Here is a 232,391-nt window from a genome sequence, read left to right as displayed (position 1 = left end):
TCGGCTCAGGTCATGATCTCACGGTCCGTGGGTTTGAGCCCCTCGTCAGGCTCTGTGCTGACAGCTCGGAGCCTGGAGCCTGTTTCAAATTCTGTGTGTGTGTCTCTCTCTGCTCTGTCTCTATCTCTCAGAAATAAATAAATGTTGAAAAAAATTTTAATTAATAACCTGCCCACACCAAACCGAACTCCATGAGAATAGGGACTTGCTGCCTTGCTCCTGCTGTGTGTCCCAGTCTCTGCCAGACTGATCGGTACCCTGTAGCTGCTTAATAAATACTTGATGAGTGAGTGAGTGAAACTCCGGCCAGGGGGGTACTAACTTAAGCACACAAGTAGTCAGGGGCATGAAGGCATGAGTGGGAAGGCCACGCCTTTGCCAGAAAGGTGTGTCCCTAAACCTGGGCCGTGTGCCAGGACTGGTTCCTGAAAATTAGTGCCATCTCAGCTGAGCAAGCGCCTGGGGTGTTCCCAGACTCTTCTGCTGCATTTCGAGCGCCTTTGTCCCTGGGAAAGCTTCAGCCCTTGGCCTGTCTCCTCACGTGTGTCTCTTGAGGACAATAAAGTTCTCCCATTACTGGCTTGGGGCAGCAGGAGAGAGGGACACCCCCCCCCCCAAAGCCACTATTGGAATTAGAAGGTAGAAGGGTGATGGGGCACCTGAGTGGCTCAGTCGGTTGAGCGTCCGACTTTGGCTCAGGTCATGATCTCACGGTCTGTGAGTTTGAGCCCGGCATCGGGCTCTGTGCTGACGGCTCGGAGCCTGGAGCCTGCTTCCCATTCTGTGTCTCCCTCTCTCTCTGCCCCTCCCTGCTTGCGCACTCTCTCTTTTTCTCTGAAAAATAAATAAACATTTAAAAAATTAAAAAAAAAAAAAAAAAAGAACTGAGATCCTTCCCTGCTTGGACATAATAAGCAGCCAGTGGCGAGAGCTGACCTAGACTGGACTTATCTTACCTTATCTTCACTGGGGACCCACAGACTGTGTGTCTTTTTCGTTCACTTCTTACGCCCTCTGTTATCTTGTTTGTTGTGCAACTTCTCTCCTGCTCCGTGTGCCCTGTGAGAAGCCAAGTGAATCACGTGGTAAAATGTCATTGAACTTGGAATCCTGAACCTGCTTTATAATTACGTTAGCCTTGCTCTATGACGGAAGAAAGCCGATGCTGTGGAAAGATACAACTCGTGTGTGCGCCTTCGTAGCGTGCTCAGGGCGAAGGGGCCTCGAGTTATGGCGCCAGACCTACTCACCTAACAGTTGGCAGGAAATGAGGCTCGAAAAAGAGACATCAAGGGGCGCCTGGGTGGCTCAGTCAGTTAAGCGTCCGGTTTCAACTCAGGTCATGATCTTGCGGTTCGTGAGTTCAAGCCCCGTATCAGGTTCTGTGCTGACAGCTCAGAGCCTGGAGCCTGCTTCAGATTTTGTGTTTCCCTCTCTGCTCCTCCCCCGCCTCAAAAATAAACATTAAAAAATTTTTTTAAAAAATAGGGACATCCATCAAGTCTTGAAACCAATCAACAGAGTTGGAACCAGATCCTGGGTCCCCTGACAGGTGGGCCTGGGTGCTTTCCACCTCACCGGGCTCCCAGCGTTACCCAGAATTTCTGAGAGCTGGGCAGGGCATGTCGATCATCAGCAACATCATCTTGGGCATCCCCACATGACTTGTGTCAAGTGCCAACCTGTGTCCTGGGCGAATCTTTAAATATGCCATCTCCTTGGGGCACCTGGGTGGCTCAGTCGGTTGAGCATCAGACGGTGGCTCAGGTCATGATCTCGCCATTCCCGAGTTCGAGCCCCACGTCGGCTCTGTGCTGACAGCTCAGAGCCTGAAGCCTCATTCGGATTCTGTGTCTCCCTCTCTCTCTGCCCCTCCCTTACTCGCGCTCTGTCTCTCTGTCTCTCTCTCTCTCAAAAATAAACATTAAAAATGTTTAATATACTATCTCCTTGAATACTGTCCTCAACACTTTGAAGGAGGTGCTCTTAGGATCCCCATTTCACAGATGAGGAAACTGAGGCTCAGAGAGGTTATGTCATTTGCTCAACATCACACAGGTAGAAGCAGGGTTTGATCCCATGTCTGTCCGACTCCAGAACCTGTGCTCCTCTCGGTTCCCTTATGTCCTCATTCTCAGATGGCTTAGATTCAGTATGTGATTCATTTCTGTCAACAACAATACAAGTTTCTGTGAGCTCCTGGACGGGGTGCCATCTTGGCGCCCACAAATCCCTAGCAGAGCCTGGCCCGCGGGAGAAGCTTAAGAAGTGATTGTGGAGTTGAGAGGCGCCTGGGTGGCTCAGTCCGGTACGCGTTCGACTCTTGGTTTCCACTCGGGTCATGATCTTGTGGTTTATGAGCTCAAGCCCTGCATCAGGCTCTGTGCTGACAGTGCAGAGGCTGTTTGGGATTCTCTCTCTCCCTCTCTCTCTGCCCCTCCCCTGCTCGCTCTCTATCTCTTTCTCTCAAAAAGAAATAGATAAACATTTTTAAAAAGTGATTGTGGAGTTGAATGGAATGAAGAAGACCAGCTTTCACTTTTTCTATTTCTCCCACTGAATAACAGTGGTAATTGGCCATGACGTTGTGTTAGGTCAGGCACACAGTGGCTGGGTCTCCTTTCAGCATGTTCCCCGGAGCCCCCCCCCCCCCGCCCCGCCTCCCCCCTGTTGCAGGGGCGCAAGGATGACGTGGTATTCCTCCCTTTCCTCTACTCTGTGCTGTTTAAGTGCCCCAAATGCTATTTTCATCCGGAAACTGAAAAAATGTTCAAATATTTAGCTGCAGCGCGCTGTGCCGTTTTCCCGGGATGGCAGCGAGTGGGCCTGCTGGCGGGTGTCGCCTTTGCGTTAATTAGGGAAAAGCAGCAGACGGGCCCTGGAAACAGCAAGGCGGGTTGGCATGGCGGCTCTTTCACACCCAGAGGAGTTGGCTCAACAAAGCCCATTTGGCACATTTAATCCTGCTGAAAACCTGGCAGTTGGAGAGGTGACATCACTGGAATCAATTACCCCCACAACTGCCAGTCCTGGGTAGAAATAACTCAAGAAATCAATTCATAATAACCACGCCATTCATCGAGGGCTGCCTGCCTGCCTGCCAACCTCCCGACCGCCTGATTTACATTAACCCTTTCAACCTCACGTCAGCCCTGAGAGGTAGTGGCCGTTTTTCCTATCCTCTTTTTACCGATGGGGTTGTAGGGGCCCAGGCCGGGCCACCCCAAGATGGGCCACTTTGGCATGAGAGCTATTTAGAGTTAAAAAGCCATCAAACCCCAGCAGCTTCAGGAAAAGTTCCTTACCTCCCCCTAGAACTGCCTAAAAAGACTTTAGATAGAGGACCCGCTCCGGGGAGAGGCTAGCACAAGAACGTGGCTACATTAGGATGTGAACCGGGCACGGTGGACAGGGAGGGGCCACTTTGATCAAAGTCCTCTCTTGCTGGAGGGGAGGTGCGTGGGGGGATGGGCGAAATGGGTGATGGGCACCAAGGAGGGCACTTGTTGGGATGAGCACTGGGTGTTACACGTAAGTGATGAATCGCTCAATTCTACTCCTGAAACCATTATTACACTGTATGTTAACTCACTTGGATTTAAATGAAAGGAAAAACAAGTCCTCTCTATGTCCCACTGTTTCTGAGTGGCCCAGAAAACATTTGTTTACTGAACAGTTACTCCTTTTCATCTTCCTGTGAATTGCATTCCTTCCCTTTGAAGTCCCAGACCCCCTGTCCCCTTCTCCTTAGTTCAGCATGACACATAGGTCTCCTTTTGCCTGTCTTTGGAACTTCCATGTCTGTGTGGATTTCCTATACATACAAAACTAAATCTGATTTTCTCCTGTTAACCTGTCTTACATCAATTTGATTCTTGGTCCAGCTAGGACCTCGAGGGGACAGGATCTTCTTGCTCCCCAACAAGACCGCTGGGGCTTAGAGAGGGGATGTGTGGTAGGCTGAGTAATAGCCCCCAAAGAGATGGGCTCCCAATCCCTGGAACCCCTCAATCTGTCCTTATTTGGAAGAAGGGGTCTTCGCAGGTGTAATTAAGTTCAGGGTCTTGTGATGGGGGGTTTATCCTGCATTGTCTGGGTGGGCCCTAACTGCCATCACAAGCACCCTTATAGGACAGAGACGGGGAGACTGTGCAGACACAAGGGAGGCTGTGTGGAGACAGAGGCAGATGTTGGAGCCATGCATCCATAGCCAGAGGATCCCTGGAGCCCTCAGAAGCTGGGAGAGGCAAGGGACAGTTTCTCCTCTAGAGCTCTCCCAGGTCATGCCGTGCTGCGCTCACCTTGATTTTGCCCTGGTGATACAGATTTCACACTTCTGACCTCCAAAACAGAGAGAATAATTTTCTGGTTGTTTTAAATCACCGGGTTTGTGGTCCTTCGTTATATAGCAGCCACAGGAAACTCACACAGGAAATGACTTGTCCGCGGCCACCCAGCTGGAAAGTGGAGGTGTGGGGCTTTAAACACAGCAAATGCTCAAAAAACATGACCTGTGATTATTACGATGTTGCATGTGGGAAGGCTGAGTCGTAGGATAAAGTGTCAGAAAGACCATGAATTTGGCCTAGTTTGTCCATCCCAACAGATGGCGTTGGGGAGAGACAGTTTGAGTAACCAGGATTTGATGACTCAGTTTGGGAAGAAGCTATTAACAGCGCTGGGTGGGGCTGCCTCAGGAAAATGATGAAATGTTGTTGGGTGAACACCTCACCCCCACTGAGTCAGTTCCAACCATGAGAGTCAACTCTGCTGGCCAAGCTGGTCTTGCAGTTCGGCTTGAGAGGGGTTTGCAACCAACAGAGCCAGCAGGATGGCCCAACGATCCAAAAAGATGAGATGGTTCCTCTGTGTCTGGCCATATTTCCCCCATAACACTTTATTTATTGATGATTTTATCCTCTGTTTCTCTGTGGTCCAGAGTAAACACTCAACACGTACTTATTGAATGTATGAATGTCTGCCCCACCGCAGGACGCTAAGGCCAGCTTGCCAAACGCTTATTTCGCTCCTCCCCTGTTCCTTCCATATCTCCTCCTTTCCCCTCCCTTCTGATCTTGAACAGTTCAATCCAAGAACCATTGGGGCGGTGGGGGGGAGTCCCAGCAAGGTAAGCATCAGTAGCAGGGGAATGGGGAGAGGGTGTATGCTGGTCCCAGAGGATGTCATAGCCCAAATGGGATGAGGAGGGTAGCCCAGCCTGGGTGGCCAGAGCTCATGCGAGTGAGGAGGGCATCCTCGTGGAAAGGCAGCCGAGCTTGAGCAGGCTGTAAAGTGCATCCTTGTTGGGGAGAAGGAGACATCAATAATAAGAAATTGTTGCACATGGGGGATTGGCCACATGAGTGAACACATTGAAAACAATGAGAATATACCAGGTCTCTCATGGTTGGACAAGGGAATCACCAATGTGGAAACAGGAAAATCTAGAATTAGCATTGGATCTATTAAGGTGAACTCATGATTCTTTTAACTTAAAAAAAAAGTTTATTTTTGAGAGACAGGGAGAGAGAGTTGGAGAGGGGCAGAGAGAGAGGGAGACACAGAATCCGAAGCAGGCTCCAGGCTCTGAGCTGTCAGCACAGAGCCCGACGCGGGGCTCGAACTCACGAACCGTGAGATCATGACCTGAGCCACCCAGGCACCCCTGACCTCATGATTTTTAATGTAGCAGAGGACCATCGAGACAAACATAGACAAGTATGGATAGAAATGTGTGTGCAAATGTGGGTGTGCATGTGTGTATAGCTCTGTCCATGGGGCGGATCTGGGAGCGGTGACACCCCAGTAACAGGAAGCACATGTAGATCTTGGTGTCCGAACACCATTCTCCATTAAAAGGAACCTGGGCTCTTTGGAGAATGGCTGCTTCCAGGCCTAGGGCAGGGAAAGGACAAAATAAGCCTGGAATATGTTGTGCCAGAGAGTAAGGAAGTGCTTACAGAACGATGGTGACATGTCTGAAGGACACAGAAGCCAGCTGGAAGGGACCATCACAGACCCAATCTAAGCTAATTCAGGCACCCAAATAAAGAATAACAGTAACGTGTTTGTAACTCATGGAATCATTTACCTCTGTCTGCACGGACATAAATAAATAAATGGAAAGTTTGATCAGAGATGGGACATTTACCTGGTCTCACAGTACTTCCCTCTGAAATATCTATTTGTTTCAAGGAGGGAAAGAGCAGATGCACTACACAGTGGAGAAGCCTGGAAGGCACCACCTCATACACGTGATCGAATTAACATCAATAGTGGGACCAACTGAAGTCACAGATTATCTATTAAGATATAATGAGAGACACAGCACATCACTTCTGTGATGGTTCGTGATGTATAGAATCCACAATCTGCATCTAATCTAAGATGCGTGGCCCAAATCTAATGAAGAGGAAACATGAAGGACGCCTGGGTGGCTCAGCTGGTTAAGCATCCGACTCTAGATTTTGGCTCAGGTCATGATCTCACAGTTCGTGAGTTCAAGCCCCACACTGGGCTCCTCACTGACAGTACAGAGCCTGCTTGGGATTCTCTCTCTCTCTCTCTCTCTCTCTCTCTCTCTCTCTCTCTCTCTCTCCGTCTCTGCCACTCCCTTCTCAATAAATAAATAAATAAAATTTAAAAAAAGAGGAAACATCAAACAAACATAAACAGAGACATATTCTCCAAATAACTGCCTTGCCTCTTCATAGTATCCAGGTCATGAGAGCCAAAGAAAGACTCGGGAATGTTCCAGACAGAAAAAGCCTCCAGAAACCTCACAGGACAACTAACTACAAGCAACATGAGATTCTGAACTGGACCTTTTTGCTACAAAGTTCATCATTTGGTCAAATGGTGAAACTTGAATAGATCTGAGCATTAGATGGTACTAATGTATCAGTGTTAATTTCCTGCATTGACAGATGTACGTACTGTGATCCCACTGGAGAACATCCTTTTTGGGAGGAAATACACGTTGAAATATTTAGGGTGGTAGGGCATTGTGTCAGCAACTTATGCTCCAGTGGTTCAGGGATAAACAGCTATTTGAATTGTACTTGTAACTTCTCTGTAAATTTGAGATTGTGTCAAAAGAAAAAAAAGAAATGTTTTGTGTGGCTTGCATAGTGTTTTTTATTTTTATTTTTATTTTTTTTTTTTAATTTTTTTTTTTTTTCAACGTTTATTTATTTTTGGGACAGAGAGAGACAGAGCATGAACGGGCGAGGGGCAGAGAGAGAGGGAGACACAGAATCGGAAACAGGCTCCAGGCTCTGAGCCATCAGCCCAGAGCCCGACGCGGGGCTCGAACTCACGGACCGCGAGATCGTGACCTGGCTGAAGTCGGACGCTTAACCGACTGCGCCACCCAGGCGCCCCTTATTTTTATTTTTTAGGGAGGCTCCATGCCTGACACAAGTTGAACTCATGACCCTGAGATCAGGACCTGAGCTGAAATCAGGAGTCAGGTACTTAACCGACTGAGCCACCCAGTTGCCCTTACATGATGTTTTTAAAAATTTTTGAATTAGCTGCCAATACCTAAAAATCAAGAGATTTTACCCCCTATTCTAGGTTTCTGACTTCTTGAGAAATCTGAAATGCTAACAATTCTGGGCAATGAGTGGCTAGGTGAACAGCCACACCGCCCTTTAGATGAGCCAGGTGACCTCTTCTCCACAGTCCCCACCACTCCTTACTGTATAAAACCTAGCCCACAGCATCCATGATGCTACCAGCCTGCCCCCTGGGACCAGCCCAACCTCTATGATAAACTATGGGAATCACCCAGAGCAGGTACTTAAAACATTTGTTGGCTGGCTGGCTGGCTGGGTAGGCAAGATGGGTCGACAGATGAACTTTCAAGATACTCTATGAACCAAGAGCAATGACCTTTCTCAGCACATTAAATATATGTTCCATGGCAAGACAATTCTTATAGACTTGAATTTCTTTTTTTAATGTTTATTTATTTGGTGGGGGGCGCAGAGAGAGAGGGAGAGAGAATCTCAAGTGGGTTCCACGCTCAGCGCAGAGCTCAATCCTACAACCGTGAGGCCACAACGTGAGCCAAAATCAAGAGGCGGACGCTCAACCAGGTGAGCCACCCAGGCACCCCTAGACCTGAATTTCTTGTAGTGGCCATAGTCTCTGGGTGGTTTGGCTGGGATGCTGCAAGTTGAGAAATCAGGGTGTTGTCTGATGCTGGAGGTCCTCGTAGTAGGTTGTGATCTCTCTGTGGAATTGATGGAGGTGTCTGAAAGGTGGGTGGGGTACTGGCACTGGGTCAGGGTGCTGGGTAGGATGGTGAGGCTTCAAGGAGATGGTATCTTAAGATGCCTGAGGTGGGGAGGTTGGGTGGGGTGGGAACAAGCCACGGTTGATGACTTGGGTTCCCATCAGTGAGAGATCTGACTTGATGGGGCATGTCAAGATCTGTGTCATGAGCAAGAATGATGATAGCTTTGTCTCCCTCAGACAGACCCCCTCACTTCCCAACTGCACTTGGGTTATAGCCTTGATGTGGAACAGTCTCTCTCTTCTCCCATCTGCCTCCTGAAAGACTAAATTCAGAATATTTCATATAGTTTAGCAATGATTTTTCTGGCACTAGTGATTTCTCATTGCCCTTAACATGAAGTCCAAACTCTGTATCACCCCCTACCTAACCCAACATGCCCCTGCTCACCTGCCTTAGCTAAATAAACTCCTATCTCTCCACTCTCATACCCGCCCCCCCCCCCCCCCCCCCGGTTGCTTGCACACACCCAAGCTCTTTGTCACCTTAAGGCTTTTGCACATGCTCCAGCCACTCTGGCTGTCTCCTAATACTCCTCCAGATCTCAGCTCTTCGTAGATACTTATTGCCCAAACCTCCTACATCCTATCTCCCTCAGTCACCCTCTGACATTCTGTTTTATTTTCTTCATTTATAGTTATTAGTGTCCGAAATTGTCTTACTTGTGTATCGTATTGTATTGTCTCCCAAACTAGAAAGCCAGCATCACAAGAGCAGGAATTTTGCTGTACTGTTCACACCTTCTATCCACAATTCCTACCTAGCACCGTGCACGGCACAGACTGGGCACAAGTAAATATTAATTCCAGAATGAATGAGAAGCTCTCAACAACTGTGTGCTAGATTTTTTTGGAGAAGATGGGTATTGGGTTTTAGGACACAAGGATCTAGGTGGGTTGTGGCTGATGTGAATTGTGCTCCAAGTGGTGACAAGCATGTATCCTGGGCTATCGGTCTGAGGTTAGGTTTGGGGAAACAAGGGTTCAGTCTGATGGTGGTTGAGTTGGATGGTAAATTGGGCCAGGTCCCTTAGGTAACATCAGACCGTTCAGGTCAGACAGGACCCCAGATTTCAGGAAACGGGGGTCTTAGCTAGGCATGGCCGAGTTAAATTTGTGACTTGGGCAGCGTCCAACAGGTGAAAGATCATTGAAGAACAGTCAAACGTCCCCATTGGTTGCAGCTAAAGAGAACTGCGACCCGAACAGCGTCCAACAGGTTGCTTGGGGCTGTTGGAGGACAGACAGGCTCTGTTCTTGGGGAAACAGGTGTCCTTGGGGGCGCTGGCTGTGTTGGGCTGTAAAGTTGGGCTGGTAGGTGAGTGGAGTTGTGACCTGGGCAGCTCTACGCCCCCATCAGGCGAGGACCCGGCCCGAGCCGGTCCTCCCGGGTTGGGGGCGGAGGGGGAACACGCCGCCGGGGCCGCAGGGAACGCCCGCAGAAGGTTCACCTGGGAGCGGCTCACCTGGGCGGACCTAGACTGGCGAGTCCGCGCGCTTTCAGGCCGGACTGGCCGGCCCCGCCCCCTGACCAATGGCGGCGGGGAGGCGGGCGGCGACGCGCGCGGATTGGGCGGGCGGGCGCGAAGGCGGGCGCGGATTGGCGCGGGCGGGTGGGGGCGGGGCGGTGCGTCTGGGCGCTTAGGCGCTTGGCCTGCGGGCGGCGCTGAGCGCTCGGCTACGCGGGCGCGGCGAGGGCGGAAGTGGCGACGCTGGCGTCCCCTGAGTCTGCGGCGGGCGGCAGTGACGGCCCCAGCGCTGACGGCGGCGGCCCGGGGGGCGGCGTGGACGCCCGCGGCGCCGGCTGGGGCATCACCGCCGGCCTCGACCCCGAAATGGCGCTGCTGGCCGAGCACCTGCTGAAGCCGCTGCCCGCGGACAAGCAGATCGAGACGGGGCCCTTCCTCGAGGCGGTGTCCCACCTGCCGCCCTTCTTCGGTGAGCAGGGGTGAATGGGGGAGCCAGCCCGCAGCTCTTCTCCGGAGCGCTCCCAGATGCACCCGAACCCCCCTCCTCCCGAGCATCCTCCAGCCGTCCCTCTCCCGGACACTCCAGATCCTATTTCCCCAGGCACCCGAGACCCCCTTTCCTTACAGGCACCCCAGGTTCTCCGTCTCCCGGACACCCCCAGATCCTTCGTCTCCTCCAGACACTCCACTCCTTCATCTCCACCGCCTCACACTCCACCGTTTCCTTAAGATGCCTACCCCCCTCCCGCCGCTCCAGTTCTCCACTTCCTTGGGCTCCCCCAATCATCCCTCTCCCCCAGACACCCCGGACACTTCCAATCCTCCCATCTTCCCGAAAGCATCCCGCCCCTTCAACCCCAAATCCTGTATCCCTCACCCTATCATTCCCTTCTTGCTTGTCAGAATGGCTTTCAACTCCCTCCCCTTAACATAACCCTCCCATTCCATAAGCCCTCTCTTTTCCTTACATTCTCCAGCCTCCCCCTCGCAGGTGTGAACCCTTCTTTCCTCAGAATTCCCCCATTCCAGATCAAAGACACCCCAGCCCTGCTCCAAGGGAGGGAGGATGAGGAGGGAGGTTTTGAAGAGGGATTCGCGAAACTCTGGCACCCCTTTCTAGGGGGAACCACCTGAAGTTTTTCCTCCATTTAGAACAGGGGTCAGGTCAGGGGAAGCTGCTTTGTGGGGTGACGTCAGACACAGAGTGCTTGGCATGGGCTCTGGAAGAAGACCCCTGCCTCATATGGCAGGTCCAGGAAGGCTGTGGGAGCATGAGGAAGGCAGTCGCTAAGCCAGTCTCAGAGCGTCCTTCCTCACCTCCCTGAGCCCGGCCCAGGCCCTGGATGGAAAATGGGAAATAGAAGACAATACCACCAGCCGCTGCCCTTTGCCTTTCGGGTCCTGGCTAAAGGTGCAACCTGACCCTTCCATGTGGGCTTGCCCTGCGCCTTGCCCTGCTCATTCACTCGGTGGCCTTGCAGGAAGATACCCGTCCCCAGGACAGAGTTCAGCTGTAACCCACAAACTGACAGAACCTTAACACCGACCTGGGGCTGAAGAGATCTGGCACACGGACAGCCACTCCCATTACCCCTAAGTGGGTGGTCCCCATCTGTGAAATGGGTTTGCTGATTTCTCAGGCTAGCCGCGAGGGGGTAAATGTGTGTAAAGCTGTGAGGCCTTAAATGCCATATGGATCTTAGCTGTGGGGGGAGCGGTTATCGCATCAGTTCCTTGGTCCAGTTTTGGTTCCTTCACATAGTAGATGATTAATCAGGGTTTGAGTGAGTGCAGTCACCTGGTTCGTATGATCCTCAGACCTGGGTTGGCAACCCGAGAGCAGGGTCTTGGCCTTTTATGTCCGCAGCTGCACCCTCAGTACCCAGAGCAGTGCCTGGCACATAGTAGGTGCTTAGTCCATCCTCATGGAGTGTCTGAAATGTTCTTATCAGTTATCTCAGTGTTGAAATAACACTGACTCTCCAGGCAGGGGCTCGGGAACTCACTGGCTTTGGCACTGAGGAACTTTTTATTTGCATGCCTCCCCCCACCCCCCACCACTTCTTGTTCTGTGAACATTGGCAGGACTCAGCCAGCTTGCCCTGGACAAGGATTCAGAATCTGTTTAAGCTAATGGTTCTCCACTGAGGGCGGTTTTGCCCCTCAGGGGACAGCTGGCAATGTCTAGAGCCATTTTTGTTTGTCACAGCTTGTGCGTGCCTGTGTGTGTGTGTGTGCGTGTGTGTGTGTGTGTGTGTGTTGGGCGGGGCTGGGGGGGGTTGGCGTGCAGGGAGGTGCTGCTGGCATTCAGTGGGTAGAGGCCAGGGATATGCCGCAAAATACCCTACGATGCAGAGGACGACTTCACCACAAAGAATTGATCCAGCCCCAAATGTTTGCCTTGTCGAGGTGAGAAACCCCAAGTTAATCTCTTTATCTTCGGCAAAGGTGCCCGTACTACGGTTCTGCAGTTGGGGGCACCCTCACCGGATGCGATCATCTGGCTGCTTTTAGAGGAGAGGGGACGGTGGCCCCTGGAGCCAGCAGGGCCAGGATGCCAGGGCTGAAGAGCATCCCCTCCTCCCTTCCTCTGATCTCAAAGGACCCTTGTCTTTGCTGTGAGCCATGTGCCGTGGGGCAGCACATCTGTTGACAGAGGCCCCACTTATACAGACGCCTCCGTGGGTTGGCCCACACAGAATAATTCTTAGCCCTCTTAAAAAAAAATGTGATAATCCATTTTGAACCATTGTGCTTGTCTGGGAGAAGAGTTTCTCCTGAGGATTTCAGGTTTAGGAGGATGCTCCCCCCAGTGGCCTTTCTCTGGGACTCAGGGGTCCGTTGAGATCCACCGTGGGCTCTAACACAGGGGCTCTGTCTCATCTTGGGGGCGTGTGGTCACCTGGATGATCCGGGTGGCTTGCGTGTGTCTTCTTGAATGGGGCAGGTCTGGCTTAGTGGATGCAAGAAGTCTGAAATAGGTTGCAGCCACGCTTCCCTCTAAATCAGGGTCTCTCCACCATGGCACGGCTGATGGTTGAGGCAGGATCATGCTTTGTGGTGGGCGCCGTCCTGTGCATTTAGTGGCATCCCTGGCCTCTACCTACTCGATGCCAGTAACACCTCCCTGTCCCCAAGTTGGGACAACGACTTGTGCAAGGAGACAAAATCTGGTTTGAGAACCACTGTTCTTCATATAAATAGGGCAAAGGGCTGAAAGCTGTTTTGTTTTGCTTTAAATATTTATTTTTGAGAGAGCGCAGGTGGGGGAGGGGCAGAGGGAGGGGGACAGAGGGTCCCAAGCAGGCTCCTCTCCAACAGCAGCGAGCCTGATGTGGGGCTCGAACTCACGAACTGCGAGATCATGATCTCTGAGCTGAAGTCGGGAGTTCAGCCGACTGAGCCACCCGGGCGCCCCAGAAAGCTGTGTTTTTAAAAAGTATTGAATGCTGTAAGGAAGATCTGTGTATCGAAGGAAAAACTTTGCAAGAAGAAATGATAAATAAAAATCTCCCTGTCATCTGTTGAGCACTTACGATGTGCTAGTACTCTAATCCTCTCAGAACCTTTTGAGGTCGGGTTTTTTGGTTTGCTTGTTTTTATTTTGAGAGCATCTCTGTTGACATTCCGAAATACTTTCCTATTGGACTCATTTTTGTCCGTCTTAAGGGAAAATGCATAAGTTGCTTTTTTCCGCCCACTGTATAGCATGACCATCTTCCCATGCCTGTCACCATTTGTCACAGCTGCTTAGAATTCCTTTGTTTGAATGTGGTCATCCTTTAATTAACCAGTCCCCTGCTGTGGGCCACGCACATCGCTTCTCTCGTGGTCTGCTCTCGTAAACAACTCTCGTAAACAACACTGCAGTGAACATCCTCGTATATGTTTCTTCGTGTACTTCTTATATTATTTGTAATTTTTAGAAGTGAAATTGCTGGGTTGAAGGATGCGAAAGCTTTTAGAGCAATCACATTTCTTTCACTTTTGTCGGGTGTGGTTTGTGACAGAGTTGGTCGGCCCGGGTGAATGCTGATTCCTCGGGCTGCGGGTCTGGTGTGGCTTAGAGCGTCACATCTTGGGCTAGCCCTTTGTCCTTATCTCTGGACTTTACTATGTCCACTTAGAGTCCAGCCCCTTGTCCGGCTTCTTTCTCCACCTTGACCCAGTAATTGGATCTCATGTCTGAGTGATCAGCTTGCAACTGACTTCTGTGAGGCTTCCTCTCTCATCTTTTAGGTCAATTATGCAGCAATGTTCTACAGTACTAACAATTAGAGGGCGGAGGCAGTGGGAGAGGGGGAGGGAGAGACAGGGATGTCATTTCATCTGGTCACTCCCTGCCTAGAAGCCTCGGTGGCTCCCTATTACCCCACCTTGAAATCTGTGTTGTAGCCTCTCTGGATGGCTTGCAGCCCCACAAGTGGTGCCATGCCATCACTTGCCTCTGCCCGGCACACCCCTCCTCCTCTCCAGCCTACCACCTTCCTTTGGCCTGGCTGGGCTCCGCTTATCCCTACGGGAAAGTCACTTCATCCGGAAAGTCTTTCCTGACTCCCTTAGACTACCACAGAACCTATCACATTCTGTGACTTTGAGCTATTTCAGCACCTGGCCCCAGGTGAGCTGGTGATATTTGCTGAGTGAATGCTTTTGGTTCCATTCCCATGTTTTTTTTTTTTTTTTTTTTTTCCCCTGGGTTCTTTCTAGAAGAAATTTTGCTTTTCTCTCTCTTTCTGAATTAAAATACATAATTCATGGAGTGCCTGGGTGGCTCAGTCAGTTAGGCAGCCACCTTCAGCTCAGGTCATGATCTCAGGGTTCATGAGTTCGAGCCCCGCGTCGGGCTCTGTGCTGCCAGCTCAGAGCCTGGAGCCTGTTTCAGAATCTGTGTCTCCCTCTCTCTCTGCCCCTCCCCTGCCCCTGCTCTCTCTCTCAAAAATAAATATAAACATTAAAAGTTTTTTTAAATAGTAATAAATGAATAAATTTTAAAAAATACATAACTCATAAACCGTACCCATGGCAGACATGACATTATTAATCAGTCATGATACCGTTCTCTCCCTTCTAGTCTAGACACAGCCTCGGTGTTTTTCTTAACACGCTGTTCCAGGTCAGTCGGACGTGGTGCATGAAGTCACGCCTGTCTGTTCTCACTGTTTAGGGAGAAACTAAAGATGCAGAAGCGGAAGGGAATGATCTCCATCTCTCAGTTCTTGACATCCACTTTCTGGGGATGATTTTTCTTCCTTAAGATCTCTTATGTAATTAAATGGATGTTCAGAGAATCAGGCCTTACAGGTATCTGGTGCTCATTAAATAGTCTTAGGGGAAACCCCAGAAAGAGTGATTTCCCATCCCTTTGGTTCAGTGCTCGCTCTATTTGGGGGGGGGGGGGGGGGAACAGTGGCAGCCCAGAAGGACAGAATTATCTTCTTGTTATACAGCCAGAGAAACCGAGGCCCGAGAGGTTAGGTGACATGCCCAGGGTCACACAGCCAGGGGGTAACCAACCAGTGGAGCCCAGCCACAGCTCAGGTCAAACCAGAACTCGGGCCTCAGGCCTCAGGATTCCTTATGCAGCGGTCTTGGCCATGTGCCGCTTGCTGTCCTGGCTTCCTGTCCGGCAGACGAGAAACCCTCTTCTGCCCCGCGTGGAGCCACCTGCATGGCCCCTAAAGAGTCCAGGGGGCACAGTGACGGGTTCAAGATGCCGGAACCACAAACCAGATATGCAGCTTTCCTCCCGGGTGTTTGCCTCGTAATTGGCCCTCCAAGCTGGGCCCCGCAACCCTTGCTCATTTGAATGCAAATTTGAATGACTGGGATATAGAAGTCACCCAGTCATCCCAAACAGGTCAGCTTCTCCTGTAATTGGAACATGGCGTTAACCGCCTGGGAACCAGCCCCACTTAACACCCCTTGGCCTGGGAGTAAGAAGTTCCCCTTGTTTGAGGGAAGTTATCTGCCCCAGGGCAACAAGTACCTTCTGGGACTCGGGACCGCCTATCAGATCTCTGCGGTGTTTTAAATTTTTTTTTTTTCAACATTTATTTATTTGTGGGACAGAGAGAGACAGAGCATGAACGGGGGAGGGGCAGAGAGAGAGGGAGACACAGAATCGGAAACAGGCTCCAGGCTCTGAGCCATCAGCCCAGAGCCCGACGCGGGGCTCGAACTCCCGGACCGCGAGATCGTGACCTGGCTGAAGTCGGACGCTTAACCGACTGCGCCACCCAGGCGCCCCTAGTTATCATTTTGGTTGAGTGTCTGTTGAAGGCTGGATTCTGTAGGGACCGGACATAGACTGTGTGCCTGTGAGGGATGCTTTTAGAGGAAACTGTGTCCCTGTGGGAGGAAGAGGCCAAAAACACACTTTCTGCAATAGGGTTTTGCAATTTTGAAACTGCCAGGAGACTCTTAGTGGCTGGCAGTGCCTTTGCAGGTAGTGGGTGGGGGCCACTAGACTTGAGGAGCACCTACTGTGTGCCCGATGTCCTTCTGATGTGTCACGCTCATGATCTCACCTGGCCCAGGGAAGAGCTGCGTGACCCCCGATGAAAGAGGCGCCGCTGACTCCCCTGTGTTAGCCGGTTGTGTCTGTAACAGCTGTGAGTTGGCTGCTTTTGAGGCTCAACCGGGAGAAGTCACTTTGAACTTGGGTCCGTTGTCTGCTGAAGGCCTTGCTCTGAAAATCATAGGTAGATGAATGGGAAGAAACACGGGCCCTGGCGGCAGGCCGAGCCCACGCGAGCTTGAGTCCTGGTTCCACGGTGCCAAGGCCGTGTCCACGCCTAAGTTCATCCCCTCTCTAGGCCTCCAGCCCCGACTGGGCTTGGCCTCCCAAGAAGGATGGAGGTGACCTTCCCAAATGATTTTGGTGCTCAGCGCCCAGAATCGCTTCATCTTTGCTCAGATAGGACGGATGGCCTCAGGCCTTCAGACACTGCCACACAGCCCTTGGGAAAGAAACAAAGATTTCCAGAAAGAAGCTGTCTCTCCATCTGTGGGTCTGGTGACCGACGGCCAGGGCTTGGGGCCAGCTGCTGGTCTGAGACTGCTCCAGCACCCTCATTTATAATATCCAAAGACCAGCGCGGAGCACAGACCACCGGTGCCCGCCTGCTTTGTCCTCCAGTGACTGCGAGTAGATCCTCCTCGTCCCCATGTTCAGAAAAGTCTGGCCCTGAGGTCACGGACTGAAGTCTGGCTTCTGCTCCCGGATGGACTCAAATGGAGAAGTAGGAGGGAAAGTGTCCACTCTGTCTCTTGCTAGCTCATCCAGGCCTGCCTCACCTCCAGCATAGGGCTGCTTGGAGGAACAGTGCCCCACTGCGAATCCCTCAGGGGCAGAGGTCAATCCCTCAGGGGCAGAGGTCGGGCCCTCCCGGGGGCCCAGCAGTGCATCCAGCAGAGCGGAGTTGTCCAGAGGTGTCGACCTGAAAGGGAATGAATGGGAAGAGCGAGTGACAGAGGGCTTTGTAAAATATAACGCACGACCCTGATCACAGCCAGCGTGACTCCTGTCTTGAGTGGCGCCCACGTGCCGAGCTTTGAACGAGCCTCTGTCTCATTTCTAAGCCTTCTAATGACCTTACGAATTCGGAAGGAGTAGCAGCATTTTACAGAAGAAGAAACCGAGGTTCCGAGTGGGGAAGGGAGTTGACCGGGTCGGCACAGCTGGGAAGTGGTCCACGGAGCTGAGAAGTGGGCTGGCCCTGTGATAAGGGAGGGCAGCACTCAAAGACCCGGGAGGTCTTACTCCGGGCAGAAGTAGCCCCCGTTTCTGGCCCTTCCCCGCTGTTTGGGAGTGGGGGAGGGGAATGTTAGGAAATCCCCATCTGGCCAAGCAGCGCTGGTTTCAGTGAGCCACCCGGAGGGGCTCTGGTCTTAGGTTTCATTGTTTCAGTTTAAAAACCGCCTGGGTGGATGTTCACTCCTTTTGTTGCTTTCTTACAGTGTTACTTGTATCGAGGGCTTTTTTTTTTTTTTTGGTTAGCGTGTTAACTGTATCTGAGCTTTTAAGTCATTACAGCTGATCCGCCCTCTCCAGGGTCCTATAAAAACCAGCCAGCTCACACTTTCCTGTGCTCGGAAGTGATTCATTTTCTGCCGTGCTGTTCCCCCAAGTTCCCTCACTCCACTCTCGTCTGAGAGCCCGTTTTTTTTTTAATGGTCTGGAGTACATTCGAAGTCCTTATTTTATGACAGGAGGTTTCCTGCTAATTGTATCCATATCCATCAGTAGGCCCCACTTTCTCTCCTCCCTCACTTACTCTCTTTCTTCTGTGATTTCTCAGTCATTGGGAGCCTTCTTCTCTGGATTTCCTCTCTGAAGAAAAGCTTTGTCTGTTGAGAAAGATGAAAATGATGTTATAAATAATAATAATAAGCATGGGGCGCCTGGGTGGCGCAGTCGGTTAAGCGTCCGACTTCAGCCAGGTCACGATCTCGCAGTCCGGGAGTTCGAGCCCCGCGTCGGGCTCTGGGCTGATGGCTCAGAGCCTGGAGCCTGTTTCCGATTCTGTGTCTCCCTCTCTCTCTGACCCTCCCCCGTTCATGCTCTGTCTCTCTCTGTCCCAAAAATAAATAAACGTTGAAAAAAAAATTAAAAAAAAAATAATAATAAGCATAAAGAATAGTTTCTTTTTTCCTGAGCATTTACTAGGTGCTAGAGACCGTGCAAAGCCCTTTAAACAACACCTCATTTAAGCCTCCCAGCGACCTGATGAGGTGAGGGTCCTGAGGTGGGGTCCATTGTTGGCCTCATTTTACAAATGAGGAAGCTGCGGCTCAGAGAGGTTAACTGATTTCTCCCAGGCCACACAGCAAGTAGAGAAAAATGAGTTTCCCAGCCACATCCCCACTTCAGGGGTGGCTTTTGTTGAAGGGGACAACTGTGGACAAAGGGAGTTGGCATGCCATAGGGGTGATTTTTAATTTATAACCAGTGTTGTGGATTGGTTTTCTTTTGTTTTTAAATATTTATTTTTGAGACAGTGGGGCAGGGCAGAGAGAGAGAGAGAGAGAGAGAGAGAGAGAGAGAGAGATGGAAGAACCAAAGCGGGCTCTGCACTGACAGCAGAGAGCCCGACATGGGGCTCAAGTCCACAACCCATGAGATCGTGACCTGAGCTGAAATCAAAGAGTCAGGCGCTTAACCCTCTGGGCCACCCGGGTGCCACAGGATTGTTTTGTAAACATCCTTTCCTCTTTAGACAGTAAAAATTTTAAAAACGACAATTCACAGAACAACAAAATGCCTTATCTCGAGAAGTCTTAGTTTTACGAAGGTGGGCATTCTCAAAGCAGGCCTTAGTATAGACTGAGCTGTCACACACACACACCACATGCCTGTGGATTAATAAATGATTCACTTCCATGAGCTGTAATTTGAGTGCCTCCCATTATGGTCCTTGAAAACCCAGGACCTGTAAAGTTAATCTGCCCCATATCTTTAACAACGGAACCTAATTATCCAGCTACTGAAAAAAAAAAAATTGAATTTGAAATAGAACCTTCATGGGGCACCTGGGTGGCTCAGTCGGTTAAGCATCCGACTTCGGCTCAGGTCACGATCTCACGGTCCGGGAGTTCGAGCCCTGTGTTGGGCTCTGTGCTGCCAGCTCAGAGTCTGGATCCTGTTTCCGATTTTGTGTCTCCCTCTCTCTCTGACCCTCCCCCGTTCATGCTCTGTCTCTCCCTATCTCAAAAATAAATAAAAACGTTAAAAAAAAAAATGAAATAGAACCTTCCTAAACCAGGTTCCTAGCATCAACGACACAGGCATCCTGTTCTTCCTTTTTGAAGTAAGTATTGGTTGGGGTCAGGGCTTCCATCCTGAATCACACAGGCTGAAAGCAAAGCCTTGTGTCTAAGAAGAGGAGTGCTTTTTATTCCTCTGCCAAAATTGTTCCTGAGATGGAATGAGAGGGAGGTCCAGGCAGGGCAGTTCAGTCGCCCCGTTGCCCAGTGTCTGGCAGGTGTCGTGGGGAAGCTTGCATATGTGTGCTGTGGTCGTGCTCAGAGCGTTCGTAACAACTGTTGCTTTCCAACCACGTTGAAGCCGGACAAAGCAGGAACGAGTCTGATTCTGGGTGGCATATGGTGACCGATGGCTTGTGGGGCATTCTGCTCTCTGGGCAACCTCCTTCATCTGAACCCTGGTGAATCCCAGGTAGGAGGTTGTCCAGCCAGAATCGTCACGGAGGTCATGCACAAAATGCTTGACCTTGATGCTGACCCCCTTCGCTATTTGTTTCCCAAGTATCAAGCAGGATGAAAGCGCTACAGAAAAAGCAGGAGGGAGTGATGCTCCTTGCCCGTCAAGAACAATTTCTTTTCGATTAGGCAACATGGTCCTGAAAACCTGAAAATGCCACGTAGAGCCATTTAGTGAAGGGTTCAGGGGGTCTGTGAGGTTACTGGCTCACACCTTTATCATAATTCCTATCATCGATGATGGCCCTATTTAGAAAACCGTGCGTGGCTTGGTATACGAAAGCAGGGACATTTGTGTTACATTTTGATGCGTTTCATCCAGAGTGGTTGAACTAGAGAAGGTTGGGGCATTCGTTACATTAGACAGCTAAAAAATATTTCGCCGCTTTAATTTTATCTTCTTTTTATTGTCAAGGTAAGACATTTTGTTGTTGTTCTATGTTATGCCATTTTTCTGTCAGGTTTGGCTGCCTCTTATTGATTTATCAGACCTCTTTACATATTAAGGATAATTATCTTTAGTCTATGGTTTGTTTCACAGACCAGCCCTCCGACCATCAGTTTGTTTGCCTGTGATTGGTGATGGGATATCTCCTCATGCCCCATGTAAGAGGTTTCTGGGTTTTGTAATGAGCTTTGTGGTATTTTCCTTATGCCTTCTGGATTGAGTTAGCATGCTTAGAAAAACCTTCCACACCAAACAGAAGTGGCCATTTGCCACATATTCCAGATAACCAAGGCTTATCTGTATTTAGAATCTGTGCCCATTAGGAGTGGTCCTATGGAGTAAGACGTTGGAGTTCTAGCTTATTCTTTCCTTTCCTCTTTCTTTCTTTCTTTCTTTCTTTCTTTCTTTCTTTCTTTCTCTCTGTCTCTCTCTTTCTCTTTCTCTCCCTCTTTCTTTCTCTCTCTCTCCTTTCTTTCCCTTTTTCTTTCTTTCTTTCCCCCTCTCTCCTTTCTTTCCCTTTCTCTTTCCTTTCCCCTTTCTCTTTCTTTCTTTCTTTCTTTCTTTCTTTCTTTCTTTCTTTCTTTCTCCTTTCTCTTTCTTTCTTTCTCCTTTCTCTTTCTTTCTTTCTTTCTTTCTTTCTTTCTTTCTTTCTTTCATTCATTCTTTCACAGAGAAAGAAACTCTCACAACTTTCACAACTTCCTTTCTCCCTGGAGGTAAGATGAGGAACTAGGAAGCCATCCAAACCCCCTCGCTCCCTTTTGGCAGAGGGCTTCTGGATGGCATTTTAAAGAGTCTGTTTGCTGACAACAATAAAAACCAACTTGCAGGTATATCTGCAAAACTGGTAAAACAGGAAAGGTGATTTTGGGGCACGGCTACACTCTGCAGGAAAGGTAAGGCTGGGTAGTGTCACAGTCTGCCCAGAGCAGGGGCCAGCCTGAGTTTAAACTGTTCACAAGGCCACCATGTGCTTGGCGATTAAAATCATCTTCCGGTTTTCCTGTCAGAGTACTCTCCTTTTTTGGTGAGTTCACCCGGCTGGAAACATTCTAGAAAGAAAGGTGAGGGAGAAGTGGAACAGGCCTGGTTCTGTAATTACGTCTGAGTGCCTGGCTTCCTCTTTGTGACCCTAGGCAAGTCCCTTGGCTTTTCTGGGCCTGGCGGCCTTGGACGGCACCAAAGACAGACAAGCCCGGAACTTTCAGCAGGTCATATTGAAGCAGGTTTCAGCCTCAACTGCACCTGCACACGGCACCTGTGGGCTGCGGACAGTGAGGGACCTGAGCCTGGCACGGTTAAGTCACTTGTCCAAAGTCACAGACCTGGGACCTGAACCCAGACTAGCAGACCTCAGAGCACCACACCGCCTCCTCCCTGCTCCCAGGTGCTCCGAAACTGACCCCGACGTGCGCGTCTGTGTGTGCACAGAGATGCCTCTCCTGCTGGAAGTGGACTTTGGGGTCAGCCTCCCCACCCCTCTCTCCTGGGGTCCGCCCACCGCCCCCCCCCACCCCCCGCCGTCCCTCTCAGCTCGTCCTCTGCTCCCTGCTCCAGAAGTACACTTAGGCCCTGCATCCCTGCCTTCCCCGGTGGAGCAGAAGCTGTGTCCCTGCGTGGTGGCCACGGCACACAATAGCCACTGCTCCCAGGGCCCGGCTCCTGCTGACCACAGCGGCCTCGTGACCCGCATAGCGCACTGTCAGGAGAACGTGAAACAAAAAGCCTTTCTCCCTGCCACCGGGGCAGGACTGCTCAGAAACTGCACAAGAGCTCTTTTCAGAGCCGAGGAGGCCAGATAACATTTTTCTGCGTCTCTGAAATGCATGCTCAGTGACCTGTGTCACTGGGACAGGCCAGTAAACCGCCCATGCTTGGTTGGCAATGACTGGTTCCGGAGCCCCGGGTCTGTACGTTCTCCCATGGAAGGTTCTCCTCGACTCGGCCTGTAGCGGGGAAAGCGATCACACGCGGACCGAGCGCTCAGTTGGCACGTATGATGCCTCCCCACGTCGCGCGGCCCCCCAGGGCCGGTCTTCCTACATTCTCCTTTATCAGAGAAACTGGGGCCCCATCCCCTCCCCGTATTCTCCGCCATCTTGGTGGTATGGGTGCCTCTAGAACCATGCGTCGGGTCAATCGGCACCACCAGTGGGTGGATAGAAAGTGGGACTGGAGGGAAGTTTCCACCGTCGGGCCACTCATTCGTGCCACGCATGCTGGGCACAGGGGGCACAGGGCGGGGGGGAGGGGGGACCCAGGTGACCAGGTCCCTGCCCTCTCAGAGCTCAAGTCCAAGGGGGAGATGGGTGGTAAATAGAATGACACGTGGAACCACAAGCACCGTGAAACGGACTTGGAAAAAAAGTAAAAGGAAAAAATACGACTTTATGAGCAAAAAAAACCCCACAAAAAACACAAGCCCTGACTTTTCCCCCAGCATGTTAAATGCGACAGCTTTTTTCCTAATTTTTAAATGTTTATTTATTTTTTGAGAGAGAGAGAGAGAGAGACAGACACAGAGTGCAAGCAGGGGAGGGGCAGAGAGAGAGGGAGACACAATCCAAAGCAGGCTCCAGGCTCTGCGCTGTCAGCACTCAGCCTGATGTGGGGCTCAAACCCACGGAACCGTGAGATTACGACCTGATCCAAAGTCGGACGCTTAACGCACTGAGCCACCCAGGTGCCCCGACAATTTTCAAACATAAGGTAAAATTGAAAGAATTTTACGGTGAATATTTGCACACCCACCACCTGCATTCTGCCATTAATATTTTACTGCACCTGTTTTTCCATCCATCAGTTCACCCTGTATCTTTGGACATTATGCATTTTTGGAGGATGAGGACATGAAGCCATCAGCCAGAACTGAGGAGCAGTCAGTCCCCATGCAGCACATCCAGGGGACCCGCCTGGCCCCCGTGAGGGTCAGCATTGGTGACCCCTGGCTGCACAGTCAAGAGGGAACAGTCACTGAGACTGGCTTGCTTGCATTACTATTTAAGTCCAGAACGCCTCGTCCTTTGCGGCAGCCGGTAGTAACGTGCTCCAGGGTTAGCAAATTCCATGACCGTCCCTGCTGGATGAAGTCAGTGGTGCGTCAGGCAAGATGAAAGATTGGGATGGGGTAGTTTGGGAGGCCCGAGTGCTCAGGATTAAGTGGGGCAGGCCGTCTGGACCCTCAGCCCAGCACCCGGGAGCCGCACCTGCACGGCCCCGTGGAAGGAGGTCTGGCCCCACAGGCACGGGAGAGAAGCCCAGTGGATGACAGAAGGCTGGCCAGTCAGCCCGAGGATTCTGTGCCTGAAGCCTGCCCTGGGCCTGATGAGGGGCCTCAGGAAGGCAGAGGATAGAGGGATGTGGATACGGGCCAAGCGTGTTCCCGTCGGACAGAGATTCCGCAGGGCCCGTGGCTTCTGAGCACAGCTGGCTGACGTTTGCAGGACCACGGAGCTTGAAGTCGTGAACGTGGTCCAAATCCATCTTATTGAGTGTTCGTGCACCGGGCACTCTGCTAAATGCGTCCAGTACATGGTTTTTTAATTCCTGTGACAGTCCTATGAATTAAGTACTATTACTGCCCCATTTGACATGAGAGGAAACCGAGGCACCCAGGCGAGGAGACTTGCTCAACTGGGGTGTGGCCGGGGCAGGATTCAAACAAACCCCATCTGTCTGGATGCCTTCCCCACTTTCTTTCCACTGGCTTCTGGGGTATTTCATTTATAGTGTCTAAAGCCGTTTCCCCAATGCACCTCTTTTAACAGCTGTGCTTGGACTGTTCCAGATGGCTGGCCAGGTGTGCCAGGTCACCTTGGGTGGAATTCAGTCTGCAGCTGCCCCTCCCCCAAGCCTCTGCGCCCGTGCGGCCAAGGTGGCGTGCACACGGAGGCCCCTGCCTGACCTGCCGGGCGAGGAGAGTCTGGCATGTCCCTCCCGTGGGTACCCACGGTGGCCTGCTCGGGCGTCTATGTCCTCGGGGCCCTGTGGTCTCTGGACACAGCAACGAGGGGGGGAAGAATGTGTTGGGGGAGCACAGCTGGCTTCAGGCTCTGAGGATGAGGGTCGCGCTGAACCTGCTCACGAGGGAACCAGCCGTTCCCTGCGTGTTTCCTCCATGCCAAGTCCTCAGCAAGGGGCTCTGACCTGTGGGGTGTCTCAGGTCCTCACGACAGTGCCAGAGGGTCACAAAGGAGGGAAAGGAGGGGGGCAGGCTGCTCAGAGTCCCAGGCCCCGCCCATTTCGAGGTCTGCCTTTCATCGACTCAAAGGTGTCACTGGCGGGGCGCCTGGGTGGCTCAGTTGGTTAAGCGTCCAACTCTTGGTTTCTGCTCAGGTCACGGTCTCATGGTTCGTGAGTTTGAACACGGAGTCTGGCTCTGTGCTGGCATAGTGCAGCCTGCTTGGGATTCTCTCTCTCTCTTCTTCTCTCGCTGCCCCTCCCCCACCCGTGCTCTCCCTCTCGCTCGCTCTCTCGCTCTCAAAATAAATAAACTTCAAAAACAAAGACAAAAAACGGTGTCACCAGTAACACCAAGAAGGGAAAACCCCCTCCAATTAAGAACATTCCGATTCCAGACCTAAACAAAACGTGTGCCTTGGAGGTGGGTTCTTTCAAGTCCTGCCCGCGGCATCTCTGATCGGTCCTGCTGCCCCACTGGCTAGATGGGAAGGCTGAGGCCAGTGCCTGCAGAGCAGGGTGGAGGTTGAGCCCGCGTCCCTCACGCTGTGTTAAGTGACTGGGACCCCATTGCTGACGTGTTCCCCCCGGGCTCTGAGGCTGGGTCTCCGAACCGTGGAGCCTCTGCGTCGCCATTTTCTTTCTCTCTTACAGGCTGGTGAATGAGAAGGTCATTTAAAAAAAATTTTTTTTAATGTTTATTATTTATTTTTGAGAGAGAGAGAGACAGAGCGTGAGCAGGGGAGGGGCAGAGAGAGAGGGAGACACAGATTCGGGAGCAGAGGCTTGGGGGAGGGGCAGCTGCAGGCTCCCGGCTCTGAGCTGTCATCACAGAACCCGATGCGGGGCTCAAACCCATGAAACGCGAGATCATGACCTGAGCCAAAGTCGGACCCTTAACCGACTGAGCCACCCAGGCGCCCGAGAAGGTCATTTTTAATAAATCTGGCCCTTCTGCCTCATAAGATTCCTCAGACTGCCTCCTGGCCAGCTGGGCTATTAGCGGTGATCCGCCTTGTTGGCCAAGAGGGCTTTCTCAGAACATTATTTCTGCAAGGTACTGTATACAGCTGTGCTGATCAATACGTGTGCTATTTACATTTCAATGAATGAAAGTCAAATAAAATTACAAATTCAGTTCCTCAGTCACACCACATTTCAGGTGCTCGGTAGCCACATGGGGTCTATATTAATGCAGATATAGAACATTTCCATCACTGCAGAAAGTTCTGGGCAGTGCTGTCCAAGAACAAAGGGCGCTGTGGATAAAAGGATTTGCCCCCTAGATATTCCAGTTGGATTTTAAAGGCTCTGACAAGTCCTGCAACAAGAAACTGGTCTCAGCTGGAGCCCACCGCTCCAAATTAACTCGCCCACAAGCCTTCTTACCACCTATAAACAGCTCCGCTCGTCCCTAAACACACCCAGTGAACTGCCTTCCGGTTCCCAAGCGTCTGTGGCCTATGGAGTTCCTGAATCTCCTCCTTGTTGGGAATCTGAATCTCTCTTCTGGTTTTGTCCCCAGATTGCCTCGGGTCCCCAGTGTTTACTCCCATCAAGGCAGACATAAGTGGCAACATCACGGTATGTACTTGGCCCAGCAGCCACAGCCCGGAACCTCCACTGGGACTGTGAACCTGCATTAGTCACCAGTGCCCTGCTCCTGGCCGCAGGCTCCCCAGGTTGAGGAACAGGAAGGAGACGTGGAAAACAGGCTTGGCCCCCAGGTCATCTGGCCCAGGGCTCTTGGTGCTCCTTTGAAATCATATACCCCGCAGTCACAGCCTGACGGGGATGACCGTCTGAAGGGTTGACCTGGGAAGGAACCTCCTGGTTCTTGTATCCACCCCGACCAAATAAGAAGTAAACTCCAAAGTCCACGGGTGCATTGGCTCGGCCCTTCCCCCCTCCCCATTCCTGGGTCATCCCCTGGACTGCCGTCACCCAGCCACTGCCCTTCTCCCCGTGAGGATCCACGTACGGCCTGGCCTGCCGCTTGGCCACGCTGGGTTGTCTCATTTTGTCAGCCCAGCGGCCCTTTGAGGCTGGTCTGTCATTATCCCCATTTTACAGACGAGGAAGCCGGGGCTCAGCGGGGTGGAAGGGCTCACCTAAGGTCACACAAAAGGAAGGAGCGGAGGTGGGATTCAGATCCAAAGTGCCTGGCTCCGATTCAGGAGCCTTGTTCCCGGGCATCTTTGAATCCCAAAGCGACCGTCCACTTCCGATGCTCAGGGTCTGAGGCGCCATCGATCGTGGTTGGAGAGCATGGACCCTGGAACCGGTCTATGTCTGGGCCTCGCTTTCCCCACTGCAAACGGGGATCATGACAGCAACATCAGGATCACTGGGAGGATCCGGTAGAGCAGCGCCCATGAAGGGCTTTGCCAACCCTCCCGGCTCACGGAAGGTGCTCGGTAAACGTGAACAGTCATGGTAGTTGCTGTCATGTAGTTACTGGCACAAGCCCCTGCTGCTGGTGCTGGCGCGGGTGGGAAGGAGAGGGGTGCTCCCCGACCAGGCGTGGGGGCCGGCCGTCCGTGGGGACGGCCTTTCCAAGGGAGAACCCCGTGTGCTCTGTTTCAGAAAATCAAAGCCGTGTATGACAGCAACCCGGCCAAATTCCGGACCCTGCAGAACATCCTGGAGGTGGAGAAGGAAATGTACGGAGCAGAGTGGCCCAAAGTGGGAGCCACGCTGGCGCTGATGTGGCTGAAAAGGTGATGGGCTTGGGGGGCAGGGCGTGTGTGGCCGTGCAGCCCCGGGGGCCCTGCTCTGCAGACTAGGAGTGTCCAACCCTACCGTTGCCCTCCGAGGCCACCCCCGTTCCTTTCACGTGTGTGAAATGCTGAGAAAAAGTGCCCAAAGGGCCAAGGCCCCCCTGCTGGTGATGCTCCCTTGTTCCAGTCCCATCAGAGGCATAGCAAGTGAGTGCCTACTCTAGACGTCGTTCTAATCGTTTTTTACGCCTGATCGTATTTCGTGTGCTGTGAGTTAGGTGTGGTGATCATCCCCTTCTCACAGGGGGAGGCCACTGGGGCTCTGGAGGCCAAATAATGTGCCCAGGTCACAGGGTCAGAGCTGGACACCAATGGCCAAGCACAGTCGTGCAGGTTGTACACTGCACAAAGGTGTCCTATCTAGGGCTGGTTGCATCATGCACGTGCCAGGTTTGACTTTATGAGAGCTTCTTGACAGGAATACAGCGTCTTGAGGAGAAGGCACTCTCTCTGATTTGCACAGAATTGTCCCATGGGCTGGAGGCAGGGTACCCTGATAGGGGATTTGAACCCAGACAGTCTTACCCCAAACTTGAGAACGCTCATAATCACTATATATATATATATATCATCCTTCCAGCAGATACTTGACCCCACATCCAGTTGTTCTCATCTCACAGATAAGACCACCGAGGCTCAGAGAGCCCAGGCAGCTGGCTGGCTGAGCTCACACAGCCCTCTACCAGCCACAGAATTCTCCTTTAGCTGTGTAGACACCACTGGCAGCTGCCATGAAGCCAGGCACATACTCCACCCCACGGATGTTCCTAGTGTTGCCCTCTCTTGGGCCTGCAGTCAGGAAGGGTGCTCCTCCCCTGTGTCTCTCCCCAGCCCCAGCCGGCCGCCTCTCCCCACCACATACTTCTTCGGTGAAATGGAACAGAGAGAGTCTGCCGCCTGGAGGGCGCAGCCGAGAGGACGTCAGGGGGGTGGGTGGGCTGCAGTTAACGCCCTCACAGCATGTTTTAGGGACCACCCCCACCCACTTTTGTCTCTCGGTGAGGCCTGCTCCCTGGTTCATCCATCGGCAAGTTCTGCCGGTTCCTTAGGAGGAGCAAGGCAGATGGTGATGTTCAGCTCGGTTAGACTGTTCGTGTCCCGATCAGACACGGGCAGAGCCGGGTGACTGGGAGGGCGGGTGAAGAGAGACGCCAACTGGCTGAGCATGTAATAAGCACCTGCTGTGTGCTGGGCGTGTGGGATGCCGCATCGAACAAGTGGGGTCCCTCTTCAGATTCCACAGCCTGAGTAGGGTATCTGGCTGGTGGGTGCATCCTGACAGCAGGGTAGCAGTGCCTGGAGCAGAGAGAGGTCAGGGAGGGCTTCCTGGAGGAGAGGTGCCAGGCAGAGTCTCTGGGACTGAGCAGGAGGGTCCCAGGAGGACGAGGCCTTGGAGAGGTGGGAGGGCAGGAGAGGCCCGGTGCCTGCTGGTCTGGGAGGGTCTGGTCTCACAGGTTCTGGATGTGAGGCAGGAGCAGGGAGGGACCAGGCGGGATTGGACAGAGGTGAGTCCCAGCCTTATCGGGGTGCTGGGGAGCCACCGAGGGCCATGAAGGTGTTCAGCCACAGGGTCAGATGGTACCCCATCCCGGCTGCTGGGTAGAGGGCGGTCATTAGGGCTGTGGGGAGGCAGGGGCTCAGCAGAGGTGGCCGAGCAGGACGGGGCTGGGATTGTCCCCTGGGCTCAGTCCCACAGCCCAGGCTGATCCCTGATGGTTAAGGGCTCTGATTCAGGTATGGAGGACTTCCCTTTACCTCACAGGTGACAAAGAGACCCTTTAGTCCCAGTGCTCCTGCCCCTAAAAGCCTCCCCTCATCCCCCGCCAGCCTGATCCCCACCTCTCTGCAGGGAAGGAACAGAGCAGCTCATCCAGGGACTCTGGGGGGAGAGGGAAGGATGGGGAAGGAAGGAGTCGGGCTCCGGGGTCAGACAGTGGGGTTCACATCCTGGCCTTTGCCTGAGCCTTTCGGGGGTGCCTCGATGTTCTCCTCTGTGAAACGGGCAGGTTGTGCCGAGCCTAGCCTCCTGGGGCCGAGGGAGCCGGAGATGAGATGCTGTGCATTCAAGGACCTGGAGGAGGGGCTCAAGCGGCCACGGGAGGGTGTAGACAGTGGCTCGGGGCGGTGGTGGAGGCGGGGCGTCCAGGCACAAGGCGGGCTGGTCAGTGTGTCCGCAGTCCGTGGTCCGCGAGCTGACATGTGGCAGGGGCTGGCCGCGTGGACACAGAAGTGGGCAAGGCAGGCCCAGACCCGGCCTTGTAGACCTCGCAGCCCGGCGGGGAGCGCGGCCAGCGGCCAGCGGCAGGTCTCCTCTGGACAAGGTGCTCGGGAGCCGCTGCGCTGAGCCGGCTGGTCACGTTACACGTAAGCGGGGTCGAAGCTACCACCTGAGGAGTGACCACCACCGGGGAGCGTGTGTGCGCGTGCGTGTGTGTGCGTACCCGCGGCTCACAGCGGGCGCTCGGGTCCAAGTGCGTCAGGGTCTGTGCAGGGGTGTGCCGGCGTCGTGGCGAGTCTGAGCGCGCCTGGTCCTGAAGCGCAGTCTCTCTCCCGGGCCGCAGGGGCCTCCGCTTCATCCAGGTCTTCCTCCAGAGCATCTGCGACGGGGAGCGGGACGAGAATCACCCCAACCTCATCCGCGTCAACGCCACCAAGGCCTACGAGATGGCCCTCAAGAAGTACCACGGCTGGATCGTGCAGAAGATCTTCCAGGTGAGCTGGCCCCCCTCCTGCCACAGCTTAGCCGCGGCCCTGGGGGACCTGGTTGGGCCCAGCCGGGCCTATTCGGGGTGAGGCTGGCTCACGCAGGGGCCCTGTCACGTGCGCTCGCCCAGCCCCATCTGTGGCCGCGGTGGGTGTTCCTAGAGCTGCTCCATGCTGTTTCCGTTGAGTGTCCCGTGACGCCTGACCGGGGGGCTGTGGGAGCAACCCTGGCGGAGACTCTTGAAGACCGAGGGTCGCTGGCGGGCAGGCCTGTTTGGCCCCTTGGATTCTGCCCGGATCCTCACCCCGGGAAGGGAGGGGAAGAAGGGCTCCTGTACCCACCAGGGCATCTGCTAAAGAGACGCAGGTCCACAGGGCTCTTGGCGGCTTACGTTGGGGTGACATTGGCCAGGGTTTCTGGAAGTGGGGCTTCAGCACCAGCCTGGTTGCCTGGGGGCCCCCAGGATCGCTAGCTGAGAGGCCCATCGGGAAGATGTCAGGAGGTCCTTGGGGTGCCCCCCATGCTGTCTCTGGCTAACTCTCGTCTCTTGGCCCCTCGTCTGGCCCAGCCTGTCCTGGCCACCCTCCCCTGCAGCCCATCCTCTGTCCCCTGAGAACCGGGGTCCAACAGGGTGGTCTCTTTCCCACAAGGCACAGGCTGGGACAGGAGCCAGTCTGGGTACAGACAGGAAGAGCTGGGCCACCTCTGGCTGTCCCCCCTGGTGGGGCTGGGGGCAGGGCCCAGGTGGGTGCCATGAAGCCCTGCTCCCCCTCCCCCACGCTGTGTTGCCCCCTGCAAAGTCCTTGCAACCCACACCTGAGTGATAACAGCATGTCCTGTGTGCCTGGCCCAGGGTGGGCTGCCCACACATTCTACTCTTCACGAACGCACATCCTCACCTCCATTTCACAGATGAGGAATCTGGTGCTCAGAGAGGTTGGTTAATTATCTCGCTCAAGGTCACACAGTAAGATGCGGTCTGGGATTCCACCTCCCTGAGCCTCGGCATCGTCATCTTTCAAATGGGCGTAAACTAGGCCTCACCTCCAAGGGTTGTAGTAAAGATTAAAGGAGTTAATATGTACAAAGTGCTTGGTGCCTGGTTTACACTCAGTAAATCAAAGCTTTACTGCTGCTGTTTGTATGGATGATTTTATTATTTATACCCACCCCAGCCTAACTCCTAGCCTAAGCTTCTGACTCAGCTGCAACCTTTTCTTTCTGGCTCTGCAATTCTGCACGTTACCTGTTCTCTGTACTTTTCAAGTGTCAGGGGAGCCTTGAAATTTAGGGACATGTCGCCCCCCCCCCCCCCCGAAGGAGAAAAGAGGCCCCCGTCCATGTCAGCAGCCCTCTCCCCTGGTCCGAAAGTGCGGTCTCTGAAGAAGCAGTCCACCTTCTCCAGAGCAGGGGACCCAGAGGGAAGCGGCTCGTCCATGCTGAGCACCTACTGTGTGCCTGGTGCCATGCTGAGTACTTTGCACAACCTCCTTGATCCTTACGAGAGCAACCTGATGCCCGTGGGTGCCATTATCATCCCGATTTTACAGATGAGGAAACTGAGGCTCAGAGAGGCTAAGTAACTTGCTCAAGGCTCACAGCTAGTCGGCGGCACAAGCTGGAATTTGAACCCAGGTCTGTCTGTCCCCGAAGCTGGTGTCCTTCCTGCTGTCCCTCACGGGGGTAGAAGGGAACACACATCTCCCTCTTCCTTTCCCTTCCGACACCATGAGTAGCAGGGACCTCGGGGACACCCCCTCCCAGAACCCCACTGTGCCCCGCCTGGCGGCCCCTGCTGGTCCTAACTCTGTGCCCCCTCCCCTCTCGCCCGTCTCAAGGCAGCGCTCTACGCGGCACCCTACAAGTCTGACTTCCTGAAAGCGCTCTCCAAGGGGCAGAACGTGACAGAGGAAGAGTGCCTGGAGAAGGTCCGCCTCTTCCTGGTCAACTACACGGCCACCATCGACGTCATCTACGAGATGTACACCAAGATGAACGCCGAGCTCAACTACAAGGTGTAGGCACGTGCACCCCAGCAACCGGCTAACCCGAATCACTGTGAATCAAGCTGGCGGGCCGCCCGCACCGGCCCGCGTGCCCCCACCCCGGAGCGGCCCAGAGTCCGGCCGGGGTCTGCAGGGGCCGCGCGGCCCAGGTTTTTATTTTTAAGTCATTTTTGGGGGTATATCCTCACGGAGCAATAAATAACGATCCTACTTCCGAATCTCCTTTGAATTTCACAACAGCACAGACTGACTTTATCCCTTCATTTCAGTGTGGGAAAGATCAATTAATGTTTCTAATCAAGTTCTAAGGTTTGTTTTTGTTTTTTTTCCTCCCCCCACGCGGAGCATAACTCTGGGGGAACTGTGTGTCATACCCCTCCCTTGAAAAAGAAGCATGTGTCCTTAGGATCTGGCTGAATGATGTTTTGGGTATTTTAAGGACCATGAGGAGTTTGATCTGAAATTACACAGAGCCCCTGTTGTGGGATTTTTTTTTTTTTTTAAAGCAAACTGGCGTGTGTTCTCATGTGGTTTGCACAGCCCGACCTCACAACAGTCATTAAAGATACTGGTCTTTCTTACTGTCTTTTGCCAGACAGTTTTTTTATAGCCGAAACCAACCAGCAAGCCTTTGATGGCCACGGGGAGGGTTATTTTAAAGCTATCAGGCACAAATGAGTGGCCCTGTGTGACTATATTTGCATTTTTCTGCATAGTTATTTTCTTCAGGGACAGCTTTCCAACCTAAGAAACTACCTACTGTGTGAACTCTCTCAAGGGGGAGAGGATGAACCCTCCATCTACTGAGACCCAAGAAAAATGCCTCGCTGCCTTAACTGTCCTTGGCGCTAAAAAGAGCTGTATTTTTTAAAGTGTTGGGGCGAACAGAGCAGCCCCAAAAGAATTGATGTGTGTTAAAAACCCACTGAGGAACAATTGGTGATTTTTATGCAGAGACTAAATGATCCTTAATAAACAAATCTCTATTTTGGAATCACCTTGGTGTGCTGGTTTTGGTTCTTGATCCCTTTCCCACCCCCCCGCTTCTGGATAAGAGGTTACAACTGGGGACCAGCCAGGGCCCTGCTTTCTGGCCTCCGTGGTTTACAAAAATAGAAGTGGTTGCCACATTGAGAAACTGGAGAAATTTCACACACAAATCTTGATTTCTAGCTTCTTTAGCAGAAAAATCAGACTGCGTGGCAGGAGCTGAGGAATAATTGCCCCCTCGGCTGGGTAGGACAAGTGGACAAATATATTCTCCATTTTGCCCCAGTCCCTACCAATCCCCCTCGCCTCCCTGACCTGTGACCTGAAGCTATTCGCTTGCTCGTAGGCTGATGCTTTTTCTGATACTTGGGTTAAACGGAGAGAGGATCTTTGTTTTACTTCATTCCTGCTCCTACAGAGTTGGTAGTCTAGTGGGCAGGATGGGCCAGTAAATCAATAGGGATGATACAGAGTAGTCCGTGCCCAGAGGGTGCCTGGGGCCACAGATGAGGGGCCGCATCCTGGGATGCCTCTTAGAGAGTCGTGCCTTGCCCTGAGCCTCCGTGGAAGCGGTGGGGTGGGAAAGAGCCTGGCAGAGGAGGACGGGCAGGGGACGGACGCTCCAAGGCATGAGCGAGACACCCAGGGCAGGCTGTGTGTGTGTGGAATCATGTGATGAAGGGATACGAACGTGACCCTGAGAATTATGGAGCACCTTCAAGGGTCCTTGCTCAATCAGCCAGGTAACCAGTTTGGAAGGCTGCCTCTCGCACGGCCAAGGGATGGACGCCCGAACTGAGATTTCTACTGTCTCTGATTTCATTATATTTTCCAGTGTTGCCGGTGGTAGGAATGCTACTGGGCTTTCCAAGCTCCAACTGCTTTTTAGGCTTTTTAATTCTGCCACAACTAAAAGGAATTCTGCGTCTTCATTTTAGAAACAACCTTTCTAGGGGCGCCTGGGGGGCTCAGTCGATTAAGCGTCCAACTTCGGCTCGGGTGATGATCTCACAGTTCGTGGGTTTGAGCCCCACGTTGGGCTCTGTGCTGACAGCTTGGAGCCTGGAGCCTGCCCCTCCCCTGCTCACGCTCTGACTCTGTCTCTCAAAAATAAATGTTAAAAAAATAAAAAACAGCCTTTCTTGGGGTGCTTGTCTGGTTCAGTTGGTAGAGCATGAGACTCTTTTTTTTTTAATTTTTTAAAAAATTTTTATTTATTTTTGAGACAGAGACAGAACACGCGTGGGGGAGGGGTAGAGACAGAGAGGGAGACACAGAATCTGAAACAGGCTCCAGGCTCTGAGCTGTCAGCACAGGGCCCGATGCCGGGCTCGAACTTGGGAACGATGAGATCATGACCTGAGCTGAAGTCAGATGCTTAACCGACTGACCCACCCAGGCGCCCCCGAGCATGAGACTCTTGATCTTGGGGTCGTGTGTTCGAGCCCCACAGTGGGGATAGAAATTACTTTAGAAAAAGAGAGGATTTTCTTCGTGTCTCTGACATAATACGATGGGACCAGGAAGGCAATGTGTTTGTGGAAGGTCGGCATTTGCCCAGGCCAGCCTCCTTCACTCCTGGCACCTGCTGGGCCCCAGGGGGCACACTGGGTGCCCAGAGACAAAGCCAGCAGTGCATCCACGTCCTCCCATTTCATTTTTGTCAAAGTGGGACTGATTTCTGCCCCGGGGCTAGGGAGGAAGGAACACACATTGAGCGCCTGCTGTGTACCCGGCCCACCCAGTACAAGTGGTTTACAGGCACCATTTCACAACCCCCTGGGCTGGCATCAGGAGCCCCATCTGTCAGATGAGGAAACTGAACCCGGAGGACAGGGCAAGAGGACTTGGCCAGGGTGACCCGGCCAGGCACTGGGGTTTCACATCTGAATTTGTATCTCCCGTCAGCTGTAGCCACTTCTGCGCCAGCTGACAGAGTCAGCCCGTCTCCCAGCACATCTTCCTGCCAGGACATCCCTCTGTGGGGAGTCACTTATCTGAGCCACGTTAACCTGACAGTGCGCAGAAACCTGGATGAGCCCAAAAGTTGGACAGAGGTTGACCGGTGTATTCACCTGTTGGTTCATTCTTCTAAACACAACAATAGTTCAAGCCCGTAATAAATATTTCAAACCCATCATAATACATCTCTATTATAGACAAGGAACTGAAACCCATTTCTCCCTAAAAAAAAGCCTCGGTTTCCTTTTCTGTACCACAGGGGTCTTGCTAATACCCACCTCACAGGTTGTGAGGCTTAAATTGTTTTTAAAAAGCTTAATGCTTATTTTTGAGAGACACAGGGAGAGAGAGTGTGGGCAGGGCAGGGGCAGAAGAGAGAAGGAGACACAGAATCTGAAGCAGGCTCTAGGCTCCGAGCTGTCAGCACAGAGCCCCATGGGTGGCTGGAACTCAGGAACGGTGAGATCGTGACCTGAGCTGAAGTCTGACGCTTAACCAACTGAGCCACCCAGGCGCCCCACGGGTTGCGAGGTTTAAATGAAATGTTACTGGGGTGCCTGGGTGGCTCGGTCCGTTAAGCCACTGGCTCTTGGTTTCAGCTCAGGTCATGATCTCAAGGTTCAAGCCCCGTGTGGCCCTGCGCTGACATCTCGGAGCCTACGCGATTCTGTCTCTCTGCTCCTCCCCTGCTTGCGCACATGCTGTCTCTCAAAATAAATAAATATACTTAAAAAATAACACAAATGTTACTATTTGCAAAGCAATTAGAAGTGTCTGAAGCATAGAAAGCTGTCTTAGTGTTAAATAAAACTGCAAAGATATGTTTATGCGTTCGGGTGTATAGGATGATGTGATGGAGTAGGGAATCCTGGCTCTGTTACAGCTGAGTGGCCACAGACAAACCACTGCGGCTCTCTGAGCCTCAGTTTCCTCATCTGTACAAGGGGGATGTAATAGTCCCCAGCTCACTTGAGAGTCAATGAAACTGCCTGTTAGGGCGCTGGGCTGCGTGATCGTTCGGTGTTGGCCTGATTTTCGTTTACAGAGAGTTACAGGAGAATAGAGGGGTCCTCCCTTCATCGGGTTTGGTGGGTTGGTGGATGAGTTCCCCGGGTGTACGCACCTCCCCCCGCCTCCGCCCGCTTGGGGCCGCGCGCCTGCGCGCTGACCGCCTGCGGCTCCCGCAGGGCCCGGTAGGTGGCGCTGTGGGCACTGCGCCCCCGAGGCACAGCCGCGAGTCCCTGCCAGTCCCGGACCGGATCTCCCCGCCTCGGCCCAGGCTCCCGCTAGCGTCATCCGGGTGGCTTCCAAGGGCCAGGTGAGGAGCCCCAACTGAATCCTGGTGGGAAAGTTTGAAGCCTCTCAAGCGGAGGCTTTGGGGTTCTGACTTCATTCAGCTCAGCCTCTGTGTCAAAGGTGTATCTTGTTGCTTTTGCTGCTACTTCCCCTACAAGATACCCCTACGAGATACATCTTCTACCTGTCAGGCACCGCCACCGTCGCCACCACCACCCAGCACATTTTGGGGTCCAAGTCCAGGTTCTATAACTTTGTAGCTGCGTGATCCAGGGAAGTCAGTTCACCACGCTGAGCCTCAGTTTCTGCATCTGTAAAATGGGACAGGAACACTTCTACCTAGCAGGACTACGTAATATAATGGGTGTAAAGTGCCCGACATGTAGAAGATGTTCAAGAAACGGCCTTTATTCATTTTTAAATGTATTATGATTATTATAATATATATTATGATTATATATATATATGATGATGATGGTCATTATTAAAATTACTATGGCGTCTTAGCGTTTGAACACGATAGCGTTATGGATACACACTAGGGGCTCCTGAAGGGACAACCTGGACCTTAATGCAGTTAACACGCCCCATGTTCACACACTCCTCATTCTTAAAGATACAGAGCAGGACCCATGTGAACACGCCAGCGGAAAAGCCCAGGAAACATCGTGCAGCCTGGCTGCTTTTCTGACTCTGCCTTGATCTGCTGTGGGACTTTGGGCAAGTTCCTTCTCCCCTCTGGGCTTTAGTGTCCTCATCTATAATATCAGGAGGTTAGATAGTTCAAAGCTCCCTCCCCGCTGTCAATCTCCAGGAGCCACCTCGTGTCACTCGTAAGGAGCCCCTGGTATGCACGCGTGATTCCAGTGAAATCAACACTACACCCTCAAGCGGGGACATCAGTCCTTTCTCGTGACCTCTAGGGGAATGACACATGCAAAGTGTTTAGCACAGGGCCTGGCACTTACAGGGTGCTTGATAAAGGACAGTGAGGACAATGACTCGCCCTTCGGCAGCCCTTCATCTAGCTCAGAGAGAACTGTCTGGAAGGCAAGTCGTTCAGTTGCTGTTTGCTGAGCACCTACTATGTGCAAGGCCCTGAGCTAGGCTCAGGGGGTCCTGCAGGGAAAGGACAGATAAGGCCCCATCCTCCAAGGGGCTCCTGCACCACTGGAGGAGACGGAGATGGGGGAGGGCACAAAAGCTCTCTGAGGAGGTGACATTTGAGCTGAGATCTGAAGGGGGAGAAAGAACAGGCCATGAAAAGGGGCTGGCTACAACTAGTGCAAAGGCCCTGAGGTAGGCGGAAAAGCAGCTTGTACTAAGGAGGGAGAGAGGGCAGAGTGGCTGGAGCCTGGAGATTAAGGTGGGGTGTGGTTTTTGTTTTAAGAGCAAGGGAAGTCATAAGCCCTGTGAACAGAGGGCGACGAAGCCAATTCACAGTTTACAAAGCTCTTTTCTAGGATCTCCATGGGTTCTTTTCCTGGACTCAGAAAAGAGGCTATCTCCCCACCCTCCACCTGTGCCTCTTCTTGGCTGAGAAAATGGAGCCCTCATCACAAGTATGTGTGAGTGGGGAGGGGTCCCAGGCCTCTGTGAAAGCCTGGGGCCTTCCTCCAGAAAGTGCTAGTTCCCTGTGAGGATTTCACTCATTACTCCAGGGACCTTCAGGACCCCCCAGCAGCCTACCTCGGGACCCCAGCTGGGGAGCCCTGAATCACTCAGACCCCGCTGGCACCGAGGCCTAGATGCCCCCCTCCCTCACCACGCCACAACTCCAGATGAAGGCTATCTTTGAAATGCCAGCGGGCAGCTGAGGCCCAACCACACCCACAGGAGGGTGGCTGTGCCCATGGCAACGGTCCTCTGAAGGGAAGGGCTTCCTTCCCACCTGCTCTCAGGTTTCTGCCCCAGGGAGAATTCCAGAGGAGCCCCATTGAAGGTTGTCTGGCCGGGCAGGGCCTCCGGTCTCTGGGCCAGTCACAAGCAGCCCTGGGGTGGCCAAACCAGCTGATTTGTCGCCAGCCTCTTGCATCCTGTCTCAGTGGCTTCTTGGCAAATGTGAGGGGATGTGATTTCATGGGGGGGCCGGCTGTCTCCTGGGGCAGGCTCCCAGAAGAGACTGTCGGAGACACGGCGCCCTCCCTCCCGGCTGTGTGACCTCAGGCCGGTTCCTTCACTTCTCTGGGTGTGCTTCCTCTCCTGTAGCTGGGAGGAATCCATGAGGAGAAAGCCCTACGCACTACCTGGCACACACCTTTCCCCAGTTGTCTCTTCTGTCTTTTCTTCTCATCGCGGCTTGGGCCCATCCACGCCGTGCACTCACTGGAGAAAGGACAAGAAGGCCGGCCAGAATTTCTCACCTGGACAGCCCCGCACTCTCCAGTCCCGTCCAGTGGCTGGGGCAGTGCCAGGTGGCTGCTGTAGGGGTTGCGGGGGGCGGGTGGCGTTTGAATTTAGACGGTGCTGGGTTCAAATCCTGACCGCATCCTGGCAGGTACCTTGGGCAAGGGGTTTCACTGTTCGGAGCCTCAGTGTATCCACCTGCGGAAGGGGCTGGAGAAGACTCCCCGCCTAGAGGCCGTGGGGAGGCGGGGCCTTGAGGCCGTGGGGAGGCGGGGCCGAGAGCCTTGGATCAGCACGAATCCAGCCCCACGTGGTGGTTTTGCCTGCATCTGTCCGTAGAGAATCGTGGCAGGCCCCCCAAGGACCCACCGGCCCTTGGCCTAACCCAAACTCTGGAACCGTGAGGCCACCAGCTGGGCTAAGGCAGCGCTGGGAAGAGAAAGAAGGAAGAGGTGGGGCCGCAACAGCATGAGGAGAGAAGTTCCTCCCTGGGAGTGTCGGGGACAGCTGTGCCGGCTGTCTCCTGGGCTCCGTAGCGGTCATCGACAAATTCGAGAATTAACAGCGCCACCGGCACAAGATTCGTGAAGGAATCACAGGGAGGAAGGGGTCGCGTAATGTGAGGGAGGATGTTTGGGCAAACGTCAGAGCGCTTGGCAGGGGATGTTAGGTTGGTCTGGGGCGGGGGTGGGGGTAAGTGTGGTGACATCAGGGGACGAGTTCCTGAGCAGCTACCAGGTTCCACGCTGCTCAGCCCTCAAGAGCACTGGGTTTAATCCTTCCAAGCGTGAGACGTAGGATCGGTTACCGTCCCCACTTTACGGATGAAAAAGTGAGGCTCAGAGAAGCAAGGTCATCTGCCTGAGGTCACACAGCCAAGACACATGGGAGAGTCACACCCACATCTTTTTGACCCCAGGAACCACATTCTTTTTTTTTTTTTTTTAATGTTTATTTATTTATTTTTGAAGGGCAGAGAGAGAGAGACCTGCAGCAGAGAGAGAGAGAATCTGCAGCAGACTCCACACTGTCAGCCCAGAGCCCGACGCAGGGCTTGAACTCACGAATCGTGAGATCACGACCTGAGCCAAAGTTGGATGCCTACCCAGCTGAGCCCCCCGGGGGCCCCAAAGGACCACGTTCTTTAAAACAAAAAAATGTTTCATAACAGCCGTATTGAGATAAATTTCACATACCGTGCAGTTCACCTGTTGAAGGTGTCCTAGTCAGTGGCTTTTAGTATATTTACACTGAGACTGTCACCCATCAGCTCGAGAACCATTGTCGCCACCCCCAAAAGAGACCCAACACGCTTTGGGCCACACCCTCCAAGCCTCGCCTCCCCCCAGCCCCTGGCGACCATTCACCTACTTGTCGTCTCTGTAGACTTGCCTGTCCTGGGCATCTCACACAGACGGGATCACGCGACATGTGGCCTCCGATGTCTGTCCGGCTTTTTTCCTTTTGCAGGCCCATCCATGTTGTGGCCAGTGGCGAAACTTCATCCTTTCTATCATTGGGTAATTTCCACTGTGTAGTTATGCCACATCGTATTTATCCAGTTACCATCCGAGTTGTTTCTATTTGGGGCTATTACGAATAGCGATGCTATGAACATTCATATTCAAGTTTTTTTGTGTGGACCTATGTTTTCATTTCTCTTGGCTTTATCGCTCGGAGTGGAATTGTTGGCTCCCATGGTAATCCTACATTTAACATTTGGAGGAACTGCCAGACTGTTTTCTAAAGCAGCTGCACTATCTTACATTCTACTAACAGTGTGTGAGGGCTCCCGTCTCTCCACATCCTCGTGGACATTTATTATTGTCATTTTTTTTTTTTAACTTGAGAGAAAGAGCAGGGGAGAGGGGCCACAGGAAAGAGAGAGAGAGAGAGAGAGAATCTTAAGCAGACTCCACACTCAGTGTGAACCCGGCACAGGGTTCCATCCACGACCCTGCGATCATGACCTGAGCCAAAATCATGAGTTGGACGCTCAACAGACTGAGCCACCCATGAGCCTCTCATTGTCTGTCTTTTTGAGACCATATATTTTTCAAATGTTTATTTACTTCTTAATTTTGTTTTTTTTTTTTTCAACGTTTATTTATTTTTGGGACAGAGAGAGACAGCATGAACGGGGGAGGGGCAGAGAGAGAGGGAGACACAGAATCAGAAACAGGCTCCAGGCTCTGAGCCATCAGCCCAGAGCCCGACGCGGGGCTCGAACTCACGGACTGCGAGATCGTGACCTGGCTGAAGTCGGACGCTTAACCAACTGTGCCACCCAGGCGCCCCTTACTTCTTAATTTTGAGAGAGAGAGAGAGAGAACACACATGCGTGCACAAGCAGGGGAGGGGCAAAGAGAGGGTGAGAGAGAATCCCAAGAGGGCTCCTCGCTGACAGCACAGAGCCCAGGGCAGGGCTCAATCCTACGAACCATGAGACCATGACCTGAGCCGAGATCAAGAGTCTGATGCATAACCGACTGAGGCACCCCATTGTCTTTTTGAGACCATATTTTTACTGGCTGTGCTACCCTGAGTAGAGTCTCCTGGGCGTGAGTTCAAATCCTACCAGGGGCGCCTGGGTGGCGCAGTCGGTTAAGCTTCCGACTTCAGCCAGGTCACGATCTCGCGGTCCGGGAGTTCGAGCCCCGCGTCGGGCTCTGGGCTGATGGCTCAGAGCCTGGAGCCTGTTTCCGATTCTGTGTCTCCCTCTCTCTCTGCCCCTCCCCTGTTCATGCTCTGTCTCTCTCTGTCCCAAAAATAAATAAACGTTGAAAAAAAAATTAAAAAAAAAAAAATCCTACCAGCTGTGGAATCTCAGATGAGTAGTCTGTCTGCATCCTTTTCTGGGAAAATGGTATAAGAATCCTTTCCTCCCAGGCTGTCAGGAGATGGGTTGGAGACATCATCAGAGCCGTGCCAAGTGGAAAGTGAGGTGCACCTGTCTTGTTTTCATAACTGGGCACCACCCTCCGGGGGTTGGGGGCAGGTGCACCAGGTGTGAAGTCCCTGAGATGCTGACCCATCTGGCCTACTGATCTCTTCCCGGTGCCCGGACCTGAGTCTGGCATACACTAGGTGCTTGGTAAGTGCAGACCCTGGGTACAGCTCGGGACCTCCCTTTGTGGTAGCGGCTGAACCCCTCTGGGGCTCTCCGGAACCTGTGTGCGCCAGAGGACCAGGCCGGGCTGTAGCCTCTACGGGATTCTGCCTGCGCTAAAGGCCTTGACATTTTTTCCTTCCTTAAGACACGTTCCTTCTGTGTGTTAAGAGCCCTTGTCCTTCCGGGACAGAGGCCAGAGAGCTTCGCCAGTGACAAAAACAGTCACATAATGGCAGGCACATCCTAGCAGTGGCCCTTGTTCACGTTCAGTAAATCCAGCGAGTGTTTGTGGGGTGTCCTAGGCACCTCACTTCCCCTTCCTACTCACCCCTTCCCTGCAAGGCAGACCTCCATGCTCTCGATCAACCAGTATTTTTTATTTTTTTTTTTACTACTTTTTATTATTTTTAAAAGCTTATTTATTTATCTTTGAGAGCAAGAGAGAGAGAGAGAGAGAGCAGTGGGCAGAGAGAGAGGGAGACAGAGAATCCCAAGCAGGCTCCGAGCCCACAGCACGGAGCCTGATTCGGGGCTGGATCCCATGAACCATGAAATCATTTTATATACACAGTGGAATACTACTTGGCAATGCGAAAGACTGAAATATGGTCTTTTTTTTTTTTAATTTTTTTTTAACTTTTTATTTATTTTTGAGACAGAGAGAGACAGAGCATGAACGGGGGAGGGGCAGAGAGAGAGGGAGACACAGAATCAGAAGCAGGCTCCAGGCTCCGAGCCATCATCCCAGAGCCCGACGCAGGGCTCGAACTCACGGACCGCGAGATCGTGACCTGGCTGAAGTCGGACGCTTAACTGACTGAGCCACCCAGGCGCCCCAGAAATATGGTCTTTTATAGCAACGTGGATGGAACTGGAGAGTGTTATGCTAAGTGAAATAAGTCATACAGAGAAAGACAGATGCCGTATGTGGATCCTGAGAAACTTAACAGAAGACCATGGTGGGGGTGGGGGGGAAAGGGAAAAAAAAAAATGAGGTTAGAGAGGGAGGGAGCCAAAACATAAGAGACTCTTAAAAACTGAGAACAAACTGAGGGTTGATGGGAGTGGGAGGGAGGGGAGGGTGGGTGATGGGCATTGAGGAGGGCACCTGTTGGGATGAGCACTGGGTGTTGTATGGAAACCAATTTGACAGTAAATTTCATAGTAAAAAAAAAAATCATGACCTGAGCTGAAATCAGGAGCCTGATGCTTAACCAACTGAGCCATCCGGGCGCCCCAACCAGTATTTTTAAAGTACCTACTAAGTGCCAGGAGCTGGTCCTGCAGCTGCGAACAAGATAGATGTGGGGGTGCCTGGGTGGCTCTTGATTTTGGCTTAGGTCATGATCCCATGGTTCCGTGAGAACAAGCCTGAGTCTGGGCTCAGTATTGACAGCAAGGAGCCTGCGTGGGATTCTCTCTCTCTCTCTCTCTCTCTCTCTCTCTCTGCTCCTCTCCCGATCACACGTGCACACGTGCATGCTCTTTCATTCTCTCTCAAAATAAATGAACCTAAAAAAAAAAGACAGATGTGATCCCTTGCCTCATGGAAACCAGTACTATTTTCCAGATAAGGACACAGGCACTGGAAGGGGAGGCTTTTGCTCGTGGCTCCCGTTGAATCAGCGGCAGCCAACATCCCACCTCCTGGACCAAAAAAAGTCACTTCCTTGCATGGGACCTCAGTTGCCCAGTCTGTGAAATGTGGGGCCAGGGGGGCCTAGGTTAGCTACCCTAGTGCTGACGGCTCACAGCTCTAACCCCGGACCTTGGAGGAGAGCTGGCCCCACCGTCTCCATCAGGCTCCTGGTAGCCAGGACCATCCTTGTCATTTTCTTTTCATTCGAGAGGCGCCTCTCTGCAGAAATGGGCCCCAGATTCGTTTGCCTGATGCCCGCTCCTCCCAGCCAGCAAGGCCCCCAGCAGAGAGGCTTTCGGTCTGGAAGGCCTGAGGGAGCCTCTTCTGTTTACATTCCTCACCACAGCCAGATAGCTGCCTGTTTGCTCTAAGATCCTGAAAACCCAGACGGAAGAGCTTCTCTCCCCTCCCCATTATGGAGGGAGCCGCTTCTGGAGAAGCCACACTCCTCTCCAAGCCTCAGATTCCCATCTCTACAGTGAGCACGGGCGATCCCTGCCTCACAGCCTGCTTGGAAGGAAGGTTTACTTGACAAATCTCCCTCCCCACACCCCCGCCACTCTCAGTGAGTTAATTATTAGGGTTTATTTTTTTTTTGTAAATGTTTCGTACTGGCGTTTGAACACATCATGTCTGTTCAGGTTCTCCTCTCTCTCCTTCTCTCCCTCTCTCTCTCTCTCTTTCTCCCCCTCTGCAGCAATTCCAAAATCCGACTTTCTAGCTGCTGAACCAACATCTCATGGGAGCCATTTCTGTTTGCAGGCTGAGGGACCCCACTGTTTTTGCGGAGCCAGCTCAATTTAAAGAACAGTAATGATAAAGGGGCTAAGAACGTTCCCTGGGCTCTGCAGGGAGCTGGTGCTCCCAGCCTCTCCACTGTGGCTGTGGGCTGGGGACATACCTACACCCTACTCTACAGTGGGGACACAGAGGCATAGAGGTGGAGATGACTGGCTGCTCGGGTAGGGCACAGAGCCACAGCTGTGGTGGGGGGTGCTCAGGGAGCTTGGCTCTGGAGCTCAGGCCCACCGGGCTTCCAACCAGTCCCAGCAGAAGTGAGCTGCCCATCCTGTGGAGGCATTCAAGTAAAAGGCGAGACTGCATGTCAGGAGCTCACCTTCACCATCTAATAAAAAATTTAAAAAACAGGGGCGCCTGGGCGGCTCAGTCGGTTGAGCGCCAGACTTCGGCTCAGGTCATGTTTTTCCCGCCCTCGTTGGACTCTGTGCTGACAGCTCAGAGCCTGGAACCTGCCTCTGATTCTGTGTCTCCCTCTCTCTGCCCCTCCCCTGCTCACGCTCTGTCTCTGTCTCTCAAAAATAAATAAATGTAAAAAAACCTTATTATTTTTTTTAATTAAAAAACAAAAATAAAAAAAACACACCTTGATCACCTCCTAGGTGCCAGGCCCCTTGCTAAGCGCTGGTAAAGAGGGGAAGAAAGGGAGCTCACGTGAATCTAGCCCCAGACAGCACGGTCTGGATCTCAGATGCCTCCCCTGTGGGACTTGGGGCTACCCCAGGGCAGGGTCCCCCGCAGCCGCGTCTGTCGGGGGGGGGGGGGGGGCGGGGGGGCTGTCTACCAATGAATGAATGAATGAGCCAATGCCCGGGTGGGAGGACCCGCCAGGCGCCCGTTACCAGAGGAGGAGCTGCCCGGGGGTGGCGGGGTCAGGAGCCCGGGAGGGATCTCGGGGGCCCCAGGCAGAGCCCTCCTCGGGAAGCGCCTGTGGCCCCGCGGCCGCGATCGCGACGCCCGGCTTCCCGGGTGGGGGACCGAGCCCGCTCTCCGTCCTCCCCCCACCCCCCCAGCGGAGGCGGCGAGCGGCGGGGGCGGGGGCAGCCGGGGGCGGCGCGCGGCGCTGGAACCTGAGCCGGGGGAGGAGAGTCGCGCGGCGCGGGCGGGCGGGCGCCGGGCGGCCGGGATTCAGGAAGCGCCTCGCGGTCCCGGAGGTGAGTGGGGCCGGGGCCCTCGGGGCAGGGATCCTGGGGAGGGGAGGGGCGGCGCCCCCGGGGACGTCTCCGAGGCTCCGAGGCTCCGGTCCGGGGCGCGGGAAGGAGGCGCGGGGTCCCGCCAGCTCCCGCTGCCCCGCTGCGTGCCCTCGCACCCGCCCCCTCGTCTCTCTCGGCTTCGGTTTGTTTTATCACCTGTGAAATGGGCGCCGGCGTGGGCCGTGGGGTCGCCCGGTCTGCGGGAGGGAGGTCCCGGGGTCCCCAAGAGCCAAGCGCAGGAATCAGAGGCGAGGAGGCCCTGCAGCCCACCTTAGAGGCATCCCCATTTCGGGGGGCTGGGAAGGGGCAGTCGGGGGCCCTGAGGTCTGCCTTCTATGGCTAAGCAAGCGGGAGGGAATTGGAAGTCTGGAACTTCCAGAGGCCCACTTCTTCGTTGGCCTCAGTTAGTCCCAGAGACGGCTCTTCCTCCAAGAGGCAGGACAATCTTGAACCTCCGGCTGTGCCTCCAGAGCCTCCTGGGAGGTCCGCCAGGACGGGGAGAGACCTCCCGCACTCCCCACTAGCCTACAGAGACCCGCCACAGACTGACTGCTGCGGGGGCTGCTCACCACCCCGCCTGCCTGGCCCTGCCCAGCCCTTCGGCCCGTCTGCCCTCCCCATTTTGCAGATGAGGAAACTGAGGCTCTGGTCGGGGGTGGAGCCAGGTGGAAGTTTTACCCAGGGCTGAGGGGCTCCAGAGCCCTCCCTGCCTGGTGCCCTGGGTGGGGGGGGGGGGGGGGGTGCCCTGGCTCAGCCTCTACTGCGGGGCTCTGCTGGGGCTGGGGTTGTGTGATGCTGTGTGTGAGCTTTGTTCTGGGAGCTAAGACCCACTCGGGGATTTAAGCTTCGCCACTTTATCTGTGGGGTGAGGACGGGGGTAACTCCATGACCCAAATGAGGAAGTTGAAAAGGTGGTCTCTTTAGAGAGGTCAAGTAGAAGGGGCAGACCTATGTGGGCCCCCCCGTGCCACCCCAGTTTTGTGTGACCTTGGGTCAGTCCTTTGGCTGTCTGAGAGATAGCTCGTCTGTAAAATGGGGGTGAAATGAGCGCCACCCCAGGGCTGTGGGGAGGACAGACCGCCTGGGAGGAGCTGGCCACACACTCCCAACTCACCCAGCAGCGTCATTGTGCTTGCTTGCTCCGGTAATGAAGAGGTGAAAAGAGGTAACTGGCCATTTCCCCATTTCTCTAGTTGATTCTGTTCGAATGACGGTAGGGAGCCCCTCTTCCCACCTTTGTCGGTGGTAGATCAGAGTGGGGAGGAGCTCCCCAAACAAATGGCAGGCGGAGGTCATGGGCCAAGGCAGGGTCTGGTTTGTAAAACCCCGGGGGTCGGTGGGGGGGGTCGCTGTGAGAGGAGGGGGTGTGGGTGAGAGCTGAGAAGATGCGCTGGGGAGTGGCTGCGGGCGCCCTGGCAGTTCACCTGGTGGGAGCAGGGCCTTGGCCACTTTCTCCTGTGTCTAGCAAGGCCTCCTGGAAAGCCCCCCCCCCCCCCCCACCTCGTGTCGGCCTCAGACCCTGGGCAGGGTCTAGCCGGAGGGCTCTGGCCCCCTCCACCGCCTCCCCCAAACTGGGATTGCCTCTCCTGCCAGCTGTGGGCAGGTGCCACCTCCAGGCAGGTGGGCACCCAGCAAGGTGAGCACGTATGGTAGATGCTTGGCAAATGTGTGCTCTCAAATGAATGGGGGCCAGGAGAGAAGTCTGGGAAGGGATCGGGGAGGGCTTGATCGAGGTGGGGGTTCAAGCCACACCTTGAAGAATAAGTAAGGGAAAGGGCACTCAGGTAAAGGGAAGGACATTATGAGCAAAGACCTGACCACTACCTGCTGCCAGGTGGGTAAAGCTAGACTTTGTAAGGCCAAGACATTGTTCCGTTTGTCTGGAATGTATGACGTGACCAGGAAGGGCAAGGGATTGGGCAGGCAGGGGCTAGGTCAGACCCAGAAGCCCTGAAGTCCAGGCTGGGAGGGACATGCCAGATGTGTGGTCTGGAAAGGTCCCTCTGGCTGCAGAGTCAGGGCCAGGCCAGGAGGCCGGTCCCCAGGCTGGAGAAGCCATCCCGGCCCGGGGCCCGAGGCCCAGGATGGCGACTGGAGAGGGGCGGCTGGCAGGCGACGGGGGGAGGGAGAGAATCGGGCAGGGATTGGCCTCACTGTGCCCGGCACAGGTCAGGTGCTCCATAAATCTCTACTGCACAGTTGAGTGACTGGACTACATCATTTTGAGAGGGCCCAAGTCCTTTGCGGTCCTTTACCTGTTCCTTGGTGGGAGGGGGAGTTGGCATGGAGTGGGCATCTCGACCTCTCACAGGCCCCTGACCTGCTGTCTGCCTCAGCTTCCCCCATTTGATTCTGGGAAAGACACTGCAGGCCCCTCCCCAAATCACTGGGCCATAGAGAACGGCTCCACTTCTCATCACACACCAGATCTGGGGAGCCAAGAGAACATTGCACGCCAGCAGGCCCTCTGGAATGCTCCACATGGCCCATTTGGAGTGGAATTCACCTGTTAAAGATTAATTCAGATCTCTTGAGATACCTGTGGCCCTAGGCCCCAAAGCTGGTGCTCTGATCACTGAGTTCTGCCTGGCTTCAGCCAAACCTGGGCCGCATTAGTAGTCCTTATGATGGTCGCGAGCATTTATGGAGCGCTTACTATGTGCCAGGCACTGAGCCAAACACTCTTAGTACATTTGGATATGAAACTATTATCGTTCCCATTTTTGAGAGGGCGGAGCTGCGAGGTCTGGGTAGTGAAGCCGCTTGCCCAGGGTCTTTTAGTTGGGGAGGGGCAGAGCTGGGATCTGAACTCCGTTTGTCTGATTCCAAAATCCACGCCCTTAACTTCCAAGGTGGCCTGTCCCCATTTGTCCCGTCCTGAAGTCACGGGGAAGAGACTCTGCAGTGTAGAGAGAAGAATCTGGATTGCTCAGACAGGCCCTGCTTTAAGTCCTAGGTCTCCTGCTCCTTCTCCAGGGAAGCTCGGGCAAGTCACCTGGCCTCTCTGAACCTCAGTTTCCTCTTCTGTCAAATGGTGCTCTCAGATGCCACTTTGCAAAGACAGTCCGAGGCACACGGATGGGGCTCCGGAGCACCGCCTTCATCCTCATCCTGTTCCAGGACATGTTTTCCTCCAGCTCGTCCCTAGGGCTCCCTCTGAGAGCCCCTCGGTGCCAGGCAGGTGGGCGGAACGTAGCAGGGGCAAAGCTAGACTTGCATTTGGACAAAGGACGATGCCTTTTCAGCCGTAAGATATTTACGGGCATTGACTGAGTGCCAGGAGCCCGTCAACGTTTCCTACTTTCCTGATTTAATGCTTTAAAGACTAAGGCTGGAGGGGGCGCCTGGATGGCTCAGTCAGTTGAGCATCCGACTCTTGATCTCAGCTCAGGTCTTGATCTCGGGGTCGTGAGTTCAAGCCCTGCATTGGGCTCCACAGGTGTGGAGCCTACTTTAAAAAATAAATAAATCCATAAAAATAAAAACAAAAATACTAGGGCTGGAACCTGGCTATCTGGTTTAACTCCCGGCTTTTAGTAAGTTCCCTTACTCCCTGGGCTGTGGTTTCCCCATCTGAAAAATTGGGATAATAAGAGTGCCTGTTCTGTGGGGTGGATGTGGGCAGTCTCCAATGCCACATAGTGTGTCACCTGATGTTCACCTCGATGATGTCACAGCCTTGCCCCCACTGGAGATGGGCAGAGGACGGAAGCTGAAGCTCATTTTATGGCTGAGAAAACCGGGGCTCCAAGGGAGAAGCAAGCGACTCTGGTCCCCTTGGGTCCCTGGAAAGCCCAGTGGCCACTTCAGCTTCCACTTTGGACCAGCCCCTCTTAGAGTCAGACCCACCTTGGTCCCCATTCTAGCTCTGCCACTTGCTGCTGTGTGATCTCAGGTGGCAGCTTGACCTCTCTGTTCCTGGGGCTGCCACCCAGGATTTGCTGGAGGTTGGAGCTTCGTCAGCTTGAGGGGGATTTGGGTCATTCTGGCCACTACCCTTGCCCTAGCCTGGACTCCCCCCTGCCTGGGTTTCCCTTGGGTCCCGTGAACTGGCACGCTGGCCGAACGGGAACGAGGAAGGGAGGCCAGGCCCTTACTTTCACCGTGACTCTGACTTCCTTCCTGCCTCTGAGCCCCTTCCTGATCATTGGCTTCCCCTTTCTGTCCCAAGCCCTGGCCACTGCTGTGTGACCCCAAGTAGGTCACCTCACCTCTCTGAGCATGTTTCTTCACTGGTGAGGGAGCGTCAGACACCGCGCCATGGGCATAGGAAGCCCTCCATAAAAGGTCTTGGGTCTGCTCCAGATGAGGTCAGAGGCTGGGAAAGGCTGCAGAAGGAGGAGAGGGTGTGGGGGGCAGACAGGAAGGCTATTGACCAAATGGGAATACTCTTATTTTTCTTTGGGTGGTGAGTAACAGCCGCCCGCCCTGCCACCCCCCTGCACAAAGGGCTCCTCAGTCTCACCGGCGCCTGTTTTTCCCTGAGGGTGGAGTGGCCTGGGTTCCACCCAGCTGACCGGGAGGGTGACCACCTTCTGGGATGGTTCCTCATGTGTGTGTACTGGGGGGGGGGGGGGGCGCACTTGTAACACATGCCCCGAGTGTGCCCCACAGGCTCAGGGGAGACCCCTGTGGGCAGGGGGCCAGTGAACCTCAGGCCAGGGACCTGTTAGCCCGGTTCACTCCTGTCTCTTGCAAAGACGAGGAGCTCAGGAAAACCTGTAGACGTAGGGAAGGAAGGAAGGAAGGAAGGAAGGAAGGAAGGAAGGAAGGAAGGAAGGAAGGAAGGAAGGGTGGGTGGGTGGGAAGGAGGGAGGCAGAGGTGACTGAACAGACAAATTAACAAGGCAGGGGCATCAGAAAAAACGACTTACTTGAATTCAGACTCTGGCTGAGACGGAGTGGGCTTGGGGAAGTGTCCTGGTCTGCTTGAGCCTCAGTTTCCTCACCTGCAAAACGGACTCATGATTAGCTGTCGTCCTCATGGTGGGTGTGGGTCTCACAGGTCAGAAAGCCCAGCGCACTGTGAGTGCTCCATAAATTATCTGTTAAAGTTTGGGAGAGAGGCAGGACGTTAGCCACCTAGGCAGGTAGTTGGGCAGAGGTCCCTCTGTGTCCATTCCTTCATTCGTTCATTCAGCAAGTATATCTTGAGCAGCGACTAAGTGCCAGGCCCTGTTCTGGGCCCTGGGGACTCAGTGGTGACCGGACAGAAAATTTCCTTTTATTCCCCCACAGCCTTTGGGGCTGCACTTTATTTTTTTTTTTTAGTTTGTTTTGATGTTTCATTTCTTCTTGAGGGAGAGAGAGCACAAGTAGGGGAGGAGCAGAGAAGGAGGGAGACAGAAGATCTGAAGCGGGCTCCGTGCTGACAGTACAGAGCCCCACGCGGGCCTCCATCCCACGAACCGTGAGATCGTGACCCGAGCCAAAGTCGAACGCTCAACCGACTGGGCCACCCCGGGGCTGCCCTCGATGAGGCTCTGACACCCACGATGAACAAGCAACCCAGCAGTGGGTGCTGTGATTAGCTTCCTTCTAGAAAGGAGAAAACGGAGGCTCGGAGAGGTGAAGTGACCCATGGGTTGGGGGGGGTCACACAGCTACTCAGCAGCAGAGCCAAGGTTCAGACTCCAAATCCCAGCGCCTCACTACTGCACCACCTGCCTGATGAACTCCACGGGGTGCGGCTGTAGAAGGGTGACCCCAGAGAGAGGGCTTCGTAGGATGACCCCAGAGAGAGGGCTTCGTAGAGCCTAAAGGGATGAACTCACATGGGGTTAAAAGCAAACGGTTGGAATCCTAGCCACAGTCCCTTCTTGTTGAGTTGCTACCTCGGCTGGGTCCCTTGTCTCTCTGCGCCTCGCTTGGCTGCTGTGTAAAACGGGGATAACGATAATGCCTCCCTCACGGGAGAGGCAGATGTAAAGGCGCTTGGTGCCTGGTGGGTGTTGGGTAAATAGCCCCCTCCCCCGCCCCGCCTCCACTCTGCCGGGACGTGGTTCACTCGCGTGGGAATGGAGACAATAATATCTAGTATCTAACTTCTGGAGTCATGACTTGGATTAAGACAGAACGGTGCTGTGTGGAAGGTGCCAGTGAGGGCAGGCCCTGCTAACCGTGGGATCTCAGGCACCAGCCTCGGCCATGACTTTAAGCAGTTAACCAGAGACACAGCCTGCTGTTGGCACAGGCTGCTGCTGGTGAGGCGGGCTGGGGCGGAGAGAGGGTCTCAGACTGGTTTTCTGCTCTGTGTCAGGCTCCCTTCCCAGGCCCGGTGAACCCATTCATTCCCTGGGTATCTGCTCCCTCCTCTGACTTGGCAGCCTCAGGCCTTTTGCGCATGAGAATGAGGAGGAGGGATGCCTGCGTGGGCGGGTGGGGGGTCTTGTCCCCTCTGGGCCTCAGCCTCCCAGCTGGGAAATGGGGCTGTGTGGCCTCCCGGAGATGGTGAGAGAAGGACATGAGGGGCCAGAAGACCTTTTTGGAAGGTGAGGTCTCCAAGCACGGTCCTGAGCCCTGGCCTTGGAGCCAATAAGTCTGGGTCCAAGCACCTGCTCTGCCCTGCCCTCTGCGACAGGGCCACCATGTTCTTGAGCCTCTGCTCTGGGCCAGACCCTCTGCTGGACCCTTTACACCTTCTTAATCCTCATGACCATCCCATGTGGGTTTTTCTTTTAATGTTTATTTTTTTGAGAAGCAGAGGGGAGAGGCAGAGAGAGAGTGAGAGTGCGTGAGAGAGAGAGAGAGAGAGGGAATCCCAAGCAGGCTCTGAACTGTGAGCACAGAGCCCAATGTGGGGCTTGAACCCGTGAACCACAAGATCATGACCTGAGCCGAAGTTGGACGCTTCGCCGACTGAGCCACCCAGGCGCCCCACGATATCCCCGTGTTACACCAAGGAAACTGAGGCTTGGGGAAGGAAGCCACTTGCCTAAGGTCACAAAGCCAGGAAGGGGAGTTGAGATGTGGTGCACATACCACACAATTCACCCTTTCAGAGTGTGCAATTCAGTGGTTTTTTAGTGTATTTGGAGTTGTATGTACATTCCCATCACCTAGCTCCAGTGTGTTTTCATCACCCCAAAAAGCACCCCCTCCCCCTCGGCAGTCCCCATCCCCGCGCTCTCTCCCGCCCCCTGCAGCCGCCAGCTCTGTGTCTCTATGCATTTGCCTCTTCCGGGCATATCACGTAAATGGAATCGGACAGCGTGTGGCCTTCTGCGATCCACGGCACATGCTCTTAAAACCACCCAGCCATACTACCTCCTGGTGGCCCCTACCCCAGGGCTCGGGCCCCTTGGACGTGAATGGCTGCCCGCGAAAGCTCAGGGAGATGTTTGTGCACAGTCAGGACCCCTCCAGCCAAGGACCCGCAGCATGACCGAGTGACTGCGGTGGCCCCACGGCCTTGCCCTCTGTGGGGCCTGATGAGTCACCCCCAGCCTTGCCCCGCCTGGGTGGTGTGAGCTTCAGAGGGGTGCCCTCCTGGGTGGGGGGGGGCGGCTACAGGACACTGGGGCTCTGTCTGCGCCGGACAGGCGGCCGCTGTGCAGCAGACAGGAAGCGGGCTGGGCCGAGACCTGCTAGGTAAATATGGGCTGGCTGGGGAAGGTGCCTGGCATGGCGTGATGCCCCCTGCGGCCACCGCCCGCCAGGGGCCAGGGAGCCTCGAACAGCCTGGCAGGCAGCAGGCTTCGCCTGGCCAAGGGGCCGAGCTCGCAGCCGGCTGCTCCAAGGTGGCTGCCAGAGTCCCAGGCTCTGGGCCCAGTACAGGTGAGGAAATCGAGGCACAGGAAGGCCAGGTGACTTGCTCAGGGGCGCACCGCTGGCGAGCTGGCCATCTGCCTCGGGGCCCGTGGTCCCTACCACCCACCCAGCGCCGCTTTCCCCACCCCCTCCTTCCGCCCTTCCCTTCGGGAGTCCCCAGTCTGTGTAAAGTATCCACTGAAGGCACAGGTTCTGGGACCACATGCGTTTGAATCCTGCTTCCCCCTCTCAGGAGCTGGGCAACACTGTTGGAGTGACTCTACCTCTCTGAGCCTCAATTTCCTCACCTGGAAGGTGGGGGTGGGGGTGGGGGTTGGACAGAGCTGGTGTTTTCTCTCCGGGATCCCTGTTTTCTTAACCCTTTCCCCACCCACACCGCCCCTCCAAGAGTGACCTGGAATGACTGGTGCTCACAGGCGTGTTTATTCCAAGGGGACTGCAGGAAATGGGGGCCCCAAAGATGCGGCATAGAGCCCCAGGTTGGAGGGGGGAGGAAGTGCCCTGGGTCTGTCTGGGAGCCCCATACTCCCCCCGCCCCCCCACCTTGCTCTGCCTTCTTCCCACCCACCTACCCATCTTTTCTTCCTCCACCTTCCTCCTCCCCTGCTTCAGGCCACATCAGTCCCCCGTGCCTTCTATGCTCTCTTGTCCCCACACTTTGGACCTTGCTGTCTCTGTCCTAGCTGTCAGGCCCAGGCCAGACCCCCTCCTCCTCGCAGCCTGTCCCCATCCCTGTCAAAGGATCTGCAAGCACCCTCCGGGGGCTTCAGAAAGACCCTGCCTTACAGTTTACGAAAGCAAGTATTTATCGATGTCCCATTCTGCCTCAGCCCGGTGCTGGATGCTGGGGAAACAACAGACACAAAGTAGTCCCTCCCTCGTGGAACTAAAACTCCAGAGAAGAGCGAAGATGAATAAAGGAATAATACAAGTAAATGCACAAGTTTAATCCTGGGAAGAGCTGTAAAGGGAGGCGTAGTTTGCTTTCAGAAAGAGGAACAAGGAAGCTGGTTTAGACTGGAGGTCAAGGAGGCTTTTCACAGGAAGTGCCTGTGAAGAGGGGGACCTGAGCAAGGGGACCCAGCCAGGGGGGAAAGAGGGGACAGCCCTGGCTAAGGTCTGGAGAAGGAAAAATCCCTCTGCCTCCCCCTCTCCCAGACTCTTACGAAGCTCCATTCTTTTATGTTTCCCCGGGCGCCCTGCAAACAGGTGGCACTCAACAGATGCCCGTTGGAGTGAATCGATCCCAGGAGGGAGGGAACGGAGAGGAACTAGCTCCCTGGAATTCTTCTCCCTGGGGTGGAGTGGCCCTGCACGCCCAAACTTGCCACCAGATTTAAGCAGCTTTCCTGGGTCATGGAATCAGGAGGATGGGATTTGACAAATATGTGCCAGGGTTTCCATGAGATCAGGCAAAGCCGCGGGTGATGGTGAGGATGGGCCCCTTCTTCCACCTTCCGCGCGGGGAGGGGGCAGGCAGATGGTGCAGGAGGCCCCTGCCCCCACTGGGTCTGAGATTCTCAGAGAGAAGGTGCCTGCCGTTCATGGAGCAGGTAGTTTGCTATTTATTGAGGGCTTACTCTGTGCCAGGTGCTTGACTCAACCTGTATAATTCGCACAACGACCCAGTTAAGATCCCCATGGACAGGTGAGGAGAGCAAGGCCCAGGGAGGTTAAGTCACTTAACTCAAGCTCATGCAGCTGATGAGCAGTGGGTATGGGAGCCGACCCCCTGATCTGTCTGATGAAAATGCATACTTTTTCCATGCCCCACTAGCTCCCTCCAGGGGCTCCTCCTCGGGGGAGAGGGAGTGGGTTTGGCCATCCTCACTGAGTCCCCAGATCCTTTAGAGCCTGGGACCTCTGTCAGGGCAGAGAGGGAGGCTTGAGGACCTTGGCTCATCACTGTACCTCCTCACCCTGCTCAGGACCTCTGCACCCCTTAACTCAGCACTCCTGAGCCCCTCTGGTCTACACAGCTCTGAACACCACTGGACATGACTCTGCTTCTTGGTTTGTCTGGCTGTTTACTCTGTTCCCCACCGGAAGGCCAGCCCCGGGAGGGCGGGGGTTTTTCTCAGGTCTGTTCCCATCTATGTCCCCTGCACCTGGCACCCTGTAGGTGCTCACTAAATATTTGGTCAATAAACGAATAGATGAGTGGTTTCTAATCCTGCTCCTTGGGCCCTGAGATTCAGACCCCCCCCCCCCCCCCACCATTCATCCTGTCCTACCACCCTCTGCGTGGACTGCAGTCTGGTTTTTATATTCAGAAGACGTGCTCTGTGCTTAACGTGTGTGATTCCACCGCTTGAAGTGAATGCAGTGGTGATGCGCAGTGTGTGGGGAGGTTCCCACTGAGGCATAAACGTCCTTGGTTGAGCCCCCAGCGCCCTGCTGCCAGCTGGGTGCCGCCCGCTGCAAAGATCCCCCGTAGGGGTGGGCCCCGGGTAGGGGTGAGTCCAGGTAGGGGTGGGCCCCGGTGGGCTCACAGCGGGCATACGCATGCGCACACCACACGGGGAAAGACGCGGAAGGACGCGAATAAGCATGCGCGACGTTCACGCGCTGAGGAGACCCACGAGGACTCGCAGCCTCTCTCCCTGCCCGCGCCCCCCCCTTCTCTCCCAAGTCTGGCATTGGTTTGGAACGTGTAATAATAGGCTACAGGGCAAATTAGAACAGGGAGTGAACTCTCCCTGACCACACAGAGAACAGGGTAGGGTTTGCGGAAAGAATTGCCACAGAGTAAGCAGCAGAGCAGGCTGTGTGTGTGTGTGTGTTTGCGTGTTTGCACGCGCGCGCACACGTGTGCCTGTGTGTGCATATGTGCTCATTGGTGTGTACATTGCTTGATGAGGAAGGAGTAGCAGAGTTAAGATTCTGAGGCTATCTTCATTGCCATTTGCTCCCTGGGGGGGGCCCCTCAGGGCCTCAGTTTTCTCAACACTAACATGGGAGCAGTAGTCCAGCTTTGTGGGCTCTCGCGGGCCACGAATGCCAGGCTGGGTGCTTTGCTGTCGTGTGTGTGTGTGTGTGTGTGTGTGTGTGTGTGTGTGTGTGTGCGTGTGCGCGAGTGTGCGCGCGGAGGGGGGTGAGGAGGACAGGTGAACACGCTGTACCATGTCGGTGACGATGACGATTAAAGCGCTCAAGTGCTTATTAGGTGCCCGAGAGACACGTGACCCGCCTTATGTCACGGCAGCCCTATGGGACAGATGCTGTCATTGCGACCCTCATTTTACAGGTGGGGAAACGGAGGCTCAGAGAAATCAGCCTAGGCTGGTAGTAATAATCCTTAGCTCCCAGACTCTCAGGTTGTACAGCTCACACATGATACTGCAGGTGCCCAGCGCTGTGCCTGGCCGCCTGCCCCTGCCCAGTCAACTGAGGGGTTAGGGTAGCCCAAGCTTTGTAGCCAAGTGTGCAGATTTGAATCCTGGCTCTGTCGCTAACCGGCTGCGTGGCCGCAGGCAAGCCACTTAACCTCTCTGATCCTCCGTTTCCTCATCTGTAAAGTGGGAATGAGAGCCGTACCTTCCTCCAGGGCAGGGTTTCTCAGTCTCGGCACTATTGATATTTCTGGGCCTGGATCCCTCCTTGTGGTGGGGACTCTTCCTGTGCATTGTCGTGATGATTATTCATTGTAACTAAACTCTAATAATGGTCACATGTGCCTTGCCTGAGGCTACCAGTGAGGCGTGAGCGGCTGAGAGGAGATTTGAATCTGGGGCCGGCAGACTTCGGACTCCTTGTCGTGGAGGCCTCAGAAACCTTGGATGCCGTCTGGGTTGGGGTTCCTTAGGAGAGGGGGCGCAGGCATGGTGGGGGGTTGAGAGCTCCCTGAGGTGGGGTGTCCGTCTGGCTCTGCTCCAGTGGGGGAAGGGGTGTGGTAATTGGGAGGGTGTTGACCATGGAGGCATGTGCCCCAATGCCTCCTCTCCCCTGACCCCTGGGTCCCCCATGAGGTGGATCGGGCTGGGCCCTGGGAAATATAATCTTCCCCCTCAGATGCCTGCATCCCAACGGATACCTGTCCCTGCCTCATCATGCCCCCCACTCCTGCAGAACAAAACCATCCGACATCTCCCAAGATCTATAGGAGGAGGTGTGGTCACCCCGGTTTTACAGGTGGAGAAACCGAGGCCCAGGGAGAGGAAGTGACTTGTCCAAGATCACACAGCTGCTAGTTACCAGGGCCAGGACAGGAACCAGGTGTATCTGATTTCAGAACCTGTGCTCCTAACCTTTCCTTCCTCCTTTGATTAGAATCATCGATAACCCCCAACTTATTCCCAGAGTTGGCACTGGGAATGCCCGACCTCATTTACTTCTTCCTGCAAAACTATGAAACGCTGCTGCCTTTGCACCCATTTTAAAGGGGAGGAAACTGAGGCTCCGGGAGCTAAAGTAACTTTCCCAAGGTCACGCTGCATGTCCATAGCAAGTGAGCTTAGAACCCAGTCCTGAATAACCCTAAAGCCCATGCTCTCCCTCCCCACTGGTGCCCAGAAAAGGGCCCATCCCCGGCAGGAGCTCCGACCCTCGGGATGCTCCGCCGTACCCACCCACAAGGGCCTCTTGCCCTCACCTCTCTGGCCCAGGCTTCCCTCCTGGCAGCCAGAAAACAAACAAGGTGGGAACCAGTGTTTATTTGGTCCTCTGCTAATGTGTTGGGCAGGCAGAGGAAGACACAGAAAAGAGAGCTTTTCAGACATCTCCCTGCAGCCCGGGTGGGATGGTGAAAGTTCCAGGAAACTCGCCCTCAGTGCCCAGCCCCGCCCACCGAGCAGTGTGCCGCAGAGGGCAGGGGCCTGCCAGGGCTTTGCGCCTCCCTGTCCTTGCTCCTGGTTAGCGGTCGGGCCCAGAGCTGGAGAGACCTGGGTTCAAGTCCAGCTCTTCTCCCTACAAGCTGCATGACTGCCCCTCTTAAAGCTCCAGTCTCTTGGGGCGCCTGAATGGCTCAGTCGGTTGAGCGTCCGACTTCGGCTCAGGTCATGATCTCGCGGTTTGTGAGCTCGAGCCCCTCATTGGGCTCCGTGCTGACAGCTCAGAGCCTGGAGCCTGCTTCGGATTCTGTGTCTCTGTCTCTCTCTGCCCCTCCCCCACTCACACTCTGTCTCTGTCTCTCTCACAAAATAAACATTAAAAAAAAAAATTAAAAGCAAAACCAAAAACCTCCAGTCTCTCCATCTGAGAAACGGGGGGAACGAATTATACCTTCATCTGCATGGTATCTTTCTAGGTGTTGGGGATGCAGGAGTGAACAAGGACAGATGTGTTCCCTGCCTCCTGGTGCTCACGGCCCAGGAATGAACTAATCCCACAAACAGATGGTCAGGGAGGACTTCCCAGAGGAAGGGACAGTTGAGCTGGGAACACAGATGGGTAGGGGATAGGCAGGCCAACAGGGGAGGGGAGGGACCGGCACTCGGCCCTGGGAAGCAGAGTTTTTGCACCGTGGGAAGTTAGCTATAGTCTTGGAAACTCAGTTTGCTGTTCTTCAAAATGGGAGTCATAAGGATGGTCCTAGGAGAGACGGAGTAATGCTGGCTCACACAGTGGGTTTGCACCTGTTTGCTGAGCACCTGCAGGGCCCGAAGCATGCGTTTAATGGTTACGTTTTAGTGCTTACTGTGTGCCAGGCACTGACCACGGGAATGCATGCTCTCTGCCTGGACGTCCCCATTTTACAGATGAGAAAACCGAGGCTGTGAAATGTCAGCTTGCCCAGTGCCACACAGTTGCGGAGTGTGGAGCCTGGATTTGAACCCTGCTCTGCGGGGCTCTGAAGCTGGTGGGGTTGGTTGGGAGTAAGCCCCAGGCTCCGGGTCTGGGGTCCCGGGATGACTCTGAGGCCCTTCCTCCTCTCTCCACCTAATGCCCGGGGTAGCTGGACCTGAGGCCCGTTTACGTTTCCAGGTCCCTAAAAGAGGCTCCTGTTGTAGCTCTTGCCTGGGGCTGCCAGCCAACCACATCTGGGAGTGGTCACCCCGCACCCCTGTCATTACAACGGCGGCTTTGAAGCAGCTGGCAGCCGAGCTGTTTGCCCACGTGGGAGGGGGCTTCCTGGAGCCCCCACCCCTGGCCAGGCTCCGCCTGACTCCCCTCCCGTTCCCTTACAGGCCGAGCAGCGCAGACGGGTCCCCGGTCAGCATGGCGGATCCCAGCGGAGGCCCCCACGCAGGGCCCGGGGAGGTGGCTGAGACCCCCGGGGACGAGAGCGGGACCCCCGGGGCCGAGGCCTTCCCGCTCTCTTCTCTGGCCAACCTGTTTGAAGGGGAGGATGGCTCCCCCTCCCCCTCCCCCTCCCCGGCTGACACCAGCCGCCCCGCTGGGCCAGGTGATGGGCGACCAAATCTGCGCATGAAGTTCCAGGGTGCCTTCCGCAAGGGGGTGCCCAACCCCATTGACCTGCTGGAGTCCACCCTGTATGAGTCCTCGGTGGTGCCCGGACCCAAGAAGGCACCCATGGACTCGCTCTTTGACTATGGCACCTATCGTCATCACCCCAGCGACAACAGGCGGTGGAGGAAGAAGGTCATCGAGTGAGTATTGCTGGCTGCCTGGCCAATGGTCTCCTTTGGGTTGAATCCGTCCGCCCGTCCATCCGTCCACCTACCTGTTCGCCCACCTGTCCACTTTTCCATACACTTGTCTGTTCACCCGTCTGTCCATCCATCCGTCATCTCCTCGGTCATTCATCCAGCTACCTGTCTGTCCACCTGCTCGTCCACTTGTCCACCCGTCCATCATCCACTCATCAGATATCTCCCTCCCCATCTGTCATCTATCTATCCGGCTGTCCCCCCGTGAAAACCCCTAAGAACCCCTCTCAGGCTTCTGTGTGTGTCTGGAGGACAGTCTTGAAGTCTGGAGATGGCCTGTTGCCTGGTCCTTGTCTGTCCTCCTTGCTGATCACAGACTCATTTATGCCCTTGGATGAAGCCCTTGCTTGGTCAGGAGCTGTCTCCTTTCTTTGTTCACTGAGTCACCGATTCGTTTAGTGGATGTTTCTCAAGCACCCACCACGTGCCTGGCAGGGGGGTCGGCCCCGTGGCTCCAGGGGTGAGCCAGACCAGGTACCGCTCCTACAGAGTTCAGACGCTGAGTAGCCTCCACTGCTACCTTCATTGTGGAAGGTGAGGCAGGCGATAAGCAAGCAAATGGGCACGTGAACACACAGTTCGAGTTGGGGGAGGTGCTGAGGCAGAGAGGGGAGCTGATTCGGGCAAGGTATTCCAGGAGGGCTTCTTGGAGGAGTCAACGTTTAAGCTCAAAGCTAAGGGATGAGAAGGGGGAGCCACACGGGGTGAGGATGGTGTTCCAGTGGACGGAAGCGCATGTACCAGGGCCCGAGGCTGAAGAGGCTGGTTGTGCCCAAAGACCGAGATCTCACAGCCGTCCGCACGCTGCTGGACAGTCGGTTCCACCTGTGCTCAGAGGACAGCAAAGCGCCCCGGTGTCCCCATCTCTTCCAGGTCCGGCTGGAAGCTTGGTGGGCTCCGTGCCTCCCTTTCCCTTCCCAACCCCCTCCTTCGGGCCTCACCCCGCCCCTACCCCAGACAGTCAGGGCTAGTGGCTTTGGCGGGACCTTGCAGGAACTGGGGGTGTGGCTGAAGTCTCCGGAGACCCAAGCACCACCTAGTGCGGTGTGGGTGTGAGGGTGTCCTTCCCGTTTCGTTTTTTGGTTCCAAGTTCACAGGTCGGGAGCGGATGAAATGGGGGCTTCCCAGGTGCTCTCAGGATTACAGCGGTCTGTGCCCTCATCCTCAGGGGGGGGCAGCCCTGCCCTGGCACCCTGCCGCTGGAGCCCTGCCTCAAGGTGGGGGGTGGCCTGGGGCCCAGGCAGAGGAAGGAAGGAGAGCAGCTGTCCCGTCGCCTGGCCTGCCTGCGGCTCTCCCTGCCCCTCAGCCCCTCCTGCTGCCCCACAGCCTGACCTCAGTCTCCCCTCCTGCCCGCCCGCCTCTGTCACTGCTCCCCCTCGGCTCCCCTCCTCTCTCCTCGGCTCCCTACACTGTCTCCGTTTCTGTCTTCCTCCGCTCATTTAACAGATTCTTAGTGTGCCCCATATGCACCAGGCACTGGGTGGGTGGGGACGTGGCTGAGAGCATTCTTGCCCTTCGTGGAGCCGCCTGGGCTCACGCTGCTCCAGTTCTTTGTCTGTTAAAACCTAGCACACAGTAGGTGCCCGGTGAGTGTTTGTCGGATGACCAAAGGACTATCCATTTTTTCCCTTACTCGGTCTCTCTGCTTCCCCACTCCCAGCCCCCTGTGGGTCGCGTCCTGTCTCTACCTGCCCCTGCAGCTCAGTGTTTCAAACACACATGCAGGCTGCGGACACACAGTGGGCGCTAAATAACAAAGCAATGTCCGCTAACGTGTATTGAGTGTTCACTGTGTGGTGGGGCCTTGAACCAGGCACCTATGTGCTCATTTTTCTCAAAAGTCTGTTGAATGAATAAATTAATGAGCGAGTGGTTGAATAAATGAATGAGTTGCTTTATCTTTTAGTCTGGTGTTCCTCCTTTATTTTCTCACTATCTGTGCCTCTTTCGGTCTCTGGCTTAGTACGTACTCACTAACTGACGAATGGAAGAGTGGATGAATGGATGGGTGGGTGGGTGGATGGATGGGTAGGCTTGTTTCTTTTGTCTGTTTCCACCTAACACATGGTAGGCACTAGGTAGACTTTGTTGGGATAAAACATTCTTTTGTTTCTCCAGCCATCCCTCCCCTCGGTCTGGTTCCACTCTAGTGCTCTAGCTGCCCCCTTCCACCCCCCACCACCCCCGGGCCCCTCAGGCCAGAGACAGCGGGGTGGGCGGGGGATGAGCCCTCCCATCACCCTGCCTTCCCCCACCTCCAGGAAGCAGCCGCAGAGCCCCAAAGCTCCTGCACCCCAGCCGCCCCCCATCCTTAAAGTCTTCAACCGGCCTATCCTCTTTGACATCGTGTCCCGGGGCTCTACTACTGACCTGGATGGGCTGCTTCCCTTCTTGCTGACCCACAAGAAGCGCCTGACTGACGAGGAGTTCCGGGGTGAGCCACCCGGGTGGGGGTAATGGGCGGGCCACCGGGGGTTGGGGAGGCCTGGCATTGGGGGCCACCTTTCCTCTTAGCGTCTTCCCCTGGGGGCCACCTTTCCTCTTAGCGTCTTCCCCACTGGCCAGGAAGAGCACTGGATAGGGAGTCTGACCCTTGTGTCCTTCGCCATATTACTCACATATTACTACCCCTCGTAAGGTAGCTTTGGCTACCCTCGTTCATTCTTTCAGCCTTCAATTATGGAAAGGTCAGTGTCGGAGGTAAGCAGAGTCCACTCACCTGGGTTCGAATCCCACCTCCACCGCTTACAGATATATGGCTTCCCTGAGCCGAAATGTCCTCGTCCGTAAACTAGGGAATACTAGCATAGTCCTGGCAGAACGAATATTCCTGCTTCTGCTCCCGGGCTCTGCCCTACCCCCACCCAGCTTCGGACTCCCCTCCCTAGGCTGAGGCCGCAGTCACCACTGCCCTGGACTTCTCCCAGCCCAGAGGGCTCACCCTTCAGCCTCGTCACCTCGGGGCCTCAGCTCCCTCTGCCGCCCCAGGCCTCCCCTGCAAATTGGCAAAGTTTGCCTGTGAGCCCCTGGGCCCGCGTCAGCCACCTGCTACGTGCCAGGTACCAGGTTGAGGAGCCGTAATTCACTGGCCAAGCGACCCCACAAATCAACGTAAAATGTCAAGAATGGTGGCACCTGCCACAAGGGAGGTCCAGTCTCAAGAAGGCCGGCGGCAGTCTGTGGCTTGGGGCTGACGAAGCTTCGGGGAGGTGAGGGGCCCCATTTTTTGAGGCTTCGAGTACTTCAGGTAAATGAAGTGCCCAAACGGGGTGACCTGGGCAGCGGTACATTTTTCACGTATGCCTTTATCGGCCAGATTCTTTGAACACCAGAATGATACTGTGCAGTATCGTCATGGCGGTCAGAGGAGAATGACTGGATTTATAAAAAATATTCCTTCGTGGTGCCCAGCCAGACCATGTGGCTCGTTTGTGGCACGAGCTTAGGGTTGCCGCAGCTTGGGGCGGCAGGTCCGACCTGCCCCCGGAGGGTGTCAGTGACTACGTGAATAATCTCATTTGGAGGTAACCCCACATTTAAGCCCCGACCAAACGGCCCCTCCAAGCCCCTCCCCAAGTTCATTAGGCACAAGAGGGAAACCTCGGGGTAGAGCAAACCCGAGTCATCAGCGAGACAGTGCAGCTCCAGGCTGGGCTTGCAAGGCTCCAGCTTCTCCTGAGTTCAGGACCGAGTCAGGGGCTTTTCGCCTGGGCGAGGGACCCCCAGGAAAGCGTATCTGTGTGCATGAGCCGGGGTGGGGGTGGGGTCCCCTGAATCTGCAGAGAATAGTGCATGTGTAGAGGGGCATTAACCAGGAGGCCCGTGACGCAAATTAAGCCATCTGTAGGGCTGCTCGCTTGCTCTGGCCCCTTCTAAGGCCCTGGAGCTAATTCTGATTTCATAATTGCATGTTTCTTTTCATAAACAGTACCCCCAAATTCTGTAAGTCTGAGCCCCGCAAAGCCTGGATCCGCCGCCGCATGATTTTCTAGTCAGAGGCTCATGAGCTGATCTGATTCTCAGGGGAGTCTGTGGCCACCACCCCTCAAAGTTTGACAACCCTCCAATGTGACATATTTACTTAGTCCCCCTTCCCCTGGTGGCTCCCAGGGCAGAGCCACTTCGCCACCTGGTGGTGGAGTCCTGGAACTGCGTGTCCCTTGGCGTTTCTGGGAAGCTCTTGCTGTGGGCATCTCATCCCAGGACCCAGGCTGGCAGCCCCCCAACCCCGCTATAGCCTGGGTCTGGGGGTGCGGAAACCCAAATCCAAGGTCTGATTCCATGCTCTGCACAAGCCCCTTTCGGTGATCTGTGGTTTGGAATTACATGCGGCGATCAGCTCATCCGATGCTGTGCTGGGCACGGGGCGAACAGTGGTGAATGAAGCAGACACAACACTGTCCAGGTTGCTCACAGTTTCCTGGGTGAGATCAACATTGATCAAGCAATCACAGGAATAAAAACAGTTGTAGTCTGTAATGTGTGCCAACGAGCGGCTATGTTGGAGGATCTGACCTAGTCAGGAAAATCTGGGAGAGCTTCCCGGAAGAGGTGATAGGCTGAATCTGAACGAGTTGCAGTTAACCAGATAAAAAGAGAAGGAAAGACCATCCCCAAGAGGGGATGAAGGGACAGCCTGTGCAAAGGCCCTGTGGCTCACTGTGGTCAACGTTGTACTCTGAGGTGACCACTCCAGCTGCTGTGTGGATTGAAGGAAAGCTTGAGAGCCTGGTGGAAGCCAGGCAGGGGTCTTGGGCCAGGGGGGTGGCAGTGGACACAGGGAGTGGGAGAGGGATTGAATAGGAAATGCTGGCGGTGGCTGTAGGAGGCAAGGACAAGGGTGTCACAAAGGTTTTTGGCTGGATGGGGACACCATCCTCTGCAGAGGGGACACATGCAGGCTGGGGGGTGGGTTTGGGGAGGGAAAGATGCTGAGGTCAGCATTCAGCCCCCCCCCCCCCCCCACCCCGCACTTACACAGATGGAGAACTGGAGTCTGCTTTTCATTCATGAAAACAGCTCCCTGGTGACTCTGGGCACCAGGGGTTCAGCAGGAAGCAGCTGGGGACGAGGCTTGTCCAGGAGACCTCAGTCCTGCGGGCACTGGGACCGAATTCAGGTCTCTGTGAGTCCTGCACGTTCTCCCCACTGACTCCTGACATCTAGAGAGAAATTCCCAAAGCACCTCCCTCGGAGTTGGAGTAACAGGTACAACAGCCCCATGTCTTGAGGACTTTCATCTGCCTGGTGCCGGGCTCATCAGCAAACATGCATTAGCTCTTCGATTTCCTCCGTGGCCTCAATTTAGCTGGAAAGGAAAGGGAAGCAGACGAAAGGTCACGCGGAAACTGGGAGGGAAGCCGGGATTTGAACCCCAAGGTGCTTGGCTCCAGAGCAGGCAGCTCAGCTCACCCATTCCTGATCCCGTCCCTGCTGCGACCATTCCTGAGTCCCCAGCACGATTATGCCCCGTGCCGGGTTCCCAGGGGGAGTTCTCTTTCCATCGACTCGTTCTTTCAAGGTGTAAGTCAAGTTGTGTAACCACAGAAGTTAACACAAGGGAAAGAAAATTGCAAGGGGACATTAGCGAGTGTCCGTGGGCAGTGTGGGGACCCGTTGGGGACCACATGGAGACCGGCTTCGTGAGAGAGGTTTGACAACGACATGAAACCTTGCTCAAGGCAGGCAGGCCTTCAGTGTTACCGGTGCTGGGTCAAAACCCTCTCCCGCCCCTCCTGGGTAATTTCATATCCACTCTGGGGGGCAGTCTGCACGTCGGGGACTGCTGCACCCTTTCTGCTCCCTTCTAGGGACACTGGTGTAAATGCTTCCCGGGAAGAGGATCCTGTGTTCCAATAGGTGGCAAACGTTGCCTGCTGCATCTGGCTTTTAGAGCTTCCCAGTCCCATTGGCATATCAAAAGCTCTGACAAGTCCTGCAATAAATAAATATGGTTGGCTTTGTTTAACCCAGCCTTCCTCACCACTTATTTGATTTTTAAAATTCCCTCCCAATTATGCTTTGGAAAATCCCAATCTCTGTAGGCTGCAGCTTCCCTCATTTGGAAAAACTGCCCCTCTGAGTTTACTGGACCCCCTCAGGACCCCGGGCACAGATAGGGAGAGGCTCAGAGGGGAGGTGCGGCAGGGCCAGGACCTCTGGCTCCCTGCCTGGTGCCCTGTCTCCTGCAGCCCAGGAGCTCCGTACCACAGACTGATGGCCCTTGCTCCTGTATGTCTCTCCCCCCAGAGCCGTCCACAGGGAAGACCTGTCTGCCCAAGGCCCTGCTGAATCTGAGCAGTGGCCGTAATGACACCATCCCTGTGCTCCTGGACATCGCCGAGCGGACGGGCAACATGCGGGAGTTCATCAACTCACCTTTCCGGGACATCTACTACCGAGGTGGGGCCCCGGGTGGGGCAGGGGTGACGCAGGGTGACGGTGGGGCACCGTCCTTGCTTGTCTGATTCCCACTGCACCCCAAGAGCTCCCATCTGTGCCCCAGGTGCCGGCATTGCGGCCACTGAATGAACAAAGGAACGATAACTACCCCTTCCGGTCTTGATATTCTGAGTTTCAGAATCCCAGATTCTGAACCCAAGACTCTGAGACGCAGGGAGCCTAGTGATCCGTGAACTTGGAGTTTGGGATCCCGAGATGCTACGGTTCCGGACACCCTAAGGCTCGATGATAATAGTTGTACAGGCCCACACTGCTAAGAGGCAAAGGTGTCAGGGTCTAAACTTTGAGGTTCTATGACTCAGACTTGACCTTTCAGATTTCTGGATATGAAGATTCAAAGTCTGTGAACTTTCTATCCGAGTCCCAAACTCTGTGAGACCACAGTGTCTTTGCTTCCTCCTGGATTAAGGCCTCCTGGGAGTCTGACCAAAGTCCCCACACTTGGGACCCTACATGTGGGATCTCCTTTGAGTCTAAAATTCTGCATGCACAGTGCAGCATGTCACGGCTTCGTGCGTCAGAGATCCCACATCCGGGCAGTGTCTGGAGGTCCGTTTGCCGCCCTTGGGTGGAGACGGTCAAGGCCTGGGCCTGCAGCCCCTCGCCTGATTTCCACATTCTGCACCCCACCGCGCTGCAGCCTGGTCCAGTCTCTGCCTGCGGTGACAGTCCCTACCCCCCTCCCCAGGCCAGACTGCCCTGCACATCGCCATCGAGCGCCGCTGCAAACACTACGTGGAGCTCCTGGTGGCCCAAGGAGCTGACGTCCATGCCCAGGCCCGGGGGCGCTTCTTCCAGCCCAAGGACGAGGGAGGCTATTTCTACTTTGGTGAGGAGGGGGCTGGGGTGCCTGGTGGTGTCCACAGCCCTGACCCCTCCCCAGACAGGTAGAGCCCCTGCTGGCCGAGGGCTCTGGCCCCATGTCGGTGTTGGTCGCCTCACCTCCCTGAGCCTCAGCTTCCCCGTCTGTGCAGTGGGGACCATGAAAGCCTCTGGGGCTGGGACAGGTTGTCAGTATGTCCTTGAGACCCACCAGTGGCCCGATCGCAGGGCCCAAACCCCATCACCACCACGTCCCGGCTGAACCAAGGAAAGAGTCTCAATTTCACCCTGCTTATATATATTTTTAAATTTATTTATTTGTGGGGCACCTGGGTGGCTCAGTCGGTTAAGCGACCGTCTTCAGCTCAGGTCATGATCTCACAGTCCATGAGTTTGAGCCCCGCGTCGGGCTCTGTGCTGATAGCTCAGAGCCTGGAGCCTGCTTCCGATTCTGTGTCTCCCTCTCTCTCTGACCCTCCCTCGTTCATGCTCTGTCTCTCTCTGTCTCAAAAATAAATAAACATTAAAAAAAATTTTTTTTAAATTTTTATTTATTTGTTTTGAGAGAGAGAGTGAGCACGAGCAGGGTAGGGACAGACAGGGGGAGGAGAGAGAGAGAAAGAATCCCAAGCAGGCTCTGCACGGTCATTGCAGAGCCCGAGCGGGGCTCAAACCCACGAACCCCGTGAGATCACAACCTGAGCTGAAATCAAGAGTCAGATGCTTAACCGGCTGAGCCACCCAGGCGCCCCTGAATTTCACCCCTGCTTAAAGGCACATGTTATTTGAAGTTCAGGGACAAGGTCCCTCAGAGAATCCCTCGCAGCGTCCAAATCGCAAGCCCACAGCCCGTCTCCCGCAGAAATGTGCAACCGCCTCGGCGTGACGTGGACACGGACTGTTGGCACTGTGTCCCATGTCCCCGGGGCGCGCGTGTTCCCCGAGCACCCACAGGCAGAGCCCTGCCCCGGGGCCCCCCTCACTGACCTCTCCCTGCCTCCTCCCGGGCCTGTAGGCGAGCTGCCCCTGTCGCTGGCCGCCTGCACCAACCAGCCCCACATCGTCAACTACCTGACAGAGAACCCGCACAAGAAGGCGGACATGCGGCGGCAGGACTCCCGCGGCAACACGGTGCTGCACGCGCTGGTGGCCATCGCCGACAACACCCGTGAGAACACCAAGTTCGTCACCAAGATGTACGACCTACTGCTGCTCAAGTGTGCCCGTCTCTTCCCCGACAGCAACCTGGAGGCCGTGCTCAACAACGATGGGCTCTCGCCCCTCATGATGGCCGCCAAGACCGGCAAGATTGGGGTGAGTGGGGGGTGGGGGGGTGGGGCATAGCAGCCCCTCCCCCGCTCCTCTACACACACACACACACACACACACACACACACACACACACACACACACTGGAGGGGGCTGCGCTGACGTTCATTATTATTAATATGCACACCCACTTGCTATCATGCCAACCCCATTGTGCACATGTCCCGGCTCAAGAACATGCTGTGGCTCCCTATTGTCCAGCCAAACTGCTCGACTTCATCCCAGAGCCTCAGTCCTCATCCCGTGCCACTGGGAGCATCACGCCCCACTCCCGCCAGCCAGGACAAGGCACTCATAGAAATCTAAGCCACAGGGCCCCACGCCTGTGAACTCCCCTATAATCCGCTGTCAGGGTCCTAGCTCAGCCCCCAACCCGAGGGCCCTGCACAGGTTCTTTCCCCCTCTGGCCTCACAGCACAGGGCCCAGAGGGGATTTCTCATCCTGGGCACGACTGACATTTGAGACTAGATTGTTCTGGGGTGTGCGCACTGTCTTGTGCAGTGAAGGATGTTTAGCCGCGTTCCTGACCTCGAACCCCAGATACCAGTGGCACTCCCCACCGTTGGGACAACCCTCGAAGTCTCCACGCATTGCCAAATCGTCCCCTGGGGGGGGCACCACTGCCCTGATTGAGAACCAAAACCGGGGCGCTCTGGAGTCTGGAGCACATGGGTCCAAAGCCTGGCTCGGCCACTTCCCAGCGTGTGACTGCAGGCATCTCCCCTCCCCTTTCTGTGCTCAGTGTCCTCGTCTGTAAAATGGGGATGAAAATAGTGCCCGTTGGGATCACATGACAACTAGATAAGGTGATCCATTTAAAGCTTTTTAATAAAGAGCCTGGCATGGGTGGTAAGTGCTCAGTAAATGGCAGGGATTATGATTGTCCTATTAAAATCATAGCAAAAGTTATTAAAATTCCAATTTATAAAAGAGTCTTGAGGTGGTGGAAAAGGCCTGAGTTTAAGGTTTTTTGTGTGTGTGTGTGTGTGTTTTTAAGTTTATTTATTTTGAGAGGGAGAGCATGAGCAGGGAGGGGCAGAGAGAGAGAGAATCCCAAGCAAGCCCCTCACTGTCAGCTCAGAGCCTGATGCCGGGCTCGATCTCATGAACCATGAGATCATGATCTGAGCCAAGACCAAGGGTTGGACACTTAACCCACTGAACCACCCAGATGCCCCATTATTATTATTATTTTTTAAGATTTTCTGTTTAAAAGGCCTAAGTTTAAATTCTGGCTTTGCCTTATTAATCTGTGTGGCCTTGGGCAATTTCCACCCCCTCTCTGTTCCTCAGTATCCTGTGTGTAGGCTACATACAGTAGCAGTGGCATCAGGAGGGACTGGATATAACAATTATTTCTAGATTTAACATGTTAATAAAGCTGGCTAATTGTTGTTTTAATTACATAAAAAAGATACTCGTTACAATTCAGATTTTCAAAAACATTTTTTAAAGTTTATTTATTTATTTATTTATTTATTTAGAGAGCACAAGCAGGGGAGGGGCGGCGGGGGGCGGCGGGGGTGGGGGGAGAGAATCCCAAGCAGGCTCTGCGCTGTCAGCACAGAGCCCCATGTGAGGCTCAAACCCACGATTGACCGTGAGATCATGACCTGAGCCGAAATCAAGAGTCGGACGCTTAACCGACTGAGCCACCCAGGCGTCCCTACAATTCAGATTTTTATGGCTGGCCTAGTTCGGTCTGGCTTCAGCTGACTGATTGTGCGGCTTCAGAGAACACCCTTCTTTGCTCTGAGCCTCTGTTTGCTCATCTGAAGACTAAGATGGTAAGAGGAAGAACGAGATGATGTGAGCACAGGGTCCGGCGCCCAGGACATGCTAAGTAAATATTTCCTCCCCACTACGTGCTGCTCTCTGGGGAGGCACCATGTGATGGGCTGTGCAGGGCCCCCGGGGTCCCTCTGATGCGAGAAGCTGAGCATTGGTGTCCCTCCCTGGGGCCCTCTGACCCTCCCGCCCCCACCCCGTGCAGGTCTTTCAGCACATCATTCGCCGGGAGGTGACAGACGAGGATACGAGGCACCTGTCCCGCAAGTTCAAGGACTGGGCCTACGGGCCGGTGTATTCCTCGCTGTATGACCTCTCCTCCCTGGACACGTGTGGGGAAGAGGCCTCTGTGCTGGAGATCCTGGTGTATAACAGCAAGATCGAGGTGAGCACCAAGGCAGGGGACAGAGCCTAGGGAAAGAAGGGTGTGGCTGGGATCAGGGAAGGGACCCCGGGGCTGGGAGGGGCTCTGTAACTTACACGCTGTGTGGCTCCGGAGAAGTGACCCAACCTCTCTGAGTCCCAGCTTCCTCTTTTGTAAAATGGGGATAAGGATAGTTCACATCCCTTGGAGTTGTTGGGAGAACCAAATGAGTTCATTTGAGAACAGTCTGGCACAGAATACACATTATATGTCAGCTATTATCATCAGTAGTCGTTAGATGAAGTTACGAAAGCTCTTTTTTTCACTTAGCAGTATTTTGCGAACATCGTTTTGCACCATTAAATATTCTTCTGCAATATCATTGCTGCGAGTAAATGTACCACATTCTAATGAACCATTCTTCTATTCTTGGTCATCTGGGTTTGTTTCTGCCTTTAACTCTCAGGAATAACACTGCAATAGCACCTCTGTGGTTATGCTGTTGCCCAGATCCATGGTTATGAAGAAAGTCAAGTCACTGAAGGGACGGGACACTGATCAAATGCTGGGGACTAGGTGCGGACGGTCTCCCTTTCCTCCCCGGCTCTGTGAGCTGGGACACATGCCTTCCCTTGCTGGAGCTCACTTCCCTCAACTTTGGAAGTAGTGACTAACTTGACTTAGTGACTAGCTTGATTTCGAATAGGGGTGGTGGGAGGTTTAGCATCTCTGGTACAAGCTTTGATCGATTGGCCTGGGAAACAACAGTATAGAGAACTATTGTGCAGGGCTCAATTATTGATGTCTTCCTAGGGCTCAGCATCGGGGTGAGTCAATTGTCTGTCATCCTGGGGCTAAATTTCCCATTCCTGCTTCCTGACTCAGAACTTCTGAGGTTGAAGCCCGAGGATTTATATTTTTGATGAGCTACATAGGTGATTTTGCTACCGGCAAAATCCATAGGTTGGAGCTGGGGGACCATGAGAATAGCTTTCCGGCTCTGGGTTCTCTGAGCCTAGAATAGGCTACAAAGGTAAGTTGGGGCAGCATTGGGCGGAGCCTCGAATACTGAGCCCAGTAGTCTGGTGTTGATTCTGAATCCCCATCCAGTTCCCCATGAATCCTCGAGTGTCGCTCAAGAGCGGGTCAGGAGGAGGCAGAGGGTGGGGGAAGGCGTGCCAGAGTCAGCCAGCTTAGATCCCACGGGTCGGGAAGGGTGGCCCCTGATCACCCTGTCTCCCACAGAACCGCCACGAGATGCTGGCCGTGGAGCCCATCAATGAACTGCTGAGGGACAAGTGGCGCAAGTTCGGGGCTGTCTCCTTCTACATCAACGTGGTCTCCTATCTGTGCGCCATGGTCATCTTCACCCTCACCGCCTACTACCAGCCACTGGAGGGCACTGTGAGTGGCTGCGAGCCAGGCAGGAGCTGGGGCACAGCTGGGGCCTCCCCCCAACCCCGGGCGGGGTCCCCCGGGCAGGAGCTGGGGCACAGCTGGGGCCTCCCCCCACCCCCGGGCAGGGTCTCCTGTGGGAGGGACGGGAGAGAGCTGAGGAACAGGATGGGGGGGGTGCCCCCCTCCCCCGCACTCAGAGGGAAGAGAGTGAGGGAGGAGGGTCCACAGGATCCAGGTGTGGGGGGGGTGGGGGCGTTGGGGCACGTCTGGATCAAGGGCCAGATGTTGGAGGGGCTGGGTGAGGACCCGTGCGCCACCTGCCCCCTCAGCCTCCGTACCCTTACCGCACCACCGTGGACTACCTGAGGCTGGCGGGCGAGATCATCACGCTCTTGACCGGCATCCTGTTCTTCTTTACCAATGTGAGTGCTTGGCCCCTGACCCCAACCACTCTGTCCTCCCTCCTCCCTTCCTCCTTCCTCCTTTTATGTCCCCCCCCTTCCACTCCCTTTTTCTGCCTCCTCTTCTAAGCCTGTACCCTCCTTCTCTGCTTTTTCCTCCTCCCCCCAAAGAAAAGAACCCATCATCTGGTGTCTGCTTCCCTCTCTCCTCTCCCCTCCCCTCTGCACTCCTGCCATCTCTACCCCGCTCTCACATGCCTCCTCCCCTCTTCCAGATCAAAGACTTGTTCATGAAGAAATGCCCGGGAGTGAATTCTCTCTTCATCGATGGCTCCTTCCAGCTACTCTAGTGAGTAGAGGTCCCCAGGCTGGCAGCTTCTGGGTGAGGAAGGCACGGTTGGGGCAGGGACATCATCCAGATTGCTGGGGAGGTGACTCTATTAGGAGCGGGTTCACCCAGCCCAGACAGCTGTAGCCCAGCATCAGGACAAGGCCAATGTCAAGCAATAGACTCTTCTGCTTAAAGCAAGACATGATTGCTAGAGGGTTCTCACCATATACACCTCTATAGAGATAATGCAATGTCTTATGCTGGTGATTGATTGCTAATGTCTGCCAGGAGTGGCATATGAAGCATCCTCAGGCATGTTTGTGTTTGGTGGGTAAGAGTGCTGTGCTTGATTAATGATGTCTGCCTGGGGCACAGGATGAGTTGCTGTATGTGTACAACATCTCTTCCCTTTTTCTTAGACAACAATGAAATTCACTTAGCCACAAAATCTCCACTGAACACCACCTTCTCTAGCAATCCCAAAGGGCATCACTTTGGGATCCTGGAGGGCCTTGGGGCCATCGCACACATCAGTTGCCGACTAATTGAGCATTCTGACCAACAGGAATGCTGGGGAACCCAGTGCATCCACTTTGTTTCTCTTCTGGGGGTCTAGAAGGCATCGGGATGTCCTGGTACCCTGGAGGGCTTGGGGGCACGTCTCCACCTCCAGGGCCTCATCATCCCCTCTCCCCTCTGGCCCCTGCTGCCCTCCAGCTTCATCTACTCTGTGCTAGTGATTGTCTCAGCGGCCCTCTACCTGGCGGGAATTGAAGCCTACCTGGCTGTCATGGTCTTTGCCTTGGTCCTGGGCTGGATGAACGCCCTTTACTTTACCCGCGGGCTGAAGCTGACGGGAACCTATAGCATCATGATCCAGAAGGTATGGGCCCGGGGAACCCTCTAGACTGTGTGCATCTTATGCATGTAGATGGTGCCCTCAGCCCTAAGGACATGGGGCATTGTGGGGGCAGCAGGCAGGGTCTGGACATTGCTGGAGAGGGGGAAGGGATAGGGTGGAGGTGGGAAGATCTGGGATGGAAAAGACTGGAAAGCGAGAAACCACGTGTCTCATCTGTGTCTCCATATTCCCACCGGGGTCCTTAGATCCTCTTCAAAGACCTTTTCCGCTTCCTGCTGGTCTACTTGCTCTTCATGATTGGCTATGCTTCAGGTGAGCTCTGGTAGCCAGGTGGGCCCGGGGCACGGGGTGGGGCAAGGACCCCACGGGGTGGGGTGGCCGTGGTACGCGGAGGACGGCAACCAGCGTGTGCTGAGTTCTTCCTGTGCGCCAGGCACTGGGCTGAGTCCTGTCCCATCCCTGCCTCATCAGTACCCCTGATGGGTCGGGGGCGTGAGTGCCTTTATTACCCCTTCTACAGATAAGAAAACTGAGGTTTAGGAAGGTTGAATAACTCGTCCCAAGTTCAAAAGCTAGGAAATGGTAAAATTGGTGGATTCGCTATTATTGCAAAAGGAGCCACCCAAACCTTAGGGGCTTAAAACAACCAATCGTCTACTATTGCTCACATGTCTTGGGGTCAGCTGGGTGGTCATGCCGACCAGGGCCAGGTCTGGCCCGTCTCCACGGGCTCCCGTGTCTGCAGTCAGCTGTGGGTTGGCTGCTGGCCGGCCCGTCTAGTGAGGATGGCCACGGGGGACGGTGATCTTGCTCTCTTCGTGGTCACCCATCCTCCAGCCGTCTTGGGCGTGTTCACATGGTGGTCTGAGGGTTCCAAGAACGCAAGTAGAAGTGTTCACTGTCGCTGCCTGGCACACCGTCACTTCTGCTTTTGGCCAACGCAAGTGACAGCCCGGTCGTGATTCAGAGGGCGGGGAGATAGACTCTGTCTCTTGAAGAAAAGACCCGCAAAACCACATCGAAGGGACATGGGGACAGGGAAGGATGCATTTAAAAAAAAAAATTTTTTTTTTTAACATTTATTTATTTTTGAGAGACAGAGACAGAGCATGAGCGGGGGAGGGGCAGAGAGAGAGAAGGAGACACAGAATCTGAAGCAGGCTGCAGGCTCTGAGCAAGCTGTCAGCACAGAGCCTGATGCAGGGCTCGAACCCACAAACTGTGAGATCATGACCTGAGCTAAAGTCGGATGCTCAACCGACTGAGCCACCCAGGCGCCCCGGGAAGGATGCATTTTCATACTTAATCCGACAGTTCAGGTCAATTCTGGCTGTCTCCAATATGCCTGCTCCGGGATGTCATGATACCAGGGGACCTCAGTGGCACAGGCCATAAGGGAAGGGCCAGAGATGGGGAAACTGACTGAGCCATTGGGCTGGTCCCTAAGGGGTGGGTGAGCTGCCATCCAACGCCCAGCATCCAAAAGGGAGCAGCTGACTCAAACTTCACCAGGCCACATTCACACTGAGGAGGTTGGTCTGGGGACAAACACTGAAACAGGAATCTGATGGTGGTGAGATTTTAACCCAGATGAGGCCAAGCTTCTGTGTGGATTATGCTGGAGAAGAACTGTAGCCTTAGCTGGGGAGATAGGGACAGGATACAGCTGCCCCCTCCCAGGGGTAGGACTGGGAAGAAACTAGACAGAGCATCAAGGGTTCTGCAGTGTTTTGGGATTCAGGTCAAGAGGCCAGCCTCACTGCAGTCCTCATTATAGAAACTGAGGCAGAGGCTTAGAGGCTAAAGTAGCAACTTCGTGGTCAGCTTGGTTCCAGGGCTCCTCCTGATAGGGGACACTGGATCCCTCACCTGAAGCTGACCTAACACAAACATGCCACTATTCTGTTTTGTGCCCATGGCAGACATTGCTAATGGATCGTAGAGTGATTTTTTTCCGACAGGTCCAGATAAGGTCTCAGACTCCTTCTCCACACGGGTCAGCAGCCACTCCGCGACTCAACAGCTGTGGCATGTGTATTGAAACCCGCTCGCCGCAATCCCAGATGGAGGCGCTATGAGATATGCCCCGCTGACTGAAGGGGCTCGGCCTCCTCGTGCTCCCTGCCCTGGACGGCGTAGGGTTAATCGTTGCTGCTCAACTGTGTTGAGAAGGACTCTGAAGCCTCGTCTGGGCTCAGTGGGAAGGGATGTGCACCACGATCGGTTTGAGATGTCTGGGGAGGGCAAGGGCCTTGGCAAGCATGGCTCCTGGGACAGTCAGAGCTGGTACCTGGTTTCGGCTTCCACCTGTCCCCTCTGAGCTGATGTGGGCTGGGAGATAGGAGCACGACAGAGAGCCTGCCCCCTGGGAATGCTGGCCTTCCAGGCTCCCAAGACCTCTGAGAACAGGCTGGATTGGGGTTTCTCAGCCTTGGCCCCGCTGACACTTGGGGCCAGATAATTCTCCGTGGGGAGCATCCCGTGCATGGTGGAGTGATTAACAGCACCCCCGGCCTCTCCCCACGAGGTACCAGTAGCACTGCCTGCCTCTCTGGTTGTGACAGCCACACACTGCCAGATGTCCCCTAGCGGAAAAGCGGCTCCTGGTTGAGAACCGCTGGACTAGATCCTGGGAACCTCTTCCTCGTTAGCAAGACTTTGTGGAAAGAGCAGAGGCTGTGGACCCTCGGCTTGGTTTATAAGCTGGGTAACCCTGGGCTGGTGCGCTCCCCTCACCGAGCCTCAGTTTTCCCCGCTGTCAAATGGGAATGACGCTCTGCACCTCTCAGCACATGTCGTCACTCAGGGAATGTCACCCTGTCCCTCCCACAGCCCTGGTGTCCCTCCTGAACCCGTGCGCCAACATGAAGGTGTGCGGCGAGGACCCCACCAACTGCACGGTGCCCACGTACCCGTCCTGCCGTGACAGCGAGACCTTCAGCACCTTCCTCCTGGACCTCTTCAAGCTGACCATCGGCATGGGTGACCTGGAGATGCTGAGCAGCACCAAGTACCCCGTGGTCTTCATCATCCTGCTCGTCACTTACATCATCCTCACCTTCGTGCTACTTCTCAACATGCTCATCGCCCTCATGGGGGAGACGGTGGGCCAGGTGTCCAAGGAGAGCAAGCACATCTGGAAGCTGCAGGTGACGCCCCGGGGGGGCCTCCCACCCCCACCCCCACCCCCACCCCCACCCCCACCCCGCCAGTCACCGCCCCCTTCCAGAACGGAGAGACCCGGCCCACTGCATCCTCTTCAGCCTTCTGCTCGGGGCCAACTGCTCGTCTCATTCTGCCTCCGCTTCCCTGTCTGTAAAATGGACGTTGTAGGCCACGGCCTACTTCCCAGAGGTACCTAATGCATTTCCAGAGGCTTCTTGCCTGACCGCCAGCAGTGGTCTCAGATTCACCTTGTGGTCCGGCTTACGGGACACATCCGGCTCCCCCGGGACCCTGAGCGAGCTCTGTTGGCACAGGGTGCTCAGAGAGCGTGGGCATTTCCGCAGGGACCCCGTGCGAAGCCTGAGGGCAGCTTCTGGGCCCCCCCCCGCAACAGCCCAAGAGATGAGGCTGGCGTGGATGTGGGCCACCCCAGCGCAGGGAGATACCAGTATCTGTATCGGGGGGGCTTTTACCAGCCCCAGGCTTCTCTTGCTCTTTACGCACACCACTTACTCCCCCAGGCCTCAGTTTCCCCACTGGGTGTAACTCATAAAACGCAGACTGGCAGCCTGTAGACTGGGTTTGACCAGCAAAGATTTATTTACTTATTTTCTGCGTTGCCATATTTAAAAAAAAGTGAACGCAAAAATTTACAGTTAAGAGATAGCACGTAAAAAATCCAGACTTCTGGCCTTTCTTGAAAGTTGGAAGCCTGGCAAGGCGGGCCCGCGTTCCTTTCTGGCAGTGTGCGAGGATGGGTGACAGCAGCTGTCTCCTTTACGCGGGGCGGATGCTCCCTGGTTTGCCCCAGTCCCCACCCCGCCCTAGTGTTCCCCACAGCGAGTGGTGACCTTGTGAGTGCGTCACAGGGCTCGGATCCTACTTCACTCATTTGTGCTCCTGCCGGGGCCCCTGTGGGTAGTGGAATGGATAACCCCGCCCACCCTGGCACCTTGAGGGCAGTAGGCGGTGGGGAGGGGAGTGGGGGGCGGGTGCTCACCAATGGCCTGCCCGCCCCTTCCTCCCTGCAGTGGGCCACCACCATTCTGGACATCGAGCGTTCCTTCCCCGTGTTCCTGAGGAAGGCCTTCCGCTCTGGCGAGATGGTGACCGTGGGCAAGAGCTCAGACGGCACCCCAGACCGCAGGTGGTGCTTCAGGTGAGGCAGGGCAGAACCATCCCGCACAGATGGAGCCTCCTTATGCTTCCTACCCATTGCAACTTCCAAGCCGCTGAGTCCCCGATGGGCCCGAGTGGAGTTCGGTGCTATTGGGTGATGTTGGGCCAGTCGGTTTACTTCCCAGCCTCCGTTTCTTTATCCCTGAAATGGGGAGGATGATAGCATCCCCCCCACCCAGGCCAGCTGTGCGGATCAGATGCCTTAGCACGTGAGGGAAGCCAAGCTAGCACCCCGTGCGCATTGGGTTGTCCACATGGCTCCTCTGTCCCTCGCTGGGGGGACAGCAGGGACCTGGGCATCATCTTCTACTGACAAAACAACGGGTGCACTTCAGTGCTTTGGCAGAAAGGGGAAACTGAGGAATGAGCCTCCTGGACTTGGGCCATTACCCGGGATGCACGGGGAGAGCCACCTTCTCAGGGGAACCCCTGGGTGACTCTTTTCTTTTAAGGTGACTCTTTGTAAAGCCATTGCCGGCATAGAGTACAACCATCATGTTTGGGGTCAGGCAAAGCCAGCGTCCTCCTCTGTGAAGTGGGGACGATGACAGCACCCACCCCACGGGCCAGCCAGCCGGTCCTGTTCTGTTTGGCTCCAGAGCTCAAATCCGGACTCCGATTTGTCCGCTTTGTGACCTTGCGGGAACAGCGTTCAGAAACCTCAGTTCGCTGTAAAGCGAGGGGAGTGGATGGATCTTCCTTGCTGGGTCCTAGCACGCAGAAATTGCCCGAAATATGGAGGTCGAATGAAAACAACAAAAAGTCACTTTAAAAGGGGAGAAGCGTATTGAGCCAGTTTGGGCCCAAGAGGCTGCCTCCTGCCTTTGCCGGGGAGAGAGTGTCAGGAAGGAGGGTGTCCACTGCAGATGAAGGGATAAGCAAAACGGGGTGCATCCAGAGGAAGTTCGGGATGCTCTGGACCTTGAAGACACGATGCCACGTGAAAACAACCAGGCACAGAAGAGCACACAGTGTACGATTCCATTTACGTGAAATGTGCAGAATAGGGAAATCTACAGAGACAGAAAGCAGAACACGGGGTATGGGGGTTATGGGGGCCGGCGGGGCACGTAGTGGGAGTTACTGCTTCCCGGGCACAGAATTTCTGTGTGGGGTGATGGGAATATTGGAACTAGACAGCGGTGATGGTAACGCAAGCCTGGGAATATAGTTAATCCACTGAAGTGTATACTGAAAAAGGGATCAAAAGGCAAACGTTATGTTATGTGTATTTTACCAGAAGTTTTAGGAAAAGGAGGAGGATGTGCTGGGGGGTGCTGGAGCAGGGCGGCTGCCTGGGGGCGGGGAAGGGGTGCCGTCTCGGCGGGGGCTCCCCGCCAAACCCTTTGTCTGCTGTGGCCCCCGCAGGGTGGACGAGGTGAACTGGTCTCACTGGAACCAGAACTTGGGCATCATCAATGAGGACCCGGGCAAGAGCGAGAACTACCAGTACTATGGTTTCTCGCACACCGTGGGCCGGCTCCGGAGGGGTGAGTGCAAGCGGGGGGGGGGGGGAGACTCGGGGGTGCAGAGCGGGGGGCCCTGGTCATCCTCATCCCCGATTTGCTCTGAGCTGTCCTCTCCTCTTTCTGGGACTCGCCGCTCGCATCTATAGAATGGGAGGGCATGATGGGCTGGCTGTTGCCTTCGCTGCTTGTGCATCCCTGGGATCCCCTTCCTCTACGCCGAGTGCATGAGACGCCGCACACAGGACATGGGCCCTCAGGCATTGTGCCTTGAGCTTGAATTCTGGCTCTTCCGTTTACTGCTGTGTGTTCCCGGGCGGCGCCTTGACCTCTCTGAGCCCCAGTTTCCCTGTCTATAACGATGGGGATAAGCATACCTGCCCCTTCAGAGCACTACGGAGCGCCCGGTACACAGCAGGTGCTCGGTGGGTACGCGCACGTTCTCTGTCTACCCTCATCCTTCCCTCCGTCGTGCTCACCACAGATCGGTGGTCCTCGGTGGTGCCGCGCGTGGTGGAGCTGAACAAGAACTCAAACCCAGACGACGTGGTGGTGCCTCTGGACAACATGGGGACCCCCAGCTGCGACGGCCACCAGCAGAGTTACCCCCCCAAGTGGAGGACAGATGCCGCTCCCCTCTAGGGGCTGTGGGCGGGGCAGGGTCTCTGGCCTGCCCTCCAGCCCCGTCCCCCCACCCACCTGTTTCTACTCCACCCGCATTTCAGTGGTGCCTCCCAGGGCATCCCCCACGTGCTCCCTTGACCCCCAGAGGCGAGGGCCGGGCGGAGATGAAGGGGAGGCCCCAGGACCCTCTGGTCCCCAGGCTGCCGCCCCCCCCAGCTCTGCCTCCCCACCTGGGCCACCAGGCTCCTGGCTGCCTGTCTTACTCCCATGGAGTCACATAAGCCAATGCCAGGGCCTCTCTGTCCCGGGGGGCCCCGACACCTGCCTCTCCATTATTTATTTGCTCTGCACTCAGGAAAGTGGTGTGATCCCTGCCCCCAAGTGGAACCTGGGCCGAGGCCTCAGGACCTCATTCCAGGTCACTGCCGGCCAGCCCCCAGCCCCAGCCGGCGCCCTGGGCTGCGCACAGCACCCTGCGCAGCAGCGGGGTGGCTTTGCTGTGGGGCCGGGGCCCTAGGGCGTGGGGCCGCGCCTGCGGTGTGTTCTGTAAAGGGTCTGGGATTTGTCGGTGCTCAATAAATGCGCATTCACTGATGGTGAAGATGGTAGGGATGATGGTGGTGGGGGGAGCGGTAATGGGCGTGGGGATGACAGTCACGAGGCGGGGGAGCTGAGAGGTGCTGGTGGGGGCGGGGATGAGAAGGAGGAACAGTAGCAGTGACCAGGGTGGCGCGAGGGTGGCGGTTGGAAGCTGGGCTCTGGGCGGCGGCGGTAGCGTGAGCCTAAGGGACGTGGGCGAGCTGGAGAGGACGGAGACTTGCAGGGAAGGGGCGAGGAGTCACGCGGGCTGAGGGGGGGGGGTGGCGATCATGCTGGGCGGGAGAGGAATGTTAGTAGGGGGAGAGAACGGAGGTGCGGGGAGAGTCATGTTGGCAGGAAGGAATAATGGTGCAATAGAGCAATGCCGGCAGGGGAGAGTAATGTTGGTGAGGGGAAAGTAATGGTGGAGGAGTGTAATACTGACGGGGAAGAGTAATGTTGGTGTGGGAAAGTAATGATGAGGAAGAGGAATGTTGGTGGGAAAGAGTAACAGTGGGAGAGAAATGTTAGTTGGAAGCGTAATGTGGGTGAGAAAGAGTGATGGTGGGGAGAGAAATATTGGTGGAAAGTAATATTGGGGGGAGAGTAAGATGGGTGGAAAGAGTAAGTTGGTTGGGGAGAGTAATGTTGGTGGAGGGAGAGTAATGCAGATGGGAAGAATAATGGCGGACGAGAGTAATATTGGTGGAAAGTAATATTGGCAGGAGAGTAATATTGGTAGAAATAGTAAGATTAGTTGGGGAGAGTAATGTTGGTGGAGGGAGAGTAATGCAGGTGGGAAGAATAATGGCGGACGAGAGTAATGTTGGTGGGGGGAGAGTAATGGTGTGGGAAGAGTAATATTGGTGGAAGGTAATATTGGGGGGAGAGTAATATTGGTGGAAAGAGTAAGTTGGTTGGGGAGAGTAATGTTGGAGTGAAGACAATGATGATGGTGGTTCTTTTTTCTCTCTTTATAAGGGAGGAAACATTTCCCCGAATGACCTCCCCTCTTGTATCATTGGCCAGAATAGGGTCATGTGTCTCCTGCTTCAGCCGGCGGGAAGCAGCAGTGTCCTAAAGCAGAGGGACACTTGGAGAAAGAGTGTCCCCAGCCAGCAACCCCTCTTGCCTGGGCGGGCCCACTAGGGTCTGCTTGCTACGGGGCTTTTTTCCCCCGACGCCCAGCTGCACCTCAGCGGCTTTCTTCCATCACTTGCCAATCTCTGTAACAGAGAAAGCCTGAGGCTCAGGACCTCTGAAAGGCAGAGCTGGCGCCGGGGATGGCATTGGCTTCCCCTAGCCCACGGGGACCGAGAATGGGGAACGCTTACCGCGGAAAGTTGCAAGGTTGGTACCTGTGCTAGACTGTGTCCACGGCCCCAATCCCCCACTCTTCCCTTTGTCCGTGCCTTTGCGAGATAACCTCATGGTGTTCTCCCACTGTGGGCAAAGCGTAATTTTGCATCCCCGGCTTGGCTGTGAGATCTGTTTTAATCACCGCATGCCAGTGGACATGCCTGGGCTAGCCCCCCCGGGGAGGAGGATGGGAGGAGATCTGTGGAGCCCGGGTGAGATCAGAGGAACCCCAAAGATGCATGAGAAGAATGGGGTTTTTTATGCCGATGAGTTTTTGTGATTTAAGCGCAAGCATCGATGTTAGGGCAATAGCTAGCGGATGCAGACTGTCCACTGCGCCCCACGTTTTAGATGAGGAACCCCAGGCTCAGAGAGGCGAAGACTCTTGCCCAGGGCACCTGGCTGGGGATTTGAACCCAGGTGTTCTGTGCCCGCAGAGCCCATCCTGGAGAGAAAACACTGATCCCTGAGGGTGAGAGGTGACAAGGCCAGGTCACTTTTGCCCTGAAGACCCTGGCTGTCGCCTGCTGTCTTGGCTGAGCCCTGAGACTGTCGGCTCCCATTTAGAAGCCTCTCTCTCTTTGAACATACCCCTAACTTTATTCCAACCCGGATTTCTTATTATGTGCGTGTATGTGTATTTAATAATGATAAAGCACTTGTATGTCATATTTGACAGGAGAGCTTTTTTCATCTCAAGTTTAAAGCACTACTGGGAAATAATTAGTGCTACCAGAGTCAAAAACAATGGGACCCCATCAGAAAAGACAGTCTCAGAAACTCTCAGATCTTAATTGAACAATTACCTCTTATGCCTATGAATACTTCATTATTACATGCCCTGTTATTATTGGCTGTTATTATTGTTTTAGATGAATGCTGGGGATTTTTTAAAAATCAGAAGCCATTTTCAACCACACTGTTCATCTCCCCGGAACGCACGCGTCTGACATTTCCGAATGTAATGATGCCGTAGCCGGCAGTCTCCACGCCTCACCCAGACGACCGTGTGTTCTGATCGTTTCAGTTGTTTGGACGGAGCCATTAAATACTCCAGGCCCCTGTTCCTACTGTTATCAATTTTTGGCTCCCTGGTGAAAGCATTCGCAGGAGAATCAAGCACCCCCTACCTTTTATTTTCTGGGAGTTCAAAGCCACCGTGGACAATGGGGAGATCTTTGTTCGCCCAAGCTTATGAGTTGAAGAGTAGAGGTAGTGGTGGAGGCAGAGGACGGGATGGAAGGGGTGCTGGCAGCGGAGACCCAAGCCCAGGGAGGGAGAGCGGGCTCGGCATCTTCTGGTCTCAGGGGGAGTCCCAGAAAGGAGGAAGCAGGTGAACACGGAGTGTTAGGTGTTGTGCTCAGGGTTCTGCATTCACGTCTCAGGAACCATGTTTGGGAACTGACAGACAGGTGTTTGGTGCCTTTCCAGAAGTCACATGCCCTCTTCTTTCTCCACAGCACCTGTTTAGTTCAGAGTTTCTTCACTCTGTTCCTCCGGTCATGCGCTCCCCTGAGCCAACCACTGTGACTCTGTTTCCCTTACTAGGGATTGGTAGAGGAATGGCCATGTGAACCAGTTCTGACCTATAAGACAGAAGTCTGCTGAAGGAAGAGGGGGCTTCTGGGAAAATAAGGGCAATCTAGGAAGACACTGTCTTCTCCTTTGCTGGGCACTCTCAGGTCTGTGATGCGATGCCTGGAACTGCAGCACCCACTTTGTGACCATAAAGGGGTTTAGTGGAATAGAAGGATGAGAAAGGGTCTTCGATGATACCGTCGAGCTGCTGAATTAACCAACCCTGGGGCCGCCCTACCTTAAGGCTTCTTATGATTGGGATGATTATTTTTCTTTCTCATTTAACAACCGAGTCAGAGTTTCTTGATACTTTGCCCAAATCAGAATACATTTTTATCACAATTTTACAGATGAAGAAAGTGAGACCCCATGAAGTGAACACCCTTGCCTAAGAACACGCAGCTTAGATGTGGTGGAGTCAGGATTTGCCCCCTCTGTCTTAGGAGGAGAACCCTTCTAGGAGGTTGGCGGGATTTTTTTTTTTTCCTTAGTGTTTTGGCCTTTCCAGAGCATGTGCACATTCCATTTCTCCATGGTAACATCTGTGATGGCTTCTAACAGGAAAGGACAGAGGAGTTTGGGTGGAAGTGGGACTTGAATCCAGGTGCCCAGATCCAAGGCCCGCTTGCTCTTAGCCCCCCTCGGTTTGGGACGCATCCACTGGATCCCACACAGCAGCCTTTGGCTGGAGCAGGGTGGGACTGCGGATCCTGGAGATTGGCCACCAGGGGCCGCTGTAGTCACACCCGGGGGCCTCCTCAGAGGAGGCCAGAGGGAACTTGGAAGCAGCCAATTTAGTTGGAAAGAACCCCTAGCTGAACTCCCCATTGGGTATGTCCCCAGGCTGTAAGACTCGGGAAGTCCCGCACCTCCCAACAACGAGAGAAGGAGAGAAGGTGGCCCAGATCTGCCTGGGGAGAGTCTAGACCTAGTTGCTGTGTGCCCTCAGGCAAGTTGCCTTCCCTCTCTGAACCTCACTTCTGTCATTTTCAAAATAGGGGTACTCACTCCCACTTGTCGAATGAAGTCTTCCCCTCTCTTCTTGGGGGTCCTTTCCCCTCTTTGGGCCTAGCTCAACACGGTGGACAAAGACCAACTAGGATGTGGTGGCCCCAGAATTGAGGCCCAATGACTCCAGGCCAGGGTTGGATTCCAGCCATTGCTCTGCCACAAATTCATTAGGAGTCTTTGTGCTGCAACCGGGGAAACTGAGATCCGCACATCACCAGAGAGAAGGACTTACTCAGTTTCCCTAAATGCAGTACAAGAGGTAGGACTCAGTATTTCCTGAAGTATTTGTTCTTTGGGATATTAGTGGATAGAAACAAAAACTTAGGTAATCAAAAAAGTTAGGGAGGGCACCTGGACAGCTCAGTCGGTTAAGCGTCAGACTCTTGGTTCTTGGCTCAGGTCATGATCTCACAGTTCATGAGTTTGAGCCCCGCGTTGGGCTCCACGCTGACCGTTCGAGCCTGCTTGGGATTCTCTGTCTCTGCTTCTCCCTTGCTCGCGAATGCGACTCTCTCCCTCTCTCTCAAAAATAAATAGGGGCTCGTGGGTGGCTCAGTCAGTTGAGCATCCAACTTCAGCTCAGGTCATGGTCTCACAGTTTGTGGGTTCGAGCCCCGCGTCGGGCTCTGTGCTGACAGCTCAGAGCCCGGAGCCTGCTTCAGAATCTGTGTCTCCCTCTCTCTCTCTGCCCCTCCCCTGCGCATGCTCAGTCTCTCTCTCTCTCTCTCAAAAATAAATAAACATTAATAAGCATCCGACTTTGGCTCAGGTCATGATCTTGCAGTTCGTGAGTTCTAGCCCCACGTCGGGCTCTGTGCTGACAGCTCCGAGCCTGGAGTCGGCTTCGGATTCTGTGTCTCCCTCTTTCTCTGCTCCTCCCCCCCCCCCCCCACGCTCTGTCTCTGCCTCTCAAAAATGAATAAACTTAAAAAAATTAAAAATAAACAAACATTGAAAAAAAGAACTAAAAAAAAGTTAGGGAAATGCTGGGTTAAAAGGATGGATACTTTGCCTGAAGGACTTTTCAGAGCCTTTAATATGCTAATATGATTTGGGCGTCTCCAAGGGAGAGGGAGAGGGATGCATCTGTTTTTGGACCTCTTTTTACGTGGAAACGCACTTTCCAAGGTGAAAGCAGCTGGAGTAGGTGATGACAGAAATAACACACCTAACTTTGGGGGCATCTTCTCTAAAGCGGACTCTGTTCCCTAGGGGACTTGGCCACCTGTTTCCTATGTTCAACCGCACACGGTGATAATGCGGTAACACCAGTCTCTTTACAGTGGAGAAATAGGCAGCTCAGAGAGGGGTGGTCACTTGCCAAAGGCCACATGCTCATGAGGGGCAGTGTCAACCTTGGAACCAGGTCTGTCTGATCCTCTAACCGCTAGACCCCACTGCCCTCAGGCAGGTCCCTCTCACAGGGCCCATTTGCCCTGTCATTCTGATCACACATCACCTGGTGACATCCCGTCCTTCAGATGCCACGACCTCCTTTGACAGATCTGGAATCGAGGCCACACAAATCCCCCCAGAGTCACCTATGGAGTGGAAGAGTTACTGAAGCCAGTTTCCCGGCCTCCTCCCCTCCCGCCACCACAGTCCTAGTGAGCTGGCCGTGCTGGTGATTTAAACAGAAATCCTTCAGTCCACCAGCCCCCCTAGCTGGGCTCCACCTTCCAGGCCCGCGCAGGGGGCGGGTGGGACCACCAGGGCCCTTTAAGGGAGCCTGGGATGCGCAGGCGCAGTGGGACAGGGTGCACGTGTGGGGGCGGAGTCTCGGCGCAGCTGGAAGCCCTAGCGTAGGTTCGAGGTCGCTGGCTGCTGCCGGGCAAGTTCAGGGGTTGACGTGGTCTCAGGTTCCCCTCTCCAGAAGTGGGGAGGAGCTCTGAAGGCTGGCACATGGGTCAAGAAAGCACAGAGCTTCCCGGAAAGGTGAGTGTCCCCTGTACCGGACCCTCCACTGAAATATTTGCCCAGGCTCTCAGGCCCCTCGCGGGCAGCTCTGGAGTCTGTAAGATGGGGTGGTCTTGTAGCCCTTGTTAATGAAGTAAGTGCTAATAATCCTCGAAGTTCCGTGCCAGCCACGTGTGGCTACCGCGTGGGACAGTTCAGCTCTCAGGGGTGTGAGCCCACAGCAGGAGGAGGAGCCTGGGGTCGCCAGGAGGGGCTTGGAGACAGGGAAGGGCTTGCACAAGCTCTGGTTGGGGGGGGGGGGGGAGGGGACAGACAGAGGGCAGATTGTCCCCTCTGCCCCTTCACCCAGCACCACACCCTGCAGCCGGCAGTGGGGGCCCCAAGGCTGGACCTTGGTGCTGGAGCCCAGGGGGCCACATCTGGGGCTTGGTGGTAGTTTATTGTTCTCCGCAAAGCGCGGCAGGTCAGAGGTCAGACTCTGAATCAGACAGGCCTGGGTTCGATCCCAGCTGCTTCGCCCTCCTCCGGCCTCAGCTGACGCCGGGCAAAGCGATTACCCTCCCTGGGGGCGTCACTAGCCTCACCTGGGACACGGGGACGTGCACCCGTATCGTGGTGAATGGTCGTGGTGACTAACACCGTTTAGCACCGAGCCTGGTGACCAGTGTGCCTGGGGTGACTGTGGGCCCTTGGTGATTGTAGCGTCGATGGTAACGTCGTGGTCGCCTGCACTGCGAGGCGATGATATAAAGGGCAGGGCTGCGGCATGTCAGCATGGTGATTCTGGAAGGCTCATCGCGCTCAGCTAGTTCAGCTCCTGGGAAGAAGGAGCCTGGCCAAGGCGCCGGGGGAAGCCGATGCTAGGGCAGGGCCAGAACCCCAGCCGGACCCTGGGGTCGGCCCTAGTCTGTCTGTGCCACGTGCCCCCACCGCCCACGGCGCAGGCCCCGCCCCACAAAGGTGGAGCCTTTCCCAGATAGGAGGCGGGTCCTCAATCTGCAATTCCAGCATCTCCAAATGGAGGGACCTGGCTCGGCCGGTGGTTCCAGGCTTGCCTCCGTGTGCTCCCCTGATGCCCCTGGCCGTGGGCCCAGGACGTGGGGACCTGGGCTACCGGGAGATCACGTTGGTGCGGAGGTGGCCCCTGGGAACAGCTGAGCCACAGGCCGCCATCCAGCCCTGAATCTAGCCCTAGACCTGTCTCTCTGCCCCTCTCCAAGTTCCAGAACGGTGCTTTCGTGTTCTTGAATTCCCTCGCTGGTCCAGGGTCACTCGGAGGAGCAAAGCTCCGACTCCAGCCTGCTTCTGGCTCACTCCAGAGTCTGGGCCTTCTGGGCTGCCCACCTCCAGGGACCTCCCCGGCACTGCGTGGCCCCAGGCGGGCTGCAGCTCTGCGTGAGGGCCGAGGCTGCCCGAGCCGGTGCGGGGCCTGACGCTCCCCTCCTGTCGGTCCTCCAGGCCGTCCTCAGGTTCTGCGTTCTCATCCCGTAAGATGGGGATGACTTTGTTGCATACGTACCTGATGCAGCTGCTGTGAGACTCCCATTTCGGGAGGTCAGAAGAGCTCTTTGTCAACTGCTCTCTGCTTCCCACTTATGATCACCCCCAGCGGCCTGCCTGGCAGTACCTTCTCAGCTTGTCACCAGCAGGAGCCCGGGGCTGCTCCCCAGGGCGTGACAGTGATGTGCCGAAGGGCCTGGGTCCCGCCCTGGCGCCCAGGTGGGGCTCCGAGCATGGGAAGGGAGGCCTGCATCAAACAAACTGGGGGTGGGGCTCCTGGGGGCTCAGTCAGTTAAGCGTCCCACTTGGGCTCAGGTCATGATCTCATGGTTCATGGGTTCAGGCCCTGTGTCGGCTCTCTGCTGTCAGCACACAGCCCGCTTCACAAACTCCGTCCCTCTCTCTGCCTCTCCCCTGCTCGCTCTGCCTCTCAAAAATAAATAAGCTTAAAAAAAAAATAATTTAAAAACTTAAAAAAAATAACAAAAACAAACTGGGGGCTCCCCAGATCCCCCAGGCTAGATGGCGGGCTCCCCTGCCCGGGGAGAGGGCAGAGACAGGATGTGAAAAAGAGTCCATGCTGTGGGGTCCAGACCCCAACTTTTCAGAATTGCTGTGTGACCTTAGGCAGGTCACCTAACATCTCTGAGCCTCGTTTTCTTCCTCTCAGACACCTACTACCTTGCAAGGATGTGGTGAGGCTCCAGTGAGGCACAGTGTGTATGAACGTGCCCAGCACAAAGTTAGGTGCCTGATGAATGCCAAGTGTCCCGGGGTGGGGGGGTCTGCAGATCTCCAGGCGCCGGGGCCTGGAGTGGGTGTGTGCTGGGGCTGGCCAGGGAGAAGGTCACTGCCACAGCCACTTTGGCCTGCCCACGGCCATACTGCCCCGTGGACGCTTGGAGCGTGTCAGGCACAGGGGAAAAGCTGGGAAGGCATCTCGTGATGCAGGGAGACACCATCCCCAGACCACCTCGGCACCATTCAGGGAAGGAGCCAAGGGGCCCGGGCTTGGTTCTGTCTCAGCCGCTCTGCAGACCGGTCGCCGGCCACGACCCAGCGGCCTTCCGCCTGTGTGCGGACATGTAAACGGGGTAAATGACGGTGTCTACCTTGAAAGAGCTGGAAAAGGAAATGAAACACTGAATGCAGAGTGGCCGGCGGGTGCCAGGAGGTTCCTGGCCTGCTTCCTCAGGGCTCCAAGCCCGGTCGGCAGCGGGGGAGACAGCCCGTTTTACTCCTGGGGGAGGGAGGGAGGGAGGGAGGAGAGAACAAAACAATTCCACAGCTGAGACACCATCTGTGTTTTCCTTTTTTTTTCTTTCTCTTCGTTTTTAAAACAATATAGTGCAGACTGCACTTCTCACAGTAGAATATAATGGTCAATTTTAGTATAAAAAAAAAAACATTCTCAGAGATTTGTAAATGCACTTAGTGCTCGAACAGGCCTTGGAGAGATACAGTACCGCTTCCGGAGTGCCAGAGGGGCCGGGACTTGGGGACCGAAGAGGGGGCTCCTTGCCTGCCTCCCCATGGTGTGGGGTGGGCCTTGGAGGGCAGCTTGCAGGAAAGGCGTTGGATTGGGTCTCCCAGTTAAAACCAGTAGGTTGCCTCTCACTGGCTCTGAGGAGAACCCCTGAGGAAGGCAGGGCAGGGTCCCTCTGACTGGTGTCTAAGATGGCAGGCCCACCGTCAGCCCCTGTGGTGCCTTTGTGCGAATAGGAAAATGGCGCCCCTTCCTCAGGATTCAGAAAACTGCCGTAATAAATATACACGTCTAGGATGCAAATGGTGTCTCCTTGGACGAGGTGCCCTTGTGCGGTGCACAGCCTGTACAGCCGTGCCCAGCAGCCCTGTAAGATGTGGAGAGAAAGGGGATGGCGGCAGTACGGGGTCTGGAGGGTGGGGATGGGGGTGTAACTCTGTTTGGGGAAGAAATGGGAGGAGGGAAGGAGAATCTAGAGGAGGAGGAGCAGGGGGACTGGTGGTCCTTGGAGCCTCTCTCAGAGTGGTCTTCACTTGGATTGGCCAGTGGGGGACACTGTAGGCCCTGTGACTTCCTATACCCCCTCTCTGCTCCGTTTCCAGGAGACGGGGAGCCCGTGGGGAGAGGAGCTCTCTGACCCCTGGGGGCTGCTCTGACCCCACCCTGACTCTGGACCATCACATTTCCTCCTGTGTCCCCCCGTGGCCTGAGCCCCTCTCTTGGGAAAGCCAGCAAGAACCATTCCTGTTTTAAAGTGGTTTCTCTCTCCCTGCCTCTGCCAGCTTGGATGGAGGAAGTGGTGGACGTCAGTGGTGGTCCTGGGCCCTCCCCGTGTCCTCGGGCAGCCGATAGCAGGGAGGGGCCTTGGGGGGAAAGGTGGCCCCGCCACTCCCCATCAGGCGGCCGCACGGCAGCAGCCCGCCCGGCTTCCCTGTGGGCACCCACGGGCACTCGGGCACAGGGCGAGGCTGGGCGCCCCTGTGCGCCGCCCACCCTGTTCTGCGGCCTGCCTTCCCGCTCGACGCCCTGTCCGTCTGTCCATGCGTCCGCCGGGCAGGCCTTATCTGTAGACGGGCAGGCGGATGTGGGCGTGCTGGTGGTCGAGCAGCCGGGGCACAGCCACGGTCTCGTAGCCCTTGCCCAGCATCTGCTCCTTGATGCAGGGCGGCCGGATGTCATTGATGAGATACTCCAGCGACTGCAGGCTGCTGCTCAGCACGGCCGTGTTGCACACGCTCTTGCTGGGCAGGCCCGAGAGGGCCTCCACGGGGGGGCCCGCCAGCTCCCGGGGCGCCCCCGGCCCCAGCTCCGTGACGGCCACGGCCGCCGCCGGGTTGTAGCAATCGCTGGTGGGAGTCACCAGCACGCTGTTCCAGGGGGCGGCGAAGTACTGGCCCACGGTGAAGCCGGTGGGCAGCCCCATGGCGCAGCTGAGGGGCGACCCGCTGGCCCGCTCGTACACCCGCCCCCCGCACGCCTCGGGGGACTTGCTGGCCGCCGTGCCGCCGCTGTAGGCCCTCAGCGGCTGGGGTGGGGGTGGGGGCGGCTTCTGCGGCCACAGCAGGTAATCCAGGCCCCCGTCGGCGTACCCTGAAGGCTTGGTGGCCCCAGCCAACGTCGAGGCCGCCGTGCCGCCCTGGCCCAGCTCGGCACCTTTCCGGCAGTCGGGCAGGCCGGCGGCAGCAGCCGAGTAGGCCATGCCGGGGAAGCTGGGCACGGGGCCGTGCTTGGCCGGGCTGGGGTGGGGACCGGCTACGGCCTGGCAGGCGGCAGGCGCGGCGCCCGGGGCCTGGCACTGCTGGTTGAGCTGGTAGAGGATGCTGTGGATGGAGGGCAGGTTGGAAGGCGGCAGGGGCAGGCCGCGGCCAGGCAGGGGGATGACGGAGGCGGCGGTGGCGGCGGCCGCGGGCAGGCCGGGTGGTGGGGCGGGTGCCTCGGGCGGCTTGGGGTAGGCCAGGGGCCCCAGAGTGCTGGGCGCCGGGTAGGGCGCGATGCCCACCTGCACGGCAGCTGGTGACAGCTTGGTCCGCTTGCCCTCGGCGCTCTTGAGCACACTTTTGGCAGGCCCGGCAGGCGCGGCGCTGCCGGAGGAGGAGACGGCGGCCTTGACAATGGCCAGCAGGCCCTGGTAGCCGGCGGCGTGCTGCGGGTAGGGGCTGTAGCGCTGGCCGCTGGTGTCATAGCCGTTGACCGTGCGGCCTAGGTGCTTGTGCTGGGGCACCCGGATGTTGGTGGGGAAGATCTTGATGGACAGCGGGCTGTTGGCCACCTTCTCGGCATAGGCGTCCAGCTCGGCCGGGCTCGGGTAGCGGGACGAATGCATGGAGCTGGCGGCCGTCTCGCCTGCGGAGACAAGCGGAGAGGAAAGCACAGGTGAGGGCTGACCCCGCGACCCGGGGAGGTGGTGTGGCCACAGCCCTGCCACTCCCTCCTCTGGTTCCCCATTTGCCCCCCCCCGCCCGTCCGTTTGTCCCTTCTAAACCCCCGAGCTTCGCCTTGGGTGTAAGGTACAGAAAGCAAACTGCATGCATCGTAAGCTGAGCTTTCACGGACGGAACGCGCTGGGCCGAGAGATGGGTCACTGCCGGTCCCCCCAGAGCGTTGCCTGCGACTCCGCCCAAGCGCACAGCCGTCCTGACTTCCGATGGCAGCGTCTGTACACGCGGGCTGGAATCCCGCCAGGCGTCCTCGGCCGCATCGGCCTCTGCCACCCGAGGTGTTTTGTGAGGGTCACTCAGGTGGCCGTGGTTCGCGCTTCCTCACGGCTGTGTGGTCCTCGTGTGGACTCCTCCTTCCTGCTGCTGACGGCACTTGGGTGGTTTCCAGTTTGGGGCTGACACACACACTGCCACGCTTCCTGGTGTGCGAGTACCCAGTGAGTTCTCTTGGGACTTTGCCCGGGACGGGGATTCGGGGCAGGTGAACCTGCAGCTTCAGGAGAAGACGCCCTACGCTTTGCCAAGGAGCCTGTGCCGGGCCGCGCTCCCCCGGCGGAAGACAGGAGTTCCGGGGGCTCCACACCCTCAGTGACGCTTGGCGCCCCGTCTTCACACCACACTGGTGGCAGGCCCTTCCTCCTATTTCTTCGTCATCCTCTCTGCGCCTCCCTTGGCTCATCTGTAATAATGGGATGATGGCCACCTGCTGACCTCTATGGGATAGTTAAATGTGTTGCTATGTGAACAGAGCCCAGCACAAGGCCTGGGACAGACAGGAGCTGCTCTTTTGGCTTTCGTTGGTTGCTCACATGACCTGCCTTGATCAGCAGGCAGGGGAGGAGGGGTTTTAGCCACAGTGGCTGCCCGTCCCATCCCCAAGTGTGCCTGTCACCTACAAGGCCAGGGTGGTAACCACTGCCTCTTCTGCACGCTGTCATTGTGGGGCCGGAGGCTGCACTTTGTGTGACAGGCTGACCGTCCTACCGGCCACCGTCCTGGGGGAGGTGGGCTGCTGGTGGGCAGACCCCCCTCTTCCATCCAGAGCCCCTCCCCAGGGCCTGAGACATTCCTCAGTGCTGCCCAGGACCCTCCCGAGGTGGGGAAAGGAGGGTGGGGCGGGGGTGGGCTGTGGGAGACAGATGGGAGGTCTCCGGATTTTAGAGCTGGCTGGCCTGAGTGGAGTCCTGCCTGGTTGTGGGGCTTTGTGGCTTGCCTGACCGAGCCTCCCCACCTGTGAACCGGGGATCATGATTGTGTCAGTTGTGCAGGGTGGCCTGGAGTGTTGGCTGCCAAAGGGGGTGAGACACACAGTCGGAGTTGGGAGACGGTCACCTGTCTAGGCCCTGGGGCGAGGGGCCCCTCCCTACAAGGTCTCTGCAGCACACTGCCTTTCTCCTGCCTCATGACACCCTTGGGGCCCACCGGTGACTCCCAGGGGGAACTTGAGAATGGGGCGCCTCAGTTTCCTCATCTGTAAAATGGGAGGTGATACTGCCATGAACGCTGCCTCCCAGGGTGGCTGCGAACTTTCATGAGTTGTGCGTGGTGGAGTGCGGGCAGCATCGGGTGCTCTCCGAGTGGGAGTGTTGACGCCCTCCCCATCTGCTTGGGATGAGGGCCGTCCTGGGGGCGGAAGGGCAGGGGCTCAGGCTGCCCTTCCTTCTGGCCAGCCCGGGGGGTCCTGGCACTGTGGCTGGGGTGGAGTGCAGACCCCACCTGCCCATCCCTTGAAGGTCTCACCCCACATGCCATCCATCCAGAGCCTCGCCCCTGAGCCCCTTGTTGGGCTCACGGCCGGTCGGAGCAAGACACGTGCTGTGATGGGAAGGCTAAGGCATTTGGGGATGGGGCGGGGGCCTCACCCAGCAGGGCTCTGGAAAGCGAGACAGCTTTCTGGAAGAAAGGGCATCCCAGTGAAGGCGATGTCAAAAGGGGTGAGGAGAAGGGAGAGCAACATATTTCAGGCAGAAGAAACAGCACAGGCAGAGGTCCAGAGGTGAGGAAGCATGTCCTGAGTGAGGAACTGTAAGTAATGTGGAATGAGAGCAGAAGCCCGGATCAGGCGTGTGGAAGAGGAGAGACAGGCGGCCTGGGAGGGCAGGGGGCCAGTGCAAAGGGGCCTCCTCGCCGCAGGGCAGGGCAGGGGAAGGGTGGGGCACACATGTGTGTTGCAAAGGTCATTCCCTTCTGCCCTAAGGTGCAGGAATGTGGTCTGACCTGGGCAGGGCAGCAGGGAGGGAAGAGGCAGGCGGCACTCAGCATGCCAAGGAGACTAGGGGAGTGCCCCTTCATCCCTCGGGCCTAATTCGGGGCCGGGCAGGTGGAGCTGACCCCTGGCTGGCCACAGGCCCGCATCCTGACCCTGCCTGGGGCAGCCCCCTCCCTAAGTGGCCTAAAATAAACTCGGTGTGGAGAATGGAAATGTCACTTTGGCCAACGGGGGAATCTTTCTCTGAGATTGGATTTAAACTACATTATACAAGCAATTTCATGGGCACTTAGCGCCGCTCGGAGAGTCCCGCAAAAAAGGGACCAGCTCTTCATTTACCAGCCATAAATCAGCAGTTGCTATAATGAGCACAAAAATGTCACTTTTATGCAATTTTACAGATGAACAAAACTGGTGAAATTAACTGTGGTAACCTACTATAGTCAGCAAAAGCGGCTGCCGGGGAAAAAAAATTATATCTGTATGTATTTTTGTTCCTCTTAAACCCTCTTCCCAAGCAGGTTTCTGCCATTGTGGTGTGAAAACTCATTTGTCCTCACCATTATACTTTCATTTGGAGTTTATCTTGAGTATCCAATGAGCCACCAACTGTGAAAATGATTAAATCTACAAAATCTATCTAATGGATGGAATAAATTAGGTGTTTAAAACCTTTAAGAAGAAGAAGAGAGCGGGGCGGGGGGTGGGGGGTTGGGAATAAGTACTGCCTGTTACTGGTTCCCATTCACTGAAATGAGGAGCCCATCTGCCCCCCTGCTGGCCATCAGGGCTCCAGGAGGGTGGGCTGGTCCCTGCAGCACTTGGGGGAGTGGATGGAGCCTGCCCTCTGGTGAGCACGGAGCATGCGCTAGACTCTGGGCCTACGGCTTTTGTTGACGTCTCATTTGGAGCACCTGACCACTCAGAAGTGAGCGGTGGTCCCCACTTTACAGATGAGGCAGCAGACGAGTCAAAGCATTCAGCAGACAGCCATCAAGATGTGCCACACCCCTCTGCATCACTATCACCTCTTGGTACTCATGCCCGTGTGCTGCTCCCCCCCGCCCCCAAGTGGGGCTGACCCAGGTGACCCGTGAGGTCCTGTGGACCCAGCCAGGGCCAGATCACGGAGGCGCTGTGGCTTCCTCCTCACTCACCCGGATCGCTTGCTGCGGGGGAAGCAGCCCACGGGGGAGATGAACGGGGGTCTCCCACCCACAGCCATGCGAAGCAGCCCCGGTCGAGCCTTTGGATGAGTACGGTCCCGGCCAGCATCCTGATTGCAGCTTCATGGAAGACGCAGAGCAGAACTACCCAGTTAAGCCTCTCCCGAATCCCTGATCACAGACCATGAGTGAGAACACACGTCTGTCCAGGTCTCAAGCTGCTAAGTTCTGAAGTCACAGGCTACACGGCAACAGATAACTAGCAGAGGCTCCTGTTCTACAGATGAGGGTATGACCTCAGAGCTTCCTAAGACCACACCACGGGCAAGGGGCGGTGCTGAGACTGGACCCGGCGTGTCTTCCTTCCAAGTCTTCATAACGCTCACCTCACGAGGCAGGTCCCCGTGAAGCCAGGACACTCGAGAGGCTCTCCCTCTTCCATAGAACTGGGGGGAGGGGAGGGTGGGAATAATCCAAAGGAGGGATCCCGGAGTCAGCCCAGAGGCTCCGAGAGGCAGGAGGTGAGCCGTTAGAGGTCACAGGCGCGGCAGCTGTCACCCCTGCCCTTGGCTGGCTGCTAGGGCCTGCCAGCCCGCGGCCCTGAGCGGGTCTCGCCCAGCATGTGCTCAGGGCTCTCCGATGTCTTGAATGGGAGTGCCTTTGGGTGGGGACATGGGTGTGCCCCTGCAGGTCACCACAGTCCCCGGTCCCAAACCTGGCCCAGTTGCGCTGAGGCCGTGGCTGCCGCAGCCCCTGCCTTGTGCCTTGTTCCTGAAGGCTTTCTCCTGAGCCACCCTGGGTGCCTCACACCCAGCTTTTCCCACCAGGGTTCCTGGAGAGGGGCCCAGCCACCAGTTCAGTACTCTTGCACGGCCCCGTGTGGCCATTGTGATGACACAAAAAAGGTCTCACAGATGGCACCAGCCGAGCCGGCTGTCTCTAGTGGCTTCTCAGCAGCGGTGAGGATGGGGGACGTGGGAAGGGCGCTCACAGGGTTAATGGGTGGCAGGGGAGGGGGCCTGTTGGGGGATCCCAGCGCCTCTTTTCAGTGCTACTCCCTCCCTGCCTTCTCGGGTCCCCCCAGCTGGGCTCCATCAGTGCCTGGGCTGGGTCACCGCGTGCCGGGGACTTGTCCTTCTCCCCCACCAGACTCGGGCTCCCTGAGCTGGCTTGCTCACTGCGGAGTCCCCGGTGTCTACAGGACACATAGTAGGTGCTCAGGAACGTCTCAATGAATGATGGCGCTGTGCCCAGAAGGACCCGTCCAGCCCGGGGGCCCCTGTTCACTGCCAGTCTTGACACTTGGGAGGAACTAAGCCAAGCGGACAGCCTCGTGGAGAGCTGCCTCTCAGAGGCCTCCCCTCAGCCCCGCATCCACCAGATGCTTCCTGGGCCCTCGTCTATGCAGGCACTATGCAGGGCCCGGGAAAAGCAGCAGTAACCAAAGCCCAGGCAGAGTCCCTGCCCTCATGGAGCTGACAGTCTCGTGGGGTGACAATCCTATACGTCAAGTCAGGCAGCAACCAGCCCCGGAAACAAGGATAGAGCGGGTGTGGTAGTTTTAGAACAGGTCCACGAATTCTCCCACTCCTCCCACAAATCGCGGAGGCCGCTTTTCCTTCACTCGAACAGGAAGTAACTGGGCAACTCCATTCTACTGAGCAGAGTGGGGCAGACACGATGTTGTGTGGCTGGGTCGTTGCGGCATGGCTTCGCCTGGAGCCCGAGGTGGCTCTGTGTCGGTGCCTTGGGGCGTCCACCCCTGGAACCCAGGCGCTGTGCTCTCGGAAGTCCAGGTCACGTGGAGAGGCCACGTGTGGGTGTTTTCCCGACCGCCAGCATCAACCACTGATATATGAGGAAGCAAAAGCCTTCAGAAGGTTCCAGCCCCCAGCCTGTGCCCTGTCCGTACCCCTGAGCGTACCACACGGCTGTCGGAGGCCACTGACTTTTGGGGTAATTTGTTGTGCAAGCCCTGTAACAGAAACAGCAGGGCACAGGGGACGGGGCAGACCTGGTGGAGGGGTGTTCGGTGTGGACTCGGCGATCGGCGAAGAAGGCGTCTCTGATGATACGGCCTTGGAGAGAGGGCGGGAAGGTGAGCGAGTGGGCCGTGAGGCTGTCTGACGAAGAGCAGTGTCCGCAGGGGGACGGCAGGCAACAAGGCCAAGGGGCGTGGACGAGGTGCGTCTGGGGAAGCAGAGCCAGCAGGGAAGGCCCGTAGAAGACGGACAGGGTGGCGTACTTGAGGACCTGGGCTCCTGGTCCACGTTGGAGGGTGGGGGCCAGAGGAAGAACGTGACCTACCTTGAGTTTTGATGGGACCCCTTGAGCTACTGGGTGGAAAATGGGGCAGGAAGAGGGGCACCAGGAGGAAGTCCTGGGAGCAGCCTGTCCCCACGAGACAGAGCACCCAGCAGGTTCTCAGCAACGCGCTTTGCTGGACATTGAGACTTGGGTTCTAGAAGGCTCTGCCGAAGTGGGCAAAGGTATAGAGTACAGGTATGTGGAAAGAGGAGGTGACAGAGGGGCCGTACTCAAGAGCCCTCCGTCTCTCTCCTTCCCTGTTGAAGGGCTGGGGGGTCAAATCAAGACTGAAGAAGAAAAGGGCCGCAGATGCCAGCATGGCCCTGCCTGCTGAGGGGGCGTTTCGTTTCTTCTCTGTGCTTTTCTGTCGTTGCCAGTGGCTGGCCGTGACCTTGCGTTGCTTTAGGGTGGGGGACAGGCGCGCAGCTCTCCTTTCTCCCAGGGCCCTCCTGCCCTTGACGTCTGCGTCACGCAGCCTGCTTCAAACCCTCCTCCTCTTCCCTTGGCCTTGAGCAGCCCGAGGCCCTCCCTGTCTGCCCGCCTGGGTGCCCGTCACTGTCCGGCTGCCTCTGCTCCCAGGCAGAGCATGGAGGGCGGCTGGCAGCCTTTTGAAAAGGCATCACGGTGCAGGGGGGCAGATGGGGGCCGAGTCCCAGAGATCTGGATTCAGATCCCGGCTGTGCCACACACGCACCGTGTGGCTTTGGGCGGGCCACGACCCCTCTGGGAACCTCCGTTTTCTCGTAAAATGGGGACGCTGCTGCTATTGCTGTCCTTGGAGAATTTTTGTGAGGACCATAAAGGATCCTGTCCTCAGTGGGTGCTGTAGTTGCTGGTGGTGATGAACTCACTGGAGCTCCCTCCACGGTCTCCCAGTCCCCGGGGGGGGGGGGGGGGTCTCTGTAAAACCCTCCAGTGGGCCCCAGTGTTTGTGAAATCTGAACTGCTCAGGATGGTATTCGAGGCCCCGGCCATCTGACCCTGACCTCTCTCTGCAACCCTCCTTCCCCACAGGCCCCTGGACACACACATGGTGGCCCCCGGGCCTGGGCCTCCTCTCACCAGCCGACAACCACCCTCCCTTGAGTGTGGCCCCAGGCCAGGCATTGTGCCAAATCCTTACAGCCCCGCCCTCCTGAAGTCCTCACGGCAGCCTGGGAGGCAGCCCTGGGTTTCAGAAGAGGTGAGACATTCAAGGAACAGGGTGTCAAGCGGGGATTTTTGCTGAGGACTGAAGGACAGATGGGCCGGGAATGAGCCCAAAGGCCCAGGCGGGGCAGGGACTGAGGTGAGGTGCACAGGGAGGCCGTGCCCTGCCCGGGGGCGTTCACCCTTGAAATCAGGCTCCGTCACTGAGTGGGGCAAATCATACACCTGGTGGGTGGGAAACGGCCCAAGGACCGTCACTTTGAGAGCTCTGGTCACATAGAAAGGATCCGTGAGCCAGGATCTGAGCCCTGGCCATGTGTCCCCTGGGCACCACAGACGCCGTGGCTTGGGATGATTCTCGCACACCGACACGCATTCCCTCCGTAACCAAATTCCCACTGGTCCTTTAGAGCCCGGCTGGAACGAGGCCTCCCTGTGCTCCCCTCCCGCACACACCCAACTCATCCAGTCTGCGTCCGCCTGTCTCCCGCGCCCTGAGACACCTCTGGGTCCTCCCCGGTTCCTGATTGAGAGTGGTCAGCCTGGGGTTGGGTGCAATTGTCCCAACAGTGCCTGGAGCACAGAAGATGCTTGAATTTCGTGCTGGGAGAATGAAGTACGAAAGGTTGCTTATACCCGCCCTGGGTAGCTGGCTCCGGCGCTCCCGGTCTCAGCCGGGACATGCCCCCCAACCCCCACAACGGGCTCCCCAAGCTGTAACTGCCTGTTGACTTGTCTCCAGGGCTAGGTACTGAGGCCAAGCCCAGCACTTTCTCACCACCCTGACGCCTGAAAAAAAAAATGTGTGGAACCACGGCAGGTGCTTGGAAAGTGCTGCCGAGTCCAGAGAATTCTCTGTTCTGAGGACTCCAAGAGGCTGAGGGGCAGCAGGCAGACAGCACCCGACTCCCGTGCATGGAAACAAAAGCACCCACCCTGTGAGCTGGGCTGCCCCTGCCCCGTGGCCCCCATTAAAGGAAATTTAAAAGGCTGGCTGGAAGTGCGGATGAGCCGTCACTGCCCTTACGTTAATGTTATGGGCCTTTTACAGGTGCGTTAAAGAGACGTGGTTATTAACGAGTATATTAAGCCAATTAAAAGCGGCCCTTTGAGTGGGATTTAATGTTGCTACAGGGAGACGGGAGAGCAGGACTCGGCCGCACCGCATCGGGAGGGGGAGAAGCAGGGGTGGAGGGGTGAGGGCTCTGCTGGAGAGACCACACAGGGCACAGGTGCACAGCTCGGACTCTGGCAGGAGTCAGGCCGTGGCGGACAGATGCGCGGTGTGACCGCTTGCTCCGGGTGACCTTGGACAGGTCACTTAACGTGACCCCGTTTCTCATCTTTAAGGGGATGAAGGGGTGGACAGATCACAGGAAGCTGAAGTCCATGTGATACTCTGCCCTGTAAGGTGTGCGGTACCTGCTCGCCAAGGGGCAGGTGGAGGAGGGTGTGGGGGTGGGTGAGGGGGTGGGATGCCAGCGTGGAATTCCTGCCCCCATGCTCGCCAGGCTTCTCTGTGGGACTCCAGGCACCTTCCGTGGCTACATCCTGGCCCCGCCAGGTGCCGTCCAGCTGAACGCAGGCTCCTGCTGGTCCACTGGACACACTCCTGCAGAAGCTGTCCCCTTGGCGGACCCTGGAGTTCGTGACTGAAATGGAGGTAACTTCAGCTCTCCGGTAGGAGGAGAGGGAGGGCTAAAGGTCTGCCAGGCTCACAGTAGGCGTTCAGCAAACGTCCCCTCTTTTCTCCTGCAGTTGCAGATTTTGCCTGTTGCCTCTTGCCTTCGGGCTCAGGAAGTCACAGCGGGCATTACGTTGTCGAAATGGGGGGAGGGGTGTCCCGGGCTGCTCCGGGGCGCAAGGGGTCCCTGGGCACAGGGCCTGGCCCGAGCCCACAGGGAGGAGCAGTCTGCATCTGCATTCCCCTTTGCTGCCGACACTCTGCCCTTGGAGGTGGCAGCCTCCTGAATGCTCAATTAACGTGACACTAATTAGCTGGTGGCACCGGCAGAATCCCTAATGAGGCCGCCCAGGAAGGAGGGGGGTGTGTGGGGAGGGTGGCTGGGCCGGGGCAGATGCAGCTGTTCTCTGGCCTCCGCTGGGAGGGATGTGGGGAGGGACAGGGGTGGCAGCCAACAACCCTGACCTCCCCCCAGCCCACTGACCGGGGTGTGAATCCCGGTGCCCCCATTACTAGCTGGGTGACCTCACGGTGGTGACCCCGTGGCTCCCTGGCCTCCATTTGTCCCATGAGGACAGAGTGAAGGAAGATTAAATGAGAAATCTTGGTACACAGTGGATGCTCAGAAAAGGCTGGCCACCTGGCTTCCAGCTCTTTCTAGGCCAGACTAGGCAGTGCAGGGTGGTGGTTATCACTGGGTGCTGCACAAAGGAGCCTCTCATTCTCTAACCACGCGTGTGCATATGCATGCAGGTTCTCACACACATACGCGCGCGCTTAGGGCACACACGTGGAGCCACTTGTGCCCAGATATTCAGGGACATCCTGTTCACAAAGACCAGCAGGTGCTCACAGGCACACACCTTCCACGCCCTGGAGCGGCCGACGTGGGCTTTAATGCTTCCCCAGCCGGACCTTCCTGCCTCTCGTCGTCTCTTTCCCTTTGCTGCTCCCTGACTGGCTTCTGAGAGCTTACTTCTCACCGTCTCCGGGTACCCAGACCCTGGCTTTGCTGTTTTCCCGACCCGCCTGCGGCATTGCTGGCCTGCCTGCCTGCCCAGTGCCCTTTAGAACTGCTGCCTCTTCTCTGCTCCTTCTGGCCACACACACACACCCCTGTCTGTCTCCATCCAGGACAGCGTGGGTCTGACTCATCTACCCTTCCCTCCCCACTCACCCTGCCCCTCCCCATCGCTGTCTCTCTCTGCAGCCTCGTCCCTGGCTCTCTCTACTCTGGATACTGGTCCCTTATAAGTGCTGCAGACACCCTCTCTCTATTTTTGGCTGGTCTTGACTTTTTTTTATGGTGTATTTTGCCGAGCTGCGGTTTTTAATTTTAATGCGGTCCAACGTGTTTCCTTTATTTGTGCTTTATTCTCCCTCTCCATTTGCAAATCCTTCCTGGTGGATACTCTCCATTTTCTTCAAAGAGGGATAAGGTTTTGCGTTCCCCGGCACCAGGTTTTTAAGTCTGTCTGGAACTCTTCTTGCCGTGTGGTGTGAGGTAGGGCTCTGACGTCTTTCATTCCCACACTGCCTGTCCGTCCCCAGGGACTTGCAAGGCCTGCTTTGTCCCGGACGGAGCTCACATGCACACTGACCCATTTCTAGATGTTCTCCTTCCTGCCCTGGTTCCCTCTGTCCCTGTGCTGCTCCCATGACCTCAGCCGTAAAGCCAGGGAGGCACTAGCCCGGTCCCCTGTCCTAATACTACTTTGATAAGAACAAAAGGCCAAGAATGGGCAAGGCACAGGTGACTTTGCTGACAAAGTCAGCTTTTCAAATTATACACCCCCCCCCTTCCCCAACACACACATGGTCAGGATTTAAGGACTGGGTTGACTTTTTTCCATACCAAACTCTGTCCGTGTGCATAATCTACATCCACGTTTATTTAGGTCTTTAAAAAATATCACTGGATTGGGGCACCTGGGTGGCACAGTCGGTTAAGCATCCGACTTTGGCTCAGGTCACGATCTGGTGGTTCATGAGTTTGAGCCCCACATTGGGCTAACTGCTGTCAGTGTAGAGTCTGCTTTGGATCCTCTGTCTCCCTCTCTGTCTGCCCCTCCCGTGCTTGTGCTCTCTCAAAAATAAAAACATTTTAAAGAAAAATCACAATATAAATTTTTCTCCACAAAGGTCATTTACTTTTTTTTTTTTTTTTTAATTTTTTTTTTCAACGTTTATTTATTTTTGGGACAGAGAGAGACAGAGCATGAATGGGGGAGGGGCAGAGAGAGAGGGAGACACAGAATCGGAAACAGGCTCCGGGCTCCGAGCCGTCAGCCCAGAGCCCGACGCGGGGCTCGAACTCACGGACCGCGAGATCATGACCTGGCTGAAGTCGGACGCTCAACCGACTGCGCCACCCAGGCGCCCCGTCATTTACCTCTTTTACCAATTTATTTTAGTTCCTTAATAAATTGTAATAGTACCATAACTTGGATAAAATGGACAGTTCCCAGAAAGATGCAAACTACCCATCTGACTTAAGAAGAAACAGAGAATCTGAATGGACCCGTAACAAATAAAGAGGCTGACCTGGTAATCAGAACACCACCCAGAGATCAAAACCACAGTGAGCAAGCACTCTGTGCCCAGCAGGACAGCTGGAATCAGAAAGCTGGGTGGCAGGTTTGGGTGAAGATGTGGAGAAACCAGAAGCCCGTACACTGCTGGTGGGCATGGAAGAGAGCACAACCACTCAGGAAACCGTTCAGGCACTTCCTCAGGAAGCTAAACATAGAGGGGCGCCTGGGCAGCTGGCTCAGTTAAGCGCCCGACTCTTTTAGCTCAGGCCACGATCTCACGGTTCCGTGTCTGGCTCCAAGTTAGGCATGGAGCCTGCTTGGGATTCTCTCTCTCCCTCTCTCTGCCCCTCCCCCGCACAGGCATGCTTTCTCTCTCTCTCTGTCTCAAAATACATAAATAAACTTTAAGGAGCGCCTGGGTGGCTCAGTCGGTTAAGCGTCCGACCTCGGCTCAGGTCATGATCCCGCGGTTCTGGGGTTTGACCCCCGCGTCGGGCTCTGTACTGACAGCCCAGAGCCTGGAGCCTGCTTCAGATTCGGTGTCTCCCTCTTTCTTTACCCCTCCCCCACTCAGTCTCTATCAAAAAGAAACATTAAAAAAATTTTTAATTATTAAGAAAAGTTAAACATAGAATTGTCTTGTGCCCGAGCAATACCACTCGTAGGTTTACATGCAAGAAAAATGAAAACCTACATCCCCATGAAAACTTGTACGGGAACATTCCGAGCGGCATTTCACACCATCGCCCCTGATGTGGAAACACCCAAAAGCCCTGTCGGCTGATCGGCGGTGAATCACGACCCGGCCACGTAACGGAATGTTACTCGGTGGTGACAGGGAGCCGGGTGCGGACACCTGATACTCCGTGGATGAACCCAGAACACACAGGGAGTGAAAACAGCTGGACACAAAAGGCCACACAGGGTGCAATTCCATTTATACGGGACATCGAGAGGGACCAACGCAGAGACCGAAAGTAGGTCAGGAAGTTTCGTGGTTGCCTACAGCTGGAAGGTGGCTGCGGGCAATGGGGACCGGCTGGTGATGGGTGTGGGGTTTCTGTTTGGGGCGATGAGGAAACATTTGGAAATTTAGTAGTGGTGACGGCTGCACAACCCTGTGAATTTACACTGGAAAGTATTCACTAGTGCAGTCTGAGTGGGTGAATCGTATGGTAGGTGTTACCGTCGGCGTAAAGCAGTTGCCAAAAAAATCGGTAATGGTATCTTTTTTTAAAAATGTAATTTCTAGGGGCGCCTAGGTGGCGCAGTCGGTTAAGCGTCCGACTTCAGCCAGGTCACGATCTTGCGGTCCGTGAGTTCGAGCCCCGCGTCAGGCTCTGGGCTGATGGCTCAGAGCCTGGAGCCTGTTTCCGATTCTGTGTCTCCCTCTCTCTCTGCCCCAAAAATAAATAAACGTTGAAAAAAAAAATTTTTAAAAATGTAATTTCTAGCTCTTTGTATTTGGTGTAACATAGGAGCCAGCAAACCGTGGCATACAGGCCAAGCCTGGCCTGCTGCCCGTTTTTGTAAATAAAGTTTTATTGGAACACAGCCGCGCCGATTCATGTCCGTGAATCTGCGGCTGTTTTCCTGCTACAGTGTGACGGAGCTGGGTAAGTTACCGTAGACACTGGATGGCCTGCAGGGATGAAAATATCAGAAAAGTTGCAGAAAATGTTTGCCAACTCCCGTTGTAGGGGAACACGATTGCGTCTGTGCGTCGCTCTTGTATCCGCAGTCTTGCTGACTGACTTTTTTGGGGGTTTCTGTGCAGTTAGTTTTCCTTCTTTCTAGTCCTTGTAACTTATTTATTGTTCTCGCTCTCACTGGGCCGGCCACGACCTCTGTGCAGTGTGGAAAGGCAGCGATTCGGGTCTTCGTCTGCCTCTGGTCTTAGCAAGCCTCGGGTTGCTTTGCTGTGGACTGTGGCTGGATCCGCTGTGACAGAGGAAGCTGCCTACCTTCCTAGTTTCTGAGAGCTGGTTTTTATTTGGCAAGTCATAAAAGGGGGCTCGCTCGTGGCCCTTCGTCTCTGAGCCTCTCTCCTCTCCTAGGCATGGTTCCCGGGGCGGGGGCGGCACCGGACCTTCCTTCTGTCCCCAGGCTGCACTCCGCCACAGCTACATAATTGAATCTGCTACCAGAGGTTTGTTTTTAATTTTATTGGAATTTTAAATTGCTTTGTTTCTTCCGTCTTTTATTAGTGCCAGTGGAAGCAGGTGCACTGGCAGGAATGTCATGGGGCTGTGGTTCTAGCCTTTTGGGGTCAGGGTTGGGGCGGGGGGATGAGGGGTGGGAACTGGGGAGAAGAGCCTCTCCCTGCTCCTCCTGGGTCAGCGAGCCCTTCCTCCTGTGAAGATGAGATGGGCCAGGAACCTCTTGTCCCTTTGTGGGTGTAGGGAGGGGGCTCCCACTCTCCGAGGGAGGTGGGGCAGGTAAAGTGTTGGAGCCTGCTGCCAGGCCCTGGGGGTTCTCTCCTGTTCTTATCTTCACATCACAGTGGAGTTAACAGGCCCACAAAGGGCCAGCCACTCACTTGTCCAAGAACACACACGCCCCATTCACGGTACAGCCAGGATTTGACCCCCAGACCATCTTGGTCTCAAAGCCTGTGCCCTAGGGGCTTATGGGAAGGAGGGTAGGGTGGGTACACTGCTCTCACCTATAAAGAAGCAAGAGCGGTGGCTCACATCAGTCTCCTGGGGCAGCTGCCATTCCCTTCTCAGATGGCAGGTTCCTGAGAGCCACCCCCCAAGCCCCTACGGTGCCTCGCCGGGGCGCTCTGCACAGCCTGAACTTAGAGCGGCGGTGACTCAAAGTTGATGTATCAACACCATGATGAGAAAGTCAAATACTTATTAGCAGGGAAGGCCCTGAGCAGCTGAGAAAAACAGGCTTCTGTCCCAGGTGTGGGCAGGTCCTGTTTGGGACCCAGGGACTCTGGCCCGCTGGGAGTAGCCCAAGATCTTAGGCCTGAGGTAGAGGAGGAGAAATGGACTCCCCCTGCCCACCATACACACACATACACATCTTTTTTCCTTTGTCTGCAGGTCACTTTCTCCAGTCACCCGGCATAGGCTACAAGAGCCAGCTGCCCAGACTCCTGGACAGAGGGCCACCCACACTCCTGACTCCTCTGTCTGACCTCAGGTCCCAGAAAGGTAAATGGTTTGCTGGCCATGTTCTGGGCATATGTGGTTGCTGTGCCTTGTACAGCCTTGTGTCGTCAGGCTGCTCGGATCCCATTTTACAGGAATGGAGGGAGGGACTCTCAGACTGGGCCATGTCTTCCCCCGACCAGGCTTCTGACGTTTTATTGTCACAGGTGGTCAGAGCTGGATGGCTTCTCAGGTCCACCTGACCGGACGTCTTGCTTTACAGAAGGGAGAACGCTGGCCCTACGAGGCTGACCAACTTGTCCAAGGTCACACTGCACATGGCCCAGTTGAGACCTTTCTTCCGTGGTAAGAAATGCAGCACAGCCCACGGTCTGGTCACAGAGCTCAGGGAGAGCCCTTCCTGTCTCAGTTCTGTCTGAGGGGCCACAGGCACAAGAGGGTCTGCCTTAGGGCCTGACTGCCCCAAAGTCATGTCCAGAAGGAAAGGGCAGGAGACGACTCTGCCAGTTGTCCAGGCCTTGACCAGCAGCAGGGCACCCAATTCAATTTGCTTATCTCCCTTCCTGCCTCCCTCTTCCCTGTGCTTTTCAATTACAGGCAGAGTCAGTATCTTTTCTAGTAAGTACAAAGATGTCAAAGGGTCTGAGTGAGCCAGAGAAGAAGGATGTCCTTGGTGGCCCTCCACACTGTCCAGTACAAGTCTTGGAGCAGAAGGATGGACTAGTCCGGGTCGTCATGCCTCGCCCTGCCTCCGGCCAGCTGCACAGGAGCAGTCATGGGTGAGAACACACATTCTTTGAGCCAGTAAGTCCACCATGGAAGAATAGATGTGTTTTCACAGATACACGTGCATGTACAAAGATTCATTACAGCACTGTTCAGAATAGCAAGAGACTAGAAACAACCTAAATGTCTATCAGAGAGGGATGGTTAAAACGTTATTCTTTAGCCATGTAATAGAATACCATGCAGCTGTTAGAATGAAGGCATTCTTTCTGTCAGGTGGTGAATAACTGCCAGGATATACTGGTAAGAAAGAAGGCAAGGGATTGAGAAGGGGAGGAGATATAAGAGGTATTTAATGCTTCTCCTGCATGTGTGTATTTTTCAGGAGGGTATTTATGAAACTGCTAACACTGGTTTCCTCTGGGAAAGAGAGTTATTTTTCATTTTAAATTCTTGCTCTTTCTGAATTGGGTGCCATGGACAATCTATTCAGTGAAGTACTTAATATAACAAAAGAGAACATGTTCTCCCTGGAGGTCCTATAAAGGAGTGACGGGGACTAGGCATTAAAAAACATGATTCCTTGAAACCAAAGCCCTCCCCCCCCCCAACAATGATCTATCATTATTCGGTTTTTGATAAGGCAAGCTATTTCTCTATACTCCTGTCTCCGAAAGAACACCAGCAGAAGACCCTCAATTTTGAGGATGTCGATATAATAACTTCTCTTCCTACAAATAACCCCAAAACAACATGAAGCAAAAATGCAAGTTCCATTTCTGGCAAAACTAGGGGATAGCTAACCCCCTAAACAACAGGTGGACAGGCTCCCCAAAGCAACAGAGATCAAGTGGGGCTGAGGGAGGAAGCAGAGAGAGGGTGCCGTGGCTGTAGATTTCAGAAACAGCCAGTAGTGTATCCTTCCCAACTGTGACAGATACACCCTGTACAAATCTTAACAAAATCTAAACCCCTTCTTTGCCGCAGTGGAACCAGGGATGCATCAGCTGGTTATAGACCTTCCCTAGACCCACTTGGTTCTGAAGAGCAAAGAAAGTAGGGCTACATAAGAAATCCCACAAATAAGCCATACTTGCAGGAACCTGTTTGTGAGGCAACTGGACGGAAATAGCCTCCTCCAGTGGCAAGTAATCAAAATTGAACCACCACAGTACTTAATCGAAAGGAAAATGAGAAGGAAAAGCAAAGCCTAAGTAAAAGCTGGCAAAAAACAAGACAAACCACTACTTCCCATCAGAAAAATGTAGCCACAGAAGAGATGAAGAGTATAGTTAAATATTTCATCATGAAGGAGAGAACTTGGTAAACAATGGTTTCCATAAAGCAAAACCACAAAGAAGATATACAAGAGTAGAAGAAGAAACTTACTGTAAAAGCAAAAGGGGAAAATGGCGTGCATAAGGAAAACAAGGCACACACAAAAAAAGTAAAATGAAAGGCAAAAGACAGCCAATCTGTGCTTAACTAGAGCCCCCAAAGAAGGAAACTGAAATAATACAAGCCTTGGATCTGCCTGTCAAAAGGGCACGGGTACTGTGTTCTGGGAAAAAGATACTCTGAACAGTCAACCCCAAGACATATGCTAGTAAAGTAATAACATGAAAGATATGGAAAGATCAAAGTAAAATACGAAGAAAGAAAAATCAGGCTTCAACTTCTCCATGGCAACATTCAACATTAGAGGAGAACAGAATATGGTCTGCAAAGACCCTCAAGGAAGCAAAGTGACCCAGGGATTATTTCTCGTTCACTCAAGCAGATAGTCGACAGATAGACCTTTCTGAACTTGGGAACCCTCGAAGTGCTGTTCACGTGAGGCCTTAAGCCATATACAAGTGGACCAGCTTTGGATGATGGGAAACTGAGGCACAGGAACTGGTGGTGAGCACTGGCCCTATTTCTCTTGGAGACAGACTGAAAATAACTGGGCATAGTGATGTAACCACCATTATGAGCCCTGGGATAGAGTAATGGTACCGCTAATAACAAAGCGGGGAGGGAGAGGAGGGATGGCAGTAGAAGCGCACAGATATCCCCATATTTAGTAATTGGGAATAAAAGATATCCTTTCTTCTTTTAATGTTTATTTTTGAGAGAGCATGAGCAGGGTAGGGGCAGAGAGAGGGAGACCTAGAATCCGAAGCAGGCTCCAGGATCTGAGCTGTCAGCACAGAGCCCAACACGGGGCGAGAACCCATGAACTGTGAGATCATGACCTGAGCCGAAGTCAGATGCTTAACTGACTGAGCCACCCAGGTGCCCCAAAAGATATCCTTTTTAAAAAGTTGTTTTAAAGTTGTTTTGTTTTAATGTTTATTTTTGAGAGAGGGAAAGAAAGTGTGAGCAGGGGGAGGGGCAGAGAGAATGGGAGAGGGAGATTCCCAAGCAGACTCCCCACCATCAGTGCACAGCCCAATGTGGGGCTCGAAGTCACAAGCTGCGAGATCATGACTTGAGCTGAAATCAAGAGTTGGATGCCTAAGGGCACCTGGGTGACTCTGTTGGTTAAGTGTCTGACTTTGGCTCAGGTCACGATCTCACGGTTCTTGAGTTCAAGCCCCGTGTCAGGCTCTGTGCTGACAGTTGGAGCCTGCTTCAGATTCTGTGTCTCCCTCTGTCTCTGTCCCTCCCCCATTTGTGCGTGTTCTCTCTCTCTCTCAAAAACAAACATTAAAAAAGAGTTGGACGCTTAATTGAGTGAGCCACCCAGGCATGCCCCCCTCCCCTATTCTTTTTTAAAAAAAAATTTTTTTTTCAACGTTTGTATTTATTTTTGGGACAGAGAGAGACAGAGCATGAACGGGGGAGGGGCAGAGAGAGAGGGAGACACAGAATCGGAAACAGGCTCCAGGCTCTGAGCCATCAGCCCAGAGCACGACGCAGGGCTCGAACTCACGGACCGCGAGATCGTGACCTGGCTGAAGTCGGACGCTTAACCGACTGCGCCACCCAGGCGCCCCCCCTATTCTTAGTAATCTCTACACCCACTGTGGGGCTTGAACTCACAACCCTGAAATCAAGAGTTGCATGCTCTATCAACTGAGCCAGCCAGGAGCCCCAAAAGATATCATTTAAAACTGATGTCAGGTAATGGAGGCTTAATACAAAGAAAGGAACTCTAAGAAAATGTAGAGAGAAATAGGAAATACATTGATTTCATCAGTTTGCTCATTTTAAGGACAGTAATAGATACTGTTCCAAAGAAATAGAGGATTAGGGTATTATTTAAAGTTACAGCACTAGAACAAAATCAACCTTCTTTATGATTAGTAGGTACGCAAAGCAGCACAGATCACATAGACGTAGACTTTTCAAAGCAATTAAAATAAAGCACAAAATAGACCAGACACCTGTCATATCAATAAACGTAAATGGGCTAAAACTCTCAAAAAAATTTAAAAAGCCATTCAGATTGGATCACAAAGCTTAATTCAACTCTATGGTCTATGAGTCACATCTACACCAAGTGATTCAGAAAGGTTGAAATAAAAGGATTGGTAAAGTTTCAAGAAAAACCGTGAAGTAAAAAAGCAGAGGTTACCATCTTAGTAGACAAAATTGAACTCGCGCCAAAAAGTATTAAATATGGCAAAGAAGGATGCAATTCACTGTGGAGATTTAAGGTATTGAGATCTCTGTGTTAAATGACATGGCATCACCATACATAAAGCCAAAGCATTAGGAGCTACGAGAAGAAATACACTGGGACACATTTAGCGGTAGGCATCTAATTCAGTTCTCCATCCATGACAGGTAAGTAAGGACACGGAAGACATAAGTGACATAGTTAATGGGAAGACATAACTGGCATACGCCAAACTCTGAATCCTGGAAACAGCCACATCTTTTTTCTTTTTAATGTTTATTTTGAGAGCGCGAGTGAGTGCAAGGGGAGGGGCAGAGAGAGAATCCCAGGCAGGCTCTGTGCTGTCAGTGTAGAGCCTGACATGGGGCTTGAACTCACAAACTGTGAGATCGTGACCTGAGCCAAAACCAAGAGTCAGATGTTTAACTGACTAAGCCACCCGGGCGCCCCTCACATCTTCTTTCCAAGTCCCATTTAAAAAGAAAAGTCACAAAAAAAAAAAATGACTACAGATGACGTCACAAAGAAAAATGTATTCAAGTCCAAAAAAAGTAGAAATCTTGAGCAACATTCTCTGAATCATAATGTATTATAACCAGAAATAATGAAATACAAAAGCACCTACCACCTGGGTAGATAGGTGGAACCCAGATGAGCCTTAGGTCAGAGAAGAAACCAAAATCACAAGAGGTTTTAAAAACAAAATACCTCCTCTTATGACCTATCAGATATAACTAAAGCAGTGCTCAGAGAATTTGTAGCCTTAATTTTTCCTTTTTCTCCTTGTTTATCGGTATAAAGAGTTATGCTTCTAACTTAAGAAATTTTTTCTAAAACAAGGAAAGTAGGAATAATTTAATAAAAATAAATGCATAAGTGAGAAAAGGGTAATTACTAATAACTAAATACTAAAGTTGGATCTTTGGGGAAGGGAGAGAGGTAAGCTTTTAGCCAACTAACCTAATCAAGAAAAATGGGGTTTGGGCAGGGAGATGGGGGAGGGATGCACAATATAGACAAGAAAAAAGAATGAAAGCATCCTTGAAAAGAATTACAGGGGCTCCTGGGTGGCTTAGCGGGTTGAGTGTCCGACTTCAGCTCAGGTCATGATCTCAGGGTTCGTGGGTTCGAGCCCCACATGGGACTCTGCACTAGGGGTGTGGAGCCTGCCTGGGATTCTCGCTCTCTCTCTGCCTCTCCCCCTCTCAAAATAAATAAAAATAAATAAAAGAACTGTAAATTAATTTGTTCAGTCTCATACAAATAAATTTGACAAGTGGATAAAATGAATACTTTTCTAGACAGACAAAATTTACCAAACTCATTTAAGGAACAGAATGGTCACAACAGATCAATTATTACAGAAGACTCAAAGAGCTACTCCAAAGAAAGGCCCGGGCCCAGACTGTTTCAGAGAGGATCAACTAATCTTTAAGGAACAGATAATCCATTTCCTTTTTTTTTCTTCTTCAGTGTTTTACTTGTTTTTGAAAGAGAGCATGAGTGGGGGAGGGGCCGAGGAAGTGGGGGACAGAGGATCTGAAGCGGGGTTCTGCACTGACAGTGGAAAGCCGGACATGGGGCTCAAACTCACGAACCACAAGATCGTGACCTGAGCCAAAGTCACACGCTCAACTGACTGAGCCACCCAGGTGCCCCAGATAATCCATTTCTACTTAAGCTGTCACAAAGCATCGAGAAAGCCGAAAGCCTCCGTTCTATGAGGCAAGCAGCACAGTGACAGCGAAACCCAACAAAAGGCGTTCCAAAACCTGAAGGCTAATCTCACTAATGAAATTGAAGCAAAACTCCTACATGAAATAACAAAGCCAGGCTGGCAATATATTAAGATATTCACCATGACCAGGTGGGATTTGACCAGGAATGCAAGGGTAGTTCAATGGTAAGGAATCCCTGTCATTATTCCTGTTAAAAGACAAAAAAACCCATATGGTCATCTTCATGGACACTGAAAAGGCATTTGCTAAGCTTTAACTTCCATTGTTGATTTTTTAAAATTCTTAATAAAACAGGAACACAGGGACACTTACTTAACCTGCTAAACATCTGCCCCCTGCACACCAGCATTTTGCATAATCAAAGCTGCTCATTTAAAGTCAGGAATGAAGCAAGAGTGTCCATTATCACGAATATTATTTTTCATTGTTCCAGGGATAGCAGCAGACACTATTAAATAAGACAAATCAAAGTATAAAACTTCCGAAGTAGGAAGTAAAATTATCATTTGCACACAATCTAATAGCATAACTGGAAAATCTAAGAAACCAAATTGAAAAACCGTTACAAACAATAATAGAATTCAGTAAGGGGGCGGGAGTTAATAGCCTTTATATAAATAACTTCCGTTTCAGGAAGAAAAGACTAGCCCAAAACGGGTAACTATCCAGAAGTCAACTTTTAACATATGTGCAAAAAGCTAGATGAGGCAGACAGCAAAACGTTCCCAGGGACCAAAAAAAAAAAAAAAAAAAAAAAAGTCTGAGCGAACAAAGGTTTTATCATGTTCCTAGAGGGCATCAACATAAAAAAATCATTTCTTCCTGAACCATAAATTTCATGTAATCCCGGGGAAAAAACACCCAACAGGATTTTTTGCTCTCTCCTAGATAAGTTGCTCCTATAAGTTCAGACAGAAAAATAGCCCAGGAAATTCTGTGTGGGGGGGAGGTTGAGGAATGAACAGGAACAGCAACCCCCCCCCCCCCAAATATGAAAAGGGGGTTATATACGTGCTACAATAGGGTTGAACCTATAGGGATGAGCTTGAAAACGTGGTGGTGCTAAGGGAAAGAAGCCAGTCACAAAAGGCCACGTGCTGTAGGATTCCCTTATCATCAAAGTCCAGAATAGGGGACTCTGCAAAGAAGGGGAGCAGGGGATCAGAGAGTGACTGCGAATGGGGTAGGGGTTTCTTCTTGAGGTGACAGAAATGTCCTAAAATTTGCTGTGCTGATGGGTGCAAGATTCTGTAAATATGCTAAAAAACCATTAGTTGTATGCTTCAGATGGGTGGGTTTTATGGTATGTGAATCATATTTCAATAACATTAAAATTCTTAATGTATTATAACTATAATAATTACCATAGCATTGCACTGATGAATATGCTTGGATCCATACCTCCCGCTTTATACCATGTATTTAAAAAAATTAAACCATAAAAGAACTAGAGGAAACCCTGATCTCAGCATGAGGAAGGATATTCTAAGTATGACACAAACTCCAGGGGCCATAAAAGGAAATACAGATCTCACTTCACAAAGAAAATGTCTTCATGGCAGAATCAAAGACAAATGATAAATCGGGGAAACCATATGCAATTCAAATAGACAGACCGAGGTCTAATTCCGTTATATGCAAAGAGCTCCTGTAATTCAATAAGGACAAAACCTACCCAACTGAAAAAGATGGACCAAGGAGATGAATCAGTTCAAAGAGAAAACAGATGGCCCAGACATGAGAAGATATTCATCCTCATTCATGTTACATGTTAATCTAAAACTGCGCTGGGATCCTATTTTTCTCTGATGAGGTGAGCAGAGCCTAGAAGTTTTGAGACGGTGCCGTGATGGGCGAGGGTGTGGGCAGACAGGCTGTCTCACACACAGTCGTCTGAATATGTTAATCAGACCACATAGCTCAAAATGACAAGTACAAATACCTTGGACCCTCGAGAAGTCTATCCTGCAGTTCTGCTCACACCTTTGTGACACACACATGTGGTTGCTGATCGCCGCACTGCTTGTAATGGCAACGGGCAGGTCCAGTGCATATAGAGGACTGGTCAAATGAAACACAGTTCGCCCTTGCTCTGGAAAACTAAGGGGCCGAAGAAGGAAGAAGCTCTTTAGATGCTGACCCACAGGGCCCCCTGGGAGGACGTGTGACTGTGTCCCAGGTGTGCTGGGTTGTGCAGACAACGTCTGGAAGGACACACAGGACGGCGCTGGCTGCCTCTGAGAAGGGGAGTGGGCGGCCGTACGACAGGAGCGAGATGGGGACTTTTGTCTGTATACACGCCCCTCGTTCCTCTTGTATACTGGACCACATGAGTGTACTACCTTGTCTGAAGATAAACACAGAACAAGAAAGAAAAAAGAGCAGCGGTGTAAGCTCAGTGATGAGTGGCAACCACTCCTGAGCTGTGGGATGGAGCCAACGGGGAGGGGGTGGGAACTGTGGGGAACAGGAGGCAGAGATCTTCAAAGAGACAAGAGCAGTTCAGTTCCAACCAACAGCTGCAGTTCAGGAACCCAGGCCTATGTTGCCAGATCCTCTGATTTTTTTTTTCCCCCAAGAGACATTAAAAATCCAGGTTATTATGCAAATCTCCCTGTTTTCAAATGTTTCCAAATACTGCAACTTTTCAAAAACCCTATGGTGGCTACAAATAATCAGAGGGTTTGTCATCCCTATCCTAGATGGCCAAGGAAGACAGACCCTTGGAGATCACCAAGTCCAGCTCCCTAATTTGACACACTGAAAAAGCAAGGCCCAGAGAGGGCAAGGACCTGCCCAAGGTCACACAGTAAATCAGGCCCCAAGCTAGGATCCCATTCAGGACTATTTGCTTCCACACTGTCCTACTCTGCTGACAGCACAGGAAAATGGTGATTGAGACAGACGTGGTGCATCGTGGGGTCACAGACAGGGGGCTGGGGTCAGAGAGGGCTCCTGGAAGGAGGTCGCACCCAGTGGGAGTCAGCCAAAGGGGGTAGGTGCTGTCGTGGGGGAGGCAGCACAGCACAGGCAAAGACCGGGAACAGGGTGAGTTCTGGGCAGGGTCCTGGTGGGTGGACATCCCAGTTCGGATGGCATTCCCTCTGCCTCTGCCCCACAGAGGCTTGGGTGGGGGAAGCAGGACGTGTCTAGGAACACGGCAAGCTCTGTGGGTTCAGCGGACAGCAGAAGGGGGCAGGGGAGGGCGTGCACTCACACTTACGCAGCTCCCGGCTCTTGCTCGGGCAGGCCAGGTGCTGGCCCGGTGGGTTCTGGGTCCTCTGGAGACAGGCCAGCATGGCTGAGCTGGGGGCCCGCGGCGGGGTGCACTCTGCGGCAGGGTCCCTGTGAGGAGGGAGATGAGGTGCTTGTCACTCAGGCTGCTCCGTGTGGGCCTCCCACCTCCCCAGGCTGGGGTCACTGCCAGCAGCCTCCCCACTACCCAGCAGAGCGTCAGAGACTTTCAAAGGAGACGCCCCTTCTCCCTCATCTGGCGGGGAGGAGGACACTGAGGCCCGGAGGCGTCAAGAGGCTCATCCGTGGCCTCACAAGAAGGAAAAGATTCCAGATCTCAGGGCGCCTGGGTGGCTCAGTCGGTTAGATGTCTGACTCTTGATTTTGGCTCAGGTCATGATTTCATGGTTTGTGGGTTCAAGCCCTGAGTTGGCTCTGTGCTGATAGCATGGAGCCTGCTTGGGATTCTCTCTCCCTCTATTTCTGCCCTGCCCCCTCTCAAAAATAAACTTAAGAAAAAAAGAATCCAGGTCATGAGTGGTGGATTTCCACTGTGATGGGGCCAGAACAGAACGGTCAGACATGTCCTGGCCCTGCCCATTGTGTGGGTCACCTCCTCCAGGGGGCCTCCCTGATGCCCCCACGCCTGGACACATCCGCACCCCCTCCCTTCCAGTGGGTTGTGTCCTCTGGCTCTCTTGTCACCACCTCTGTCCCTGCTCTTCAGCCTCGGGCTCATGGAGGGCAAAGGCCCCATGTGGTCATCTTTGGAAGCTACATGAGGGGTACCCAGGAACTGCCAGTGTGCATGTGGGTGTTCCAGCGTTTTGGAATGTTGATCTGGGGCATTTCTCCCGGCAACCCTACAGGAAGACGTCCAGGACGGCATTGCTGGGAGAAAGCGTGATCTCCCGCCCTGATCCCCACTGAGCCTGACTGAGCCCTGAGCCCAGGTCCCAAGGACTCCCTGCTTGAGCTCCCCACCCCAGACAGGAAGGGCAGGGCCGCCCAAGGCAGCTCTACCCTGCCAGGCTGGGCAGGGTCCCCCACAGGTGGCAGCTCAGATGAGGCTCCAGACAGGTCCACATTGTGCTCACTTGCCCAGAGTCAGATGCCCAGTGTTTACAAGGAAATATGCACTTTTATCTTCGAAAAACCCACTTGCCCGAGAACACAGAGCCTCTGAGGGGCAGGGTGAGCCTGCCCTGGAGGCCACGGAGAAAAGACAGGAGTTTTCCCCGCAAGGGCCCCTCCCTTCCTCTCTCCTCAGTAAGGAGCCAGAGCCACGGGCCCAAGCCACCCCTGATGTCCACCCACCCCGGGCACTGGATCTCCACTACCTCCTGACCCCACCCCACCCACGTCTTGAGCAGCCAAGCTGGGCCAGCTCAATCCTCTTGCCAGTTCTTAAAAAAAAAAAAAAAAAAAGAAGAAAGAGGAGGGGGTGTGTGTTTAAGGGGAAGAAAGGGGAGTTATTTAATACTAAACAGGTGTCTGGAGCCCTTAAATTCTGCTGCTTTCTTCTAATAATGAAGTATTCATGAGGAAAAGCCTTTTTTCACTACTTTCTTAAGATACTAATTTCACAACAAGCTCCTTGTTACGGCGCAATTATTCCAATCTTGAATTTCCCCGAGACGGTTGCAGCCTCCTGTCTGTCCTGGCCTCTCGGTAAATGAAAGACAATCACGTAACCACCTTTCATTATGCTCTATTTTACTTTCAGCAAAGGTACCCTGAAAGAAATGATTTACTCTGAAAGGGACTTTTATTCAGTTTCAAAACCAATTTTCTCCTATTACTGTCTCAAAAAAAAAAAAAAAAAAAAGAAAGAAAAGAAAAAAAAAGTAGGGGTGAATGGGGGAGGGGAGGCGGTTCTCCCCCTCCCCCCACCCCCAATCGCCAGCCTTAACGCAGCGACGATGCACGCGCAGTCAGAGCTGCAGTATCCACTTCCCGGCTTTGATTTCTGGTAATTTTAAAATATGCCATTACAATCAGGCAGAAATTACACAGTTTAAAAAGGGAATGAAGTGGGGCTTATTGCAGGGATGAAAGCCCTTGACTGCAGGAAGGAGGCACTGAGCCTCGGGGACTGGGGACTTGGGCCCTTCAGGATATAGCCGTGCACACACTCTGCCCCGCTCGGACACCTGGGGACACGTGGGCACGATGCCGTCACAGGCTCACTGCGGACATCTCCCGAGATGGGCACAATGCTGCCCATCCTTACCAGTGGTGCCGCGCCCCTCCACGCCCCCTGGCGCCCTCTCACGCACAAGCAGGCTGTCCATGGTCACGCACAAGGGTGTGCGCACCTGGAAGGTAACAGCCCAGCAGCCCAGCATGGTGCCCCCTTCTCACTGCTCTGACACAGGGTTTGGGGGACAGAGGGGAGAGCCGGAGAAGGCCTGCCAGCTGCAGGTGAAAGCCCTCTCGGGGAGACCGAAGCCAGAGAGAGGCCACACCCTGCACAGGGCCACGCAGCAGGCAGTGGCTGTGTAAGCCTCTCCCCCCGCCCAAGCAGGCAGCCTGCAGGCCAGGCCAGGCAACCTGGAACCTACATACGCCTACCCCAATGCCCACTGTGTGACCCCAGGGGAGCTACCGCCCCTCTCTTGTAAAAGAGGCTCCCTGACCCTCCCAGGTCATTATCCACCAGGGTCCAGACAATGCCCAACACTCCCCCCCCCGCCGTCCCCGCGCACAGGTCCTTCCTCCCTCTTGCCTTTCACTGGGTGCCAGGGGCCCAAGAAGCCCAGCCCCTGTCCAGGCCCCCCCACAACTCCCCTTGGGCCACACATTACAGCATGCTTTGCAGCTGAAAGGGGCAGGCTGGGGGCTGTAGTTGTTGGGGGTGAGGGGCAGACTGCCTCATTTGGGGCCTCTCTGGACCCCATCAGCTGCCCTCCCGGTGAGGCTCTGGTTTTCAGAATGCTCTGATGGTGGACACCTAGGTGGTTCTGGGAGCCAACAGGTCACCTGCCCCAGCTCGGGGGGGGGGGGGGGGGGAGGGAGCGAGAGAGGATCCTGCCCCCCCTTCCCTGCCACCACCGAGGGAACAGAATCCATGTTAAGGCCTCAGCTCAGTGCAACTGCCTGAATCATTTTATCCCTCACTTCTGGAGGACCGGCAGGCAGGGCCCTGCTGCCTGAGAGACCATCTTCACTTGAAGAGGAAGGGCTTTTCTCTCTGTGCCTCTAATCCCAATTCACTGCGCGTTTTCCCAGGAACCCTGTGCCCTACTGCTGGGGCACGTTGTGGGTGGGAGGGGGTAGGAGCCGGCCGAGCACGATGACGAGTGGGTTACCACCAGTTCCCACATCATCCCAACCATCTACAACAGGACAAAGACCCCTCTCCTTGCCCTTCAATGTCTCTCTGGCCCCAGAATAGAGCCCAGCCTTCTTTGCCTGCACCCTCCCCCTCCACCGCCCTAGCTCTTCTAGACCTCCCTCCAGCTGGCTGCCCCACACGCCCAAACCTTTGCCTGTGCTGGCCCCTCTGCCTATAGCACCGCCACCCCAATCCATTTTAACTCAGACTCTGACTCAGCTGTCCCCTCCTCTGGGCATCCCCCATCACGGTCCCAAGCGTAAGTGCCAATTTTCACGTCTGTCTCTCTCCACTGGACTGTGAGTTTCTCGGGGGCAAGGACCATGTCTTATTTGTCTCTTTCTCCTGGTGCCTGGCAAAGAGCAATCATTTAATAAATAGGTGCTGAATGAAGGGCTGAATCAATGAATCCGTTATTGTCAGACGAAGTGACCAAGGCCCAGAGAAGTCGAGCATCCTGCACAAGGTCACACAGCAAGCTGGGGACAGGAATGGGGCAGGCGCCTAAAACACTCAGGTTCTTTGCCTTGACCCCACCTTGCCCCCTCTCTGCTTGGCATCATCCCATCTGCAGAAAGCCAGCACCCTGGAGGCCCCACCCAGACTCATGACTCCCCAAGCCAGGGACCGTCCTGGGAATGCTGCTCATTTTGAAACCCTATCTGCAAATCAGGCTGTTTATACGCCCAAGGTCTTTTGTGACTTTAATAAAAAAAGGGGGTGGGGGGAGGGAGGGAGAAAATGTCGCAAGCCTCAATGATTAGAATGCTTTGGCATCATTCCTGACGCGGGGGCTGATAAGACGTCTTATCTCAGAGGCACCCCTAGGAAAAGGTCCCCTCCACCAGATAACGCCCCCAGCTGTCGATATGCCCTTTCATGGCTGAGGATTTAGATAAAGGAAATGTGACAGGGGAGGGGAAAGAAAGGAAGGAACTTTCCAAGTCCAAGGAGGAATTGAGTCTGTGCTGCTTGCCTTGGCAGAACAATGCATAGGAGAAGGATGTCTAAAGGGTCTTTATTTTTATTAAAAGAACAGGGAATTGGGGCCTTTGGCCCTGCCTGCTTTCTGTCATCTCTCCCAGCCTGTCTGGCTGCAGGGGGCCTCGGGAAGCCCCAGCCAGTGGGAGGGGGAAGCTCACAAGTAACTATACACACTTTAGTACTAATAATAGCGCTTCCCATTTATCGAAGTTTCCCTCTGTGCCACACCCCACGTGCATCCTGTCCGTTATACCTCACCGCAGCTTCCTAGCAGCCTCTGGGGTGGGTGCTGTTTTAGCCCCATTTCACAGATTAGGAAATGGTCACGGAGAAGGGAAGAATCTGCACGAGGTCATGCAGCTTTTAGGTGTCACTCCCAACCAGAGACTACACCCTCAGCCCCACACCATGTGGCCCCCACCCCTGGATCAATCTTGCGGGGGGGGGGCCCTCATTCCCCAGCTTCTAGGCAGCTGGGCAGGAAGGAGCAGAGGCAAAGGCCTGCTTCTCTCCAGTGCCCAAATCCACTTTGATTCTCCTCCAGGAGGGGCTGGGATCACAGAGAGGGAGGTGAGGAGGGGAAGGAGGAGGAGGGGCTCCCAGGAGGCCACTTACTCATCCCATAAACATTCACAGAGGACAGCGTGTGAGGCCTGTGTTGGGCAGAACAATACTGAGCTGAATATATTGCAGACCCTGCCTCTGTGAGAACGTTTTGAGGTGCCTGTCATCTACCCACCCATTCCCTTCCTCCCTCCCTCGTTTGTTTGTTCATTCATTCATTCAGGCAGCAAACACTCCCTGAGCATCTTTTGAGGGCCAGTCCAGTGCCTCGTGGGCTGTACAAAAATCGGTTAAGAATGTCCTGCTAAAGAGAACATCCAGTAAGAACGGACTTCCCACTCCCGAATCCAGCCCATTGAAAGTGAACTTTCCTGGCTTCTCCCTCCAGCTGCTCCTATTTCTCTAAGGTGGCAGCTGGACAGAGCTTTCCCTCATGCATCCTGCAGGTCAGCAGATGGTCCCTTGCCAGGCTGGGCTGGCCCTAAGGCAGGGCAGAATATGAGGACATGCTTGGAGAGGCTGTGACCTCATGAAGGCCATGGCCATCCACTTCCAGCCTGTGTCTTTCCCTTGCTCCTGGAGCTGTCTGCTCTGGCCTCCTTGGCTCTACTCAAGGCCAAAGACTAGCTGTGGCTTGGAGGGGAAGGTCATGCCAGGCCCTTCCCAGTGTGCAATGAGAATAGGAGTTCACAGAGGAAAGCTGTGGGTGGCACGTGCCCACACCAGGGTTCTGACTGGCTGAGTGACCTGGAGGAAGTCACCATCCCTCCCTGACTCTCAGTTTCCCTAACTGCACCTTGATGGGGCGTAGACCAGCGGATCTTGTAGGAGGTGCTTCCAGCTTAGACGTGTGGGGATGTTACGATTTAGTTTTCAAACAATACAGTGCACTAAATGTGTGCAAGGCAACAGGGCTAGGTCTTCTGTTGGAACACAGAGGGGGGTTCTAGATGCAGCCTGTACTTGAGGGATTCAGAATCTTGACTTGGGATAAGACAGGGAGCTGGAGAAATCCAGCAGTTCACATGGAGCGCTGGGTGGACCGTTAAGACTCTTAGGACTCTGAGTTTCCTAACAGGGGTTGAAGGAGTTGCCCACTACTCCTCGGGGGCCCCACAAACCTCCAAGGGGGAGGAGGCAGGAGCTGCCCACAGTTCTCACCTTGATCCTTCCCCTGCCCCCGCTGCTGTACAGGAAGGCTTGTTCTTCCTCACCCTGTCCTGGCCACAGAGCCTGACCCCACCTACAGGGAAGAATGTGTAGTGGAGGTGGGAGGCCCAGGGCTTGGGGAAGGGAATGAGCACTGGACTGGGAGCCTGGGAGAGTTGGAGTCAGATCTTGATTGTGTGGCCTCAAGTCACTGTATCTGTGACCATCTCCAGCACCACAAGTCAGGCCAGCTCGAAGCCTCAGAAGCTCAGTCCTCCATAAACAGTGAGGGGCAGGAACATCGCCTGCCTCTGGCCAGGACAGAGGGGCGGAGGGACCCTTGCCCAGGAGTGCCATAGGGAATCAGGGTGCACAGCCCCTCCCCCACAACAGGAAGATCCACTGTCTGTCTCTTTCTTCCTCTTCTTGGTCTCTCTCCCTGTCCCTTACTCCATCTGCCTTCCCGTCCTGGCGTCTCTCTTCTTCTTTCCTGCTGTCCCTCCTTCTTGTTCTCTTCCTGACCCCACTCTCCCCTACTCCTCCCCCCCCCCCCCATCCCACTCTGTCTCTCTGCAGGGCAGCCAGAGTAGAAGCCCACCCCCATCCCCCCTCCTGCAGCTCCCTCCCCCATCCCTGTTCTGAGCCTGAGGCCTTCCAGGGGACCCTGTTAATAATTAAATGTTAATCTAAAAAGCAATTTGAGCTGCGGCTAGGCAGATCTGGTTAGAGATTACATTAGCATGGAGGAGGCGAGGGTAATTTTCTTTAACCCCTCTCCTGATCTCTCAAGCCCGGGAATCTTCAAGTCGCACCACCACTGCTGATTAAACTGGCGCAGGGCTTGGCTGTGGATAAGGGGTCTGTGAAAAGTGATTATTTCCCCACTGCCATTTGGGTTGCAGCACCAGAAGGGGATTTTCACTTTCTTTTTTCAAAGGTTGGGGTGGAGGGGCACTGCCCCCTTCAACAGGCCGCCTCATCTACCGCCAGGATTACTGCTGCATCCATCCCCACACCCCCACAGGGCCAGAGGTCTCTCCAAAATGCAAATCTGGCCACAAAGCATCCCTGGCTCCCTCTGTTCCCGGGACAGAGATTCCATCCTGGGAGTTGGCCTGGGAGACAACTCTCCATTCAGTCTAGGTCCAGCCCTGGGCTGGGCACTGGAGCCAGAGAGGCGGGCAGTTTTGGGCTGCCAGGAGACACCAAAAAGTGAACTGACAATCATGAATTCGGAGGGCAGGCAGCCTCAGCGGAGCCTTGTGGTGAGCGCAAGCTTCTCACCACCACACGTGCAGGCCTTTGCCCATGGAATCCCTTCTGCCTGCAAGCCCTTCCTGAGTCTCTACCCGCCCCTTGAAATTCTACTTGACTTTCAGCTGGAGCCCAGGTTCCTCAAGGGCTTCTCAGAGGCACACAAGGTGCTTGATAAACGTCTGATCAATAATCAAACTAATGGGAGTTCCTTGCATGGCTCTCTCTGATCCCTTCTCCATGGGTATATGATACTATGACCAGTGGCCGTGCATAGTGGGCCCCTAGGAAACCATCTCCTGAAGGAAGGATGGGCAAGAAGCTGGCCCAGGGTGTTGAGGCAAAACAGGGCTCAGAAAATGACCAACTAGGACAGAGGGGGCGGTTTAGGGTGGGTGGCTCTCCCGAGCCCTTCAGCACCACGGCCAGCTCCCAGTGCGAGCGCCCTGGCGGAAAGGGGCAGGGCAGAGCCTGGGAGCACAGTGACGTCAGTCACCATGGGAACTAATCTAGATGTTATTTGCCCTGGGTGGCACTCCAACCTCTGGAGACATTACAAATTAAGCACCTACTGTGTGTGGGGTCCTGTGTGAGATGCTGAGGCAGTGACAGACCCTGACAGCGGGATGAGGGTGTCAGAAGGGCAACTACAAGGCAGACAAGGGGTAGCCATGATGGGGCCACCCTACCTAGCCTAGGGCTGTCACAATGAAAGGACAGCTCCACTGCCTCCTAAGGAGAGTGACAATATTGTTCCAGGCTTTGGAGCCAGATGTCTGAGCTTTATCCCTTAACTGAACCCCAGCTTTATCCCTTAACTATGATGCCTAGGGCAAACCCTCTGAGAGTCAGTTTCCTCCTCTGAAAAAGGGGTTTATTTCTTACCAGGGATCATACAAATAAGGTGCCAGGGTCATAGTAATAACTGCCCAAGTGGTAGCTGTTATTAGTATCATTTATGATTATTGTCAACAGATAGGTAGTAAACAGGTGAAGAGGGGAGGAGAAAGGGTCCCTATGAAGACTTGGAAAAAAATGGGAATGTGAAGAACTTGCAGCAGCTCCAGGAAGGAGAAGGAACCCTCTTGATGAGTAACTAAGAGCACCCCATCTGCGTTAAGGCCAGGCAGGGTCACCAGGGGCAGGGACCTCAGTCACGAGGTGGCGAGATCCACCTCCTGTGGCCAAGTGCTGGTTCACGGCAGGGAGAGGCTAAGAGAAGGTGCTGGGTGGGTGGGTGGGTCCATAAAAAGGCTTGAAAACCTCTCCCTCTAGTGATGGGGTGAGGGGGTAGTTGTTGGCACTGGCATCACACCTGGTTGGTCTCCTCCCAGAATCAAAGACGGCCCAGGAGCACCAGGGGAGTGAATGGGGGTGGGGCTCGTTCTCACAAAAAGGAGCCTTCAGGAAGCCCTAGCCAGGGAAGCAAAGCTAGCAAATCTCAGACCCCTACCCAGCTTCCACTCCCTGAGAGCCAGATCCCAGGAAGGGAAGTGCTGGGGGGGGGGGGGCGGGGCGGGAGTGGTGGTGACACGACTGTACAGGTCATCCATTCTTCCCCTATCCTGACCTAGGCATAAGTGACAGCAAGGTCTCCACTGTTACCTTCCAGCCAAGGGATGGGGGTGGGGGTGGGGGTGAAGCCAGGCATCAATATACTGAATGTCAGCAGCAGAAAGGCCCCAGCCCAGTCTTTTTGTTGGAGGTCATGGAACCTTTGTGGAGGAGCAACATACAAGTGGAGACTAAAACGATACCAGGTGTTACCAGAGAGATGACTGGGGATAATGAGTCTGGAAGGGGGAACACTGTGCAAAGGGCAAATGTAAGACCCATCGTAGAGCTGGGAGGGGCTCAGTGCTCCCATGCATCTTCTCACCTATCCCCCTGCATGCCCCCAGGTCCCTGCACGCCACAGTTCAGGCTTAACCCAACAACAGGGAAGGAGAAAATCTAATAATCAGAGTAATAATAGGAGCTGATTTTTATTTTTAGTGTTCCCATGGGCTCAGCACTTTACAGACATCACGTCATTTAACCAACCCCACAACCTAGAGAAAGAGATTACTACGGTCTGTGTACCCATGAGGAAACAGGCCAGGACAGAGTTGTGGGGAGGTGGGGGGGGGGGGGGTGGCGCTGTCCAGGGTCACAGGGCAGGCAGTTAGTTGGTGGAGGGGCAGGGCTGGGCTGGGCCAGACTTAGACCCTGAGGGGAGAGAGGAAGGGCAGAAAACTGGGCCCAGGGCAGGAAGGCCAGGAGTGCTTAGGAGACTAGGAGACAGAAGCCCAGGTGTAGGGTGGGGTAAGAGGAGGGGTGGATAAAAGTGTCTGGTTGAGGTTTGTTCTTGACTTTGAGCCAGGAGCCAAAGATCAACACATGCTTCAGAGGATCAGGCTAGAACAGAAATGAGCAGAGCCTTCAAAGGACAGGGGGCAGGGAAACAAGACGAAGCACTCTAGCCCAACTATATCATCAATAGAGTTATATATATGTTAACCCCCCAGAGCCAAGCCCCACTTGTATGTGGGCCAGGTGTCCAGCTTCTGTCCTTTGCTGTGAGCCGGGCTGGGGGTGCCGCGTCTTTAAGCCCTTTTCTGGGAGAGGGGCTCCCTCAGTGTCATCTGGCCACAGGGTGCTGTGATCTCAGCACTGGGATGCTGGGGCCAACCCACCTGGGTTCAAACCCCAGCTCTGCCACAGCCTGGCCATGTGACTGTGTTTATCTCTAGGGAGTTTGATTCTTCTTCTTTGTGCTTCTATTTCTAATTTTTCTACAGTGACTGTGCATCACTTCTGTTTTTTTTTTTTTTTTAAAGTAGGCTCCATACCCAACATAGGGCTTGAACTCATGAGATCAAGCCCTGAGATCAAGAGTTGGATGCTCCACCGACTGAGCCACCCAGGTGCCCCTTAAGTAACTTTTTGAAAAGGATTTCAACCACTGATCACCCGGAGGCGAGGAGCTGGATGTATTATAAATTGTTGGACGTGACAGGGAGCAGCTGCTCAGGGAGGAGGCAGTGGCTGGGAAAGGTGGGGATGGGTGGAGAGAGAGAGAGGCAGGAGCACGAGAGGGCCCAGAGGCTTTGAAATCCAGGCGTGAAGGGAAGCAAAGCTGGTCCAGACAACCCTCCAGCAGGTCCTTCCTGCAACTCTTCCACAACAGACCCATGCTCTGACCATGCGCCCCATCACGTCCCAGCCTCTACAGGGCCCCTTCATTCTACTCTCCACCCCGCAGGGGCCAGGCTGAGCTTCTACGTGGAACTCACTTCCTTTTCTACTCTAAACTCCCCCACTGGCTTCCATGGCGTTTCTATCAATATCCTCTAAGGCTCTATGTGAGCGTCTTTCCACTCCCTGTTTACACTATCCTTCTCCTCTTGCTACCCTGCTCTTCTAACAGGTCAATGGTCAACCTCAGTATCACCCCAGGACCTTTGCACTTATAGTTTTGTCTCTCCTAAATACACCAGTGCTCTCCAATAGAAATATAATGTAATTACAAATTGTCTAGTATCCACAAGGGAAATTCTGTTTAATGACATTTCATTTAATCTAATATGTCCAAGATAGGATCACTTCAACATGTAATCAATATTTAAAAATTACTAATGAGATAGTTTATGCCCCCCCCCCCTCGGCTAAGCCTTTGAAATCTGGGATGGATTTTACACTTACAGACCATCTCAGTTCAGAAGGGGGGACACTTTTGTGCCAGCTCAACTCCTCATTCACACCTCAATCCAAACATCACCTCCTCTAAGAGGCCCTCCTTGACTGCTCCAGCCACTATTCCATCATAGCTCTAGGTCCTTCATTGTCATTACCACTCTGAAATGACCTTATTGATGAACAATTTAGCATCTGTCTCTTCCACTGGAGGACAATCTCTACTGTGCTTGCACACTGGGGCACATAGGTGCCCGGGGTGGGCAGGTGGTAGGGGATGGGGTGGGGCCCCGGGGCCCTTATCTGTGTACCTCATTCCGAATTCGACTCCGGCGAGGGGAGGCAGAGGCGTGTGTATGTGTGTTTGGGGCAGGGGATGCACGGGGGGGGGGGGGGGGGGTAACGGGCACGCGCACACCCCAGAGACACACATAAAGACCCCCCACCCCCTCCCCCTGCTTCTGAAGAGCGGGCCCAGAAGATGGGCCTCCTTTCAAAATCAGCCCGGCGCGGAAAAACAGCTGTGACAGCACAAAGCCGAGATTGAATCAGCGACGGGCCCGATTGCCTGGTGACGGTTACAAATGATCTGATGTGGAAAAGACAGGATCAGATGTGTGCAGAACAACGGCTGCTCTGAGCCCCCACATGCCAGACAATGGGCTGCTGGGCGGGCGGGCAGGTGGCTCCCAGAAGCCCAGGCCGGAATGTGCCTATCGGCGCGGGCCCTTCCTCCAGGCCAGGCCTGGGCTTGGCCTTGTCCACACTAACTCACACAAGCCCCACTTGACCAGGGCGTCATTTATACAAGGTGAAACCAGATCCTTCCCGAACACCCAACACCTGGGGGGAATGTCCCCAGCATGAGACCAAGTGCTGAGCTCTGGGCAGCTGGATGGTGGCTGAATTTTTATCAGTCATATTGCTTCCAAATACTAAAAGATTAATTTTACTTTTGTAATGAGGGAGGAAAGAGAACATTCTCCCTACCTCTTACACCCCACCGGCTCCCAGCTTCTGCCTCAGAAGGGTGAGCACGTGTCCCCTGTCATACATAGCTCCATGACATAGCTCCATGGACCAGCTCCTACCTGATCCCCAAGGGGTGGGATAGGGGATGAACCTCCGTGTGCGACTCCCAGGCTCTCAACCACTTAGCACTGAACATCACCTCCCAGTGACCCTCTCCATAACCCTGTGTGAGAAGGCTGGGTCTGGAGAGACTGTGGCTCGGCCCAGCGGTGCTCAGCAGGAAGGTGGCTGAACCTGGGGCCTCACAGGCCCATCTCTAGTTTCTTTCTACACCAAGGCCAGGCACACAGTAGATGCTCAGTAAATTCCCACCGAATGAACAGAGGAATGCACTGGGCCTTTCCTTCCTGACCACCCCTTGTGTGACCCAGGGCCCACAGCTCTCCTCTCTGGTGATGTGCCCTGGCCCCTGGGGTCTCTCCCTCATTTGACCGCACCGTGTACCTACCACCTCAGCCCAACAAACCCCTCCACACATCTGGAACACGTAGGCCCCCAGAGAACCAAGTGGGTACTTGACAGTGCAGATGGGTGAGTGGGATGTGGGCTGGGCGGCAACGTGAGCCCCACCCCAAGTGGTGTCACGGAGGCTCAAGGGCTGGGAAGATTCTGGAAGACGGGGAGGGGTGACCCTTGCTCCACCCAGCCTTGAGCCCGCCCTGAGAAGCACAGGCATATCCATGCCTCAAGCAGAGGCTCAGCGAGGCCCAGGGTCTGTCCAAGGCCACCTGGTGGGGTCTGCACATGAAGCAGGGTCTGTTGCGCTCTGAAGCCGGTGGCTGGGGCAGACCAAGGGAAGGCTGGGATTCCAAGTGGGCACCCGGCGTCCCACTGGTCGCTCCTGGGGTGGGCACTGGGCCACCTCCCCTGGACACTGCCCTGACTCTGAGCAGTCGGCAGGACTGCAGGCCAAGGAAGGGGCTGACGCCAGAGGGGCCGTCCTGAGCACAGTGAAGTCAGCCTCCCACCGCCACCACCAGGATGGCATCCTGCTGGGCCTCACGCCCCAGAGCTGCAAGGCGCGGCCCCCCTAGCCCCTGCAGTGGGCGTGAAGGCTGAAGCAGCGACCCGGGGCCCTCTCTGCCACTTCCGGCAGGACTCTCCTAAGTCAGCAGGTCCCTGGGGGCCTGTTTCTCCATCTGAAAACTGGGGCTAGAAACGGCACCTCTGTCACCGGGCCGAGAAGACTGGGCAGGATGAGGAGCACGTGGAGTGCAGTCACTTGCTCAGCAGTGCCTTCTTAGCCCCTTGAAATCCACTGCCCACCGGGTGCCCACCGTGCCGGCAGCATCCACCCTCCACTTTCACCATCGTGGGCCAGAGAGGACAATGGCGTCAACAAGTGGAGGGATTTGTCCCCGGCCCATGCAGAGCAGGGCGAGGGGACTCGAGGAGGTACGTGTGGCCCTGGCCTGGGGACCCTTGAGCTCCAAGACCTGAACCCCAGCTCTTCCAGTAAGGTTTATACTTCAGCTCGCAGGGACGAGCCCCACGTACGCTCAGGTCAGAGTGGGCATTGGTGGCTGCATGCTCCAAGCCTTGCCTGAGCACCTGCAGTGCCGGGCTGTGGGGACCCAGCAGGCTCGGCAGGGACGGTGAGGCACACGCCCGACGACCCCAACCCCAGTCAGATGGAGCTCCGAGGGAGCCCAGAGCAGGGTGCTGCACGGAGCACATGGCACACCGAGAGGGGCTTAGTGAGTCTGATGAGCCAGGCCTGTAGGGCTCACTGAACGGTAGGGCAGGGGTGGGAAGGTATTCCAGTGGAAGACCCCACCCCATGTGCAGATGCCAGAGGTAGTACTTCGCGGTCATCCGCCCACTGAATCCTCATAACCTCCCTGAAGTAGAGACCATTATTATCCCAGTCTTCCCGGAGGGGAAACTGAGGCACAGAGAAGGGAAGCCACTTGCCCAAAGCCATCCAGTGAGGGACCGGTGGGTCGGGGATTTGAACCCATATCCGTGTGGCTCCGCGATCGTGACCACCCCACCCACAGCCCCTCAGCATAAAAAAACACGGGGCAGGCAATTTGGGTGGGGTGTGCAAGAATGGACACGGGCTGGAGGGGCTGGGGTGGGGTGGTGGTCTTGAAGGCCAGGCTGAGGTCTTGGCACCTCATCCACGGACAAGAGGGAGCCACAGAGAAGCCTTGGTGGTTACGGGGAGGACTCCGGAGCTGGCCTCTCTGGATTGAAACCCCACCTCTTCCACTCACCAGCTGTGCAGCCTGGGGCAGGTCAACTCACCTCTCTGTGCTTATTTCCCCATCAGTGAGGTTGGATTTTGGCACATAGTGAATTCCAGGTATTTATTAAATTGGTGTGTGTGTGGGGGGGGGGGGGGGCGGAGAAAAAACCCTGAAAGCTGGATGACTGAGACATTGCCCCCTCGGGTTTGGTGACGGTCTAGTCGCTGGGCCTGGGGCACATTTTGGCCCAGGGGAGTGGGCACAGACTGGCACAGCCGAGCCCTGGCAGTGGGTGCCGGGCTCGGGGAGGCGGTGGTGGCAGCGGCGTCTCGGGGCCTGGCTGGGACATGCGCCGGCAAGTGCACGCGCACGCGGCTGTGTGTGTTGCTGCAGCAGCTTCTATGCAAACATGTTAATTTGTTTTCATTTTGTGTTTTTTTTCCCTCGCAGGATAATTGGGTGAGTTTGAAGTCTTGGCGAGGCTGCTGATTATAGCTATTTGGGTGGTGCCCTCGCGGGGCTTTGGGCCCTGCCTCCTGCCTCTGGCAGTGAAGGCGGCATCTGGGGGTGTCTTGAGAGGTGCTTGGAGCTGCCGCTGGGTTCTGGGGGCTCTGGCTGGCTGTGCTCTCTACCCAGGCACCACCACGTCCCTGAAGGGCACAAATCCCACCCACAAACAGCTTTTCTTTGCCCTGTTTGCTGTAGTGGGGGGGGGGGGGGAGTGACATGGTTGCCAATATTAAAAAGAAAAGAAAAACTAAAATTCTCCTCCAAATTCTCCTTGTCTGGTTTGCCTTGAAAACAAATGAATGAAAGCTGGCAGCTCGGGAACCACCGAGCCCACACCCCCGTGAGGCCCAGTGGGGCAGGTGCATTCGCTCATCGCGTCACCTGGTTGGCCCCAGTGGGCACCTGAGTTTTCCACCCTGGAGAAAAGCACATACCGGCTCTGGGGTCATGTGGTCTGAGGCTCAGGCCAAGGCTCCTCAGGCCAAGGCTCTGCCCTCCACAGCTGGGTGGCCTTGGCCAGTGTCTGCCTTCCCGAGGCTCCTTTTCCCATCTGTGAAACTCGGGAGGATTAAAATTAAGACAGCTAAATTTTCAGGAGCACACTGGGGGCTTGGAAGGGTTGGCTCCCTTCTTGAGAAGAGGGTCGGCTGGGGTGAGAGCTTCCTGCTCCCCAGGTGTCCTGCACTTGACCCCATCCCCGGACAGGCAACCTCGTCTCTGATCTGCTTGTATCCATTTCTCTGGCTGGGCGGGGGCCAGGTCCCTGAGGCCAGGGCCGCACCGCATCTTGGACTTCAGAGACAGCCTACTGTGCACCATACTGTGGCAACGAACTGGGAGAGGTGAAAAGGCTTGGGGTTCCGGTGGCAGAAGGCAGGGTATGGAACCCAGAGGGGGACTCCAAGCCCCTCCAGGATGGGGGACAACTAGGAAGAGGTGAGGTGGACTTACTCTGCAGAGAAGATGCGGATACGCGTGGAGTGTGTGTGAGTGTGAGTGTGAGTGTGAGTGTGTGTGTGTGTGTGTGTGTGTGTGTGTGTGTGTGTGTGTTGGGAAGGCAGCCCCAGTAGAAGCCCCGGTCTGACAAAGGCACAGGGGAGGGAATGGTCTGGTGGGTGCGAGCTGGGGTATCAGGTTGCTACAATACGCCTTGGGAAGCCGAGTGGCCTTTGGGGCTGCGGGTGGATGTTCTGGGCCTCCCACAGCACAGAGGGGACTTGGTCAGTGTCTACAGTGGATAGCTGCCCAGTGGGTTGGGTGGAGGTCAGGAAGAGACTAAGGACTGGCCTTCCAGGAAACCACCTTCCCTGTGATCCTAGGACCCCTGACAAGTCATTTCAGCTATCTGAACCTCAGTCTGCCTATCTGTAAAATGGGGCTGCGGCAGGAACCCCATGAGACAATCCCTGCCATGTGTTTATGCTCCCAAGGCTTACCCCACATCCCTGCCACCTGCACGCTGCCTCGCCTGTCCTCTTACCTCTCCCAGGAGGGGGCAGGGATGCCAGAAAGCCCAGGACGTGTTCATGAAGCCTGAGCACGTACAGGCTCTAAGCTCAGCATTTTGCCCATGTCCTAGCACGTCTCCAATGCAGGGATTCTGTTCCATTCCCATTTTTAAGCTATGGTGATTGAGACTCAGAGAAAGTTTAGTGGGTAGGCCCTCAACAAGGTCCTGTCCCGGATCTCCACTAAAGCTACGGCAGCTACCGCAGAGCCTGGCCAGGACCGAGGGACAGAAGGGGTGCCTGGTGCCTGCCCAAGGAACAAAGGCAGCCGACAGCCTTCCTAAAGCTACTTGGGCAGCTGAGGTGGGACTTCAAGTTGCAGCCCCGGGTCCTGGGACCCGACACCAGCAGGGCACCAAAGGCAACTCCATGGAAAGAAAAGGCTTTGGAGTTGGCCAAATACTGGCCCCGTGAGCAGCTGTGAGTATGGCCAGTCCGCTGTCCTGAGCCTGTCTTCACTGGTAACGGGACCACTGCCCTTTACCTGCCTTGGCTGGTGCTGACCCTCAGGCCAGGGTGAACCCCCTTGGCCCTGGCCCATCTGCAGGCAGTGGGATGATGGCAGCTGTCATTTATGAAAACACCGATTGTGCGCTAGGACTTTTAAAATTGTTGCCCCCTTTCAACCCTTTTACCTGCAGGGTTGGCGGAGCATCTGGCCCAGTGCTGGCACACAGTAGGCCTACCGCCAACCAGGTTCATGACTGCCCTTGGCTTCTCGAGCAGCCAAAGGTCCCAGAAAACAAAAGCAGGCAAATAATGGTGGAAGGTGGCGGCGGGGGGGGGGGGGGGGGTGGGGAGCAGAAGATGACAGGCTCCCTGGCTAGTCCCCCGGGGCTGGTGGCAGACCTCTGTGGAGGGCTCGGGCCTCCCCGGTCACACAGGGTGGCAGCTGGCAGCATCCCCTTCCCCCACTGAGCACCACACAAAGGGGCCTCTATTCCCTGCTCTGAGCATTTATCCCTGGCCGGCTGGGCCGCGCCGCCCTCTCCCCACTCTGCTGGCGGCCCTGCCTGGCCCGAGCCTACACAAAGGCCGGTGTGTCCCTGCCAAGCCAGCCTGGCCTTAGAAGACCCCGTCCACAGAGAGCTAGAGAGCTCAAAAGGGGCCTGGGGTGGGTTCACGGTGTGTGGCAAGGCCTCACGTCCAGGCCACGATGGGGAGGCAGCTAGGAAGGCGTGAAAAAGATTTTAGAGCCGACGAACTTGAATGTGGCTCCAGCTGCCCCTAGCTGTGTATGCGGCCCTCGGTCAGTTTAGACCTCAGTTTTCTCATCTGTACAATGGAGACGATGCCCAACGTTCGAGGCTCCTGAGGGCTCAGTCAGGCGGTGCAGGGCCCAACACACAGCACCTCAGAGTCAGATTAGAGGCAACTGGGGGAGCCCTGCCCTGGGGGCCTGGTGGGCCCAGCCCCCTGGGGAGGGAGGAGGCACAGCACCCCTTGTGGACCACTCCATCCCCACTCTCCATCCGGCAAGGTCCACCTAGGCTGACCTTCAGGCCAAGGCGAGCCCTCTCCAACCCTAGCCCATCTGCAACCTGTGGGATAACGGCAGCTACGGTTTACGAAACACCGACTGTGCGCTAGGACTTTCAGATTTATCGTCTCCTTTCGACCCCGCTGCTACCCTGAGAGCGTGCGGCAGGGTGGCACAATGACGACAGGCTCTGGAGTCCAGTGAGCCAGGTCGGAAGCCCGGCACCGCTTCCATCCGTGAGACTCCTCACGCTCTGGTGATAAGAAGGGCAGTGTGCTCCCAAAGGTCAGTTCAATAGCCCAATGAGGACAAGCTGCTGGATGCCCCCAGCCCAGGGCACAGCCCCAGGAAGCCTGAACTCCTGACCACTGAGCTATCATTCCCAACCCACAGAAGAGGAAAATGAGGCCCAGCTGGCAAGCCACGCCGTGCTTGGTGTGCAGGAGGAGGGCAATAAACCTGCTGGATCACTCTGGAGAGGGGCTCGGAGTTCGAAGCCGACCCAGACCAGTGGATTCTGACTCGCCCTCTTCTGCAAACGTGTTTGGGCAGTTTTTTCTCGTTTCACAGCCGGCCTCGGCTCTGTGGGCCATGTGGCCTGCGGAGGGTGGGACGGGAGACCCGAGCCCGGAGCCTGACCCATCCCCCTGGCTGACCTCCAGGAGCCCTCACCCTGCCGCACAAAGTCCCCCTTTTCTCTCTCCCACCCGCTCGGGGCGGCCAAGTGAGCAGCGGAATACCAAGTAATTAAGTCGGCGCACACCATCCGGGCGCCCAGGAACACTGTGGAGTTTCCCTTTTATGTTTATAGCAATTGTATGAAAATGTGCAACATGGAGCGGCACCAGCTGACAAATGAGACGAAACAGACAGGATTCCGGGCCGGCTTTTTTCCGGGCCTGATTGGCATTAATTGTGAGCGTTTACAAAGCACAACTCGGCGCCTGACATTTGCTTCAAGCGAACATTTCCTTCTAATAGTTTTAATGATTACAACGGGAGCTGGTGATCGCTGCCGGGCGGGGAAGGGGCTGCCTGGCGCCTGGCCTGGGCTCCTGCCAGGGGTCTGACCAGTCTGTGCCTGCCTGGGTCCCAGGGGTCCCGCTTGCCCCGGCCACCTGCGGGAGGGCTGCATCAAGTCCGGAGCCTTGGGCACCAGGACCCCCCCCCCCCCCCCCGACGGGGCCTGGCTGCTGACACACGCCAAGCTGCTGGCTTATGAGCTGATGGGCAAACCCACAGGCACAGTGATCCTGGGCGCAGACCTGGGGCGGAGGGAGGGAGGGAGGGAGGGAGGGGAGAAGCACAGGGGTATTTGGCTGGTGTGGCTCTGAGGCTGCAGGGCCTCAGTTCCCTCATCTCAGGACGTGGGGTAGGAAGGACCCCACAAACGCTGGCAGTTCTTTCTTTGCCATGTGACCTTGGCCAAATCCCCTCCCCACTCAGGGCCTGCCTGGCCTTCTGCACCTGTAATGTAACAGGGACTTGGTCAGTCAGAGGCATACAGGTCGGCATGCCAGTCCCAGCGGCATGACCTTGGGGGAGCCCCTTGATGTGAGCCTCAGTTTTCTTCACCTGCAGACCTGGGAGTTCAGAATCCCCACAGGCTGCAGACTGGTTCCTAGACTCCCTCAGAAAGGGTATAAAAACCCTGAATTTCTGGCCTGCCATGAGCCTGTGTCCCATGACCTCCAGGAGAGCCTTCCAAATACTTTACTCGCTCACACACATCCTTTCAGTAAACATCGAGCGTCCTCATTAGGAACCTGGGAGGACATCACTGAACAAAGCAAAGATCCTCCCTTTGGGGAAGAGACACGACAGATATAAATGCACGTCGGATGTGCTATCTCATCGACTTATCCCCGTCTTACAGAGGGAGCAACTGAGGCACAGAGAGGGAGAAATGAAGTCACCCGGGCAATCGAACTCTGGCAGGCTGCCTCAGAGGGGAGTCCTCTCAGACCCACTTGATGGCCAGCCCACTTGGGACGTGGGTGGAAGTCCTTTCTAAGGGCCTGTGGAAGGCTGACCCCTTGAGTGGGTCTCATCTGGGCACCGTGGCTGGAGGCCCGGACCACCAGGAAGAAGGGAATTTGTGAGGCCCTGGACAGCCCCATCCTGCTGGGCTAGAAATGAAAGAGGAAGTCCCTCCTCTGTGGGCCCCAGGACACCATTCTTTCCCACATCTCCATCAACACTGGGCAGGGCCCGTTCTGGGACAAGTCTCTCTGTGGAAGACATGCAAACAGGATCAGCGAGGTGGCTGCAAAAGAAGAGCGGGTCCCTGGACAGCTACATGGCACGTGCAAAGGCCCAGAGCTATAAAAGAACCCAGGGGGTGGGAGCGGGCGGGGTTCAAAATGCCCTCGGTTTGAGGAGGCCCTAGCCTCTCTTCAGCAGCCACCCGGGTCTCACCCAGCCCCCTGATTTTGCCAGGCCCTCCCTGCAGTAAGTCCCCTGGATGGGTCCCTGCTCTGTGCTTGGCTCCAGCCAGAAAAACCTTGGCAAATGTTTCTTTTAGAGTCAGTGTGGGGTGTGGGGCAGGGAGAAATTTTTTTTTAATGGGGATTTTTTTTTTTTTTTCCTTTTGCATATGGTGGCACAGATGGGCCCATGATCCATAAAAACTGTTTGCAATTAAACTCCCACTTTGCATGGCTGGATTTGTCAGTTGTTTGAACCTCGAGTGTGGGGTTCCACGCTGACGGGGGAGATGGGGCTCAGGGCAGGGCAGGGCCAGATTCTGCAGGATGGGCGGAGGCCCAGGAACCTGCTCTGGGCTCTGGGCCCAAGCCGATGGGGCGGCAGGACAGCCACGCCAGCTCCCTCTCTGGGCATCCCCCAGCCCTCGCCAGGAGTCGGGAGTATGGCCAGGCGGCTGGGGTGGGGCTTGGCAGGGTTTCCCAGCCCAGCAGAGACTTGGCCAGGGCTTGGTGCCCTGGCTGTGGGGGTAATGAGGAGGGAGAGAGAGGAGCTAATCACCACTCAGCCCTGCCAGAGATTGGGTCTGGGATGAGGACAGGCAGGAGGGTGGTCGAGCAGTGTGAGCCATAATGGGGGTCCAGCAAGCAGAGTGCAATGGCAGGTTCAAGGCTGAGGAGCCAGAACCACTGGCCCAGTTGGCACAAAGGCCCAGCACGGTGCCAGGAAGAACTGCCAAGAGCCAGAACTGGCTCCTTCCTCGTCCCCAGGAGAACCGGCCAGCCTCCTTATGCCTCTGTACAGGTAGGGAAATCAAGGCAGGCACCAAGAACCTCTCAGGGGCCCGGGCTTCCCCTGCCAAACCAACAGGCTCTCTGCATTTGGGAGCCTTTTCAGAGGGCTTCTAGAATGGGGGCAAGGGGCCTGTACCCCTTCTACTCCTCTTGGCCTCAAAATGCCAGCCGGCCACCCCAGCTGCTGCCCTGGGATGCGTGCTTGTTTGGGTTAACAAATGCACCGTTTGGCTTTGGGAAATCCTGAGATCGCTGATAATTGTTCCCTGATGAAAAGAAATAAGGCCCTGATACCCCCTTTCCCCCGCCCCTTCCAAGCTGGGAAAGAAAAGTCATAAAAATAGCTTGTTATCTCACCTATTGAGGCTCCGACTGGATGTTACTGCTAATTGGGTATAACATCCTTGTCTTGTTCTCTCAGAAGCTAAATCAAGAAAGCGCCACTGCTGCGAACTAATTATATCTCCGGCCTGCAGCCTGCAGCTTGTCTCTCCCTTTATTGAGTTAAAAAATGGTCACGAACCTTCATCTTTTATCCCCCCAAGCACCGGGTCCAGGCTGCCCGCCAGACGTGGACCGCACTGCAGGAAGGTCTAGGAGGGGCTTCGGGGATGGACAGCAAGGTGAGGAGGGCCGGGAGGGAAGCCTTGGCCCCTAGGGCCTGCCTGGCTCCCTCCCCGGGCGACCACCCCCGGCCTCTGGCCTCTCTCCTCCCTGCAGCTGGGCCTCCTGGGAAGTCAGGAGCAGGACAGCCAGGCGGCTGAGCATTCAGTCATTTATTCCTTCAACGTGCTCTAGGCGAGACTTCAGGTAGAGCGGGGGTAGACCCAAGCACCAGCTAACCTCACCCTGGGTTCGAGGAGATGCTGAAGAAATACACGGAGATGGGACCGGATCATTCTTCTGCCCAAAGAGCTACTGCAGATCCCTACCACGGAGTCCAGATGCCAAGACCAGCCCTGGCTCCTTCCACAGGCCCCGCGTGTCTCCATATTCCAGGCACATCCAGCCACATGCTGGTCCCTCAACCCACACTAGTCACGCCTGCCTGCCTCTGAGCTGCTTCTCAGGCTGCTCTTTTCCCCCAGAGGGGCCCGTCACCTTCTTAGAAGACCCAGCCCTACCTGTCAGAAGCCCACCAAGCTGTAAGGCCTTTAGTGACACCTTCTCCAGGAAGCCTGCCCTGTCTGCCTGCCACCCTCAGCCCTGCTTCAGGCTGTGGACCTCGAGACCTGAGTGTGACTGTCAGCTCAGCCACTCAGCAAGGGCATGACCCTCTTCTGCTTAATGGCTCTGAGCCTCAGTTTTCTCATCTCTACAATGGGTTAAGATTTCTTCCTAGAGGTGGTCGAGGGGCACATTGCAGGTGCTCTGCAGAATGATAAATGACGGAGTATCCAAGAAGGACCAAGCTCTCAGGAAGAGCTCACTCAATGTTATTATGCAGACTGAAAGCATCTGGAATCGGCCTAAAACACTTGAAATGAGCAGGCACTGGGCTACACAGACACAGGTGTGTTTGGGCGTTGGATAAAGGTAACAGACTCTTATACCTCACCAGCTCCTGTGACTGTTGAACAACCTATATCCTCAGAGAAGATCCCCCGGGGTCCCTCATTCTGGTACCATATGGAGATGGGCCGGCGTGGCCTCTGAGCTCATCAAGGCCAGGCAGGCAAGCGGGCTTCAGCTCTTAGGCCCCCCTGATGGATTGGAGCTGCCTGCCCAGAGCCCTGGAAAGAACCCAAGGTCAGGGGAAGAACTCAGCAGGGGAAGAGGGCAGCAATTGATTGGCGATGTCTGCCAAGGGCACAGCGGTGGGAGGCAAGCCAGGCCTGCCACAGATACGCCATCCTTGACATTTTACAGAGGACGCAGCTGAGGCCGGGCTGGGGTGGGAGGTAACTTGCTCAAGGTCGTGCATCTCATAAAGGAAACAGCTGGCCCAGAACTGGATCCCCTCAGACCCTGCCCAAGGATCCTCCCATGACAGCCCCACCCAGCCTGGTCCTCTCACAGGAAGAAGACAGGCAGAAGCTTGCATGGATAATGAAGGGGATTCTGTGGACCTGCCGTGTGGCCCTGGGCTGTCATTGTACCTTGCTGAGCCTCCGTTTCTTCATGTATACAACCAGGATAAAAAAAACACCCTTCCCACAGTCGTATGGGGATTACGTGACAGGCCAAAATGCCCAAGCAGGAAGCTTAGCCTGGAGCACGGGCAGAGGCCAACAGTGCCCTGTGATTCCCATAATAGGCAAAGGCGTTTAGACAGGAATCTCCAAAGTCAGCAGTCGAAAATACCTCCTCCTCCACGGAGCCCTCCCTGGCTATCCCAGCCGGCAGTAATAGTTTCTACCTGACTTCCCAGCATGCTTTGAGAGACTGGGGCCCCAGAGGGCAGGGGCCATATCTGGCTTGTTCACTGCAGGCCCCCCGACCCTGCTCCTGGCACAATGCCTGCACACTGTGAATTCTTGCACTGTGGCGACGGACCCACTGCACTGTGATGGCGTGTCTGAGGCCTCACCACCTTTTAAGGCAACTGGGCTTGTTCATCTCTGCGTCCCCAGCACCTGGCAGGGAGCCTGGCACGGAGCCGTAATCTCTCTGAATGAACGGATGAATCAAGAGTAAAAATAGCAGTTCCTGTTTACTGCTCACTTGCTGTGGGTTACTGCCAAGCCTCGCAGCTGCCCTCCCAAGCGGACCCCGGCCCATCCGACAGATGAGGAGACTGAGGTCACGCAGATGCTGAGGGCCAGGGCCAAGCCCCAAATTCAGGCCTGGGGACTGCAGGCTGAAAGACCCTGCCTCCTCTGTGTCTCCCAGTGCCAAGCTCAGGCCTGGACCCCACGGGGCAGCTGCGCCCGCCTTGGCAACGAGTCCCGGAGCAGACAGCTGGCGGCTGGACCGACCTCCTCCTCTGAGGGAGACCACCCCTCCCCACAGACTCTGGGTCATTAAGTTCTGCATCATTAAGTCCCTGTCCCCAGGAGCCTGTTCACAGCCAGCCTCGGCCTTACCCCCTGACCTCCTGGGTCTTTGTCCTCTGTGCCCTCTGCACAATGGCAGGGGCTCCCAGGGCCCCAAACAGCTGCTGTGGCCGGGATGCTGGTTTGCTCTGGGGCCAGGGTGACCGGCTGGGGCCTGTGCCTGAGCCCACCCACTTGTGAAGGGCTCAAACTCACCCAAGTACTCTGCACACTCAAGCTTGTCCCACCCACCAGCCGGGGAGAAAACTGCTATTACTTCCTTGAACAGATGAGAAAAGTGAGCCCCAGAGAGGTAAAGCGGCTTGTCTGAGGACACACAGCCAGTGAGAGTGCAAAAGCCCAGGGTTCTATCCTAATCTGCAACTCCCTGCAAATGTTGCCAGACTGACCTCTTCAGCACCCCGATCATACCTCACCCCTCCCCGAGATGCCTTCACTGGCTTCAGGTTGTTCTGCCTCTGGACATGTCAACTACTTAGTTCAGCACTCAAGGCCCTGCACACCGTCCTAGTTTTTCTCCCTTTACCTCTGCCTTCTTAGAAGCTCCCCCTGCCCTTCCTGGTCATGCCACTGAATCTCAAAGTCCCTCTGCCAGCAACATCATCTTTACTCCATGCTGGGCATATCCACCCAGTCCTCAGGCCTGAGAGCAAAAGCCCCCTCTGTCAGGAAGCCCGCCATGACGTGGTTTTTCCCTCCTGCATGTCTCTCCTCCAGCCCTGCTAGGGCTCTGACCAGAATCCGAATTAGCTGCAGATTCCTCCTCCCCGTGGAGGCTGTGGGCCATCTGATTCCTTAGAGCTTTGCCACCTGCACAGTGGCCGGCAGGGTGCCCTTGCCCACCCTGATGCCCAACACCCGAGTGGACCCAGGGGGTGGGGGTGGGGGGGTGGTTGGAGCCCAGGCTTGTTCCTTCATCCTCCTCTAGCTGGCTGTGCTGTGTTCTGCACCCCCACTTCTGGCCACCAACAGACTTTACACCTGAGCTACTTCCTGGCTTTGTGACCTTGGGGAGCGAAGTAACCTCTCTGTGCCCGGGTCCCACCCCACGCACCAGTAAAATGGGGGGGGGGGGGGCAGGTAGCAGCATCTGCATTTCTTAGGGCTATGACATCCACCCTGGGAGGTACCAGACAGGTGACCTCTCCCCAGGAACGCTCACCACTATTATTTCTGTCTGCACCCCTATCCGGCGGCCAGCACATGAATTTGGGGGTCAGAGAGACTCAGGTTCCAACCACTTACTGGGTCTGTGATTCTGGGCAGGTGGCTCATATTCCCCAGGGCCTCTATTTCCCCATCTCTGAAATGGTACTAACTCCGCCCACACAAATGCAACCCGGATCCATCTCAGAACCCCTCTTTTGTTCCAGGCATGCAGTAGGCACTCCGATATTTCTCAACTAACGAATCAATGGTCCAGGTGTAAGGAATCCATCCCCCTTCCAGCCTCCTCTCCGCCCACCCCAGCCTCCAGAATCCCCTTCCCCACCCCCAGCCCAGTGCAGACTAAAATAGTCATTAGGCAGATTTCAAAAGATGTCAGTAGCTTATAATTATAGTCGACATCCTTCTGAGATAAAAGTGATTACCTTGGATGCAAATCACTTAGCAACCAATCAGGGCGGTGGGCGGCGCCCACGGAGGTGACCGGCCGGCGTGCAGCCCTCCGCCCGCAGTCCGCCCGACACAGGCGGAGAAAGCGCACAATAGCTCTTGACACGCAAATGGGTTAACACAATAAAGGCGGCTCCGGCCGCTGCTGGGGGAGAACAGCAATTCCCGGCCCGCGGGAGGTAATAAAGCGGCCCTTTTGTGCGCGCCTCCTCGTTCTCACCCCCGCCCCGAGCCCAGAGGAATCGCCGCCTGATTGAATTACGGTTCATGAATATGAGCTGCTCCGCTTGCTTCCTCCGGTTCGTGAGGGACTGGAAGGTGGAGGGGGCCCGGGAAGGCTGGGGAGGGGCCCCTGGCCAGGCCCCAGCCCCATAGGAGCTCAGACGGGAGCCACGTGTGCTCACCACGTGGGGTGCCCTGGGTAGGTGGGTGGGAGATCCAGCGGAGGCAGCTGGAAGGGTCCCTGCCTACCCTGCAGTCTTTGATCTTTGGCTCGGGGTGGGGGTGGGGGGGCAGGAAGAGTCATTCGCGGCCCTGTTCTGAGGATGAGGCTCAGAGAGGCAAAGCTACTCACCCAAGGTCACACGGCCAACAAGGGTGGACCCATTCCATAGCCTGGCTCTTAACCATGAGCCACTGCCCACCACAGGGGGTTAAGCAACTCGGCCCAACCCTGCCCCCTCCCCGCCAGAGCAACTGTGACGCTCAGAAGGGATAGGGGATGGGCGAGCTTACATGGAATTAGACCAGTGATAAGGATTACTGGGGGGTTGGGGGAGGGAGCTAACCTTGAGAGAGGAGACTGTCCAGGGTTACCATCCCTCTTAAGGGAGCCCTGCCGGATCCTCTCCCCTGCCCAAACCTCTCCCATCTACCTAAATCTCCAGGACACATCCACCCCAAGGCCACCCCTTCCCCTCATTCAGCACCCCCAGAGCACTCACAGGCCACACCCAATGACCAGAACACTCTGCACTTCTCTGCCGGGCAGATCTCTGTTTGTCCAGAGTCACCTTGTACCCTTCCTAGAGGGCCCTCCTCAACCTCCAGGCTGGGTCAGGAGCCACATCTACCAGAGTTGCCACTGACCCACCTACATCCTTGACTTCCCTAACAGCTGAGTGCCTACCAAGAGGGTCCCTGCAGTAACTGACTGAAGCCTCACCCCTCCCTGGGGGGAACCCAGAGGGGCAGATGACAAGGAACCCAGGGCCAGCTCTCTCAACCCTTCCTGCCAGGCAGGCTTCATGTCCCACCTTCCTTCCCCCAATGCTGGAGAAGAGGGGTGCCAGGGGTGAGGGAAGCAGGGTGTCCACAAGGCCAGGGCAGAAATTGCTACTCTGCCCAACACTATCCTGTAGGTAACGGGGAGGCAGGATTCAAACCCAGGTGTCAGTGCAGGAAGGAACCTTGGTGAGGCCAGACTCCCTCCACAGCCGACAGTCCCCGACTTTTGCAGGGACCCTGTCCAACAAGTGGTGTAAGGCCTCCCCTCCACCCGTGGAAGGGTGTGGGAAGACCTGAGGACTCCGGAGCCAAGGCACTTCAGAGCCAAACCTCTACAGCTGCCTGGCTGAGCACCTGAGCCTGTTTCCTCATCTGTAAAATGGGCCACAGCACACGAGCCACCCCAAGCGGTAACTGAGATCCTATACGATGCCTGGCACACAGGGAGACACTGGGTAAGCTGGCACTCCCTCCTGCTTGTCGCCTGGTGCTATTGCCAAGCCCAGGGAAGGGAACAGAAGGAATTGCCCAATTCTGACAGCCTTTCCCTCCGCTTTGGCTGTGGAAGTGTAAATACTCCACGGAGGACCTCCAACTGCCTGTGTTTGTGGATCTCTGGCGCGCACTCCGGGTTTGTTTCTAAACTGGGAAGCTTCGAGAGGCAGTGCAAACAGCCCTTCTGCCCACCTCTCCCACTTCTCCCCCCATCTGCTGTTGCTCTGTCCTTGGAAGCCTGTGTGTTTAACGACACCATTTCAGCTGGAAATATCATCTCCCTGCCAAGCCCCCAAAAGCAGCTCCACTGATATTTATTGACCTGTTAATCTAGCTAGAGAGCTGGGTAGGAGAAGAGAAAAAATGCTGGCTGCATAGAGACTAGGGCCTGGCTTCTCATTATGACCCCCTCCTACACACACACACACACACACACACACACACACACACACTTCCCTCTGCTCTCACCCTACCCCACGCTGAAGCGATGACACAGTTCTCTAACCTTTACCTCAAAATGTGATCTCGGCAGTTTCACCCACATCCGACAATGGTAGCAATTGCTGGAAGGAACTCAGAAGAGGAATCAAAGAACCAGCGGCAGGATACTGGCTGGGGGGATCTCTGGGCCTTCACAAGGAACAGGGCCAGTGCCTGAAGGGTGTGGGGAAGAAAGGGCTGGTGCCTGACCCCATCAAAGCTGGCCCCTGGCAGGGGCACACTTCATTCAGACCTTGGCACTGACGGGCCTGACTTGCCCTCTGTTCACTTAATGAGCACCACACTGTGCCTGTCAAAATCATCTTAAATGCCAAAAGGAGAGCGGGGCCGACAGGAGTTCAGGCTTGGCCGAGGCCCTTCATCTTGGGGTTGTGCAGCAGAGGAAACCCTTAGACTTGAGGGCTGGCAGGCAGCAGCTGCCCTGCACCTTCCCTGGCTGGGGGAGCACACACTTTTTCCTGAGTGGAAATGGCCTGTTTTAAGGCAGGGGTCCCCCGTCTCTCTGGGGGCCCTGGGAACTTCAGCCTCCCGGCTGGGTGTATGTATGGTGGGGTTCGAGGTCTTCACCGTAGCATCCCTTTTGAAAGCATAAAGTTGCTGCTCTGTTTGGCAGTCCTGAGCCCCCAGGCAGTGCCAGGCTATACGGGCAAAGCTGAACACCTGTCCTTGGGGGGAGGAGCATCAGCCGGGACAGCTGGCACTGTTTCCCTCCCCCACCTCATCCAAGAGCTGGGGATTTAGGTCAGAGGACTACAGTTGAGAGTGGGGGAATCTGCCTTCACCCCTCCATTACCCAAAGGCATCAGGTCTCACCAGGAGTTACCACAACCCCGCCCCCTCCGGCCCTGGGTCAAGGCAAGTCGCGTCGCCCCGGCAACCCGTGACGTCAGAAGCCTGGCAGTGACGTCACGCTGTGGCCCCATTGGAGAACCCACCATCCTTGCAAGATTTTTTGAAGAACGAGGGCTGTACAGGAGACCCTGCTATGGTCTAGCCTTGGAGGGCGCAATCCTCAAACGCAACCACCTGCACGGCCAGGACTCCACATCCCCCCCGCCCTGAGCTGATGTCCCCTGAGGATCTCAGAGGCTGCTTGGGAGAACCCCAAGGGTTCCAGCCCTCCAAGACACGGGAGTTCCCAGGGAATTTTCGGATGACAGAGCTGCTATCTTTGTCTGTTGGCTTTAGGGGTGGGGTGACCTTTCCTCTCTGGCATATGCCTCGCCCAGGGCTCCGTGGAGTCCCCACAACCTCCACTCCGGCCGCTTGGCCGGTTTATACAAGTTGCGGGTGAGAGGGAAAGGGGTGGGGGGAAGACAAGGAGCACCAATGCTTCAGGATTCCCAACAGCTCAGGGCCCCTTTATTTCCGATCCGGCCGCCCAGACGCCAGGGAGTGCCCCCAGCTCCAGCCCGGAACCCCGCCCCGCGCAACTCACCAGATCAGCCAGGCCGTTGAAGGGCACCAGGTCTCAGCGGCGACGACTCTCTGCTCGCCGGGTCGCAGCCATGCAGAGGTGGCAGAGGTTGCCTGAGGGAGCCCCCCTTGGGGGCCGATGCCTCTCTCCGGGTGGAAAGGGACGTTGTCGGTGAGAGTGATCCAGGCACCGGCCCGCGCCGTCCGAAGTCGGCGGTGGCGGGTCTCTCGGCTCAGCGTGGGTCGTGCCCGCCCGGGACCTGGGCGGTGCGGGCGCTCAGGCGGCGCATCCTCACCGGGGCCTGTGCTCACCGCGTCCGGCGGGCGGCGCTGCGCCTCCCCTCGGGGTCTTGCTCAGGGCTGCAGCTCGGCCCGCGCCGCTCCCCGGGGCGCCCTCTCCGCCCGCGCCAGGAGCCGGGCGGCCGCGGCCCCTCTCGCCGGCCCCAGCTGCAGCCTGTCTTTGTTGCTTCCTCTCGCACGACCGCCCGCCCGCGGCTCGCAGCCCCCAGGTCCGCCCGGGGGCGGGAGGGGGTCGTCTCCTCCGGGGCTGCACGCACCTGCAGCGGCCCCGACTCCTCGCCGGGCATGCACCGGCCCCCGCAGGTTGCAAAGAGCGGCGGCGAGAATGCACCGGCCCCTCCTCCTCCTACTCCAAGCCCTGGGTGTGGGGGGAGGGGAAGCTGGAGAGCAGAGGCAGCCGCGGCGGCGGCAGCGGGCGGCGGAGGCTCGGATGCAGTCCCGGGGGCCTCGGCGCCGCGAAATAACTGGTCCGGGTGGCGCAGGGCGGACGTGGGAATGGCCAGGAGGACGGTACACCGGGCGTGCGAGCTCTCGAGCTGCAGCAGGGGCGGCGCGCGCCGGGCTCTCACGCGCCCATGGCCCCTGGCGGCGCGCAGGGGCTCCCGGGGCCTCAGCCTCGCGCCGCCTGGCGCGCGCCGGCGCCTCGCCTCGCCTCGCCTCAGGCCCGGGTGCCGCGCGCAGCGTCCCGCAGGCGGCGGGCCGGGCTCTTCACCTCCCCCGGCTGGAGCACGCAGCCTTTCTGCGGAGCCGCCAGCCCAGCAGTCCTGCCCGCTGCTCCGCTCCGGCCCGACTGACAGGCGCGAGCGCCGGCAGCGGCCGCGGCGTCTCGCCCCCCGCCCGCCCCCTGCGATCCAGCCCAATCAGCGGCGGCCGAGAGGCGGTTACCAGGGTGACGCGGCGCCGCGTCCTGCGGGGGGCGGGGCCAGGGGCCGCCACGCGCGCTTTTCGCGGCAAAATTCAAAGGCCGGCAGGGCGGCTCTCCAACCTCCTCCCCCAAGCTGGGGCGGGGCGGGGCCTACCTCGCGAGGACTGCAACTCCCGGCATGCAGCGCGCCGGCGCCGGGCGGAGGGGCCCCGACTTGGGGCGCAGAGCATGCTCGTATTTGTAGTCCCTTTGTCGGGACCCAGCGGTGGAAAAACCAGTATCCTTTATGGAGCGCATATTTGGGGCAAGGCACTGTGCTAAGAGCATTATCTGCATTGTTTCATATAATCTTAGAAATAACCCTATGAGGAATTTTGTTAAAAATAATAGCAAGTTAACTCTTATGTAATGAAGTACTCTACCTAAGCCTCGCAACAACGCTTTAGAGGGTTGGTATTACCATCCCTATTTAACAGATGAGAAAAACGATATGGTGGGTACTAGTATTATACTCCCAACTTATGGAGGAAATTGGGCCTAAGAGATGTGAAGTGACACTCGCTCCTGAGTGTTTTGCCCCCAGGCCTATTTTTGGCAGTCAATGATTTCTGGCATCACATTTAAGATCTGTGAACCACTGACTATAAACCCAGGCACCGTGCTCTTTGCAAGGTCCATCTCATAGTATCCACACCACATGTATGGGAGGCAGGCCCAGGCATTCTTCACCTAACAAATGGGGAATCTGAGGCACAGTATCACCTGATGTCCAAATTTTGAACCCATCAAACTGTACTGCACCTTGTGTTTCACTTTCTAAGCAGCTCCATAGGCTCTCAGTAGGTCTGTCTGAGAGCCCACGGGTGGCCTGCTTAGCAGTCCCATTTTACAGCTGGAGAAATTGAGTCCTGGGAGGGACAGTTCTCCCCGTTGCCATGTGTCCATCACACAGCAAGTTGGGGCGCCAGCTTTCTAGGAAAGACTTCAGGGTCCCTACAGAAAGGCAAAACCGCAGCCGGCTATGTCTGTGTGACCGCAGCCCGTGTCTTGTGACCCCTTGGAGCCCATGGAACCTGGGTGGCACTCCATCCCTGCCCTTGCTAGCTGTTGGTTTTGGTCATTTGTCTTCGTGGCTCTGTGCCTGTCTTGTCTGTGTATCGTAAGTCCTATTTTAGGGGGTTCTTGTGTGGATAAAAAGTTATTGCTGGAAAGGATTCAGAACACACTACATGCTTCACGAATGCCAACAGTGGTCATCCAGACACGGAAGGCTTTGAAGACCCTGGTGAGTGTACCCAGTGAGATGGGTTGCTTATAGTCAGGCCCTAGCCTACTTTTAGGATCCAGCCCACCCCCTACCCAGAGGTTGGGAGAGGCGCCAGGGGGGGAGCTCCAGGGCCCGACCAAGTAGGCCACCTGCCGCCTTATCTAGGGCAGGAGCTGGCCCTATTTCAGGTCCTCGCGGCTGCTGCGAGTGCCATTCCCAGTAGCTCCTGGCTCCGGTGCCCTGCTCTAGTTCTCGCGGGCTGACCCACCCAACCCTTGTGGAGTTGGAGTGGGGGTGGGGGTTTACCTGGGAACGTGACCCAACCCTCAGCCGCTTCTGCTCAAGCTGTTCCAGGGGCCAGCTGCCAGAGCTTCCAGTGACACCTGGGCAGGTTGCCTGGGCAACACATTGGGTGGACCTGGGGTGTGGACAGGTGGGGAGAACACGGTGCAGGACTCAAGCCAGGTGCAGGGAGAGGGACAAAAATCAACCAACCAAACAAACAAACAAACCAAACCTGGGAAAAAAGAGAGGAAGTGCAGAAAAAGGCTATGGGGCCACACCATTTATTTTCCAAAGTTTGGGATTTTTTTCCATAGTAGGTTACCATGACTTGATACCTACTATGTGCAGGCTGTGTGCTCAGTGCTGTTTATATCACTTTCTATCTCCTCTTACCTTCATAGCAACCCCGTGAGGTCTATTCGATTGTGATCCACATCTTACAGCCGGGGAAGGCCATGTGACTCGCACAAGGTCACACAATGACAGAACCAGGTCCTGAACACCGGAGCCCTCGAACTTGATTTATTGCACCCCATACCGGCCACTAATTGACTGGCTGTGGCCTTGAGGGCAAGTTTCCTCTCCTCCTCTGGACCTCAGTTTCCTCTGTTGTAAAATGGAGGGTGGAGCTTATAACTGAGCCCTACCAATCGGACTCTCTTGAGCTGGCACCCCTCCCTGACTCAGTAGCCCCCAAAGGTCCCACTGTGGTTCCAATGTACAGCCAGGGGGTTAGAAGTTCTCAAAAGACCCCTCCATCTCCGAAGGTCCGTGAGCCCATGATGTGCTAATGGTGGGATTTCAGGCAGCGGTGGGCTGGAGGGCAGGTGTATAGGTGGAGAGCTCAGTCTTCCAGGTTCCTCTCCTGCCCCTCCAGGCAGGTGGACGGCCTCACAGATGCTCAACCTCAGGTCTTCACTTACACCCTCCCATACTCACAGTGCCTACCTCCCTGAGGTCAGGGCCTCCCGTCAGTGTCCCCTGGCCCTCCAGTTCCCAGCTTTGATCCAGCCTTCCCTTGCTATTGGTCACGTGCAATAACTCTGCATTATGTGAATGGAGACAGTGTCAAGATAGATTTGCCACGGTCCACAGAACCACCAGGCGGGCCAGCGCTTGAATGCCGGCTCCAGCCAGGGGTTCAAGAGGCCCTGAAGGGGTTGTGGGACAGCCAGCACCTCAGCCCTCACCGTATCCCAGCCTTGCTGCAATACCTGCACAGCCTCTCAGGTGGCTAACTTCCAGGTCTTTACCCATTCTGTCCCTTCCACCTAGAGTATCCTCCCTCCAGGTAGGTGACTTTTGCTCCTCCTTCAGACTTCAGCTAGGGTGCCCCCTCTCCGGGAAGCCTTCCCTGACTACTGCCCTCCAGGCTGGAGCGCTCCCCCCTTCCTAGATGTACCCAGTCTATTTTATAATGGCCCAATTATTTGACAGTCTTCCCCGCCAACCTGAGGGCTCTGTGAGGGCAGGAGCTGCATTTGAACTGCTTTCACCCCAGCACAGGCCTGGTATGCAGTCGGTGCTCAGTAAAGTGTTGTTGAGTCCATCTCTGAACCAATGAATAAATGTGGCCCAGGTTTTGTTTTGTTCTCTTGTAGTGGAGAAGCAGGGAGAGGAGGAGGGAGTGGCATCACACTGGCTGGATCTGAATCCTGACTCTTCAGGTTAATAGCCTTGTGGCTCATCTGCTCTGTGCCTCGGTTTTCCCCAACCGGGAAATGGGGTTAATTGCCACATAGGTACTGCTCAAGGAGACCGGAGCCTGGAACTTTTGTTCCCACTTTCTTATATATGTAAGGTTAGTCATGCCTGTTCCCTCTTTCACTCTGCTCATTCATTCATTCAAAATTTCCCAAGTACCTGCTCTGTGCCAGCCACTAGGGATTCAGCAGTAATCTAAACACAGTCCTTGACCTTGTGGGGCTCAGGTTTCAAGGGGGGGGGGGGAAGGGACAGATAAGACAACTAGCACTTATCATCCAGGGTAACAGGAGGGAAAAGCATAGAGTAGGCACCTGACCCAGCCAGTGGGCTGGTGCTGGTGAAAAGGCTGCTCAGCAGCCCCTAAAAAATGGCTAGGAGGTAACCAAGGGGAGGGGCGAGGGAAGAGTCATCCTGGCAGAGGGCAATGCCAATGCAAAGGTCCAGTGTCCCAACTGAGGGGGCTGTGAGTGTCCCAAGAGTGGAGGGGGTTCAGAGGCTGAGCTGGGCTGGGGAGGGAGGCGGGGGAGGCAGAGACTAAGCCTTTGTCCTGGGGGGGGGAGAAGGCCTGCCCCAGCCTCCCTCCCCAGCCCCCACCTGCCTCACCTGCCCTTGTTGCCATAATCTAGGCCAGAGCCTGGAGGGAGCCGAGCCCCCATTGGTGCACACCATGTAGGTTTTTCAGAGATAATTTAATCAGAGCTATTAATAAGCAGAAAAGAAAGAGCTCTTTATGCTCCTCCTGGAGAAAAGGGGAAAGACGAAGAAGCACGTGTAACCTTGTTATTCACCCAGCCCTGCCCCCCAAGTACCTAGAGTCTCTCTCTAGGGCAGGCCAGGGAGATGGGGCCAGGAGCCCAGAAGAGGGGGGGCTGAGGAGGCCCAGGGAGCCCTGGGGACTGGCCCCTGCCATGCTCCCCTCTGGCCACCTTGGCGTCCCCTTGATTGTTTGCAGGTGCCAAACTGTTTCCACTGAGGCCTTTGCCCAAGCTGTGCCCTCCGCCTGGAACGCTCTTCCTTCTGCTCTTTGCATTATCATACTTTAGGTCTCAGCTCAAATGTCACATCTGCAGAGAAGCACTTCCTGACCACCCCATCTGCATTATTCCCCGACAGCACCCTCCTTCGCTTTCCCTCCCCAGCGCTGATTACTGTCGGCAACTCCCTGGGCCCTTGTGGGTTGACTTGTTTCTCTTCTGTCTCCCAGCCTAGATTGTCAGCTCTGGGGAGGTGGTGGGGAGGACTCTTTGTCATCATCGGTACTGGATCGCCAGCACGTTGCATAATCACTTGCACAGAGTAGGTTCTATGTCGTTATTTTGCTGACAGAATTGGGGAAGGTTCAAGATGCCTGGGGAGTTGGGAGAGCAGCCAGAAGGTGGTGGGGTCCTTTCCACCTGGCAGAACCCAAGAGAATCTGGGAACCGTTAAACCCCGGAGAGGGAAGGCCCGTGCTCAAAGTCATGCAGCAGGTTTGGGCCAGAGGTGGGACTTGAACCCAGAGCCCTCTCGGGGCATATGGTTTCATTTGAGGCTCATCTCACACACCAGCTGTGTGTTGAGGAGGATTCTGAGGCCTCCTCACCCAGGCTCAGGAGGGAAAGAGGGCTGTGCTGCCATCGATTAGTGACGTCTGCTGAGTCTGGGGTTAGCTGTTGGGGAACCAGCAGCACAGAGGCTATTCCTATGAAGGGGGAGTGTTGAAAGAGCACTGGATTGGGAGTCCTGGGTTTTGTTCCTTCAATCAGCACCACCATCTTATCATGTGACCCCTCTAGACAAGTCAGGCAGCTTCCCTGGGCTCAAGTGAGAGTTGGGACTCTACCTACCCTGGCCCTGCCTATCTCAAGGAAGGACTACAATGAGAAAACAGATATAACATTTCCAAAAGCCTAATGGACTCTGTACACAGAATCAATGATTATTATTGTAAAACAAAGTGACAACAATAGTAATAATTCCCCACTACGGACCAGGCACTGCCCCAGGTACTTTTCATACATGATCTGTAAACCTCGCAGCAAAGCCCATGAAGGGGAACCACTGGCCTGTGTTAGAGACGTGGACCCTGAGGCTGGCGTCAGAGGTCTTGCTGGAGGTGGCAGGGAGCTCCTGGGTGGGCAGCACCAGGATTTGAACCCTGATGGGTCTGTGTGATAGGTTTCTGCCTTAGCCGGAGGCCTGAACAAACAGGAAGCAGCGACCGGATGTGGAGGTGATCCCCCACGACCCCCCGCAAGGTCGATCTCTGCTCTTCTGACCAGCTGGGCCTGGTTCTCCCAGGCTCTGAGTGGCAGGGAGATTTCCAGGGGATTAAACACAGCCCGCCCCGCCCCCCCCCCCTGGCCTGGAAAGGCCACCAGGCCCTCCCAACCCCGCCTGGCAGATCTCCTTTTGTACAAAAAGTTATTGACTTATCAAGGTTAAAATACATTCAGTGCAGGCCAATAAAACAGGGATACCGCCGCATCCCGGCTGTCATGTGTAGCCTGGTTTTCATGGCAACGGGCTCTCTTCTGCACATGAAACGGTTCAGTTGTGCAAAGTTCAGGCGTTACATAAACAGGGAGTTAACAACAGCGGCAGAAATCAATGTCTGGCCAGGCATGGCCTGGGGAGATAGCATTGATTGGGCCTCGCGTTGTCGATAGGCCAGGTGCCTGCTTCCTGCCCGGTGGCCTTGGGCTCCCTCCCATAGCCCCACCCCCAGCTCAAACCCAGAGAGCTCCAGAAAGGTGCCTCCACCCTTGCCCCAGAGCCCCTTCCTGGCGGGGATCCAGCAGGGAGGGGATCTGCTAAGCTGTCTGCAGCTGTTTTGTAAACCATTATATTGCTCCGAGATGCCATTCCCTTGCCTTAAAATAAGTTCACGCCATTGTTAATAGAAAAAGCAGTCCTTTGCCTATTGAACCACCCCCGTGACAAGGAACAATCCCACTGCCTCTATGTTTAGCCATAAAAACCACCCATTTGTCAAGACGTGCCCCAATCGGGTCAAATAGATCAGGACATGAAACCAAACTGGCTGTGTAACTTTCACTAAGTCACTTCACCTCTCTGAGCCTTGGCTTCCTGTTTTCTGAAATGCAAGAATAACAGCACCAACTTCCTGGGGGTAGGGAGGAAGAAACAGCTTTGGGTCTGTGTCGGGAAGCTGGCCCTCTTGTGTCTCTCTTCAACTATAGATCCCAGCAGACACCTAGATGAGGCAGAAAAAGACCCCAGGGGACTAGGAAGTGATGCTTGGGCTCATATCCCAGCTCCACTGCTAGCTGTGTGACCTTAGGCAAGTCACTTTACCACCCTGAGCCTTGGCCTTCCTTCCCTTCATGCAGTATGGGGAAAGTGCCTTCGCAAGAGCGAAGAAGAACAAATGAGCTCAATGTTCTGGGCGCGCAGAAGGTGCCTTGGAAAGATTTCTCAAATCAGATCCTTCCTCCAGTGTTCCAATATCAGATCTACCCACCCTCATAAAATGGAAGATCTCATGGGACTTCTCTCGGGAAAGGAAGGGTTTCAGAGGAAAGAGTTAGCCATTCCATTTCCTGGAAGGTTCTTACGGACAGGGACCTAGTCCTGTTCATCTTTGTATGGTCAATGCTTGGTACAGAGCCCAGGTGTATGGTAAGATGTCAATACGTGTTTATTGAACAAAGGTAAACTCCTCTAGAGAGCCGACTAGACCTTCTCTATCCGGCCTGGGATACAAAGGGATGGGGACAAGGGGACGGCGAGGATGCCTTAGGAGGGTTTGGGGGTGCTTCTAGCCCCACCGTATGGCACAGACAGCCAACTCACTGGCTGAAATTCATACCTCCTTCCACGGAGTGGAGTGGATGCGGGGAAGCAGAGCCCAGCGGGAGGATGAAGCTCAGGGCTACATTTCCAGGCATGGCTGGACGAGTAGCTTTTGCCAGTGAAATGTGAGCAAGCCGAGTGTAGGAAGTGATTATGCCTCTTGTATACAGTTTTCTCTTCTGCCCCGAGGCAGACGATGGACCTTTCCAGGGCGGAGCAGGGCCAAAAGAGGGATGGAGCCCGGGGCCCTAAATCACTGGTGGAGGAAAGTTGCCCACTTGTTGACCAACAGCACGAGCTTTGGACTATTATATGAGAACTGAACCTTTGCTGAGTTGCACCATTAAGACGCCAGGGTCTGTTTGTTACAGCTGCTGTGTTGCTGTTACAGATTCACAGGACTTCCCAGGAAGGACTCAGAACACCTCCCTCCCCCTCCTCTCCCCCAAACACATACCCACCAGTACAGTCCTCTCCGAGTCACGGAATTTTACAGAGCTGAGAGGGGACCCTTATTTAATAAAGCAAGTACAGTAAAATATTAATGGTAGAACACAACTAGTGGATATTTATGTGTTCACCGTAAATGTCTTTCAACTTTGCTGTCTGTTTGAAATGCTTTATAATAAAATGATCGAAAAAATATCTATTCTTTCTTTTTTTTTTTTTTCAACGTTTTTTTTTTTTTTTTTTTTGGGGGGGGGGACAGAGAGAGACAGAGCATGAACGGGGGAGGGGCAGAGAGAGAGGGAGACACAGAATCGGAAACAGGCTCCAGGCTCCGAGCCATCAGCCCAGAGCCTGACATGGGGCTCGAACTCACGGACCGCGAGATCGTGACCTGGCTGAAGTCGGACGCTTAACCGACTGCGCCACCCAGGCGCCCCAAAATATCTATTCTTATAGTTTCAAAATCTTTCTAGGAACCTTACGGTTTTAGGAAGATATGTCAGGGACTACTAGTTTTGGGGGGGGGGAGGTGCAGAGAGAACTCCGGGGTCCATACTCCCCCCTCTGCCCCACCCACTTCAACTACAGCACGACCATATCGGAGTTCAGCATGTGATTTAATTTGAATGAAAGGTTTCCACTGTTCCAGTCATAAAAGCCTGAAAACTGAGTTCAACCCTCTCGTGTTGTAGATGGGGAAACTGAGGTTGAGAGAGACGGTGTAACTCCAGGTTACACAGTGAGCCAGTAGCTGGACTGGAAATGAAACCCAGGTCTCCTGGTCCCCAGGACGGAGTCGTTCTCCATGGCTTCCTGGAGGTTCTCGGTGGTGGGGGGGGGGTGCTCCACCCTGGGGGCTACTTGGACGCAAAGGGGGCGGGTGGGGCACCAGGCAGGACTCCTTCACGTCCTGCACCCTCCAGCTAGAGCCCTCTGCCTTTGGTGGTCTTATATGTTGGGTTCCAAGGTATTTGACCAAACGCTCTGCAGGGAGGGAGTGACTGCGTGGGAGGTGGCGGAGGTGGGCACTGGAGAGGACTTCAGCAGGTCCAAGAGTTTTCTGGAGTGGGACCCTCCTCCTGCCCCCCAGCACCACCCCCTTCTCTCTAGCTGCGGTGAGAAGATGGATGGGAGGAGGCAGGGCTGGAACAGACCAGTCAGGAATGATGGATTTGGGCCCCGACCAGAAGCCCCCAGGGTCATCTGGAGCCACGGGCAGAGGTGAGAGGTCATCCAGCCAGGCAGGTGGGTCAGTAAGGGACAGGGATAGGGAGTCAACTTAGGGGTCTGAGGGCCAGTAATGGAAGGGGTGGGGTATACTCTAACCCTGGCACTCCTCTAGTATAGCTGCCTCATTCATTCATTCATTCATTCATTCTACTATTCCTGTGTGCCCGGCCCGGGCTGGGCACCAGAGTTCCAGGATAAATGGGCACCGTTCCTGCAGGGAGATGGGCAGGAGGGAAATGAACAGCGTCACCTCACCCCACCAATGATCGATCACACGTCTTGGGCAGTTCCCATCGTCCCCCCGAGCTTCAGTTTCCCCATCTGGAAAAGGAGGAGAACCTCGGTTCCAAACCGACGACGTGTGTGATGCACGTGGCACAGAGCTTCGCGTGGAGACGTGGCGACTCCCTTCCCCAGACTTCCAATTAGGAGAAAAGAGAAGGGTCACGTTACCCGACCTGGACTGTTTCGGGGAAGACGAGCGCGAGTTCAAATCTTGACGCGGTGTAGCAGCTGTGGGGCGGTGGGCCATGCTCCTCTGTGGAATAAGCATGGTAATCATAGTGACTGCCTTGCCTGATGGTTATGAGGTTTCAGTGCGGTAATATATGAAAGCATAGGGGCACCTGGTTGGCTCAGTCGGCGGAGCCTGCAACTTCTGATCTCAGGGCTGTGTGTTCAAGCCCCACGCTGGGCATGGAGCCTACTTTAAAAAAAATATATGGGGCGCCAGGGTGGCTCAGTCGGTTAAGCGTCCGGCTTCGGCTCAGGTCATGATCTCGCGGTCCGTGAGTTCGAGCCCCACGTCGGGCTCTGGGCTGACCGCTCAGAGCCTGGAGCCTGTTTCGGATTCTGTGTCTCCCTCTCTCTGACCCTCCCCCGTCCATGCTCTGTCTCTCTCTGTCTCAAAAATAAATAAGTGTTAAAAATTAAAAAAAATAAATATAAATATAAATATAAATATAAATATAAATATAAATATAAATATAAATATAAATATATAGGCACCTGGGTGGTTCAGTTGGTTAAGAGTCCAGCTTCTATTCAGGTCATGATCTCACAGTTCGTGAGTTCGAGTCCCACATCGGGTTCCTCTCTCCTCAGCACAGAGCCTGCTTCAGATCCCCTGTCTCCCTCTCTCTCCTCTCTCTCTCTCTCTCTGCCCCTCCCCTGCTCAAAAGCATGCTTTCTCTCCCTCTCACAAATAAACATTTAAAATAAATAAATGTATATACAATATACATATATATACGTGTGCAAACACACATATAAATATATAAAGAAGAGTGCCTGGCCCACAGCTAACACTCAAGTCAATGTTAACCTTTGCTATCAGTGGTATGATGGACCCTGAGTCTACCAGAGCAGTAAGAACACCATCGTGAATATTACCCTAGTGCTACAGGAGAGCTTGCAGACCATCTGAACCTAGTCTGGTGCCTATACGCCAACCCTGGCCCATCCAGAGGGAAAGCCTGGAGCTCTGGCTTGGATTGGCTTTGTCACCCCCTGCAGGCTCAATGAGAACAGTGCTGCAATTGATTAGCAATGTCTGCTCGGGCAAGGGTGGGGACAGGTACAGGAGGCAGGCCTTCTATTAGCCATTCCCTCTCGCCGGCCCAAGCCCTCCCCTTGTACAGATAGGGAAACTAAGGCTCAGGGAAGAAAACGAGACTCGCTCAGGGCCACACAGGCAGTCACAGACTGGGCTCCTGTGCCCGCCTTCCTGATTCCTCGCTGGGCCCTGGTCTGTGTCATTTAATCCTGTGGAGAAAAGTCATTACTTCTCCATTACATTTCTCAGCCTGTTTTCTGGAAGGGAGTTAATTGATTTAAACTTTTCCAGGATGAGTCTCCCTCCTCCTCCCCTCCCCTGGGCCCCCCGATTCTATTATCGCTCTGCCTCTCGGAAATGAGTAGGTGGCATCTGTGAAGACAGGCACAGACATCTCTAGGCAGGGCCTTGAAGCGGGTGTGAAGAGTGTGGACCTTGCCTGGGGCTGGGTCTTCTGGGGACCTCCACGTTTAATGACAGTAACTGCCAGGATTCAAGCGTGTGGTGTTCCTAATCCCAAGAGTGGTTACTAATTGTGTGCTAGGTGTGGCTCTGAGCGTTCATTGACTGGTCACATCCACCCGATTTACAGAAGGAGAAACCGAGGCAGAGGGATGGTCCCAGAGCTGGGATTCAAACCCAAGACCGCCTGGCTCCGAATTCTTTGTTCTTTACTATTTATAATCACTGCCTCCTTGACTCTGTCAAAACCCAGCCACCCCAAATGCCCTTTCCGATTCTCCCTCCAGATCTGTGGGCTTGACTGCGGGGTGATCACTGACACCCCACTTGATGGATATGGAAACTGAGGCCAAGCTGGGGGATGTGGGGACGGATCCCGAGTCACATGGCAAGTGGGCCAAGGTTCTGTCTTTGTCTGCCCCCGTGGGGAAGAAGCTGAGGCTCAGAGTACGGCTGGTGTGGCGATCTTCCTGGCTGATTCATCTTCCAAGCTGAAATATTTATTTATGCACCCCATTTAATCAGGATATGCCGTAATTAGCAGCAGATTTGTGCCTCCTGCCTGTGGTATTATTTATTTCGGGTTCTGGGCAGCCACTTCCCTGGGCCAAGTGTGCACTGGGCCTGGATTTCAATCAGATGGGGCCATGGCAGAGCTGTCCCGGGGGACCTCACGGCGGCAATGCCCCCCTCGGAATGATAAATGAGCCCGCAGACAGCAGAAATGCTGCCCAGCTGCTCTGGGGGGCTGGCGTGCGCAGGGTGGGGAAGGGATGTTCTCACCAGTCCCAGGATCCTGTCACCAAGGCACTCCCCCTCCCCCAGTGCCAGACAATAGCCTGGCATCCCCAACCTCAGAAAGAAACAACCAAGAGAGACAGCTCCACGTGGGCCCCACTGCTGTCCTGCCTCTGGAATCCCAAGGCTGGAAGGAACTCGGAGGGGCCACCTGTCCCTATTGCTGTCTTAGTTCACATTTTCATCTCGGCATCTCTTGGCCTTGACCGTGGGGAATGCGCTCCTCTCCTCGCAGCCCCCATGGCTGGGAAGTTCCTTCTGCTGTCTAACTTTAGTCAAGGGGAAAGCATTTGCGCCTCTGTCCGTAGGTGACTCCATGAATGACACCCTCTGTCGCTGTCTAGAAAGAGGTGGAAGGCACAGGAAGGGTGGGGGAGGGTGGCAAGGGGTTCTTTGGATGCTAAAGGGAGTGGCACAGAAATAAAAGCTAACCTTTATTGTGCTAAGGCCTTTACCTGTGTTTGGGTGAGTTTCTTAACCTCTCGGGGCCTCTGTTTGCTCGACTGCGTAATGGGGATAACAGCAGGAGATACCTCCTGTGATTGCTGCGAAGATTGAAAGAGTTAATCACTCAGCGCCCCTAAAAAGTACCTGACACACAGCAGGTGCTCAATAATCATGCACTGTTGTTATTATTTGGTGGTTGATTCTTACACGACCCCGGGCGCGTCAGATCCACCCCATTTTACAGACGGGGAAACTGAAGCCAATGCCTTTGGCCCTCACCATCCTCGTTTTCCAGATGGGGGAACCGGGGTCCGGGACCCCAGGGAGCCCCTCAAAGGCTGCTTCCTGCACGCTGAGGGCTCTGTGGGTGGTCCCCTCCCCCGCTTTGTCGCTTTGTCCTGGGACCCATCCAGAAGGAGGGGACATAGATACTGACCTCGCCGGGTGCTTTGGGAATCAAGCGAAGCCATCTATGGGAGGCACCCAGCATGACCCTGGCAGGGAGAGAAGCCCCGACTAGGGTTGGAACCTCGTCCTCTGGCTACAGAGGAGCTGAGTCCTGAGGTTGGCTCACAGGGGCTCCAGGAGAGTGTTTCTTGGATTGTCAAATGATCATAGAGAAGCTGGCACAGCTCCCGGGGGGGGGGGGGGGGCGGGGGACGGGGGTGTCAATTAGGCCAGATGCCCACAGGGAGATCCCGTCGCGGCTGGCCTAGTTGGGACAGGGTTTTTGGCCGACCTTCCACCAGGGACTGCTGCTTCCAGGCCAACTGTCCTAATGAGGTCAGCGAGAGATGTGGCTGTAACAGGTGGGGGAGGAGGTGCGGGGGGACTGTGCTTGGGTCTCATGTTGCAGATAAGGAAACTGAGACTCGGTGAGGGGAGGTGATTTGCTGGGGGGCACAGTTTGTAAACCTTGGAGGCTCTGGGAGGGTCCCTGATGCCCACATCCACCAAGCTGGTCCAGATCCAAAGTGTCTTTGCTGTGTGGCCTTGAGGGAGTTACTCAACCTCTCTGAGTCTCCCTTGCCTCAGGTGTCATAATGGGAATACTACCTATGTGGGGATGGGCGTGGGGCGATTCTGGAAGTGAGCTGTTGCCCTGCTCTGCTCAGAGGATTCTGACCTTGAAACAGAACAAAGGAGTTTGGTGGGGGAGGTCCCTTCTGTGTCCCTTCTCACTTTTCCCAGGCTCTTCACTCTGCCTGAAAAGCCCTTCCCCGCCCCCTTTCCAGGCTAACTTCTCATGTTTGGGTCCCATCTCAATTGACACCTCCACCAGGAAGCCCTCTCACTGCCCCTCCTCCACATATGGGGTGAGTCTCACTTCTGCGCTCCCCCTAGCCTCTCCTTTGATCTCGCCTTCCTCACTGTTAGTTCCATGGGGGCAGGCACCCGGATTATCTGGTTTGCATCGCAGATCTGGCATCCAGCATGGGGCCTGGGCACGTGGCAGGTGCTAATAAATGTTTGTCTGATGACTGACTCACTCACTGAATAACTGAATGAGGGAACCAGTTAACAGAACTCCCTGACATGCTTCTATGGCTTGAGCGCATGTCTCCCCCTAAAAATCCATATGGTGAAAACCTAATGCCCAAGGTCACAGCATTGGGACGTGGGGACTTTGGGAGATGACAAGGTCCTGAGGGCAGAGCCTTTGGTAATGAGCTCCCTGCCCTTATAAAAGAAGCCCCAAGGGGCCCCTGGGTGGCTCTGTCGGTTAAGCGTCTGACTCTTGATTTCCGCTCAGGTCAAGATCTCGTGGTTCCTGAATTTGAGCCCCTTGCTGGGGAGTGCGGAGCCTGCTTGGGATTCTCTCTCTCTCTCTCTCTCTCTCTCTCCCTCTCTCTCCTCTCTCTGCCCCTCCCCTGTTCTCTCTCTCTCACTCTCAAAAAAAAAAAAAAAAAAAAAAAAAGAGAGACCCCCAAGAGCTCCCTCACCCCAACAGTCATGTGAGGACAAGTGAGAAGTCAGCGACCCTAAAGACAGCTCTCACCCCACCCTGCTGCCTCCCTGACATCCAACATCAAGCCTCCAAAACTGTGAGAAACAAATTTCTGTTGTTGATAAGCCTCCAAAGCCCTGGCATTTTGTTAACAGCAGCCCGAACCGACTACAACACATGCCCACCTCTCCCGGTTCCCAACCTCCACCCCTCTTTGCAGAGAACCAGGAAGCTGGCAGCTTGAGTGGCGACAGCTAAATTTGAATCCCCCATAACGGCAGCTGCACAGATGTAAAGCCAGGCTCTCAGCTCGGGGAGCTCATTTGCTTTCTCCAGAATGGCCCTGGTCAGGTAGGTGCTGCTGGGGAGAAGCCGGCTTTGGGCTATTCACCTTTGGCGCCTACGGGAGCAGCAGAAAAGGCTGATCTGGAATCACACAAGGCCTTCACCACCTTGGGCCATAGTTTTCTCATCTACGAAATGGGCCTACCATCCTGGAGCTGCTGTGCGTGCTTAGGGAAGACCCCAGGATGGGCGGGGGGATCCATGCGGGCATAGTCTGTCCCAGACTGGGCTTCCTCACCCAAGGGGGGGCCCAGGCATCAGCTCCCAGTGTGCTGCTTTGAGGGACCCTCACCATCTGCCAATCCTGTCCCTCTTTCCCCCTCCACGCAGATGCTCAGATCTCCCGATGGAAATTTCCACTGGGAGAAGGGCTGCAAGTTTCTATGGTCATTTACTGAGCACCTACTGTGGCCCATCTGACTACACAGACAAGATCAATCAAAAACCCCCTCCCAGCTGGGGCCGCATGGCATGGGGGCAGAAGGGGAAGTAATTTGGGGGGGGAGTAGGAGACAAAGAAAAGAAGCCCCCTGTAGAGACCACTGATGAGGTTTTTTGCTGTCTGGTTAACAGTAATAATCACCCAGGAAAGGTTTTAAGCCCTTACCAGGCGCCATGCCCACCAAGGCCTCCCAGCAACTGTCTTAGGACAGGTTCAAAATGTCTCTCCATTTTACAGATAAGGAAACCGAGGCTCAGAAAGGTGCGGTGGTGCTTTTGGAAGGCACCCAGCTTGGAAGTTACAGCACTGTGATCTGAATCCTGGTAATGTCAAAGCTTATGCTCCTTGGCCAGGGGCCTCGTATGGAGATGATCAGGAAACGTTTGTTGATTGACTAACGGAAGGAAGGAAGGAAGGAAGGAAGGAGAAATGATTTAATGAATGAATGGCCAGCCAGCTCTAGGATGGCTACTGGGGGCTGGCAGAGCCTGGAGAGGAAACTCTAAATCCAACCCAGGCCCCTGCTGATCTCCCACAGGGCCTTGCCCCCCACAGGGTGGAGGTGGGTGGCCATCCGGTGGCAGAGAAGGGGTAGAGGCCCAACTCCCCCAGCCTCTGTCCTGCCCCCGAATGCTTGCACTGTTTGTGACTTATTGTTTAACTTTACAAGCTCCTTGGCTTTTATGAGGGTTATTTATAAAGCTCTGGGCTTTGATCCGCAGCATAAAAAAGCAAACTCCTGTGTTTGAAAATGTCACTGGGGATTAGGGAGCCTTTGAAGTCCCCTCCCTGCAGGCAGCACCCGCCCAGCTTCCCCTCCAGAGGGCCTCTAAGCCTGGGAGCCCTGCCCAGGGCCTAGGGGCCCTCCTCTGCGGTGCAAGTGGCCCCTGGCCAGACGACTGACAGGTTGGGGTCCCCTCCCCCCTGGAGCACTCCACCCAGCTGGGCACTGTTCCCAGCCCCAGTCAGGACTGAGCCTTCCTGATCTCCAGATGTTGGCAACATCTGTCTCTCACATTTCTGGACAGCCAGAGGCTGCTATCTCGCATCCCTGAGCCCAGAACTAGGGACTGTGGGGGTTTAAAAAAATGGATTATTATTACCGGCTTATTAGGAGGGAGGGGGGCAGGGAGTGTAAACAGGCAGGTAGGACAGAAAGAACAGCTCTCAGTGTGGCAGGTGACTATCCCCTTCCTCCTAGCCCTGGGGTCTAGCCTTCCACCCTGCCTGCTCCAGAGAGACCCCTCAATTGTTTCTCTCCTCTTCAGTCAGGTGACAGCTGGAGTGGTTCAGACGAGCTCATGGGGGGGGGGGGGGTGGGGACGGAGAGAGGGACACAGCAGACAGTCTAGAGAAGCAGCAATGTTTCCTGCTCCCTGCTTGGTTCCCAGAAGGAGGAACGGGATGACTTGGCCCGGGGCCGTTCAGACATTCTCAGTGGCTTCAGTGTGTCCAGGGCTTTCCCCCCCCCCCTCTGTTTTTTGCAGGACCTTCAAGCACCTCGGTAGGAGATAGCCAGGGCAGGAGGTGAAGTCCCAGCTTGCACCTTCTCTGAGCTGTGTGATCTCCGGCAAGCCCTTGCCCTCTCTGAGCTGCCCTTGCCCAATTTCCAAAATGGGGAGGCCCATCCCACTCAGGGTAGTATAAGGACCTCATGAAGTCAGTCCTGGGAGCATGGGGGGGGATGCTTGGTAGCCCTGGAAGGAACCAGTCCTGGCTTCCTTCTCCAGACCCAGAGAAGCTGGGGCCCCAACCAAGAGCGTCCTCAGCCAAGGCCCTCCGTCTGGCTCTCTGCCCAACTTTCTCCCGGCTTTCTACCAGGGCGGTGGAGGCGGGGCCATGTGAGTGGGTATGTGAACAGGTATGTGAGGAGCATGACCTGGTGAGTGATCAGACGAACTGTGGTCCACTCGTACCTTGGAGTACTCCTCAGCAATAGAAAGGAATGAAGCCCTGACACAAGCAACATGCCTGAACCTCAACACCAAACCCAGCCACTGTATGTTTGCACCTGCTATGCCATCTGCCTGCAAAGCTTCTTCCCTTACCCACCAACCCCCCCCCCGACCCCTTTACCTGGCTAAACTCCCCCTCCACCTTTACAGCCAGACTCAAAGACTAGGTATTGTGTGACGTGTATGAAATTCCAGAAAAGGCAAAAGGGTAGTGACCGAAAGCAGATGGAGGGTGGCCGGGGGTATGCCAAAGTGTAAGGATGGGAATGGAGCACAAAGGAGCAAGAGGGAAATTCTGGGGGTGATGGAAATGTTCCGTATCTTGATTGTGGTGTCGCTTACATGACTATATTCATTTATATAGAAATTGCATGCTTTTTTTTGTTTTTTTGAGAGAGAGAGTGCGCGCATGCACGCACACGAGCAGGGGAAGGGTAGAGGGAGAAGGAGAAAGAGAGAGAGAGAGAGAGAGAGAGAGAGAGAGAAAGAGAAAGGGAGAGAGAATCCCAAGAAAGTTCCACACTCGGTGCAGAGCCCAATGTGGGGCTCGATCCCACGGCCCTGTGAGCATGACCTGAGCTGAAATCAAGAGTCGGATGCTCAACGGACTGAGCCACGCAGGCGCCCCCAAGTTATATGCATTTGTATACATTTGTACACTCACCCAGTTGCACGCTTATCATCAGTGAATTTCGTTGTGTGGAAATCACATTGCCAGAAAGCGAAACGATTACAGTAAAAAAACCCACCAGCAAGTAGAAAACTAATCCTCCTGGAAGAACATGAGACTGAAAAGGAAACAAGCAAAACCCTCTCCTAAGTTCAATTCTTCTCTGCAGAAGCAACAATGTATTCATTCATGAAATCACTCAACTAATATTTAGTGACTATCTACTATGTGCCAAGCACCAGGGCAGTTACCCTTTTTTTAAAATTTTTAAAAATGTTTATTTTATTTTTAAGAGAGAGAGAGAGTGCTAGTAGGGGAGGGGCAGAGAGAGAGGGAGACACAGAATCCGAAGCAGGCTCCAGGCTCCGAGCTGTCAGTACAGAGCCCAACGCGGGGCTCGAACTCACGAACCACAAGATCGTGACCTGAGCTGAAGTCGGAAACTTAACCAACTGAGCCACCAAGGTGCCTCTCCCTCATACTTTTTAAAGGCTGTATGAGGGTCTACCGAAGGGATGAACCACATTTATTAAACCTGTTCTTTTTTTTTAAGATTTTATTTTTAAGTAGTCTCTACACCCAACATGGGGCTCGAACTCACAACCCTGAGATCAAGAGTCACATGCTCCACCAACTGAGCCAGCCAGGCGCCCCCAAACCTGTCCTTTCTTGATGGATGTTATAGTAGGTTCTGTGTTTCATTTTGTATCATCCACAGCACTGTAGTGAACATCCTTGTACAAGAAAGTGGCCTTATTCACAGGGCAAATTCCTGGGGGTCAAAGAATCTTTGCACTTCAAAGCGTGAAAAAAATCAAAATTTAAATCTCTCAGGTCAGCCCTCTACTTGACATTTAGATGTGTTTCCACTCCTTTTAGACAATGAACCTGTGCTGACAGCACAGAGCCTGCTTGGGATTCTCTCTTTCTCCCTCGCTGCTCCTCCTCCACTAGTGCTTTCTTGCTTTCTCTCAAAATAAACACTAAAAAGAAAGAAAGAAAACGAACCCACATCCCCACTTGTACCGCCAAGCTGCACAGTTCTGCCCTTATCAATTCCTCTAGGTTCATCTCACTCTGTGCTCTAGCTACAGTGATCTCTCTCCCCCACCACAGGGCCTTTGCACCTGCTATGCCAGCTACCTGCAAAAGTTCCTCCCTCCCCCTTGTCTCCTTCACCCTGCTAAACTCTCCTTTATCCTTCAGACTTCATCCTACAAGAAGCACTACTTCCTCCAGGGAGCCTTCCCTGATCACTCTGATGGGGCATGTCCCTGTAACAGCTCTCAGAGACTCTGTTTCTGACTCTGTTGCTTCCCTTCAAAGCACTGATATTCACTGATGAAGAAATTCGTGTTTTTAGGACTCTGTGAATAATGCCTGTCTCCCCACTAGACTATAAGCTCCATAGGGCAGGTCTTGGGTTGGACCCTGGGACAAGGATTGGCATGCAAGGGATTGTTTAAGGAAGTGATCTCACGGGAGATGAGTAAGGGAGTGGGGGGAGCAGGACAGGGGACAGGAGAAAGCCAAGGAGGGTGCCATCTTAGGCAAAGCCCCATGGAGGGTGGCTTCAGCCCGATCTCACACAGGAGCTTGGGAGTGTGAGTTACACCACACAGTTATCGGGACCTGAGTCAAGGGAGCTGGCCCGTCACCCACTGCCAGCCATTGACTAGGAGCCGCCCCAGCCTGGGGGTGAGGGGGTTCTAACCCCCTGGCTCTCTGCACGTGCCAGCAAAGTGGCTCCGGCAGCTGGAGGATGGTTCTCTAAAGGAGTCACAAACGTAGGCAAATGGAAGGAAAGCACACAGAAGCTGGTGGAGGGGCACACAGAAGTGGCCAAAGGGACCCTAGGGGGATCTGAGCGGGGCACTAATTGTACCCGCTGCAGGCGATGTCTATCTTCTTCTCTACCCCAGGCACCTAGTCCAGTGCTTGGCATGGAGCGTGCCCTCAAGAAAGACTTGGTCAGTAAGTGAATGAGCCCCGGAATGAACGTGAGCGGAGGGAGAGCCTTTAGCCAGAAGGAATCACATAAACGAAGGCCCAGGAGTGGAACTAGGAACCAACCGTTCAATTGTTAGAAGCCGTGCGAGCCAGTTGTCAAAACAGTATTTCTGACACCAACTGCTGCTTGGTAATCCGATCCAGGTCTGACGCTCCACCGCCCGGAGTTAGCGTCAGACCCGATGGGTGAAGGGGCATGTATCCCAACAAGACCGCAAGGTCACGACCAAATGGGTGCAGATTCGGGGAGTCTCGAAACTCCCTTCAGCGTTGAGACTTTGCTGGAGCAGATGGTAGACAGAGCTCAGAAAAGCACTATACTCAAGATTACAATTTTATTATAAAGGATGAAATCAGGATCAGCCTAAGGAAGGGTGAGGTCCGGGAGGGCCCCAAACTCGGAGCTTCCGCGCCCTCTCCCCATGGAATCTGGGCTCAACACCCTCCTGGCGCATCAATGTGTTTAGCAACCAGGAAGCTGTACTGAGCTGCAGCGTCCAGAGTTTTTATGGGGGTCCCGTTACCTAGGCAGGGTTGATTGAATCATTGGCCATGTTTTTGAGCTCAAGCTCCAGGCCTCCCCCTGCCCCTTTGGAGAAGAGGTCCTGAAAGCCCCAGCCTTCTAATCACATGGCCGGTCTTTTCTGGTGACCGGCCCCATCCTGAGTCACCCCATCTCTTAGCATCAACTCCGGTGTGATCCCAGGGGCTCACAAATAACACATTCTCCCCATCACTTCAGAAAGTCCAAGGATTGTCTTCCTCTCAGGAACCAGGGACAAAGTTCAGCCACTTTTTTTTTTTTTTACACAACACACAGTGATTACTGACATTTAAATTATATAAACTTACAGCTAAGTCAATCATATTATAACTAGTAAATACTCAAAACTCATCATTTCTTTTCTTTTCTTTTTTTTAATTTTAGAGAGGGGGAGAGAGAGCGTGCATGAGTGGGGGAGAAGGACAAAGGGAGAGAGAGAGAGACAGAGAGAGGATCTTAAGCAGGTCCATGGTCAGCACAGAGCCTGACGTGGGGCTCAGTCTCACAACCGTGGTATCGTGACCTGAGCTGAAATCAAGAATTGGACACGCGACCGACTGAGCCACTCAGGTGCCCCCTTAATGCTTTAACTACATTGTGCTACTTGTATGCACTTGAAGTCATCTTTATAACGTAAATGCTATACAGTGGAATCTGTGCATCTCTCCCCAAGCCCACGTTCACCAACATGTTGGTAGGTTTGAAATCACAGTATCTGACCGTCGGCAGATAATTGATAAATGGCAAATGTTATCAATGGGGCCTTAACTTACCCGTAGGTTGCTCATCTACCCTTAGGAAGTGGCTTAGTCAGTTGATCGTCCCACCTCAGCTCAGGTCGTGATCTCAAGGTCTGTGGGCTTGAGCCTGGCGTGGGCTCCGTGTTGACAGTGTGGAGGCTGCTCCGAATCCCCTCTCTCTTTCTCTGCCCCTCCCCCACTCACGCGCGCGCGGGCGCGCGCGCGCGCGCGCGCGCACACACACACTCTCTCAAAATAAATAAATAAACTTAAAAAGGACAGGAAGTAATGGAGACAATGTTAACGCAGATGAAAAAAAGTGTGTTCTGTTTATAGCCACGAGCTGGGAATAGCGCAAAGAAACTGAAGAGATATTCTTCCAGTATTCAGAAACCATTAGGCAATTGAGCGAAGAAGTTGCTCACGTCACCGACACGGGAGTGAAGTTTTGATGTCCACCTTCACTGTCCCACTTTCAGCCTGCCCACTCGCACTTACGTGAAAATAGCAACCAAGATTCAAGGCTGAGCTACCCTTTGTTCAACACGTCCGACTATAGGCTGGCTACTGATGCCAGAGTTTGGCAAAAATCAATGAAAAGCGTTTTACGAGGATCAATTCGTTCTAGGAATTTACAGTAAAGACAAGTGTATATTTTGCTATTATTTTAAAATTGCGTGCCACATGTCAATATCAATACACTATGTATCAGTGAAAGTGATAATTAGGCACATACACGCACCTATCATGCAGACCGGTTTCTCTCCAGACAGCTGGGACTAAGCTTCTGTGATCGGCAGGCCGGATGGAGAGGAAGGGCCAGCACACCTGAGGAGCTGAGTTTGGAGATGAGGCCCGGTGCAGACAGAGCAGGAGCCTGAATGCCAAGGTCAGAGAGGGAGACAACCTAGTCTAAGTCACACAGCCAGGAAGTGGCAGGGCTGGGTTAATCCGAGGGTTATAGTGGGGACCTCCCTCTGTCCCGGGTCCTCTGCGTTCCCCTCCCACCCAGGGCTCCAGCTCACGTATCTCAGGGGCAAACCTGGGGTGGCTTGGGCGTGCCAGGTTAACCTAGCCCAGCCTGGGAATCCCACAAACAGAGCCATTTGTCAGGTCTCTCGTGTGCCAATTAGTAGGGCACGAGCCCGATTAGTCCCTGTGGCATGGCGGATTGGGGGGAATTAACCAGGCCAGAGGCGGTGGCAGGGAGGGGGAGGATAGGAAGGGGAGTGGAAACGGGGCTGAAGGACCCGGGTGGATCATTCCTTACAAGTGGCCACCCAGCCAGTGGGAGGAGCAGCCATAGCTCCTGGGAGATGCCAGTGGAGGGAGTCATTCTGGGAGATCAGGAGGGCCTGCCCACCCTTCCCTAGAAAGACAGTACTAGTTTTGAGATCCAGGTGGCTCAGGGAATGACCACAGACGGGGCCCTGCCTTCCACACCTGGATTTCAGAAGGTGGGGGGTGGGGGAAGAGAGGGGCTAAGTGGGGTAGGAGGGGATGTTCTAGGGCAGCTGAGCAGACTGAATGAAGTCCCATCTCCCCTCCTCGCTGGCCCCAGCTTCTCTGGGAGAATGTCAGGAACTGTCTCTCACCTGCTGAAGCTGGGCTGGCTGTTCCTGGCACGTAGAGCCCTGGGGACCCTACCTGGAAAGTGTCATCTTAGAAGCTGGGTTCTCAGCCCCTGCCAGTGTGCTTGCCTTTGATTTATTTTTTAAGTTTATTTATTTATTTTGAGAGAGACAGAGACAGCGGGAGTGAGGGAGGGGCAGAGAAAGAGAGAGAATCCCAAGCAGGCTCCACACTGTCAGTGCAGAGCCCGATGCAGGGCTCAAACTCATGAACCATGAGATCATGACTTGAGCTGAAACCAAGAGTCAGACGCTTAACTGATCGATTGAGCCACCTGGGGGCCCCTGTGCTTGCCTTTTAAAATGTGTTTCCACTGAGAGTTCAGGAAGCCCATGTGGAGGCTTTGTTGACATTAGGAAAAGGCATCCCATTCGGGCAGACCAATTAGGAAAAATCACCCTTTTGGGTACAACAATTACCAAAAGGCTGCATTTTCTCTAGGCTCTTGAAGGCTCTTGGTATAAGCCTCAGCTAGTGGACATCAAGCTGAATTTCAGATACTTTTGACCTCCAATCCCACCGCCTCAACCAGGTGCCTGTGGGTAGAGTACAGCTGGACAAGGGTATACTGCAGCCCTGTTCCCACCTTTGCACCCCCAGGGACTGCCTCGGTCCCCTGCGACACCACGGAAAGAGCAGGGACTCCGTAATCAGCTAGCACTGGATCCGAACCCCTGCACTGCCGCTAGCTCTGTGTGTGCCCTTCCCCTCCCGTCTTGGGACCTCTGTTTCCACATCTCTAAAATGGGAATGGTAACAGCTCTTCTGTCCCAGGGCTTGTGGATGATTGAAGGAGATGACGTGTGGGGAGGTCTCCGTACATATTTGGGCCTGGATTCCCTGGCAGCAGTCCAGATCCTGGCCTGAACCCTCCTGAGATCCAGGTCTGCCCATCTCTCTCCCTGTGGCAGAGGAAGAACCGGACTGGGGTCCGATGACTAATGAGCCTGGTGGATGGCCTGAGGACTGGGCCTGAAGGCTGGGTCTGGGGCAGCATGTGACAGGAGTCAAGACCCAGCCCTCAGAGTCCTTGGCTTTTTGGGGGTCATGGACCCCTTTGGGCATTTGTTAGAAGCTATGGACTCCCTACCCAGAAAAAAGTTCATCTGCACACACACAGTTTTGTGTATTATTCAAGGGGTTCCAGAACACAGTAAAACCTATCCGTGGGCCCCAAAAAACTCCCACCCTACAAGCAGAGGCTCTGCTCTCCCACCTCCAGAGGGGGCATCAGGGCACTGGATTCTTCCACAGGACAAGAAGAGAAGAAGGAAGGAAGGAAATTGGCATCTAATGAGCTGACTTTACATGTATTAGCTCATCTAAGGCTCTTGGCAATCCTGAGATATAGTAACTAGTCCCTTATGACAGATGAATAACCTGAGACTCGAAGAGTCTAAAAGACTTGTCCAAGATCACACAGCTGGTGACAGGGCCAGGACTTGCATCTTTGTTGTCTGATTTCAAAGTGATTCCGCTACTAGTCGAGGCAGAGGCTTTTTCCTCATGGGCAAATGCCCAGCTTACAGAAAGAAGGGAGTCAAGGCCTGGTGTTTCTGCTCCTTCTGTCTGTTCATCTATCCATGTATCCATCTCACCTATGCATGCGTGCATCCATCCATCCATCCACCTATTCATTCATCCACCTACCAACCTGCTCATCCATCCATGCATCATCTATCTATCCATCCTCCCACCTATTCACTCATCTACCTACCAACCCACTCATCCATCCATCCATCCATCCATCCATCCATCCACGTATTCACTCATCCACCACCACTCTTCTCATCCATTCATCCATCCATCCACCCACCTACCAATCCAACTACCAACCTGCTCATCTATCTGTCCATCCATCCATCCATCCATCCATTCACCCACCTACCCACCCACTCACCCACCTATTCACCCATCCACCTACCAACCTGCTCATCCATCCATCCATCCATCCATTCATCATCTATCCATCCATCTTCCCACCTATTCACTCATCTACCCACCAACCTTCTCATCCATCCATCCATCCATCCATCCATCCATCCATCCATTCAACCATCCATCCACCCACCTACCAATCCAACTACCAACCTGCTCATCTGTCTATCCATCTATCCATCCATCCCTTCACCCACCTACCCACCTACTCACCCACCTATTCACCCATCCATCTAACAACCTGCTCATCCATCCATCATCCATCCATCCATCCACCCACCCACCCATCCATTCATCTATCCATCCATCCGTCTATCCATCCATCCATTCATCTATCCATCCATCCATTCATCTATCCATCCATCCACCCACCTATTCACCCACCCACCTACCAACCTACTTATCCATCCATCCACCTACCAATCCACCTATCAACCTGCTCATCCATCTATCCATTCATCCATCCACCTACCAATACACCTACCAATCTGCTCATAGATCCATCTACCAACTACAAATCCTTCAGACTCATCTCACCCACCCATCCACCCATCTATCCATCTGTTCATCATCCATCCTTCCATTATCCAACAACATTCCCTTAGCACCTCCTCAGTGCTAATTTCTAGAGATAAAGATGAGAATAAAGCATCATCTTTGCTTTTAAGAACTTCTGGTCTCCAGGGGAAGATGAGATACATAGTTAGATTATTTTCTCATCTGTGTCTTCCCCACCCTACCCCAGGGTGTCAGGAAAAGAAATGTGGGAAATGTTGCCTATTAGATCCCCCTCTGGGTGATTCACTACTCACATTATTGGCACATTAAAAGATCTGACAAGTCCTACAGTCAAGATCTCTTTTCAACCCTTTTCAACCACTATTACCCCAAATGACTTGTCTCTAGAACCTATTTTAAGAGGATTGCCTGTTAAAATCCCATGGAATGAGATTGTCTCAGAATAGAATTGGGGAAATGCTGATACACCAAGGAAAAAAGAACCAAGTGTCACTTAAAAAACAGAGTAGTATTGGATTATAAGCCGAGGTATAAAATAAATACCAACGAGCCCATACCGATATTAATAAATGACTGGACTGATAAACAAAAGGGAGAATATACAAATCTCCTGTGCAGAAGAATTCCAAATAATTTATGTAGATCCTCTGCCTTCGAGGAGGGGGAGCATAACTCCCCAGTGTTTCAGTCTAAAAATACAATATGCAAAGAAGGGGAAAGTGGAGAAGCCGGGCAAACACTACACCAGCCACGTGATCAACATTAAGCTTGATAGTGATATCTCAAACTCATAGTATGTGCCCCTGATGGGAAGAGAGTGGCTCTTCACCTCCGTGGCTTCTTAAAACACATAACCTCAGTCCAATTAAGAGAAAAATATCAGACAAATCCCAGTTGAGTTACATTCTACAAAATACCTGAACAGTACTCCTTAACATTGTCCAAGTCATCAAAAACAAGGACAATCCAAGAAACTGTCGCAGCCAAGAGGACACTAAGAAGAAGTGACCACTGTATGCAGTGGGGCATCCTGGGTGGGATCCTAGAGCAGAAAAAGGACGTTAGGTAGAAACCAAAGAAATCAGAATGAAGAATGGGGTTTAGTTAATAATAATGTATCAATATGAGTTCATTAATTGTGACAAATGTAAGATGTTAATAACGGGGGAAACTGGGTGTGGGGCATGTGGGAAATCTTTGTTTTATCTGTGTAATCTTTCTGTAAGTCTAAAATTGTTCTGAGATTAAAGATTATTTAAAAAATAAGTAAATAAAGAAACAAGTGAGCAAAATTCAGCAAGTGAGGTACAGGGTTTAAGGAACAGCCTGGGGGAGACAAGGAGTTCCGGTTAGGAGAAGAGGTCTGAAATCAGAGAAGGCTAAATTCTGTAACTCACCTACTGCATGACTCTGAGCAAACTGGTTAATCTTTCTGAGGTTATTTCTTCATCTGTAAATGGAGATTTAAAAATGCCGTATTAGTTGATTTGGATTAAATGAGGCATTGCGTATAGAGTCCTAGGCACCAATAAACATCGTGGGACCGTTAGACTTACTGTCTTGTTATCTTTGGCAGGTGTGGAGGATCTGGGAAGGCTGCAGGGAATGGGGTTACTGGCACCCACCCTTGGAGAACTGGTAAGATATAGGTTGGGAGTGGGAGGTCAGTTTTCCCCAAAGCAGAGAGGTCCTTTCTTCTATCCTAGCGCCTACCCTTTGGTTCCAGAGCAGAGCTAAGTGGCCTGGGAGGAGATAGAGACCTCACAGATAGGCTTCTGACTTCCCACCCCAGCTATGGCCCTGGCTTGCCCTTCCGTCTGCCAGGGTCTCTGGGCTAAGTAATCGCTAATTCCTCCCTGATGAAGCACCTGTATCTGTAAGCAAATGAGCTGGCAGGTGGCGGCCCGGATAAAATATGACCTGCTCAGCAGGGGATTTGCTTACCAGTCGGGAGGCAGCCCATCCTGCTGCCTGCAGCCTGGAGGCCTCCTGGATAAAGCATAAATCACCGGTGCCCACAGGGCAGGCGAGAGGGCAGGAGGCACCTGGAAGAGTAAATGCCCCCTCCCCGGCCTCAGGCTTATGGACACTTTCTCAGTGGCTTACGGAAAAGAACCAGAACCGGGAATCAAGGAGACAAGGGGAATTCATTCTAGCTCCACCACAAACTTGCTGTGAAGCCTTGGGAGAGTCACTTTCCCCTTCTGGGCCTTAGTTCTCAACTCCAAGAAAGAGCTGTTCTTTCCCTCATGGATTTGCTACAAAGAACATAGAAGAAACTGTATGGAAATACACAATATTTGTTACAATCTTGATGATTATTATGTTGTTACTATGTTGCTCCCACAGAAACCCCAGGGATCAGAGCTCAGGGGCTGGTAAGTTTCTGGTGGGCTGGTAGCTTTAGGGAATTATCTTCAAGGCTATAGTATCTATCGACAGAAAACTGATCAGAGACCTTTCCAAGGAGGCAGCATGATATATGGAAAACCAGAAGTTCCGGAGGCATCGGAACTTGTTTTGAATCCTACAGCTGTCACCCATTAGCTGAAAGGACTTGGGGAAATCACCTTTCCCCTTTGATCCTCAGTCAACTGATCTATAAAGCAGAATGAAGAATATAATCTTTTAGGTTGTGGTTATAAGGTATAAACAAGATTACATTCCAGAGAGGCTGGCTCATAAGTAGCTCCCTGATAAAGGCTAGTTCGTCGAGGCTGAACCAGGTTTACAAATCAGATTTCCTAACTTTCTACTCAGCTCTTTGCTGAGACCTCAGAAAGTCTTGGGGGAATCTCCAGGCCTCTGTGAGCCGCATCGCTGCCCCTACCCCCCAATCCCCTGCCGGGAGACTTCTGCAACTTGGACCTGGGAGACCCCTTGGGAAGTGCTCCAGCCCGGAGGCTGCGGGGACTGCATGATGAAGACAGAGCCGTTTGCTAATACCATGTGGCTGCTGTGACAGTCTGTTAATGCCATTTACAACGTGCTGTAATTATGTCTCACACATGCTGGCGGCCCAGCCAGCAGGAACATTCCCTGGGAGGGGCCTCGGAAAGATTCCTTTAGCAGGGTGGGGGTTGGGCTTTCTCAGGAGGCTGGGAGCTGGGGGGGTTGGAAGCCACTCTGAAGGAGTAGGAATTCCTCCCTTTGCACTGACCTACTTGGCTGCCCTGGGCACCTGAGAAAGAGTTCACACCTGCTTGGACCAGTGGTTCCCATCCTGCATTGTTTTGAAACTTTGGACAAGTCTTGGTTCCTCTCTGGGCCTCAGTATCCCCTTCTATAAGATAAGGATATGGGGAAAGATAAGAGCAGTAGTTCTTAACATTTTTTTGTAGCATCTCCCTAGAAAAATGCACATGCTCACATCAAATCACAATGTATCCTGCATTTTCAGGGGGCTCATGGGCGACTGAAGTCCATTATTAAGCACCAATGACCCCAGGCCTAGAATCTCAGTCTAGATCATTTCACGGACCTAGTACCGCTGTGTTTCAGTCTATTTCTCCACCCGGTTTGTGAGGTCACTCTCTGCTGGATGTTGCTGCTTGTCGTTTGGGACATAGGTGTTCATGACAGCTGCTCACCCTAGATGGGGCTCCTTATCAGAAAGTGCCCAGAGTTGTCTCTTAAGGCCTTCTGCCTTGAATTTAATGGGCCGGCTCATTTCTACAATGCTGCCCAAACCGTGATATTCCAGGATCTTGCTAGCTGGCGATGTGCATTATCCTCCAAGTTTGGTAAAAAGAGCTCAGTTTTGGAGTTAGACAGGTCTGAGTTAGAATCTCTCCATACTTCCTTGCTGTCCAACCACCAGCTTCTCGGAGCCTCAGTTTCCCTTTCCAGGGAGTTGTCATGAGGGACAATGCCCCTCAGGTGCCTGGTGCAGAAGAAGCACCCAACACAGGCCAGTTCTGCTCCCACTACTGCCCCCCCACCCCCACCCCCCCCCCACCACACTGAGCTCAGACCCTCCTCTTCCTTTCTGGAGGGAGCTGAGGAGTCTTGGGGAAAAGCTCTCGGGAATGGAGAAGCCTATTTCCAAGTCATTAGTCCCCCAGTGTCGGGCTGCAGGATGGATTTTGATCAAGAGCGGGGTGACATTTGGCAAAAGTTGCTGATGAGGGATTGAATGATTAATCGTCATGACAACCGGGCTGGAGTAATGACAGGGATGCGATGGCGCCCGAGTTAAACACAAAGCGGCCCCGCGAGCCGGGGCGGTAAATTACTAGGCTTGTCACCGCTGCGCTTTTGGAGAAAGCGGCCGTGCGTTCCTAATGAGAGGTTAACTGTGTCCCCAAAGTAATTACAGCCGATTGAAGAGGTGGCTGGTAATTAGAGGATTAGCGGTGATGAGACTCACCTGCATGGTTGCCATGGTGATGGAGGGTGGGTGGGGTAGCGAAGGGAGGAGGGTCCAGACTCCTCCCCAAGGCAGGTGCCGGAGACCTCTCTAGTTGGGCCAGCCTTGGTGTCCATGACCAATGGGACGGGCCCTGGAGAGCTGGTGGGCAGGCCCCAAGGTTCTGCCTCTGGTGGTGGGGCCTCAGTCTCCCCATCTGTAAAATGAGAGCTTGAACCCATTGAAGAGCATGGAATAACAGAGCTGGAATTCTGGAACATGGCTGGTCTAGTCAAGTGACCATCTCTCTCAAACTCCAAATAGTCTTCAATTTGCCACCCTCCTCCCAAGCCTGGCTTTGCTGGGGCCCAGGAAACCACACACAAATTCTACCTCTTGGCTGAGTGTCTCCAAGGTCTGAGCATAAGCCTCCATTTCCTCATCTCTAAAATGGGGACAATGGGGGCGCCTGGGTGGCTCGGTCGGTTGAGCGTCCGACTTCAGCTCAGGTCATGATCTCACGGTTCGTGAGTTCCAGCCCAGCGTCAGGCTCTGTGCTGACAGCTCGGAGCCTGGAGCCTGCTTGGGATTCTGTGTCTCCCTCTCTCTGCCCCTTCCCCGCTCGTGCTCTGTCTCTCAAAAATGAATAAATGTTAAAAAAATAAAAAAATAAAAATAAATAAAATGGAGACAATAATAATGGTACCTGTTTCCAAGGGTCCTCTAGAGAATGCAGTGAAATCATAATTATAGGGCCCTTAGGAAAATGCCTGGTCACCACAAGAGCTCCATAAATGTTAGTGCTTTTGGTTCCCTTTACAAATACCTCTTCCTTCTGCAGACCTGGAGTAGCCAGGGGCAGGGAGGGGTCAGGGGCCTCAACCTTTTGTTGGAGAATGGGCTGCGCCTTCCACACATGATAGGTGACAGGAGCTCCAGGTGAAGCTCCGGGCACTAGGCGCCCACTGTTTGCTCACGCTGCGTATCCTTGGTCAAACCTCTCTGCTTCTCTGAGCTTCCTGATTCCTGCCTGCCTGACTGTTCTGTTGGGAGAAAGGAAGGAAATGCTGGGTTTGTGGCGCACTTCGCTTATGCCAGACCTTCCCATGGTACTTTATAACTATTATTTAGTTCTATCCTCCCCATAATCCATAAAATAATTAGTTTGCCCATTTTTAAACAAGATATTTTGTTTTTAAGTAATCTCTACACCCAACGTGGGGCTGGGACTTAAAACCCTGAGATCAAGAGTCACGTGCTCTATTGACTGACCCAGCCAGGCACCCCTATTTTGCCCATTTTTTAAAAAATGTGTATTGATTTATTCTTTTTTTTTTTAAATTTTTTAATGTTTATTTTTGAGACAGAGAGAGACAGAGCATGAACGGGGGAGGGTCAGAGAGAGAGGGAGACACAGAATCTGAAGCAGGCTCCAGGCTCCGAGCTGTCAGCACAGAGCCCGACACCGGGCTCGAACTCACGAACTGTGAGATCATAACCTGAGCCGACACCGGGAGTCGGAGGCTCAACCCACCGAGCTACTCAGGCACCCCTGCCCATTTCTGAGAGGAGAAAACAAAGGCCCAGGGAAGGGAAGTGAGCAGCCCAGACACACAGAGCTGGAGTGAAAGGGTCAGGATTTGAATCCAAGTCAGTCTAAATTTCTTACACTCTCGGGGCGCCTGGGTAGCTCAGTCGGTTGAGCGTCCGACTTCGGCTCAGGTTCATGATCTTGCAGTTTGTGATCGAGCCCCGCGTCGGGCTCTGTGCTGACAGCTCGGAGCCTGGAGCCTGCTTGGGATTCTGTGTCTCCCTCTCTCTGACCCTCCCCTGTTCATGCTCTGTCTCTCTTTGTCTCAAAAAAAAAAAAATAAATAAACGTTAAAAAAAAAGAATAAATAAACATTAAAAAAAATTTCTTACACTTTCTACCACATGAAGAAGCCGACTTACACACACCCCAAGGAGACGCCGGTCCACCACCTCCATCCAAGGGCCTGGGCACCCGAGAGGCGGACCTTCAAGAGAAGCCTGCCTGGGATTGGCCTGGGCGGTCGTGACGTCATGAGGGCGGAGCTCTTGCCGGGCGCGCTTGTAGGCAGCTGCAGCTGCTGGTGGAGTCTGCGCGCCCCAGGGTCCGGATTGAGATGCCAGGGGGTGAGCATGGTGACAGCCAGATCTCCAAACTGGTCCCTGGGCACAGGCCTCAGTGAACCACTGAGCACAGTGGCTTAATTATTCCATCCATAAATGATGAGCCTCGTTCATTTCCGGGCCTTCATGACAAATTTATGGCCTTATTTAATGTGCTGGCTGCTGACCTTCCCTGGGATCGCAGGGAAGCCGGGGCGGGGTGCGGGTGGCTTCCTGGAGGGCGCGGTGCCCGCGCTGCTGGGCCTCACGTCCCCTCCCGTCACCCGCGGGAGCAACCGAGGCCTCTGGCCTATTGCGGTTGGCGAACTCATTTTTCTCCGCCTTGCTTCTCTGGGGGAGGCGCTGGCGCGTGAGCTGAGGGTAGGGCCTCTGAAGTCAGAGGGATGCTGGTTCGAGTCCGCGTCTGCTACTTTTGAGCTACATGACTTTAAGCATGTAAGCTGCTTTGTCTCAGGCTCCTGGACGAGGTAGAACAGCTGGAAATGATCTGTGTAGTAAATACTCCATATATGGCTGCCCTGGGGGTTTCACATCGGATTTTATTTATTTATCATTTGGAGCCACTGCTTGGGGCCTGGTGACCCCGGAACAGACCACATCTTAAAGTAGAAGCACACTCAGATTTGGCCACCAGGCCCTGCTCTGAGCAGAGAAGGCCCCAGAAATCACCGGCTGCACGAGCCCAGCCCTGAGCAACCATGAGCCTGGTTCTGGCTTTTGGTCCCGCCTCCAGCTCTGAGCTGGCCTTGGTGACTCACACCCCTCCCTCAGTTTACCACATTTGTCACAGGGCAGCCAGCGTAGTATTCATACTTGCCATGGGCCAGAAGTTCCAGTATGAACTCGATTGAAGGATAGTAGAATCACCTTTTGGGGCCAATTTCTGGAACCTACACACACACAGTCCTCCGGCCTAGATGGCTGACAGGCTCTGAGTGGGGCATGGGTGCAGCTCACAGAACCACAGGACCCTTGAGCTGACCGGGAGCTCAGAGAGCACCTCCTCCAGCCTCACACTTCATAGATGAGGCTGCTCATAACACGGTCGCCAGATATTAAGTGCTTACTGTATACCAGGCACCACGATCATCGCTTGCCACCTATTTGTCTCATTTGGTCCTCACCACAACCAAATAGGGGCCAAGTATGACTTACTTCATTTACAAAGGAGGAATGCAGAGGCCCAGAGAAGTACAGAACTCGGAGAAGGCCACACAGCACCACCGGCCTCCAGGTCCAGACCCTTCCCGTGTGGATGCACCATAGGTATTCACATGTCCTTGCACGGGCGCGCCTTCTTGTGCGTGTGTGTGTTTGCGCGGATGTGCCGATATAAGGAGATGTGCACGCCACCTGTGAGCGCGTGTCGTACCTGGGCTGGTCATTCGTGGGGCGCATGTTCTGACTCCCTGTCCAGTGCTCTTTCACCCCTAGCCGGTGCCATTCAACAAAGAGCCGGTTGGAAATGGAACCTTTCAGCTGGGGCGTGCCTGGCTTCCCACAGTCTTAGGGAATGAGTTTAATTTGCATACTTATTTGCATGCCAGCGCAGTCACTCATGCGCCAGGGCCCAGCCTGGGCAGGGAAAATGTGTGTCGATTCCTACACCGCCCGTAACTCCGCCGTCAGCCAGCCATCCGAGGTGCAGTTTCTCCGAGCTCATTTCTATCATTACCCCCATTGTGTAGATCACGAAACTGAGGTTTAGAATTCCTGGGCCAAGGTCATGTCGCCAGCAAGTGGCAGAGCCGAGGTCTGATGCTTGGTTAGAGAAGCCAAATCCAGTGGTCTTTCCCCAGTCCCACCCTGCCTGCAGGCTTGAGGTAGGCATGGAGGAGTGAGCGGCTGGGAGGAGCTTCAGGGAGAAACCACGGGGCCCTGGAAGTTTCCCTGTGTGTGTGTGTGAGTGTGTGTGTGTGTGTTAAGAGCGTATGGGTATAGCGTGGTGCGTTTCATCATCTTGCAACAAAATGCCTCAGCCTCTTATGTGACAGGCACATAAATAACAACAATAATAATGGGCATAGCAAACATGGGTCTAGTGCTTATGGTGCACCAGGCAAATGAGTTCTATTAATTTATCTTTGCAACAATCCTAGGAGGTGGTAACATTATTGTTCCCATTTTTCGTCTGGGGAAACAGAAGCACAGAGAGGTGAAGTGACTTGCTCAAGGTCATACAGCTGGGAAGTGGCAGGGCTGGGACTCAAACCCAGGCCGTTTGGGTCCATGGGTCACGGATCCAACCGTACCACTCTCGAGGTGTGCTGCTCCCAGCGTGACTGGACACGTGATGGTGTGCGCGTGTGTCAAAGCTTGGGCTGCCACGATACAGAAATTTCTTTTCTCACCATTTAGAGTCCAGGAAGTTCAAGATCAAGGTGCTAGCTGATTCAGTTTCTGAGCAGAGCTCTCTTCCTGACTTGTAGACGACTGCCTTCTCGTTGTGGATTCACGTGGTCTTTCCTTGGCTCACCTGCATGGAGAGAAGACAGAGCTCTGATTCTGGCATGTCTTCTAATAAGGGCACAGTCCCTTCATGACGGCCACACCTTCATGACCGCATTTAGCCCTTAATACCTCTCATAGGTACGGCCTCCAAATACCATCACATTTGGAGTTAGAACTTCAACATATGGATTTGGGGTGGGGAAAATACAACATTGCGTACATGCACGCACACTCGTGCACGTACACATGAAGGTGTGTGCATGTCCATGTGTGCATTTCCTTGTGTGTGTTCATATGAAAGTACCTGTGGGTATATAAAGATGTAGATGTATATACACATATGAGTGCATGGCCTCACATACGTACATCCGAGTGTGTGTACGTGGGTATATTAGAGGTTGGGAAACTTCATCCCAGGCCAGCCCCTCTGCCGACTAGTCCAATAGCCCCATGAAAACTGGGGTCACACAAAGGGAGCTAGGGTGAGGCTTTGGGTAGCTAGGGCCTAAGAGCTAGTGCTCCCTGGATCGTTGGGGGAGGGGACTCCCCAGCTCCTCACGCTCATCGCCCTGGCCTCCAGGAGACATTAATAATAGATCAGCAAATTCCAAATGTAAATAGGGCAATCAGGCCCGAAAACACAGACATTCATCACCCAGATACAAATTACGCTGCCGGCCCCTGATGTAATTACCAGAGTTCAGCTCGATGCATCGAGCCACCCCACCCTGTGCCCTAGCGAGTTGCTTTGTGCCGGTGTTCTCCCCGCTGAGGATGCTCATCCACCTGACCCCAGAGGGTCTCTCTGGCCACAGCCAAGTGTGTCTAGCTGTCCTAAGCAGGTATGAAGACAGAAAACCCCTGAGATTCTTGTGCTTTGATGACAGAGCTCCATAGGTCACAGGGCAGACACCAATGGGTCAGATGCCTGCTTCTGGCTCTCATTTTGAAATATTGCTGTGTGACCCTGGGCAAGTCACTCACCCTTTCTGAGTCTCAGTTTCCTCTTCTATCCAAAGAAGCTAACAATACAAACGCTAACAATACAAAACACTACAATACAGCTTAGGGCTTTGGAGTCAGAAGGACCAGCTTCAGTCCCACCCTATCACTTTTGAGTTGAGAGACCTTGGGCAAGTTTCTTCCCTACTCTGAACCTCAACTCTTTCATCTGTAAAATGGGTGTAATAATGCCTGTCACATAGAATTATTTTGAGGAAAGAATGAAGTAAGATTTCTCTTTTAATTGGTGAATTTAACTCATTCACATTTATTGTGATTATATTATAATACCACACATAAAATATATATCACCAATGTATCAGCACATTCAAAAATCTATATGTACATAGAGTGATTATATAACTACATGTTTTATGGCGGTCCTCTTTCTTGCCACATTTGTTTGTGTTTCCTATTTATTAGTCTTCCTTATGTTTCCTTCTTTCCCATGGCTATTGTACTAGTTATCTATTACTACAAAACTTAGTGGCTTACCACAATAACCATTTAGATTTTTTTAAATGTTTATATTTGAGAGACAGACAGACAGACAGAACATGAGAGGGGGAGGGACAGAGAAAGACAGGGACAGAATCCAAAGTAGACTCCAGGCTCTGAGCTGTCAGCACAGAGCCTAATGTGGGGCTCAAACTCACGAGCCGTGGGATCATGACTTGAGTCGCAGTCGGACGCTCAACCAATTGAGCCACCCAGTCGCCCCCACAATAACCATTTAAGAATCTTATAGTTGTCGTGGAGTGGCTTAGGGTGGTTCAGGTTCAGGGTCTCTTCATGAGCTTGTAGCCATGATGTTGGCCAAGGTTGTGGTCTCATCCACGGCCTTGATTGGACCGGAGTTTCCACTCCCCAAGGTGGCTCCTCAATTCCTCCCTGCGTGGATCTCCCTGTAGGACTGCTTGAGTGTCCTCACGACATGGCGACTGGCTTCCCCTGGAGCGAGTGAGCGAAGAGAGCAAGGCAATGGTTGTAATGTCTTTAATGACTGAGCCTCAGAAATCACGAGCTGTCACGTCAGCCATGCTGTTACACAGGTCATTCCCCTCGTGTGGGAGAGAACTGCACAACAGGTGGATATCAGGATGCAGGGATCACTGGGGGCCACCTTGGAGCCTGGGTATGACACCTGCCTTGTGTTGGATTGCACGATAGTGTATGCAAAGCTCTCAGCCCGGGCACTGGGAGAAATTCATTAATCCCTACGACCCCAATGCCCAGCACGGTTCCTGGCACAGACTAGGCATCAACAAATAATGTGATGGCAAGGAGAGGGCTGTAGCAGAATCTGGTGGTACCCCAGCAGCCACTGGAACCCACATCCTCCTGCCTTGCCATTGCCCAGGCTTTGGCTCAGGGCGTGCCGAGCCACGGAGGGCTAGGAGCTCTTGCCTTCTCTGAAGCAGGGAGGAGAGTCTAGACCAAAGGCAGTTTCCAGGCCTGTCTCGTCCCAACTCTACATTGATCAGTAATTAAACGCAGCCTCCAATTACTATAACGTTTGGCGAGGCACCAAGCTCGCGTGAAACCTTGCAATAAACATCTGCTTTATAAATTGCCTCTCAGTGCAGGGCACCAGCAGGGTTCTTGGGGGTTGGGGAGAGAGAAGAGCTGGGAGCTGGGAAAGGGAGGAGAGGTTAGGGAAGGAGAGGCTGGCCTGCCAGGTGGTAGGAAGTGAGGGCCCCGAGCATTCCTCTGTGGAAGACTTCCTCACCACCCTCCAAGGTGGGGGCCCTGAATTTGACCCAGAGCTGGGGAATCCTCGTCTCCTGAGATTGTGTCAAAAGCCGCACACATACCTAATGCAAATTACCTTTCTCTTGCCTTTTCTTTTTCCAAAACCCATAACATCCCACTCACCTGTCATTTACATTTAGAGGGAGAAGCATAGAGGTTTATTAGCTATAGTAGCAGCCTCTGTCGGGGGTGAGATATTCTCCGGGCTCCAGAGGAAGAGGAGGGTCAGTGGTTTCTTACCACGGTCCTGGAGCCCCAACCCCACTATGCACACTGTCCCCTGAGCCAGAAATGGGCCGGTGGACCCCACTCTGTCTCCTTCAGGGTCTTGCTTACAGAGACGACAAGGGAGGGGGAAACCCAGGATCCGGGGTCTGATGGAACTGGGCCGAGGCCTGGCTCAGCTCACGTGAGACTTTGGGCAAGTGACTTTGCCTCTTTGGGCCTCTGTTTCTGCACCTGTGAAATGGTCATAAAACCCACGGGTGTCTGGCAGGATTAAGGGAGCCGTGGGAGCGGGGCAGCAGAGTGGATAGGGCAGGGGCTCTGAAGCCAGGCAGGCTTGCCCCTTGGATATGACCGTTTTGTTTTCAGCCTCCTCTGAAGATGGGAGGTAAGTGTGTCAGCTCACGGAGGTGCTGTGAGGTCTCGGCCGGGTGTGCAGCACGGCGGGCACTTAAATGCCAGCTACTGTTGTTGCCGTTGCTATCATTACGCTCGACGGACAGAGAGTCGCTTCTGTTCCAGGGAGAAAGGATCTTTCTGGGCCTCTGGGCTCCCCTCCCCTGCCTTTGCTCCCCCCTCTCTTCCTACCCCTTGGAGCCTATGCTCTGCCCCTTGCCTGATGCACAAGACCTGGGCTCTCCAGGGAAGACCATTTGATTGATCTGCTGTCCCCGTCACTGGCACCACTGTGTGCTCTCCAGCCAGCTTGTTTGCTCATCCAGCACCGGGGGAAGTCGAGGACTTCCGGTAGGTGGGGATGGGGGATAAAGGGGAGGACTGTCTGAGGCCAAACTGCCCGCCTGGGGAAGCCTACAGCCGCCCAGCGCAGCTGAGATGAAATGAGATTTCACATGTGCCCCACGCTTAGCTGGTCGCATTAATACCATTATGGTCTGAAACCCAACCTGGGAGGTGTGGGGTGTGTTCCTCTCCCTTACTCCGCCCACCTTGTCCAGGTAAGATACAAGGCAAGGTGAGTGGGGCCGCCTCCCATCTCTCCAACCAGGTGAGCTGCGAAAGCACCTGAGTCCACCTTTAGGAACCCGTTCCTTAGCATTAGCACTGATGCTTGATCTTTTTTTCTTTAAAAAATTTTTAATGTTTATTTTTGAGAGAGAGAGAGAGAGAGAGAGAGCACGAACAGGGGAGGGGCAGAGAGAGAGAGGGAGACACAGAATCTGAAGCAGGCTCCAGGCTCCCAGCTGTCAGCACAGAACCCGATGCAGGGCTTGAACTCGTGAAACACGAGATCGCTGACCTGAGCTGAAGTTGGACACTTAACTGCCGGAGCCACCCAGGCGCCCCAGACACTTGGTCTCTCTTAAAAATGAAAACAGCCCCAGAAGGCTGGCCGAAGGAGTCCCCTCTACCTTTAGCAAGGAATCATTTACGAAAAGACCTGAGAGTCAGTGGGGACGTTCGTCCCAGTGCCGGGGCCATGGTGAATGTTTGATGAACGAATGCACGAGTGAACGAAGTCTCAACGCCGCCTGGCACTGGCATCGCCCTCTGGATGCTCACGGCACCGGAGTCCAGCCTCATTGCAAACTCCTTCCCGACACGCGAAGCTCGTCGCCTAGAGGGCAGCCTGGTCCGTCTCTAGACAACTCCGGGCCCCGAAACACATTCCACATGTTGAGCTCAAACTCCCTTCCCTGAAACTTCTCTAGGGATCGCCGTGCTCTTGAGGTCAAAATCCTAAACCACAGATGAGCAGTCGCCAATACGTTTTGTAAAAGCTTGCCGGGCCCCGTCAGGATATTTATCAATGAAACCCACGCGGCAGGCGAAGTTTTATTCCAGTGAAGCTGTCAGCCCAACACAGCATGCAGGTGCTCCTATGAGTAGGAATGTGGCAGAACTGTGACGGGAGCTCACCCAAGCCAGGTGCCAGGTACTATTTAAATGCTTTCACGTGTATTGACTCATCTGCTACTCCCAGCCCTCCGGGGCGGTGGGTGCTGGGAAACGGAGACTCAGAGAGGTTAATTGACTTGCCCGAGATCCCACAGCGGTGGAGCTATCAGAGCAGGGATCTGAATCCAGAGCGTCTTGCTCCAGAGTCTGGGCACCTAAGCCTCACCCCAAACTCTTGTGAGCTCTTGTGATGTCACCAAGGCTCAAGTTTCTGCCATCTCTCAGCCTTTCACAGTGTTGGCTTTGTTCTTAGACTCTGACGGTGGGTGAGCTCTGGTGGCCCTGCCCCCATCCGAGGCTCAAAACGAGAAGCAAAAGGGCCTTCTCTCCCTCTCCAGTCTGCATGGAACTCACAAGACTGGCCCACACTGGTCGCAGTCTGGTCCCCGAACCCTTCCTTGTCGCAGGGAGATGTCTTTGGCTTTGGGTCCATGCTCACCTCTGGTATGGGGGGTTAACAACCCGTTCAAGGGAAGATTGGGCTATTGTCACCGAAAGAAGGAGACAGGACGCTGCACACATCACCGGGTGTAAATGTCACACGTTGAATGCTACTAAAATGTTCTGGTTCCTGTTTTATGCATACTGGGTTCCCGCTGAAGATTTTATTTGTCAGTGAATTTTATACCTAAAGACCGTTTGAAGGACCACTGGCCTATAACATTTTAAAGAGCTTCGTAGGGTCTTTAACAAGGACGGGCATTAATTTACCAACTGGGACGGCATGTGAGACTTTACCACCCCTCTCTATGGGATAATAACCATTATCATGATAAAGTTACTGCACACTTACTCTGCGTATACTATTCACACCCAAAATTGCTGCAGGAAGCTGACACTCAGAGAGGTTAAGTGACTTGCCTAATATCGCTCAGCTGATGAAGGGAAGATTGAAAACAAGAGTCAAGTCTGCCTGACATCAAAGCCAATATTTTCTTGGTTAAAAAATGTGTATTTTTGTACGTACAGGTATAACAGTTGTTGTGAAAAAAAAAAAAAAACAAACCTCAAATAATGGGGAAGCATATAAAGGAGAAAATTAAACTACTTCCTTACACTGAACATTTTAAAAGATTTTAAACTCCGGGGCACCTGAGCGGCTCGGTCAGTTGAGTGTCCAACTTTGGCTCAGGTCATGATCTTGTGGTTCGTGGGTTCGAGCCCCACGTTGGGCTCCACAATAACTGCCCCTCCCCTGCTTATGCTCTCTCTCTCTCTCTCTCTCTCTCTCAAAATAAATAAGCTTAAAGAAAGATTTTCAACTTTTAAAATTATAAGAGTCAGGTGCGCCTGGGTGGCTCAGTCGGTTAAGCCTCCGACCCTTGATTTGGGCTCAGGTCATGATCTCACGGTTCATGAGTTCAAGCCCCGCATCGGGCCCTGTGCTGGCAGTGTGGAGCCTGCTTGGGACTCTCTCTCTCTCCCTCTCTCTCCCTCTCTCTCCCTCTCTGCCCCTCCCCTACTTGTGCTGTCTCTGTCTCTCTCAAAATAAATACTAAAAAATAAGTAAATAAAATTATAAGAGTCATACTGCACACAGTACAAAGTAAATGAAACCGGCAAGTAAATATGAGAAACGAAACCCAAAAGCCGTCTCCATACCCCGTTCTTCAGTCTCGCTTTCTAGAGAGAATCACTCTGAATAGATGCTTGTGTAGTTCTTTGCACATTTTTCATGCACACAAAACACGTCTATGCTTTCTTTTACGTAAATGGCAGCACACTAGAAATTGTCCTGTGATTTGCTTTTTCCACTCAGTAACAGCTCACATACTTTCTTCTTTACTGCTCCGCACCGAACTAGCCCATTCTTTTTCCCAGCTGCATAGTACTCCACTTAAACGGCCACATTATGATTTACATTTAACCAGTCCCCTGTTGATGGACACTTAGGTCGTTTCCAGCTTTATGCTTTGTTTTTAATTTTTAAATGTTTATTTATTTTTGAGAGAAAGAGAAAGAGAAAGAGAGAGAGAGAGTGGAGAAGGGGCAAGAGAGACAGAGACACAGAATCCGAAGCAAGATTCGAACCCACAAGCTGTGAGGTCATGACCTGAGCTGAAGTTCAGCACTTAACCGACTGAGCCACCCGGGTGCCCCTTTAATTTTTCTAATGTTCATTGATTTTTTGAGAGAGAGAGAGGGAGCGAGAGAGAGCGAGAGAGCAAGTGGGGGAGGGGCAGAGAGAGATACACACAGAATCCGGAGCAGATTCCAAGTTCTGAGCTGTCAGCACAGAGCCCGACATGGGCTCGAATCCACGAACCTCGGGATCAGGACCTGAGCCGAAGTCGGACGCCTGACCGACCGAGCCGCCCAGGTGCCCCTGGTTTGTTCTTTTTTAAGGGTCGCCATGAACATCCCTGTATTTTCTCTTTGCCTATCTGAGTGCACAGAGTCTGCCTCTAGGCTCTAACCACCTGCTACCCCGCCCTCAGCTCCGTGGCCACACTTTCTGTGCGAGGTTTGGCTTCCCCACCAGCCTCTGCTTTGGGAAGGCCCCTGGGCCGCCTGGGGGAGCCTCTCCTCCTCACGTCCCAGCCGGTCTCTGCTCTGTCTCCTCTGAAAGCCCAGCTCAGAACCCTCAACGTCTCTCCATAATGAGATAATTTACATTTTCTGTTATTTTTTTTTTCTTTTTCAGCGGAAAGGGGGCACTTAAAGTGAAATATCTCTCGACACACTGTTAACAAGGATTCATAAAAGTGAACTGTTCACCTTGTCTGTCGGCGGGCGGTTATGAAAAATCAATAGCACACAGAGGAATCGTGCTCCTCGCGTCCGAGGTTGTCTGTCTGGTGGTGTGGACAGGGTGGGAGCCGCCTGGCCTCCTCAAACACGCCACCGGGAGGCTGGGGGGTGTGCAGGCGTGGGGGTTCCCGGACCCGAGCGACAGCTCAGGTCAGAAGTCAATGCAGAAGACACATCGTTTGGTGCAGAGAATGCCGTCTGGCCCTGCACCCTCACTGCTTTCTTTCCCGATACTACCACGAGAGCATGGCTCGAATGCCACATCTTCTGGAAAACCCTTCACTCATTCACTCCCCAAACACACATGGAGGCTCCCGCTATGCGGCAGGCCTGTGCTGGGCACACAGAGGTGGCTCAACATGCTCCCCGCTCTCTGCATGGTGAAGCTGGACAGGTCAACAGGACCTAGACAGGGTGACGTGTGCTTCAGCAGGGATGCTGGGGGCCCAGAGGAGGCCTCTGTCCCTGCCTAAAGGGTGGGGCACTCAGAGGAGGCTCCCTAGAGGGCCTATGTCAATGCCCAGGGCCCAGAGTGTGTGTGGGTGAACCGGACAGAGTACAGGAGGAAGGACTTGTTGAGCAGAAGGAACAGCATATTCAGAGGCCCAGGGGCAAGAGGGAGGGCAGGTGGGTCTGGGGGCATTAGAGGTTTGATCTGACAGCAGCACGCATGGTCAGAGTGGGGACGGGTGGGAAGGTGACCAGTGGCCTGCCACTGAGGGCCCTGCGGACCTTGCTGAGGAACGGGGACCGGATGGGGGCTGATGCCTCTGCTGGCGGTATTTGGGGGTGAGTTTTGATTTCTCTCTGAAGTTTGAAGTCTCAGACTTCTTAAATTGTCTCTAATGCACCCGTGTTGCCTTTCTAACAAGCATTTTAAACTGACAGTAACAATTCTGCGGAAGGAAAAAAGGGAGAAGAAAAAGTAGCACTGGAGGTGCATGGGTGGCTGAGGTCACGATCTCCTGGTTCGTGGGTTTGAGCCCACTGATAGCGGAAATTGCGATCGTAGCAATGGCGGTAACGATAGTGGTGACAGTGGTGGGTGACAGTTCTAATAGTCCCGAGTCTAACCCGTAGGCAGAGGGGGCCACTGAAGGGAAGTGAAGGATGACGGTTTGAGTTCCAGAAGTCCTAGGAAGGTGACCGATAATGGAGGCAGGTGGGGAGCGAGCCTATCCTAGGGTCCTAGGGCCCCTGCTCCTGACAGTCTCCTCTTAGGTGATTCACCTGAGGGAAGTGGTCCATTTCCAGGCTATCCTCCCCCCCTTCCCCCCCCCCCCCGCCATTAGCAACTAGACTCTGCAGCCAATCAGATTCAGTCATGGCTGCTGTGTGGATGGAGTGAGGGTCTGGAGAGATGGGCCTCTCCAATGCCACTTTTCCAGCATCCAGAACCTTAATTGCCTCTCCCTCTAACTCTTAGAACCCTCAACAGTCAGAATTATTTTCTTCTTTTATTTTCTCCATCTACTCATCCATTACCCATCACTCTCCCATCTATCCATCCATCCATCACTCACCCATCCATCCGTCAATCCATCTATCCATCCATCCATCCACCCATCCATCACTCACCCACCCATCCATCCATCCACCCATCCACACATCCATCTATCACTCATCCATCCATCCATCCTTCACACATCCATTCATCCATCCGTCAATCCACCCATCACTACCTATCTGTCCATCCATCTATCCATCCATCCATCCATTCATCCATCTAACCATCCATCCATCCATCCATTCATCCATCTAACCATCCATCCATCCATTCATCCATCTATCCATCTATCCATCCATTTTTCCATCCTTCTCTTTATTTTCTGTGGTAGGAAGACCGACCCATTGATTAAGGTTCACCAAATATTAATTTCTGGGTAGTGGAATTGTGAGTGATTTTCTTTTTTTTAATGTTTATTTTTATTTTTGAGAGAGAGCGTGCAAGTAGGGGAGGGGCAGAGAGAGAAGGGGACAGGGGATCCTAAGCCGGCTCTGCACTGACAGCAGAGAGCCTGATGTGGGGCTCAAACTCACAAACCACGATATCATGACCTGAGCCGAAGTCAGACGCTTAACCGACTGAGTCACCCAGCTGCCCTGTGAGTGATTTTCTTCTTGAATCTTTGCACTTTCCATATCGTTTGAATTTGTACACCCCATATCCCTCATAGGTGTTTGTATAAAGACGATGTATTTGTAAAAACAAACAAGCATACAGACCAAAATTAAAAAAACACAAGTCAACATTTCAGAATGCTTTTCCTGGTGACAGTCAGCTGCCACATAAGAAGTCTGACTACTCTGGGACCGCCATGCTGCAAAGAAGTCCAAGCTAGCTAAGTGGAGAGCTGCACAGAGATAAAGGAGACATCCCACTGGCTCCCGCAGCCCAGTCATGGAGCTCAGGCAGCAGATACATGAGTGAAAGAGTCATTTTGGATAGCTCAGCCCCAGCATACGCAACTTGGAGAAGAACAAAGAGACTCATTTGACAGCCAGACCTGGGGCCCCAGACACCTACACTCATCCATAATTCAAGGACCCCAAATTAGGACTCAGTCATCTGTGAGCAAACATAAGCTGTTCTGGCTGTGTCCTGCGTTGGTCAACATACACAAAAAATCGTTGTACACACACACACACACACACACACACACACTCACATGGTTTGCGCATGACCATGGGTGAGTCCCTTTACTTTTCTGGTCTCACTTTTTCAAAGTGTGGAACAGGGGCCAGATGGCAGTAAGTGATCACACTGGTGGTTTCCCCAGATGTCTCACCTGCCTTATCTGGAAGGCAGTGTCACGGGAGGTATAAGTCGGGCTTGGGAGTCAGGGTCATAAGTTTAAGCCTTGGCTGTGGCATTTATGAGCATGTGACCTTGATTCCCCCACACAGTGCTTGGCTTTTTTTTTTTTTCTCCAGTTTTACTTTTCTATCTTGATGAAAAATATGTGATGTTAGATGTCATTGCAAACAGAGCTGTGGCTAACGCTGCACAATTTATATTGCTGGTACTCTTGATGGTTCAAACATGTTTCAGCAATATTTGGTGTGTGTTTGTTTATTTATTTATTTATTTATTTAGAGAGCAGGGGAGGGGCAGACAGAGAGAATCTCAAGCAGGTTCTACACCGTCAATGCAGAGCCCAAACTCACAAACTGTGAGATCGTGACCTGAGCCGAAATCCAGAGTCAGACACCTAGCCAACTGAGCCACCCAGGGCCCCTTGTTTTGGCAATATTAAAAAAAAACTTTCCAGGGGCGCCTGGGTGGCTCAGTCGGTTAAGTGTCTGGCTTCAGCTCAGGTCATGATCTCGCGGTTTGTGGGTTCGAGCCCCACGTCGAGGTCTGTGCTGATGGCTCGGAGCCTGGAACCTGCTTCGGATTCTCTGTTTCCCTCTCTCTCTATCCCTCCCCCGCTTGTGCTCTGTCTCTCTCTGTCTCAAAAATGAATAAATGTTAAAAAAAATAAAAAAATTTTTTTTTCCTTCTGCAAAGTTGTCGGTGGGGAGCAAATGCTACCCTCCACGCCTTGACCCTGGATTCCCAAGCTGCCCCTTGAGAAGCATACACACAGGGTGGGCCGGTAAGGTTGGGGGCATCTTACGCCCTGACCATCAGCCCTGATCAGAATGGAATGAGGATCTTGGCAAGGGCAATCCCCCTGCAGCCTGTGAGTAAGCATGTATACACACACACACACACACACACACACACATACATGTGCACAAAACAGGTCTTCATACACCCAGCCTGATTAGAGTCAAAAGGGCGAGTAAGGGCCAGATTAAATATGTGTTGATTATGTGAGCTTGCGCTCCTGTTTATTTCTCATAAATAAGACATGAGCCCTGTTTTCCACCCCCAACACACACGTACACACACACACACACACACACACACACACTTCCTGGGGATGATATTTATTGTATGCAAATCAGAAACTGAACTGGGAGAAGTAATCACCTGTTTATCAGATGGTGTGCAGATTGGGTGGAAAATAATAAGCTGGGGTAATGGTGCTGTATCTGTTTGGACAGAGCTGACCTAGACCTGGGTCTGGATTTATCACACCCTGGACAAGTCAAGGGCTGGCCCTGGGGCCCGCCGATCCCCTGCCTGGTCAGGTTCGCCCAGTGGCGTTTACCAGGTAATTGTGCATTCGGAAAATAGCAGGGTGAGGGCTAGCGGTTACCTGCTGCCTGCTGAGCTTGGACAGCTGTTTGCAGGAAAGACCTTGGACGTCAGGCTGACCCGGTGCAAACGCAGGATCTGCTGCCACTCGCTGTGTGACCTTGAGCACGCTGCCGCCCTTCTCTGGGTCTCCATTTCTTCCCCTGTTAAACGAAGGCGATCATGGCTCCAGTCTTGTAGGGTGGCGGGAACACGAGCAGGGGCATGTCTACAGAGAGGCGCTTGGAGTCACCCTAGGCCTTTCTCTCTTCCTCGCACCCCGTTTCTGCTTCCTAAGTGTTTCCTGAATGTGAGCACTGTCTGGCACCCTGGAAGTGCCTGGTGAATGCTGTTCTTGTTTTGCCCTGGTCCGGGTCTCACCATCTGTCACAGATTGACATCTAGCGAGCTTCCCTGCGTTTTCTCTGTCGCCTCCGATTCGTTCCTCACCCTCTGAAGCAGAGAGGGCTCTCTCTTCTTCTTTCTAAAAAAAATCTCTCTTTTATGCTCATTTATTTATTTTTGAGAGAGACAAGGAGAGAGGGCAGAGAGAGGAAGAGAGAGAAAGAGAATCCCAAGCAGGCTCGTGCTGTCAGCGCAGAGCCTGATGCAGGACTCAATCTTAAGACTGTGAGATCATGATCTGAGCCGAAATCAAGAGTCAGATGCTTCACCGACTGAGCCACCCAGGAGCCCCCGAGAGGGCTCTTTCGAACGTGAAAATCCCACCATCGCGTGGCTCTCCTGCTCAAAAGCCTGCCATGGCTCCTCAATGCCCTCCAGACAAAGAAATCCACATTCCTCCCCGTGCCCCACGAGGCCCCCCAGTGCAGACCTCAGCAGCCTGGCCGTTGCCTCCTTCCCCACGCTTCAGCCTCTCAGATCTTCATTCAGATCCCTAAACATGCCAAGCTGGTTGCTGCCCCAGGGCCTTTGTCCTTGCCGTGCCCTTTGCCTGGAACCTTCTGCCCCTGGCTCCTTTTCCACGCTGCTACTGAAATGTCACGTCCCCAGGGAAATTGCTCCATCTAAATTAGGTCCCCTCTGCCAGCTATTTGCCCTCTCTCGGAACCTTGTCAGTTTCCTTCATGACACTGATCACAATTTGTCCTAATGTTATTTATTTGGGTTTACTGGATTGCGGCTGCATCTCGGGCGGACCGGGAGCTTCGGCGCGCGGGGCCCGTGTCTGTTTTGCTCGCCACTGTGGTCCCGGTGTTCGGGTGCCTCACCGGAGTAGCCGCCTCACGGATGCCCTTTGGAGGGCCGTGGATGTGACGAGACAGGCACAGGGGTGCTCTGGGCCGGCGGCCCTGTGCCCCAGAGGGGAGGGGCCCTGACACCTGGCGCCCCGCCCACTTCATGGCCCCCTAAGGGATGTTTGCCTGCCTCTCCCTAATGGCCTGACATACAGGGTCCCAGTGATAAACCTCCCTCTGATAAAAGATGCAAAACTAACATCTGGCGGTTAATTAATAAAGAGCAGCGGTGTCTAGCTGGGGCACGTGGTTGCTGATGTTGGCATTTTCTTCGCCCGCCCCAAGAGATGCTGACGCCGTGTTCGAAAACGGGGGGAAAAAAGATCGATTTGGAACAGGCCCTGCTGACGAGGCTCCCAAGGGGCAGGACACCCTCTCGCCCCCTTTCTCGGGGGCTGACGCCCCGTCCTCCACCAAAGGGTTATGGGTGGTGACTCATAACCCTCATTTATTGAAGACCTATTATGCGCCAGGCTCCGCATCTCATTCATTCTCCCCAGGAGCCTCAAGAGGTGAAGGTCTCTGTTCCCAGTTACATACAAGGAAGCCAATTTACATACAAGAAAAAGCACGGCTCAGCTGCCCGCCCCAGAACCTAGGCTCCCCCTACCTCACTAGGACTCGGGGGTGCCCGATGGACAGTCACTGGGGTGTTTGTCACAAATGCAGGTTCCAGGGCCCCAGCACCCCAGAGTGGGGCCCAGGAGTCTGTATTTGTAACAAGAGCCCCATATGATTCTGAAGTGGGTAGATCAGATATCTCTCCTTGGAAAACACTGGTCTCTGGAATACTGTCAAACGCTTACTGAGCACCTGCTATGTTCCAGGCCCCCAGCTACTCCTAGTAACAACACTTAGGCAGGATGGACGTCTCCAGTTTACAGACATGGCCCAGGGAGAGCAAGGGACTTGATCAACGCCACACAGAGAGGCAGGCGGACTCTAACCCAGATCCTCTGACTGCCCCAGGCCTTGGGGCTTCCCGGCTGTCCTCCGCCTGGCCCCCATGGGAAGGGAGAGGACCCTGCTCGCAGCTACAGGAGTCACATGGCAAGACCGGGCCGCTGAAATATTAATAAGGCTCGTGTTTCAATTACTATTCGGGACACCCCGGCAGGCCTGGTCCCCAACCTCAGACCGTGAGATCATGATCTGAGCCGAAATCAGAGTCAGATGCTTCACCGACTGAGCCGCCTGGTACGTGCGAGTACCAGGGGGCCCTTAAACAGGCGTGTGGGGAGCCTATCTAGGAGGCCGTGGCTGGTTCGTCAGGCTTCTTGGACTGGGCAAGTCGCTGTCTGAAGTCCTATGGGGTGGGTTGGGGTGGAGGGCAGCCAGCAAGGGGGGCTGGAACATGGCTCTGAGGCTCCGGAGAGGGGAAGACAGGAGGCAAGAGATCGAAATTAGAGCGGCCTATGTCTGAATCCCGGCTCCCTCTGCAGCTCTCTGTGGGGCTAGGCAGGCTCTCACCTGGAAACCAGGCACCTCAGGGGCCTCCCACGGCCATGGTGAAGGAGACAGCAAGGCACCGGCCGTGCCCCCAGGCTTGAGTGCAGCCCAGAGTTACTCTGAGAGGCTTGGGTTTCAGGCAGACGGGTTCAAACCCCAGCTGCACAGCGTTTGGGCTGCATGAACTAGGCGCCTCACTTGGCCGGGACTCAGTCTCCCCATTGTCCCTGCTCCCAGGGTTCTTTCTTTTCAACGTTTTTTTTTTTTTATTTATTTTTTTTTGGGACAGAGAGAGACAGAGGGTGAACGGGGGAGGGGCAGAGAGAGAGGGAGACACAGAATTGGAAACAGGCTCCAGGCTCTGAGCCATCAGCCCAGAGCCTGACGCGGGGCTCGAACTCACAGACCGCGAGATCGTGACCTGGCTGAAGTCGGACGCTTAACCGACTGCGCCACCCAGGCGCCCCTCTGCTCCCAGGGTTCTTATGACCGATTAAATGCTAAAAAATGCTTAGCACAGGGCCTGTCCTTAGCACAGACACTATCGTGCTGACGGCTGTGTCGTGGTCTTAGTGTCACCGTTCCGACTGTGACATCGGGAGCTTGTGAGCACAGGTTGCTTACCTGTTTCAGGGTTTCCTGTCCCCGCTGAGCCCAGGCGGGGCTTTCTGCGGCCCTCCCTGCTCCAGGATTCTCACTTGCTTGTGTCTGAGGGGCAGCGTGGTCACCCACCCTGGGAGGGGGCGCCAGCCAGTCGGGAATCACTCAGCATAATTGAATTGTTACCGACGTGCCCTTGTGACTCTGGCCCACAGACATGATAATGCTCCCAGGCGCTGAACTGGCTCCCACCTTGGAGACCTCCTGGCACCCTGGACGGTGGCCCGAACAGGCTGGGAGTGGAGGGCCCATGGGGATTATAGGACATGTGGATACTTGGGCGTCCCTGGCTCTGCCACCGACTTACTGGGTCCCCTTGCCCCTCTCTGGGTCCCTCAAGTCAGCTCCTGGGTCTGCCTGGGGGCCGGAGGTGGGAGAGAAGAAAGGAGCCCGACTTGGGGCTCGCTTGAGGCTTCTCCCCCGTCTCCCCTAGCGCTGGTCCAATTCCCTCCCCCACTCATTCTCAGTCCTGCCTTCCAGGTTCACTGCCTGCCAAGTAAACGTTGGCATTAGCCCCATTTCTCAGCTAGGCAGACCGAGGCTGAGAGAGGGAAGGCACCATGTTCAAGGCCCACAGCCAGGAAGTTATCAGATCTTGCACCTGAACCCGGGTCTGTCTGACTTTCAGGAGCCCACGTGCCCACGCTCGCTCCCCTATCCTACCCTCCTTTCCGCCCCATCTTCCCCTTAGCCTGGACCACAGGGTGGGGAGACCTTCCTAGCCACGTCCCTCCTCCCCCGCCCCCTCCCAGGCCCGCCCTGGGCAATCAGTTTCTTCAGATATGATTTGGGATTCTAATGAACGGAATGATTTGGCATTTAAATAATTATCCACTCTCTAACTGTTAGTGCTGCTGAGTCGGGAGAAATTTCCGCATCTTATTTATGAATATGGTTTTTCCCCCTCACCGGGTGGAGATTTCCCAGCCACCCCCTCCCAGCACCTCCTCTCTTAAATGCCTTTCCAGCGCGTCTCCAGTGGAGCATCCCCCCCACGCGAGCCCCTAAGTGCCTATTAACAACGTTTCGCTTCCGCTATCGGCACCCGTTCACGCCCCTTTTTTATCTTTACATTTCAATATCATTACAAATCCTAGTGTTATTCAAATTGCATCAATTATTCAATTTCTCCACCCGGAGTGGAGGCAGCGGCTTCCCAGTGGCTGAGCAGGAAAAAGCAGGGGCCTTTCCAGGAGGGTTTGAAATTCACGGGGGATTCAGCCGGCTTCCATTAACCTGGGCTTTTTGGCTCCCACAAATCGTGGAATTGATTAACACACACACACACACACACACACACACACACACACACGCAGTTGCAATTTGGTTGGGGGAGAAAGCCTGCTGCCGAGACGCACCTGGGGAACGGTTTGGGAGCTAAAATGCCGTTGCTGCCCTGTGATATTCATCTGCTGGGTATTTATTGAGCTCCTGCTGGAAGAAGAGCAGCCACCATTTAGTGAGCACTTACTGTATACCAGACACCACTGGGTTTTTGTTTCTGTTTTTATTTTAGAGAGAGAGCAGAGAGAGAGAGAGAGAGAGAGAATCCCAAGCAGGCTCCGTGCTCAGCAAGGAGCCTGGTGTGAGGCTCATCCCAGGACCTGAACAGAAATCAAGAGTGGGTTGCTCAACTGACTGAGCCACCCAGGCACCCCAGCACTAGGTCTTTAGGGAAGATTCCTCCTCTAATCTTCAGGACTAGCTGGTGAGGTAGTTATTAACCCCCCCTCCCCCCATTGTATAGATGAGAAAACTGAGGCTCAGGGAGGGAAGGTCTCTGGCCCAGGGTTGTACAGTGGTAGAGACTGGTTTTGTCTTCAGGACCTGGCCTCTTAATCATTACGCTATGAGCTGTGGTTGTAGGGTTTGGGTGATCCCAGGGAGTAGCCGGGCAAGGGCCTGCGGGAGTGGAGAGGAAAGAGAAAGAACACTTCTTCCCACAGGGCCCTTTTCTGAAGGCTCACATGAGAAATGGTGCACATCTCGTTACTCCCCAAAGCCGAATTTGTTTCCCCAACAAACAGTAGTTTCTCATGGACACTGAGTCCTATCGTGGTCACGTTTCTCTCTTTGCTTTGGCTGCCAGGAAACTCTGAGCCCACTGGTCACAACCATACAGGAACTTATCCCGTCATGTCCCCATCCTGGTCCGCTCATCTAGGCCCTTCTAGTTTGGGCATTGCGGTGTATATTTGTAAACCATTTCTAAGCCTTTTTTGAAACGAGGCCAGCTCTAAGTACCTTTTAAAAAAGGCTTTTATTTTTAAAAAAAATTTTTTTTTTTTCAACGTTTATTTATTTTTGGGACAGAGAGAAACAGAGCATGAACGGGGGAGGGGCAGAGAGAGAGGGAGACACAGAATCGGAAACAGGCTCCAGGCTCTGAGCCATCAGCCCAGAGCCTGACGCGGGGCTCGAACTCACGGACCGCGAGATCGTGACCTGGCTGAAGTCGGACGCTCAACCGACTGCACCACCCAGGCGGCCCTAAAAAAGGCTTTTAAGGGGCGCCTGGGTGGCGCAGTCGGTTAAGTGTCCGACTTCAGCCAGGTCACGATCTCGCGGTCCGTGAGTTCGAGCCCCGCGTCAGGCTGATGGCTCAGAGCCTGGAGCCTGTTTCCGATTCTGTGTCTCCCTCTCTCTCTGCCCCTCCTCCATTCATGCTCTGTCTCTCTCTGTCCCAAAAATAAATAAACGTTGAAAAAAAAAATTAAAAAAAAAATAATAAATAAAAAAGGCTTTTAAGCATCCATTATGAAGCGTGGATTTTAACCTTGGCGAGAGGTTTATTCCCACTTTGCAGATGATGCAACTGAGGCCCAGAGAGGCTAGGAGACTTGCCCAAGGACGCACAGTAAGTGGCAGAACCAGGATGGGAGCACAGTCTGCCGGCCCCCAGCACCGACTTCGTCCCATGACCCAGAAGGCCAGGTCCTAGAGCAGGTCTTGGTCTGGCAGGAAGGCGTGAAAAAAGAGCATTTAATCATGAGTCAGTGGACGTGGACCCCACCACCTTGCTGTGTGACTATCCCTCTGGGCCTCAGTTTCCCCACTGAGCACTGTCGGTCTGCCCTCCAAGGCCCCACGCAGCTCTGACCTCGTGTCACTCTTTCTGCCTGTTTTACCAGCACATCCATCAATATCTGAGCCACGGTCGCCACTCCCTGAGGCAGGTGCAGACCCTGGGGAACAGTGTCACCTGCTTCCCAGGGTTTCCTGACGCCACCGACAGGAAGAGGGAGCAGCCGTGGTGGTGACAGGGCTGTGACACGCGCCTCCCACACCGGCCACCTGCGTGCTTTGTGCTCTCGGGACCCTGGCAGGCAGTGCCTTCCTGGCAAGACGGCAACATCCAGGGTGGGGACAGAGGTGGGGTGTGAATGGGGAGAGGCTGAGATCTGGTGGGGGGGGGAGGGGTGGGGGGGGTCCGTCCCTTCCTGGACATAAGGGCTCTGGGTCTAGGGTCCCGGGCCCCAGCCTGACCTAGGAAGGTCTGGGTTCCCAGCAGGCAGTTGGCATCCTAGATTGACAGGCGCTGGAGACTGGGGGCAGGGGGGCCGCTGCAGTGGAAGGAATGGCATTTATTGAACACCTACTAAGTGCACTCCTCTCCGCCGGAGGCTGCAAACTGGCAGTCCACAGATCAAATGCGGGCCACAAGCATGGTTTCTTCAGCCCATGTTGCGCTTTCAAAAAGCTTGCCTCAGTTGTTTTCTGGCCCTCACAAATAGGGACATCCTACATAAAATCAGGATTTCGGGTTCTGTTGAGGAGTCAGACAGCACCAGGCAGCGCTGAACCCCCTCGCCCGCAGGCTGGCTGGGTGCTCAGCGGGACCTTGCTCCTTGTGCCCATGTCCCACTCAGCCCCCTTGTCTCCCCCTGCATCGCTGCCTGGGCCCTGCGGGCACCCGAGTGCTCACCCCTCTTATAACCACGAATGCCTTGTGGGTGGTGTTACTATTCCCATTTTATCGATGAAGAAACTGAGTGCCTCCAGCTTATATCCAGCACACCAAACCCCCCAACAGGTAGCACTGGAGTCAGGACTTAACCCCAGCCCTCAGCCCCCCCCCCCAAGCCCTTTCTGTTTCCACCGCACCCCTACCCCCCCCGCCCCAATGAGGCCGGAGCAGACAGCCCCAGCAGCCTCCCTGGCGCGGAGCCTCTAAGTCCTCGGTGCCCCCGTGCCAAATGAATGGCCTCTGATGTCCTTTCAAGCTTTAATGAGGGGCGTGGCAAGTAGAATTTGGCCTCCCCGGGGTCAGAACCAGGAATCTAACCAATCAGCACGCTGAGCCAGCGCGCAGGCTCTGTGCTGGCAACTTTGAACACCCGCTCTTTTACCCCTCACAGCTCTGCAAAAGGTTTAACAGATTAGGAGACTGAGGCTCTTCCCCCACCCACCAAGGTCCCGTGCCTCTGTCTTCCTTTTAGCTGGTTGAGGAGTCCTACCCGCTTCCTACCTCAGGACCTTGGCGCATGCCGTCCCCTTTTGCTGGACTACCTTACACCCTCCGGCACACAAGCCTTCATCATCACCCTTCAGGCCTCCCCTGGCTCTCTGAACAAAGTCTGGCTCCCTCTGCTATCGCCTCTTAGAGCTCCCTTTAATACACTTTGTAGTATTAATGGGGACAGTAATGGTAGCTAAGACTTACCGCACACTTTCCACGAGCCAGGCACCGTTCTCAGCACTTCGATTACATCATCTCACCCTCTGAAGTGGCTGTGATTATTGCCCTCATTTTACAGATGAGGACATTGAGGCACAGAGAGGTTAAGTAACTTGCCCAAGGTCACACAGCTGGTGTTGAAATTTTTACCTTAGGCTGCATGACTGACTGCGGACTGACATCTGCAGGGTCTATGCCCTGGGGGACCTTCTCTTGATAAATAAATATGCTTTATATGGATGACGGCACCAGGATTATGGTTCCGAATTCCATGCCCATGTGACCACAAGCGTTACCTTGTCACCTCCATTTCCTTGCCGGAGTGTCTGTCTCACCCCCGGAGCGGCCCCAGGTCCTATTTGACTTCCAGGGACACCCCAAGTTTGCCGTCTCCCCCATCCCCACCCCCAGTATCGCCAGTGAGAAAGGGGCCAGACGGGGTTCAAAACCACAGATTGAGTTGCACTGCCACCGTGCCTTAGAACTGTCCCCCTCCCCCCAGGCTGGGGCTGTGGACTGGCCTCTAGGAAATTCCCAAGGAGCCCCTCACTCCCGCCTTGCACCCCTCCTTCCTCACCACCCTCCCCTGCACCAGTTTACTGCCAATGACACTCAGATAAATGGTTGCTGTCAGCCAGGCCGGTCCCACGGAAAGGCGTGTCGTGTGATGTATGGCACCATCTTCTAGAACCACAGGACTCACTGCTCAGGGGCTCTGAGGGAATGCTCCCCCACTCCTGTCAGCCTCCGACCCTGGGCCACATCTGGGCTTTGGGGTCCCCCTCCTGTTCAGCCCTGGGGATGAGTCTCCCGTCAGACACAATTACTGGGGTCTTTAATCACATGCTGTTAAGAGCCTGGCCCACTCCCCTACTCTTCGGGCTGCGGTGGAACCCCAAAGGCAGCCTCCATTTCTGTCTGCTCTAGGTACGACATCCCGGATTATTCTGGGGCTTAGGGGGCTGCACGGGCAGTGGTTGTTGGTCCAACTCTTGGCGTCTGGGCCCAGAGGGAGGAGACCCCGCTCAGCCCAGCCCCCAGTAGGGCAGCTAATGAAACTTCTGGTTTATGATCGTGTAGCCTTCAGTCAGCTCGGCTGATGCGGGGAGATCAGGGTGAGTAACGAAGGCGCTGCCCCGCGGGCCTGGCCAGCAGCCCCTGGGGAGGGCTAAGATATCGGAAGCCCCCCGGTCATATTTCAGGGGGCACCCAAATGCTCTCTCCTGCCCTTGGACTTCTGCCGGCTGCAGAAAGATTGCCATCTTTCAAATGGGATTAATGACAATCATAGCTAGCACTTACTTAGTTCCGTGCGAATGCTCTATACGCAGCCAAAGGCCGGCCACAGTATTGAAAAGTGGGGCCAAAGTATTCAAGTGCATACACTACAAAGCCACGCGTGATGTTAAGCAAATGACGAGAGCCAGCCCCCAGGGAGTTTACGGGAGCCAGTCCTATTATATTCAAACTCATGCCGTGGGCTTTTACCTTTGGTCCTCTCACAACCATCGGAGGCAGCTGTCATCACCCCATTTCCCAGACGATGTAAACTGAGGCCCAGAGCATCTCACGCACCTGCCCAAAGACACACGGCCAGTAAATTGCAGGTCTGGGACTGCAGTCCAGGAGAGGGGGCTCCAGAGTCCCCACAGCGGCCGCCAGCCCAGGCTGCCTCCCGGAGCTAAAGATTCAGTGAGGACGAGCAGGTGCAGAGCTCCTACCGCACCCCCCCCCGCCCCCACCGCCACCGCCGCCCCCGCCTGGCACAAATGTCACCAACCTCCCGGAGGAGCATCAGCAGAACCTCCCGTGGCCCTCAGCGGCTAATCTAGTTTATTTTTCTCGCCCCAGCCCCTCCATAGAATCGAATGGCCTTTTGTACTCCCTGGTCCTGAGCTGTGGGGTTCTGCTTCCTTGCCCCTTGGGTACTCATCTGGTCACCCCCTCCTGGTGGAAGCGGAGGCAGGAAGGGCAAGCCCACAGCGTTGACCTTTGCAGGCGAAAAACGGGAGACCCTCCCAGCCATGCAGGCAAGAAAAGACAAACGCCCTCGCAGACCTTCCTTCTGTAAAATGATAGACTGTGCACCTACTGGGTGCCTGCACAGCGCTGGACGGAAGGAGGGATGCAAACGGCTTTGAAGCGCCCTCAAGGACTGGCTTCCCCTGGGTCTCGGTGCGGGCTGCCGTAACCACATGCCGTAGACCGGGGGGGGGGGGGGGGGGGGGGCTTAAACAGCAGACCTTTATTTCTCACCGTTCTGGAGGCTACAAGTCCAAGATCAAGGTGCCAGCATGGCCGGCTTCCGGTGAGAGGCGGCTGCCTTCTGTCGTGTGCTCACACGACAGAGAGAGAGAGAGAGAGAGAGAGAGAGAAAGAGAGAGGGAGAGACAGAGAGAGACAGAGAGAGAGAGAAAGTTCTGGGGTCTCTTCCTGTAAGAGCACTGACCCCTCATGACGGCCCCACCCCGACGATCTCATCTAAACCTCGTCACCTCCCAAAGAAGCCACCTCCAAATACCATCCCACTGGCAGGTGAGCTTCAGCAAAGGAATTTGGGGGCAAGGGGGGGTAGGGCACACCTCAGCCCATAGCACCACGCGCCAGAAAGACAAAACCGTCACGTGGGGAACGGACCGGCTGGCTTCTGCTCCCAGACTCACGTTGACTCACCAGAAACTTGCCGAGACCCCAATATGCATGTGGCACCACGGTGGGCACTGAGGGTACAGCACTCGGGGTTCCTGCCTTCTGTGAAGGGAGAGGACAGCAAGAGGGGGGCCACCGCAGTGCATGGAGGAAAATAAAACAGGGGGACGTGAAAGGGAGCAATCAAGGGGTCAGGAAGGACCTCTGCATGCAGCAGGCCAGGGAGCTGAGACCTGAGGCTGGGAAGCCAGCCCCGTGGAGACCCCGGGGGATCGGCAATCCAGGTGTGGCTGTGCAATCCAGGAGGGGGGAGCAATGGATTGTGTCCATGCAATCCAGGAGGGGGGAGCAATGATCCTGAGGTGGAAAGGAACTGAGGAGGCTTGGGAAGTCAAGAGACAGGTTGAGGGGCTGGATCGAGGGCAGGGGACAAGCAGCATCCATTGTCCCTTGGACCGGCCTTGTGACTCTCGGCCAGAAAAGAGGGTGAATGGCCAGTGGCGAGGGAGGAGGGGCTGGCTGGCGAGGCACACTTGTGTCTGTGGCCGTCAGCTCAGTGGCCATAACAAAATACCAGACGGCGGGCTTACGTGATCGAAACGTATTCTCTCACAGTTCTGGAGGCTGGAGGCCCAAGGTCAAGGTGTCGGCGGGTCTGGTTCCTCGGAGCCTCTCTCCTTGGCTTGTAGAGATGTCCCTCTTCTCCCTGTGTCTTCACGTGGAATCCCCCGTGTGCGTCTATGTCCTAATCACTTCCCTCTTTCTTTTTTTTTTTTTTTAACATTTATTCAATTTTGAAAGAGAGAGACAGAGCACGAATGGAGGAGGGGCAGAGAGGGAGAGGGGAGACACAGAATTCGAAGCAGGCTCCAGGTTCTGAGCTGTCAGCACACAGTCCGACGCGGGGCTCGAACTCGCGAGCTGTGAGATCACGACCTGAGCCGAAGTCGGACACTTAACTGACTGAGCCACCCAGGCGCCCCCCTAATCTTCGTATAAGGACCACAGTCATACTGGAGCAGGTCCAACCCACATGGCTTCACTTTACCTTAGTTCCCTATGTAAAGGAAATACAGTCACATACGGAGGTCCTGGGGGTTAGGGCTTGAACATATGAATTGGTGGCGGGGTGGGGGGGGGGTGGATACAAAACTCAGCCCCTTCTCAACTGGCTGCACCTTAGTCCAGCCCCTAGCTACCAGAACCTACATTCCTCCCCCGGAAGACTTTCCCTGAAGCCTGCTTCGTCACCTGTAGCCGGAAGTGCTGGGGAATCTGTGCCCCCAGGGCCACCCGGGTGATGGTGGGGGTTGATCTGTAAATGCCCAGGCTCTCAGCTCCTGGAGCTGTGTGTGCACCTTTCACTGGCGGCCCCCTTCCCTGCCCCCCTTCCCCAGGAAGAAATCCTGGTGTCAGCTTCTGACTTGTCGTCGAACCCTTGTCTCAGGGTCTGGGGAACCAGCACTTGGAGCGGGTGGCTCGTCCCTCCCGGCCTACGGGAGCTTGGAGATAGAGAGAGCCGAGAGCCGTCTGCGGAAAGCGGCAGGTGCCCTGGAGGGGGCCCTGGTAATAGAGGGACAGTCATATTTGTAGATCGTCTCCCCTTCCCCGGGCGTCGTGCGTCACACTTCACCCGCCTCCTCTTCTTAAACCCTCCCGACGACTCTAGCGACGCAAGTCATTCTTAGCCCCCTTTTACAGATGGGGAAAACGAGGCTCAGAGAAGTCATCCCTGCCCTGAGGATGCAGAGCTAGGTTCTTAACCGCTACTCTATCTCCCGCCATGTAAGGTCGGGGCCTCGGACGCCCCGTGACCCAACTTCCCCGGCGTGGCAGCTGCTCAGGGCCCCCTTGGTGCTCGCCGGGCCCATGACAACTCCCCCCCGCACAGCCGGGACCGTTATCTGTTTTGCGCACGGCCTGCGCCCGTCAGGGTAATGGACTGTGCTTGTCCTAGCGGAGTTGGCCTCTGGCAGGGATGATGTATGAGGCGCTATTGTTTGATATGAATGCATTAGGCGACATTCCCGATAAAGACTTTACCAGCAGAGCTGTGGGCTCCAGGAGCAGCCCCCGTGGAGGGAGGCGGGCGGAGGCAGAGAAGCCCGGGTCCCCATCGAGCTCCGGGGGCCCTGGAGGCGGGGACCGGCCGCTGTCAGGGAGGCAGAGACCCCGTCACTCCACTCTTGCTTTCAGACTTTTGGGTCCTGAGCCCCGTGTCTCACATCCTTACAAGTAGCAGAGTGTGGACAGTGGGTCTCGCCCTTCCCGAAGCGTCAGACTCGCCCTGGGAGCTGGCTACAAAGGCAGGGTCCTGGATCCCAACCCGGACCCGTTGACACAGTCTCCGGAGTGAGGCCGGGGATTCCGCCTTTTCAAAGCAGGTCCCTCCGTGAATCTAATATAGTCGGGCTGGGACCCACAGGTGGTCCAGAGAAGTGGTGTGGGATGAAGAGAATGCGGTTTGAAGTCAGAACCCCCTGGGTTTGAGTCTGGGCTCCTCTGAGAAGCGGCAGGGAAATCTCAGGCAAGTCCCTTAGGCGCTCAGTGTTGTGATCCCGTCCTTGACAAATAAGCCTCAGTTTCGCGATCTGAAATGTGGGCCTAGCGGCAATGCCCGCCGCGGTGGCCTCCCGGAGAGGGAGGGGATAAGAGCCCGCCTGTGCTCTGTCCGCACACTCACAGCTCCCGGGACCAGGCACCGTGGGTCCTCCCCATCTTCCCACGGGGCCTCCTGGGGACACCACACTTAACTGCAGGCTGACACTCCAGGGGATCCCAGGAGGGAAGGGGCGCCCTGCTGGGGCTGGAAGTTCGTCCAAAGGGTCCACTCCACTCCTTGCTTTGGGTGGATATATAGTGGTTGCCACAGGCTGGGCGGGGGGAGGACAGGATGGGGAGTGGGTGCTGATGGGGGCAGAGTTTCTCTTGGGGGTGATGAAGACGTTCTGGAATTGGACATTGGTGAGAGTTGCAGAACTTTGTGAACATACTAAAGCCACGGAACTGTAGACTTTAAGAGTGTGAATTTTATGTCAGTTACAGCTCAATTTAAAAAAGTGTTTGGAGTCACAGGTTATGAAGGCACAGGACAGAATCTGAGGGAGAGTGAGCAGGGGCAGAGGGGTGGATGCGGCCAGGGCAGTGGGGCTCTGAGGGCCGCTGGATGGACTCCAGCTTCATGATCACTGAGGAAGATGGGAGCCAAGGCGGGTTTTTGAGCAGAAGAGTGGCATGTTTCCCCACGGCTCCATCTGACGATTGTGGGGGGAGGGGAGGTGGGCACGGTGGGAGCAGGAAGGACGGTGACCAGCCTTGGAGGAGGGCTGGGAGGCAGAAAACCGTGGAGGGAGCAAGGCGGGGCGGGGAGGCGTCCAGAGGTCAGTCTGGAACATGTTAAGTTTGCAACCAGCCGGACAAGGCGCCCCCAGCACTTGGGGGCGAGGGGCACCCGGCACAAAGATGATGGTGAAAGCGGGAGACAGGATGAGATCCCAGGGACCCGTCAAGGCAGAGAGAGGGATGGAGAGGGCAAGAGCCCAGTCGAGGGTTTTCCATCCACAGCAGGTGGCACATCATCGCCATATCTCTAGAAAGGGGGTGCCCTGGCTCTTTTAAAAATGAAAATCTGGGGGCGCCTGGGTGGCGCAGTCGGTTAAGCGTCCGGCTTCAGCCAGGTCACGATCTCGCGGTCCGGGAGTTCGAGCCCCGCGTCAGGCTCTGGGCTGATGGCTCGGAGCCTGGAGCCTGTTTCCGATTCTGTGTCTCCCTCTCTCTCTGCCCCTCCCCCGTTCATGCTCTGTCTCTCTCTGTCCCAAAAATAAATTAAAAAATGTTGAAAAAAAATTTTTTTTTAAAAATAAAAATAAAAAAAAAAATGAAAATCTGGGGGCACCTAGGTGGCTCAGTCGTTTGAGCTTCAGCTCAATTCATGGGTTCCAGGCCCACGTCAGGCTCTGTGCTGATTCGGGTTCCATGTCTCCCTCTCTCTCTGCCCCTCCCCTCCCTCTCTCAAAAAATGAACCTTAAAAAAAATGTTTTTTTTAATTTTAAAGAAAGATGAAAATGTGAGGGTGCCTGTTGCTGCTGTAATGAATGACCACCAACTTGGTGACTTGAAACGCGCATTTGTTATCTTACTGGGTCCAAACTGGGTTTCCTGGGGCTAAAATCAAGGGCAGAGCTGCACCCTTCTTGACGGCTCTAGGGGGCAACCTACCATTGTGTCTTCTCCAGCTTCTAGAAGCCACCTGCTTTCCTTGGTTCATGGCCCCCCCCCCCCCCCCCGTCACTCCGACCTCTACTTCTGTTATAACATCTTTCTCTGACACTGACTCCCCTGAGTACCCTTGTGGTGACACTGGGTCCATCCAGATAATCCAGGATAATCTCCCCATCTCAAAGCCCTGAACTGAACCCCACCTGCAAAGTCCCCTTTGCCATGTAAGGTAACACATTCACGGGTTTGGAGAATTAGGACATAGACATCTTGGAGGAGTCGAGATCTAACACCACCCCCCCCCCATGCCATTCTTCTGCTTAAACCCCCTCCGGTGGCTTTTGTTGCTCTCAGGGTCACGTCAGAACCTCTGTTTCCTGCCTCTCCCCACATCCCCATCGCGGTGATGTTCACCGGATCCCAGGTCAGCTGTGGCCCATCCCTCTGCCTGGAATGTTCTTCAAGTGTCAGTCAGATTTTAGCGCACAGGTCACCTCCTCCTGGAGTCTTCCCTCACTGCAACTAAAGCAGCCCTCTTCCTATACCCCATCATCATTTTTTTAAGTTTATTTATTTATTTTGAGAGAGAGAGAGAGACAGGGGGCGGCGTGTAAATTGGTGCAGCCGCTACGGAAAATGGTGTGGACGCTCCTGGGCATTTAACCAAGGGAAGTGAAAACAGTACTTCAAAGAGATATATACCCTCCTATGTTCATTGCAGCGTTATTTACAACAGCCGAGATAGGGAAGCAACCTAAGTGTCCATCGGTGGATAAAGAAGGTGTGTGTGGTACATACAGACGATGGAACATTATTCAGCCTTAAAAAGGAAGGAAATCTTGCCATTTGCAACAACAGGGACGGACCAAGAGTGTGTTGTGCTACGTGAACTAAGTCAGGCAAAGACAGATCCCGTATGAGGTCACTTACTCGTGGGATCCGAAAAACGAATCAAACAAGACACAAGTCAGAAGCAGACCCGTAAATACAGAGAACGCCCTAGTGGTTGCCGGAGGGGAGGATGGAGGGGGAGAATGGGCAAAATAGGGGAGGGGGATTTAGAGGTACAAACTTCCAGTTGTAAAATAAGCCACGGGGATGAGAAGGGCCACGTGGGGAATAAAGTCCATAATATTGTAATAACTTTGTATAGTGACAGATGGTAACCGTGCTTATCGTGGCGAGCATTTCCTCATGTACATAAACATCGACTCATTATATTGTACACCTGAAACTAACAGGATATTGTGTGTCAACTGTAGTTTGACTAAAAAAAAATATAGTCATTCAGCAAACGTGTACGGCACGACCGTGGGGGGCCTGGCACTGCGTCGGGTGGTGGGGTTCAGCGCGAACCAGACAGACGTGGTCCCTGTGCCCGAGGAGCAAATTCCCAAACGCCGCCTCCTGGAAACCCACCTCCTGAATCTCAGGACGCCTACCACAGTCTGCCTCCAAGTTCAGCGGTTCCACGGCTGCCTCCCCCACTGGGGAGTGAGCACCTCAGCGTCAGGGACTGTGTCTCACTCATCCGGTGTCCCCAGTGACGGGTGCAGGGCCTGGCTCAGGAAATGGCTCAAGAAATGGCCTGTGAAACTGAATGAATCAGTGGGTGTGTGGCTATGAGGGTGGAGTGCTGGTCCTGTATACAGTAGGTGCTCAATACCGGGTGATGCCCACTGTTGGTGGCCCTGCCGCTTGGGTCAGGGGGGGAAGAGGATGTCCTGGCTCCTACATTCTGACCTGGGGTTGCGGGGGGAGAGGCTGACCCCACACATGGTCACACACACACACACACACACACACGTGCGGACACTCTTCTAAACTTATCCACATACATATGCTCACGCACATGTGACAGGGTCAGGTGCAGGGAGAGACAATGAGGTAGAGGAAGGGTCGAAGCGCCTGGTTCGGGTCCTGACACAGATACCTCTTAATGGGAGGGTCTCAGTTTCTTCATCCGTGAAACGGGGATGAGACAAAACGCCCCTCATAAGGACACGGTCGAGATGAGGTCAAGAGAAATGAGTTAATTTGTGTAACAGCGTGGCCCCTGGCGGCCCCTTGCTCCCCACTGTCTTGCTGGCTGTGGGCTCCCAACTTGGTGTGGGGGACACAGGAAGCAAGTGGAAGGGTGGGCCGGTGGCTTTGTGGCTTGTGCCCCTCCCCCCCAAAGCCCTCTTAGCCACGTGGTCAGCCCTCACTGTCCCTCGCCCCCAGGAGGGGTCCCCTTTGTAAGGTCCCCACCTTACAAAGCCGGTCTCTTCTACGTCCACATCTGTTCATACCCTGATTCCACGACCGAGGAAAAGAATCCGGTGCCCCATGTGTCACGAGCACAAACACTTTAGCAGAAGCTTCTAAACGGTGAGGCTGACGGTGGGGGTTTCAGGCATGTATGGGACCAGCTTCTGCCCGCCCGCCCCGGGCCCACCCAGGGTTCGGCAGGAAACAGACTGCAGTGTGGAGGCTGCAGATGTGATTGTTAGAGCTAATTTATGCTCCGTTTACACAGGCTCCAGATGTCACGGGCTCCTCTGTGGGTTTATCCAAATGCCAGGGAAGGTGGGAAGGGCCGGAGACCGAGGCTGGAGCCCCTTCCCCCGCCCGCCTCCTTTTCCTAGCCTTGCTCTGAACACAGCCAACGAGTGCCCCCCCGCCACCGCCCCGGTGTCACCTGCCCTGCTGAGTCCAGCCCCGCTCCCCAAAGCTCGCGCCACATGTTTTGGTCACGGACCGTAAGCTCCGTGAGACCAGGGGCCGTGTGCCTGGGCCCCTCTGGGGGCGATGGAGTAGTAATGGAGTGACGTCACTAGTCATGGAGTGACTGACGGTGTGCCAGCGGCTGGAGTGGCTAGAAAGATATGTTGAAGTCTTCACCCCCTGGTCCTTGTGAATGGGACCGTTTTTGGGAAAAGGATCTTTGCGGATATAATCGAGTTAAGACGAAACCATACGGGATCAGGGTGGGCCCTCAACCCAGTGACTGGCATCCTTACAAGTTCGGGGAAATTCGGGCCCAGAGAAGAGAACGCCATGCGACAGCACAGACAGAGAACGGGGGTGACGCACCCACCAGCCAAGGGAGGCCTGGGACCACCGGCAACCCCCAGAAGCGAGGAACGGTTTTGACCCCGGCGCTTCCAGAAGGAACCACCACCCCTGCCGATACCTTGATTTCAGACCGTGGCCCCCAGGTGTGGGAGAGAACGCCTTCCTGTTGTCATCAGGCACGCGGTTTGTGAGGCTCGCTGGCGACAGCCCTAGCGAGCCGACCCGGTAGGACTGGGGGCGCTTGTCTAGCTGGCCAGCCGGTCAGGGCTTCTCCCGCCAACGCTCCTGAGCCTCAGCCCTCCGTGGGACAGCCACCCACCTGGAGGACCGCACCAGCCCCAGCGCCTCCGAGTCTCCCCGCCTCAGGCTCGTCCCCCCAGCTCTTCTGCCCCCGGCAACTGGGGCGTCTTCACTCTTACTTCCTACTTCCTCCCCACTCCCCGGCCATCGACTCTGGCCCTCGTCCCCCGAGAGCACCCCCCTCAATCTTGGACATGCACTGGGCCTCTCTGAGGCATTGGACACCGTTCTAGCCCCCTCCTCGCGACTCTCCCTTGCCTTTGAGCCTGGGGTGTCTTCTCCCGGTGTTTCCTCCTGTCTGCTCTGTGTTGTGCGGGTGGCCTCCTCTCTTCCTGCCCTACCTCCCGAATGCGGGTGTTCCCCAGGGCTCCGCCCAGCTCCCCCTTTTCTCCTCCTTCCACACACGGTGGTGGCGATGGTGATGATGGTCACGATGATGATAGTTTGTTTTCAAAAAATTTTTAAACGTGTGTTTATTTTTGAGAGAGAGAGGGAGGGAGAGAGGGAGAGAAGCGACACAAAGTCTGAAGCAGGCTCCGGGCTCTGAGCTGTCGGCACAGAGCCTGATGAGGGGCTTGAACCACAAACTGAGAGATCATGGCCTGAGCCAAAGTCGGACGCTTACGTGACTGAGCCACCCAGGTGCCCCCGTGGTGCTGATGGTCATGGTGACCATGGGGACCGGTGGTGCTCCTGTTAATAGATTTCTCAACACAGAAAGCGTGCTAGATCAGGCCGTGCCGAAGCTTCAGATTTCCTGAGGCTCTACACGCACACACTGTGTCTTTGCACGTCTGCCTCTCTACTCTCTTGTCTTTCCTGTCTTTCTTACACACGCTTGTGCACACAGGCTGTACTCACGTGCTGGGGCTGCCATAACAGAGGACTACAAACGGGGTGCCTCAAACAGCAGAAACGGATTCTCTTGCAGTTCCGGAGACCAGAAGTCCCAAATCAAGAGGTCAGCAGAGCTGTGCTCCCTCTGAGATGCTGGGTGGAATGAATCCTTCCTTGCCTCTTCCTGGCTTCCGGTGATGACCATCAACCCACAGCATCCCTCGGCTCACAGCTACACCCCTCCGGTCTCTGCCTCTGTCGTCACATGGCATTTTCCCTGTGTGCCTCCGTGTCTTTTCTCCTCTTCTTCGAAGGACACCAGACATAATGGATTAGGGTCACCCTCACGTCCTCACCTTAACTTGATGACATTGGCAAAGGTCACGTTCGCAGGAACTGGAGGTTAGGATGGCACATATCTTTTGGGGGACACACTTCAACCCAACACACACACACACACACACACACACACACGTCTTCTCCTCTGTACCTTTCTATCAGGCTTCAATCATTTCCACGCCCCATCCCGTGTACTATCCAGCATTTGCCTGTCTGGTTATCTCTCCCCTTGTCTGTTTCTCCCTCCTCCTTTCCTACTTTCGTTCTTTCTTACCTTCAAGCATTTATTGGGCTTCTCTCTCCGCCAGGCTCTGTGCTGGAGAGATGCAGACACGGGTGACAGGCAGGAGCCCTGTCTTCAAGGAGGGTGAGGCTGCACAAGCCACTGACCAAGCAGCCCCATGAGAGCGTTCACGGGGCTCCGCGCGTCTGCGGGCACATTTGATGCAGCCAACGTGGCCTGTCCTCGGTGCTCTGTGCCCTGCTCCTCCTCCCGGGCCATCCCATCTCCCGCTCACTTCCACGACCCCAGAGGCCGCTCGGATGCCCCTGCTTCCTGAGCAGCTGTCCCCACGGACCAGCGAAGGCATCTGGGGGACGTGCGCCCCCTCTGTGCACTGGTACCTTCTCCGGTGCGCATCTCTCTTTAAAGAGGCTGAAGATTGCCCAGCCTGTCTCCGGGCTTTGCACTGAAAGGGCTAAATGATATGCTGACACCTTAATTACAGCCCATTGTCACCGAGAGCAGCGGAAATTGTCGGAGTGATCCCTGGAGAATGGGGCTAACAGGCCCGTCAGAGCCTTTGATTCCCCGTGGCAGATTGGAAGATGACACCTACCTGTGTGGCCCCCGCAGGCAAGGGGTCCAGAGGGCCAGGAGCGCCAGCCCTCCGCCCCAGCCTGCCTCACCTCCGGGGCCAGAGGTCTGCCTGTGGTTTCCTTTCTGCCAGGCCTGCTTCTGCCCACACCGCAGCTCCTCAAACACCCCTCCACCTGTCAAACCCCCCCTCCCCGGGCTCCCACCTTTGTCGAGATTTGCTAGTGCTGCCGGGAGCCAGGCTTTGCCCTCTTAAGCCCCGCCCCCCGCCCCCGCCCCCAGATCTTCACCACAATGCAGGGGGTGGGAACTACTATGTTTCCATTTTACAGATGAGGAAATGGAGGCTCTGAGTTTCTAAGCCACCTGCAGGAGGTCACCTGCAGGTAGCCCTGCTCCCAGCCCAAGCCGTGGCCACTGTGCAGATGGCCACTCAAGCCCTGGGGCAGGGGGTTGGTGGTGTGGTGGGAGTTGTCGAGGTCATTCGGGCCGCCCGCAGGAGATAGGGGCCAGGACCTCACTCCCAGTCCACGACTCTCTCTCTCTGCCAGGCAGCATTTTGCGAAGCGCATCTGTGGAGGATGTTGACGGTAATAATAACGCAGTAACAGCAACGACCTGTCATTGAGGCTGACAAAGCAAGGGCTCTGAGCCTTTAGCCCCAGGGGATTTCAGCTCCACCGTTGACTCTGCCGCCTTTATGATGATTCTGTGAGCTGGTGCAGGGACAGAAAGTCTGGTCTAGGGGACAGCTTGCGCCCCCTCCGCTCCCCACCAGCCCGCAGCCTGCACGGGCCAGGGGCCCAATCCCCGGCAGAGCCGTGCCTTGGATGGGCGGAGCGAAGCCACGGCCCCCTCTGGGCCAGGCCTCTGACCACGCCCACTTTGTGGACCCCTCCCTCTGCTACCATTTCCGGGTGAGTGAGGGCTGGTGCCGGGCACCTGACAATCTGGACTTTTAAATATTTCTTTTCGGTTTATTTATTTATTTTGAGACAGAGCGAGAGAGAGAGAGAATGTAAGTGGGGGAGGGACAGAGAGAGGGAGAGAGACTCCCAAGCAGGCCCCACGCCATCAGTTCGAGGAGCCCCACGTGGGGCTCAAACTCAGGAACCCATTTAAGTTGGGCTTTTAAAATCCAGCCGTCGGGGCACCTGGCCGTCTGTCAGTAGAGCATGTGACTCTTGATCTCGGGGTTGTGAGTTTGAGCCCCACAGTGGGCATAGAGATTACTTTAAAAAGGGCGTCTAGGTGGCTCTGTTGGTTAAATGTCTAATTCTTAATTTTGGCTCAGGTCATGATCTCACAGTTTGTGAGCTCGAGCCCCCCATCGGGCTCAGCACTGACAGTGCAGAGCCTGCTTGGGATTCTCTCTCTCTCTCTCTCTGCCCCTCCTCCGCTCATGCATTTTTCTGTCAAAATAAATAGGTAAACTTAAAAAAAAAAAGATTACTCCGAAAAATCTGGCTGTCACAATGGAATCACAGGTGAGACCTGGTGACACAGCTGGCCCCATTGGCTGGAAAATCGGCCAAGGCATCTCTGCAGAGAGGAGCACCCACTCAGCACCCCCAGGACAGGCAGACCCCGAATAGGTGCGCGGGAGCTGACTGACAGTCCCCATGCTGGGAATGGAGACGCGGCAGTGGGACACGGGCCCTCCCAAGCTCTGCTAGGGCAGGACCTGCCCTGGATGGTGACCGTCACTGCTGTCTCCTTCCAGGAGACCCGGCCTCCAAGGGGGCCGGTGTCCCATGCGTGCCCCTACGCGATCCCCATGGAGGATCAGGGAGAGGCAGAAACTCCATCTGCAAAGCTCAGGCCATGTGCCCTGTGCCTCACAAGCCCTGAGGGGTCAGATGTCATTCCCATTTCACAGAGGAGGAAACTAAGTCACTATATCATGCATCCTTTTGGAAAAATTGCCGCGTGTCTGCTCTGTGCCTGGGGCTATCCCGGGCACTGGGGCCACATCAGGGGACAAGACAGAGTCTCAGCTCTCGGGGAACTCACACCCACAAACAGGGCCTGGCTTTTGGTCGCATGTCATCCGCAGCCAGGAGGAGGCAGGACCAGGCTGCGAGTAGGTTGAGGGAAGGGACTTAATCTGACAGATAGCAGGCCGGTTCTGTGACCTCAGCAAGTGATTTCACTTCCCAAGGCCTCAGTGTCCCCAGCTGCAAAATGGGCACCCTAGTGACACCTCCCCTACCCAGGGCAATGGAGTCAGGGCTCTTCTCGCTCCATCCCTGCTGGCAGGAGCCGCAACATTTACAGCTGACACGGCATTTCTGGACCCTTCGCCCACCTGGGGAAGGAGAACGGCTCCCAGTGAGGCTTCTCCCTCCGGCCTTGTCATTTCATGCGGCCTCCGCCAACTCCGGGAGGTGCCGTCATGGTCCCTGTTTGGCAGGTGGGGAGGCCAAGGCTCCGAGATGGAGCGACCTGCCCAGAGGCCACAGCAGGTAGCTCAGAACTGCTCTGCTCTCCACCCCCTCACCCAGCCCTTCCACCCGGGAGAGCTGCCAAAACGCCATCGGCAAACCCACGCACATGACCCGGCAATTCCGCTCCTCGTCATCAAGGAGTGAAAGCCCACGACCATACGAAGACTCGACGTGAATATTCATAGCAGCATTATTCATAAGAGCCCCAAAGGGGTACGACCCTCAGGGGTCCCACCTGAGGAACAGCCATACAGTGGACCATTATGCAGCCTTAACAAGGAGGGAGGCACGAACGCGTGCCGCCCGGATGGACCTTGAGAACATTGTGCCGAGTAAGAGACGACTTAGTGTATGATTTACAGGCTGATGCCCAGAATAGGCAAATTCAAGAAACAGAAAGATTAGTGGCTGCCAGGGGCTGTGTGTGTGTGTGTGTGTGTGCTTATGAGGAAGTGTTTCCTTTTAGGAGAAATGATGAAATGTTGTAAAATCGTGGTACTGGTTCCAAAACCTGGATACCCTTCAGATGTGTGAATTATATCTCACTGAAGCTGTTGTAAGAAACAAAACCCAATATGCGCCGGTGTGTGGACCCCTGTCCAGAGTCCCTGTGATTCCCCGGCTGCATTGTCAGAGGAGAGCCCAGGCCTTCAGATTCTCCTTCCAACCTGGGCAGGGGTCCGCCTAGCACAGCCCAGGAAGTAACACAGGGACCCAATACCGGAGACCAATCCTGAACCTGGTCCTCCACGCAAAACTCATTCCATGTTCCAGGCCCTGTACTGGAGTGGGGGACTCTGTGGGGGCCAAAGGACATGCCCTACCTCCCAGAAGCCGACAGACAGAGGAGCGGTGGGAGGAGGGTGGGGCTGACCAGTAGGCAGAAGGGACATTGCTATCATCAGGGCCAGCATGGAGAGGAGGGGTCCCTAACTCAGCTCTGGCCCAGGACGGTCTCCCAAAGAACCAATGTGTAGACAGAGGCCCAAAGAAGTGAAAAAGATAGAGCAACTCAGGAGTGGAAAAGTATTCCAGGCAGAGGGAACAGCAGATGTGAAAGCCTAGAGGCTCCAGAGAGTGTGGCCTGTTCAGAAGAAAGGGAGGGATGGAGGGAGGGACACAGGGGGTGACCCCTGGATCCATAGGAAGGGAGTTGAGGGGTTGAGATGGAGAAGCCACAGGCCCACAGGGCTGACCCTGGGCTCTGGGGATCCCCATCCCAGAGGCAGAGCCACCTCCCCTGCCCTGTTGGCCCTTCTTAGGCTGGAGTGCCTGAGGACACCCCCCCCCCCACCACCGAGGGAGGGTGTCTAGGCCGGCACAGCCAGGGGCCCCTGACCGGCATACACGCCTCTAGGTCCCCCTCCCAGCTGTCCCTCCTGTGCCCCATGAGCATTAATCACAGCAGACGGAAAAGCAAGACTAAATTTTAATGAGACATCGCTGGGATGTCTTAAGCTGCATTTAAAAGCCCCTAAGCTTCCCTCGACAGGGGGACCCGCGTTAGGCAGGGTAAATATTTACGGCTCCACCTGAAAAGCCAGGCCCATTTTTCATGCAGGATTTTAACAATATAGATCACGCTGCGAGTGAGACATAGAGGAAAATGAAACCATAGGCGGCCGCAGCGCCAGGGCCCTGAATTATGGATCCGAACCTGTCCCTAACTTCTTGTTTTTAATTAAAAAGCCCTTTTCGGTAATTCCATTAAGAGGCGGCAGTGGTTCAAGACTCTCCACCCCCACCCCCACCCTGTCCCGACCCCTGCTCCTTCTCTTTAAATTATGAAATGTCCCAAGGGCTCCTTCCGGTTCAGGGGCTGGAGGACCAAGGTTAGGGGAGTGTCAGGATTCAGGAGGCCGAAGGTCAGGCCCAGCAGGGGCTCTGGGGCCTGAGCCCCTCCCTGCCATCTGCTTCTCCCCTGCCCCACACCTCAGCCAGACTCTTACTGTGCATCTGACTGCGTGCTGGGAGCTTCCCTCCCCATCATTTCTCTCGGTCCCCACGACGACGGCAGCGTGAGGTCAGGATGCGATGCCTTGTGCAGTAGAGGAAGCTGAGTCTCAGAGAGGGGAAGGGATGGGCCTAAAGTCACACAGCGAGTACGCGGTGCAGCTGGAACTCAGACCCAGAGCCACCTGCCTTGGCCCGCTGGTAGCACAGCACACATTAATTCGATAAAGGATGTCTGAGCACCTGTCCTCTCTGGGGACCTAGGCCAGAGCTGGGGATTCAGAGCTGAGAGCTGAACGTTGCTTGCCCTTGAGGAGTATGCAGTACCCTCCCTGCTGCTTACCTTGCCTCCTCCTGGAAGCCTTTCCTGACTACCTCGGGCATCACTCTTCCACCTGCTACCCAGACCCCAACCTCATATTCATCCACCCACCTGTCCTTCCTTCGACTCATCTATTCTCCCACCCAGCCATCCATTCTTCCCGCCATCCACCCTCCACCCATTCACTCAGCTACTCACCTATTCATCTATCCATCTTTCCACTCATCTACTGTCTCGTCCATCCTTCCTTCCTTCCTCCCATTCCCCTCCATCCTTCCTTCCATCCATCCATCCACACTTCTATCCATCCATCCATCCATCCATCCACTCACCCACTCATTTACCCATCTACCCATCCACCTACTCATTTACCCATGCTTCCACCCACCATGTATCCAGCATCCATCCATCATGAAAAGGAACGAACACATCTCAGGCCACCACTATGTATCACCCTTTGTGTCTCCTTCATCTGATTCTCATAGCACCTCTGCCAAGTAAAGTCTATCGTCTTCATTTTACAGATGGAGAAACTGAGGGTCTGGGATGTTTATGTTGCTTGTCCAAAGGCAAGGCAATGGAGAGTTATCTGCTTTTAGGCATGGTGACAAAGTGCGGGCCAGGAAAGAGAGGTCTAGCCAAATCGCATCACGTGGGTGGGCTCCCCGTTTCCCCTCTCCCACCACCACATGAGAGCCCCCCTTCCTCTCTTCCCTTGCTCCTAGGTGGGGCACTGGCTACCATGGCCATCCCTTGTCCTCAGAGTGGTGCAGGGAGAGGCAGAGCCCCCAACACAGGGCGCCTATTGTGCCCCTCCCAGGAGCACAGGCTCCCCATTGTCTGGAGGAAGCTGCAGGTGGGCTCCAGGCTGCTCCTGAAGCCCAGTGTCTATCATCTGGCTTTGATTGTCACCATTGTGCAGCCACAGCGGCCCTTTGTCTCTGACAGAGCCTCTCCCTTTGCCTGCCCGACCTTCCCCCACCCCGCTGCAGCGATTTGCACTTAGGGTGGGAGGGAGAGAGACGGAACAGGGGGTGGGAGAGAGCACTGGCTTGGAAGTCCAGAGACCCCAAAACATCACATCCCTCTCCGAGAGGGACTCGGTTTCCTCCATCTGTAAAATGGATGGTAATTCCTGCCGTGCCTCATCCATATTGGAAGCAACTGCAGGGGGATGTAGGGGTAACTAACTCTGTTAATCTCTTGCCGTGTGGCCTTGGGCGAGGCATTTGCCCTCTCCCAATCTGCTTCTACCTCAGGGAAGGGAGAACAAAGAAGACCTCGGTGTGAACAGAGAGAGCCTGCTCCTAGGAGGTACAGCACGCAAATGCTGGCCCCAGGCGTGTGCTGAGCCCAAATTGTCCTCTCCTTCGCCACCGGAGGCAGCGGACACTGAAGAGCTCTGTGCCCTGCCGTGCATTCTGCTGTTTCTGCTGCATTTCCAAGCCGTCAAGTCCTTTCTTAGGCCATCTCGCGTCTCAGTACAGAGAAGTTAAGCAACGTATGTGAAGTCACACAGCGAGAGGCTCACAGCTCCTGTCCCCAGCGCCTTCTCCCCCCCCCCCCCCCCCCCCCCCCCCCCGGCACAGGAGGCTTCAGCCAGGCTGTGGGGCGGAGGCTGGGCAGCAGGTCTGTGGCCAAGGCCGTTCTGATGGGGGCACGTACTCCTGGCCTGATCAGATGCAATCCCCTGGTGCCTGCGACAGGCTCCACTTATCAGAGCAGATCCGGAAGTGGAGGGGTGGAGGGTCCCGGAAGCCCCACAGAGGCACCAGACTTAGAAATGGCCGCGCCGGGGTCTAGCCCGGGACGAAGGGCCCCACTGCTGCTGCCCCTGAGGACAAAGGGGTGTTGCTGAGACACGTCCCCCTGTGTGGAGGGGTGACAAGGCGACCTGGAGTCAGCCCTGCCCAGCGGCAGGCACCCTGGTCTGTGTGGCCTCTGTGGCCGCTCGGAGTTTGGGCGTGGCTGGGTGGCTGGGCAGAGTGGCTGGGGCTGCAGAGGTGTGTCCATCTGTCACCGAGCTCTGCCAGCACCCAGTGCCCAGCGCGGATTCTTGAGCCTGAGGACGCACGGTCGCAGCCCCTCCCAGGGGACAGCACCGCCTGGACACAACAAGGTCACCCAACAGTGTCACGAGACACAGATGGATGGGTGTCGCACAGACACGCGCAGGTCACCCAGATGGTGTCACGAGATGCAGGTAGATGGTGCCACACAGCCACGTCCTACAGTCACGGATAAACAGTACAACTGGAACCGTGTCATCCCCATAGATGCAGTGCCTATGGCCTCCCCCGCATGATTCCCCAGGCACAGTATCATACACAGCGGGGGACATACCCCCTTCGTCACACGGGGCACATGTGGCCACGACCACCCACGTGCCTTCACATTCTCCCTCACACCGCCTGTCCGGAGCCGAGAGGCCAGGACCTCTCAGAGGAATGCAGTCCTGGGTTTGAATCCTGGCCCCAACCCTCCTTCTGTGTGTCCCCCTTTCCGGCCTGGGTCTCTGTCTCCTCCTCTGGAAAAGGGAGAGGGAACACCACCCACCAGGTTACTGTAAAGCCTGAGCGGAAAAAAAAAAAGTGCACAGGGTCCAGCAGAGGGCTGGCATACAGCAGGTGCTTAATAAAGGTGTGCAGAAAGCAGAGCCTCGGGTGAGGCACGCGAGCCTCTGGTTGTCTGTGGCAGGCTCTGGACGTGAAGTCCACTGCATAGTCTCTGGGGGCCGGAAGCCCCTCAGGATCTCAGGGACCGGCCTCAGGCCGGGAGTGGCAGGGAGGGAGGGGGGGAGAGGCTGGTCCACCCACCCACTCACCCACTTTGAGCAAGGCCGAAGTGTGCCATGCGCTCTTAGGGGCCCGACCACGCCCATTCCCACAGGGGGAGGAGTCTATGGGCCAAGGGGATGTGCCCACGGGAAGCCTGTGCCGCCACTGACCCCACGCAAGAATCCAGGACCCCGGTTCCAAGGCTTGGAGGGCCTCTTCTCACGGTTCATCTGAGGTCCCTCCTCCCAAGACAAAGCCGCCACCAATGTGGGCACCCTCAGGCCCGAGGGGCAGTCAAGGTATGGCCACTTGAGGGGGGGTCGGGATGGTTCCAGGTTGCCTGAGAGGCTGGTGTCTAGATGTGTGTGAACAATGGCCTTCCAGGCCTGGACGCAGCCCGAGTTGGGAAGAGAAGCCTGGGGGGCTGGTGCTGGGGCCCCATTTACACCCTCATCTGGACCCCAGTGAGTGTCACAGGCAGGTCTGGTGGAGGCCTGGGCCCAGGACTGGACACGGCCACCCTCAAACACTCTGTCTCCCAAAGACAGCAAGAAGCTCGTCTATCAGGGGCAACCTCCCGCAGCCAACAAGTGACATTCCAGGCCTGGGACTCTGTCTAACCTCAAGTCCCATCAGGCTCATGGCTTCCCAGTCCTGCCATGGGATCCCCCACCCCCACCCATGTGACCGGGGATACCAAGCCAGAGAGCCCTGGAGCCTGCTGGTCAACCCAAACCTGGGTGCACAGCGGATGTGAGTCCAGAGTTGGTCCAGGAGCCCTGTGCCATTGCTGGACGGAACGGACGACTCCACCTGGCCCAGGGCTCAAGCTCATACAATCAGGGTCACCAGGAGCCCTGTGACGCTCAGAAATTCCAACAGGCCTGGGTTCAAATCCCGACTCCACCTGAATGTGTGGCATCCAGAAATCTAAAATGAGCCTCTCTGAGTTTCGGTTCTATTGGAAACTGGAGATAAAACCCGCCTCCCAGGGCTGTGGTTGGGATCAAACGTAACCATGGCTTTGATTTCTGTCTGTACCCAAAGCCTACACAGACGTCCTTGGCCAGTCCCGGGGAAGCGTTTGTTGAATGAATGATTTTGAAAGACAGTCGGACAAGTGGGATGGAAGGAAGCCCTAGATCTCTGCCCAGCCCCCAGCTCCGGAACCCCTCCCTCTGCACAGCTGCAGCCCCTTCCTGGGGTGGGGTTCGGGGGGGGAACCCCTGCCCCCACTCAGAGCCCCTCCCCAAGCCACAGGAGGCCCAGACACATGTTCGGAGGGGGCATTATCTGTGCTCAGTTGACTGTAAACGTTTAAGCGGAATTGACTGTGTACTCAGCCACTTTCAAACACAACTAATCTTCATCGGGGCGACGGGAAGTGAAATATGTTATTGTCGGCAGCAGTAAATTACCCGTGCCAGAGCCGGCTCGTGAGGCATTACGGGCCGTGGCCAGCGCACTCCTTCACCCTGCCGCCACCCGCCCGCAATCCATTACCACAAACGGCCCTGGTCACCTCCTCCCCTGCCCCAGGGATGTGGGGCCAGCTGCCGGCCACCCGGGCCCGGCTCCCACCCGCCCCGGGCAGCAGGATGGAAGATGGGCAGTGGGGCTCCCAGATGCCCGGACAGGAGCCGTGGGAAGACCCACGCCCAGCAGATTCTTGGAAGTTGGCGACCCGAATGGGAGACCTGGGCCCAGACAGGGAAAGGCATGGGGTCCCAAGGCCTCTTGGGCCTCGGTTTCTGCATCTGTGAAATGGGGATTCGTTTCCAGTTGTCCGTGTTTGCGAACCTCTTTAGAGAGTCTGGCTGAACGGAAGATTAACAGCTGGATTCTCACATCTGCTTCCGCATACTCAATCTGCCGCAGCACGTTGTTCTGGTTGACGTAGACGAAGAACACGAGGCCTCGCGCAGACACACAGCTCAGAAAACGGCAGCGTTCCGACCTCTCTCTCAGATCATTATGAGCGTTCTTTCTTTGGTACGGAAACAAAACTCCCCGCGAGGTCGGGTGTAATGTGGTACCTGGAAAAACATCCCTTAACTTGCACACTCTGAGAAAGTAAAACCCATCGGTCTCTTCCGCACTTCGAACGGATCTTTGGCTCATCTTGTGACATTACGTATCAGCCATTGGGAAAATAGTGGTCGGCTTGAGTTACGCAGCCCTGCCAAACGCTGGCATATTTCGCCATATAGTATCAGAGAGAGAGAGAGAGAGAGAGAGAGAGAGAGAAGTCACGTTCTTTTCAGGGAAGACTTCAAGTAGGAAGCCGTCAAGCCCACGGTGGCAGATACAAGTTCTCCAAAACCCTAATTTTTGCTTGAAAGTCTAATTTTATCCTGAGCGACAAATCGGTTGACAGGCAACTTTATTCGTGTTTGAGAAAATATCTGCCACATACCGTTTGTCCGTTGGTCATCACTCCGCGTGAAAATGGCGTTCCGTGAAGAAAGAGGCCGGTGCCGCTCGAGACTCCGACAGTCACACAGTGTTTTTCTGGAGCAACCCATGGTAGGGCGGAGGGCTTCCTGGCCATCCTTCCTTTTCTGTCACAAGGCATATTTAAAGGATGCCAGGGGGCGCCTGGGTGGCTCAGTCGGTTGAGCGTCCGACTTCAGCTCGGGTCATGATCTCGAAGTTTTTGAGTTCGAGCCCCCGCACTGGGCTCCCTGCTGTCAGCGCAGAGCCGGCTTCGGCTTCGGGTCCTCTGTCCCCCTTTCTCTCTCTGCCCCTCCCCCGCTTGCGCTTTCTCAAAAAGAAACATTTTTTTAAATTTTTTTTTTTTTCAACGTTTATTTATTTTTGGGACGGAGAGAGGCAGAGCATGAACGGGGAGGGGCAGAGAGAGAGGGAGACACAGAATCGGAAACAGGCTCCAGGCTCCGAGCCATCAGCCCAGAGCCTGACGCGGGGCTCGAACTCCCGGACCGCGAGATCGTGACCTGGCTGAAGTCGGACGCTTAACCGACTGCGCCACCCAGGCGCCCCTCAAAAAGAAACATTTAAAAAAATGAGTAAATAAAAGATGTGCACTTGAAGGTTGAGATTTTTGTAAAAAAATAAAAATAAATTTTACTTTTCACTAGGAGCATGCTTAAGTGAAAGAGGCTTTTTAATTTTTAACCGAGAGAGTATTTGGGGTAAAGAAAGCAATGATCTCCATTATGGTTTTATGGTTTGGTGCCCGTGGCCATGACATTGAGGCCAGCAGTGTATCCACCTGTTACTTTTACGGCATCAGTGCAAACACTAACACAGTGAAAGAGGCTCATAATGTCTTAGTATGATTATGAATGTGGTTTTGGTCTCAGGGGTAGCCTGAGAGGGTCTTGGGGACCCCCAGAGGTCTGTGGAGCACTTTGAGAATCACTGATTCAGGATGATCAGCCCCAGGGCTGCCAAGGGTTCTGGAAGACGCGGCTGAAAAGACCTCCGTGAAATGCCCTACCTCATCAGGTACCAGCATCCTTCGCCCATCCTCTGGAGCCTCCTCCCCATTCTGGGGGCAGGTGTCCCCGGTCCCATGCCCAGCTCCTCCCTCAACCCCAATTCTGAGATTGCTAATGAAAACCTGTTGGCTCTTTCAAAACCCTCTTCAAAGTCAAGGTCTTCCTGATGCCTTTCTGAATACAAGCCCTCGGAGATCATATGTCCCTCCTCTGACTCAGTATCTCCCTCCCAGCCTCACCTTGTTCCCTGCATGCTGCCTCAGACAGACATGGTCAGCTCCTGAAAGACCCAGGTGATGCTTGGGGTGCCTGGGTGGCTCAGTCAGGTAAGGGTCCAACTTTGGCTCAGGTCATGATCTCATGATTTGTGGGTCTGAGCCCCCGCGTCGGGCTCTGTGCTGACAGCTCAGAGCCTGGAGCCTGCTTCGGATTCTATGTCTCCCTCTCTCTGACCTTCTCTCTCTCTCAAAAATAAATAAACATTAAAAGACCCAGGTCGATCCAAAGGAATGATCTGGAAAGTGGGGCTCGGCCAATGGCTGGGGCTGATTAGTGACACTGGCTAACAGTGGTCAGCAGGCCAGAGGGCTCTGGGAGATCCTGCTATGAATCCCAGAACATTAGGCACACCCCCAGGAGCTGAGCACCAGGCACCAGCACCCTTGGGGCGGGGGGGATGGGCCAGGCCTGGACAAGAGGAAAGAGTTATACGTTCTTCAAGGACCGACCTGGACAAAACTGTGACCTTAATGAATATTACATTTACGGTCCTTCTTGCTGGGTGACCTTTGACAAATCACTTAATCTCTCTGGATTAAGTTTCCTCATCTATCAAATGAAAAGTTTGGGCCAGTTCCTAAAGACTCCTTACAACTCCCAAATTTTCCAGGTCAATGATATTCATGGGCTAAGAGCCCATGATGTTGATATTTCAGCTTTGAAGGAGAGGGCATTCACGATTTTTGGGCCACTGGCATTCGAACGTAGCATGATGTTGACATTCAAATGTTGTGTAACATCACCCAGTGCGACTGCCATCAGTTTCTAATGCTAACGTATGAAAAGGCCCATTATGCTGACATCGAACACTCTATAACATCGGGGTCAAGTGCGAGCTTTGTACTGGTCATGCCAAAGCCCTGGGGTCCATAAAGTGTCCCTTCGTGGAACTTTCCTCTCCAGGAGCCTGGATCCCCATGGCAGCCCCAGAGAGGAGCTTGGGGAGACTTCATCTGTCCCCATCCCCCAGAGTCTATCCACTCTCTTACCCGAAGGACTGATGTTGCCTCAGCATAAGGCAAATGCAACTTGAACACAATCCCTGGGACTGCTCTTCTAACTGGGTTCTGCTTCCTCCCCAAATCCATTGCCGTAGCCCCAGTTCTTTTTTTTTTTTTAACGTTTATTCATTTTTGAGAGACAGAGAGAGTGTGAGCAGGGGAGGGGCAGAGAGAGAGGGAGACACAGAATCCCAAGCAGGCTCCGGGCTCCGAGCTGTCAGCACAGAGCCCGACGTCGGGCTTGAACCCACGGACCCTGAGATCATGACCTGAGCTGAAGTCGGATGCTTAATTGACTGAGCCTCCCAGGCACCTCACTGTAGCTCCAGTTCTGCACGATTTCCCTGCTTACCACTTTCCACCCAGGGCTTTGCCGGCTAGAACCTACTGGTGGAAGGGGGTGGGCATGAAGGAGAAATCAAGGCTGGCGGGGGTGGGGGGGGACCCACAAGGGGCCCTGGGAGGAATGTCCTGGGACTGTGGCCCAGCCCCTTTCTCCGCCCCCTTGTCCTGAGCGGTGGAGGCCAGGGCTCCGGGGGCCGGGGACTTTGTCACCACGGTGATACCAGCTCCACCTGCTCAGACCTCTGAGAGACAAAGCCCCCCATTGGCTTTGCCTCCCCTGCCTTTCCGAAAGAAAGAAAGAAAGAAAGAAAGAAAGAAAGAAAGAAAGAAAGAAAGAAAAGAAAAAAGAAAAGAAAAGAAATTCCTGCAAGTTGAACAATCCTTGTGTTGGATTTGGGAGATGTTATTCCGAGTGACAGACAAGGGCAATTATCTGCAATCCGCCAGCAGTTTTAGCCTAATTTCATTACTGCTGTGCAATTCTCCCTGAGCTGCTAGTCTATCAATGTCTCGCAGAACGGATTAGCGGGCACTTTCTTCATCTTCAAATGAATTTTAGCTGTCATGCCCTTGATGAATACAGCGGGGACAGGCGGCTGACCCGGACTGGGGAGTGGCCAGGGGGCGGCAGGCAGGCGGCCTCCGGGCCTGGAAGGAGGTGAGGCAGTGGGGGACAGACCAGTGAGGGGAGGCACAGGGAGGGGAAGGCACCTGAATGAGGCATCCAGCCCGCCGGGGACCTTCCTTGCCCAGGATTTAGGGCTGCCCGGGCCCATCTCCCGGGGCTTTGCACACTGTGCCTGCCATCCGGGGACAGCCTCCCAGCTCCCGGGCTGAGAATACAAGAGGGGGCTCTTTCCTCGATGCGCACGGCTGACCCCCCCATCCTGCAGCCCTCTGGGTCACCCTGACACAGCACCCAGGCTCCAGAAACTTCCGCTTGAAGTCAGCCTCCCTGAGACACCGTGGACCTCACAAGAGCAGAGTCCAGCATGGTCTTGTCACTACTGTGTCCCCAGAGCCGAGCTCATAGGAGATGCTCTGTCAGTTTTCTTTGCAGGACAAATGATTCTCAGTTTCTCCGCAGCTTGGGTCGGGGCCTGGCGTGGGCCTGGCGCATGGCAGGAGCCCAGGCGCTATTAGACGAACGCGTGACGCCACGGAGGCTGATTGGAAAGAGGGCGGAGAGAGGGAGGAAGGCAATGGGGGTCCAGAGCTCCTCCTACACGTCGAGCATCTCGCTTTGTGCTTTGACTTGGCTGACGTGGCCTCTCCAACGTCACAGAGGTGTCAGTTGGGAACTGGTGAACCCAGGCCTGTCCGGCCATCCTCTCCAACTCCCAGGGAGCACTGTTTTGGGAGCACTAGATGTGGCGTGAGATTCTTATGGACAGGGGGAGGCCCCATGGAGAGAGGGGAGGAGCCCTGGGGAGAGGGCACGTGGGACCCTGTGTTAGCCACATGGGGTGAAGACCATGCCGGCTTAGGACTCCCTCGTCTCTACTCCCACCCAGAAGCCTTCTCCACCTCCCCTCCAAAAGCTTTCCAAATTCCCGGGACGGGGGCTATGGTGGACTCTCCCCTTTTCCACCCGTCCCCGCGTTCTTCCCCGTGCGCTCGATAGCTGACCTCCACAGGCTTCCCCCTCCCCCCGCCCCCGCCTCTGGCTTCCAGGAGGGATCATCCCCTGCGAGGCTGGGAGGGGCGGAAAAAGGGAGGTTGGGGACACTCCTGCCCTGACTCATTGGCAGAGGCTGTGTCCCTTGGAGCCCACGGCTCCCGCCTGGTGGCACTCCCTCTGTGGTTCCCCAACTACTGGGCTATTGTAGCTCCATTTCTGTCCCTTCAGGTCTAAGGGTCCCTGCTGTTCCCCGGCCCTGAGGGTCCGCACCTTTCTCCTCAGAACTCCCCTTCCGGAGCTCTCCTCACCTGTGCCCTCCGAGCGGCTCGCTGGGTCCTGCCGGGATGCTCACGGATGCAGGACGAGTGGAGATCTGGTCCATGGTGACAGCGGCCTCCGTTAGCCCCGCACCTGCTCCGGGCCGGGCACAGGGCTGGGCTGCGGGCGTCCACCGGCCCACTGAAAAAACTCTCAACCGCTGGGTCTCAGAGGAGGGCACCGAGGCCCAGAGAGGCCAGGAGACTGTGGGGGGCACCCAGCAGGGAGTGGGGGGTGGGTCCACCTGAGCCCAATCCTGCCCTTCTGACCACACTCAGTTCTGCCCCAACCAGAACCAGTGGACCTTCTGTGGTTCTTCACGAAGACCAGATGTCCTCGTTCACCCCGGAAAAGGCAGCCACGGCGGATCCTTTACGCCCCCTCAGCCCCCAGCAGGCCGCCACATCAGCAAAGGGAAGTGGAGCCCGAGAGAAGAGGGGTTCCCTCCACAGCGGCCGTCCCACCGGCCCCCTACACCTCCTCTCCCCAGGGCTGCAAGATGAGGCTCAGATCTGTCAAAGCCGGGCTTCCCTCCCCATTTTCAAGTTCTGGTCCTTTCTCCAGGCACCTGGGAGACTCTCCCAAGTTTATCGATCGCCAGGGCAGCCTTGAGTCAATATGGTGCACTTTGCTAATTAATCTTTTCCAGGTAATTGCGGAAAATTATTGGTTTGCGTGAAGCTGGGATAGGGGGCAGCCTCCGTCCCCGCCGCGGCCCAGAGTGGCTTCCGGCAGAGCTCAGGGTACCAGCCCAGACCCTCTGCCCTGCCTCCCGCGCCTTACTTGCCTTTCTCTACCTTGAATCGGGGGCAATGGGCCCTGCTCCCCCCACCCCCTGCCCAGCCCCCTTCCAGAATCTTCAGCCCAAGACCCCCGGGCCAGCTCTCCCAGAGCTGCTCTGGGACGCGGGGGAAAACACTAGGAGCAGGGCTGGTCCCAGGTGCAAATCCCAGCTCCGGCAGTTACTAGCTGTGCCGCCTTTGGTGGGTTATTGAACTTCTCTGAGTCTCAGCTGAAGAACAAAATAGAGTTTGTCGTCTCCGCATCACCGGGCTGCTTCTAAAGACAAAACAAAAGAAGGCGTTTTAACACTGATTTACCAGGACTTCCGCAACTAATGATACCAACGCCCCCCGCGGCAGCCAGCACTGGACAGGGGCTTTGCCACATTCCAGGTACCGCTCAGAATGTCTGAGGGGGGGCGATCATTAGCCCCATTTTACAGAAAGGGAACCCGAGGCCCTAACGTTGCACAGACAGTAAGAGGCCGAGACTGAAATCCTGTTCGGTAGCCGGGATGCCGATCTTCGCCTCCCACGGTGTCACCGAGCTTGGCAGAGTGCCTGGCGTACAGCCGTGTCGCCGGGAACTAGTCCCCCACATGCCCCTCTCCAAGGCCAGGGAACGCTAGCTCTGGGTGGCAAGTCCCCCACCCCGACCCCGTCATCAGGCTGCGGTGGACGCAGGGCCCTCCCCGACGCCCCATGGTCATTAATCCAAACTGGACACTCCTGGGTAAAGTCCCCCGTCCCTTTAGGGCGTCTCCCTTTCTCCCAAATGTCATTTAACACACCACCTCGCGGGGCTGGAGATACCTGTTCCTAATAAACCTCTAAGACTTTAATGAACTAAATAGCAAATTACTTTTTTATTCAAGAATGAAATTTTATCATATTCATAATTCATATTTTATTTCAGACATCTGCTGCTGATTACATTACATTTAACTAAAATTAGATGATGCTCAGAATGCAATTAAGGATCTGCCAAATTCTTCGGCCCACCAATGCCGGCGGAGCTCAGCGGGGGCCGCTAGGAACCTAATATGTAATTAGGAGCTATTTTCTAGCTGTTTTTAAAGTCTGAAAATTAGCCGCCTTTATTAATCACACAGACAAATATAAAGTGGAACCAACGCTCGCTGAAATTTCTAAAAGGGATTTTTTGTTTAATTATACACCACGGAGCGCTGTGACTCGTTCTGCATGTTGATTTGTTGTGCACTGACATTTTGACAACTGGTTCTCAATTTGTCTGTCGTAGTTAGGCAACAACAAAGCCGACGGTAATACTTTAACTTTCAAAACCTTCAGTGTGCCGGGGAAAGGCAGAATGGCATTTCTCGCCGCGGGCCCCGCCGCACAGGCTCTCGAAGCCACGGGAGCCGCGACACGGGAAGGAGGGCAGGCCAGGGCCAGAAGGGGCTCAGCGGAGGAGGTGGGCCGGGCCGGGAGGTGGTAACAGCACAGGGCCAGGAGTCTGGAGGTGGAGAAGCCAGCCCAACTCTGCAGCTCGGCTCCTCCGGGGAAGGTCTTCTCTCTCCCTGGGCCTCACTCTCCTCCTGGGCACCCAGAGGGGTTTGGCGTCTGAGATCTTTTTTTTTTTTTAATTTTTTTTTTTTAAATCTTTGTTTATTTTTGAGAGAGAGACAGAGTGCGGGGGGGGGGGGGTGAGGAACAGAGAGAGAGGGAGACAGAGAATCTGAAACAGGCTCCAGGCTCCAAGCTATCAGCACAGAGCCCGACGCGGGGCTCAAACTCGCGAACCGCGAGATCATGACCTGAGCCGAAGTCGGACGCTTAACGGACTGAGCCACCCAGGCGCCCCGTTGTGCTAATTTCTGTGCAGCGTCATCGAGGTCTTGCCCCCCTCTGGGAGGGGCACTTCTATTTCCTCACTGGACAGAGGAGGAAGCTGCGCCCCAGTGAGACTTGTCCCAGGCACAGTGGGCGCAGCAGAACTCAAACTCAGATCCAGTTGACTCGAGAATCCGTTGTTTTAACTTCACTGCTGTAGTCACCTGCCTGGCTGGGCAGCCCCAGGCAGGGGCGGCTCTCCGGGCCTCGTTTCCCATCTGCGCAGCTTGGATGCGGCGAAGCAGCTTTGCAAGGCCTGGGGTTGCCACCCTAGCCAGCTGCCCTTGCCCGCTTGGTAACCGACCGTCCCACCTGCAGCACTGCTGGGGGCCGGGGAAGGGGGACGCAGAGGGGGTCATGGCACGGAGCGGGGTGGAACTCCTGGCTGGGTCCCCGGCCCCCGTGCAACCCCTGAGCTCGTTCCACGTCCCCTGGGCCGACACCCACCCACGAGCCCCAGGGACAGGGTGGCTGCCGAGGGGCCCATTCGACAACAATGACTGCAATGACGATCAGAACAGCAGACAGCTTTTTCCTGGGTGCCAGCGCGGTGTCACGTTACTGCCTGCACTCTGCCACAAATCCTACGAGGCGGAGTCACGGGTGAGCTGGGAGGCTCACATTCTGGGTTCAAACCACTCTCGCCACCTCCCGGCTGGGGTGGCCGGCCTTGGCCGGGCCACCTTGCCTCTCTGCACCATTGAAGTGAAGATCCTGAGGGCATCCGGCTGTCTGGATTCTGGTGAGGACCGAACCAGGTAATGGGTACTCAGTCCAAAGAAGCCTCAGCCAATGGAGGCTGTGACAGATGGGGTCACTGAGGATCAGTGGGGCAAAGTACTTGCCCAAAAGTACATATCGCTGAGCTGAGACAGACCCACCAAACTGGGCAGCCCCGTTCAGCCACCGTGGCTATTTCCAGGGCCCCCCCAATCTCTCACTTCCCTCCTGCTCCCTGGACGGGGTACCCAGCAGTTTTTGGCGGGAGTCGAGGCACGGTGGAGCCCACCGTGGGGGTCTTCTGCCCGCCCTGCCCCCAGGCCGGGGAACCAGCCCCCACCACCTGCCAAAACCCGTTTTCAGGAGCCAGCCCTTCATCCCCCTCCTGCCCCCAGAATCACCTGATAAAAATGCCAACGGAGAAAAGGAGGTTTTTTTGGGTGACAATGAAACTGTCAATAAAATCTCAAACGCGGGGATAGGCAATGACTATTTCACTTACTCTGACAGTTGAGATTTTGCTGGGGAAGGAAAGTGACAGGCATCTGCTGACATCAACACCACTTCTTCCAGAGAACAACCCACGGGAAAGGCGGCCCTGGAGACCTGTGTGGCCCAGATGCCGGCTGGGCTGGGGCTGCTGCGTTGTCAGAGGAGTGGGGGTCAGCACGGAGGAGAGGCTGGACGCCTCGACTCCATCGGCTCATTGTTCGTCCCGTGACCTCCCGCTCTGAGTGCTGACACGCACCGGGCTCTGGGCGAGGGCTGGGAGCTGCAGACGTGAACCGGGAAAATGCCTGCCCTTCAGAGTGTTAGGCGTTCCGTTGTGTCCCTCACCAAAAGACGCGGCGAAGCCCTGACCCCTGGTACCCGTGAATGTGACCTTATTTGGTCACAGCAGATGTCATCGAGGTAAGATCAGGTCATCAGCGTGGGCCCTGATCCCGTGTGACTGGCGTCCTTATGAGAAGGGGAAAAGTCACGTGAGACGGAGACACGGGGAGAAGCCGCTGTGCGGCCACAGACGCAGAGAGTGGAGGGATGTAGCTGTGAGCCGGGGGATGCCCAGGATTGCCGGCCACTTCCAGAGCCAGAAGAGGCAAGGAAGGATTCCGCTCAGAGTCGTGGAAGGAGCGTGGCCCTGCTGACACCCTGCTTTCAGACTTCCAGCCTCCGGAACCGTGCGAGAAAGTATTTGTGTTGTTTCCAGCCTCCCAGTCTGCGGCACTTTGTTATGGCAGCCCTAGGGCACTAATAGAAAAGGCATAAAAGACACCCAGGCCCACTAGGGAGTCCGCAGAGGCAGGAGACTGGTAAAAAAAAGGAGTGTATCTGCTCCCTGAACAGAGGAGACAAATCGGACCCCCAAATCAGAAGGTCCCTCCAGGCACCCTGCTTATCTTCCCATCGGTCACCACCTCTCCATCCGTCCCTAATGCCACTGCTACCTTCTAGACGCTGCCGTCCCTCACTTCCCACTGCCCTTCTCCATGCATTCATCATGCCACAGCTGGGGGACGTTCCAAAGCACAGCTGTGACCTGCCCTCGGGTGCCCGCTTCCCACCCTGGCTCCCCAGGGCTCTCAGGATAACCTTGCCTCATGTTGGCTCCGGGCACCATCTGAACACCAAACCACCTGGGGCTTCTCTGCACATGGTCCAGCACTGCTCGCCTCAGTGCCTTTGCTGCCTGGAACGCCCTCCTTCACCTCCCAACTCAGCCAAAATTCTGCCCAGGCATCTCCTCCTCCAGGAAGCCTCCCCTGATCCCATCCCCACACACCAGCTGGGATGTGTCCCACCCCTTCCTGGGCTCCCAGGGTAACTCAGAACCTGTTGATCTTTACGGTCATTGTCAGTTTGCTTATCTGGCTCTTCCCTGTGAGCCCTGGAGGGCAAGGATGGGTCTCATTCACCCCTGGGACCCCAATGCCAGGTGGTACGTCCCCTGGGTTCCTTGACCAAGAAGCATGCTCTGGGAAGCAATGTTGGCCCAGCCATTTAGACCCAGGCCAGACAGTCGCTTGCTTGTGAGATCCTGTGAGATTGCCCAGGGTAGAGGGAGAGAAAGTGGCTTTGGGGTCAAAGGGTCTGGGCTTCAGTCCCACTTACCAGCTGGCTGGCCTCGGGCACATCACCTCATCTCGCTGAGCCTCAGCATCTTTATCTGTGAAATGGGAACAGTAAGACCTATTAACTTGGGGTCTGATTACAGCGATCGTTAATGGTTCCTGTCATTATAATGATGATTAATTCATTGTAATTGTAAGATATCATATGGGCTTCCATTTCCCAAATCCGTGGGTTCCTCAAGGCCAACCTCCCCGACCAACTCCTCAGAAAAATGAACCATACATGCGCCCTTATGAGAGGGTCCGCAGTTTCTATTTGTCATTTAATTCTTATAACTCTTTACATCTTAATACGTTAGCCTTCCGACTGGATGACCTCTCTCTTACCAGCGAGGATCGGCCCTTGAAGGGCTCAACAGTGGCTGTGTGGTCAATTTGAAGCCCTTACTGCCCACTCAGGACCTAATACAAATCCGAAACAATCCGGGCACCTGAGCTGAGGAGGAAACTGCAGGGTAGAGACTGCAAACGGGATTTGGAGTCGGGCAGACCTGTTTCCACCTGGTTCCTCCTGTAACAAGGCCGTGAGTCTGAGGACCAGCCGTTTCCCCTCTCTGAGCCTCAGTCTTCCCTTCTGCCAGAGGAGCAGGTGTCTAACCTCAGTCTTGGGTTCCATCCAGCTCCCTTCCTTCCCGGTTGGGTGAGGTTGGGCATGCCCCACCACAACTCGGCCTCGGTTTCTGTTCTGGAGAATGGGGACAACGCCCGCCGCAGAGAACCGTGCTGAGAAGGAAGAGCGCTTGTGCATGTCAAGCCCGCCATGGGGAACGTGTATAGGGACCGATGGCTGTTACTTTATTGCACCACGTTTGATGAATGGCCAGACCTGCACCGCCCCACGGCCAGGGGCCCCCAAAGCCTGGTAAATGGAGCGAGGAAGGGGGCACAGACCGGTGCTGGGGGCG

The 232,391-nt window shown here is 54.7% G+C and overlaps 3 protein-coding genes and 3 long non-coding RNA genes across 10 annotated transcripts; 4 read left to right on the top strand and 2 right to left on the bottom strand.

Moving 5' to 3' along the window:
* Window positions 1–10,007: 10,007 nt before the first annotated feature.
* Window positions 10,008–33,107, top strand: GLTP (glycolipid transfer protein). Its single transcript, XM_086681934.1, has 5 exons — window positions 10,008–10,239; window positions 26,147–26,205; window positions 27,208–27,341; window positions 29,963–30,113; window positions 31,944–33,107. The coding sequence occupies exons 1-5, from the start codon at window positions 10,137–10,139 to the stop codon at window positions 32,124–32,126; spliced, it is 630 nt and encodes a 209-aa protein (XP_086538060.1). The 5' UTR covers window positions 10,008–10,136; the 3' UTR covers window positions 32,127–33,107.
* On the top strand, window positions 21,062–22,882 carry LOC147575361 (uncharacterized). The gene is made up of 2 exons (XR_015242322.1): window positions 21,062–21,303; window positions 21,579–22,882. It is a non-coding gene; the product is annotated as an uncharacterized LOC147575361 (long non-coding RNA).
* Window positions 33,108–45,338: 12,231 nt separating the features above from the next.
* Window positions 45,339–80,618, top strand: TRPV4 (transient receptor potential cation channel subfamily V member 4). Its single transcript, XM_086681930.1, has 16 exons — window positions 45,339–45,408; window positions 59,343–59,765; window positions 62,087–62,259; window positions 66,075–66,227; window positions 66,976–67,116; window positions 68,125–68,423; window positions 70,433–70,612; window positions 71,837–71,995; window positions 72,319–72,411; window positions 72,666–72,739; window positions 73,439–73,604; window positions 73,829–73,895; window positions 76,416–76,732; window positions 77,780–77,907; window positions 79,296–79,417; window positions 79,878–80,618. Exons 2-16 carry the CDS (start codon window positions 59,374–59,376, stop codon window positions 80,033–80,035), a joined length of 2,622 nt encoding a protein of 873 aa, XP_086538056.1. The 5' UTR covers window positions 45,339–45,408; window positions 59,343–59,373; the 3' UTR covers window positions 80,036–80,618.
* Window positions 80,619–80,924: 306 nt separating this feature from the next.
* LOC147575360 (uncharacterized) lies at window positions 80,925–82,626 on the top strand. The gene is made up of 2 exons (XR_015242321.1): window positions 80,925–81,946; window positions 82,393–82,626. It is a non-coding gene; the product is annotated as an uncharacterized LOC147575360 (long non-coding RNA).
* Window positions 82,627–89,255: 6,629 nt separating this feature from the next.
* On the bottom strand, window positions 89,256–144,739 carry FAM222A (family with sequence similarity 222 member A). 4 transcript variants are annotated; one of them, XM_025933592.2, is made up of 3 exons: window positions 144,540–144,739; window positions 115,346–115,473; window positions 89,256–91,790 (listed from the first exon to the last, which is right to left on the bottom strand). In XM_025933592.2, the coding sequence occupies exons 2-3, from the start codon at window positions 115,425–115,427 to the stop codon at window positions 90,508–90,510; spliced, it is 1,365 nt and encodes a 454-aa protein (XP_025789377.2). In that variant the 5' UTR covers window positions 115,428–115,473; window positions 144,540–144,739; the 3' UTR covers window positions 89,256–90,507. The 4 variants fall into 4 exon arrangements, with proteins under 4 accessions (XP_025789377.2, XP_086538058.1, XP_086538059.1 ...); XM_086681932.1 differs by having other exon boundaries at window positions 115,352–115,473; window positions 144,540–144,669; XM_086681933.1 differs by lacking the exon at window positions 115,346–115,473 and having other exon boundaries at window positions 144,540–144,650.
* Window positions 144,740–153,784: 9,045 nt separating this feature from the next.
* Window positions 153,785–191,487, bottom strand: LOC147575359 (uncharacterized). Of its 2 annotated transcripts, XR_015242320.1 has the most exons (6): window positions 191,230–191,487; window positions 179,275–179,399; window positions 174,791–174,986; window positions 171,819–171,871; window positions 167,075–167,209; window positions 153,785–154,954 (listed from the first exon to the last, which is right to left on the bottom strand). It is a non-coding gene; the product is annotated as an uncharacterized LOC147575359 (long non-coding RNA). The 2 variants fall into 2 exon arrangements; XR_015242319.1 differs by lacking the exon at window positions 167,075–167,209.
* Between the last annotated feature and the right edge of the window lie 40,904 nt (window positions 191,488–232,391).

Source organism: Puma concolor, chromosome D3 (genome assembly GCF_028749965.1).
Source record: "Puma concolor isolate L17-30 chromosome D3, mPumCon1.1.hap2, whole genome shotgun sequence".
Lineage (NCBI taxonomy): Eukaryota > Metazoa > Chordata > Mammalia > Carnivora > Felidae > Puma > Puma concolor.
The sequence above is the reverse complement of the archived record's forward strand: the minus strand, read 5'-3'. Positions and strand labels throughout refer to the sequence as shown.

Coding starts and splice junctions, on each gene's coding strand:
- GLTP (XM_086681934.1), top strand. CDS start 10,137: ATGGCGCTGCTGGCCGAGCACCTGCTGAAGCCGCTGCCCGCGGACAAG. Junction 26,206..27,207: donor ACATAAGTGGCAACATCACG/GTATGTACTTGG, acceptor GCTCTGTTTCAG/AAAATCAAAGCCGTGTATGA. Junction 27,342..29,962: donor GCGCTGATGTGGCTGAAAAG/GTGATGGGCTTG, acceptor CCCGGGCCGCAG/GGGCCTCCGCTTCATCCAGG.
- FAM222A (XM_086681931.1), bottom strand. CDS start 95,369: ATGCTGGCCGGGACCGTACTCATCCAAAGGCTCGACCGGGGCTGCTTC. Junction 91,791..95,251: donor CCCCGCAGCAAGCGATCCGG/GTGAGTGAGGAG, acceptor TTGTCTCCGCAG/GCGAGACGGCCGCCAGCTCC.
- TRPV4 (XM_086681930.1), top strand. CDS start 59,374: ATGGCGGATCCCAGCGGAGGCCCCCACGCAGGGCCCGGGGAGGTGGCT. Junction 66,228..66,975: donor CCGGGACATCTACTACCGAG/GTGGGGCCCCGG, acceptor CCCCCTCCCCAG/GCCAGACTGCCCTGCACATC. Junction 68,424..70,432: donor CCAAGACCGGCAAGATTGGG/GTGAGTGGGGGG, acceptor CACCCCGTGCAG/GTCTTTCAGCACATCATTCG.